Source organism: Eucyclogobius newberryi, unplaced genomic scaffold (assembly GCF_026437365.1).
Source record: "Eucyclogobius newberryi isolate DKJ021-1_F unplaced genomic scaffold, fEucNew1.0.hap1 SCAF_13, whole genome shotgun sequence".
NCBI lineage: Eukaryota > Metazoa > Chordata > Actinopteri > Gobiiformes > Gobiidae > Eucyclogobius > Eucyclogobius newberryi.
The window spans coordinates 12,564,135-12,849,890 of NW_027315757.1; the positions used below are offsets into that span (position 1 = coordinate 12,564,135).

General features: G+C 44.9%; 12 protein-coding genes, 2 long non-coding RNA genes, 1 other non-coding gene and 1 pseudogene across 20 annotated transcripts in view; 6 read left to right on the forward strand and 10 right to left on the reverse strand.

Annotated features, from left to right (window-relative positions):
• Positions 1-3,128: 3,128 nt before the first annotated feature.
• On the forward strand, positions 3,129-5,001 carry ccdc97 (coiled-coil domain containing 97). Of its 2 annotated transcripts, none has more exons than XM_072442644.1 (7): positions 3,129-3,446; positions 3,528-3,686; positions 3,819-3,978; positions 4,056-4,141; positions 4,373-4,544; positions 4,626-4,749; positions 4,859-5,001. In XM_072442644.1, the coding sequence occupies exons 1-7, from the start codon at positions 3,258-3,260 to the stop codon at positions 4,980-4,982; spliced, it is 1,014 nt and encodes a 337-aa protein (XP_072298745.1). In that variant the 5' UTR covers positions 3,129-3,257; the 3' UTR covers positions 4,983-5,001. The 2 variants fall into 2 exon arrangements, with proteins under 2 accessions (XP_072298745.1, XP_072298744.1); XM_072442643.1 differs by having other exon boundaries at positions 3,130-3,446; positions 4,053-4,141.
• A 1,613-nt stretch (positions 5,002-6,614) lies between these two features.
• Positions 6,615-10,455, reverse strand: LOC140357603 (uncharacterized). 4 transcript variants are annotated; one of them, XM_072442119.1, is made up of 12 exons: positions 10,355-10,455; positions 8,965-9,153; positions 8,823-8,891; positions 8,613-8,749; positions 8,472-8,525; positions 8,374-8,404; positions 8,200-8,300; positions 8,056-8,130; positions 7,905-7,959; positions 7,470-7,527; positions 7,110-7,337; positions 6,617-7,032 (listed from the first exon to the last, which is right to left on the reverse strand). In XM_072442119.1, the coding sequence occupies exons 2-12, from the start codon at positions 9,143-9,145 to the stop codon at positions 6,846-6,848; spliced, it is 1,176 nt and encodes a 391-aa protein (XP_072298220.1). In that variant the 5' UTR covers positions 9,146-9,153; positions 10,355-10,455; the 3' UTR covers positions 6,617-6,845. The 4 variants fall into 4 exon arrangements, with proteins under 4 accessions (XP_072298218.1, XP_072298219.1, XP_072298217.1 ...); XM_072442117.1 differs by having other exon boundaries at positions 6,615-7,032; positions 7,110-7,527; positions 8,965-9,147; positions 10,352-10,416; XM_072442118.1 differs by having other exon boundaries at positions 6,616-7,032; positions 7,110-7,527; positions 8,056-8,132; positions 8,208-8,300.
• A 1,426-nt stretch (positions 10,456-11,881) lies between these two features.
• Positions 11,882-14,253, reverse strand: LOC140357807 (uncharacterized). Its single transcript, XM_072442320.1, has 3 exons — positions 13,833-14,253; positions 13,260-13,552; positions 11,882-12,749 (listed from the first exon to the last, which is right to left on the reverse strand). The coding sequence occupies exons 1-3, from the start codon at positions 14,251-14,253 to the stop codon at positions 11,985-11,987; spliced, it is 1,479 nt and encodes a 492-aa protein (XP_072298421.1). The 3' UTR covers positions 11,882-11,984.
• A 3,465-nt stretch (positions 14,254-17,718) lies between these two features.
• Positions 17,719-26,705, reverse strand: LOC140358019 (uncharacterized). The gene is made up of 16 exons (XM_072442650.1): positions 26,459-26,705; positions 25,034-25,208; positions 24,874-24,959; positions 20,974-21,118; positions 20,781-20,900; positions 20,427-20,560; positions 20,309-20,350; positions 20,187-20,226; positions 20,034-20,096; positions 19,814-19,954; positions 19,601-19,740; positions 19,384-19,452; positions 18,989-19,128; positions 18,803-18,914; positions 18,500-18,715; positions 17,719-18,429 (listed from the first exon to the last, which is right to left on the reverse strand). The coding sequence occupies exons 1-16, from the start codon at positions 26,603-26,605 to the stop codon at positions 18,265-18,267; spliced, it is 1,935 nt and encodes a 644-aa protein (XP_072298751.1). The 5' UTR covers positions 26,606-26,705; the 3' UTR covers positions 17,719-18,264.
• A 4,078-nt stretch (positions 26,706-30,783) lies between these two features.
• On the forward strand, positions 30,784-85,297 carry LOC140358017 (uncharacterized). 2 transcript variants are annotated; one of them, XM_072442648.1, is made up of 42 exons: positions 30,784-30,991; positions 31,762-31,932; positions 33,363-33,519; positions 35,139-35,166; positions 36,219-36,315; positions 38,642-38,665; positions 39,077-39,169; positions 39,371-39,434; positions 41,161-41,259; positions 43,183-43,326; positions 43,401-43,496; positions 43,656-43,774; positions 45,043-45,195; positions 46,392-46,565; positions 50,182-50,355; positions 50,886-51,000; positions 51,805-51,992; positions 53,950-54,071; positions 54,262-54,331; positions 54,800-54,960; positions 55,032-55,140; positions 56,409-56,540; positions 57,516-57,722; positions 58,022-58,159; positions 58,297-58,420; positions 58,854-59,025; positions 59,100-59,312; positions 65,076-65,220; positions 65,434-65,640; positions 66,057-66,161; positions 66,930-67,082; positions 68,630-68,878; positions 69,442-69,654; positions 69,813-70,025; positions 75,613-75,774; positions 76,839-76,967; positions 77,643-77,731; positions 78,704-78,827; positions 80,901-81,109; positions 81,762-81,870; positions 82,430-82,602; positions 84,985-85,297. In XM_072442648.1, the coding sequence occupies exons 1-42, from the start codon at positions 30,830-30,832 to the stop codon at positions 85,223-85,225; spliced, it is 6,027 nt and encodes a 2,008-aa protein (XP_072298749.1). In that variant the 5' UTR covers positions 30,784-30,829; the 3' UTR covers positions 85,226-85,297. The 2 variants fall into 2 exon arrangements, with proteins under 2 accessions (XP_072298749.1, XP_072298748.1); XM_072442647.1 differs by lacking the exon at positions 30,784-30,991 and adding an exon at positions 31,039-31,055 and having other exon boundaries at positions 84,985-85,296.
• Positions 47,408-49,339, reverse strand: LOC140357604 (uncharacterized). The gene is made up of 3 exons (XR_011926647.1): positions 49,267-49,339; positions 48,381-48,545; positions 47,408-48,072 (listed from the first exon to the last, which is right to left on the reverse strand). It is a non-coding gene; the product is annotated as an uncharacterized lncRNA (long non-coding RNA).
• LOC140357605 (uncharacterized) lies at positions 71,320-75,132 on the reverse strand. The gene is made up of 4 exons (XM_072442120.1): positions 74,747-75,132; positions 73,169-73,259; positions 72,539-72,872; positions 71,320-71,771 (listed from the first exon to the last, which is right to left on the reverse strand). Exons 1-4 carry the CDS (start codon positions 75,008-75,010, stop codon positions 71,402-71,404), a joined length of 1,059 nt encoding a protein of 352 aa, XP_072298221.1. The 5' UTR covers positions 75,011-75,132; the 3' UTR covers positions 71,320-71,401.
• Positions 85,298-88,306: 3,009 nt separating the features above from the next.
• On the reverse strand, positions 88,307-99,596 carry LOC140357808 (nuclear distribution protein nudE homolog 1-A-like). The gene is made up of 9 exons (XM_072442321.1): positions 99,448-99,596; positions 97,760-97,901; positions 97,400-97,553; positions 90,323-90,471; positions 89,752-89,888; positions 89,368-89,628; positions 89,089-89,180; positions 88,868-88,995; positions 88,307-88,349 (listed from the first exon to the last, which is right to left on the reverse strand). Exons 2-9 carry the CDS (start codon positions 97,897-97,899, stop codon positions 88,307-88,309), a joined length of 1,104 nt encoding a protein of 367 aa, XP_072298422.1. The 5' UTR covers positions 97,900-97,901; positions 99,448-99,596.
• Positions 99,597-100,374: 778 nt separating this feature from the next.
• crlf3 (cytokine receptor-like factor 3) lies at positions 100,375-115,567 on the forward strand. The gene is made up of 9 exons (XM_072442653.1): positions 100,375-100,467; positions 106,707-106,833; positions 110,299-110,506; positions 110,583-110,670; positions 110,736-110,913; positions 112,250-112,478; positions 114,858-114,993; positions 115,075-115,187; positions 115,263-115,567. The coding sequence occupies exons 2-9, from the start codon at positions 106,717-106,719 to the stop codon at positions 115,520-115,522; spliced, it is 1,329 nt and encodes a 442-aa protein (XP_072298754.1). The 5' UTR covers positions 100,375-100,467; positions 106,707-106,716; the 3' UTR covers positions 115,523-115,567.
• Positions 115,568-121,234: 5,667 nt separating this feature from the next.
• LOC140358018 (polycomb protein suz12-B-like) lies at positions 121,235-144,928 on the reverse strand. Its single transcript, XM_072442649.1, has 16 exons — positions 144,784-144,928; positions 141,278-141,324; positions 141,121-141,185; positions 131,961-132,026; positions 131,738-131,787; positions 131,565-131,650; positions 131,209-131,449; positions 130,052-130,154; positions 127,935-128,040; positions 127,075-127,264; positions 126,882-126,970; positions 126,268-126,411; positions 123,783-123,940; positions 123,057-123,255; positions 122,635-122,714; positions 121,235-122,552 (listed from the first exon to the last, which is right to left on the reverse strand). The coding sequence occupies exons 1-16, from the start codon at positions 144,911-144,913 to the stop codon at positions 122,165-122,167; spliced, it is 2,142 nt and encodes a 713-aa protein (XP_072298750.1). The 5' UTR covers positions 144,914-144,928; the 3' UTR covers positions 121,235-122,164.
• Positions 144,929-147,339: 2,411 nt separating this feature from the next.
• On the reverse strand, positions 147,340-149,146 carry LOC140357606 (uncharacterized). The gene is made up of 2 exons (XR_011926648.1): positions 148,953-149,146; positions 147,340-148,144 (listed from the first exon to the last, which is right to left on the reverse strand). It is a non-coding gene; the product is annotated as an uncharacterized lncRNA (long non-coding RNA).
• Positions 149,147-149,504: 358 nt separating this feature from the next.
• trnat-cgu (transfer RNA threonine (anticodon CGU)) lies at positions 149,505-149,576 on the forward strand. The gene has a single exon. It is a non-coding gene; the product is annotated as a tRNA-Thr (tRNA).
• Positions 149,577-150,051: 475 nt separating this feature from the next.
• On the reverse strand, positions 150,052-153,961 carry LOC140357809 (C-reactive protein-like; annotated as a pseudogene).
• Positions 153,962-167,232: 13,271 nt separating this feature from the next.
• On the reverse strand, positions 167,233-176,891 carry tsen54 (TSEN54 tRNA splicing endonuclease subunit). Its single transcript, XM_072442645.1, has 14 exons — positions 176,819-176,891; positions 175,875-176,033; positions 175,580-175,643; positions 173,381-173,464; positions 172,530-172,628; positions 172,395-172,447; positions 171,086-171,184; positions 169,958-170,023; positions 169,694-169,872; positions 169,198-169,400; positions 168,683-168,818; positions 168,507-168,567; positions 168,236-168,349; positions 167,233-167,537 (listed from the first exon to the last, which is right to left on the reverse strand). The coding sequence occupies exons 1-14, from the start codon at positions 176,875-176,877 to the stop codon at positions 167,387-167,389; spliced, it is 1,527 nt and encodes a 508-aa protein (XP_072298746.1). The 5' UTR covers positions 176,878-176,891; the 3' UTR covers positions 167,233-167,386.
• A 4,179-nt stretch (positions 176,892-181,070) lies between these two features.
• LOC140357810 (5-hydroxytryptamine receptor 3A-like) lies at positions 181,071-192,474 on the forward strand. The gene is made up of 9 exons (XM_072442324.1): positions 181,071-181,110; positions 183,721-183,884; positions 184,293-184,337; positions 184,460-184,569; positions 185,458-185,630; positions 185,857-186,011; positions 189,906-190,116; positions 190,971-191,129; positions 192,182-192,474. The coding sequence occupies exons 1-9, from the start codon at positions 181,071-181,073 to the stop codon at positions 192,472-192,474; spliced, it is 1,350 nt and encodes a 449-aa protein (XP_072298425.1).
• Positions 192,475-195,074: 2,600 nt separating this feature from the next.
• The window catches only part of tmem104 (transmembrane protein 104), a 92,990-nt gene continuing 2,308 nt past the window's right edge, over positions 195,075-285,756 (forward strand). The window contains exons 1-9 of the mRNA XM_072442652.1: positions 195,075-195,210; positions 196,429-196,496; positions 197,991-198,112; positions 198,187-198,268; positions 200,284-200,374; positions 202,481-202,564; positions 219,168-219,267; positions 223,882-223,978; positions 256,390-256,483. Coding sequence (XP_072298753.1) covers positions 196,452-196,496; positions 197,991-198,112; positions 198,187-198,268; positions 200,284-200,374; positions 202,481-202,564; positions 219,168-219,267; positions 223,882-223,978; positions 256,390-256,483 — 715 coding nt within the window. The 5' untranslated portion in view covers positions 195,075-195,210; positions 196,429-196,451. The remainder of the gene's footprint in view (positions 195,211-196,428; positions 196,497-197,990; positions 198,113-198,186; positions 198,269-200,283; positions 200,375-202,480; positions 202,565-219,167; positions 219,268-223,881; positions 223,979-256,389; positions 256,484-285,756) is intronic.

Consider the following 285,756-nt stretch of genomic DNA (forward strand, 5'->3'; position numbering starts at 1 on the left):
CCTTTTGACATTCATTTTTACTTGAATGGCAGTAATACACTTAACATAACAATCCAATATAATATATATGATTTAATGTGACTTATGATGAATATGTATTAAAACATTGTACATGTATTCTTTTAAAGAAAGAATAGTGGCAGCCAGCTGTAACTAATGGGGCTCCTAATAATAGATACAATTGATATATTGTCAAATAATGTAACAATACAAAATAATTCATAATTTGATGATTGTAGTAAAACAAGGGTAATGTAATTGTATTAGTACTATTTCTATCGTCCCTATAAGTGTGAATGGTAATGAGTAGTAAATGTGCACCTGTTTTGTCACCAAGAGGAAACACTCAGGCTGGAGGTGAAAGGTCAGTGTTCTGGAGATAAAACTGTTCTGACAGTTGAAAAACAACACATAACCACTGTATATCTCAGTTTAGTCTCTGAAAGTAACGTAAAGGAATCAAAAAGGAGATTGCAAAGAAGATGACATAATACATCATTCTTGACATGACCTGGGGTGTATCACTAAATCTGGTTTAGCTTATATAATAATGTTTAAATTTACCATCTTCATCCAGCAGGCCACAGTGCAATATTCTCCTCCAAAACAAACATAGTTATTAACTATTGATCCAACTGCCAGTCAAGTTGAAGCCCATGGGAAAATGATTGCTGGAAAAAGTTACCGGAATGCATTTCTATCCCCCGTAAACTGCTAAAAATAAAGGCCAAAAATTTCACACCCACACTAGATGTCAAAAAGCTGTCACTGTTATCCTTATGCACCGATCGGCCAGTCATCCATTATTGTTTTGATATTAATCAGCCTTTCCATGAATTACCCTCCTTGTTTTTCTTCACTTGACATCGCTCCTAACCGTGCGCTGATATTACATCTCTCTTTACTTTGGACCTGTGTTTAGCATCAACAGCTGGCCACTTTGCTATATCCAGATCAGCAAGTGTAGACTCTGCTTACTCTTACATATGACAGGGTTTAATTATGGACATAGAAAGCAATAAGTTAAAGTTCTGTTGAAAACAAGATTCTCTAATGTACTGAGTGCTGGATTTATTTTGGCCATAAGGTGGAGACAATCCCTTTCAAAGAACCAAGTGTGTTCTCGACTGATGAGTTCTCCAAAACTGGTTCAATCGTTTGATTCAACATGACTTACTGTATGTAATGCAAATGCATTTAGTTAGCATTGATAACATTAACATATAGCACATTTTATGTGAATCAAATCTCTGAGGATGGACATCTGAATCTTGTATCTCTCTCTAAACTAAGAAGATTTTTGTGGAATTCAGCAGCATGAACATGGGGCAATAGACATCAGTGCTTCCCCGCTGTAGTCATGTGGACTATAGCTTCATAAATCTCTGCCAAACTGTTCTTTGAGCCCAAAGTTCACAGTCAATGACCAACTTACTGTAAACAAACCCTCCCAGTTTAGGCTGCTACAACTTCAAGAATTAAAACGTCATCCCAGACCAAAGTTATGAAATCATAGTATTATGTTATGTGGGGTATATCATTGTGATTCTTTGATGATCTTTGGCTACCAACAAGGTTAAGTCAACATCCCATGCAAGAATTAATATAAAATGAATATAATATGAATAATAAAAAATAAATATTTCAGAGATTCACAAATGTTTAAATAAACTAGCTATAGCACTCACCCAAAATACATTGTAGTTTTTGTGCAACGACAATTGCAGTATATCATTCTGTTTATGTTTGTCTCCACCACATATAAGCAAGCCACCTAAACTTTACATCAAAATATTGGTCAAATCTTTGCACTGCAAATATGAGATGTGCATCGGAGTGACCAGTCCATAAATAGGAGTATCTTTAATGATGCAGTGAAAATTCAAATTAAGATTATATAAAAGGAAAGTGACTGAAGAGTGCACACTGAATTATTCTAAGGGCAATCAGCCAGAGCACCATGGCCTTCTAAGATAAAATCCCTCTCAAACTTCAAACACAGCCAGTGATGGTGATTGAGGCTAGATGCCGTCACGTGACTTACTGCAGGATCCTGCATCATATCTGCAGATGAAGATTTTCACTTAGCATTCTTCATGGTTGTTGGAATGGACAGCACACTGGTGTATTGCTATAGTTTATCATTATACAATGTTGCAACAAGCCGACTTAAGCTTGTTTTTTTGTTTTGTTTTATAATATAGCCTATATTATGGTGATGGCTGCACTAACATGTACCCGTATTTCTTTTCTTATTGCTATATTCTATATTTCTGGACCTAGAGTCTGAAATATATACATCCATGCACTTTATTTATAGAGCACTTTTCATACACTTGATCTAAGAAGACAATATAAATAACAATAAAATACATAAACATTAAACAAAAATAAAATAAAAAGTTATTAATAAAAACTACTAAAAATTAATCAAATACAGAGGACCACGCAACCCATGCGGTGTTAAAAGCCAGGGGGGGTAAAACAGTAAAACACTTCACTGTGAATGATTTAATAATTAACATTAAGTAAGCCCAGTCAGTAAACAACAGTAAATTATGTGTGGCGCTGCAACATGGCACTCTTGTTTCACACACACACACACACACACACACACACATACATACATGTGTATATATATATATATATATAATATATATATATATACATGTATATATGAGATAAGATATGAGATAAGATATTCCTTATTGTCCCACATGGGGAAATTTCATTGATGCAACGCCGGTAGATACAGAGGTAGATACAGAAGAAAAGAACAGATCACCTATAAACAAAAACTCCCATAGACAAAACCTCTCATTTCCCAACAAGGGATGGAGGGGAAAAATAATAAAGATAAAAATAAATAAATAATTAAATAAATAAAATAAATATATGGGGGCTTGACAAGATCACTTAAGTGTTGCCCTACCTAGCATAAACAACAATATTTAATTTTGTATTTATTATATTTATCCACTTTTAAATGCTCAAAACTAACCACAAGATGGCGCAAAAAAGGAGAAGCGGAACCAAAGTGCTGCTCTTGACACGTTGCTGGCGGAGCGTTATTTACGAAGGACCAATATGGCGGATCTCAAACCAAAACAACTGTCGTAAGAAATCAGAAATCCACCAAAAAATCCCTTTAGTTTAAACCTTTCCGACATAATTTACGTTTGACTCGGTTATCTAGTACTATCTACTTAATTTGCCTTTCAGCCGATGCATATAGGTCTTATATTTTTGTAGGCCAGATGAAAATTAAAATGTGGGGTGAAATTCTAGAGCCCCCTGTTAAAGCGAAGGAGAAAAAGGAAAAACCGCGTTCAGTTTCACATGAAAGCGATGAAGAACAACAAGATCTTAAACCTACAGATGTGTTTACTGTGTCACCTCCGAGAAGCTCCAGCAGTGCAAACACTGGACATCAGCTGCATCATGAGGTACTAATATGTCTTCCATTATGCTACATTCTGTACATTTCAGTGAACATTATTTAACTAACGCTACGTTTTGTGAATCAGAATCTGTGCGTCAAAGCCATGTTGGAGGTTATAGCTCAAAGCGGACATCATGTGAAGAGCCAGCAGATAGGAGAGGCCGAGCTGACCCTGGATCAGCGCAGAGTAGAGCTGCTGCAACAGTACAAGAATCGACCACTCGTGTTTCTGGAGAAGTATCATGTATGTATGCACCAGGTGGAGTTTAAAGATACTGTGTTTTATTTTTAAAGTAGAAAATCAGTAAATGTTTGCTGGTCTGTGCTCACGACCTTTTTCAGTAGTCTGATAACACTACTCTGTTTGGATTTATAGAGTTGTTTGAAACCGGAGCATCTAGCAGCTTTTGCCCATGTCAGCTCTGATCCAAGAACACTGCACTACAGTAAAGTCATTGAGAGGCGAGACGCAGGATTCACCAATAAAACAAGGGTCAAAAACCACCGCTATGCTGCCCTCCGATCCTTGCAGAAAAGTGAGCAGTCTATGATATAAATGCTTGTCAATGATTTATTCCCATTATTTATCTCTAAAATGTCTTATTTTCAGAAGGTGGCTATTTTAGTGACGAGCAGATGAGGATAAGGGAACCACTGCTTTATGAACAGTACATTGGCCAATACCTGACTGATGAGGAGGTAACGCATTTACCAGTGAACATGATTTTATTCACTCTTTCCATTTGGTCAATACGTGATAGACGTGGAGTTTTTTGCACCGTATGTTTATAATTTACTTTTTCAAAGGTCTGTTCTTTTTGGGTCATTACTTTTTGGTTTTCTTTTTGTCCAGCCTTTTGCAAGTAATCTACCCACCTCTGACTAGTTCACAGCAAATATACATACTATAAGGAGTACATTTTCTTGCAGGTGCTGGAGCGCTCCCAAGAGGCCATGCAGGAAGGTGCATCAGAAGGATCAGGAGGGCTCGCTCACCTCCTCCTTAACTCTTATCAAGAGCGACTTATTCAGAAGCAGCTGCAGGAAGAACAGGAGAGAGAGGATGGAGCACAAGAGGAGGATGAGGATGAAGAAGAGAACGGTGAGATGGCATGCATGTTTCTAATTTCAGATGAAAGTTGCCTGTATTCTCATGTACAGTATCTACTGATTTCTACTTCAGATATTCATGGTCAGGAAAAGGAGTGGGAGCCCACCACACTGGAGAAAGCACAGCTTCGAGAGGAGTTTGTCAGTCAAATGCACCAACGCTTCCTAGATGGCAAAGACGAAGACTTTGATTACAGGTTACTTTTTCTACTCTATTTTTTTAAGTGCTGTTGGGGATATATGAAGTTAATTTCTAGCTGCTTTAACTTTTCAACTGAAATTAGATAAATTTTCTGTCCTTTACAGTGAGGTGGATGAAAACCCAGACTATGACAATTTGGATATCGTCAGTAGAGATGCTGAGGAAAAGTATTTTGATGAAGATGATGATAATGATGAGGATGAAGATGATGAAAACATGATTGAATAAAGCTGCATAACACGAGAAATGTTTAGCATTCTTATTCTGAATGTGTTTTCCAAAGATGCGACTTGGTTTAGATTAAGGATCAGATTAATGAAGGTTTAAGTATACTGTATAATCTCTTGTGAGGGAAATTCCTTCTCTGCATTTGACCCATCCTTCAATGCCACTGGGGCGACCTGTCAGAAGCAGTGAGCAGCTGCCGTCCCATCTGCAGATCTTTGTGCTTGGCACGGTCAGGACTGTTTTGGGTACCGTAATTGTTGACTATTTAACAAACTTAATTATTCAATTATTTAAGTATACTGGCATTCAATTAGGCCATATGCCAGACTCTGTAGAGTGAATCACCGCAGAAACAAGGTGGGTAGAACATTTCTCCACTATAAAAAACGTTATGAACTCATAAATCTAACCTCGAGTTTCCACATGGAAAATTCCTGCTGTTTTCGCAGGTGGAACTATTTTTTGTCTGAAGCAAGTCTGAACCAATCAGAACAGCGCTTCTTGGATATAAAGTCAGTGAGCCGGTCTGTTTATCAACACACATGAATCCTCGAAAGCAGTCCCGTGGATCTTCAGAAAAACCTGCCTGTTGTATGCACATTTTAGAAAATTGCACCGAACAGACATGCGTTATGACGAAGGTCAGATGGGACACGTTTGGGTGATTGCGAAAGAGATCGCTCGACGGGAGAGAAGCACGCGCTGTACAACCCTGTGTGTACAACCCCAACCCCATGTGTACAACCCCGTGTGTACAACCCCAACCCCATGTGTACAACCCCAACCCCATGTGTACAACCCCGTGTGTACAACCCCAACCCCATGTGTACAACCCCAACCCCATGTGTACAACCCCATGTGTACAACCCCAACCCCATGTGTACAACTCCATGTGTAGGGTTAGGGTTATGTGTGTCCCTGGCCACCTACATCTGAAAGTTTCAGTTTAACATGCCCATCGTGTTGTGCCAAATGAACTCTTCAATCTTCTTGCTTGGATTGTTGGTGCATCTGAATATGCCACTATGGACCGTCTACAGGGAATGCCTTCAGTGTCAACTGAAGCTTCCCTCAATTTGTCTCTAAAATGAATGTTGACCTCGTGTAATCGTATCAAGTGCCATGTGCAATGTCATTTTTCATTATTCAAAGTTTTATCTTTAATTCATTATTAGTTTTTCATTTGTGTTGTTGGTATTAATGGATTTGTGAAGTTATTCAGGTTTGATGAAAATTGTCAATCTAAAATCATTCTAAATGGCAAATGTTTCACTTTTTACACTTACTGGTGTAAGCTTAATATTAATCCGATCAGTCTGAGGTTTTATATATCCACAAACAAAATTGTATCTGGAGTTCTAATGCCAGCAAAAATGCCACAAGCGTCAATTTTTGCTAATTTTCGCTATTTATTGAACTTCAACGGGCTATTTCTCAAACAGCAGGGATTTGGTTTGTGGAACTTTTTTCATGTTACCTCAAGTGTATATACCTTAAAGAAAGTATCCCCCATAATGTTGCTACGGAATCGACTTTCTAGCCACTTTTCTGTCTTCGGCAAATGGCCTAATTATAAAATGATAGTATTGATTTCACAAAGAAAAAACATTTAATGATTACAAGTTACTTGCTACATAACAGGATTTGATACAAACATTGGTTTCATAAAAAAATAATGGAAAAATAGTAACAAGCTAAAACTGATTCATATAAAATTATTTCCGAGTAGAAGGATATTAACGCTTAAATGTGTTCTTTCACATTTAGTTTGAAAGTATTTACTTTCCACAACTCTTTAAGAATAAAGAAAGTAAAAGGTATTCTAAAATACAAAACACATATGGTCTGGCTCGTGTGCATCCCTCACTGCTTTAACTTCTGCAGCTGCAGAGCGTAATACTCCTCTTGTAACTTCAAGATTTTTATCTGCCATTTTATCTTTTCCCTTTTTAGTTCATCAAGATCCATGAAATCCACGTCAGCAGCACTTTGATGTGCTGTGGTTGCTGCAGGGTAACATATTACACTAGGGTTGTCTTCTTGTGGAAGCCTATTAGAACAATAATCTTAGGTTAATCAATGGTTTTATATGTTTTTCTTCCATTTTAGTAATTCTACATTTCATACCTTTCAATGAGTGGTGCAGAATCTTGGATAATCTCATCAAGTGGGAAAGCTTCTTCCTCCAACTCCAGATGTATCTGAAAACTTTGAGCAACTACTTCTACATCTACCTTAAGATCTACTATTTCATCCAGTGACGTGCCGGCCCCTTGGTCCTTGGTGACGATAGTATCTTCCACATGCATGCATTCCACATCCTCATTTTCTTTATTACTGCTGTTTAATAAGGCTTCTTCTTGGGGCTCACTGGTTTCTTCCCTCTGCTCTTCTTGGGGCTCACTGGTTTCTTCCCTCTGCTCTTCTTGGGGCTCACTGGTTTCTTCCCTCTGCTCTTCTTGGGGCTCACTGGTTTCTTCCCTCTGCTCTTCTTGGGGCTCACTGGTTTCTTCCCTCTGCTCTTCCGCTGGCATGCACCCACTGCCTGAATGAAGACGGCAAAAGCAATACCCATTATCAAAGGTCTAGTAATCTGTAACTTCATGCAGTACTGTAAGTATAGGTCATTGTCATTAATACTTGATCATTTACTGTTCGTACTGAATGCTATAATAAGTTCACTACATAGTTTAAGGGATGTTTCTAAAGTCTGCACTTGGATATTTTCACTAATATTGCATAAATGGTTGTCAGTTGTATTTACCAGTTGTATGTAGTACTTGGTCAAGCTGTAGTTGTTTTTTGGTTCCATTCTAATATTACTACTAATACGCTTTGATAAATCACTAAACCGTCACTTTTATCTGCGTTTGTCTAATTGTTCTTTTCAGTCTGTAGACAAGAAGTCAAGAAGCAACTTACCATTTTGCGGGAGCACTACATTGTTTAACAGTAGATGAAAATCCCCCCGTAGTTGCTGTACACATTAATAAACATGTATTAAAAATGTTCACTGTTAGAAAATGTTGTTAATGTGTATTTTATATATGAAATAAAGCATAAACGGGCTCACTTCAAGTCTGTGAAGAATTAATTTAGGTTTCCTCTGTGACACGATCCTCTCAATGTCAATGGCGAAGTTATTTGTCTCTATGGAAGTCAAATCAGGATGGAATCAAACAAACGCTGTTAAACACAACAGGCATAAACAAAATACAGCCTTACGTTTTCCATTTTGGACATCTGTCTGTTCTTCACTGGTCTCTGGCTGTTCATCTGGGCCCTCTTCTTCCTCGTGGTTACTTTTGTCATCAGACTCTACCAAAATCCATAAGAACATGTGTTATATAGTATACAAACAAAACTGGTGATGAAAATGGATCTAATCAACCTTCAGTATGACTCTTTTTAGGGTTTGATGGCTGAAAAGGAAATAAAAACATTCCCAATGCATTACCGGTATTGTCATTTACACTGGAAGAGTCTCACCTCTGAGGCTGCAAACGTTCGTCTTTTATTTGGTGATGATTTTAGGTAACCCTGCTGTTAGAATACCACTTGATTATTCAATTATGTAATCATATTATTGTACTTAATTATGGATTATAATAATTGCAGATAAACTCTCACGTCAATCCAAAAATGCAATGGCTTGTTGTTGTAAATAATTGATTTTTTCCATTTTTTATGTGTTCCTTTGCCTCCGAACTCCTCAAATCCACTGGGGGAAAACCAGCGCCCATCAGACTCAATACAGTCCTCCTGGCCTGTGAGACGGCATGTGACACGTCATGCACACCAAATGAACATTTTCAGACATGCACAGAAATGCATTCTTACCCCTTTCTAGTTTTTCTACATGCAAGAGGCCTTCTTTGGTTCCACAGGTCACATACAAGTAAGCGCACCCTATATTCCAAAGTAATATTTGCCACACAGATCCAATGACAACTTTAAATGAGCTCTATTCTTAGATTCTTACTGGGTGGCGATTCTTCAGAGTTCTCCTTCTCTTCCACATTGTCACTGTTTGAGCCCGGGTCTTCGCTCCTTTCCATGGAGGCCTGGTCCGTCCTGCGTCTTTTCCGAGGACTAGCCCATGATTTGTGCACCTCTACGCTCACTCTTCTCACAGTTGGTGGCCCTCTTTTTCTGGTACGCATTACTTCCACTGGTAAGAAAGCAAGACGTGTTATACAGCTTTAGTTAAAACTAGCATTGTCAAAACAAATCACTCTACAGATGCTAATTGACACAAACACTTTCAAAACTAGATTCTCAGTTGAGCAGGTATTGATACTGAATTGGACCACAACGTATTAAAGAAACTACTTATTTATAACACTATTCATATTTAGTGTTGTGAAATAGCTTCTGTTTACAAAATGTGTGTTGTTGTTTTGTATCTTTATTTGACGTTCAAACTATCAAATTGCGCAAAATGTTCTTTACTGTAAATATTGGCAGGACTTTTAGGAGTGACTGGACACTGGACTAGTAGTTTTTGTGCTATCATTTTAGAATTTTTGCCAATCTCCTGCTTTTAATCAATGAATCGATGCACAGGTCATGTACAACAGTGTCTATGGCAGGGTGCTCCTCTGTGTTTTTAAAGCCCAAACCCCAAACTTTCTCGGACGACCCCAGCTTCATAAAGGAAATAAACTACTCAATGTTAGCAGTTACCAACGAAGTCATTGTACCTTCTGCTGGCAAACACATGGGTTTAAGATATTTGTACTATTGCATATATAGTCGTTAATGGACCTGAATCAGAAAAGAAAAAGAACAATGCATTGGCCGAGGACTTTACACTCTGGAAAAAACTTTATTGAGGAATTAATATTAGCCATTTACTGACATTTAAGAGAGTTTAAGGCAAGTATGTGTGATATGGGAACACGAGGCTCACACGCAGTGGATTTAATGATGACAAGGCTAACAATGCACAGCTAGAACTCCGTGTCCACCGATGAGACAGGACGCACGGGTTAGCATTAGCATTAGCATTAGCATTAGCTTTCTCCCCCGCTGAAACTGAATCCACACAGAATAAACAATGGCCACGCTAACGACACCTGCGTAACTCTCCGAGCTAGTGACAGAAAAGAACACGTCTTCTTTTACACGTTTGACTAGCTCGGTTTGTTAGCATTAGCTTGTATTTTTCATTCTATTGCTGTTAACGTTGCCCATCCCACTCGTTTACCACCAACCTGCCGTTTGATTTATTTAGAAAGGAAAGAGTGAGAGAGAAAAGTACGTCAACAAACGGAAACAGGTCGTGCAATAACAGACATAAGGACACGCTGGGTTATAAATGTGCACAAATAATCCACACTCGCATTTAACAGAAAAGCCGTACTCACCACGTCTTTATCTCTTTGTTAAAAATGTACCCGAATTTTAAGAGTGGTCTTTTTCCTCTGACAGACGGTAACAGCGCCACCTACAGGCCGAGGATGGGATCAACGTCAGGTATAGGCCTATTTTATTCACAATAACAATGAATAATGATAATAATAACAGAGATATCACACATTGTGCACAGGTTGTAATTATACTGCGTTTTCCCGTTATTCATAATGTATGTGTATATTTTATATTATATTTTATATTTTATTTATTTATTATTATCTTTATTATTTTATTTTTATCTTTATTTATTTTCCCCCTCCATCCCTTGTTGGGAAATGGGAGGTTTTGTCTATATAATAGGAGTTTTTGTTTATAAGAGTTTTTGTTCTATTGAGAGTGTTTTTGTTTTTTTGTTTAAACTTCCTATACGTTATCTGTTCTTTTCCTCTGTATCTACCTGTGTTGCAACAATTACATTTTCCCATGTGTGGACAATAAAGGATTATCTTATCTTATATGTATTTTGTTTACTGACTGAATATGGATAACTTGGAACAAAAAATTATAAAAATCTGCCGAGCTCTCATCATTCAAGACTGACAAACACAGGGTTTTGGAGAAACATTTCCCCTTGTTACATGATTGTTGGCCTGTTGACACTTGATCATGAGGATGAGTCAGTTCTGAGGTTTTGATGAGCAGAATGTGTCTCGACAAGACAAGTGCAGTTTAGTGCAGATTGTCTCCAGTCATCGAATATCATGACATTATCAATAACCTTTTCATGACCACAGACAACATCTACTGTGCGCTATTAAAGTTGGTTTCTTCTTTTGAATATGGTGGGTTGGAACAGTAAGCGACGCTGAAAAACTCCGAGCGCACTCATTATCTCACTAACGGGTCAATGTGTCTTTTGTTCCTGAGTTTAGACTTTAGAGTGTGAGTAATGAGCGGGGAGTGTTGCGGTTTTATCACTGCACCTTAATCCTACTTATCCTGTCGCTGTGTTGTGCTCAGAGTGGCTTGTTTTGTATCCTTTGTCATTCTTAACGACTAATTTATCTACGTGGTAATTAACAATAAATTAAACTGCCACAGCTTCAAAACAAGCCGTTATTTAAAAACCATCTGAAGTGTGAGGATCTAAAATGTAAGCATGGCCTGTAAATGTCCACTGTTATAATGTAATGCAATTATATTTTTGTTACAATGGACCCAGGAAGACTTGGATGCATATAAATAAACAAATAAAAGTAGGCGCTATTAAATTTGACCTAATATAGAGAACATTACTTTGATCTTATATTGTGTGAGTATTTTGTTCTAAAAAGTTTTCATTTTTAAATAAAATGTTTAAGAAGCAATATGTACATGTTACTGGAGCGTTACATTTCAATACACTTGACCTGTTTAGATTCCTTAAAATTAGACTCAGGAACTTTGAATATTTAAACATAACAATGTATATTTATTATAAACTATGACAGTAAACCAGCCATATAAAGTGTGGCTACTCACGTCAGTTCATTAAAATTGAACGCTGCCTTTTTTTACGAGACTCAAATCAAAAGTCCACTGACAATTTCTCCGCACACATTTGACACAACAGCACTGTACAAACACAACAGAAAGTGTCCCGTCTCACTTTTTGTCCGCCAGTCTTTGTAACAGAGCTATAACTGTGTCCTGCTTGGATGAGAGCAGCTCCAGCGCAGTGGCCACTCTGCCCAGGGACTCCGCCATCCTCTGCTCCCTCCTCTCCCGCCTCTTCTCCCTCGCCTCCATCCTGCGCCGCGCCACTCGGTCCAAGAAGGCCTGCTCCTCCTGCCTTTTCAGAACCTCCCTGACCAAGGCGCTGGTGGCACTTTGCTCCTCGTTGCCTCTTTGCGCCGTTTCCGTTCCAGACCTGGACGACGACAGACAGGAGTTGGGAGCGGAGATGTTTTTGCCTAACTGTGCGCCGCTAAGGCGGAGCGGGAGGATGCTGGAGGAGAAGGGCGGAGGTTTGCAGGAGATGTAGCGGGCCTTGCACGGGTCCATGTTCGCGCCGGAAGGAGCCACCGCGGGTGACTTATGGGACGAAGAGGAGGGTGCGCTGGTGCTGCTCGAATGGAGGCCGCTCGCAACTATATCACCGTTGAGGAAAATCAAGGGTTTAATGTCCGCAGAGCTAGTAGGGCTGATGGTCACCGTGGTAACAGAGGAAACGGAGGATGCTGAAGCCTTGCTCTCAGCGGCGGGTGTGGTGCCACCCTGGTGGAGGATGGAGGCGGTCTGGGGAAGGTGCGGCTTCATTACGATCTTGGTCATGGGGCCAGGCTGAGGGCAGGAAGGGTTCGAGGGTTTGGTTCGTTTGTTGTTGATGATCTGAGAGCCCACGGTGTCAGACAGAGTGGCGTCCATCAGCTGGAGAGACAAAGCAGGACAGAATGTGCCGTTTCAGCGGAATACATCGGTAGTGATGATTCTTTTAGTAGTGGAGTAGGCAAACGATTATTCCTATTGTACGGTGAGACTTGAAATATGGCGACTGAAGTGTATTATAGATGAAGATTTGAAATGATTTTAAATTATTTTTTGACATTTCGATTTGATAATGCCACGGCCTTTGTTATAAAAGGTCTTTTTGTATGTGGTTTAGAATCTGTCTAGTCGATAATGATTCCGATGATCAAAACGCGATAACATTTTTTACAGTCAAAGTAACAATTAGTCAATGAATCGTTGCCGCCCTGTGACCAGTGTGTTTGAATGTACAATATCAAATAATAGGCTATACTAATAGTTATGTGTGTTCATACAGCTTTGTACTTCACAAAAGGAAAAGTGGGTGTTTCCATATTTGTAATGTCTTTATAAATATAGACAGAGATTGGTCAAAACAAAAAAAGTGTTCTTTGCACTGACATAACTCACATCAAAAAACTCCCATGAGGTCTTAGCGTGGCCCGTCTCCCTGCTGCGGTCTTTAACCCTCTTGTAGGTCACGATCAGGTTGTTCCATTTGCGGCGGATCTTTTCTACAGGAAGTACATGTCCTTTAGAGGCCATCTCCTCCTGGACGCTCTGGAAGAGTTGGGAGCGCTCTCGGGTGTCATAGAGCCCCCAGCGCCGGCTCATTGCCTCAATCAGACACAGAACAGCTTTAGACGAGAAGTCTGAGCCGGAGGGCAGGGGCTTCTCTGAGGGGCCAGGGGACATCCCAGCGACTGCAACACAGAGGAGGGAATCAGCACTACAACAGGTGGGACCTTCAACTAAACACATTCTATATGTTCAACCACAATATTGAGTGCACAGAACAGAATTCAACAGCCCAACAAGATGATTGAATCACTGCTCAATGTGATTTTCAAGATTGGAATAGAAGTGGATGAGTGGAAAACTCATAGAATACAACTCGCACTTTTTGTTGTTGTAATAAATATGAACTTGATCTTAGAAGTGCTTGGAGACCTTGTGTTCCATGAGAAAATATCAGTTTGGTACCTGGTGCAATCTTAAGGTAAGTCTTCCCATCTGCTGCTGAGGTGAAGAAGCGCTCAGTGTTGACGGGGTCTAAACAGAGCACAAGAGTCAGACATGTGTGAGTGATGCAGATGATGCAGAACATAGTGCACTCACACAGCAGCACGGGCGCTGTGCTGGTCGAGGCGCCGTGTTGCTCCTCTGCAGTCTGCACCCCTCCTCCTCCTCCTCCTCCTCCTCCTCCTCCTCCTCCTCCTCCTCCTCCTCCTCCTCCTCCTCCTCCTCCTCCTCCTCCTGCCGCGCTCGCGCTCACGCCGCGGGGCGCAGGCGGACCCTGGCTGCTCACGGCTGCTGCAAATGGCTTCACGTCCTCATCCTCATCGAGGATCAAGTTCGTTGTCGAAGCCATGTCGTCGTTGCTGCTTCCCCGCGCAGTCTCCATGTCCCACAGAGAAACATAAACATGAGCCTCAGCCACTCGGGCAAGCGCCGCTGTCCTTCCCTGCGCAGGTGGAGATTTGGAAGAAAGTTTGCAGATGGCGGATGACAGTCCGTGAATGCTACTTCTGCTTAGAGTATTTCATTTGATCAATATACAGTTCAAACTGTTTCTTCGCGAGTCACGACGCACAATCCAGCTATCTTCAGTGTTTTTCTGAGAAGAGAAATGGCTGTCCTCAGCCTTCGGATGCGCAGAGCGACTGCGCAGCTCTCTGCGCACATATGCTGCTGGCAACTGTGCCGATGACGTCACAGCACACTGCAGTGGACACGCTTAAAGACATGAGGCCAGGGGATGAGGGGACATGGACAATACAGGGTGGACAGGGCTGTAGTTGTAGTAAATAGTGTTATTGCTTAAAGACATGAGGCCAGGGGATGAGGGGACATGGACAATACAGGGTGGACAGGGCTGTAGTTGTAGTAAATAGTGTTATTGCTTAAAGACATGAGGCCAGGGGATGAGGGGACATGGACAATACAGGGTGGACAGGGCTGTAGTTGTAGTAAATAGTGTTATTGCTTAAAGACATGAGGCCAGGGGATGAGGGGACATGGACAATACAGGGTGGACAGGGCTGTAGTTGTAGTAAATAGTGTTATTGCTTAAAGACATGAGGCCAGGGGATGAGGGGACATGGACAATACAGGGTGGACAGGGCTGTAGTTGTAGTAAGTAGTGTTATTGCTTAAAGACATGAGGCCAGGGGATGAGGGGACATGGACAATACAGGGTGGACAGGGCTGTAGTTGTAGTAAGTGTTATAATTATTATTCATTCTCTTCACCAGTCAGGGGCGATTCAGAGTCAGGTGACTTTATTTATCCTCCAGGGGCAATTCATTTGAGCATCAGGCAGCAAAAAATACAACAAAACAGTTTTACAAATCATACAGCCAAAAAACATGTGGAACCCATTCATAAATACATGGGACAATAGAAAAAAAGACAACTTGCAATAGCACACAATCTACAAAGAATTTAACAGCCTATTGAAAAACAGATCGGTTTAATCAGTTCAGTAGGTCATAGTTTTATTTTTACTTTTAATAAAAAGCTTCTCATATACTCAATACATTAAACTGATGTTTATTTACAAGTACAAGATCTATAAGATTAAAATCTCCACATTTTGACAATACATTGTTATTGGACAAACACATTAATTAGTTAAATAATGAAATAGGCACATGATACACCCCACTCCCACATGCACAGTGCATGTAGTGTTTTTTATTTTTAATACATTTGAAAAGAATTTAACCACTGTTCTTTCACATTGTCATTATTGTTTGTCAAATTTTGAGGCAAATAATTCATTTAATCAATGTTGGTATAAGGCTGTAACACAATAAAATGTGGAAAAGTGAATACTGCTTAGACATATTTAAGAGTAGCACTGCAACCTCAGAAAAAAACAACAGTTCATGTTAATACTAGAACTCGGACAAGCTCCAGATCTAAAGCTGTTAGATAGTTTACAGTTAGTATTCTCCATAATGACTTTAGGAATTTAAAAAAAGTTGAAATGAACTTCATGTTGCATTTGATGAAATGATTCGATTAAAACATGGTAAAGCATTATGTGTTTAGGCAGTCACTCCTCTGGCTCCCTCCCTGCCCTCTTCATATGCAAAACGGCCCCGATCACACCTCGGCCCCAAACCCCTCGTCTATCAGCACTTTTCTGGAGATCATCTTCCACCTTCTGAAATCACCGGAGTGCAGAACTGAACCACTGGACCACTGAGTCAACAGGACCACCTTCAGCTCAACATGGCAAAGACTAAAGAACTGGACCTGAGGAGGGCCAAGGCTGCTGTGACCCTGACCTCAATGACACAAGAAGGGCCAGAGTCGCCTCTCCTTTCGGACACAGCTGAGGAACTTTGACATCTGCCAGACAATGCTCAGGATGTTCTATGGTGGACAGTGCCATCATGTACGCTGTGGTGTGCTGGGGTTGCAGTCTGTGCATAAGGGACACTAATAGACTCTTTAAGATCATCAGAAGGCCGGACACACAGCTTCACAATGTGCTGGTCAGCTGTAAGAGCTCGTTCAGCAATTACTGCTGCTCCACAGAGAGACACAGGAAATCATTCCTGCCCGTCAAATCACTGGAAAAACTTTGCTATACTGTAAAATGTGTTGTTGAATTTTCCATCTCGTACATAGTCTTAACAAGGATGCCTCCATTTCTAACTTTGTTTCATGTCTATGTGGTTAGCTGTATCTATGACGGGCGTCATCAGCTGTTACAGAATGTGTCCTTCTCTAACATGATCACTTTCCTCACAGAAGTGGTAATCTATGCACTTCTCAGCTTGTCTCTGAGCTGGCCTTCTGTGGGTGGAAGCACAATATATACACCAGCACAATGTGTTGAGTATTCAAGTCGCAGGGACTCGGACTGATGGTAATTAAACTACTGCCTCTCCTTATATCTCTCTACATCACTTATTTTTCCCTAAAGCTATGTACAGACCGCAGACGCCTACACACGCCCGACGCAGAATTTGAGCGCGTGTACATTTGAAAGGTTTACGCAGTGGACACCCGCTCTCGACGCCCCGGCCACTGTACACAGGCGCGGGTATGGCGCGCTCGAGCTGTCTGCGCACATGCGCAGTAGAGGTGTTGTCGCATGAGCAGTAAAATGGCGGATATCGAGAGTGTTGTTTCACGTTTTTGGTTTTCAAAACCCTCACAGGGAGGCGCTGGGCTTATTTCTGTCTCTGTTCCACCGTGAATACATCGTAAAGCTCCTTTCTCCCACAAACAGCCACAATCAGTCTTTCGTCTGCCATTGTTGACGAGCAAGTAAAAAGTGGCCCTACGTACGTACGTCACTGGAGCATCAGCTCTGATTGGCTGCTGCGGCGGCTGCTACGCTTCAGCTGCAGAGACCTCAACATATCTGAACGCGTCGCTTCGGCCGCCTCATACGGACGCTCAAAGCGTCGAGAGCGTAAAAAAACGCACCAATCGCGCCACAAAAACGAAGAAAACGCGTCGCGGATAACGCACTACGTGCTCGACGCGCGTTTACCGTAGACTTTGAATGTAAACTGGACGCTTCGGCCGCGGCGGTGTGGAAGCCGCTTAACTCTGTGTACACCCGTTTTACAATATTTAGTTCATCAATCTAAATTTTGCTGAATTGTATGTAAATACGTTTTAACACATATTTGATAAGTTTGCGGACGACACCACCCTCATCAGGTTCATCTCGGAAGGGGATGAGTCTGTCTACAGGCGCGAGGTGGACCGGCTGGTGTCCTGGTGCAGCGGTAACAACCTGGAGTTCAACGCCCAGAATACAATGGAGATCGTGGACTTCCAAGCTGCCAGCGGAGATGATGGTGCAGTTCTACACGGCCATCAGTGAGTCCATCCTCACCTCCTCCTTCACCGTGTGGTACTCTGGAGCCACAGCCAGGGACAAACAGAGACTACAGTGCATGGTGTGCCCTGCTGAGAAGGTGATCAGCTGCAGACTTCCATCTCTGCAGGACCTCTACGTCTCCAGGGCTCTGGGACGAGCAGGGCGGATCACAGCTGACCCTTCTCACCCTGGACATGAACTATTTGAGCCACTCCCCTCAGGCAGGAGGCCACTCCCCTCAGGCAGGAGGCCACTCCCCTCAGGCAGGAGGCCACTCCCCTCAGGCAGGAGGCTACGGTCCATCAGGACCAGAACACTTTTTAAACACTCACTTTAACCATAATTGAATCACTCTCTGCACTGTTCACTTTCTGCACTACATATGTATATCTGTACAAATGTAAATGTGTGTACACATTAAGCCTATTTTTATTTATATTTTTATTCTTATTTTTTTTAACTGATAGCTTAATGTTATGACTTATTAATTGTTCATTTTTCTACTGTTTTGTGTTGCCTCGATCACTAAGACAAGTTCCTATGTTTGTGAATTTTCTTCATTGACTATTCTGATTCTGATTCTGATTCTAAAAGAATTTCCCCTTCAGGGATGTATAAAATTATCTCTGATTCTGATTCTGAAGCTTGTTGAAGCTTAAACACTTTGTTAAGTTCTTCTTTAAAAAGCTCTTCTATTTGTGTGCCAATAGAAAGAAATTCAGGGTCATTCTGCAAAAAACAGAAACATTTTATTGAACAGACTCCTGAGAGAATAGGAACTTCTAAATGAAAGACTTACCCGGTTATATGAGGCACAGTTCATGAAGATGAGCTGGATATCGGACACAAACTCGCCCACTGTTTTGTATCTGTTCCTCTGGAGTTTGTCTGCGACCTGGTCAAAGCACATGGGTGTCGAGATCACACTGGTGTATTGTGGAATGTGACATGGGTCTGATTTAAAGATGCAGTCCTCATCTGCCCTGTAGAGGGTCAGCAGCAGGTACTGACAGTGCTGTGGACACAGGGGGCACACATGGGGAAGACCATGGTAGGACTAGTTAGTACATGTAAAGCAGTGAGAAATGTGCAGTCTTCTGACCTGCATGTGAGCTGAGATCAAACTGGACATGGCCACTTCCTTCTCCAGCACTGGATACAGGTTCAGTGTATTGATTAACACACACAGAGTGCAATACCATTCTCTGTCATCACTGCCCACAGACAAGATCAGCAAGAGCAGCATTAGTTCTGAACCATCATGTGATGAATGGCACATGGAACTTACTCTAAAATGACATCTAGAATGTGTGGAAGGTGACATTTCTGATGGAAGGAGCGAGGGCACTTATCACACTCCACCAGTGTTTCTTCTTCTGTTCCTTCTCTGTAACAGATCCAACACTCATCGTCGTTCTTCTCATTGTCCTGCAGGTGCACACACATACTCTAATGCGTTAAGACAATTGTTGGCATTGTAAGCTATAAATAATTCAATGAGCCAAGTCTAATGGCAGAAACACAGGGTTTGTACATGTGCCTGAAATGTAAAGAAACAATTGTATTTCATGTTGTGTTGTGCTTGAGGAGGACAATGCAGGACAATCCTGTAGTTTTGGCCATATTGGCTGTGCAAAAGAATAAGTTGCTAAAGCAACATTGTTGATTTGATAGTCAACTTACCAGTTCAGCACTATTTGGAACACACAAGTTGCAATTACACAGCAGTGAGTGAATCTCCAAAACCTTTTCCTGCAATAGACATATTGTTGTATTGATAAACAATCTTCTTCAGACTAACAAATCCTGTGACTCTCTCATCTTTTCACCTTCTTTTGAGTTGCAGCAATAAAAGAAACAATGAGCTTTACAAGCTCCTGATGCAGGGAAGAACACTCACCTGTAAGAGCTCTCCGAGTGGCTTTCCTTCACACCTGATGTCTTTCTTCCATGAACTATCAGTCTGGTATGAGACCTCCCTCACAAAGTCCACTGGGGTCATCCAGCGGGTCTCAGTGCGGATGCTCCGCCCACGTGTGCCTGGTGGTTCAATGCACTGTCAGCTAAGTCAGAGAAAAACCTAACAAATACAGACTATGACTCAAAGCATTACCTGAGGCAAAGCGTTTAGTGTGGAGTAAACCACTAATATCCTCACACACCACTTTGAGCACTATGTTTGGCCTGTTTATTGTTACTGACGGCAACGGAGCAAGACCATTGTCATCCTCTTGTTCTTCTGGAGTCAACAGATCTGTAGAATTTTAACAGAAATGTAAAAAAATATATATACAACCTATAATGTACAATAGGAACAAGAGCTCAACCAGCACCTGTTGAGTCTGAGGAACTTTCTGGGCTCGTTGAATCTTTGCCATCATCTTCAACCTCTGACACTGTAAAGATTAGTTTTATAGCAAGATTTCATGAGCTGACCACTGCACATGACAACTTTTGAATTAGTGTGTATTTTATGACCCACAAACCTGTTGCGGTTTCCTCAGAGGGAAAAAGATGCTTCTTGGCCTTACAAGAGTACAGAGGTAATGGTCATTCATCCAAAGTTAACACTATAATTGTATATTATTATATGTATACTCAAAATCACCTTTGAGGCTCTTTTGTATCCTCTACACTTCAGGTGTCCTTCCTACAAAACAATAGAATTACGTCTTAAACCGCTTAAGGCAGATGCTTTGGTTAATGGTTTTGTAATAAAATAGTACTTGTAAAAGTGTTTCCAGTGGTGTTCCATTACAGTGGATGCTTAATTTCCAGTTCTTATACCTTTCCTTCCCTGCATGTCGTTCAAATTCACAGGGAGTGTACCACTGCTTGTCCTTCAGAATGCACTTTTCCCCTAAAACAAAACAGCATTTCATCATTTGAAGCAAACAAAAATAAAAAATAATATGACATAAACTATTGATCCTACGGTAAAACTGACAGAAAACTAACACCAGTTGCAGCAACGTGCGTAAAGATTCAGGAGACAAATATGTGACAGGTGGATGTTCTGTTCCATCGACTTGCAGAATATTCCTGGCCTAGACCTCTACACAATATGTATGGTTCAACACCTCTGGCCAGCCTGTCCCGGTTCAGGGTGCCCGTCATCTCTCCACAGGTCACTAGCAGTTGGACTTTAAAAATGTCCCATGTCCAGATATCTCCTTTTTCTCCCCTCTTCAGCGGAGTGCCTGTGTAAAGATGAACATCACATGAGTAATGGGCTCTTGTAACTGAAAACACTATAGTAAGAGCGAGAATTACTGTAGCACAATCTTTTGGGTCTCTTTCTTAAACGTGGAGTGACTTGGGCAGAAGTAGATGGCTGCTCGTCGTCGTGGTCATCATCATCATCAATTGCATTTTTCCTCTTTTTTCGGTTTTTTGATCCAACTTTCTTCACTTCCAACTGGGAATGGATGATATATGGATGAACGCCACACATTTATAGTATTTTTACGTCTAATTAGCTCATTTATTATAGAAAATGACTTTATTTTCTAACATATGTCGGTGTAATCCCTCATTCGTCCAGGCGTGTTCCATAGTAGAAAAAGCTTCAGTTGTAGTCATCTGGACTCAGTTTGAAAAAGTAGACGTTTCGACTCTCATCCAAGAGTCATTTTCAATAACAGAATTTAGGTCGAGAACTCCGATATTAATACTGTTCTGTGGTAAGACCCGCCCATTGGGAGGAGCCTTCCTGAAGTAGAAAGAGTTGTTGGTTTCAACAGAAACTCCCCCCTTGTATCTACCGAGCTAGCCTATTCAGAATCTTAATGGGCTATTAGAATCCTCTTTGTCTTTGTGAGACCCTGGCTCAACCACCCCGAGTACCTGATTAGCATCTAAATGTCCTGGTCCTGGTCCTTTACCTTTCCAGGGGTTCAGAATCCCATTATAAATAACAGGAAGATTAAACCTAAGCCCTCCATTTCTGTTTAAAGAAGGTCTTTCTTTTTTAACAAAAATAGCTTCCTTGACTCCTCTTTCAAACCATCTTTTCTCCTGCTTAAAACCTTCACCTCACCGTCTTCAAACGAGTGATTAGAGGCTTCAAGGTGGAGATGCACGGCGCTCTGAGGTCCTGAACTTGTATTTCTTCTGTGCTGATAAAGCCTCTTGTGTAGAGGCTGTTTCGTCTCACCTATGTAACGTTCTTTACAGCTTTCTTCACTGCATTGGATCGAATAAACTACATTGCTCTGTTTTTGAGTCGGCAACTTGTCCTTAGGGTGAACCAGTTTTTGTCTTAAAGTGTTTCCTGGTTTAAAATAAACAGGGACTTCGTGTTGTCTAAAAATTCTCTGCAGTTTTTCCGACAGGCCAGACACATAAGGGATAGAAACACCCTTCCTTCTCTGTTCAGTTTCCCTTTTGTCCTGCTTCTTGGTTCTCTTCACTCTGTTGAGAGCCCAAGCGGGGTAACCACAGGCTGAGAGGGCATTTCGGACATGTTTTTCCTCTTTCTTCTTGCCCTCTGAGCTGGTGGGCACACCTTGAGCTCTGTGTTGTAAGGTTCTGATCACCCCCAGCTTGTGCTGTAGTGGGTGGTTGGAACCAAAGAGCAGATACTGGTCCGTGTGTGTAGGTTTCCTATATACGTCTATTTGGAGTTTCCCGTCCTCTCCTCTGATCGTGGAACAATCAAGAAAGGCCAAGCGATTCTCCTTAGCGTCTTCTCTTGTAAACCTGATATGTGGGTCCACCGCATTGATGTGATCAGAGAAGGTTTCCAGCTCTTGTTCCTTGATTGTTACAAAAGTATCATCGACATAGCGGAGCCACAGTTTTGGGGCTATGCCTGAGAAAGAGGCCAGTGCCTTCTTCTCAAAGTGCTCCATGTACAGGTTGGCCACTATGGGAGAGACGGGCGAGCCCATGGCACAGCCATGAATCTGTCTGTAAAATTGTCCCCGGAATTGAAAGTAAGTGGTGTTCAGACAGATGTCCAACAGTTTACATATGTGTTCAGGTGTCAGTTTGGTCCTTTCCTGTAGGGTGGTGTCTTCCTGCAGTCTGATCCTCACTGCTGCTACTGCATCAGAGGTCGGGATGCAGGTGAACAGGGACACCACATCATATGAAACCATGAGGTCATCTGGGTCCAGTTGGAGATGTTTCACCTCCTTTTTTTGTGTATTTTGGAAGGCCATAAATGCAAGGCATGGCTTCACCAGGATACAGTCTGTAATACAGAGGCCGGTCTTGAAAAGAGATCCGACCAGTGGTTACAAGAAGAAAGTGATAGACTGTTTACAAAGGCTGGAAAAAGAGGAAGTGATAGACCGGCCTCTGTATTACAGACTGTATCCTGGTGAAGCCATGCCTTGCATTTATGGCCTTCCAAAAATACACAAAAAGGAGGTGCCACTCAGACCCATAGTGTGCAGCACAGATTCCATCACTTACAATGTGGCCAAGCATTTAACAACTATATTGGCTCCGCTTGTGGGGAATTCGGAACATCATGTGGAAAACACGCACAACTTTGTGGATAAAGTGAAACATCTCCAACTGGACCCAGATGACCTCATGGTTTCATATGATGTTGTGTCCCTGTTCACCTGCATCCCGACCACTGATGCAGTAGCAGCAGTGAGGATCAGACTGCAGGAAGACACCACCCTACAGGAAAGGACCAAACTGACACCTGAACACATATGTAAACTGTTGGACATCTGTCTGAACACCACTTACTTTCAATTCCGGGGACAATTTTACAGACAGATTCATGGCTGTGCCATGGGCTCGCCCGTCTCTCCCATAGTGGCCAACCTGTACATGGAGCACTTTGAGAAGAAGGCACTGTCCTCATTCTCAGGCATAGCCCCAAAACTGTGGCTCCGCTATGTCGATGATACTTTTGTAACAATCAAGAAACAAGAGCTGGAAACCTTCTCTGATCACATCAATGCGGTGGACCCACATATCAGGTTTACAAGAGAAGACGCTAAGGAGAATCGCTTGGCCTTTCTTGATTGTTCCACGATCAGAGGAGAGGACGGGAAACTCCAAATAGAAGTATATAGGAAACCTACACACACGGACCAGTATCTGCTCTTTGGTTCCAACCACCCACTACAGCACAAGCTGGGTGTGATCAGAACCTTACAACACAGAGCTCAAGGTGTGCCCACCAGCTCAGAGGGCAAGAAGAAAGAGGAAAAACATGTCCGAAATGCCCTCTCAGCCTGTGGTTACCCCGCTTGGGCTCTCAACAGAGTGAAGAGAACCAAGAAGCAGGACAAAAGGGAAACTGAACAGAGAAGGAAGGGTGTTTCTATCCCTTATGTCTCTGGCCTGTCGGAAAAACTGCAGAGAATTTTTAGACAACACGAAGTCCCTGTTTATTTTAAACCAGGAAACACTTTAAGACAAAAACTGGTTCACCCAAAGGACAAATTGCCGACTCAAAAACAGAGCAATGTAGTTTATTCGATCCAATGCAGTGAAGAAAGCTGTAAAGAACGTTACATAGGTGAGACAAAACAGCCTCTACACAAGAGGCTTTATCAGCACAGAAGAAATACAAGTTCAGGACCTCAGAGTGCCGTGCATCTCCATCTTGAAGCCTCTAATCACTCGTTTGAAGACGGTGAGGTGAAGGTTTTAAGCAGGGAGAAAAGATGGTTTGAAAGAGGAGTCAAGGAAGCTATTTTTGTTAAAAAAGAAAGACCTTCTTTAAACAGAAATGGAGGGCTTAGGTTTAATCTTCCTGTTATTTATAATGGGATTCTGAACCCCTGGAAAGGTAGAGGACCAGGACCAGGACATTCGGATGCTAATCAGGTACTCAGGGTGGTTGAGCCAGGGTCTCACAAAGACAAAGAGGATTCTAATAGCCCATTAAGATTCTGAATAGGCTAGCTCGGTAGATACAAGGGGGGAGTTTCTGTTGAAACCAACAACTCTTTCTACTTCAGGAAGGCTCCTCCCAATGGGCGGGTCTTACCACAGAACAGTATTAATATCGGAGTTCTCGACCTAAATTCTGTTATTGACAATGACTCTTGGATGAGAGTCGAAACGTCTACTTTTTCAAACTGAGTCCAGATGACTACAACTGAAGCTTTTTCTACTATTTATTTTCTAACGTTGCACAGATCTGAATTCCCCAAAAGCTATTCTGATATTATGGTATAAAGGATTTACAGACGATACCTCTTCTTCCAGCTTGTCGTTTCTTTCTGTTTCACTCTTCTGGTTGTCCACGGCCTCCAACAGTTCAATCTCACGTGCGTAAGAACCTGCCGGTAAAACAAATACATCGTAAAAACCAGCTACAGATCACAACATGGTCAGCAGAGGAGCAGTGTCTGACCGTCAAACAGACTGTTCCGGAGCTGTCGGAGGGTGGGGTATTTGTTCAAGATGGTCTCCCTGAACACACACCTCCAGAAGAGCTGGATGTGCTGTGAACGCTCTGTTTCTATAAAGTCCAGAAGATTGTACACGGCGCTCCTGATCTTCTCTTTACCTCTCATGCGGCTTATCTTCTACACAGGAAAATACACACAAATCACGGTCAATAACAAATCTGATCAAATTCCATTCACGGTTTTGTAAAGTAGTCTGTCGAAACGGTCTGGCTGGTCATGTTTTTAATCATGTTTTAAGTGTAACAACATTCAATAACAATGACAAGATTCACTCACTCAGAACTGTATTTGGATTGGTTAATAATGCTTGCCTCTTGCGTTTGAGGCTTTAGCACAGGAAATGTCTTTTTTCACTTGTCTCTAGTTTTAAGCTTTTTTAGATCAGTTTTGCAGTTTACAATGTACAAAATGTGAAATAATGATCTATGTATGTTACAGTTTACACAATATGTTCTGATGGCTTTAAATGTACTCATGGGATTTCCTAAACAGAATTGTATAGATTTAAATATCTAGGCGATCTAACTCCATGTGGTGCTCTCAGATAAAATAGTTTTGATAAGAACTTGTTCTCTAAAGCAGTGGTTCTCAACCTTTTCCACTCACGACCCCCATTATACGGTTGACAAAAAAATAAGACGACCCACAGTAGCCTTATTTCTAACCATTGATTTGATTTTCAGGGCATAGATCCAGATAAACCCTCTGAATAGGCCCGACACAGGTATGGTCCTATAAATATGTTTATCTAATCTGTTATTATCGTTGTATATAGAATAATCTATGATATTTTCTTGTTTTTTTTATTGGTGACTTGAGTCAGACAGAGGCTTAGGTGGTAATGAATGAAAGAGAACATAAAGCACCTGACCAATGTCTGAGAGTTTGGATGGTAACACTTGCTTTTGGGTAAGAATGATTTTGCTGAGCGAAACGTTTGTTTAGGAAAATAGAAATTCTGTTCAATATTTTATGAGCTTGAAAAAAACAATTTGGGAAAAAACAAGTATGTTTTATGTGGATTGGCCTCATGGACACAGATAGTTTACATTAACTATGTAAAAAGACCAGCAATTTATAATTTAACAGAAATTCTACCGTCATTACTTATTCTGAAGTCCTGATATTGTTTTATTGTGTTGGAGGTGGTTAAATATTAATTACTGGGCCTGTATGCTGTTTAAATAGGCTTAACTTATTCTTTCAAGTGAAATAAAACCAAACTGCCCAGGTAAATAAATCAGAGACGCGCCCGGGACATTTTGGCGCTCTTTTGAATCCTGACGCGTACTTTGAGTGCACTAGACGCGCGGGACCCTCCGTCCTGTTCTAGTCCCGTCCCGACCGAGACCGAGCCATGAACTCACCGAGTGTTCCTCCTTGGAGATCAGGCTGAAGTCCCGGAGCTGGCTCACAAACGTCTGCGGGTTGTCCATGCACGACAGCTCGGTTTTTTTGAGGTGGAGGAAGCGCAGCAGCGTCTCGTTCTCCAGAAAATCCAGAGGATCCACCATTTTTGGGATCACAACAGTCACGTCCCGAGCAGATGGGATGGAAGCCTCCAAAACACATTCATACACGAGTATAATTCAGTCCGATCAGGGCCAGTGCACGAGGCGTGTGTATCCTTGTGTGTCCAGGATCTAGTGACCTGTGACGTGTGGAAAGTGAAAGTAAAACATAGTTTTTGGGGAAGACTGAACAGCAGAGGGCGCTGTGGTAACGGGACACACTTATAAGCCTAACTAAACGTTTTCAATTATTATTATTTTTTTTATTGAAAAATAACCCGTTTGCATGTTTCAGTTGGTCCACTAAAATAGCTTTAATAAAACAGAATCAAACTGAACATATGGCCTATTTCCAGACATTCATTTATCAGTTGATGTGTTTCAATTATGTAGCTTGTTGAAGCATCATAGTCTGCAATCCTAGGCCTGTAATCAATTATTGTAGTTTATATTATTAATAATCTATTGCATGTATACCAAAGACATACCAAAAAACTGCACTACACGTTTAAAAACACTGCACAAGTGAATTTCCAGGCTGCAAATTACTCAGAAGAAAGCGATTTTGCTGAACCAGTAAATAGTTTATTACTCAAGTTTAATTTGGCTTACTCTTCCCTCCAAACTCAGGTATATCACACCACAACAACCCACAACATTATGTAATAGTTTTGAAAGTATCACAACTACTATAACTTAGGTTTGACTTTCCAGGTTACCTGACTTAGGAGCTATTGAAAAGAATCCTTGATTTTTGACGCAAAATATTCCTTCAAAATCTACAAAGGGTTAATTTGAAAAAGTAAAAGGTGTGCGTGATACCTGGACACCACAACTACTACAATAACTTGGGTTTGACTTTCTAGGTTACCTGATTTAGGAGCTATTGAAAATAATCCTATTATATAACATTTTTCCCTTAAAAGTCAACAAAGGGTTATTTTTTCAGCCCAAAAGGACTATGTTATCTAGGATTAGCAACTTGGATTCAGGCTCAATGTTGCTGTATTTCATTTATTTTTTCATATAAATATGTTGGATATTTTTTAAGATAACACATTTTTAAACAAACGATACTTAAGAGGCGCTCAAAGCGGCACTTGAGCGCGCAGCTCCCCGGGCCGAGCTACTGCAGGCGGGGCTCACTCAGAGGAAGCTCCCGCTCTTGTTGCAGAGGCGAATGTCCAACATCCAACGTGAAACTAACTTCACCGCGGTCTGTTTGTCTCCTATTTGGCCATAACTCTTACTAACAACCACATTGTAAACAAGAGACAAAATCACACAACGATTATGATTTGACAAATAATTACGCCTGAAAACACTTTTGTTTTCTTACATGATTGTTTGGAGTGTCATAAAAAGTTTCTTTCCCTCTGCCGTTGGACATTCATGAACACTGCCTAAGCACTTTGCACTAATTGCACTCAGGTCACTTCTATTGCACTACATAACTTTATATTTTATATTTTATAATAGTATGTACATATCTTGCCGTTTCTGTATAATAATGTTTAATGTTTGTTGTCTGTGCTGCACCGAATCACCAGGACCTAAATTCCTATGTTTGTGAATTTTTGTTCATCGACAAATGGCAATAAACCCTTTTCTGATTCTGTCCGTCACATTTTCTGCTTTCTACCTCATCACCCGGTCACCTGGTCACCCGGTCACCTGGTCACCTCGTCACCCCGTCACCTCGTTACACCTCGTCACCTCGTCACCCCGTCACCTCGTTACACCTAGACCTCGTCACCTCTCTACCTCGTCACCCCGTCACCTCGTTACACCTCGACCTCGTCTCCTCTCCACCTTGTCCCCTCCTCACCTCGTCCCCTTGTCACCTCTCTACCTCATCACCTCGTCCCCCCGTCACCTCGGCAACTCGTCACCTCTCTACCTCGTCACCCCGTCACCTCTCTACCTCGTCACCCCGTCACCTCTCTACCTCGTCCCCTCATCACCCCATCCCCTTGTCACCTCGTCACCCCTTCACCTCGTCACCTCGTTACCTTGTCACCTCGTTCCCTCCACCGCTCTCTCCAATCAGCTGATGTGGAGATGACCCAAAATCATTTTCTCCTCGGCCCCAAAGACAACTCCTTCTTGGGTCTGACTCTGGGTCAACGGTCAAAGATGAGCAGCTCCTGTTTTTCCATGGTGGGGGCGTGGCTTGGCTTCTTAGCCCCTCCCTCTGGTGATTCCCTGTGTCGGATGAAGCTGGATTCACCTGCTCTGAGTTCATCCGACGCTGAAGACGCTTCTGCCTCACTGTGAGTACAGCTCCTGATTTATGTCAGATTTATATTTCAACTCTTCACTTTGCATGGGCCATGACCAAAATATGAAACTTTAAACTTGGATGTTATTAGTTAGAAAGGTGCAGGTCCTTCAGGACATTTCTGCTTTGTTCATCACTTATTTTTATAAGTTTAATTTAAGTTTGAGCTGAAGAATAAATGTAAAATACATGTTTTTGATTCCTGCCTGTTGACCCTCTCTTGTCCGCTTGTTGCCCCTCTCTTGCCCCCTTGTTGCCCCTCTCTTGCCCCCTTGTTGCCCTTCTCTTGCCCCCTTGTTGCCCCTCTCTTGCCCCCTTGTTGCCCCTCTCTTGCCCCCTTGTTGCCCTTCTCTTGCCCCCTTGTTGCCCCTCTCTTGCCCCCTTGTTGCCCCTCTCTTGCCTCCTTATTGCCCCCTTGTTGCCCCTCTCTTGCCCCCTTGTTGCCCCTCTCTTGCCCCCTTGTTGCCCCTCTCTTGCCCCCTTGTTGCCCTCTGGTTGCCCCTCTCTTGCCTCCTTATTGCCCCCTTGTTGCCCCTCTCTTGCCCCCTTGTTGCCCCTCTCTTGCCCCCTTGTTGCCCCCTTGTGGCCCCTCTGCTGTTGTTTGGGGCTAAACTCTAGGCTCGGCTGGGCATTGCTCCTTTTAAGGACGCGTCCCGTCTCGTTCTGCTAAAAACGCTGTGGCTCTGTAGATTTCGGTTGGTGTTTTGGAGGTTCAGGAGTGACTGGTGGTGCGTTCAGGGGCCCTGCTGGTGGTGCGTTCAGGGGGCCTGCTGGTGCATTCAGGGGCTCTACTGGTGGTGCGTTCAGTGGCCCTGCTGGTGCATTCAGGGGCTCTACTGGTGGTGCGTTCAGGAGCCGTGCTGGTGGTGCGTTCAGGGGCCCTGCTGGTGGTGCGTTCAGGGGCCCTGTTGGTGTTGCGTTCAGGAGCGACTGGTGGTGCGTTCAGGGGCCCTGCTGGTGCGTTCAGGGGCCCTGTGCTTCTCCAAACATGGTCATTGCGGCAAGCGAGGAGCACATCTGCTGCGCTGTTGTCTCCACTCTGATTTTCCTCTTGTTTGCGCTGGTTTTCCTCTTTCACGATGCGTTCATGGGTCCTGCTGGTGCGTCCAGGGGCCCTGCTGGTGCGTCCAGGGGCCCTGCTGGTGCGTCCAGGGGCCCTGCTGGTGCGTCCAGGGGCCCTGCTGGTGCGTCCAGGGGCCCTGCTGGTGCCCCTGGTGCTTTGTGTTTTTGGTTCTTTCTCACGTTTGAATGATTCTTCACGTCTCATTCTCCAATGATGAAAAGATGAAAAGGTTTTTGGATAAAAGATTAAATGGTTTTAAGCTTCACTTTCTCCGCTCGTTCCGGCTGAAGGCTCGGGAATGTGAGGGCTAAACTACTCAATATATGTTGTTTTCTTTTGTTGTTATTTTTAGTCTTTCTCTTGCATTTTTGTTTCCGATTAACTGATTTTTTACTTTTCCTGTTGCTCTTTCTTAATCTGCTTCTGCTGTGCGACAGTGTTTCCCAACCAGGGGTACAGGGACCAGTCATCTGCACATCCTTAAGAATGTTTTAGATGATTTTGGACATTAAAATCATTAAAAGAAGAACATTTTATACTATTAGCTCAAGCCAATTGAGATCGCAATAAAATATGAACCATTATGAACTAAGTTAGGCATTTACAGTGTAATGGGGATGCGACTAATCAATTTAAATTATTTATTGTCAAATGTATAATTCATAATCTTCTTTGGAGCTACAGGGAATACAGCTTTGTAAATATTCGTATTATTATTCATTATAATTATTATTATTATTATCATCATTATTATTATTATTATCATTGATATTATCATTATCATTATTATTGTTATTAATTAATTATGTTATTAATCATTATGTTCATATGTTTTAGCTCTGGTCCATCGTCTCTCGTCTGTGGCAGGATTGACCTTCCCAACATGGCCGACAGCAACGACAGTAAGTTCCTGTTTCTACAGAACGACTTCAGAAACATGGGCGTGGCTCAGGCCGACTGGGCCGCCAAGAAGATGGTGTGGATCCCGTCTGAGAGAGAAGGGTTCCAGTGTGCCAGCGTGAAGGAGGCTCCTGAAGGCCAGCAGGTAAAGAACATCTAGAATCTATAATAACATTTATAATACCATGAAGGAGGAGCAGGGCCAGCAGGTAGAGATCATGACATAATGACATGATAACATGATAATATGATAATATGATTATATGATAATATAATAACATAACATGATAATATGATAATATGATACTATAATAACATGATAATATGATACTATAATAACATGATAATATGATAATATGATACTATAATAACATGATAATATGATACTATAATAACATGATAATATGATAATATGATACTATAATAACATGATAATATGATACTATAATAACATGATAATATGACGACATAATAACATGATAATATGATAATATGATAACTTAATAACATGATATTATAATAACATGATAACTTAATAAAATGATATTATAATAACATGATAACATGATAATATAATAACATGATAATATAACAACATGATAATATGATATGATAATATAATGACATGATAACATGATAATATAATAATATGATAATATTATAATATAATAACATGATAACATGATAATATAATAACATAATGACAGGTTTTGGTGTTTGTGTGACATTTTGGTGTTTGTGTGACAGGCTTTGGTGTTTGTGTGACAGATTTTGGTGTTTGTGTGACAGGCTTTGGTGTTTGTGTGACAGGCTTTGGTGTTTGTGTGACAGGCTTTGGTGTTTGCGTGACAGATTTTGGTGTTTGTGTGACAGGCTTTGGTGTTTGCGTGACAGGTTTTGGTGTTTGTGTGACAGGTTTTGGTGGAGCTGTCAAACGGGCAGAAGATCACCGTGAGCAAAGACGATGTGCAGAAGATGAACCCTCCAAAGTTCAGTAAAGTGGAGGACATGGCGGCGCTGACCTTCCTGAACGAGGCCTCGGTTCTGCACAACCTGAAGGAGCGATACTTCTCCAGCCTCATCTACGTAAGAAGGAGACAAACGTTTTACTGAAGGAAAGATAATTCTCTTTGAAGGAAAAATAATAAATCCAGTTGTAGTTTATTTTCAGAAATACATGGGATTCTTGTATTGATCACAGTGTATTTTACTTTTATCTCAGAATTATCAGAACCCTGATGTTAAAACACTTGTTTACCAAAACCTTGTAAAATGTACCGTATTTTACGGACTATGAGTCGCATTTTTTGGGTACATTTATTTGCTAAAATCTCAGACCAAGGACAGACATTTCATCTTGAAATGCAGTTTAAAATAATAACAGATGAGAGAACATGGTGAATAGGTGTACGTATGCTAACGCTAACACCTTCAGCTACATGAGGCACAGACAGAACTGTGGTAAGTGTCTGGTATGTTAACGTAACATAATAACAGTTATTCAGATAACTATAGCATAAAGAACATGCTAACAAGTTTACCAAAGCATCAGTTTTACCCCAAATCACTAAATCCATTGAATTCTTCTTCCTCTGTGTCACTTCTAAACAACTCCACAAACTCCAGAGGTAGAGGAAGTGCAGATTCTTCTTCTGCGTCGCTTAGAGCCTAGAGCGCCCTCTTGTGGTTGTCATGTGAAAATAATGAAGAATGTCACATAAGTCGCTCTGGCCAAAACTATGACAAAAGGTATGAATAATAATATGTTGCAACAAGTATTTATTCTCAAATGAGGAACAAAAGGCTTATTATTATTCATTACTTGTAATGTTTAATTCAAAAGCCACAAAACAAGTGGCTTTGTCTGAGTTTTAAAGGGCAAAACAAGCTCCCACATGATGCAGGAAATAATTTATAGTTTTCATAGTTTGCTCTGGTCAAAGTAATGATGTAACTGAGATAAAAGCTGCAGCAGCTGGAGGTCACATGGAGGTCACTTCAGAGGTTCAGCTCGTGCTCTTCTTTTGGCCCTTTTTAGGTCGGACTGAGCTCTGCGTTTATTATTATCGCAGACCGTTTTGGGGGTAAAAGTCTGCGGTGTTTGTGTGGCGCCGGAGCGGATGAGCCAGCCTTATAAGAGCAGAGAACGCCGAGAGGCAGGTCGTGTTTGAAGATGAAGCTCGAGCAGAAGCGTGTCGGGAACGGCCCAAACTTAACCAGCCACGACCGGGATTTATGAGATGACGGACAGGAGACGACAGGACAGGAGGGAATTAGCTGAATTTATTCAGCTTTTTTACCGCTTAAATGAGCAGTTTCTCGTCATCTTCAGTGTGCAAAGCTGTCATAGAGTGAACGAACACAATCTCAAGTTCTTCGGTGTTCATTTTGGGTCCGATAAATCAGAACTTATTTATTCTTGTAGATAGTTTCTCGAGCTCTTCTGGCTCCGGGCGTGTTCTCAACTGTAGTTCAGATCCCGGGTTGTCATGGTGACCACAGTCTCCTCTCCGCAGACCTACTCCGGCCTGTTCTGCGTGGTGGTCAACCCGTACAAGATGCTGCCCATTTACTCGGAGAAGATCATTGAGATGTACAAGGGAAAGAAGCGGCACGAGGTCCCGCCGCACATCTACTCCATCACCGACAACGCCTACCGCAACATGATGCAAGGTGCCACACCCGACCTTTGACCTTTGACCTTTGTCCATCCACAGACATGCAGCGACCAGCAGGAGAAAAACTGTAAAAAGGATCTGCACTGTAAAAAGTCACACATAAGTTACACTTAAATCTATATTTTAATCCAACTGGACAGAGACACTTTGAAGTTCTGAGGCTTGAACTGTCTGAACGGAATATAAAATAACCTCATGTTGTTAAAGTGTAACTAGAAAAGTTTAGTAGTTTTAACTGATAAATGTGAGCTGATTTAAAGTAAAGGTTTTAGTTTAATTTCTGCTTCTAAGATGAGTTAACAAACTTTAACTCATAATAATGACACAATTGATAAAACAACTCAAACATTGACCTTTGACCTAAAGAAAGTTTTCATATTGTATTAAATAAAGAAATAAGTCACATTTTCTTGTTAGAACATTCACACCAATGTTTATTACAGTGAGTCATAATTTATGCATAAGAACATGTTTATTAAACATGAATATATTTAAGATGTACACTGTCATATATTTGTATTGATCAAATTATGAATATTGCTGTTACAGTCTTTCATTACGGGGAATTAACCAAATAAAAAATACATTAATAACTAATTAAAAACAAAGCAGAGTTTTCCAGATGATTCCAGTCTTTATGTCTTGTATAAATACTTCACCTGGAGACGTCTATGTGTTTATAAAAGTGCTTTTGTCGCTAAGCTAATGCTAATGCTAATGCTAATGCTAACATACAATAATGTTAAATAACTGCACAAACTGAACTAACCAAAAACATTCTATGAACTTTGATCAGGTTTGTGTGTTTTATATTTAAGCTAATGTGTGTTAGCCTTTAGCTCTGAGACAAAAACACTTTATAAACGCGGAGGTTTCCTCTGTGACATTTACAAGACGTAAAAGTCTGAACCTGCTGCAGTGATTATCACTCTGGAACTCACTCTGTCACTGCTTTTATTTGAGACTAAAAGGGCCCATGGTTTATCTTAATGACCTGATAAATAAAACCTTTGTGTTCAATTAAAATGTGTAAAATGTCAATTCTGTCATTTACTTGAAATTCAACTTCACAAACAGATCCACATTTAGAAACTCTAGAGAAAGAAGTCAAAGTCACACTTTGGAGGAATCTGTGAGCGCGACCTTACAAGGACGCCTCAGATATTTATAGACTCTAATCTGCCTCCGACCACCCCTGACCACCCCTGACCACCCCTGACCACCCCTGACCACCTCTGACCACTCTTCTCTTTTATGACTTAAATTGTTTTTAATTAGTTAATTTTATTGTATTTCTGTTTCTGTAATTTATTTGTGATTTGAATGCATTTTTCCTGTTGTGTGAAGAACTTTGAATTGCCTTGTGTATGAAATGTGCTCTACAAATAAACTTGCCTTGCCTTGACCACCCCTGACCACCTCTGACCACCCCTGACCACACCTGACCGCCCCTGACCACCTCTGACCACCCCTGACCACCTCTGACCTCTGACCGCCCCTGACCACCTCTTACCACCCCTGACCACCTCTGCCCACCCCTGACTGCCTATGACCGCCCCTGACCGCCCCTGACCACCTCTGACCGCTCTGATTCAAACTGTTTTTCTTCCACAGATCGAGAAGACCAGTCCATTCTCTGCACGTGAGTTACACCAACACTGCAGCTGGTCAGGTGCTGCTGCAGCTGGTCAGGTGCTGCTGGAGCTGGTCAGGTGCTGCTGCAGCTGGTCAGATGCTGCTGGAGCTGGTCAGGTGCTGCTGGAGCTGGTCAGGTGCTGCTGGAGCTGGTCAGATGCTGCTGCAGCTGGTGTCAGGTGCTGCTGCAGCTGGTCAGGTGCTGCTGCAGCTGGTCAGATGCTGCTGGAGCTGGTCAGGTGCTGCTGGAGCTGGTCAGGTGCTGCTGGAGCTGGTCAGATGCTGCTGCAGCTGGTGTCAGGTGCTGCTGCAGCTGGTCAGATGCTGCTGCAGCTGGTCAGATGCTGCTGCAGCTGGTGTCAGGTGTTGCTGCAGCTGGTCAGATGCTGCTGCAGCTGGTCAGGTGCTGCTGCAGCTGGTGTCAGGTGCTGCTGCAGCTGGTCAGATGCTGCTGCAGCTGGTCAGGTGCTGCTGCAGCTGGTGTCAGGTGCTGCTGCAGCTGGTCAGGTGCTGCTGCAGCTGGTGTCAGGTGCTGCTGCAGCTGGTCAGATGCTGCTGCAGCTGGTCAGGTGCTGCTGCAGCTGGTCAGATGCTGCTGCAGCTGGTGTCAGGTGCTGCTGCAGCTGGTCAGGTGCTGCTGCAGCTGATCAAATGCTGCTGCAGCTGGTCAGATGCTGCTGCAGCTGGTCAGGTGCTGCTGCAGCTGGTCAGATGCTGCTGCAGCTGATCAGGTGCTGCTGCAGCTGGTCAGATGCTGCTGCAGCTGGTCAGATGCTGCTGCAGCTGGTCAGGTGCTGCTGCAGCTGGTCAGGTGCTGCTGCAGCTGGTCAGATCCTTGGTCAGATGTTAGACCTCTGCTCAGAGTCTCAGATCATGACTCCAACATTTTATAACACAGAACTTCAGAAGGTTAAATGTGCATGATGAAACCTCTGAGGGTCAGGGGTCAGAGTCGGGGATCAGTGTCAGGGGTCAGTGCTAGGGGTCAATGTTAGGGGTCAGTGTCAGGGGTCAGCAGGGGTCACACAGACGTTGACCCTGCGGCTCTTTTGTGTCCAGAGGCGAGTCGGGAGCAGGAAAAACAGAAAACACAAAGAAGGTGATTCAGTATCTGGCGGTCATCGCCTCGTCTCACAAAGGGAAGAAGGACGCCAACGTGAGTGACCTGTGCCCCGCCTTAAGAACACGCTTCAGAACACGCCTCAGAACACGCTTCAGGACACGCCTCAGGACACGCCTCAGGACACGCCTCAGGACACGCCTCAGAACACGCCTCAGAACACGCCTCAGGACACGCCTCAGGACACGCCTCAGAACACGCCTCAGAACACGCCTCAGAACACGCTTCAGGACACACCTCAGGACACGCCTCAGGACACGCCTCAGAACACGCCTCAGAACACGCCTCAGGACATGCCTCAGAACACGCTTCAGAACACGCCTCAGGACACGCCTCAGGACACGCCTCAGAACACGCCTCAGAACACGCCTCAGGACATGCCTCAGAACACGCCTCAGAACACGCTTCAGGACACACCTCAGGACACGCCTCAGGACACGCCTCAGAACACGCCTCAGAACACGCCTCAGGACATGCCTCAGAACACGCTTCAGAACACGCCTCAGAACACGCCTCAGAACACGCTTCAGAACACGCTTCAGAACATTAAGAACAAGCTTCAGAACGCGCCTCAGAACATGCTTAAGAACATGCTTCAGAACACGCCTCAGAACACGCCTCAGAACACGCTTCAGAACACGCGTCAGAACGTTAAGAACACGCTTTAGAACATTAAGAACACGCTTTAGAACATTAAGAACACACTTAAGAACATGCCTCAGAACATTCAGAACATGCTTCAGAACATTCAGAACACGCTTCAGAACATTAAGAACACGCTTCAGAACACGGATCAGAACATGTTTCAGAACATGCTTCAGAACATTAAGAACATGCTTCAGAACACGCTTCAGAACATTCAGAACACGCTTCAGAACATTAAGAACATGCCTCAGAACATTCAGAACACGCCTCAGAACATTATGAACACGCTTCAGAACACGCTTCAGAACACGCTTCAGAACAAGCTTCAGAACATTAAGAAGACGCTTCGGAACACGCCTCAGAACATGTTTCAGAACATGCTTCAGAACATTAAGAACATGCTTCAGAACACGCTTCAGAACATTCAGAACACGCTTCAGAACATTAAGAACATGCCTCAGAACATTCAGAACACGCTTCAGAACATTAACAACATGCCTAAGAACATTAAGAACACACCTCAGAACATTATGAACACGCTTCAGAACACGCCCGAGAACACGCTTAAAAACATGCTTCAGAACACGCTTCAGAACACGCGTCAGAACATTAAGAACACGCTTTAGAACATTAAGAACACACTTAAGAACATGCTTCAGAACATTCAGAACACGCTTCAGAACATTAAGAACACGCTTCAGAACACGCCTCAGAACATGTTTCAGAACATGCTTCAGAACATTAAGAACATGCTTCAGAACACGCTTCAGAACATTCAGAACACGCTTCAGAACATTAAGAACATGCCTCAGAACATTCAGAACACGCCTCAGAACATTACGAACACGCTTCAGAACACCCCTCAGAACATTCAGAACACGCTTCAGAACACGCCTCAGAACAATCAGAACACGCTTCAGAACACTCTTCAGAACACGCTTCAGAACATTAAGAATACGCTTCAGAACACGCCTTAGAACATGTTTCAGAACATGCTTCAGAACATTAAGAACATGCTTCAGAACACACTTCAGAACATTCAGAACACGCTTCAGAACATTAAGAACATGCCTCAGAACATTCAGAACACGCTTCAGAACACGCCTCAGAACATGTTTCAGAACATGCTTCAGAACATTAAGAACATGCTTCAGAACACACTTCAGAACATTCAGAACACGCTTCAGAACATTAAGAACATGCCTCAAAACATTCAGAACACGCTTCAGAACATTAAGAACATGCCTCAGAACATTCAGAACACACCTCAGAACATTATGAACACGCTTCAGAACACGCCTCAGAACATTATGAACACGCTTCAGAACACGCCTCAGAACATTATGAACACGCTTCAGAACACGCTTCAGAACATTAAGAACATGCTTCAGAACACACTTCAGAACATTCAGAACACGCTTCAGAACATTAAGAACATGCCTCAGAACATTCAGAACACGCTTCAGAACACGCCTCAGAACATGTTTCAGAACATGCTTCAGAACATTAAGAACATGCTTCAGAACACACTTCAGAACATTCAGAACACGCTTCAGAACATTAAGAACATGCCTCAGAACATTCAGAACACACCTCAGAACATTATGAACACGCTTCAGAACACGCCTCAGAACATTATGAACACGCTTCAGAACACGCTTCAGAACATTAAGAACACGCTTCAGAGACATGTTCTTAACATGTCTGTGTTTTTCAGCTTCAAGCTGGATCTCTGGCTTTTGTGAGTATTAAACATAAAGAATATTTTACATAAAATACTTTTATATCCCGGATAAATACATGATAAATACGATATATATATATATATATATGTATATATATATATATATAAATACAGTATATATATATGTATATATATATATATATATATATATATATATAAATACAGTATATATATATGTATACAGGATATATATATGTGTATACAGGATATATATATATATATATATATATATATATATATATATATATATATATATATATATATATATATGATCTCCTGTCCTCCCATGTGGGAGCCTTGTCCTTGATGTACTAATGGATCTTACTAATGGATGGTCATGTGCACTCTTTGTTTTTACCTTTTATAAAATGACATGATATACCTGTACTGCTCTGCCATGTCCTGCAGGGGGAGCTGGAGAAACAGCTTCTCCAGGCCAATCCCATCCTGGAGGCCTTCGGAAACGCCAAGACCATCAAGAACGACAACTCCTCCAGATTTGTAATGATTCAATTGCGTTTATTCTTTGAACCTTCACCAACATTTGACCAGTCGACTGACCTAAGCATCCGGTCAGTCGACTGATCAAACTGTTATTTCTATTGTACATGAGACTTAGAAATACATAAACAAATAAAGGTCGAGACGAGTGTTTTATTGTGAAAATCTGATTTATTTTGACATTTGACCTGCTGTGTTCAGGGGAAGTTCATCAAGCTGAACTTCGACGTGACCGGCTTCATCGTGGGCGCCAACATCGACACATGTATCCGCCCGAAAGAGCCTGAAAGAGTCTGAAAGAGCCTGAAAGAGTCTGAAAGAGTTTGAAAGAGCCTGAAAGAGCCTGAAAGAGTTTGAAAGAGTTTGAAAGAGTCTGAAAGAGTTTGAAAGAGCCTGAAAGAGTTTGAAAGAGCCTGAAAGAGCCTGAAAGAGTTTGAAAGAGTTTGAAAGAGCCTGAAAGAGTCTGAAAGAGTCTGAAAGAGTCTGAAAGAGTTTGAAAGAGCCTGAAAGAGTTTGAAAGAGCCTGAAAGAGTTTGAAAGAGCCTGAAAGAGTTTGAAAGAGTTTGAAAGAGTTTGAAAGAGCCTGAAAGAGTCTGAAAGAGTCTGAAAGAGTCTGAAAGAGTTTGAAAGAGCCTGAAAGAGTTTGAAAGAGTTTGAAAGAGCCTGAAAGAGTCTGAAAGAGTTTGAAAGAGCCTGAAAGAGTCTGAAAGAGTCTGAAAGAGTTTGAAAGAGCCTGAAAGAGTTTGAAAGAGCCTGAAAGAGCCTGAAAGAGTTTGAAAGAGTTTGAAAGAGCCTGAAAGAGTCTGAAAGAGTCTGAAAGAGTCTGAAAGAGTTTGAAAGAGCCTGAAAGAGTCTGAAAGAGTCTGAAAGAGTTTGAAAGAGCCTGAAAGAGTTTGAAAGAGCCTGAAAGAGCCTGAAAGAGTTTGAAAGAGTTTGAAAGAGTTTGAAAGAGCCTGAAAGAGTCTGAAAGAGTCTGAAAGAGTCTGAAAGAGTTTGAAAGAGCCTGAAAGAGTCTGAAAGAGTCTGAAAGAGTTTGAAAGAGCCTGAAAGAGCCTGAAAGAGTCTGAAAGAGTCTGAAAGAGCCTGAAAGAGTTTGAAAGAGCCTGAAAGAGCCTGAAAGAGTCTGAAAGAGCCCGAAAGAGTCTGAAAGAGTCTGAAAGAGTTTGAAAGAGTCTGAAAGAGCCTGAAAGAGTCTGAAAGAGCCCGAAAGAGTCTGAAAGAGTCTGAAAGAGTCTCAAAGAGTCTCAAAGAGTTTGAAAGAGTCTGAAAGAGCCTGAAAGAGTCTGAAAGAGCCCGAAAGAGTCTGAAAGAGTCTGAAAGAGTCTGAAAGAGTTTGAAAGAGTTTGAAAGAGTCTGAAAGAGCCCAAAAGAGCCTGAAAGAGCCTGAAAGAGTCTGAAAGAGTCTGAGAGAGCCTGAAAGAGCCTGAAAGAGCCTGAAAGAGCCTGAAAGAGTCTGAAAGAGTCTGAAAGAGTTTGAAAGAGCCTGAAAGAGCCTGAAAGAGTCTGAAAGAGTCTGAAAGAGCCTGAAAGAGTTTGAAAGAGCCTGAAAGAGCCTGAAAGAGTCTGAAAGAGCCCGAAAGAGTCTGAAAGAGTCTGAAAGAGTTTGAAAGAGTCTGAAAGAGCCTGAAAGAGTCTGAAAGAGCCCGAAAGAGTCTGAAAGAGTCTGAAAGAGTCTCAAAGAGTCTCAAAGAGTTTGAAAGAGTCTGAAAGAGCCTGAAAGAGTCTGAAAGAGCCCGAAAGAGTCTGAAAGAGTCTGAAAGAGTTTGAAAGAGTTTGAAAGAGTCTGAAAGAGCCCAAAAGAGCCTGAAAGAGCCTGAAAGAGTCTGAAAGAGTCTGAGAGAGCCTGAAAGAGCCTGAAAGAGCCTGAAAGAGCCTGAAAGAGTCTGAAAGAGTCTGAGAGAGCCCGAAAGAAGAGACTGAAAGTGTCAGAAAGAGATTCATTTTGATGCAAAGCCACGTTTGATTGTGTTTTCTGAACATGCAACTCTCAGATTTACTGGAAAAGTCGCGGTGCATTCGCCAGGCCCGAACTGAGAGGGCCTTTCACATCTTCTACTACATGGTGGCAGGAGCCAAGGACAAGCTGAGAGGTCAGTGACAGGAGCGCTGAGAGATCAGTGACAGGAGCGAAGGACAAGCTGAGAGGTCAGTGACAGGAGCGCTGAGAGGTCAGTGACAGGAGCGAAGGACAAGCTGAGAGGTCAGTGACAGGAGCGCTGAGAGATCAGTGACAGGAGCGAAGGACAAGCTGAGAGGTCAGTGACAGGAGCGCTGAGAGGTCAGTGACAGGAGCGAAGGACAAGCTGAGAGGTCAGTGACAGGAGCGCTGAGAGGTCAGTGACAGGAGCGAAGGACAAGCTGAGAGGTCAGTGACAGGAGCGAAGGACAAGCTGAGAGGTCAGTGACAGGAGCGAAGGACAAGCTGAGAGATCAGTGACAGGAGCGAAGGACAAGCTGAGAGGTCAGTGACAGGAGCGCTGAGAGGTCAGTGACAGGAGCGAAGGACAAGCTGAGAGGTCAGTGACAGGAGCGCTGAGAGATCAGTGACAGGAGCGAAGGACAAGCTGAGAGGTCAGTGACAGGAGCGCTGAGAGGTCAGTGACAGGAGCGAAGGACAAGCTGAGAGGTCAGTGACAGGAGCGAAGGACAAGCTGAGAGATCAGTGACAGGAGCGAAGGACAAGCTGAGAAATCAGTGACAGGAGCGAAGGACAAGCTGAGAAATCAGTGACAGGAGCGAAGGACAAGCTGAGAGGATCTTTATGACTTTGAATATTCAAAGTGTCTATGTCTATGTGTAAATGAGGCGTTGGGAAGGAGACACAATCTTGCGACCTCTGAAAGGACTGTATAATTCCTGAATATATATTCCTCAATCTTCCCAGGTTGTCCGGCCAGAACAAAGAAGGACGTCAGCTTTACATATCACTATTTATTAAATACTTGTGGGTGTATAAAGGAGTTGTTGTTGTTGTTGTTGTTGTTGTTGTTGTTGTTGTTGTTGTTGATTGTTTTGGAGTTGTTGATGGTTTTGGTTTCTACAATACAAAAGTAAAGTACAGTGAATGATGGATAAATAACAAACACAATAATGCAATGAATATGGACAGATGTACATAGAATACAGCTATTATTAAAAGTGTTTGTCCTGCAGTGTCCGGCCTTGTGTAGTAGTTCTGTGTTTGTGCAGTTGAATGTTCTTCTGGTGTCTGCTGCAGCAGTTCTGTGTTTGTGCAGTTGAATGTTCTTCTGGTGTCTGCTGCAATAGTTCTGTGTTGTGCAGTTGAATGTTCTTCTGGTGTCTGCTGCAGTAGTTCTGTGTTTGTGTAGTTGAATGTTCTTCTGGTGTCTGCTGCAGTAGTTCTGTGTTGTGCAGTTGAATGTTCTTCTGGTGTCTGCTGCAGTAGTTCTGTGTTGTGCAGTTGAATGTTCTTCTGGTGTCTGCTGCAGCAGTTCTGTGTTTGTGCAGTTGAATGTTCTTCTGGTGTCTGCTGCAGCAGTTCTGTGTTTGTGCAGTTGAATGTTCTTCTGGTGTCTGCTGCAGTAGTTCTGTGTTTGTGCAGTTGAATGTTCTGGTGTCTGCTACAGTACTTCTGTGTTTGTGCAGTTGAATGTTCTTCTGGTGTCTGCTGCAGCAGTTCTGTGTTTCTTGCAGTTGAATGTTCTTCTGGTGTCTGCTGCAGTAGTTCTGTGTTGTGCAGTTGAATGTTCTTCTGGTGTCTGCTGCAGCAGTTCTGTGTTTGTGCAGTTGAATGTTCTTCTGGTGTCTGCTGCAGTAGTTCTGTGTTTGTGCAGTTGAATGTTCTTCTGGTGTCTGCTGCAGCAGTTCTGTGTTTCTTGCAGTTGAATGTTCTTCTGGTGTCTGCTGCAGTAGTTCTGTGTTTGTGCAGTTGAATGTTCTTCTGGTGTCTGCTGCAGTAGTTCTGTGTTTCTTGCAGTTGAATGTTCTTCTGGTGTCTGCTGCAGTAGTTCTGTGTTTCTTGCAGTTGAATGTTCTTCTGGTGTCTGCTGCAGAGGAGCTTCTGCTGGAGGCCTTCAGCAGTTACCGCTTCCTGGTGGAGGGTCACGTGGAGCTGCCGGGGCAAGAGGACGACGAGATGTTCATAGAGACTCTGGAGGCGATGGAGATCATGGGCTTCACTGAGGACGAGAGGATCGGTGCAGACACTTCACTCCAGGATCCAAGATAGGTTTATGTCTCACACACTTTGACTTTGGCGTTGTTCTCACAGGGATGATGAAGGTGGTGTCCACCGTGCTCCAACTGGGGAACATCACGTTTGAGAAAGAGAGAAGCAGCGAACAAGCCACGATGCCCGATGACACGGGTAAAGCTTTTGTCATGACTTTTGCACCGGGTTTAGAGAGTATTATCTTTTAAAGAATAGTGTTCATCAAACTCAAATATGCTCCATAAACAATCCTCAGACATAGAGAGAGAGATTCTGAATTAATTTTGTGTAAAATTCCTCTGTTTTTCTCTGCAGCGGCTCAGAAAGTGTGCCACCTGCAGGGCATTAATGTCACTGACTTCACCCGCGCCATCCTCACGCCCAGAATCAAAGTGGGACGAGAAGTGGTGCAGAAAGCCCAGAGCAAGCAGCAGGTCAAGATATTACAACAGTTATAACAGTTATATATAATGTATCCATTATAAAGGAGGAACCATAATGCACTATAAAAGACCTAAGACAAGGCCCACCAGGGCCCCACCCAGGGTCCACCCAGGGCCCCAGGTCCACCCAGGGCCCACTCTTTGCTCTAACCCAAAGGTAAATCCTGTCCCTTTGTCCCACCGTCAGAAGGTGCATCAGCCCCTCACAGAGTCCTTTTCTAACACTAAAGCATCAACGTTTCAGGTCAAGAATGTGAACAGAATGTAAAATCATCATGTCAATCCCACAGATTATATATATATATATATATATATATATATAAACACCGATACCTTCACACGCTCCAGGCCTTCTCCAGCTCCTTGGTATTTCTCTAGTTTCTCATGTTCCTTTTTCCGGATGTTTCCATCCCATGTACTACAATGTCCACCACCACAGCTTTCCTCTGACCCTTGAGACCACCACTATGTCGGTTGGTTCTCCATTACCATTCTGTCTGTCTGTATCTGGAAGTCCCAGAGGACCTTGGGTCGGTCGTTCTCCACCACATTTGGAGGTGTTTCCACTTTGTCCTTGGGGTCTCCAGCTCGTACTCTGCACAGATGTTTCTGTACACTATGCCAGCCTCCTGGAGATGGAGCTCCATGTATGCTGTCCCAGCAGCATCTTGCACTCTGCAGTCAAGTGTGGGATGGTCTCAGGCCCCCTTGCACAGCCTACACCTTGGGTCTTGTCTCAGGGCCCTTTGCACAGCCTGCACGTCTGGTGTGGTAGATCAGGGCCTCTGTCTTTCAGACCGGCTCTTTCTAACCATTGGGAGGATTTGGTGATATCAGTCACTTCAGTTATGTTCCAGTGGTACATCCCATGTAGAGGCGTGTCCTCCCACGCAGGGGCGTGTCCTCCCACGCAGGGGCGTGTCCTCCCACGCAGGGGCGTTTCCTCCCATGTAGGGGCATGTCCTCCCACGTAGGGGCGTGTCCTCCCATGTAGGGGCATGTCCTCCCACGTAGGGGCGTGTCCTCCCATGTAGGGGCATGTCCTCCCACGTAGGGGCGTGTCCTCCCATGATGGTCCCTCCAGCACCTCATCATCCTCTGTTCTGTAGGAGCCTTGTCCTTGATGTACTTATGGATCTTGGATGTTTCGTCCTGGATAGTGGCTCTCACACTCACTAGTCCCGCCTCCTTCCTTACAGCTAGTGTACAGTCTCAGGGTGCTATATATTATATACATATAATGACCGTGTGTGTTTCAGGCGGACTTCGCGGTGGAAGCTCTGGCGAAGGCGACGTACGAGCGTTTGTTTCGCTGGATTCTGGCTCGAGTGAACAAGACTCTGGACAAGAGCAAGAGACAATCGTCCTCGTTCCTCGGGATCCTGGACATCGCCGGCTTTGAGATATTTGAGGTGACGCAGCAGAATAGAACCTCACACCCACAGGCAGGTGGCGCTCGGGCCTCACAGCAGGAGGGTCCTGAGGAGACGTCCAGCGGCTGGAGGATGGGTCAAACGCAGAGGACACATTATAAAGGCAAAAAATAATCTGATCTAATCTAAATAATACATGAAACTTTTTGCACATTCAATGAACCGAGTAAAAGAGTTTTAACTTAGATCTGAAGTTCACAACAAGAATCCTGATAATTGTTGTCAGCATGAAACTTTCTTTATTCTGGTATGTATTTATTTAACTGCGAAAAAACGTGTGTTTCAGGAGTGAGTGATGTAAAGGTGTTGTGTGTTTCAGGAGTGAGTGATGTAAACGTGTGTTTCAGGAGTGAGTGATGTAAAGGTGTTGTGTGTTTCAGGAGTGAGTGATGTAAAGGGGTTGTGTGTTTCAGGAGTGAGTGATGTAAAGGTGTTGTGTGTTTCAGGAGTGAGTGATGTAAAGGTGTTGTGTATTTCAGGAGTGAGTGATGTAAAGGTGCTGTGTGTTTTAGGAGTGAGTCAGGTAAACGTGTTGTATGTTTCAGGAGTGAGTGATGTAAACGTGTGTTTCAGGAGTGAGTGATGTAAAGGTGTTGTGTGTCTCAGGAGTGAGTGATGTAAACATGTGTTTCAGGAGTGAGTGATGTAAAGGTGTTGTGTGTTTCAGGAGTGAGTGATGTAAAGGTGTTGTGTATTTCAGGAGTGAGTGATGTAAACGTGTGTTTCAGGAGTGAGTGATGTAAAGGTGTTGTGTGTTTCAGGAGTGAGAGATGTAAACGTGTTGTGTGTTCCAGGAGTGAGAGATGTAATGGTGTTGTGTGTCTCAGGAGTGAGTGATGTAAACGTGTGTTTCAGGAGTGAGTGATGTAAAGGTGTTGTGTGTCTCAGGAGTGAGTGATGTAAACGTGTGTTTCAGGAGTGAGTGATGTAAAGGTGTTGTGTGTCTCAGGAGTGAGTGATGTAAAGGTGTTGTGTATTTCAGGAGTGAGTGATGTAAACGTGTGTTTCAGGAGTGAGTGATGAAAAGGTGTTGTGTGTTTCAGGAGTGAGAGATGTAAACGTGTTGTGTGTTCCAGGAGTGAGAGATGTAATGGTGTTGTGTGTTTCAGGAGTGAGAGATGTAAACGTGTTGTGTGTTCCAGGAGTGAGAGATGTAATGGTGTTGTGTGTTTCAGGACAACTCGTTCGAGCAGCTGTGCATAAACTACACAAACGAGCGTCTGCAGCAGCTCTTCAATCACACCATGTTCGTGCTGGAGCAGGAGGAGTACAAGCGGGAGGGCATCCAGTGGAACTTCATCGACTTTGGACTGGACCTGCAGCCCTGCATCGAGCTCATCGAGCGGCCGGTCAGTCCTCTGGACGCTCATGTTATGTTTACATCCGGGCACAAAATCCCAAACTTTACACTCAGACAGGGCCATGGCTAGCCAATTGTGGTGCCCCCATGTGCCCCAAATACACAGGGCTTTAACCTGTAACCAAGCCCCCGGAAGCCAAGATGGCCGCCATTGAAACCTATGGAGCTGCTCATTGGCGCATGGTTCCAAAAAAGTTTTTTAGTTCCGCATTACTTCCTGAACAGTGGTATATCTCCTCCCACTTTTGTGACGTCATCGCCGTGAGGCTTTGGCGTCGGGAGCGCGCACGTCACAGCAGCGTGAAAGACTGAGAAGAGTCAACACGGACTTTTGGAATAATTCGGCTTGAAATATTCTGTTTACGTAACGTATAATGATGGATTGTTATATCCATCTATAAATATACATGTATCATGTTGTAAAGCTCTGATATTTAAGAGAATTATAAAGAAGTGTTAAGATAAAAAAGTCTGGTTTAATGACAATGAATTACATTTAGAGGTTTAATAACGTCCTCATCATTTTCTGTAGTTTTTGGTTTGGGTATTTATTTTGTTATTAACTTTTCAGTTATTTATTTACATAATATAATTTGGCCAATATGCATTTTTTTTAATCAGATGAGAAGAAATATAAAATATAATCATCGATTCTGTTACATAATTGAGTTAAGCAGTATTTAATTATATTCAGTTTCCTTTTGTGTCGTTTTTTTATCATGTCAATCTTTAATAAATACAAAACACATTTGTTTATTAATGTATTTAATACAAATAATGAACATGAATGAACTTGTTCAATAAATGCAAATCTGATTATAACTACAAATGATAAATTGATTTTAGCCAGTTTTAGTTGAGTTTTAAAGCTACAATGAGTTTTAAAGCTACAATGTGGGAGTCCCTTATTAAGGAGTTTGAGTCTGTGTAATGTTCATTATTATTATCATCATTAATATAATCAGAAAAGGTTTATTCCATTGTCAAAGAACAGAATTCACAAACAGTGGAACTTGCTTTGGTGATTCAGTGCAACATAAAAATATTAACAATGATAAAACAACCTGTATAAGTCAAATAGAACAAACTGAATAAAATAAGGTATTCCTTTATTGTCCACACATGAGGAAATTTTGTTGTTGCAACACAGTAGATCCAGAGGAAAAGGACAGAAAACTTATAGGAAGTTTAAAAAACACTCTTAATAGATCGATCTTAATAGAAGAACTCTTATAAACAAAAACTCCTCTAGACAGAACCTCTCATACCTTAATAAAGAATGGAGGGGGAAATAAAGATAAAATAAAAACAGCGTAAGACAAAATAATACTAATAATAATGGTAAAATAAACACTCTTTTTACATCAGTTATGTGCACATGAATGTGACATTATTGTGTTAAATACTGAATATCTCAGTATTTAACAAGACTTTGTTTCCATGGCTACGCAGTCTTCTGTACTTCAGTAACTGCACCGTTCAGCTCCATCGTATGACTGAGACAAACAGAACATGTCACAGCTTTAGATTATACAAGTCATATAACATACACTTCATATGTTTAGATTATACAAGTCATAGAACATACACTTCACATGTTTAGATTTATAAAAGTCATAGAACATACACTTCACATGTTTGTCCTGAAGCTGCTTCACAGACACATGTGACACAGCAGTGGCTCTTTTGAAGAACAATTATCATTTAGTTTTTTTGGTCATAACAAAACAGACATTTTATAAATTCAAAATACTGATTCTACACAGTTTACTTTTAGTCGAGGCAGAAGTTATTATTAAAATACCTTTTGCTTTGGAGTCGTCAGGAGTTTACTTGAGATGACTCTGTGTCTGCAGTGACCTGTAGTGACCTGTAGTGACCTGTAGTGACCTGTAGTGACCTGTAGTGACCTGTAGTGACCTGTAGAGCTCTGGACAGCACAGACAGACTAAACTCACTGGTCAGCACTCTGAAGATGAGAAAGATACTCATTAGAACATTGATATATTCTGCACATTTAACAGAGAAAAGCTGGAATATGTTATCGACAGATTTACATTTCGCTCTGTAACACAAAAGTTCCTCTTTTCACATTAATTTTTAAAGCTAGAACCAAAAGTCATTTATTTATGCATAAGTTTAAACCTTAGAAGTTAGAACATAACTCACATGTTTGCTAAATCTCTACATATTCCATGGAAGTAAATCCATGACATTTCTATAGAAAACAAGCGTGTGCTTTGTTTAAACATAGCACACGTCATTATGAAATATGTAATAAAACCTCAAATGTGGTCTCAGCCCCTGTAAGTACAGCACTGTCACTTTTAAACACCTTTACATTTATATATGTAAGATATGACCCATTTCAGCAGGTTATATTTGAATTATTGGTTGTGTTTTATAGCACATAATACAAACATCACTTTATTTCCCTTCTTTCTCTAGTTTTCCTTGATCTGTGTATAACCTCTTGTCTAATAGAACATTTAGTAAGAGAAATAATTAGTTATTTATTTGCAGAAGCACGAGCCATCACGACGTGTTATTGCATCTTTGTGTAGCTAAACTTTAGCTTACGTTAGCTCGTGTTAGCTCGTGTTAACTTGTGTTAACTGTGTAATCGTTGTTTTACACTTCATATGGAACGATGTGTGAAACGTGAGGAATGACATTCAAACACAACTTACGTGTATCGTGGTCTCGTCTCGTCACATTCTTCTGTTTGTGTTTAGTTTCCGTCACGTGTTCTCCCGAGGCTCGTTCATGAGGGTCACGTGCGCGCTCGGTGCGCGTACACCGTTCACCGGAAGGTTAAAAATGTATTTTTTAAGTATTTTAGAAACAGTTGAAGAGTGAAATTCCTTCTATTTTATTTTTAGACTAAAAACAATTTAGCATGTTTGGTAATTTTAGAGGCCGAACTCCTGAAATGGTCCGACCAAAAGGCTGCATTCTGCGAAGTGGCCACTACTCAATTTGGAGCCAGAGGCAGAGGGGGCGTACCCTATCCAGATATTATAATAGATCCATGCCTGTAACTAAGTGACTATTCTGAAGTATTATTATTATTTAATTATATATATTGCTTATATCAAAACCCTGAGGAGGTCCAGGGTCATAAACGTCCTGTTGTGGTTCATTTTAGAACCTCGAATAGTTGTAGCAACTCATTACTCAGTTTATGAAGAGGGCCCCCACAGCTCCTAATGTCCCTGCTCCACCCCGGCTCCGCCCCTTCTACGCCTCTGCTCCGTCCCTCTGCTCCACCCCTGCTCCGCCCCTGCTCCACCTCTGCCCCTGCTCCGCCCCTGCTCTAGCCCTGCTCCGCCCCTTTGCTCCGCCCCAGCTCTGCCTCTGCTCCACCCTGTCTCCGCCTCTGCTCCGCCCCTGCTCCAGCGTCACCTGAAGCCCTTCTCCTGCTCTTCTGAACAGATTGAGGCTCTTGAAAACACTGCCGGCTCCAGAGTTCTTTGGTCCAGTCGATATTCACATAATTACAGAGACGTTCATCATGAACCAGGACAAAACATCTGCGTTTCCACGGTTACAAAGCAGATTTAAGCAGATAACTGTAAACCTGCCTCCTCTCTGTGTCCGGTCAGAACAATCCTCCCGGGATCCTGGCGCTTCTGGACGAGGAGTGCTGGTTCCCCAAAGCCAGCGACACTTCGTTTGTGGAGAAACTTCTGACCACTCACTCTGGACACGTCAAGTTCTCCAAAGCCAAACAGCACAAGGACAAGCTCTTGTTCACCGTCCTGCACTACGCTGGCAAGGTACTCCCCAAAACACACAGCCGGCAAGGTACTCCCCAAAACACACAGCCGAGAAGGTACTCCCCAAAACACACCGTCCTGCACTATACGCCGGGAAGTTACACATGTATTTAATCAAAAAGTGAATGAACAAACAGGACTAAAACAGTGACTAAATGTGTTGAGATTTGTCAGTTATTCGATGTTAACAGACGGTTTGAGGAGACAACTAAACTCAGGTAACTAGGATACTGCGATAACCCCATAATCCCCATAATAATCAATAAACAACAACATCTGAGCGAGATTTACAGATCAGTGGATTTTTAGAGACAACGTGAAATCAATTTTTAGTCCTCTTTGTTCATTTTTTCACGTTTTCTCTTTCATTTTTGCCTTTGCCACGACAGTTTTGCCCCGTTTGAACTATCTGAGGGAAATCAGATTACTCTCATCAGATGGAACTGTTTATGTGACATTTAAATCATCGGCGTTTAGTGGAGTTTGTCTCTGGAGTTTGTGTGATTCTCATAAATGTTTCTTTTCCTCAGGTGGATTATAACGCTGCAAACTGGCTGACAAAGAACATGGACCCACTCAACGACAACGTGATCACTTTACTCAACAACTCGTCCAACAACTTCATCCAGGAAATGTGGAAAGACGGTACGGGAAGGTCAAGACGTAAAGACGTAAAGACGCAAAGACGCGTCAGGAGTTTGACTGACCAGTCCAATTTAGTCGACCACTTTATATAATTAAACTACAAGCCTTAAGTCACTGTATTTATTATTTAATTAATTAATTGTCAGTCACAGCCATAATCCGGATTAAATTTATAATTCGCAATTCTTGAAAAAAACAAAATAAAATAACTCACTACGTAGTGTAATTGCACACATTTTTGTTTTAATTGTTAGATATTGTCAAAAAATTGTCAATTAACTAAGTTTAGTTGTTATTTGTCAAATTGATAAATTACGAACTCAACTTTGAATAATAGGCATAAGTCACTCTTGACCTTTAAATGTATCGTCTTTATCAGAGATTTCATGTGATTGTAATTGTAAAATAAAGAGAAAACTACTTTTGTCATCTCAAAACATGAACAATTTATGAATGAAACGTTGCGCTGTAGAACTATTTTATAATGATTACTATGTTTACTGTATTATAGCATTTTTATTACCCAAAAAAACTGAAATAATCATAGTTTTCCTCATCAGTCAAAAGCTTTAAAGGATTCACATTCACAACAGAAAAAGGAGATGGAATGAAATGAGAATTGTGTTGCTTTGTGTAAATCTCATGGTCTTTGGTCCAGATTCATGTCCAATCACAAAGGTTCTATTAAAGGTGTGACATGTTTGTGAGCGTCACGGTCCATGGTCACTGTGTCCTTCACTGTGTCCTTCACTGTGTCCTTCACTGTGTCCTTCACCGTGTCCTTCACTGTGTCCTTCCTCACAGCCGACCGAGTGGTGGGTCTGGACACTTTGACTAAAATGTCCGAGAGTTCGGTCCCGACCAAGTCGAAGAAGGGCATGTTTCGGACGGTGGGGCAACTTTATAAAGAGTCTCTGGGGAAACTGATGACGACGCTCCACAACACTCAGCCAAACTTCGTCCGCTGCATCATCCCCAACCACGAGAAGAAGGTACGACACACACTTTACGACACGCACTTTACAACACGCACTTTACGATACACACTTTACAACGTGCACTTTACAACGCGCACTTTACGACGCCCTCTTTACGACAGGCACTTTACGACAGGCACTTTACAACAAACACACTTTGCAACATAAACTTTACAACAAACACAATTTACAACAGGCACTTTACAAAAGGCACTTTTTTACAACAACCACACTTTACAACATAAACTTTACAAGACACAATTTACAACACGTACTTTACAACGCGCACTTTACAACATACAGTTTATTACATAAACTTTATAACAAACACTTTATAAAATAAACATTACGACAAACACTTTACGACATAAACTTTACAATACAAACTTTACAACACACACGTTACAAAATAAACTTTACCACAAACACTTTACAAATCGCACTTTACAACGTGCACTTTACAACAGGCACTTTACAACACGCACTTTACGATACACACTTTACAACGTGCACTTTACAACGTGCACTTTACAACGCCCTCTTTACGACAGGCACTTTACGACAGGCACTTTACAACACGCACTTTACAACAAACACACTTTGCAACATAAACTTTACAACAAACACACTTTACAACAGGCACTTTACAAAAGGCACTTTTTTACAACAACCACTCTTTACAACATAAACTTTACAAGACACAATTTACAACACGTACTTAACAACGCGCACTTTACAACATACAGTTTATTACATAAACTTTATAACAAACACTTTACAAAATAAACATTACGACAAACACTTTACAACATAAACTTTACAATACAAACTTTACAACACACACGTTACAAAATAAACTTTACCACACACACTTTACAACACGCACTTTACAACAAACACACTTTACGACGCGCACTTTGCAACGCGCCCTTTATAACGCGCACTTTACAAAATAAACTTTACAACACACACTTTACAAAATAAACTTTACAACACACACTTTACAAAATAAACTTTACCACACACACTTTACAACACGCACTTTACAACAAACACACTTTACGACGCGCACTTTGCAACGCGCCCTTTATAACGCGCACTGTACAAAATAAACTTTACAACACACACTTTACAAAATAAACTTTACCACACACACTTTACAACACGCACTTTACGACAGGCACTTTACAACAAACACACTTTACAACATAAACTTTACAACGCGCACTTTACAAAATAAACATTACGAGAAACACTTTACAGCATAAACTTTACAATACAAACTTTACAACACACACTTTACAACGCAAACTTTATAACATAAACTTTACAACACACTTTACCACACACACTTTACAACATAAACTTTACAACACACTTTACCACACACACTTTACAACATAAACTTTACAACACACACTTTACAACATAAACTTTACAACATAAACTTTACAACACACACTTTACAACATAAACTTTACAACATAAACTTTACAACACACACTTTACAACACACTTTACCACACACACTTTACAACATAAACTTTACAATACAAACTTTACAACACACACTTTACCACACACACTTTACAACATATGTGGCAGTTTGCTCATTTACAAGATTAAAGTTTGGTCGCCAAGTTTACACGACTCAAATGACTCAACAGAGAGAAGTCTGAAAAATCTGGAAACAGGAACAAGACAAATAGACAGATAAATAAATAGATTGATGTATTAATTAATTAATGGAGATAAATACATACATAAATAGATTAATTAATTAATTAATTAATAGATGGATGAATAAATAAATAACTAGATGAATTATTTAAAAAATAGAAGGATAAATACATAGATGGATGAATTTATAAATAAATAAATACATAAATAAATAAATCTGTCCAGTATAAAATTATGATTTTGTCAAGACTCTCACACATTAATAATACAAATGTATAAACTGTTGTTCCAGTCGGGTAAAATGGACGCTCACCTGGTTCTGGAGCAGCTCCGGTGTAACGGCGTCCTGGAGGGCATCCGGATCTGCAGACAGGGCTTTCCCAACCGCATCGTGTTCCAGGAGTTCAGGCAGAGGTGGGAAACACTCCAAAGCCTCACTGAAGCCTCACTGAAGCCTCACTGAAGCCTCACTGAAGCCTCACTGAAGCCTCACTGAAGCCTCACTGAAGCCTCACTGAAGCCTCACTGAAGCCTCACTGAAGCCTCACTGAAGCCTCACTGAAGCCAGAAGGTCCAGCTCTGACTAACTGTGTGTTTGTGTCAGGTACGAGATCCTGGCGGCCAATGCCATTCCCAAAGGCTTCATGGACGGAAAACAGGCGTGTTGTTTGATGGTGAGTTCATGACCACACAAATTGTTCCCACTGGACGACCTCATCATCAACACACACACACACACACACGCTAACACACACACACACACACACACACGCTAACACGCACACGCTAACACACACACACACACGCTAACACACACACACACACACACGCTAACACACACACACACACACACACACGCTAACACGCACACGCTAACACACACACACACATCTGGAATCAATATGAAAGTGGACAAATAAAAAAAATGGACAAATGTGGCTTTTAGTTTGAATTGAAACTGAATGTTGAATGTAGCTTCTTTTCTTTGGAGGCACCAGCCTATTTTCTAATGTTGTTCTTTCTCTTGCGTTTTCTCTTGTCCCGTTCCCGCTGTTTTTTAAAACATTTTAAATTATTATTACATTTGTTTTTCTTGTTTTACGTTCTAAAAATAAGAATGTGTCTTTTCTTTCTGTGGTCAGATGAAGCACTTGGACTTGGACTCAAACCTGTTCCGGATCGGTCAGAGTAAGATGTTCTTCAGGACTGGAGTCTTGGCTCAGCTGGAGGAAGAGCGCGACCTCAAACTCACCGTGGTCATCATCGCCTTCCAGGCTCAGGCCCGAGGCTTCCTCGCCAGGAAGTAAACGTGACATTGTTCAACGCCATTTTCATTGTTCAGTTTAAGAGAATCGACGTTTTGGTGTTTTTCAGAGCGTTCAACAAGCGTCAGCAGCAGCTCACGGCCATGAAAGTCATCCAGAGAAACTGCTCCTGTTATTTAAAACTGAGGAACTGGCAGTGGTGGAGGCTCTTCACCAAGGTGAACGAGACACGTCACAAACATCACAAACATGTGATAAACATGTGTCAAACATGTGTCAAACATGTGTCAAACATGTGACGAACATGTGACAACGTGTGTCGAACATGTGACGAACATGTGACGAACATGTGTCGAACATGTGACGAACATGTGACGAACATGTGTCGAACATGTGACGAACATGTGACGAACATGTGACGAACATGTGACGAACATGTGTCGAACATGTGACGAACATGTGTCGAACATGTGACGAACATGTGACGAACATGTGTCGAACATGTGTCGAACATGTGTCGAACATGTGTCAAACGCGTCAAATACTGTATTTTCTGGACCATAAGTCACACTGGAGTGGAACATGGTGAATAGGTGTACGTATGCTAACGCTAACACCTTCAGCTACAGGACGCACGCATAAAGTGTCTGGTATGTTAACGTAACATATTAAAGGTTGAATGGACAATTTTTTTGGCCCAAATCTGAGTCCTATTTCTTCGTGGCGTGGACTGCTGATTAGTCCTGCCACGTATCAATCATAGAACTCACCTACCGCTCACCTGCAGCCTCGTCGGCTCGTCCCCATGAGAGCAGCATGTTTCCCTGTGTCTAAGCGCATGGATCTATCACAATATAGTTCCCTCAGAGTACGGGACAAAATTAGGACGGAGAAAGACTGTTCGGGACGGAAATCTACGGGAGATGCGATGCGATCCGTCGCGCTAATAAACAAACGCACGTGTGTGTTGTATCAGTCCGCACGGAGGAGTGCGCATGCGCACTTCAACCTGAGTTCTCAAATCGACGAAAAATCGTCCATTGCTTCTTTAACAGTTATCAGAAAACTATAGCATAAAGATAACTATAGCATAAAGAACATGCTAACAAGTTTACCAAAGCATCAGTTTTACCCCAAATCACTAAATCCATTGAATTCTTCTTCCTTTGCGTCACTTCTACACAACTCCACAAACTCCAGAGGTAGAGGAAGTGCAGATTCTTCTTCTGCATTGCTTAGAGCCTAGAGCGCCCTCTTGTGGTTGCCAGCGTGAAAATAACGAATAATATTACATATTAGTCGCTCTGGAGTATAAGTCCCACCCCGGCCACAACTACGAAAAAAGGTGCGACTTATAGTCCGGAAAATACGGTAAGTACACGGTATGTGTTTATGTTCATGAAGGCATATGAGAAACACACTATGTACACACACACACACACACACACACACTCTTGGCTCTGAATAAAGTGTTGTGTTTGAGCAGGTGAAGCCGCTGCTGCAGGTGACGCGACAGGAAGAGGAAATGGGTCAGAAGGAGGAGGAGCTAAATGCAGCGAAGGAGGCGGCGGCTAAAGCTGAGGCCGAACTCAAGGACGTCACACAAAAACACAACCAGGTCTGAAACGTCAGAGTAACTGTTCTATTTCTGTTTCACATACTTTTACTTCATGGTTAGTCCTCACTACTGCCAGCAGAGGGCGTACACATGCTCAAAACTGTGACCTTTGAACTGTTTTATCAGCGTTTTCTTCTCAAAAATAGACATTCACACTCGTTTGATCCCTTTCCCTCAGCTGATTTTCTACAGAAGTTCTGAAATGTGAGATTAATAGTGTAGTAGTAGTAGTAGTAGTAGTAGTAGTAGTAGTAGTAGTAGTAGTAGTAGTAGTAGTAGTAGTAGTAGTAGTAGTAGTACAAGTTGTAGTAGTAGTAATATTAGTACAAGTTGTAGTAGTAGTAATATTAGTACAAGTTGTAGTAGTATTAATAGTAGTAGTAGTAGTTGTAGTAGTAGTAGTAGTAGCAGTGGTAGTAGTAGTAGCAGTGATAGTAGTAGTAGTAGTAGCGGTAGCAGTAGTAGTAGTAGCAGTAGTAGTAGTAGTAGTAGTTGTAGTAATATTAGTAGTAGTAATATTAAGATAAGATAACCCTTTATTTGTCCCACAATGGGGAATTAGTACTAGTTGTAGTAGTAGTAGTAGTAGTAGTAGTAGTAGTAGTAGTAGTAGTAGTAGTAGTAGTAGTAGTAGTAGTAGCAGTGGTTATAGTAGTAGTAGTAGTGGTAGTGGTAGTAGTAGTAGTAGCAGTAGCAGTAGCAGTAGTAGTAGTAGTAGTAGTAGTAGTAGTAGTAGTAGTAGTAGTAGTAGTAGTAGTAGTAGTAGCAGTGGTTATAGTAGTAGTAGTAGTGGTAGTAGTAGTAGTAGCAGTAGCAGTAGCAGTAGTAGTAGTAGTAGTAGTAGTAGTAGTAGTAGTAGTAGTAGTAGTAGTAGTAGTAGTAGCAGCAGTAGCAGTAGTAGTAGTGTTCAAAGGCCCATAGCGTTTCAGATGATGCAGGATATCTGTCGGCTGAAGAGCGTCTCGTGGTTTGCAGCTGGCGGAGGCGGGCGCCGCTCTGGAGGCGCGGCTACAGGCGGAGACAGAGCTCTACGCCGAGGCCGAGGAGATGAGGCTTCGGCTGGAGACCAAACACCACGAGCTGGAGGAGGTGCTCAGGGAGATGGAGGCGCGGCTGGAGGAGGAGGAGGAGCGGACCACCACCCTGCATGACCACAAGAGGGAGCTAGAGCAGCAGCTGCAGGTACGGGCGGGACGGGGGTGTAACGGGGGTGATGGGGGGGGGGGGGTAACGGGGGTAATGAGGGGTAACGGAGGTAATGGGTGGGTAACGGGGGTAACGGAGGTAATGGGGCGGTAATGGGGGGTAACGGAGGTAATGGGAGGGTTACGGGGTAATGGGGGGAATGGGGGCAATGGGGTCGTACGACAACATCGACCGATTAATCTAAGCGACCAAAACATCACAGCCCGATTATCCTTGTCATAGTTTTTGTCAATGTCATATTTTTATTTCCTGATTTTTGTGCTGGTCCCGCGCAGCACGCTGAGGCTCACATCGCTGAGCAGGACCAGACCGTCCAGAAGCTCCAGCTGGAGAGAAACGCTCTGGACGCGCGAGCCAAGAAGACGGAGGAGGAGCTTCTGATGATGGACGACCAGAACCACAAACTCCAGAAGGTCAGAAACACATCGCCACCGGCAACCAAACGACAACCAAACGACAAACAAACGACAAACAAACAACAACCAAATGACAGCCAGACGACAACCAACCGACCAAACATTTGATCAAACTCTGTCTTGTCTATTTTCAGGAGAAGAAGTCGCTGGACGAGCGTCTGGTCGACATGACGTCGAATCTGGCAGAAGAAGAAGAAAAGTCCAAGAACTTAACGAAACTCAAGGCCAAACATGAGTCTATGATCTCTGAGCTCGAGGGTCAGTGAGAATGACCAATGAGAATGACCAGAGAGAGAACGACCAGACAGAACGACCAGGGAGAACGACCAGAGAGAGACTGACCAGAGAATGACCAGAGAGAGAATGACCATAGAGACTGACCAGAGAGAACGACCAGAGAGAACGACCAGAGAGAGAATGACCAGAGAGACTGACCAGAGGGAATGACCAGAGAGAAGGACCAGAGAGAAGGACCAGAGAGAGAATGACCAGAGAGACTGACCAGAGAGAACGACCAGAGAGAACGACCAGAGAGAGAATGACCAGAGAGACTGACCAGAGAGAACGACCAGAGAGAACGACCAGAGAGAGAATGACCAGATAGACTGAGCAGAGAGAATGACCAGGGAGAATGACCGGAGAGGACTTCTACGTGTTCTGAAGAGGACTCTGTCTGTTTTGTGGTCCTCAGTGCGGCTGAAGAAGGAGGAGAAGAGTCGTCAGGACGTGGAGAAGGCGAAGAGGAAAGTGGAGGCGGAGCTCGGCGAGAGGCAGGAGCAGAACGACGAGCTCCAGAGGCAACTGGACGAGCTGAGAGCGCAGCTTACAGGCCGGGAGGAGGAACTGCAGGCCACCAACGCCCGGTGCGAGACACACCCCATCACCTCCACCTTTAGTACAACCAGGTGAGTTCATGTTCCTCGTATGTTCTGCCCAGTCTGGAGGAGGAGAGCGTCCAGCGCGCGGCGACGGTCAAGCGAGCGCGTGAGCTGGAGGCGCTGCTGTCCGAGCTCCAGGAGGACGCGGAGGCGGAGCGATCGCAGCGAAACAAGACGGAGGCGGCGAGACGAGAGCTGGAGGCGGAGCTGCACCACCTGAGGACGGAGCTGGAGGACAGTCTGGACACGACGGTGGCCCAGCAGGAACTACGGTCAGTGCGGTCAGAGGACGAGAGCGAAGGCACACGAGGAACGTCTGAGTGGAGTTCACCAAGTCAATGATAATAATGATAGTAATGATGATAATGATGATAACAATGATAATAATGATGATAATGATGATGATGATAAAAATAATAATGATAATGATGATAATAATGATGATAATAATAATGATGATATAATGATGATATAATTATAATTATAATGATAATAATGATGATGATGATGATGATGATAATGATGATAATAATGATAATGATAATAATGATGATGATAATGATGATATAATGATAATGATAATGATAATAATGATGATGATAATGATGATGATAATAATGATGATAATAATGATAATAATGATGATGATAATGATGATAATAATGATAATGATAATAATGATGATGATAATGATGATGATAATGATGATAATAATGATGATAATAATAATGATGATATAATGATGATATAATTATAATAATAATGATAAATATAGCCGCAAGCGGCAATGATCGGCCCTCGCCACGCCGCCGCCACACCGCCGCCACGCCGCAAGAGGAGGGGGCGCTAACGCGCCCCAATTGTCCTTTTATCACGCCTACTGCTGAATCTGTGACGCTGTCACATGTTCTCCCCTTTGTTTTACCATCAAAAAGCAATTTTATTTTGAATTCTTGGCAAAATGTGCGGCTTTGCCGCACAGACACCGTGACTCTTTGAATGAAAATGTGGATAACTTTTGATGGTCCTGAAGATGAGTCTCACCAAATTTCAGGTTAATAGGGCTGACGCCCTGGGAGGAGTTTGTGAAAGTCTAAAGTGTAAACATGTTCTGGCCCCATTGGAATAACATGGGAGGTTTCGGTCATCGTTACGGCAACGCCATAACAATTATGACATGGGTCTCATTGACTTTTTTAATGGGGATGCTAAAATTGAGTTGTGTGTCAAATTTCATATAATTTCGCAAAACTAAACATTTAACCTCCATATAAAATCTGTAGGGGGCGCTGTGGCGCCAAATGAATTTATTTCACTTCAAGTAGGTTTAGGGCAAAGAGTTTAACAACTGATTCTAATTTGACGCAATTCGGACTTTATCTGCGCAAACGGCAGAAATTTTAAATATGGGAGATTTCTGAAATTTTAGTTACAGTTTGCGGCTTCGCTGCACAGAGACCGTGAGACGTATCAATGTAATTTGGATAACTTTTGATGTCCCACTCCTCAGTAGCATTTTCACCAAATTTCAGCTTTTTAGGGCCAACGCCCTGGGAGGAGTTCGTAAAAGTACGACGTTTGGAAAAACTCCGAAGTCATGTTTAGCCATTTTTGAAGTAATATGGCCGACATTTGGTTCGGGGGACGGCGTTGCCGTAATAATATTTTTTACTTCTCTTGTCACCATCTACCTCTGCGCCAAATTTCATGATTCTACGATCAGATTTTTTTTGGGTCATTTCCCATCTCTCAATGCATTTTTGGTACATTTGTTGGCGCTGACGCGCCAATTTTTTTTATTTTAGAAAAGGGAAATAGCCAGAATGTAGAGAGGCACGATTCTTAGAGGTGTGCAAATTTTTGTGACTTTTCGTCAATGTTCACTGGGTGAAAAATAGGGGGGTTGGTCCCGAGAAGAAGAAGAAGAAGAAGAAGAAAGAAAGAAAGAAAGAAAGAAAGAAAGAAAGAAAGAAAGAATAATATTCCGATGCGAAAACAATGTTTCCCATTTTTCAAATATCATAAACTATACATTTTCGGAAAGCGCTCGCGCTTTCCTACCTCATGGTGTGGGTCCCTGGTCACTGACGGGTACTTTCGATAATTTTGAGTGGGCTCCGCCCACTTTGTGTTTTTGGCCCTCTATACAGTAATAATGTTCAATTTTTGCATTACATGCTTATATGCACGGAACATGCAAGAGATGGGGAACGTATTCGTGAGCTACTTAGCGCAAATGAGTGCTTTATATGGGGATGACGACCGCGAAGCGGTCGTCATCCCAATGTAAAGTGCTCGTTTAGTGCGAACTTTTGCACGGGCTTCGCCCGTTTACAACGGTAATGTTCCATTTTCCTACAACTAATTAGTATGCACGGGGCGTGCATGAGTGGAGGAGTGCGTTAGTGAGTGTTTGGAAGTGGGCGAGCGCTTCGCGCTCGATTTCGTGCGCACTACGTGCGCACTTTCGCAGCCGTGCTTCGCACGGCCTTACGAGATTAATAGGCCTCTCGCCAGCTTGTGGCGCTCGGGCCTAAATATAGCCGCAAGCGGCAATGATCGGCCCTCGCCACACCGCCGCCACGCCGCAAGAGGAGGGGGCGCTAACGCGCCCCAATTGTCCTTTTATTACGCCTACTGCTGAATCTGTGACGCTGTCACATCTTCTCCCCTTTGTTTTACCATCAAAAAGCTATTTTATTTTGAATTCTTGGCAAAATGTGCAGCTTTGCCGCACAGACACCGTGACTCTTTGAATGAAAATGTGGATAACTTTTGATGGTCCTGAAGATGAGTCTCACCAAATTTCAGGTTAATATGTCTAACGCCCTAAGAGGAGTTTGTGAAAGTCTAAAGTGTAAACATGTTCTGGCGATTTCCCCATTGGAATAACATGGAAGGTTTCGGTCATCGTTACGGCAACGCCATAACAATTATGACATGGGTCTCATTGACTTTTTTGATGGGAATGCCAAAATTGAGTTGTGTGTCAAATTTCATATAATTTCGCAAAACTAAATATTTAACCTCCATATAAAATCTGTAGGGGGCGCTGTGGCTCCAAATTAATTTATTTCACTTCAAGTAGGTTTAGGGCAAAGAGTTTAACAACTGATTCTAATTTGACGCAATTCGGACTTTATCTGCGCAAACGGCAGAAATGTTAAATTTGGGAGATTTCTGAAATTCTTGCTACAGTTTGCGGCTTTGCCGCACAGAGACCGTGACAGGTATCAATGTAATTTGGATAACTTTTGATGTCCCACTCCTCAGTAGCATTTTCACCAAATTTCAGCTTTTTAGGGCCAACGCCCTGGGAGGAGTTCGTAAAAGTACGACGTTTGGAAAAACTCCGAAGTCATGTTTAGCCATTTTTGAAGCAATATGGCCGACATTTGGTTGGGCGGACGGCGTTGCCGTAATAATATTTTTTACTTCTCTTGTCACCATCTACCTCGGCGCCAAATTTCATGATTCTACGATCAGATTTTTTTTGGGTCATTTCCCATCTCTCAATGCATTTTTGGTACATTTGGGGGCGCTGACGCGCCAATTTTTTTTATTTTAGAAAAGGGAAATAGCCAGAATGTAGAGAGGCACAATTTTTAGAGGTGTGAACATTTTTGTGACTTTTCGTCAATGTTCACTGGGTGAAAAATAGGGGGGTTGGTCCCGAGAAGAAGAAGAAGAAAGAATAATATTCCGATGCGAAAACAATGTTTCCCATTTTCCAAATATCATAAACTATACATTTTCGGAAAGCGCTCGCGCTTTCCTACCTCATGGTGTGGGTCCCTGGTCACTGACGGGTACTTTCGTTAATTTTGAGTGGGCTCCGCCCACTTTGTGTTTTTGGCCCTCTATACAGTAATAATGTTCATTTTTTGCATTACATGCTTATATGCACGGAACATGCAAGAGATGGGGAACGTATTCGTGAGGTACTTAGCGCAAATGAGTGCTTTATATGGGGATGACGACCGCTTTCGCGGTCGTCATCTCAATGTAAAGTGCTCGTTTAGTGCGCACTTTTGCACGGGCTTCGCCCGTTTACAACGGTAATGTTCCATTTTCCTAATACTAATTAGTATGCACGGGGCGTGCATGAGTGAAGGAGTGCGTTAGTGAGTGTTTGGAAGTGGGCGAGCGCTTCGCGCTCGATTTCGTGCGCACTACGTGCGCACTTTCGCAGCCGTGCTTCGCACGGCCTTACGAGATTAATAGGCCTCTCGCCAGCTTGTAGCGCTCGGGCCTAATAATGATGATGATAATGATGATAATAATGATGATGATAATGATGATATAATGATAATGATAATGATAATAATGATGATGATAATGATGATGATAATAATGATGATAATAATGATAATAATGATGATGATAATGATGATAATAATGATATAATGATAATAATGATGATAATAATAATGATGATATAATGATAATAATAATGATAATAATGATGATAATAATGATGATGATAATGATAATGATGATAATAATGATGATAATAATAATGATGATATAATGATGATATAATTATAATAATAATGATAATAATGATGATAATAATAATGATGATATAATGATAATAATAATGATAATAATGATGATAATGATGATGATAATAATGATGATAATAATGATAATGATAATAATGATGATGATAATGATGATATAATGATAATGATAATAATGATGATGATAATGATGATGATAATAATGATAATGATAATAATGATGATGATAATGATGATAATAATGATATAATGATAATAATGATGATAATAATAATGATGATATAATGATAATAATAATGATAATAATGATGATAATAATGATAATAATAATGATAATAATTATGATAATGATAATGATGATGATAATAATAATAATGATAATAATGAAATGAACGAAACAAACTCTAAAACTCATTTATAACAAAGGCATTTTCAAAGAAACAAGAATCAATAAAACACATTATTTTTAACTACTGTATTCTCAGTTTCAGCCTTTATTTAGTTAAAATATATTATAAAAGTCTCCAATAATAATAACGATACAAATAATCACTTGACTTCTAAAATAATCGTTTGTTGCTGCTCAAATAAATTATGAATATTAATAACTTCTTTAGATTAATTTATCTTTTACCATTTTATTTTTCATTAGAACAACAACAACAACATCAACAAGAGAAACACAAGAATAAACACATTGTAGAAAAAGGTTCAGTTGTTTCATCTGGACTCAGTTTTAGAAAAAACAAAACGTTTCGACTCATCCAAGAGTCATTGTCAATCTGCAGATACGATCTGGTCAAATTCTCATAACTTTGTCGTGAGTCTCTTATCGACGCGCTCATAAGACGACAGGCTTAACATTTTAAGATTTTAACATCTTTATTTAGTTTAAATGTTTTAATCAGCTTGTTCCATGTCGTGAGCACAGATTTGACCCAAGAAGTCGGCTTTTGTTTTTTATTAAAGCTTCACTGTGTAACATTTATATCCCACAAATAAAACGTCACCAGAATCCTGCTCCTAAACTTAAACCTTTTACATAAAGTTTACTACTAAATACTTCTTACTTTCCTAAAATATTAGTTTTTCCTAAACGTCATTAGTTTGAGCGACCAATCACAGCAGAGTAAACTGTCTGGACGGGACTCAGACTTAAATATCACCACGGCAACGTACAGCCACAGGAGCAGGAAATACTGCAGTAAAAGTGTCAAAATAAAACATCCTCTTTGGTAAAAGGGTTCAAAGTAAAAGTTTCGAGAGCTGTTCCACAAATCAAAGGGTCAAAACATTTTTATATCTACAAAGTCAGGACTTGTCTCATTAATGTGTTTGAATTCAAATAAAGATAAAATAAAATACTTCTAAATCATTGTCCTGGTGACGACCTTTGAAAATACTTCTGTCCCGGTCTCGTGTCGTCGCTGCTCATGGACGTCTGGTGAAGGTGAATGGGCTTTAAAAATCCAGAGGAGCTTGACACTGAGGTTCTGTTCTTCTTTTGGACAGAGTGAAGCGAGAGCAGGAAGTTCTGCTGCTGAAGAAGAAGATGGAGGACGAAGGTCGAGCTCACGAGGCCCAGATCCAGGACCTCAGACTGAGACACGGCCAGAACCTCCAGGACCTCAACGAGCAGCTGGAGCAGAACAAGAAGGTCAGAACCGGGTCTGGACCAGGGTCTGGACCGGGTCTAAACCAGGACTAAACCGGGTCTAAACCAGGACTAAACCAGGTCTAAACCGGGTCTAAACCGGGTCTAAACTAGGACTAAACTAGGACTAAACCGGGTCTAAACCGGGTCTAAACCAGGTCTAAACCAGGTCTAAACCAGGACTAAACCAGGACTAAACCAGGTCTACTCAAACAGGTCCGTTCCGGGCTGGAGAAGGTCAAACTGGCGTTGGAGAAGGACGTGTCTGAGATGAGAGTCGACCTTCAAACTCTGTCCAGCTCCAAACAGGAAGTGGAGCACAAGAAGAAGAAGGTCGAAGGTCAACTGAGCGAGTTGCAGACGAGGTTCAGCGACAGCGAGCGACAGAGGAGCGAGCTGGGAGAGCGAGTCGGCAAGATGAGTGTGAGTTCAGGGTCAAAGGTCAGGTCAGGTCAGTCGAGGAGTTTAAAGTACATTTGTAGTAATATTCACCACCAATATATATATATAATAAAATAAAATAAATGAAGTAAATGAAATGCATCAAAGAAATTTAAGAAATTAAATAATAAATATAATAATAATAATAATAATGATACTAAAATAATGATAATAAAATAATTATAAAATAGAATGAAATAATGATGAATAAAATAAATCATTGTAATAATTCTTTGGACTAAAAAGACTCAGTGTTTTACACTGATTTTTTTTATAACAAAGAAAGAGGGCATATTAATCAGATATGTCAATATGATTAATTAGATCACATATTTTAATTCAATCTATAGTTTAAAAAATGCTTCTCAATATGAAGTACGTTTCTTTGTGTGTTTCAGGTGGAGCTGGAGACGGTCAGCGGTTTACTGAACGAGGCTGAAAACAAGAGCATCAAACTGAGCAAAGACGTGTCCAGCCTGAGCTCTCGCCTGCAGGACGTTCAGGTCCTCGCACCCTCTTGGTTTTCTCCGTGACCTTGGCAGACGACAGGGTCACTGAGCAAAACGCTTCATAGAGTCCATCCTCACGGTCAAGATCACAAGTCTCACAAAACAATAAAATCATTCCAATCAGCAGCAAAATCATAGGACAGGATTCCTAACAGGAGTGTTAGTGCTCCATCTACTGGCAGTAGAGGGAATAACCATGTAATCACGGCCCAGGACCTTCACATCTCTAACTTTGGCGTCACAAAAGATTTGGAAATTTGAAAATGTTTTTGTGAGGCTCAGCGGGAGAGGACCTGATGAAACAATCATGACTGAAGCTAATCACAACTCCAGATGTGTTTTAATGCAGTTACTTTAGCATAATGTGTGTCACGAACACAAATAATCATAAATAACCACTGTAGAAAAAGATTCAGTTTCATCTGGACTCGTTTTCGACTCTCGTCCAAGAGTCATTCTCAATCCGTGAATCAAGACCGGGAACTCAGATATCTATCCTACTTAAAAAGAAACTAACCCTCTTTGTTTACTCTCAAACCAGCCTATTTGTTTGATCTTTCATGGACTCACTCTCTCTCCTCCCTGAGGACCTGAGGAGGTCCCACCCGCAGATTGAGAATGACTCTTGGAGTTGAAATGTTTTGTTTTAAAAAACAGAGCCCAGATGAAACGACTGAATCTTTTTCTACAATGGACCCCTCCTGGACAAATGAGGCATTACACGACATATAAATAACCACGTTTGTTCATGGGCTCTCGCAGGCATCGCTGGAGGAGGAGACTCGTCAGAAGGTCAGTGTCTGTGGTCGTCTGCGTCACATGGAGGACGAGAGGCGGAGCCTGATGGAGCAGCTGGAGGAGGAGGCCGAGGCCAAGCACAACACGGAGAGGCAGCTGAGCGCCCTCACCACCCAGGTCAGAACCACCACCGGGTCAGAACCACCATCAGGTCATGAGGTCAGAACCACCACCGGGTCAGAACCACCAGGTCATGAGGTCAGAATCACCACCAGGTCAGAACCACCAGGTCATGAGGTCAGAATCACCACCAGGTCATGAGGTCAGAACCATCACCAGGTCAGAACCACCAGGTCATGAGGTCAGAATCACCACCAGGTCATGAGGTCAGAACCACCACCAGGTCATGAGGTCAGAACCATCACCAGGTCAGAACCACCAGGTCATGAGGTCAGAATCACCACCAGGTCATGAGGTCAGAACCACCACCGAGTCAGAACCACCAGGTCATGAGGTCAGAATCACCACCAGGTCATGAGGTCAGAACCACCACCGAGTCAGAACCACCAGGTCATGAGGTCAGAATCACCACCAGGTCATGAGGTCAGAACCACCACCGAGTCAGAACCACCAGGTCATGAGGTCAGAATCACCACCGGGTCATGAGGTCAGAACCACCGGGTCATGAGGTCAGAACCACTGTGTCATGAGGTCAGAACCATCACCAGGTCAGAACCACCAGGTCAGAACCACTGGGTCATGAGGTCAGAACCACCACCAGGTCAGAACCACTGGGTCATGAGGTTAGAACCACCACCGGGTCAGAACCACCGGGTCATGAGGTCAGAATCACCACCAGGTCATGAGGTCAGAACCACCACCGAGTCAGAACCACCAGGTCATGAGGTCAGAATCACCACCAGGTCATGAGGTCAGAACCACCACCGAGTCAGAACCACCAGGTCATGAGGTCAGAATCACCACCGGGTCATGAGGTCAGAACCACCACCGAGTCAGAACCACCAGGTCATGAGGTCAGAATCACCACTGGGTCATGAGGTCAGAACCACCGGGTCATGAGGTCAGAACCACTGTGTCATGAGGTCAGAACCATCACCAGGTCAGAACCACTGGGTCATGAGGTCAGAACCACCACCAGGTCAGAACCACTGGGTCATGAGGTTAGAACCACCACCGGGTCAGAACCACCGGGTCATGAGGTCAGAACCATCACCAGGTCAGAACCATCACCAGGTCAGAACCATCACCAGGTCAGAACCATCACAAGGTCAGAACCAGTTTGTACTGTTGGAGTCCTTCCTGAAGACAGGACGGTCATTATTAACGTCACAGACACAAAATTTGCTTCTGATTTTCAAAAAAGTCTTTATGAAGAACTCCAGGTTTTTACCCAATTATTGCAAAAACAAAATGTATTAAAAAACGAATTTCCTTTTCTTTTTAATAGAAATGTTTAAGTATTGATATTTTTGCACGAGAATCGATACTTTTCAATACCTCTGTCAGTGTCAATACATCAAAGTATCGATATGCACATCACTATGAGCCGATACTCAAACTACAACACGTGATGTTTTGGAAGTCGTCTTCATCTGTATCAGAACAACATTCATCAAACTATAAATAAAAGTGAAGTGGGTGTGAGAGCAGGGCAGACATTCAGCACATGCGTAAAGCGTTACACGCCGCGTTGTCCGTTGCAGTGGTCAGACCTGAAGCGGCGTCTGGACGAGGCGAGTGCCGCGCTGGAGTCTCTGGAGGAGCAGAAGAAGCGCCTGCTGCGGGACCTGGAGGCGGCTCACGCTCAGGCCGAGGAGAAGGCGTCGGCCCTGGACAAGGCGGAGCGGAGCCGGGCGCGGCTGCAGCAGGAGCTGGACGACCTTCTGATGGAGCTGGAGGCGCAGCGGCAGCTCACGGCCAATCTCGACAAGAAACAGAGACGCTTCGACCAGGTGAGAGAACGACGAGAATCGGGAGGAAGGTGGTTTCAACGTCCATAGGGAGACGGAGACGGGACAGAAGATGCAGAGGGTGTTTTAAAGGCAATAGAACTCATTTTTATCTGTGCGTTCAATATTGACATTAACTTCATAATTTATCTGAACAGCGCATCAGAAATGTGCTAAAAATGTCTTCGCTGAGGTTCAAGTGTTGCGCCGAATGTGAACAGACCATAAAATGAACCACGAAAGAGCAGAAATAGCAATGTTTATCAGATTACACTTTGACTCACACGTTTCTGTCTCTTTTTAAGGTAAATTTTAATAATAGATGATAAAGTGTATATTCTGAGGTTGCATTTCTCAGACTCTGCTCAGACTCTGCTCAGACTCTGCTCAGACTCTGCTCAGACTCTGCTCAGACTCTGCTCAGACTCTTTGTTTGCTTCTGTTGCCTCGTTTTAAATTATGATTATTACATCAAGTCGTTTTCTTAGAAAATGAGACAAACATCATTTACACCTTTAAAACTGGAGACATAAGTGGAGCAGGTTTAACGTCCTTCTGTCGTCCAGCTTCTGTCCGAGGAGCGAGCGGTCACCGCCCGAGTGGCCGAGGACAGGGACCGAGCGGAGGCCGAGGTGAGGGACCGAGAGACCCGCATCCTGGCCCTGAGCAGGACCCTGGAGCAGACGCAGGGGGCGCTAGAGGACTCCGACCGCAGCCTGAGGAGTCTGAGAGTCGAGATGGAAGAAGTGCTCAGCTCCAAAGACCAGGAGGGCAAAAACGTGAGTTTCACTTCAGAAGGTCAAAAACACCTCAAACGAAGACTTTAAGGACATTTAGAACAATCATGTCATAAACACCAGAAATCAGACCTAATGTAGCAATTTTCTGATGTTTGTGGTGCTCCAACCGGTTTGCTTGTGGTTTGTGGGCGCGTCAGGTGCACGAGCTGGAGAAGGCCAAGCGCGGCCTGGAGCTGCTGCTGGAGGAGAACAAGGCTCAGATGGAGGAGCTGGAGGACGAGCTGCAGGCGGCGGAAGACGCCAAGCTCAGGCTGGAAGTGACGCTGCAGGCACTGAAAGCCCAACGCCAACGAGAGCTGCAGACCCGAGACGAGAGCGGCGAGGAGCGGCGGCGGGCGCTCGCCAAACAGGTGCGTGACACACCCCTCGATACCGCACGATACCAAAGACGAGAGCGGCGGCGGTAAAGACGAGCACAGGTTAAACGATAAAACCCACAGGATGAAGTGTTCAAAGGTGATTTAAAGTCACTGGTGATAGAGCGCCCCCTGCAGCTCCCGCTCACCTGCATAAAGGTCATCTCCCTAATTCCACGTATACAGAGACTTCAGGTCACAGTGTTTTAAGTGTTTTAAGTGCTATGTCTCGTGAACTTGGAAACAGCTGAACGCAGCGCCAGATTCATCCATTTATAGATCATTATTTTACATTCATTTAAAAAACAGCGTAAAATTCAAGAGGATTTTATTTAAAACAAACGGGTCTGAGTTTGAGGAGGAAATGAAAATAAATATGACACAAAAAGATCAATAAAGTATAAATATTCATAGAAACAGAGTGTGATAAAAGTACTGAAGTATTCATATTATTTATGAAAACTCTAAATTAAAACTTTACAGACAAAACAGAGACTGACAGAAAATTGTGAATACAATTCAAACAGAGGACTTTAAATACGATGATGAGACTTTAGCATCAAACCTAAAATATTATTTACTTCTTATTCAGAAATGTACTTCTGAAAATGTGCAGTTATGGCCCAAGAGAACATGGACCACAAAAGAGCAAAATATCACTTAATACTACAGCCCAGGGGCCCACAGTCCGCGGCCCAGAGTCCACGGCCCAGAGTCCACGGCCCAGAGTCCACGGCCTTCAGGGAAATGGAGTGGAATAAAGACCAGTTCATGCTCTCGTTTGGGCGATGACTCTATTTGAGCTCATTTTACAGTTTTAGTCACAGACAATTTTCTCTAAAACAAATAACTGAGAATGCCGCTCATCGCCACGGCAACCGTCTGTATTTACTGAGCAGAAACCTCTGTACAGGTTCATGAGCAGGTCCTGAGCTCAAACATCAAGGCGAGTCCCCCGGGGCGTCCCGCGTCCATCAGGGCGAGTGCCCCACGGCGTTCCGTGACCATCAAGGCCAGTGCCCTGGGGCTTCCCGCGTCCATCAAGGCCAGTGCCCCATGGCGTCCTGTGTCCATCAGGGCGAGTGCCCCGTGGCGTCCTGTGCCCATCAGGGCGAGTGCCCCGTGGCGTCCTGTGTCCATCAGGGCGAGTGCCCCGTGGCGTCCTGTGTCCATCAGGGCGAGTGCCCCGTGGCGTCCTGTGACCATCAGGGCGAGTGCCCCTTGGCGTCCTGTGTCCATCAGGGCGAGTGCCCCGTGGCGTCCTGTGACCATCAGGGCGAGTGCCCCATGGCGTCCTGTGACCACCAGGGCGAGTGCCCCATGGCGTCCTGTGACCATCAGGGCGAGTGCCCCATGGCGTCCTATGTCCATCAGGGCGAGTGCCCCTTGGCGTCGCGCTCCGCTCGGCCCTGGCTGAGGTACGACCCCTGCTGGCTGATGAACATGTGAGCGTTTAAGACGTGGTCCTTGGACGGGCTCTCGCAGTCGGACTGTGGGTGCTCGCCGTGGTCCTCGCCGTGGTCCTCGGGCACCGGGACCTCCAGCAGCTCCTCCATGTGACTCTGCCAGCGGCGCCGGTACGAGCAGTGAGGACACGTCTGACTGAAGGACACGAGAAGACCTCGTTTCCGGCGCCGGACCTCACAGTGTTTGGTGCAGATGGGACAGCGCTCGAAAAGCTGCCGCAGACTGCTCTCCGACACGATATACTTAGCATCGCCCTCGTCCGACTCCAGGTCACTGTGAGGGACAAGGAACATGAGGAGGGAACAAGGAACATGAGGAGGGAACAAGAGGAGGGAACAAGGAACATGAGGAGGGAACGAGAGGAGGGAACAAGGAACATGAGGAGGGAACAAGGAACATGAGGAGGGAACAAGAGGAGGGAACAAGGAACATGAGGAGGGAACAAGAGGAGGGAACAAGGAACATGAGGAGGGAACAAGAGGAGGGAACAAGGAACATGAGGAGGGAACAAGAGGAGGGAACAAGGAACATGAGGAGGGAACAAGAGGAGGGAACAAGGAACATGAGGAGGGAACAAGAGGAGGGAACGAGGAGGAACAAGAGGAGGGAACAAGAGGGAACAAGAGGAGGGAACGAGGAGGAACAAGAGGAGGGAACAAGAGGGAACGAGAGGAGGGAACGAGAGGAGGGAACGAGAGGAGGGAACAAGAGGGAACGAGAGGAGGGAACGAGAGGAGGGAACAAGAGGGAAGAAGAGGAAGGAACAGATGTATTGATTACAAATACACAGCTACACAGTACAAGGCCAGGTTTAAATATATAAAAAGTTCTATTGACCCAAAAATCAATCGATTGTTCATGTTTTAAATGTGATGATGTCATCATTTCAGCTAGAGGGGAGGGGCTTATGCAACTCTATTTAAGCGATTTCATATTTATTAATCATAAAGCCCGGGTCAAAGGTCTGGGTCAAAGGTCTGGGTCAAAGGTCTGGGTCAAAGGTCTGGGTCAAAGGTCTGGGTCAAAGGTCTGGGTCTCACCTCTGGTCAGACGCGTCCGAGTCGCGTGGCTCGTACATGAAGTCGCGAGGAAACGGCAGTAGAATCTGCTGCTCTTCCTCTTCTTCTTTCACACGAGGCCGTTTGGCAGGACTTTCCTCCTTGTGGTCAACAGCGGCGTTCACTCCGGCGTTCACTGTGGCGTTCACGGCAGCGTTCACTGTGGCCTTCACGTTGGCGTTCACTCCGGCGTTCACTGTGGCGTTCACTGTGGCGTTCACGGCAGCGTTCACTGTGGCCTTCACGTTGGCGTGTGGCTCTCTGGGCCGCTCAGTGCGCATGTCTCTGCTGATGTTCTTCTCTGTGGCCTGAACTCCTGCACAAGAACAACATGATGATTCAGTTTAAGATCGTGGACGTCAGAACATAACCCTCCACGTGTGTCGCTCCATCTACTGGCAGCAAAGGGAATTACAATGGGGAAACAAAGAAAAGCTAGCTTGACTCAACATGCTAATGTTAGCTCATAGATGTGATGAATGCAGGAGACTCCAAACGTCTGCCTTTAATGTCATGAATCTGGGAAGTGTTTTTATGAGGATCATGGGGGAGGAGCTCATAAACAGGACACACCCCCGTGTGTTTGAGAGGAGGAACATACATGTAACACACCTTTACTCCGGTGGTATCGCAGCGTCCCGGCCGATAGCTGCGTGGCTACTGATCTCTTCTCTGGGATGACCACAGGCTCCTCGGGCAGCAGCTGACCACACAAACACTCATGTAAGAACAAGGTCAAAACGACTCAAATAAGAGCTTAACCGGGTAAAAGTGTTCAGTGCGTTCAGTCATAAATCAGACGTGGGAGAATCAGAAGTGTCAGAGGCAAACGTGGGGCACAATGAGCCTCAGAATATCACAGAATATGAAGACGAGATGGTTTTGTGAATGAAGACATCTGAAACATTTGAGTTTAAAGACTTTCAATAATGTGTGATTTATTATGACAAACATGTTTTTAAGCTTTTACCAGACAATTGCCCACTGTACTTTTACTTTATTTACAGATGTCACACATGTTGCCATAAATACTCCCTCATGCCACACTCACCCACACTCGCCCAATCTCACCCACCCACACTCACACTCACCCTCATCCCACACTCACCCTCACGCCACACTCACCCTCACGCCACACTCACCCTCACGCCACACTCACCCTCACGCCACACTCATCCTCACGCCACACTCATCCTCACGCCACACTCATCCTCACGCCACACTCATCCTCACGCCACACTCATCCTCACGCCACACTCACCCTCACGCCACACTCACCCTCACGCCACACTCATCCTCACGCCACTCACCCTCACGCCACACTCACCCTCACGCCACACTCACCCTCACGCCACACTCATCCTCACGCCACACTCATCCTCACGCCACACTCACCCTCACGCCACACTCACCCTCACGCCACACTCACCCTCACGCCACACTCACCCTCACGCCACACTCACCCTCACGCCACACTCACCCTCACGCCACACTCATCCTCACGCCACACTCATCCTCACGCCACACTCATCCTCACGCCACACTCACCCTCACGCCACACTCGCCCTCACGCCACACTCGCCCTCATGCCACACTCGCCCTCATGCCACACTCATCCTCACGCCACCCTCATCCTCACGCCACACTCATCCTCACGCCACACTCATCCTCACGCCACACTCATCCTCACGCCACACTCGCCCTCATGCCACACTCGCCCTCATGCCACACTCATCCTCACGCCACCCTCATCCTCACGCCACACTCGCCCTCATGCCACACTCATCCTCACGCCACACTCATCCTCACGCCACACTCGCCCTCATGCCACACTCGCCCTCATGCCACACTCATCCTCACGCCACCCTCATCCTCACGCCACACTCACGCTCATGCCACACTCATCCTCACCCCACCCTCATCCTCACGCCACACTCACGCTCATGCCACACTCACGCTCATGCCACACTCACGCTCATGCCACACTCACTCTCATGCCACACTTGCCGACTCTCACCCATACTCACCCACCCACACTCACTCATGCCACACTCACCCACACTCACTCTCATGCCACACACACTCTCTCATGCCACACACACTCTCACTCTCATGCCACACACACTCTCTCATGCCACACACACTCTCTCACACACTCTCTCACCCACACACTCTCTCACCCACACTCACCCACTCCGGCTTGACCAATGGCACGTCTTTGATGGTCGGGACGGCGTCATGCCGCAACGACAGGCGCGTGATCCTCCCGCTCTCGTACAGTTCTTTGTTCATGAAGCAGTTGTCGGTGAAATGTCGCGCACAAACAAAGGCGTTTCGGGGAGAGATTTCGCCGAATACGAACTCGGACCATTTCCGTCGCGTCGCCTCGTCGTTCGGGAACTTGAACATCACCGCGCCTCGACATCCGAAGGCGCATTTCCTCCATCCGGACATTTTCACATCAGATTCAGCCTCAAAAACCGACGCGCGGAGCAGAAAAAGACTAAAGACCGAACCACTGTAGGCATTTCATTTCAATCGAGCGCTTCCGAGTGGGCGTGTGTGTTTACTTCCGGGTTCAGTGCTCACTTCCGGTTACGCAACGACGTCGGCGGAAATTGCCGTGGAAAAGGAAAAAGACAATAAATAACATAATTAAATACACATAAAACATCAACAACAACACAACAAGTACAGTAAATAAAAAGTATGAGCAGGAAGAAAGAGGAAAAAAACAACAAAAAGTATAAACAAAATTAACCTATAAATGTAGCTTTGCATGAATAGAAATCACATTATTATTCATATTTGTTTGGTCCTCCAGGGGTAAAAGGGGGTTGGTTTTCTTGAATTTGGCTTTGAGAATGTGATATTTGATTAAAAAAACATCATTATCAGTTCTGTGTTGTCTTCACTCAGCATTATGCAATAAAACTGAACTTATTTGCATAATATGTCTCCTTAAAGCTCAATCTTCAGACGTTCTTACCTGGTCAAATAAAGATGAACAATGAAACAAACATTAGATTTGATGTTTTTGATGTTTTTGATCTGAGGTGCGGGAGTTGGAGGAGGAGCTGGAGGAGGAGAAGAAACAGAGAAATGTGGCTTCTGCCGCCAAGAAGAAGCTGGAGTCAGAGCTGAGGAGCAGCGAGGAGCAGCTGGAGGTGTCCACCAGGGGGCGCGAGGAGGCAGCCAAACAGTTCAAAAAGATGCAGGTGATGATGGGAGGTGATGAGAGGTGATGGGAGGTGATGGGAGGTGATGAGAGGTGATGGGCGGTGATGATGGGAGGTGAAGGGAGGTGATGAGAGGTGATGGAGGGTGATGAGAGGTGATGGAAGGTGATGAGTGGTGATGAGAGGTGATGGGAGGTGATGAGAGGTGATGAGAGGTGATGGGAGGTGATGAGTGGTGATGAGAGGTGATGGGGGGTGATGAGTGGTGATGAGAGGTGATGAGAGGTGATGGGAGGTGATGAGAGGTGATGAGAGGTGATGGGAGGTGATGAGAGGTGATGAGAGGTGATGGGAGGTGATGAGTGGTGATGAGAGGTGATGGGGGGTGATGAGTGGTGATGAGAGGTGATGAGAGGTGATGGGAGGTGATGAGAGGTGATGAGAGGTGATGAGAGGTGATGGGAGGTGATGAGAGGTGATGAGAGGTGATGGGAGGTGATGAGAGGTGATGAGAGGTGATGGGAGGTGATGAGTGGTGATGAGAGGTGATGGGGGGTGATGAGTGGTGATGAGAGGTGATGGGAGGTGATGAGAGGTGATGAGAGGTGATGAGAGGTGATGGGAGGTGATGGGAGGTGATGAGTGGTGATGAGAGGTGATGGGAGGTGATGGAAGGTGATGATGGGAGGTGATGAGTGGTGATGAGAGGTGATGGGAGGTGATGGAAGGTGATGATGGGAGGTGATGAGTGGTGATGAGAGGTGATGGGAGGTGATGAGTGGTGATGGAAGGTGATGGGGGATGATGGGAGGTGATGGAAGGTGATGGGAGAAGATGAGAGGTGATGGGGGATGATGAGAGGTGATGGGAGGTGATGGAAGGTGATGAGAGGTGATGGGAGATGATTAGTGGTGATGGGAGGTGATCAGGGCCACTCTCTTTTTTCTGTTTAGTTTTTAAATTATGCTTGAGCGCAATCGCGTTTTCTTGTTTTGTGTGTTTTGTTTCCGATTGTAATGTATGAATTATATGAATGTGACGTTTGTGAGAATTTAAACGTTAAAATGAAAACAAAAGATTAAACTGTGTCATCTTATTCCCAGGCTCAGCTGAAGGACCTGCAGGTGGCGCTAGACGAGTCGCTCGCCGCTCAAAGAGAAGCGACGTCTTCAGTTCGAGACTCAGAAAAGAGACTGAAAACTGTAGAGGCCGAGCGGACACAATCCTACGAGGTCTGGACCAGGACTAAACCAGGACTAAACCAGGACTAAACCAAGTCTAAACCAGGACTAAACCAGGTCTAAACCAGAACTAAACCAGGGACTGAACCAGGTCTAAATCAGTTCTTAACCAGGTCTAAACCAGAACTAAACCAGGGACTGAACCAGGTCTAAACCAGTTCTTAACCAGGTCTAAACCAAGTCTAAACCAGGACTAAACCAGGTCTAAACCAGTTCTTAACCAGGTCTAAACCAAGTCTAAACCAGGACTAAACCAGGTCTAAACCAGTTCTTAACCAGGTCTAAACCAAGTCTAAACCAGAACTAAACCAGGGACTGAACCAGGTCTGAACCAGGTCTAAACCAGGTCTAAACCAGGACTAAACCAGGTCTAAACCAGAACTAAACCAGGGACTGAACCAGGTCTGAACCATGTCTAAACCAGGTCTAAACCAGGACTAAACCAGGTCTAAACCAGAACTAAACCAGGACAAAACCATGAATTTTAAACAATCTTGTTCTTGTCACTAAATGTTCATTTTTCCTGTGTAACTGTGACGTAACTCCGGCTTCTTCTGAGTCTTTAAAGCGTGCTCCAGATGAAGTCATTACTGAGTCGGTTGACGAGTTGTGATGAATCATTTGCCTCCTCGTTAATAACTCGTGATGCTCGTGATGTTTTTGCAGATGCTTTCTGTGTCAGAACGAGCTCGGAAACAGGCTGAGGCTGAACGAGACGAGCTGCAGGAGGAACTGACCTCCAACTCCTCTGGAAGGTCAGGAAACTCTCCTTCACTCTCACCTTCAAGTGTTTTTATGCAACGCGACACAACGAGAAAAACACTGTAAAGATGATTTATTATTCAGTGAGATTTCTCTGGGACGTTGTCTTAAAGCGTCTCCTAAACACACCGAACGGGACACATCCTGACAGAACGTTCACATCTGATTCTACGTCTGATTTAGGAACATTTAGCTCCAAACAATGAGGCAAAATTAGAAACTTCGCTTTGTCAGATCTAGTTAATAAATCCCAAATCTCCTTTATAACTGTTTTTGTGTTTAACAAAACTCCAAAGTGCCATGACAGGGGTTTACGATGTTCTAATTTTGACTTTATTTGGTGTATTTATACCTGTTGTACATATAAATTATAGCTTTACACCAATCGAGCAGGTATTTGTGGAGAAAATGTTGAAAAATCTGTAGAAAATGTCACAACAGGGACACTCATTCCAGTCAAAGTTTATGCGGAATTTACACAAAAGAAACAACTTTTTTAACTCTAAACATTAGTTCAACAAAATAAAGTCACTCATTTATTTATATAAACTGTGACATTAGATGAGTTTTTTCCCAGTGGTTGCTGGGTAATTTCCTAGTGTGATGTCATCAATTAGAAACAGGAAGTTGAATTATAAACCTAAAAAATTTGCTACTCAGTGATAATATTTTTACAGTTTTTAGCTAAATTCTAAATATATTAATCTTAACTGCATTTTAGTTCAATGAGCTGTCCGACCTGTAGGGGGCGCTTTAAACATCCCAAATATGTGACATTTTGGTCGTTTTTACGCAGAAAATGCCTTATTTCTGTCTGAAAACACACATTTGTTTCTCACATTTCTGTGAGGAAACGACAGGAGACGTTTCACTCTGTGATTTATCTGACCGTGAGACGTTTTCCCCGTTTGACCCGCAGCGTCTGAAACGTCTTCTCACAGCTGGACGTTGGGGTTTGTTTTCAGGTCTCTGTTCGGTGAGGAAAAGCGGCGTCTGGAGAGTCGTATCGCTCAACTCGAAGAAGAACTGGACGAGGAGCAGAACAACAGCGAGAGTCTGACCGAACGACTGCGCAAGACCCAACAACTGGTACAAGTTGTCCGTGTCCAGGACGATGACCACTGACTGTTGAAGTGTTGCCGTTGCTGCTTTGAACTTTGTAAACATGTCTAAAAGGCGATTGGTCACAGCAGTGGCTCTCAAATCAAACACCAGCCAAGAAAAGGTTTAGGTAGAAGTACTAAAGGTCTAAATGTGGGCTGGACCAGGTCTAAAAGGGCATATGTGTCTAAAGGTCATTATGACCAAGACCAAGAATGACCAAGAACTGGACCAAAGGAGGAGGACAATGTGGATGAAAGTGATTAGTCCAGCTTTAGTCCAGCTTTAGGTTCAGTCCAGCTTTAGGTTCTGTCCAGCTTTAGGTTCTGTCCAGCTTTAGGTTCTGTCCAGCTTCAGGTTCTGTCCAGCTTTAGGTTCTGTCCAGCTTCAGGTTCTGTCCAGCTTTAGGTAAATGGTAAATGGTCACATTTATATAGCGCTTTTCTACCGTCAAGGTACTCAAAGTGCTTTACATCAAGGACCCAGTCACCCATTCACACACACATTCACACCCCAGATATACGCAGACACTGGGGTGTCCAGCTTTAGGTTCTATCCAGCTTCAGGTTCTGTCCAGCTTTAGGTTCAGTCCAGCTTCAGGTTCTGTCCAGCTTTAGGTTCAGTCCAGCTTCAGGTTCAGTCCAATTTTAGGTTCAGTCCAGTTTCAGGTTCAGTCCAGCTTTAGGTTCTGTCCAGCTTCAGGTTCTGTCCAGCTTTAGGTTCAGTCCAGCTTCAGGTTCTGTCCAGCTTTAGGTTCAGTCCAGCTTCAGGTTCAGTCCAACTTCAGGTTCTGTCCAGCTTCAGGTTCTGTCCAGCTTTAGGTTCTGTCCAGCTTTAGGTTCAGTCCAGCTTCAGGTTCTGTCCAGCTTTAGGTTCAGTCCAGCTTCAGGTTCAGTCCAGCTTCAGGTTCTGTCCAGCTTTAGGTTCTGTCCAACTTCAGGTTCTGTCCAGCTTTAGGTTCTGTCCAACTTCAGGTTCTGTCCAGCTTCAGGTTCAGTCCAGCTTTAGGTTCAGTCCAGCTTCAGGTTCTGTCCAGCTTTAGGTTCTGTCCAGCTTCAGGTTCAGTCCAATTTTAGGTTCAGTCCAGTTTCAGGTTCTGTCCAGCTTTAGGTTCTGTCCAGCTTTAGGTTCAGTCAAGCTTTAGGTTCAGTCCAGCTTTAAGTTCTGTCCAGCTTTAGGTTCTGTCCAGCTTTAAGTTCTGTCCAGCTTTAGGTTCTGTCCAGCTTCAGGTTCTGTCCAGCTTTAGGTTCTGTCCAGCTTCAGGTTCAGTCCAGTTTTAGGTTCAGTCCAGCTTTAGTCCAGCTTTAGGTTCTGTCCAGCTTTAAGTTCTGTCCAGCTTTAGGTTCTGTCCAGCTTCAGGTTCTGTCCAGCTTTAAGTTCTGTCCAGCTTTAGGTTCTGTCCAGCTTCAGGTTCTGTCATGGAATTGAGTCATACACCGATGCTATTCCGTAACACATCGAGAACACAATTCAACCTAGAATATGAAACGACACAGAAACATCAGACATTTGTATGGCAAGCTTGGGAGAAAACGCCGGGCTGTGTCAGCCAAGCCGTTGTAAGGAGCCTGGCTGACCCCCCTGCGTCTCACCCCGTTTTTTCCCATGCTGGTTGGTTTTATTAGATATTCTGGAATAGGCGGGTCACATTTCTGATTGGTCAGCTTCACATCAAGGCACTTGGTATTTTTCCGTAGAGATCAAGCCTTGGGTAAACATTACCCAAACTCCTCTGGGCTGTCACCCCCCCTAGGGTAAACATCATTTGGCCCATCTTTACGACCCCTTCACAAATGCAGTTTGTCACACACCCGTTCTTCTCTTAGACTAATGATGCAGATAAAATATCACTATTATGCAGATAAAATACATCACAGAAATATAATCATATATTCACATTTTATCACAGGTTCTGTCCAGCTTTAAGTTCTGTCCAGCTTTAGGTTCTGTCCAGCCTTAGGTTCTGTCCAGCTTCAGGTTCAGTCCAGCTTTAGGTTCAGTCCAGCTTTAGGTTCTGTCAAGCTTCCCTCTGACCCCTGACCTCTGACCCTCGCGTCGCAGGCGGAGCAGCTCGCCGCAGACCTGGCCTCGGAGCGTCTCTCATCCCAGGGCAGAGAAGCGTCGCGGCAGCAGCTCGACAAACAGAACCGTGAGCTCCGAGCGCGGCTGCAGGAGCTCGAGGGCCAAGGCCGTACCAAACTCAAGGCCTCTGTCGCCGCCCTGGAGGCCAAACTGAGGGAGGCGGGGGAGCAGCTGGAGGCGGAGAGCAGGTGACGAGCGGCGAGCATTCAGCGCTATTCTGTCTGTTCTTCCGTCTGTTCTTCCGTCCGCTCTTCCGTTCTCTCTTCCGTCCACTCTTTCGTCTGCTCTTCCGTCCTCTCTTCCTTCTGTTCTTCCATCCTCTCTTCCGTCCGTTCTACCGTCCTCTCTTCCGTCTTCTGTCCTTTCTTCCGTCTGATCTTCCGTCTGCTCTTCCATCCTCTCTTCCGTCCGTTCTACCGTCCTCTCTTCCGTCTTCTGTCCTTTCTTCCGTCTGATCTTCCGTCTGCTCTTCCGTCCTCTCTTCCGTCCGTTCTACCGTCCTCTCTTCCGTCTGCTCTTCTGTCCTCTCTTCCATCTGTTCTTCCATCTGTTCTTCCGTCCTCTCTTCTGTCTGCTCTTCCGTCCTCTCTTCCGTCCTCTCTTCTGTCCTCTCTTCCATCTGCCCTTCCGTCTGTTCTTCCGTCCGTTCTACCGTCCGTTCTACCGTCTTCTGTCCTCTCTTCCATCTGCTCTTCCATCTGTTCTTCCGTCTGTTCTTCCCTCCTCTCTTCTGTCCGTTCTTCCGTCCTCTCTTCCCTCCGCTCTTCCGTCTTCCGTCTGTTCTTCCGTTCTCTCTTCCGTCTGCTCTTCTCTCAGACTCTTGTTTCTTCGGTGTTTCAGGGAGCGTCAGGCCAATGCCAAGAACCTTCGTCAGAAAGAGAAGAAACTCAAAGACCTCATTGTTCAGACGGAGGACGAGCGGAAGCAGGCGGAGCAGTACAAGGACCAGGTATGGCCTCCTGCTGGTGCCAGAGTCAGGACTAAACATGGACCGGCCTCCTGCTGGTGCCAGAGTCAGGACTAAACATGGACCGGCCTCCTGCTGGTGCCAGAGTCAGGACTAAACATGGACCGGCCTCCTGCTGGTTCCCAGAGTCAGGACTAAACATGGACCGGCCTACTGCTGGTGCCAGAGTCAGGACTAAACATGGACCGGCCTCCTGCTGGTGCCAGAGTCAGGACAAAATATGGACTGGCCTACTGCTGGTGCCAGAGTCAGAACTAACCATGGACCGGCCTCCTGCTGGTGCCAGAGTCAGGACTAAACATGGGCCGGCCTCCTGCTGGTGCCAGAGTCAGGACTAAACATGGACTGGCCTCCTGCTGGTGCCAGAGTCAGGACTAAACATGGACCGGCCTCCTGCTGGTGCCAGAGTCAGGACTAAACATGGACCGGCCTCCTGCTGGTGCCAGAGCCAGGACAAAACATGGACCAGCCTCCTGTTGGTGCCAGAGTCAGGCCTCCTGCTGGTGCCAGAGTCAGGCCTCCTGCTGGTGTGTGTGTCCAGGTGGAGAAGGCGGCCCTGCGCCAGAAGCAGCTGAAGCTCCAGCTAGAGGAGGCGGAGGAGGAGGTCCAGCGCTCGGCCGCCGCCCGGAGGAAACTGCAGAGGGAGCTGGAGGAAGCTAACGAGGCTAACGAGGCTCTGAACAGAGACGTGTCCTCGCTCAGGGTCAAACTCAGGTGTGACACAAGCTAGTCGTCACCACGCCCACATGATTCAGCTAAACCATCGAAACTAACAAACAATCAGATTCAGGACTTTTTAGGTCAAACTTTTGTCCAAAAAATAGGCCTAAATATAAATAACTTTTATCCGGCTTTTTTGTCACGTTTAACTTTAGTTTTGTTAAAGGTTGAATGGACAATTTTTTTGACCCAAATCTGAGTCTTATTTCCTCGTGGCGTGGACTGCCAATTAGTCCTGCCACGTATCAATCATAAAACGCACCTACCACTCACCTGCAGCCTCGTGTGGCTCGTCCCCATGAGCAGCACGTTTCCCTGTGTCTAAGCGCATTGATCTATCATAATATAGTTCCCTCAGTGTACAGGACAAAATTAAAACGGAGAAAGACTGTTCAAGCTGATTCAGAAGGAGACGAGAGATGCGATCCGTCGCGCTAATAAACAAACGCACGTGTGTGTTGTATCAGTCCGCACGGGGGAGTGCGCATGCGCACTTCCACCTGAGTTCTCAAATCGCCGAAAGTCGTCCATTTAAATCTCATAAAGTTGCTCATTTAGACTAAATGTGTCCAGATGTGTCTAAATGTGTCCAAATGTGACTAAATGTGTCCAGATGTGTCTAAATGTGTCCAAATGTGTCCAAATGTGTCTAAATGTGTCTAAATGTGTTCAAATGTGACTAAATGTGTCCAAATATGTCCAAATGTGTCTAAATGTGACTAAATGTGTCCAAATGTGTCTAAATGTGAATAAATGTGTCTAAATGTGACTAAATGCGCCTAAATGTGTCTTAATGTGTCTAAACGTGACTAAATGTGTCTAAATGTGTCTAAATGTGACTTAATGTGTCTTAATGTGTCTTAATGTGTCTAAATGTGACTGAATGTGTCTAAATGTGTCCAAATGTGACTTAATGTGTCTTAATGTGTCTAAATGTTACTAAATGTGTCTAAATGTGACTTAATGTGTCTTACTGTGTCTAAATGTGACTGAATGTGTCTAAATGTGTCCAAATGTGACTAAATGTGTCCAAATGTGACTGAATTGTGTCTAAATGTGTCTTAATGTGTCTAAATGTGTCTAAATGTGACTAAATGTGTCTTAATGTGTCTTAATGTGTCTAAATGTGTCTTAATGTGTCTAAATGTGACTAAATGTGTCTAAATGTGACTTAATGTGTCTTAATGTGACTGAATGTGTCTAAATGTGACTAAATGTGTCTAAATGTGACTTAATGTGTCTTAATGTGTCTTAATGTGACTGAATGTGTCTAAATGTGTCCAAATGTGACTAAATGTGTCCAAATGTGACTGAATTGTGTCTTAATGTGACTAAATGTGTCTAAATGTGTCTTAATGTGTCTAAACATGACTAAATGTGTCTAAATGTGACTTAATGTGTCTTAATGTGTCTAAATGTGTCCAAATGTGACTGAATGTGTCTAAATGTGACTAAATGTGTCTAAATGTGACTTAATGTGTCTAAATGTTTCTAAATGTGTCCAAATGTGACTAAATGTGTCCAAATGTGTCTACATGTGTCCAAATGTGTCTAAATGTGACTAAATGTGTCCAAATGTGACTAAATTGTGTCTAAATGTGTCTAAATGTGTCTAAATGTGACTAAATGTGTCTAAATGTGTCTAAATGTGTCTTAATGTGTCTTAATGTGTCTAAACGTGACTAAATGTGTCTAAATGTGTCCAAATGTGTTTAAATGTGACTAAATGTGTCTAAATGTGTCTAAATGTGTCTAAATGTGACTAAATGTGTCTAAATGTGTCTAAATGTGACTAAATGTGTCTAAATGTGTCTAAATGTGACTTAATGTGTCTTAATGTGTCTTAATGTGTCTTAATGTATCTAAATGTGACTGAATGTGTCGAAATGTGTCGAAATGTAACTAAATGTGTCCAAAAGTGTCTACATGTGTCGAAATGTGTCGAAATGTGACTAAATGTGTCCAAATGTGACAAAATTGTGTCTAAATGTGTCTAAATGTGACTAAATGTGTCTATATGTGACTAAATGTGACTAAATGTGGATAAACAGTCCAAGTCATTTTTTTGTCACATTTTGAATCGATATTTAGTGTCTGATTTCTTCTGAATCAAATCTAAAATCAGTGTTGAAAACTCTAACATGAGGCATTTTTAAATATAAATGCCACTTCCTGTTAAATATGTCAATGCCACTTCCTGTTAAATATGTCAAGACCACTTCCTGTTCGATTTGTAAATGCCACTTCCTGTTCTCTCTAAGTTTCAGGGCATGAGGAAGTGTTATTTCGTACAGAACATTGAAAAGTTTCTAAATAAATACTTTAAAAACTTTTCTTTTTCCATTTATTTTTGCCTTTCCTTCTCTATCTTCGTAGACGAGGCGGCTCCGACTCCGGCTTCACACCCGCGTCCTCTCCTCGCATTTCCATGGTGACTGCTGCAACCGGAGGTGGCGGTGGCTACAGGTCGATGGGCGGAGTCGGCCTGAGGCCCCGTCCAAAGCAAAACTCTGTGGATTCAGAGGAAGAAGTCCGGGACGCGACTCCTCCAGAAGAACACGAAGAAGAAGACGAAGAAGAAGAAGAAGACGAAGAAGAAGAAGAGATGGAGCCGTGAGAAGGAGAATCCAAGATGACCGATGTTTGTTTACTTTGAATGGCTCTTTTGGTTTTGAGCTTGAATTATTATCAAAACATATATGTATAAACCACTTATTTCCTTTGAGGCGAGAGTGTTTTTTGGTCAGTTTGTTCTTTCTTTCACCTGGAAACAACAAACTGTCCAATCTGCGCTTGAAGATGTTTTATAGTTTAAAGTCCCTGGGACAGATTAAAGTCTCTGGGACAGTTTAAAGTCCCTGGGACAGATTAAAGTCCCTGGGACAGATTAAAGTATCTGGGAGAGTTTAAAGCCTCTGGGAGAGTTTAATGTATCTGGGACGGGTCAAACTCACTTATAATTGTTGGACATGAACACAAATATGGCACAGGCAGAGGTGATCCCACAGCTGTTACCTAGCAACCAGACTGTAAACAAGACAAACTGCACATAAATGACACAACAGTTCTGATCTGACACAATAAGACCATAAAACACCTTTATTCAGTCCAACCATGTGTCGCACACTGATGACATCACACTGATGACATCACTGAGGGACTCAGCTCTACTTCCTGTCATTTTTACTGATTTTTTTTATTTTTCACAAACTGAACAGAAGTAAAAGTGTGATATTTACCACAGATGCCCTCCCACATAACTGAGAACCTTCAGATGGACTTGTTTAATCCACTTACGCCCAAAGTCAATGATCATGACTAATCGATTCTAAAATAAAGTCATATGTGGATATTTGTCTGGACTAAACACTCTAAAATACTTTAGAACAAACAGTGGAATTATAAAATCAAAATAAATAAAAATTTTACATTTGTTTTTATTAGACAAAGTTGGCATTTTATTTTATTTTTAACAACCAAATAAAATGAGTCAAGTCACATATTTCAACCTTTATTTGGTTGAAAATGTATTTAAATGTCTCAAAGTACAAAATAATCGTCTAAACTGAGCTAAAACAGATACAATCGAAATGATCGATTCTGAAAGATCTGAAGTTGTTTCACATTTGTTCATTTCATCTTCAGCGCCTCAAAAACACAATTGTTGAATTAAAACGTGGCCTTTTAAAACCGTGATGTCATGATTGATCGGACTTTACACTTCCCACATTCACCAGCAGAGGGCACAAGGACTTATCAAAGCTAATCACAAATAAAATAAAGGAATAATATGCCTCCTTTAAGTCACAAGTAGTGTTTCAGACTGTGTGCGATTTATATTAAACTTAAAGCACTTATCTGTATCTTTGTCTTTTGAGAAAAAAGTATTTATTTGAAATGAAAACACTTTAATATTTATATTTCACTTAAATTATTCTTGTTGGATTGAAGAAAACTTTGCTTGTTGTGGAAATAAAATGGGGAAAATAAATCAAATCAAAGACTCTTTTTCAGTTTTATTAAAGAAATACAAACTTTAATTTAACGGATAATTTGGCATTTTGAAAGGCAAATTTCCCTTTCTCAAGAGTCAATCCTCCAAGTCTTGATTTTAAAGATACACTCTGGAACTTTGCTGCTCATTCCCATGGAGATGATTTAGCCCTGATGAGAATGTCCCACAGTGTTTTTATTAAAGCACCTATGACAGGACCAGTCATTTTACTAAAACACTTAAATGGTAATAAATAATACAATAAATAATAATTAAATGTAAGATTTTATATAAATTTTGAAATCAGACTTCCATTACTGTTACCTAGCAACCAGGAGGTCCACATTTGGAATTATCCCTCGAAAAGAGTCAAAATGAGAACCTCATGAAACCCCGTCACGTTAAAGTGGGACGAAACACTCATGGGCCTGGTGTGTCGTTTTAGTGCAAACTCGGCTTGTGTGTGGCGCTCTGTGTCTGAACGCTGATTAAAGCGCTGTTTCCGACCACAAACACCTGCTTTGGGGGCGGAGTCACACACCTGCTGTAGGGGCGGAGTTTGAAGTGGTTTGGTGAAAAGATTAGATACAACATGGAAAATACATCTTTAATCCTTTATTCATCAGCAACAAGAAACATTTAAAATAACAATCTTTGTCAAATCACTTAACTCAAACTCAGAGAAACTCAGAAACAGTGCATAAGTTGTGCTTTGTCAAAGTTTTTGGCATAATAATTTGGCGTAATAGAAATAGAAACACATAGAAAGTATCACGTCCCTTCTGTTTGCATCATTACCCACAATGCATCGCAAGGGCATGTCCAGTGTCAGTTGAGGATAAGGCAGTTTCAGCTGTAATTTATTCTACATCATCTGGACGGTTTCCCATGGTTACAAAAAAACTAAATAAACACTCAAATCAAATTAAATCAGAACGTTATTACAGTTTTAAAGCGTCCAAGTGGAATATTCCACAGTTTGGCATTAAACTTATCCATCTCCATGGAGACAATCAAGAAGCACCACCAGGCTACAGATCAGATCTGTGGAGTGGCCCTCAGACAGAATACATGTTTTTAATGTGTTTGCAATAAAAAACACTTAGAATCAAATAAATGCAACAGTGATGAGTTTAATGCCTTATTGTGGAACATTGGAAGGATAAAAGCAGGAGGCGGCGCCTCAATACCTGAAAAGTTACACAGTGCAGCTTTTCTCTTAAACTCAAATAAAGGACACATCTTGTGCAGTCTTGTCGTTCTTGGCCTTTAAACACGTGTTTGTGTAACTTTGCTTTGGCATTTCCTGCTTGAGAACTGAAAGTATTTATTATTTACGTTCAAGTGGGCGTGGCCTCCTCAGGAGTTTGTGTTCCATGTTTAAAGAGGAAACGATCAGAGCGAGTTCAGAGATGATTTATAGATTTATAAAGCATTATAAACCTGAGGAGCTCGACATGCGCTGGGGGAACTTGAAACTGAGCGTTTTCTGAGGCTCAAAGGTGCAATGAAACTAAACAGAACTCTGGTGTGTTTTTGATCAGGTCAAGAGGTCAAAAAGGTCAGTTCTGGCACAACACGTGTCCTTTAACTCGAACATCCTGATTTCACACGTTTAAACACATTCACCCGTTGCCGTGACGATGGACCGAAGTGCAAGTGCGAGTCCAGAAGCAGCAGCTCGTACCGGTCAGCTTCAACCGGTCACAGCAGAACCTTGGATCCAAAGTCCAGCCGCTTGACCAAACTGAGAAGAGAGTCCAGGAAGTCATCGGTTACGGGGAATTCACACGTTTGTGTTCGGGGAAAGAGAAGAACTGTCGCAGCCGTTTACAGGACGTTTTCTGAGATCCTTCTGCTGAAACACGCGCCTTCAGGGCAATCGATTCATCACAACTAATCCATTATTTAACTATTCAGCAGCTAGTTAAGTGATGGAGTAATCGTTAAGTGAGCTCTATGTCGTCTCTGAAACGTGCGCGAGATGGTTTTATGACTCAAACAGAAGTATTTACATGAAGAGAACATGGGAAATGTGGGTTTGACTAGAATTACACTCGCAGGGTTTCATGTACAATTAAATTCAACATCTCATCTTCACAGGTCGTTAGCATTTGAACTAATTATGACTAAACTTCTCTCATTAGTCACATTATCGCTGCAGCGCTGATGGTTTTGTTGCCAGTTCATTTCCATGTTCTGGCCTGAGGAGACTTTAACCTTCTAACCTTTAGCCTGATGAGACGCTGACGCCCTCACACTCACCTGTCGTTGCAGCCGTTGGGCGTGGCGGCGACGGCGTTCGGTCGCTCGGTCTGCGACGCCCCGTGCACGCTGCTGTGGCTCTGCTCGTGCGCGTACTCTCTGTAGGACGCTAAGCGAGACTCCAGGTTCTACGGCGCGGGGGGAAAAGAGAGAGAACGGTCATCGCGCGACCCGACGGCGAAACCGTGCATAACGAGACACGTGAGGCTTTGAGGACGCACCCCGACTTTCCTGAGCAGCTCGCCCACGATGTTCAGAGCGGAAATCCTCGCCGACGTCGTGAAAGGAGTCGCACTTCCGCCGAGCGCCTCTGCTGGAGATAACGAGACGGGAAGAGACGGATGAGACGGATGAGAAGGTTGGAACGAGAACTTGCATTGTTGGGTTTAGGCCGCCAAACAGACCAAACCAAACACAGCGACGCAGACGTACTCTTGAGTGACGCTCGTCTCAATCTGGAACTAAACAACTAAAACTGTATCAATAAGATGAATACTGACCCCTGTTGGAAGCAGGTGGAGCTGCAGTGGCCTCAGACGCTTTGGCTGGTTTCACATCTGGAGCTGAAGGTTGCGTCGACGCCTCAGTCCTTCGGTCCGTCGGGGTGGGAGGGGGCGTGGCCTCAGTCCTTCGGTCCGTCGGGGTGGGAGGGGGCGTGGCCTCAGTCCTTCGGTCTGTCGGGGTGAGAGGGGGCGTGGCCACAGCACTCAAAGAGGGCTTTCTGTCGTGTTTCTGCTGCACTGCCAGCTCCTGCCTCAGGTCTGAAACAGAGACAATCAAAGGGAAACGTCTACAGACTGAGGAGGAGGAGGCAGGGGGTTTGAGGTCCAGGAGGCCCAAGGATGAGCCGGGTGCAGAGAGGAGGCGTGTGCGAGAGGGCGTACCTCTGGCCTCGTCTTTGAGCCGCTGCATCGACTCCAGCAGGTTCTCCTTCTCGTCCAGCTCGCTCTCCAAAAAGGCGTTCCGCTCGATGACCTGGTTCATCCGCTGCTCGAAGTCCTCCAGAGACATGATGGTGGCTCTGAGCGGCCAAAACACGAGAGATGCAGAAGAGCTCGTCAACGTAGAGCCAGAACACGAGATGCAGTGCAGCCACATGAGTATGAGAAGCTCAAAAACATGTCTCCTCTTCCTTGTCTCCTCATTCTTATCCTCTCATCCTCATCATCCTCATCATCCTCATCATCCTCATCATCCTCATCATCCACATCATCCACATCATCCACATCCTCTCCTCATCATCCTCCTCCTCTCCTCATCATCCTCCTCCTCTCCCTCTCCTCATCATCCTCATCCTCTCCTTCTCATCTCCTCATCATCCTCATCCTCTCCTTCTCATCATCCTCATCCTCTCCTTCTCATCTCCTCATCATCCTCATCCTCTCCTTCTCATCTCCTCATCATCCTCATCCTCTAAAACACGTCCATGCTCTTGAGCGATCTCGGGCGTCTGACCTCTTGGTTCGCTCCAGGTCATCGTTGGCCTGCTCCAGCTCTCGGATGTATCTCTGCAGCTGGTCTTTTAAGGCAGCGGTCTGAGACAGCTCTGCCTCCAGGTCCGAGATGCGTCTGAAGGCCTCGGAGTGCTGCGCCTCGTACTTCTCCTGGACACGAGACGAGTTTAGGAGAGACAGAAGAGGTAAAGTTCAGGCTGGAAGAGTATGAAAGATGGTGATGAAGAGCTAAAGTCGCTCTTGGTTCCTTAAAGGGACGTCTTCCTGAGGAGACTCTGGTTTTCACCCGAGGGGACTTTCACCCGAGGGGACTCTGGTTTTTCATCTGGTTTTCACCCGAGGGGACTTTCACCCGAGGGGACTCTGGTTTTTCATCTGGTTTTCACCCGAGGGGGGGGGAGGGACTCTGGTTTTCACCCGAGGGGGGGGGAGGGAGGACTCTGGTTTTCACCCGAGGGGGGGGGACTCTGGTTTTCACCCGAGGGGGGGAGGGACTCTGGTTTTCACCCGAGGGGGGGAGGGACTCTGGTTTTCACCCGAGGGGGGGAGGGACTCTGGTTTTCACCCGAGGGGGGGAGGGACTCTGGTTTTCACCCGAGGGGGGGAGGGACTCAGGTTTTCACCCGAGGGGGGGAGGGACTCAGGTTTTCACCCGAGGGGGGGAGGGACTCTGGTTTTCACACGAGGGGGGGAGGGACTCAGGTTGGGGGGGAGGGACTCTGGTTTTCACCTGAGGGGGGGAGGGACTGTCCCTCTGGTTTTCACCTGAGGGGGGGAGGGACTGTCCCTCTGGTTTTCACCTGAGGGGGGGAGGGACTCTGGTTGGGGGGAGGGACTCTGGTTTTCACCCGAGGGGACTCTGGTTCTATTTCATGCCTACTGACCGCCAGAGGCAGTGCATAAAGCACTGGATCATCCTTGCGCATACACAGGTCGAGAATTAATAACAAAAAAGTCACCTTTGACCCCCGGTGGCTCACGTGACACCAGGAGCTCAGTCCCTTTTCACCTTCTCGCATGCAGGTTGTATACGTGGTTGTTGTTCGGCTAATATTGCTGTTTTCCCACAAAGTTTGGTTCGTTTTGCCGCTTGTAGCCTGTTAGCCCTGTGACTGTGGTACAGTCGGTGCAGCAAGTTCGCTCGCCCTCCTGGGGCTGCACAAGCGTGTCGGACCTGTTGCAATAGGAGGTATATTTACGTTGTTTTCTACGACTGGTAAGTACCCCTTTAATGCATTTCGCCGTAGCCGTGCGCTCGGTAGTTTTTTGTTGAATTTGAACCGTACTATTGTACCCGGTTCTGTGTTTATCCGTGCTAAAGCCGGTTGTTTGGTTTACTGATACAGCCGCGCGGCTCTAAGTTCTAACTATAGCCGTGTTCGGGTCATTAGTTCTGAACTGCTTTGTTTTCAGCCAGTTACACACCAGCGGTGGCGTTTTCGGCTCGACCTGGTGGTTACATGTAGCTGGTTTTGTGTTTACATTGGGTCATTAGTGGCATGCTCAGCTCAGTCTGATCCCGCGCGTCTCATTCACATAGCGGGTCATTAGTGGCGTTCCCTACTCGACCTGACCCCGCGGTGTCCCCTCATATAGCGGGTCATTAGTGGCGTTCACTGCTCGACCTGACCCCGCTGCGCCCCTCTTACCGGGGTAGGTAAGAGGTTTTACATCTTAGAGTCGCTAGTGGCGTTCCGCTCGACCCAACTCTATTGGCTCCGGTCTTATCATGCTGGAGTCCCTATGCTGCCGGTCCTGCCTGGCGCCGCTGCAGCCTGACGATGGGCATGATCTCTGCCCTGCTTGTCTTGGAGTGGATCATCTTCGGGAGGCACTCTCCGATGATGCTTGCTCCAACTGTTCGGTTATGCCCCGGTCTGTGCGCGTGGTGCGCTTGGCGGCTTTCGAGGACGCTTCAGACTGGTTGTCTGTGGCGCCTCAGAGTTAGTTACCAGCTGGCCAGACTGGGGGCCTCAAGCGGCCGTCCACGGCTACTCAAGGCGGCCCCCCATTTAAGAAAAAGAAGGGCCCCGGGAAGTTAGCGGCTCAAGTGAGCACGCTGACATCTGAACTGGCCCAAATGCGGGCAGTTATCCAGACTCTCCAGACTGATGCCAGTCGTGTGGTGGCACAACGGCATGAGGGGCATGGCACAGCCTCAGTATATGATGACGTCATATCTGTGGCTGCTTCAGACACGCAGTTTCAGCTGGAGTCTGACCTTCTGAGCTCCAGAGTTTCAGAATCTGGCTCACTGGCCTCTGCCGGCTCTCAGGCCGACAGTGATGACACTGTCACAGCGGCTTTGCGGATGGCACTTTCCCGCTTAAAGCTGGATGTTCCGCGGGATGAGGCGGCACCCTCGAGCGCCTTCTTTCGGCGCCAGGCTGCAGCGTCCCACTTTGCAGTTCCTGCCTCGGAGGAGTACATTAAGGAACTGCATGCAGACAGACCCAAAGGCATTTTCGAGGCCTACTTCAGATGGCAGGGTTTTGGCACTGATGCAGGATCCTCAGAAGCTTGGCCTGGGACATATGCCGGCAGTGGAGCCGGCTATTGCCTCCCTCATCGTCCGCCCAGAGGAGACTTTACGGACTAATGCCCGGTGTCCACAACCACAGTGCCGGGTTACAGACGACCTTCTGTGTAAGGCGTACGACATGGGAGCTCGTATGGGTCGCATTGGGAACTCTTTGTCTCATTTAATGCTTGGCCTGTCGGTTTCCCTTGAGACGGTGCCAGTGGACCAACCAACACATGGGCTGGTTGATGCCTCCTTGCAGGCTTTTGCCCTCATGTCAAGGGAACTAGGGCGACTGCTCTCTACATTAGTGCAAGCTCGCCACCAAGTATGGCTGGCACAGTCTCCGCTCTCTGAGGCCAGTAGGAAGACCTTGAGGGGTGTTCCAGTTCTTCCCGGAGAACTATTTGGCCCGGCCGCCCTGGAGGCTCTAGAGCGCACGGCCCAGGCTTGCCGTACATGGCAACAGTTGGCGGGGCTTCATAGGCGGGGGTCTCATCGACCGGCTCAGGCCGCCCCTCCCGTTTCTTCACGGAGATACACACCACCGCCCCATCATGGCTCAGACTTGCAACAGGCCCCAAGATTTGGATTTCGTCCGTCCCGTGCGTCCTGTTCCTCACAGCCCGGCCGTGGCCCCCACAAACCCGGGCGGGGTCGAATACTGGACGGCTCACTCCCCAGATATTTGGGTGCTGGCCATGCTGTCCGAAGGGTATCGTCTGCAGTTCCGCCGCCGGCCTCCTGTTCCTGGTCGGATCCGAATGACTGTTATTCAGGATACGGCCAAGGCGCAGGCGCTCTCTCAGGAGATTCGCACCTTGCTGGACAAGGGGGCGATAGTTCCTGTGGACCCCCTGCTGGATCCAGGGGGCTTTTATTCCCGATATTTTTTAGTACCCAAGAAGACGGGCGATTTACGCCCAGTTCTGGACCTCAGGGGTCTAAATATGTTTTTAAAGGTACTCCCTTTCAGAATGTTGGCGGTCAGACAAGTGCTCCAGGCGATCTCCCCAGGCGACTGGTTCACAACAGTAGACCTGAAGGATGCATATTTTCATGTCCCCATTGCACCGCCACATTGGAAGTTTCTCCGCTTTGCTTTCCGGGGAGAACACTTCCAGTTCAAGGTCCTGCCATTCGGATTATCTCTGTCCCCTCGAGTGTTTACAAGGTGCGTCGCTGCAGCCTTGTCCCCCTTGCAGGCCCAGGGGATGCGGATTCTGCCCTATCTGGACGACTGGCTCATTTGTGCGCCCAGCCACGAGCAGGCACTTCAAGATACAGAGACTGTGCTCAGGCACGTGGCCAACTTGGGGCTGCGGGTGAACTTGGCAAAGAGCTGCCTTGTGCCGTCACAGGTAGCGACTTTCCTCGGCATGGTCCTCGACTCCCATACAGCGACTGCACGCCCTTCGCCCAAGCGGGTGGACGATATTTTGGGAACGTTGCGGGACTTTCGACAGGGGAGCTCTTCCCTACGTCTTGTTCCTAAGCCTCTTGGGCAAGCTGACTGCGGCCGCAACGGTGGTTCCTCTGGGGCTGCTGTCTTTGCGCCCCCTTCAGATGTGGCTCAACAGCCTACACCTGGACCCCAGACGTCAGGATCACAGGCGGCAGCGGCTACCCGTATCTCCCCAATGCCGGGTGTCTCTGCAGGTGGCGGAACGAGGCCTTTATGACACAGGGCGTTCCGCTGGGGCCTCTTCCTTCCAGACGGGAGGTTGTGTACACCGACGCATCCCTCTTAGGCTGGGGTGCGACATGGCAGGCACGGATGGTGCAAGGGTCATGGTCCCAGAGGCAGAGCAGGCTGCACATCAATGTGCTGGAGTTCTTGGCTGTCGAGCTAGCGCTGCGCCATTTCTTGCCACACCTGCGCGGCCGTCATGTCATGGTACGGTCCGACAACACCAGTGTGGTTTTTCACATAAATCACCAGGGCGGCACTGGGTCGGTGACCCTGTTCAGGATTGCACAACGGGTCCTGACTTGGGCTACCCCGCGCCTTGCCAGTCTGAGCGCTGTTCACATTCCGGGGGTTTGGAATGTGTCCGCGGACTTCCTGTCTCGCCATCGGCCGCTGCCGGGGGACTGGCAGCTTCACCCGGAGGTGGTGAGGGACATTTGGGAGACCTTCGGCAGGGCACAGGTGGATCTTTTTGCCTCCCGCGACGCGACACACTGCCCTCAGTGGTTCTCGCTGGCGGACAGCGCCAGCCCACTGGGTCAGGACGCACTGGCTCACGACTGGCCGAGGACGATGCTTTATGCATTTCCCCCATTCCCCCTGATTCATCAGACGCTTCTCAGGGTCTTTCAGGAGGGCCACAGTCTCCTGCTTGTGGCCCCGTTTTGGCCAGGGAGGACATGGTTTCCTTTGCTGCGCAGGCTCTGCTGCGGCACAGCGAGACGTCTCCCCCCCAGGCGGGATCTCCTCTCTCAAATAGGGGGTCAGATTCTGCACCCCAATCCCGAGCGCCTGAAGCTCTGGGTATGGCCGCTGCAGGGCCCGGCCTGACCTTCTCGAGGTACGCCGGGGAGATTGGGAACACAATAAGCAATGCTCGTGCCCGGTCTACCCGTCTTCTGTATTCCTGCAAGTGGAAACTGTTTGACGCCTGGTGTCGCAAAAGCGGGGAGGATCCAGTGCATTGTGCTGTGTCAACGGTGCTCGCATTCCTGCAGGAGCTACTTGGCCAGGGGCGCTCTCCATCTACCTTGAAGGTATACATTGCCGCAATTTTTTGTGGGCATGTGGGGTGGAAAGGTTTCTCGGTTGGCCGTAACCAAGATATTTCCCTTTTTCTAAAGGGTGCTCGGCGTTTGCATCTGCCGGCCCGGTCTGTGGCCCCGGCGTGGGACCTGTCCCTGGTGCTGGAGGCGTTGCGATCCCCTCCATTTGAGCCTCTGTCGCAGGTTGACCTTAAATGGCTGTCAATGAAGACGGCATTCCTTCTGGCGATGGCCTCTGCGAAGCAGGTGAGTGAGCTCCAGGCTTTGTCCGTGGCAGACTCCGGTATTCGTTGGCACCCCGACAACTCTGGGGTTTCCCTTTGGCCGAATATAGATTTTGTTCCAAAGGTGATTTTGTCGGAGGGGCACAATCGGCCGCTACAACTTGCACGTTTTGGTGCGGGATCTGCCGCCGAACAGCTGTGTCCTGTTCTTGCGCTTGAGGCATATGCGCGTGCTACAGCGTTGATACGCAAATCTGAGAGCCTGTTTGTTTCACCGGCCCGCGCAAGCGCCAGGCTCTGTCCAAACAGCGTCTTGCGCGCTGGATTGTTGATGTAATCACGGAAGCCTATACTCGACAAGGGCGACCGTTGCTGAGGTGCCACTCCACAAGGGGGCTCTCAACTTCGTGGGCCGCTATGAACGGGGTGTCCTTGGACGTGATCTGTGCGGCGGCCTCTTGGACATCCCCGAATACCTTTGCAAGATTCTACAGAGTGAATGTGGTTTCTCCACAACCGCTGGAAGAGGTTCTCCGGCAACACTCTTCTGCGTCCCATTGAGGTATGGTTTTGTCTATTCCTCGGGACCCTGCTGGTATTTGTCATCCAGTGCTTTATGCACCGCCTCTGGCGGTCAGTAGGGATGAAATAGAACGAAAGTTACGACTGTAACTACGGTTCAATGAATCCCGGATGACCGCCAGAGCATCCGGTCCCTCGGAATTCTCGTGGTTTGCGAGAAGGTTTCCAGGGACTGAGCTCCCGGTGTCACGTATAGACACGTATATAGACTCACGTGAGCCACCGGGGGTCAAAGGTGACTTTTTTGTTATTAATTCTCGACCTGTGTATGCGCAAGGATGATCATCCAGTGCTTTATGCACCGCCTCTGGCGGTCATCCGGGATTCATAGAACCGTAGTTACAGTCGTAACTTTCGTTTTCCCCTGAGGGGGGGAGGGACTCTGGTTTTCACCTGAGGGGGGGAGGGACTCTGGTTGGGGGGGAGGGACTCTGGTTTTCACCTGAGGGGACTCTGGTTTCCTCGTGTACAGACTCGCTTCCACCTGCGACACGTTTTATCTGATCGTCTCGCATACTTTGAAACTGGAACACTGAAGGAATTTAATCTCCACTCATGAAAAGTATTTGAGGGAAAATATCTTCTAACTTGGACCCGTCCTGTTCTGCTGCACTCAGATCTTTGAGTTTTACATATTTCTCTTATTTCACTTTTTAACTGCTCGATGTCCTTCATTTGCACCTCAGGTAAAAGAGCAATATTCTAGAGGTGAATATTTATCGTGCTCATGTTTTCTTTGCACTTCAGAATCAGAAAAGGTTCACAAAACTCTCAAACTCTGCAGTGCCAGTGACGCACAACAAAGCCCAATGTAGAATAATAATATTGTCTTGTTGCAGTAAAAGGACATCTTGTTGCAGTAAAAAGGGCGTCTTGTTACAGTAAAGGGGCGTCTTGTTACAGTAAAAGGGTGTCTTGTTACAGTAAAAGGGCGTCTTGTTACTTGTTACAGTAAAAGGGTGTCTTGTTACAGTAAAAGGGTGTCTTGTTGCAGTAAAAGGACGTCTTGTTGCACCTTGTAGTTGTCGCGTTCCGTCCTCAGGCGCAGGTTTTGGGTCCGCAACTCTTTGTTGCGGCTCTCGCACTGTTTGAGCTCCGCCTCCAGCTCCGCCTCGTAATCTCGACTCATCTGCTGGAACTCGCACAGCTCCAGCTCCGCCTCCTCCGCCCTGAGCGACCACAGAACGTCAGATACTGTAGTTCAGAAGAACACTCACAACAACAGGTCATCGGGATAACCTTGACCATCGGAATAATCCTCATCGTTATTATCATGATCAGCCCGATAAACGTTTAAATGTGGCGACTGAAGGCTGCATACAGAATAGTGACCTCTACCACTCGACATAAGGGGAAACACACGCCATTTCCGTACATTTGCTGGTGTTTTGCGGCTCGTTCTTTCCAGTGTTGGAGCTCGTCTCGAACGGACTCAAACGCCGGCGCCTCCTGGTCCTCCGTCGCCTCCTGGTCCTCCATCGCCTCCTGGTCCTCCATCGCCTCCTGGTCCTCCATCGCTATGGAAACGCAAACAACAAACACTTTAACAACTCAAGATAATCACGAATATTACAAAACGGCATCAAAAAGGAGCAGATTACAAATAAATTAAAGGAATAAAAGGAGGTAGAGGAAGTGTTGAGAGTTTAAAGTGTTGAGGGTTTAAAGTGTTGAGGGTTTAAAGTGGTGAGGGTTTAAAGTGGTGAGGGTTTAAAGTGGTGAGGGTTTAAAGTGGTGAGGGTTTAAAGTGGTGAGGGTTTAAAGTGGTGAGGGTTTAAAGTGGTGAGGGTTTGAAGTGAGGGTTTGAAGTGAGGGTTTGAAGTGAGGGTTTGAAGTGAGGGTTTGAAGTGAGGGTTTGAAGTGAGAGTTTGAAGTGAGAGTTTAAAGTGAGGGTTTAAAGTGAGGGTTTGAAGTGAGGGTTTGAAGTGAAGGTTTTAGGGTCATTTTTCAGTTAAAACATCACTATATTTAAAGTAATCTCAGCGTTGGGGGAAATGGAACTCAAATTACTATTTTAGAGTAACGAGGAACGTAACGTGTTAGTTTGTGTACCGTGTAATCTTGTTGTTAGTTGCTTTTAATGGCGGTGTGCAGACGACTGAAAAGGTGCATTTAGCGCCACCTACTGGAACTGTACGTCTTCAAAGTGTTTTATAATATAATGTAAAAAAGAAAAAGGAAGAGAGAGTCAAGTTACTTTTCCAAAGCAGTAACACATTAGTTAGCTTTGAAATGAATATTTAATGGGCTTTTAACTGTTGACGCCTGCTCAGGATTATTCTGTTTTTTTATTTGATTTGATGTAATTTATTAAATTAAAAGAACTTTACATCCTTTTGAGGAAACTTTATAATAATAATAAAAAATATTATAAAACGAGGTCATTTTATCTCAGTAGAGGATGTAAAGTAATATATAATGTGATATCCGTTTCTAATCACTTAGACGGTTTTGTAAAAAAAATAAAGAAAATATATTTTATTTTAAATATAATTATAAAACTAGATATGTGTATCTTTAGCGCTAGTTGATTATAATGAAATGTCTAGTATAAGGTGAATATGACATAAAAATGTCAGTGTGGTTCGTGGTGTTTTAACTATAATAAAAACTTTAGAGGAAGATGTCTTTTTTATTAAATTAAAATAAAGTTGAGTGTTGAATTCTTTATTTTTAAGAAAACGTGCTTTTCATACAAGCAACATTTAAGTACAATATAATAATTGTAATAAATCTGATTTGGTCAAGTTAATTTATTCTGTCAAACAAATGAGACAAAACTAACGGAACTCGGGATGTATTAATTGATATTTATACATTGATATTTTGCCTCAAGCGTAATTAAACAGATGTATCACAAGTTAACTTTAGATGAAGGTAAAGTTATGAAAATACAACTAAAGTCTGATCTGTCCTTTTCCTCTGTATCTACTGCGTTGTATCAATGAAATTTCCCCATGTGTGGACAATAAAGGATTATCTTATCTTATCTTATAAATAGTAGTAAGTGAAGCTCGTGAGCTCATTTAAAGAGCTAACGGTTTAAACCAGAGTCAAACTTACCTCGACCTCTTTTAACGCGCTTATTTACACTTTCACGGCTTCATAAAACTCCCTGAGCAAAGTGAAAACATCAAAAAACACGTCCGGGGGGAAATAAAGCCTCAAAAAGATAGAAAAACACATAAAAAGGACTTAGACACAAAAGTTGCTAGTTCCTCCGGCAGCGACAATACGAGTGGGCGTGCCTATTGTCAAGACACTTCAGCCAATCAGAAGCGAGCGTGACTCTTTCTACGTTTCTATTGGACAAGATTCCATCAATCAAAACGTGTTGGGCGGGATTTAAATTATCATCCAATCAAATTAATGCACAATCAGAAATAATTTATTTTATATATTTTTAGCATTTATTTTTATTTTCTACATTACGTCATTTTAGAAAGATGTAAAAGATAATTTAGTTTTATATGTTGTTTTTTATTTGTGCCAGTATTTCCCGCTTGACGGCGCCATTATTCATCTAAAAACTTTAATCTGGCAAGTCATAATTTATATAAACTCACAGAATTTATACAAATATATAGTTCAGGAGGTAAAAGTGTAATTGTACTTTTATTTTACAGTTTATTTTAAGAAAGATCAGCCCAAAGAAATAAAGGCAATAATTATTTTTGCGCAAATATTAACTAAAAACGTAATTTATGAAAGGCTAATTTGTAAAACACGCACTCACACACTTCAATCGAATAATTTTAAGTGTGTTGAGCTGCATAAACATGTGAACTGAGATGTTATAATTAATATCTCGTCTAATTATTGTCATTATTCATCTGTTTTGGTCGTCCGTCATAAAAGTAAAGACAACGGTTCGTTTGACAGAATTCACGCCTTCTATTGGCTAAGCTGTATGTCAATCAAGCCGTTCTCGCCTGTGATTGGCTCTTGTCGCTAAAAGTCGGAAATGTCCTTTTTTTGCTTCTTTTTTGGACTTGAGCAGAAACTTGAGCAGAAGTTGTGCAAGAATCGTTTTCTCACGGAGAGAATCGACCTGGAATGAGCCTCAAACACCGCTAAAAACAGGTAATTAAACCGGTCTATTTACCGCGCACACGATTTGAGACGTTTAACACGCGTTTGGACGATCTGTGGCAAACTATGAGCGAGTTTCTCATGTTTGTGACAAGTTTCATCTTCACTTCATTGTTTTTCTGCTTCAACAAAACACGATCAACCAAAACAATGGCGTTTTTATCAGTTTTTTGGCCTTATTTACGTATATTTGTCCTTAAAAAGGCGTTTGACACTCCCCTTGTTGTTGCAGCACTTCCGTTTTGTTTACTGACAACAACAGCTCTTTTGGCTTTTTATAAATGTCATATTTATTCATCAGGATCATATTTAATATAATATAACCGAATATATTTAAGTACATTCAGCCAATGTTTGTTTTTCTTTGTCAGATTCATAAACGCTCTGTTTTAAAGGCTTTATTACGCCTTGGCCTTGATTTAGTAGTTGTAGTACGAGTATAGTTGTTGTATATGGAGTATTTGTATTTGTTGTGGTAGATGTAGTAGTAGTTGCAGTTGTAGTAGTACTAGTAGTTGTTGTATATGTTGTATGTAGTAGTTATTAGTACTTTATTATTTTAGCTAGTAGTATTAGTAATAGATGTAGTAGTTGTAGATTATGTAGTTGTTGTAGTAATAGTAGTAGATAATGTAGTAGTAGTAGTAGATGTAGATGTAGATGTAGATGTAGATGTAGATGTAGATGTAGTAGTAGTAGTAGTAGTAGTAGTAGTAGTAGTAGTTGATGATGATGATGATGATGATGATGATGATGATGATGATGATGATGATGATGATGATGATGATGATGATGATGATGATGATGTAGTAGTAGTAGTAGTAGTAGTAGTAGTAGTAGTAGTAGTAGTAGTAGTAGTAGTAGTGGTAGATGATGATGATGTAGTAGTAGTTGTAGTAATAGTTGTAGATGATGTGGTAGTAGTAGTAGATTATGTAGTAGTAGATTATGTAGTAGTAGTTGTTGTAGTAGATGATGTGGTAGTAGTTATAGTAATAGTTGTAAATTATGTAGTAGTAGTTGTAGTAATAGTTGTAGATGATGTGGTAGTAGTAGTAGATTATGTAGTAGTAGTTGTTGTAGTAGATGATGTGGTTGTAGTTGTAGTAATAGTTGTAAATTATGTAGTAGTAGTTGTAGTAATAGTTGTAGATGATGTAGTAGTAGAAGTTGTTGTAGTAGATTATGTAGTAGTAGTTGTAGGAATAGTAGATTAGTATTAGTAGTAGTGGAGGCATTTGAATACACATACCTGGAAAGTTTGCAATTAATAAGTACCTTAATTGGATTTATTGTTAATTAGTGAATTTATTCATATTCACAACAGCAGAAAAGGAGAAAACATTGATCGAGAAAATAGAGAGTGAAATGTGAGTTTAATGTGCACGTTTACAGATAAATACACCGTGAAGTACACAGTGAAATACACAGTGAAATACACAGAGAAATACACCGTGAAGTACACCGTGAAGTACACCGTGAAGTACACTGTGAAGTACACGTGAAATACACCCTGAAGTACACCCTGAAGTACACCGTGAAGTACACTGTGAAGTACACCATGAAGTACACCGTGAAGTACACTGCGAAGTACACGTGAAATACACAGTGAAATACAGCGTGAAACACACCGTGAAGTACACCGTGAAGTACACCGTGAAGTACACCATGTAGTTTCCTGTGTAGACATTTGTAATTGTGTGATCTTCTTCACGTCGGGTAAATACGGTAAAATTGTACAGATATTTCATAGTGTTTAGAGTCGGCATATTTGATTATTTAAAATGTGTGTATTTCATATTAGGTGTGTGCAGGTTACGCAGCTGTTGTGTATTTGTACAGCTGTTGTGTATTTGTACAGCTGTTGTGTATTTGGTTCTTAAAAACAGAATATAATGTGCAGTATTCTAGATGATTATGTGTGTAACTGAATCGAATCACGAGTGACTCTGAATCCAGATCGTACTGTGCCTGGTTTGTGAAGTTTCAGTCGTTTTAGTTGAATCGAGTCAGGATTTGTCGAGACTAAACCAGGATATAAACTGTTCTAAACTCGGATCTTCTTCTCGTTTCTAAAGCTGATTTTCAACAGAGAGAATAAGGCATGGAGCGAGTTAACTGGAGTTTTGGGACCGTTTAATCTGGATTTTCCTAAATCTTCTGCATTCCGTGTGAATAGTTGCTTTTGCTCGAGATCCGAGTCATTTTCAGAGCTTTAAGTCGATAAATCGTCGCACGTTTGTCGTAAATCACGAGTTTTTCTTGCTGCATGTAAAAGTTGCAGTGAAGATTCCACACTCATCGCATCGTGTCCGTGTGTGAGGGGCGTGCCCGTGTGTGAGGGGCGTGTGCAGACAGGCCCGGAGCTGCTGTCGGTGTCTCAGAGTCGCAATATTGTCTGTAAATACTGTTCATAACTGCAGCGTGTGTCGGACCAGGATTAACACAGTGAGAACAGGGAACAGGGGATGAAGAGCCAGGAGAGGCATTCAGCAAAATCCTCTCTAATTCTCGTCTCCAGTCCAGACCCAGGGGGAGGAGCTGGAATTATTTTTTATCAGCTAAAGCCCCAGTGTAAATAACATAAACATGCATTAGTTATAGATTTGAGCTGTAGAAAGTGACATTTTATTCTACATTTTGAAGTTTTAAAGTTCTTGTGATGTTGGAATAAAGTGGTTTGAACTCGTGTCGTGACGGTGTTTGTCTTGAGTAAATGTTGTGTAAAGAAACATTCAAATCTAGAACTGCAACTAATCAAATTATTCCAATCGAATAATCGTTAACTTTACACAGGTTCAAATTAATCCTTCAGAAAGTTTGATTTGATGCAGCAGAAGGTCAAAAACCAGGAAGGAAAGAACATTCTGAATTTTATTGTCGTTTCGCTGGAACAATTGTTGTTACGCTGGGGTTTCAGGACATCTCTGACGCTGCGTTATCGAGGAGCAAAACCATCGTTAGCTTTGTTAGCTTCATTAGCTTTGTTAGCTTCGTTAGCTTCGTTAGCTTCAGACCTTTTGCTCGTCAAACCACCAGAGAGAGAGATGTATGTAACGGTTTATGAAATGACAATATGACGTTCTTTTGTGAGAAGAAGCATCACTTTATCCCCTTCAGCGGTGCTTTCATGCAGATGTATTCTGCTCCAGCACAAACCAGTTGTTCTGCGTCTGACGTCTCCATAACAACGGCTCAGTGTTGTGTTTGTGAGTGAGAGAACAACCAAACACACAACGTACAATGAGTGAACACAGAGGCTTTGGTTCTGGGACAGTGGAGAAGGGCACGATTAGAACTCCACAGCGCGCCTGTGGGTGGGCACAGGTGGGAGGGACTTAGACCTCCATGGGCACCTGTGGGTGGGCACAGGTGGGAGGGACTTAGACCTCCATGGGCGCCTGTGGGTGGGCACAGGTGGGAGGGACTTAGACCTCCATGGGCACCTGTGGGTGGGCACAGGTGGGAGGGACTTAGACCTCCATGGGCGCCTGTGGGTGGGCACAGGTGGGAGGGACTTAGACCTCCATGGGCACCTGTGGGTGGGCACAGGTGGGAGGGACTTAGACCTCCTGTGGGTGGGCACAGTGGGAGGGACTTAGACCTCCCGTGGGTGGGCACAGGTGAGAGGGACTTAGACCTCCATGGGCGCCTGTGGGGGGGCACAGGTGGGAGGGACTTAGACCTCCATGGGCGCCTGTGGGGGGGGCACAGGTGGGAGGGACTTAGACCTCCAGTGGGTGGGCACAGGTGGGAGGGACTTAGAACTCCATGGGCGCCTGTGGGTGGGCACAGGTGGGAGGGACTTAGACCTCCTGTGGGTGGGCACAGTGGGAGGGACTTAGACCTCCAGTGGGTGGGCACAGGTGGGAGGGACTTAGAACTCCATGGGCGCCTGTGGGGGGGCACAGGTGGGAGGGACTTAGAACTCCATGGGCGCCTGTGGGGGGGCACAGGTGGGAGGGACTTAGAACTCCTGTGGGTGGGCACACATTCACACAGCAGTCTTCACAGACACTGGGGCGAGGCGGGTTCAGTGTCTGGCCCAGGGACACAAGGGCAGTGTTCACCTGAGGCAGCTGCGATCACCTGTGGGTCAGAGGATCTGACCGCTCGACCTGGACGTTTACCTTCTGACCTTCTACTGCTGCCCAAATGTGCAGAAGATTTATGGAGTTAAACAGCAAGTTTCAGTTTGAGAAAGAGAAGAGGACCTCGAAAACAAGAGACGAATGTGAAGTACATGAAAGTACATCATCCGTGTACTTTTATGACCATTTCAAATACAATTATATTTGTTTTTGGTGAATCCTTCAGCTCTTCAGTAAATGGAGTTGTGCAAACTTCAGACGGATCAGAGAGTTTAGAGTTTAGAGTAATTTCCTTAAAGAGCTCGACTCTTTAGGGAACACATTAAATTAAACATTAAACAATAATTTAAAATAACGAAGTTTCAAGAGTCGGGTGTAACATCAATCTTTAAAAATCTTGTAAAAAAAAAACATTCTAAATTTCCAAACTGAAGGCAAAAGTCAAGATGCTCAGATGCATGTGACATTTAGACCTTTATTATGTTATATACAATATTTTACTTTGTTTATGCAATAAAAGATTGTGACACAAGATTGTAACCCTGACATTACTTTAGCTGAAGCTCAAAAACAAGTTTGAGGCTGGAAAATGGTTTCTTTTGTATCTTTATAAGAAAAGCAAACTATGAAAACATATAAATGTGGTTTTAATCTGTCCTAAATGTCTCGTTAGTGGAAAAGTGTTCATGATTTTATGATTTTGTGCTGTAATATCCACTTTGTCAGCCTTTGGAGAAGAGGTTTAGGAAAATGTCTTTTAGTTTAATAAAGGTTAATTAAAAAGAATGAAACTGACATTTATGCCCTGTAAAGTCAAAATGGTTGATTTTTTTCCCCCTTTTCACCTAAAACCATCTTTAGATCTGTTGTGAGATAATCGTTATAAATGTGTTAAAGTTCATTTTGCCTCCAGAACATTATTATTATGACATCAGCTCTTTTGTGGGACATCGTTTTAACCTTTTGATTTTGCTGCGGTGCAAAGATCTGCTGCTCAGCGCTGCAACCTGAGCGAGGAGGAAGTGCTCTTGCACACATCCTCTGTTTCTGAGCGACTGTTTCTCAGTGTATGTTTCTGAACGTTTGTTTCTGAACGTCTGTTTCTGAGCGACTGTTTCTGAGTGTATGTTTCTGAACGTCTGTTTCTGAGTGTATGTTTCTAAACGTCTGTTTCTGAGCAACTGTTTCTGAGCGACTGTTTCTGAGTGCCTGTTTCCGAGCGCCTGTTTCCGAGCGCCTGTTTCCGAGCGCCTGTTTCCGAGCGCCTGTTTCCGAGCGCCTGTTTCCGAGCGTCTGTTTCTGTTTCCGAGCGTCTGTTTCCGAGCGTCTGTTTCCGAGCGTCTGTTTCCGAGCGTCTGTTTCCGAGCGTCTTCTGTTGCCGAGCGTCTGTTTCCGAGCGTCTGTTTCCGAGCGTCTTCTGTTTCCGAGCGTCTTCTGTTTCCGAGCGTCTGTTTCCGAGCGTCTGTTTCCGAGCGTCTGTTTCCGAGCGTCTTCTGTTTCCGAGCGTCTGTTTCCGAGCGTCTGTTTCCGAGCGTCTTCTGTTGCCGAGCGTCTGTTTCCGAGCGTCTTCTGTTGCCGAGCGACTGTTTCCGAGCGTCTTCTGTTTCCGAGCGTCTGTTTCCGAGCGTCTGTTTCCGAGCGTCTGTTTCCGAGCGTCTGTTTCCGAGCGTCTTCTGTTTCCGAGCGTCTGTTTCCGAGCGTCTGTTTCCGAGCGTCTTGTTTCCGAGCGTCTGTTGCAGAGCGTCTGTTGCAGAGCGTCTGTTGCAGAGCGTCTGTTGCAGAGCGTCTGTTTCCGAGCGTCTTGTTTCCGAGCGTCTTGTTTCCGAGCGTCTGTTGCAGAGCGTCTGTTGCAGAGCGTCTGTTGCAGAGCGTCTGTTTCCGAGCGTCTTGTTTCCTAGCGTCTGTTTCCGAGCGTATATTTCTTCAGTTTGAGTACTGCAGTTTCATTGTGCTTTTACTCCTTCGTTTGAAGTAACATTACTCTCACTGTGAGTAGAGGGACAAAATTAAATCCATCCTTTGAAAATACCACATTTGGAGCATTAATTTACTCGAGTAAATTCTTGTACTATTACTTAGATAAGAGTACTTAAGTACGAGTACAGAGTGCTCCGCCCACTTTGTGCTGTGTCGCTGCAGGGGGAGGAGCATGTCTGCGGAGGTGGACCTTCTGCTGCAGGAGGCCAAGGAGAGCATCGAGGCGGCTCAGAACTATCGCAGTGAGCTCCAACTGAGGCTCCATGGACTCAACCAGGCCCGCAAACAGGTACCACAGGTCAAAGGTCACTGTCTAGAGCCCGCAAACAGGTACCACAGGTCAAAGGTCACTGTCCAGAGCCCGCAAACAGGTACCACAGGTCAAAGGTCAGAATCTAGAGCCGGAAAACAGGTACCACGAGTCAAAGGTCACTGTCTAGACCCCGCAAACAGGTACCACAGGTCAAAGGTCACTGTCTAGAGCCCGCAAACAGGTACCACAGGTCAAAGGTCACTGTCTAGAGCCCGCAAACGGGTACCACGGGTCAAAGGTTATGGTCTAAAGCCCGCAAACAGGTACCACGAGTCAAAGGTCACTGTCTAGACCCCGCAAACAGGTACCACAGGTCAAAGGTCACTGTCTAGAGCCCGCAAACAGGTACCACAGGTCAAAGATCACTGTCTAGAGCCCGCAAACAGGTACCACGGGTCAAAGGTTATGGTCTAAAGCCCGCAAACAGGTACCATGGGTCAAAGGTCATGGTCTAGAGCCCGCAAACAGGTACCACGGGTCAAAGGTCACAGTCTAGAGCCTGCAAACAGGTACCACAGGTCAAAGGTCACTGTCTAGAGCCCCCAAACGGATACCACGGGTCAAAGGTCATGGTCTAGAGCCCGCAAACAGGTACCACGGGTCAAAGGTCACTGTCTAGAGCCCGCAAACAGGTTCCACGGGTCAAAGGTCACAATCTAGAGCCCGCAAACAGGTACCACGGGTCAAAGGTCACTGTCTAGAGCCCGCAAACAGGTTCCACGGGTCAAAGGTCACAATCTAGAGCCCGCAAACAGGTACCACGGGTAAAAGGACACAGTCTAGAGCCTGCAAACAGGTACCACGGGTCAAAGGTCACTGTCTAGAGCCCGCAAACGGGTAACACGGGTCAAAGGTCGCAGTCTAGAGCCCGCAAACAGGTACCACAGGTCAAAGATCGCAGTCTAGAGCCCGCAAACAGGTACCACGGTTCAAAGGTCACAGTCTAGAGCCCGCAAACAGGTACCACAGGTCAAAGTCACAGTCTAGAGCCCGCAAACGTACCACGGGTCAAAGGTCACTGTTTAGGGCACGCAAACAGGTATTGCGGGTCAAAGATCACAGTCCAAAATAGACCGAATGAATCATAGTGAATTCTACGTTAAAGAGAGCGTATGGTCCAGTTTAGGCTTCAGTTTGTCGTATGCCTTCCCCGCTCGTCTCTCGCTTCCTTCCTCTCGTAGCGACCTGCGGCTGCCACATGTAAACAACACCACTTCCTTTTTGAGACACAGAAAAGGAGCCGTTTCAGAACAAGTGTGTCCCAGAGTGTAACCCTAACCCAACTATGAACGTGTGTACAGAGCTCTGGACTACAGGTTACCATAGAAACACTCAAACACTTAGAAATAGTCAGACCGTCAGATACTGTCAGAAACACACATAACCAGTCAGAAACACTTAGAAACACTCTGAAACTCACAGAAACAGTCAGAAGCACACAATAAGAAATGAGAGGTTCGGTCTATAGGAGTTTTTGTTTAGTGTTAGTGTTTTTTAAACTTCCTATAAGTTATCTGTCCTTTTCCTCTGTATCTACCTGCGTTGCAACAACGGAATTTCCCCATGTGTGGACAATAAAGGAATGTCTTATCTTATCTTATAATCAGTCAGAAACACTTAAAAATAGTCAGAAACACTTAGAACCACTCTGAAACAGTCAGAAACACTTATAAACAGTCAGAAACGCTCAGAAACACTCAGAAGCACACAGAAACACTTAGAAACAGTCAAAAACACTCAGAAGCACACAGAAACACACAGAAACAGTCAGAAACACTGAAACTCACAGAAAGTCAAAAACACTTATAAACAGTCAGAAACACTTAGAAACAGACAGAAGCACACAGAAACACACAGTCAGAAACACACAAACAGTCAGAAACACACAGAAACAGTCAGAAAAGGTCAAAAACACACAGAAACTCTCAGAAGACGTGATGTTACTGCAGCTTCTGGGATCTGCAGAGGTGGAAGTATTCGAGTAACGTTTGAAGAAGTGTTTCACCACAGAGTTGTTTTCTTACTTCTTCTGTTAACCTGAGTTTAAATACATGTACAAGTAACAGTTTCTCAAAATATTAGTGTTACTCGTACTTTAGTCATTATTTGGGTCACTACTTTACTACAGTGTTATGGTAATGTTACTTTTACACAAATAAATTCAAACAATCATGACACAAAAGTACTTTAAAACAGGAGGTCAGTCACATGTGGCTGAACGGAAGGACCACACTGATAATCGCTCATCTTTATCAGACTCTAATCTCGCTGTTTCCGTGGAAACAACCAGAGCGTGAGATAGTGTCGTGTCTACACAATATTATCAGCTGTGCATCTTAAACATTTGTGGATCCATCTGCGTCCGCCGCTGTGTTTGTAGCTCGTCGTGTCTGCGGTGAGGTCTCGTGAGGAAGTGAAACCGACATCGCCAACGATACAGCCTCCAACTTTAGCAACAGTTACAGGAGTTTTACCGACATTTGAGTCTTCAAACCCAAACGTCTGCAGACCTTTAGCGACCAATCAGAGCTGTGCAGTTCATCACAGTTTAATCTAGTCGAGGGTTAACGTGCACAGGAACAGTTTTGCCTCATTTCTTTGACTTCTCTGCATGTGAGGGGCGTGGCTAAAGCTAGTGTGTGTGAGGGGCGTGGCAAAAGCTAGTCTGTGTGAGGGGCGTGGCTAAAGCTAGCGTGCACAGGAACAGTTTTTCCTAATTTCTTTGACTTCTCTGCATGTGAAGGGCGTGGCAAAAGCTAGTGTGTCTGAGGGGCGTGGCAAAAGCTAGTGTGTCTGAGGGGCGTGGCAAAAGCTAGTGTGTGTGAGGGGCGTAGCTAAAGCTAGCTTGCACAGGAACAGTTTTGTTTCATTTCTTTGACATCTCTGCATGTGAGGGGCGTAGCTAAAGCTAGCGTGCACAGGAACAGTTTTGTCTCATTTCTTTGACTTCACTGCATGTGAGGGGCGTGGCTAAAGCCTCTACGGCGCGTTTGAACCTCTCTTTATGTCACGCTTTGGCTTTGGTCAGACGCTTTATGACCTGGAAATATCATATTGTGGCTCTTGACAAAGCGAGTGCCGCGCGGCCATAAACAGGAAACAGCCGTTGCTGACGTCCTACGCTAGCTTTGTGTTGCTAACATGCTTTGCTAGTTTTGTGTTGCTAACGCGCTTGCTAGCTTTGTTTTGCTAAGGCTCCACATAGTCGTTAGCATCAGTGGAAACACGGCGCTTTAGCACGAGATCAAGTCAGAGTTTGGAGACAAATGATTGTTCTTTTTTTCACATGCTTTATGTTATGTCTCATCCAATCACCTCGCTGCGATGTGTAGCTCCTCCCGGTTTGGGCGTGGCTACCTGGCTCTGGACCTTTCGGACGGTGGAGACACTTCGTAGATCTGCTCCGTCTCTCACAAACGCCCCTCCGGGTCTCGTCCTCAGGTGCGGGGCAGTTCCAGTCAGGCCCGGGACGCTCTGCAGAGACACTTCTCAGAGCTGCAGTCGTCCGCCGCTCGGCTGCTGGACGAACGGCTGACCGCACTGCTGCAGGAGGTGGACGCCATCGAGGCCGAGAGCATCAAGCCTCTGGACGACTGCCAGGCCCTGATCGAGCACGGGGTGGGCCAGGCCGACGAGCTGCTCAGAGAAGGTACGATCTGGACCCGGAGCGTTCTGGACGAGCACAGGGACATTTCTACTGTAACTGACCAAACGTGTGTGTCCAGGGGAAGCCGCTCTGAGGTGTGGTTTGGGCGAGAAGGAGGACAAACTGGGCAGCTTCACGAAGAAGGCTCTGCACATCCAGCTGGACAGGTAACCCCGGTGACACGACACGTCTGATGTTGTGTTCTAACGCGCTGTTCTGGTCCCTCCCCCAGCCTCCCGGAGGTCCCCGCCCTGGTGGACGTGCCGTGCGTCTCCGCCCAGCTGGACGACTCTCTCCTGGGCGCGCTGAAGGACAAAGTGTCCCGGCACGGCGCCGTCTCGTCCTATCCTCCTGTGCAGATCGAGGAGCTGCAGGAGCGGCCGGGCGGCATGCTGGTGCGCTGGTGCAAGGTGAGGGGAACACGGAGGGTCACAGAGAGTCACAGAGGGTCACAGATGGTCCGAGAGGGTCACAGAGAGTCACAGAGGGTCACAGAGGGTCACAGAGGGTCACAGAGAGTCACAGAGGGTCACAGAGGGTCACAGATGGTCCGAGAGGGTCACAGAGAGTCACAGAGGGTCACAGAGAGTCACAGAGAGTCACAGATGGTCACAGATGGTCAGAGAGGGTCACAGAGGGTCACAGAGAGTCACAGAGGGTCACAGAGGGTCACAGAGGGTCACAGAGAGTCACAGAGAGTCACAGAGGGTCACAGAGGGTCCGAGAGGGAGAGAGTCCGAGAGTAATAATTAAAGTATTCCCAGCTCTAGAAGAAGGACTTAAAGACTGTTCTGTGTGTCCTTTTCCTCAGGTGGACGAGGACCCAAAGACTGTTCTGTGTGTCCTTTTCCTCAGGTGGACGAGGACTTAAAGACTGTTCTGTGTGTCCTTTTCCTCAGGTGGACGAGGACTTAAAGACTGTTCTGTGTGTCCTTTTCCTCAGGTGGACGAGGACTTAAAGACTGTTCTGTGTGTCCTTTTCCTCAGGTGGACGAGGACTTAAAGACTCTGTTCTGTGTGTCTTTTTCCTCAAGTGGACGAGGACATAAAGACTGTTCTGTGTGTCCTTGTCCTCAGGTGGACGAGAACCCAAAGACCGTTCTGTGTGTCCTTTTCCTCAGGTGGACGAGGACTTAAAGACTCTGTTCTGTGTGTCCTTTTCCTCAGGTGGACGAGGACTTAAAGACTGTTCTGTGTGTCTTTTTCCTCAAGTGGACGAGGACATAAAGACTGTTCTGTGTGTCCTTGTCCTCAGGTGGACGAGAACCCAAAGACCGTTCTGTGTGTCCTTTTCCTCAGGTGGACGAGGACTTAAAGACTGTTCTGTGTGTCCTTTTCCTCAGGTGGACGAGGACTTAAAGACTCTGTTCTGTGTGTCCTTTTCCTCAGGTGGATGAGGACATAAAGTCTCTGTTCTGTGTGTCCTTTTCCTCAGGTGGATGAGGACATAAAGTCTCTGTTCTGTGTGTCCTTTTCCTTCAGGTGGATGAGGACTTAAAGGCTGTTCTGTGTGTCCTTCAGGTGGATGAGGATTTAAAGGCTCTTTTCTGTGTGTCCTTCAGGTGGACTATGACTTAAAGGTTCTGTTCTGTGTGTCCTTCAGGTGGACGAGGACTTAAAGACTCTGTTCTGTGTGTCCTTCAGGTGGACGAGGACTTAAAGACTCTGTTCTGTGTGTCCTTCAGGTGGACGAGGACTTAAAGGCTGTTGGACGAGGACTTAAAGACTCTGTTCTGTGTCCTTCAGGTGGACGAGGACTTTGCGGCCGCAGACTTCCGGCTGCAGTGCCGGCGCTCAGGCACTGGGGGGAGCCAGTACGAGGACGCGTACATCGGGCGAGAGCTGGAGTTCCTGGTTCTTCAGCTCGACACAAACTCAGATTATCAGTTCAGAGTGAGCTCTCGAGGAGAAGGACGCACCGAGTGGAGCCCCTGGAGCGTCCCCCAGAGCGGCGGCACCACGCTGGCTGCACACGGTGAGAACATGCAAGTGTGCGCAGGGAGAACATGCAAGTGTACGCGGGGAGAACATGCAACTGTACGGGGGAAAACATGCAAGTGTGCGCGGGGAGAACATGCAACTGTACAGGGGGAAAACATGCAAGTGTGCGCGGGGAGAACATGCAACTGTACAGGGGGAAAACATGCAAGTGTGCGCGGGGAGAACATGCAAGTGTACGCGGGGAGAACATGCAACTGTACGGGGGAAAACATGCCAGTGTGCGCGGGGAGAACATGCAACTGTACAGGGGGAAAACATGCAAGTGTACGCGGGAAAAACATGCAAGTATGCGCGGGGAGAACATGCAACTGTACGCGGGGAGAACATGCAAGTGTGCGCGGGGAGAACATGCAACTGTACGCGGGGAGAACATGCAACTGTACAGGGGGAAAACATGCAAGTGTACGCGGGGAGAACATGCAAGTGTACGCGGGGAGAACATGCAACTGTACGGGGGAAAACATGCAAGTGTGCGCGGGGAGAACATGCAACTGTACAGGGGGAAAACATGCAAGTGTGCGCGGGGAGAACATGCAACTGTACAGGGGGAAAACATGCAAGTGTACGCGGGAAAAACATGCAAGTATGTGCGGGGAGAACATGCAACTGTACGCGGGGAGAACATGCAAGTGTGCGCGGGGAGAACATGCAACTGTACGCGGGGAGAACATGCAACTGTACAGGGGGAAAACATGCAAGTGTACGCGGGGAGAACATGCAAGTGTACGCGGGGAGAACATGCAAGTGTACGCGGGGAGAACATGCAACTGTACGGGGGAAAACATGCAAGTGTGCGCAGGGAGAACATGCAACTGTACAGGGGGAAAACATGCAAGTGTACGCGGGAAAAACATGCAAGTATGCGCGGAGAGAACATGCAAATGTGCGCGGGGAGAACATGCAACTGTACGCGGGGAGAACATGACACTGTACAGGGGGAAAACATGCAAGTGTACGCGGGGAGAACATGCAAGTGTACGCGGGGAGAACATGAAGTGTACGCGGGGAGAACATGCAACTGTATGCGGGGAGAACATGCAAGTGTACGCGGGGAGAACATGCAAGTGTACGCGGGGAGAACATGCAAGTGTACGCGGGGAGAACATGCAAGTGTACGCGGGGAGAACATGCAAGTGTACGCGGGGAGAACATATAACTGTACGCGGGGAGAACATGCAAGTGTGCGCGGGGAGAACATGCAACTGTATGCGGGGAGAACATGCAAGTGTACGCGGGGAGAACATGCAACTGTACGCGGGGAGAACATGCAAGTGTACGCGGGGAGAACATATAACTGTACGCGGGGAGAACATGCAAGTGTACGCGGGGAGAACATACAACTGCACGCGGGGGAGAATATGCATCTCTACGTGGGGAGAACATGCAACTGCACACAGGGAGAATTATGTTCTCACTCTCTGCTTGTCCTCTCTCTCTGCTTGTTCTCTCCTCTCGCTCTGCTTGTTTTCTCTCTCTGCTTGTTCTCTCCTCTCTCTCCTCTCTTTGCTTGTTCTCTCTGTCTCTATGCTTGTTCTCCTCCCTCTCTTTGCTTGTTCTCTCACCTCCTCTCTGCTCTCTCTCCCCTCTCTCTGCTTGTTCTCTCTCTCCCTCTCTCTGCTTGTTCTCTCTCTCCCTCTCTGCTTGTTCTCTCTCCTTTCTGCTCTCTCTCCTCTCTGCTTGTTCTCTCTCTCTCTCCTCCCTGCTTGTTCTCTCTCCTCCCTGCTTTCTCTCTCTCTCTCTGCTTGTCCTCTCTCTCTTAGCTTGTTCTCCCTGTCAGAGTGGAGTCCTGGGACAGAGGGGTACGTGCTGAGCTTGTTCTCTTTGCTTGTTCTCCCTGTCAGAGTGGAGTCCTGGGACAGAGGGGTACGTGCTGAGCTTGTTCTCTTTGCTTGTTCTCCCTGTCAGAGTGGTGTCCTGGGACAGAGGGGTACGTGCTGAGCTTGTTCTCTTTGCTTGTTCTCTCTGTCAGAGTGGAGTCCTGGGACAGAGGGGTACGTGCTGAGCTTGTTCTCTTTGCTTGTTCTCTCTGTCAGAGTGGAGTCCTGGGACAGAGGGGTACGTGCTGAGCTTGTTCTCTTTGCTTGTTCTCTCTGTCAGAGTGGAGTCCTGGGACAGAGGGGTACGTGCTGAGCTTGTTCTCTTTGCTTGTTCTCTCTGTCAGAGTGGAGTCCTGGGACAGAGGGGTACGTGCTGAGCTTGTTCTCTTTGCTTGTTCTCTCTGTCAGAGTGGAGTCCTGGGACAGAGGGGTACGTGCTGAGCTTGTTCTCTTTGCTTGTTCTCTCTGTCAGAGTGGAGTCCTGGGACAGAGGGGTACGTGCTGAGCTTGTTCTCTTTGCTTGTTCTCTCTGTCAGAGTGGAGTCCTGGGACAGAGGGGTACGTGCTGAGCTCCAGGAGGAACATCTCGTTGAGGAGTGACTCAGTGTCTCGCTGCTGCGTCCTCTACTCCAGAACCTCCTCGTACTTCTGTGGACAGACTCTGACCTTCAAGTATGACAAACACTCTCAAGTATTTCATGAATGAAGTGAAAACAACTAAAGCCTTTGCATGTTCTGCTCATGTCTGTCCAGGATCATTGCAGTGGGAGCGCCGGAGCAAAGGGACAGTCTAGGGGTCTGTGTGGACAACAGCAGAGGACAAGAGTCTCTGCAGAGGGACCAGGCCGTCTGCATCTCCACCAATGGTGAGGAGAACAAGCAACACCTCCACCATCTGCAGGAATATGCAGAACATCCTAAACCCCTCGCTCTTGTCTCAGGTGCAGTGTTCGTAAACGGTAAAGAGATGACCAATCAGCTGCCGGCGCTGTGTTTGGGCGCCGCCGTCACCTTCGACATGGAGGTGGTCAGCATCCAGCCCAGTCTCCATGGCGACGGGTCCAGCGTGGCCAAACTGCGCGTGACCATCGGCTCCGGGAACAGGGAGGTGGTGTTTGACTGGCAGGTGGAGAACAACCTGGACGCGCTGTTCTTCGGCTGCTCCTTCGCTCACTCCGGCTGGAAAGTGCTCGTGTTCTAGAGCCTGCGTTCAGGGGCTCCTCTGAGGTCAGCTGCGTTCAGGGGCTCCTCTGAGGTCAGCTGCGTTCAGGGGCTCCTCTGAGGTCAGCTGCGTTCAGGGGCTCCTCTGAGGTCAGCTGCGTTCAGGGGCTCCTCTGAGGTCAGCTGCGTTCAGGGGCTCCTCTGAGGTCAGCTGCGTTCAGGGGCTCCTCTGAGGTCAGCTGCGTTCAGGGGGCTCCTCTTGGGTCAGCTTCTCCACCTGCTTTCAGGGTCTCCTCGGAGGTCAGCTGTGTCGGCTGAATACTGCAGTACAAATATTCACTCTTTAATAATACCTAGATTTTAAGCCCTTTTTATTCAGACTGAAATGACCCACAAGTCACAGTTTCTGAACCTTTTGGACAGTGGTCTCCAAACTACGGCCCGCGGGCCACATCCGGCCCACTGAGCCTTTCAATCCGGCCCGCCAAGCTTGTCCAAGTTATATTAAAAATGTAAAAAATTAAAAAAAACTGAGAGGTCATTCATCTAACTGAGAGGTAATTCCTCTAACTGAGAGGTCATTCTTCTAACTGAGAGGTCATTCATCTAACTGAGAGGTCATTCATCTAACTGAGAGGTCATTCATCTAACTGAGAGGTCATTCATCTAACTGAGAGGTCATTCTTCTAACTGAGAGGTCATTCATCTAACTGAGAGGTCATTCATCTAACAGAGGTCATTCATCTAACTGAGAGGTCATTCTTCTAACTGAGAGGTCATTCATCTAACTGAGAGGTCATTCATATAACTGAGAGGTCATTCATATAACTGAGAGGTCATTCTTCTGAGAGGTCATTCATCTAACTGAGAGGTCATTCTTCTAACTGAGAGGTCATTCTTCTAACTGAGAGGTCATTCATCTAACTGAGAGGTCATTCTTCTAACTGAGAGGTCATTCATCTAACTGAGAGGTCATTCTTCTAACTGAGAGGTCATTCTTCTAACTGAGAGGTCATTCATCTAACTGAGAGGTCATTCATCTAACTGAGAGGTCATTCTTCTGAGAGGTCATTCTTCTAACTGAGAGGTCATTTATCTAACTGAGAGGTCATTTATCTAACTGAGAGGTCATTTATCTAACTGAGAGGTCATTCATCTAACTGAGAGGTCATTCTTCTAACTGAGAGGTCATTCATCTAACTGAGAGGTCATTCTTCTGAGAGGTCATTCTTCTGAGAGGTCATTCATCTAACTGAGAGGTCATTCATCTAACTGAGAGGTCATTCTTCTAACTGAGAGGTCATTCATCTAACTGAGAGGTCATTCTTCTAACTGAGAGGTCATTCATCTAACTGAGAGGTCATTCATCTAACTGAGAGGTCATTCTTCTAACTGAGAGGTCATTCATCTAACTGAGAGGTCATTCATCTAACTGAGAGGTCATTCTTCTAACTGAGAGGTCATTCATCTAACTGAGAGGTCATTCTTCTAACTGAGAGGTCATTCTACTAACTGAGAGGTCATTCATCTAACTGAGAGGTCATTCTTCTAACAGAGGTCATTCATCTAACTGAGAGGTCATTCTTCTAACTGAGAGGTCATTCATCTAACTGAGAGGTCATTCTTCTAACTGAGAGGTCATTCATTTAACTGAGAGGTCATTCATCTAACTGAGAGGTCATTCTTCTAACTGAGAGGTCATTCATCTAACTGAGAGGTCATTCTTCTGAGAGGTCATTCATCTAACTGAGAGGTCATTCTTCTAACTGAGAGGTCATTCTTCTAACTGAGAGGTCATTCATCTAACTGAGAGGTCATTCTTCTGAGAGGCCATTCATCTAACTGAGAGGTCATTCTTCTAACTGAGAGGTCATTCATCTAACTGAGAGGTCATTCTTCTGAGAGGTCATTCATCTAACTGAGAGGTCATTCTTCTAACTGAGAGGTCATTCTTCTAACTGAGAGGTCATTCATCTAACTGAGAGGTCATTCTTCTGAGAGGTCATTCTTCTAACTGAGAGGTCATTCTTCTAACTGAGAGGTCATTCATCTAACTGATTCAGTAACATCTGCAGCTGTTTCGTCTCCTTCACAATGTTGCGATTCATCGATAAATCGTGTGTTTTTCATAAACATTCAAATACGACACGCGACTGTTTCACTCAGATTTAAGATTAAAAAAAGAAAAGTTCAGGTGGAATTTTGTAAATTTTAGAATTTTTATCATTTTAGTATTTGGAGAACAAAGTGAACGCCTTCCACGCTCGTCAAAAATGAATAAACGGTGTTATTCTTAAACTCCGCCTCTCCGCCCTCTGACCTCCGAGGAGCCATCTGACCTCTGACCTCCGCCCTCCCTCTGACCTTCAAGGAGCCCTTGGACGCAGCAGCATGACCTCATAGAGCTAAACCCGGTACTACAAATCCAACACTTTGTATTTTATTTCAAAACGAGCCGTTTTTAGACTGTGTCGTTGTGTTTTTAATCTTCAGATTCGTTTGGAGCAACTTTTATCGCTCGTTTTTGTTTTTCACTGTGAAAATGTCAAAGCTCCAGTTGTATGTTTTTAAGGCTTTAAATCATGTTAAGTCTTCTCCAGGACTAAACGTCACATATGAAAGATAAAGATCATCTGTTTGTGAATCTGAGGAAATATGACAAAGAAACACATATAAAAAAAACTCGACGTGGCACAATTTCACATTTTCATGAATAATAAGTAATAATAAGTGTTTCCACATTTATTTGGTTAAAAATGTTTTCTTAAGTGTTTGAGGAGTGGTTTTAGCGCCTCCTTTGGCCAAACAAAAAAGTGCTTCTCTTTTCATGTTCTCTCTTGCGCCCTCTGCTGGACGATAAAAGCCTGAGACACATCAGGTTCCAGAGTTCTGTTACTCTTGTGTTTAGGTCAAAGGTCAAAGGTCAGTGTTCAGTTTACAAAGTGTTCATAATAAAACAGATCACGCTTTTACTTGTTCTCTTTTGGTGAAACCGTGAATCGAACAGAACAAACAGGCCTTTTGTTTGTTCTGCTCTTTATTTATGTCAAACTCGTCACAAATTAAATAAAGTCACATTTAAAGAGCTGCGTTTTCCATTTGTCTCATTAAAAATCTGTGTTTAAATACTACAATGAGTATTCAGAGTGAGAATTCAGGAGGAGGAGTATTCAGAGGGACTAATAGGAGTATTCAGAGGAAGTATTCAGGAGGAGTATTAAGAGTATTCAGAGTGAGAATTCAGGAGGAGGAGTATTCAGAGGGAGTATTAAGAGTATTCAGAGGGAGTATTCAGGAGGAGTATTCAGAGGGAGTATTCAGGAGGAGTATTCAGAGGGAGTATTCAGGAGGAGTATTCAGAGGGAGTATTCAGGAGGAGTATTCAGGAGGAGTATTCAGAGGGAGTATTCAGGAGGAGTAATCAAAGGAATACACGTTCCCACCCAGCGAGAACATGCAGGAGGTGGAGCACGTCCTCATGGACCAGGTTCTGAGCGTGGAGTGGACAGTCCTGGACTCTGTGTTTTATCCTGGGCCATTTTAACAAGGAGAATCTCGTCATGGTTCACCTGATCCTCACGTACAAACATTTGGAGTGGCCCCGCCTCTGTGTGGAGCGGCCCCGCCTCTGTGTGGAGCGGCCCCGCCTCTGTGTGGAGTGGCCCCGCCTCTATGTGGAGTAGCCCCACCTCTGTGTGGAGTGGGCTCCGGCTTCTCACCAACTACAAGCCCAGAGCCCCCCACGCTGCAGAAGACTGGAAACTGGCCCAGAAGCTCAACTCCTCCTAATGTAGATGTGACAGCCCCTCCCCCACTGTGGTCACCTCTGCCAACCGGATGGGGAGGGGTCTGTCTACAGGAGCCCACCATCACCAGGACCTTAAGCGGGAGCTCACCATCAGCTCCCTCATCAAGAAGGCCCAGCAGAGGATGTACTTCCTGCCGCAGCTGAGGAAAGTTCTACACGGCCATCATTGAGTCCATCACCTCCTGCATCACCTCCTCCATCACCGTGTGGTACGCTGGAGCCACAGCCAGGGACAAACAGAGACTACACCACATTGTGCGCTCTGCTGAGAAGGTGATCGGCTGCAGACTTCCATCTCTGCAGGAGGCCACTCCAGGAGAATACTTCAACCATCATTTAATCTCTCACTGTTCACTTTTTGCACTACATCTGTAAACTCTACTGTACATTTGTGTTCATATTAAGCCAATTTTGATTATTATTTTTTTTACCCCAGACGAGATGGTGGACTTCCGTAGACACCACTCTGCTGCCCCCTCACCAGTGAACATCCAGGGACGGGACATTGAGAGAGTGACTCATACAAGTACCTGGGTGTTCATCTGAACCACAAACTGGACTGGACTCATAACACAGACGCACTGTACAGGAAGAGCCAGAGTCGGCTCTACCTCCTGAGGAGACTCAGGTCTTTTGGAGTGACAGGGCCACTCCTGAAGACCTTCTACGACTCTGTGGTGGCATCAGCTCCTGTAGGTGTGGCCTGCTGGAGCAGCAGCATCACAGAGAGGGAGAGGAAGAGGCTGGACAAAGCTCCGTCCTGGGCTGTGCTCTGGACTCGGTGCAGGAGGTGGGGGACAGAAGCGTCCTGGCTAAACTCACGTCTATGCTGGACCATGAGTCTCACCCCCTGCAGGACACTCTGTCCGCTCTGGAGAGCAGCTTCAGTGAGACTGATCCACCCTCGCTGTGTGAAGGAGACGTTTCACAGGTCTTTCCTTCCTGCTGCTGTCAGACTTTATAACAAACACTGTTATGCCCATGTGCAATACTGTTTTTTCAATATTCTTATATAACAGCTGTAAATATGAGTGTCACTATTGTTACTATAAAGCATAAGAGGTTTTTTATAAGTTATCCGTTCTTTTACTTCTGTGCCTACTTTGTGTTGCAACACTGGAATGTCCCCATTGTGGGACAAATAAAGGCTCATCTTCTCATTTAAATTGTTTCTCTTTTTGACTTATTCATTGTTTAATGTTGCACTGACAATGGAAATAAACGTTCTGATGGTGAAACTCGTGGTTTGCAGAGACTTTAATGACGTTTACATTTAAACACATTTTTCTTTTGTCATTTTACAGCAATAATTACCAAAAATATCCAGCATCGAGTAGAAAAGTTCACGACACTTTGTGCTTCATCCGCGTCGTCTTCATCGAACCCAAAACGATTTCTAAGGTTTCGATTTGACTTTGACACAAATAATGAAAGTGAAAATATAAAACGACTGGATCTGACGTTATAAATAAAATAAAGTAGAAATTTGGAAGGTAAAAAAACAACTTTGGTTTCTAGATCTAAGAATGAAAAACTCTAGTCTTTTATTTACACTTCTTGGTCGAGACGAGGAGCAAGTTTCACACGGCTCGAGCGACACGAGTGCAGCGCCCCCTAAGGATACACAGCACGAGCGCAGAGCCCCCTACGGACACAGCACGAGCGCAGAGCCCCCTAAGGATACACAGCACGAGCGCAGAGCCCCCTAAGGATACACAGCACGAGCGCAGAGCCCCCTAAGGATACACAGCACGAGCGCAGAGCCCCCTAAGGATACACAGCACGAGCGCAGAGCCCCCTAAGGATACACAGCACGAGCGCAGAGCCCCCTAAGGATACACAGCACGAGCGCAGAGCCCCCTAAGGATACACAGCACGAGCGCAGAGCCCCCTAAGGATACACAGCACGAGCGCAGAGCCCCCTAAGGATACACAGCACGAGCGCAGAGCCCCCTAAGGATACACAGCACGAGCGCAGAGCCCCCTAAGGATACACAGCACGAGCGCAGAGCCCCCTAAGGATACAGCACGAGCGCAGAGCCCCCTACGGATACGCAGCGCAGCAGCGCCCCTCACAGACACGGAGCACGAGCGCAGCGCCCCCTACAGACACGGAGGTGGGACAACCTGAGCAAAACAGTCACCAAAACGAAAGGGAAATCATCAAATAATTCATCTTTAGGTTCTTGTGATGAAAACGACATTAATTTAACGTTAAAAAATGTCTTTTTTTAATTGATTTTGTTCGTTTCATTGCCGTTTTAAGGGTGAATTATGACGTCATTCATCTTATGCTTCACTTTTGTTTTACAGAGTTCGTCTTTTGCCTCGATTCAGTAAACGGCCGTGTGAGGGAGGGCATCTGGTATAAAAGATGAGCTCAAACCCAGAACAGTCTGAACTGGAACTGGGAGAACAAGCAAAATGTGGAAAAAAGAACGACTGACGAGAACTTAGACCGTCTTTAACCATTGGTCACTGAGACTGGTCGGGTTTGTGGTCTGAGCGTTTGCAGCTGGAGCGATGCGTCACGCTCAGTCTTAAGATAAAGACGCTGCAGTTTAATTCAGATTTAACGTCCGACGACTTTGACTTTAACAAAATGCTTGAAACTAAATAAAAGGTTTTATCAGATCCATCAAAACCTTGACTTTCAGATGAAAAGCTCAAACGTCGGGACCTGGCGGAGGCCCCGAACGTCACGCCACAGGAAACAGTTCAAAGTAAAAGTGTGATGATGCTCAAGCAAACAAAGGTTTTGTCCGTTATAACGCGACAAACAGCGGCGATTGTGCCACTGACCCGCGCCACTCGCCCCGATTAAGGCAGTTCAAATATTCAAGTGTCACGAGTCACAGTTCAAGCGCCCGATCCTCATCTGGCGTCCGCCCCGGCACCGTCCGCTCCGTTTTTGGCTCCGTTGGCGGTCTCTGTCCCGTGGGTGGCGGTCTCGGCTCCGTTGGCGGCGTCCGAGCAGGTTTTGAAGTCGTCCGACTCGTTATCGGGCTGCGACTCGGCGGCGGTCTCCCAGTCCTCTTCCTCTTCGTCGTCTACCTCGTCCGGCTCGGTCCGGCGCCGGTCCCGGAGGCCTCGCAGCGTGGCCATGGCGGCGTCGATGGTCGCCGTGGTGACCAGGTTGAAGTCGTGCATGCTGACGAGGTGGAGCAGGAAGTTGCGGCACAGGCGGCTCTGGACGATGTGCAGACCGTGGAGCTCGGCGAAGCGGAGGCACGCGGCGTTCATCTGGTTGTCGGCGATGAACCTGGAAACATTGACATTGTTGACATTATTGCCGTTTAATGCCATCTCCATGGAGACGGGCGGCGTGTTGTGGTGAGACTGACCCGTGCTTCATCACGTGCAGGTTCCAGAGCTTCATGATCTCCTTCTCGCCCTCGTTTACGTCCGTGAAGTCTTCAATTTGCTGCAGAACAAAATCCAGTGAAATCCACTCTTAAAAACACACGTCGTCATAGATGATGTCACAGGCCACACCCACTAAACACACATACGGCCGTGATTTTGCCTCCTTAAAAACAACTGCAGCTAGAGTTTTAGGAACGATCCAGAGCAATAAGAAGCCTTCAGTGAGTCCAGCAGCGCCCTCTGGTGGTCAGGAGGAAAGATAAGATCGATTAATCCACATAAACCTGTTTGTGGAGTTTATTTGAACTTATAAACCTTCATTAGACCAGGTTAAACTAAATTGAATCTCTTAAATGGTTTAAAATGTGTCTGCGGCCCTGCAGGTGGCGCTCACACACACCTTAACAGTCTTCTCCTGGAGCCAGTCGGGGTCCCACTCGTCCTCGCTGTCCCGGTCCATCTCCTGCGCTCGCAGCGGCATGCAGCAGTCACTGTGGAAGTACAGGCGGTTGTGTCCACTGATGTATGTCCTGCCCTGGTCCCGCTCGCCGTCCTCCGACTCCAGGAACTCAGACAGACTCGGCTTCAACCGCCTCGGCCTGGAACGTCAGAGCGAGGACACTTTTATTACCACTTATCAGTCATGTGGGAGGAGCTTTTAAACGACAGTTAGAGCGCCTCCTGTGGTCACTCCTTAAAGTCCATCTCAAGGCTTCTAATTCTACAATTCTGTTTGGAGTTTGTCCTTGTGCTAAATATTTATCATTGTTTTACTTCCGTTAAGATGACAAACATTACAGCAGAGTTCTATAAGATGATCCCTCTGTGATGTCATCAAAAAGCACCATTCCATTAAAAATGTAGAGAAACTGTCATCTTACAACTTTGAACTAAATAAAAGTGTCAGATCATAAATGGACTTTGGCCCTTGATTACAGTCTGGTTGCTATTAACAGTTGTAGAATTACCTCTGTGTCATATTTACTGGACACGTCGAACCAGAAAGTGACATTATAAACATCACCGAAACGGCAACATTTGTAGAAAAACAGGTCAAATGTTGGATCTTAAATATAATCATGTTCTCTTGTTCAGCCCCGCCCGCGTGTGGATGGACGGGTCAGACCTGCAGACGAGGAGGTGTGTCACAGCCGTGCGCTTGACCGGTCCGTTCCTGCTGAAGGCGAAGCCTGGCTGGTTGTGCACGTCCTGAGGATTCCCCGCATACGAGCCGTCGTAACCGTCGTTCACCGACACTTCAATCCGAGCACCTTTAGGGTGAGGCTGAGGGGGAGACGAGGGTGACGAAGGGAGACGAGGAGAGACGGGGGGGACGAGGGGAGGACGAGAGGAAGGACAGGGACATTATGACAAATAAGTGGTATAATGTCTGCATGCATGCTTTATGTGTATTTTATGGTGCTTTGCGTTTTCGTCGTGGTTAAACCGGCTTTTAGCTCCGGGCCGTGGGGCTAAGTTGAAAGCTAAACTTTGTTATCACCATGTTATCGGGTTATTTTTCGGCGTTATTCTGTACCCGTGGGTTGTGTGGGTCGTGCTATGTGTGCGTTTTATGGTGCTTTGCGGTTTAGTGTTGTTGTTTAGTTTTCATGAAATCAAAAGTTGGCTTCACACCAACTTTCAGAATAACTCATAATGTCATAATGACTTGTAACTGGTTTATCCACGGTCAGTCAAATATATATAATCATTAATCGGGAGGCCATGGAGGAGGACAATCGATCGGCACCAAATAAATTCTGGCAAACCACCCGGCGCCTCAGGAGGGGGAAGCAGTGCCTCACCAACACCGTTTATGGTGCGGGTGGAGGCCTGCTGATCTCGACTGGGGATGTCGTCAGACGGTGGAAGGAATACTTTGAGGATCTCCTTAATCCCTCAGTCACGTCTTCCGAAGAGGAAGTAGAGACCGGGGACTCGGAGGCTGGCTCATCCATCACCCAAGCTGAAGTCACTGAAGTTGTTCGCAAACTCCTCGGTGACAGGGCTCCGGGGGTGGATGAGATCCGCCCTGAGTACCTAAAGTATCTGGATGTTGTAGGACTGTCTTGGTTGACACGTCTCTGCAACATCGCGTGGCGGTCGGGGACCGTGCCTCTGGACTGGCAGACCGGGGTGGTGGTCCCTCTGTTCAAGAAGGGGGACCGGAGGGTGTGTTCCAACTACAGAGGGATCACACTCCTCAGCCTCCCAGGTAAGGTCTATTCCAAGGTACTGGAGAGGAGAATCCGACCGATAGTCGAACCTCGGATTCAGGAGGAGCAGAGTGGTTTTCGTCCCGGTCGTGGAACACTGGACCAGCTCTATACCCTCCATCGGGTGCTCGAGGGTTCATGGGAGTTTGCCCAACCAGTCCACATGTGCTTTGTGGATCTGGAGAAGGCTTTCGATCGTGTCCCTCGGGGTGTCCTTTGGGGGGTGCTCCGGGAGTACGGGGTCCGGGGCCCTTTGCTCAGGGCTGTCCGGTCCCTGTATGACCGGAGCAGGAGCTGTGTTCGCATTGCCGGCAGTAAGTCAGACCTGTTCCCAGTGCATGTTGGACTCCGCCAGGGCTGCCCTTTGTCACCGGTTCTGTTCATAATTTTTATGGACAGAATTTCTAGGCACAGTCAGAGGTCGGAGGGTGTCCGGTTTGGGGACCACAGGATCTCATCTCTGCTGTTTGCAGACAATGTTATCCTTATGGCTCCATCAAACCCGGACCTACAACATGCACTGGGACGGTTTGCAGCCGAGTGTGAAGCGGCTGGGATGAGAATCAGCACCTCCAAATCCGAGGCCATGGTTCTTGACTGGAAAAAGGTGGCTTGCCCTCTCCAGGTGGGTGGGGTGTCCTTGCCCCAAGTGGAGGAGTTCAAGTATCTCGGGGTCTTGTTCACGAGTGAGGGAAGGATGGAGCGTGAGATCGACAGGCGGATCGGTGCAGCGGCTGCAGTGATGCAGTCGCTGCATCGGACCGTTGTGGTGAAGAGGGAGCTGAGCCGAAAGGCAAAGCTCTCTATTTACCGGTCGGTCTACGTTCCTACCCTCACCTATGGTCATGAGCTTTGGGTAGTGACCGAAAGCACAAGATCGCGGATACAAGCGGTCGAAATGAGTTTCCTCCGCCGGGTGGCTGGGCGCTCCCTTAGAGATAAGGTGAGGAGCTCGGCCACACGGGGGAAGCTCGGAGTAGAGCCGCTGCTCCTCCACGTCGAGAGGAGCCAGCTGAGGTGGCTCGGGCATCTGTTCCGGAAGCCTCCTGGGCGCCTCCCTCGGGAGGTGTTTCAGGCATGTCCCACCGGGAAGAGGCCGCGGGGAAGACCCAGGACACGCTGGAGAGCCTATGTCTCTCGGCTGGCCTGGGAACGCCTCGGGATCCCCCCGGAGGAGTTGGAGGAAGTGTCTGGGGAGAAGGAAGTTTGGGAGTCCCTGCTCAGACTGCTGCCCCCGCGACCCGGCCCCGGATAAAGCGGCAGAAGATGGATGGATGGATTAATCTGCAGTTTTGTGTGTTAAATGTTGCCATTTTTGAAAACATTGACCAAAGTCATCGTGGTGGAAGTGGAAGTGAAGGCAAGTCATTATTGAGACCCTCTGGTGATCCTCACCACGTAGTTGAAGATGAAGCGTGAGTGCGACAGCTTCAGGTGCTTCAGGAGGCTGTACAGTTTCCTGCAGTTGATGGTGCACCAGGGACAGTGCAGGTCGTCCCGGGCCTCGGTCTGCTGACGAGTGTTGTGGTTGTACTGGAACTGAACACACATACACACACAAGAAAGACACACACACAAAGACACACACAAACACACAAAGACACACACACAAAGACACACAAACAAACACACAAAGACACACACACAAAGACACACACACAAAGACAAAGACACACGCACACGTTAGACGCCTCAGTGGATATTTGGCTTTTCGATACAGTTCTTTTGGTGTAAATTACAGGTCATGTTCATGTTCCAGATCTGAGCTGCTTCTGTCACTCTTTCATTTCCTTTTGCATTAAAGAACTGCTCAGTGTTTTTAAAATGGTCTGTTTTTATTACTGTATTTTTAAGTAAGTGTCTTGAAAAAGCGCCATATCAAATGTATTATAATGCTTGTAAGACTATTATGATTATGAGTTTTATGATTGAGACTATTGTGATTATTTCCAGCCTCATATAAACGGAGCCGGGAGCCGCTTGTAAAGAGCCACAGACGCGACTCGTACCTGATAGAAGATGCGTAGTTTGGTTCGGGGTTCAGACGAGACCAGCTCCTTCTTCACTTGCACATCGGGGTTCATCGGCTCTTTAACAACTTCGAAAAGAGAAAACAAGTCTTATTTCAGGACCAAAACTTCCTGGAAACGTGATGGTCGTCATGACAACCACGATGGATGAAGAACTGCTGGTTTCCTTTACCCTGTGTCACCGTGGTTCTGGTTTCCGGATCCGGGCTCACTTCCTGCATCACTTCCTGGTTGGTGTCGGTGTTCCTGGTGGACAGCGGTCTGGCAGCGGGCGTGGCCGGCGTCTCGGCGCCGTCGTTGGTCCAGCGCAGCGTGAACTGAAGCGTCGGCCCCTGCGAGAAGCTCTCGAACGGCGGCAAACGCTGTCGGAGCAGAACCACAGTCGTGATCTGGACTAAATGGACTCAAACGCAGGCGAAAAGAGCGTTTACGACAAAGACTGACGCATTATTAAATCAGACTGTCCAAAAAGAATAAACCAACTCAGTTTTAATCCGATATTACGCTTTATTTATGACTATTCTTTAGTGATGTGCAATAGAAATAATAGTTTAACTCGTCGAATACTAAACTATTGTGATCCATTCACGTTTGTTCGATAAAAAACAGACATTTATGGCACATTTGAGACGCACTGTTAAAAATATCCTCTGAATCCATCTGAAATGAGACAATTTAAACACAACTGACACATTCGATGACGTTTGAACAATCATTTAACACAAAGATGTTTTATTTATGTGGATTTTGGCCTTTGGACGAGGCGGACAAATATGGTTTGTAAATTTGAAATATAAAATGTTCTTTACGTATTTGTGGAATCAAGACGAGCCCAGAAAAAACAATTACAACTGAACTAATCAGATAAGACGATCCTTAGACCAGTTTTTTGGCACAATCGTAAGCGCCTGGAGACACTTTTGAAACATCTCCATCGTCACATTCTCCTTCTTTGCTACATTTGCTTTCGTCCTGGTCAGAACCTGCGACCGCCGTCTAACGCCTCCTCTGGATTCTTAAAGCGTCACATACCTTCCCGTCCGCCGTCGTCTCCCACGTGGCCCTCTTTTTGCCCACGGGACATTCCTCGACCTCCTGCAGCGACACCTCGTACTCGCCGTCCAGAAGCTGCAGCCTCCTTCAACACGGAGAAGTCCACAAGGTTCAAGTTTGTTTATGTTAATTTGTGTTCACACGTACAGGTTATTGTCGCACGGTTGTGGTTCGTATGCGTGATGCAATAAATATTCAACAAACACATTTAAAAGTCTGATGCGAATGAATGAAACAGAGGGAAACGCGGGGAGCGGGGAATGTATGAGTGTGTGTTGGATAGTGTGCGCGGCATGAAGGGCCGCGCGGTTGCTCAGCAAATAAGCGCCGACACCAGTTAAAGACGGACTGGCTCCGTCACAGTCACAGAATAAGCTCTTTAGTACATTTACTTTGGTTTAAAGCAGAACTGAGCAACATTTTCACTTCATTAAACTCTGATGTAAAATCTGTATTGTCGGGCATTTGAAGTGCTCGTCGTCACCCCCTGCTGTCTCTGTCGGGCTTCAACACGACAGACGAACTCTCCTGACAAACCCCGACTCTTTTCATATTCAGCAACGTCCTCCTCCATCACCTCCTCCATCACTTCCTCCATCACTTCCTCCATCACCGTGTGGTACGTTGGAGCCACAGCCAGGGACAAACAGAGACTACAGCGCCCTCTGCTGAGAAGGTGATCGGCTGCAGACTTCCATCTCTGCAGGACCTGTACGTCTCCAGGGCTCTGGGACGAGCAGGTCGGATCACAGCCGACCCTTCTAACCCTGGACATGAACTATTTGAGCCACTCCCCTCAGGCAGGAGGCCACTCCCCTCAGGCAGCACTCCCCTCAGGCAGCACTCCCCTCAGGCAGCACTCCCTCAGGCAGCACTCCCCTCAGGCAGCACTCCCCTCAGGCAGCACTCCCCTCAGGCAGCACTCCCCTCAGGCAGCACTCCCCTCAGGCAGCACTCCCCTCAGGCAGCACTCCCCTCAGGCAGCACTCCCCTCAGGCAGCACTCCCCTCAGGCAGCACTCCCCTCAGGCAGCACTCCCCTCAGGCAGCACTCCCCTCAGGCAGGAGGCCACTCCCCTCAGGCAGGAGGCCACTCCCCTCAGGCAGGAGGCCACTCCCCTCAGGCAGGAGGCCACTCCCCTCAGGCAGGAGGCCACTCCCCTCAGGCAGGAGGCCACTCCCCTCAGGCAGGAGGCCACTCCCCTCAGGCAGGAGGCCACTCCCCTCAGGCAGGAGGCCACTCCCCTCAGGCAGGAGGCCACTCCCCTCAGGCAGGAGGCAGGAGGCCACTCCCCTCAGGCAGGAGGCAGGAGGCCACTCCCCTCAGGAGGCAGGAGGCCACTCCCCTCAGGAGGCAGGAGGCCACTCCCCTCAGGAGGCAGGAGGCCACTCCCCTCAGGAGGCAGGAGGCCACTCCCCTCAGGAGGCAGGAGGCCACTCCCCTCAGGAGGCCACTCCCCTCAGGCAGGAGGCCACTCCCCTCAGGCAGGAGGCCACTCCCCTCAGGCAGGAGGCCACTCCCCTCAGGCAGGAGGCCACTCCCCTCAGGACCAGAACCTCCGGTCACAAGAAGAGTTTTTCCCTCTGTCGTTGGACTCATGAACACTGCCTAAGCACTTTGCACTCACTGTCACTTCTTTTGCACTGCATATTTTATATATTTGTTTTGTATTAATTGTTCAATGTTTTGTTGTTTGTGTTGCATGAATCACCAGGACAAGTTCTTATGTTTGTGAATTTTGTTCATTGACAAATGGCAAGAAACGTTCTGATGAAGAAAGAAAGAGTTACTTCGTTCTGCTTTAAAATAAGGGTCTACAAGAAACAAACATGACTTTCTCTGGTGTCTGCGCTCCATCTACTGGCAGCAGGGGGAATTACCACGGGGAAACAAACTAAAACTAGCTTCTCACTGACGAGCTAACGGACGTGATTGAATCAGAGATGTTCAGAACGAGCCTGGAGATGATTTATGGACAACAGGAGACGTACAGATCTCCACCTTTGACGTGGCCGGTCTGGGAAACTTGAAACGGGGTGTTTGTTTTCTGGGAAACTTGAAACGAGGTGTTTTTGTCAGGCTCGAAGACGCCTCACCTGTTCTTATCAAAGACCGTCATCTGAGCCACGAAAGTCACGTCCGCCTCGTCGTGGAGAGACGAGCTCCTCCGCTTCCTGTTCACCACTTCCTCCGAGAAATCTGAAACGCAAACGTCTGAGAGCTGTTCCACTGCATCGTCGCCCCGGCAACGGCAGCACCGCTTTAACATGGTGTTTCCCAATTGACGCAGACGCAGCTTGTACCACGAGGTTTAGAGTGAAAATCCTTCTTTATTCTGCTTTAACACATGTATCGTATTTTCCGGACTATAAGTCCCACTTTTTTTCATAGTTTTGGCGACTTATACTTATATCCTCTATAATCTTCGACTTATATGTGATATTAGTTATTTTCACACTTGCAACCACATTTCATACTCCAGTGCGACAGTTTCTTCCCTATTATGCATTTTTTGGCTGGTGCGACTTATATTCCGGAAAATACGGTAATAAAACTGCTTTAACAACATATTTAGCCGTTTGCTGAGAATATTTGGAGATTGTATTATTTAAATCAGTGTCAACACAGAAGGTTTAGAGGTCAAAGGACAAAAGCTGTAGAAAAGGAGCTGCAAAACTAATATTAAGAAATGTGTTATAATTGAACCAAATGGGCAAAAACTGCAAATATCTAAGTATCAAAATGGTGATATGAATAACTGTCTGGTCAGAAAGTTTTGAAATGTTTTGAGATTCTTGGTTTATCACTTTATATTTCTCTTTTCTCAGATGTTTCTGGAGGTTTTGAAAATGTAAAAACAATGAAATAAAATAAATCACAATTAAGAGATTTTTGCAAAATCCCAGCCTCATCTGGGAAAATAATCGGGTTTTAATTGAGATTCAGTTTATTTTAAGTAAAACCATCAAAACATTGGATATTTTTGTGTTGATGTCACAATAGAACGTCTTTATATGTCCATTCAATCAATATTTAAGGCCGTTTTATTTAATTTTTGAAAGAAAAAGATCAATAAATATGAGGAAAACAAGACATTGTGACATTTTTTCCCTGAAGAGTTTGTAAAGAAGGACGTTACTTTAGCTCAGTTTAAAGAGTGTTTTAGATTCGATTTGTTTTCAGTTGTGTTTTTATTCGGACCCCTGACCCTCTGCCCGCCCTCTGCCGACCCCTCTGCCCACACTCCGCTGACCTCTGGCGTGCAGGGCGTCCCCGTTGGTCAGGCCGTGGTTGGGGGCCCCTCTGGAGCCGGGGCAGCACACTCTGAAGAGCAGCGAGTAGGTCTTGACCGTGTGCTGCTGATTGGCCGGCTCAAACTCAGAGCTGGGCACGACGAGGGGGGCTCCGCCCGGGCGACTCTGGGGCCCGCAGTCTGGGTTCAGCGGGACGGGCTTCTTACCCGCCGGGAACTGCTTCACCGGACAAGTCACATCCTGAAAGAGCCAGAGAAGAGTTCGTTCCTGTTTGGCCTGCAGCGTCCAGCCTTAAACATTTTGCAGACCTGGTGCGGGTCAAAACTGGGTGCGTTGCCGTGACTACTAGCCGTACCTTTCTCTTTTTGTGGCAGACTTTGACCAGAAGCACCTCCAGTGACACAGCGTTCTGCTCGTTCTCACTGTCCTGACACGAGCGCGCTGGAAGAGAGAAACACGCTTCAGTTCAGACGCTTGGAGTTATTAAGAGTTATATTAGAGTTATGTTGGCGTCTGGTGGACTCTCACCCGTCTTGTGGAAGAAGCCGGTGAAGGTGAGCTGCAGGCTGGAGTTCAGGCTGTGGAGCGAGTGAAAAACAGAAGAACGTCAGAGTCTGGTGTTTGACCGGAGTCTGGTGTGTTTGACCTGAGTCTGGTGTGTTTGACCTGAGTCTGGTGTGTTTGACCTCAGAGTTTGGCGTTTTAGAGTCTGGCGTTTTAGAGTCTGGCGTTTTAGAGTCTGGCGTTTTACCTCAGAGTCTCATGTTCTCGAGTCGTCTCCACTTTGTGCAGGAAGTCGTTCACTTTCCAGTTTTTCCTTCAAAAACAAAACAGATTCAAATTATTCTTGTGTTTTTGCTCAAAACAAACTATTTCTTTAGTCTAATTCCGTTATTTCTAGAGCACATTTTACACAAAACATTTCCATAATGTAATAAAATCAACATCACATTAAAGAAAAAGCAGAGGCAGAAACAAACTAAAGTGCACGATGTCCATCGTCTTTATCTGCGGCATCATTAAAGTCCAACAGAAAAAATGACAAGGTTTGTTATTTTTTAAACCTTGTGTAATATATAATTTAATATAATAAAATGAGAACAGCAGATAAAACAATCTAAAACATGATGACTTGAATTAGGAGTTTTGTCACACAAGTAACTCAAACGAACGACGTGGGCCCACCACCTGCAGGAGGATGCATAAGGGGCCGGTGTAGAGTGATCTGGGCGACAGTCGACGGCAGGGGCCTCGACGACCAGATCGCCAGACACAGAGACTAACTCTGGGGACATGGAATGTCACCTCGCTAGGGGGAAAGAGCCTGAGCTTGCGCGGGAGGTTGAGCAATATCGACTAAATATGGTCGGCCTCACCTCCACGCACAGTTTGGGCTCTGGAACCATCTCCTTGAGAGGGGCTGGACGCTCCACTTCTCTGGTGTTCCCCGCGGGGAGAGGCGGCGGGCTGGTGTGGGCTTATAGCCCCTCAGCTCAGCCGCCACGTGTTGGAGTGGGTCGCGTCCCTTCGCCTTCGGGTGGGGGACAGGTCTCTCACTGTTGTGTCGGTCTACGGGCCGAACAGCAGTGCAGAGTACCCGGCCTTCTTGGAGCCGTTGGGAGGGGTACTGGACAGTGCACCGACCGGGGACTCCGTTGTTCTACTGGGGGATGTCAACGCCCCCCAATGACAGAGAGGGGTGATCGGGAAGAACAGCTTCCCCGATCTATGTTCAGTTATTGGATTTCTGTGCCACGGATTGTTCATAACGAACACCATGTTCAAGTACAAGGGTGTCCATCAGTGCATGTGGCACCAGGACACAGGCCAGTCTATTGTCGTGTCATCTGACCATCGGCCGCGTGTCTTGGACACTCGGGTGAAGAGAGGGGCAGAGCTGTAGAGCACCACCTGGTGGTGAGGTGGATCCGCTGGCGGAGGAGGAAGCCTGACAGACTTGGCAGACCCAAGCGCATTGTGAGGGTCTGTTGGGAAAGTCTTGAGGAGGCAGTAGGGTCTTCAACTCACAATTCCAAGAGAGCTTCTCCCAGATCCCGGGGAGGCTGGAGACATTGAGTCCAAGTGGACCATGTTCTCCACCTCCATTGTTGATGTGGCTGCTCGGAGTTGTGGTCACAAGGTCTCCGGTACCTGTCGCGGCGGCAACCCCCGAACCCGGTGGTGGACACCGGAAGTAAGAGATGTCAGGCTGAAGGAGGCGGCCTATTAGGTCATTGACAGGTATCGGCAGGCCAAGCGGGCCGCAGCTTGTATCGTCGCAGAGTCAAAAACCCAGGGCTGGGAGGAGTTTGGGGAGGCCATGGAGGACTATCGGTCAGCCCCAAAGAAATTCTGAGCTTTGGGTAATGACCGAAAGGACAAGATCGCGGATACAACTGGTCAAAATAAGTTTCCTCCGCCGGGTGGCTGGGCACTCCCCTAGAGATAGGGTGAGGAGCTCAGTCACACGGGAGGAGGTTGGAGTAGAGCCGCTGCTCCTCCAGCTGAGGTGGCTCTGGCATTTGTTCCGGATGCCTCCTGGGCGCCTCCCTGGGGAGGTGTTTCAGGCATGTTCCACCGGGAAGAGGCCCCGTGGAAGACCCAGGACACGCTGGAGGGACTATGTCTCTCGGTTGGATCCCCCCGGAGGAGTTGGAGGAAGTGTCTGGGGAGGTGGAAGTCTGGGAGTCCCTGCTTAGACTTCTGCTCCTGTGACCCAGCCCCGGATAAGAGGAAGAAAATGGATGGATGGTTTTGTTACACAAACTTTAATGACTTGTGAAAGTAAAACTGAATCCAAACCAAGTACTAACGATGAAAAGAAGTGGAAATACCTCATTATGGTTCAACTCGTATTTTTGAAATTGCCCTGAAAAAAAGTTTTGGATGTATCCAGTTGGTGTCCGGTGTGAGTTACTTCCACGCAGTACCAGTTACCATGGCGATTGGCATGCTACATCATAAAGACGACTCTTTATGACAGAACTCCACGTAGAACTGTTGAGTCTCCTCACAGGAGCCTGGAGCGTGAGGGTCGGGGCCAGGGGGGTGACTAAAGAATAAAGTCTAAAGAATAAAGTCTAACATGTATCACTACGGTGGTGGACGCTAGGCGTTTGAAGGTGACCCGGTTTGGGGTAAGATGTGACAGCTTGTCGGTAATGGTAACACTTGAAGGGAGGTGCCTGCCTAGTAAGGTGTTCATTGGGTACATGTGCTATAGCGTCAGGCCATATGTTCCGCCGCCCCTGCGTTGCTTTAAGTGCCAGCGCTTTGGGCATATTGCAGCGGTCTGTAGAGGGAAGCAAAGATGTGGTAAATGTGCAGGAGACCACGAGTATGGGAAGTGTGACGTGGGTGCAAAACTGAAGTGCTGTAACTGTGGGGAAGAACATAGCTCTGCCTTCGGGGGATGCAGGTTTAGCAAAAGAGCTGCTGAGGTGCATAAAATAAAGGTCTCTCAAGGTATATCCTATGCAGATGCAGTCAAGAAAGTTTCAAGTAACGAGTTTAGAGTAAATACAGAGAGAGGAGCCAGCGCTGCTCCCAGCCAGGGCGAAATGAGAAAGGCCAGCGTGGCTCCCAAGAAGTGTGAAGGTTTCAAGAGTGGAGGTCCCAAGTGTGCAGGTTCCAGAATTAATGAGAATACCCTGGTTGTGGATAGAGAGGATTTTGTACTCTTTATGGTGGATGTTGTAAACTGTGCTGCTCAGACTCAAAGCAGAACTGAAAGGATCAGGATCATTGCTAAAGCTGCAGGGAGATTCCTTGGAACAAAGGAGCTTGATTGGGCAGATATAGAAAACAGGCTAAAGGCGCTAAATGGGAGTCGGAGTGATGGGGGTCTGCTTTTGGGGAGTCAGAGTGATCAGAGTGACGAGATGCGGGTGGGGGTGGTCTCCTGTCCTCGCCCAGTCTCGTAGACGCACGGCTACCAAGCAGCGACATCAGTGGACATATTAAAGCCTATAGAATGAAGCCTGAAGAATAAAGCTGTACGGTGGAAGCACCGAACGTCAAAGAAGGAGAGGAAGATGAAGAAGAGTCTCCCTGGAATAAAGCCGGTTGTTGTCTGAAACAACAACAACTATTCTAGTCACAAAGACATATCATGACCTCATGGGCTTTGTAACACCAAAGCAATGGAAGGAGTACTTTTACGGACTACGACAGAGTCTGAGGACTACGACAAAGTCTGAGGAATAAAGTCTGGCGGTAATGCAACACTTGGATGCCAACCGCCATAAAACAACAACAACAACAACAACTACAGTAGGTGGCGGTGATGTAACACTTGGACACAACCGCCATAAAACGAAGAAGAAGAGCGCGGAGAGCTCTTTTACGAGTCGACACATCGTTTACGGCGCAAGGAAAACAACATGTCACTTCTACGTTTGCAGCGCTGCGCGGCCCAAATATGCTCAGAGCGGTCAGCGGCCTGACAGACGGTCAGATCGCTCAGTGCGGTCAGCAGCCTGACAGACGGTCAGTGAGGGACAAATCTGTTTGAAAGTTTTGTGTCCAAGGTAAGTTGATCTACTTTATGGTATTTTATGATGCTGAAGGTGGAACTTCCCGATGAGAGTTAAAATTAAAAAACATATTCCTTAATTTAAATTTGGACTTCATGTAACACTTTAGTCAACTTTAGTATTGTTTAAACTCAAAAAATTTCACTCAAAAGTCCAAACCTCACGACACGAGCATCGAGTCATGAGTCATTATGTGTCTTTATGTAAAACAGTTCAACTGACATCTCCACTAGTGTACCGTATTTTGAGCACGAAAAGGCGCACCAGATTATTAAGCGCACCATCAGCTTCCTGTGTACCATGTGTACTGATCCATACATAAAGTGCACCGGACGATAAAGTGCATAAGATAAACAAAACAGACGGATAAGTCAGAGTCAGTTGAGCTTTATGAAACACGTTCAACTCATTCAGATCAACATTGTTCAACATCAAAACACACTCTGCTATCGCTAACAGATACGTTAGCGTATTCACAACAACTCCCAGCCTCGTTCAGTTGCAACACGTAAAATACATCACAACACACTCACTTTTTCAGTTCATTCCTCGTCATCAAATCCTTCAAATGCGCCGAAGTACATCCCGCACAGCTATGACCAGACGTCCCGATTTACCTGGGACAGCCCCGATTGTTTACATCCCGTGTCCCGGTTTAATGTCTGCTGGAGCGCATAATGGTTGTTGTTGTTGTTGTTGTTTTATGGCGGTTGGCATCCGAGTGTTGCATTACCGCCAGACTTTATTCCTCAGACGTTTCGTAGTCCTCAGACTCTGTCGTAGTCCGTAAAAGTACTCCTCCCATTGCTTTGGCGTACAAAGCCCATGAGGTCATGATGTGTTTTTGTGACTAGAATAGTTGTTGTGTCAGAGACCAACCGGCTTTATTCCAGGGAGACTCTTCTTCACCTTCCTCGCCCTCTTTGACGTTCGGTTAGAAGTCCTTCTTCCATCACTTTGGCGTTTCTAGGCCCACGAAGTCCAAGCGCGTTAGAACATCCTCTTGCTCCTCATCCTCGGCTCAGTCTCCAACACCCCCCACCTCTATAAACGTTTACCCAGCCCTGTGCTACATAAGTAAGCAACCACAGCCTGACACAAACCCTGTGACTGGATCGCCAGAACGTTCCGCAGATTGAACTCCCGCCCATTATTCCGAAACCACAAGGCCAACCCGGCCCTTTCCCTATCATAAGCCTCACAGCAAATCAGCACATGCTCGACAGTCTCTGGCACCCGACAGTGACCACACAGACCGGTCGGATGTTTGCCTATCCTACTCAGTGACCAATTGAGTCCAGTATGGCCAATCCTCATGCGGGCGAAGGCCCTTTCCTCCCACGCGTTCCTGCCCATAGACCCGCAAGGACCCACACTACCCTGTATGTGATAGAGATGCCGTCCAGTAACACAGTGGCTCCAAAATTCCTGCCAAAGGCCGACCACATGACTCTTGATAACGGGCTTGATTTCAGACTTGCCCAACTCAACCGCCACATCAATTGATGGCCGCCGAAGGGAACGTTTAGCCAGTGCATCAGCCATTTCGTTACCATCCACCCCCACATGCGCAGGGACCCAAATGAAGGAAACCCTCACATCCTTCCTGGACAGGGAGAGCATCAGACAGAAGATGCCATTCAACACATCCTGTCTGCAATCCGATTTCCCAGATTTAATGCTTTGCAATGCAGAAAGGCTGTCAGAGGCCACCACAATGCCGCAACACTGCAAAGCAGATTCCGCCCATTCCAACGCCAATCGTATCGCTATAAGTTCCGACGTGAAAACAGAAAGGCGATCTGTCAACCTCTTCTTGACCGCTAGCCCCAGGTCAGGCACAAAATAAGCGGCGCCAGTACGCCCACTCTCAGGATCCCTAGACCCGTCGGTATAAATAAACACATCACCTGAGTGCTTATCGATGATCGCTTGAACGGCAAACTGCGGTGCCCTCCCAGCGACTCCTCTAAGCTTGCCATGCAAGCTAACATCAACAGGAGCCGGGACAAACTTCCACGGAGCTATAGCAGACAAAGCCACCGACGGGCTCACACGCAGATCACCAACCCCTGCAAGCCGCGCCTTCGCATTTCCTACCTGGCTGAAAACCATACCGCCAGCCTCACTCTGCCCCCCCATCAACCCTGAGAAAGTCCCTCACCGGGTGAGAGCTCGTATGACCTTGCACATTCACCCAGTAAGCCAACAGAAGTTCTAGCCTCCGGAGCCGTAACGGCAATTCCCCCAACTCAACCTGCAGCGCCGAGACAGGGGAGGTCCTAAAAGCCCTACAGCAGATGCGCAAGGCCTGGGCTTGCTCCACATCAAGCTTCTTTAAGTTAGTCTCAGCCGCAGACATGTAGGCTATACAGCCATAATCAATAGCCGCCCTCATGACGGCCCGATAAATACCCAGGAGCGACCTTCTGCTGGCCCCCCAGTCCTGGCCGGATAGACAACGAAGCAAGTTATTCACCCTTTTGCATTTACCACTGACCTCATCAATGTGCCGACGCCAACTAAGCCTCTCGTCAAAGGTGACCCCCAAGAACCTCACCTCCCTGACCTGTTCGAGCACCTGCCCATGCAGGCGAAGGGAGACGTCCCTATGCCCATTGAAGAAACAGATCACTTGAGACTTCCGTACAGACAGTTTAAACCCCCACTTCAGGGTCCACTGCTCCACCTGCTGTATTGCCCTTTGCAGTTTCGCCTCGTAAAACCGGAGATTCCTCCCTCTCACCCATAGAGCGCCATCGTCAGCATAAAGGCTCCTCCCAACAGACCCATCCACGTCGTCAAAGATGTCCTTAATCATAACATTGAACAAGATAGGGCTACACACACTCCCCTGCAGGATCCCATTCTCCACCCCATAGACCCCAGAGTAAGCAGCGCCCACTCTGGTTTGGATACGCCGGCCAGACAGAAAGCTCTGGACCCAGTTAAACAGTTTACCCTTCACACCACACTTCCGCAGCTTAATGAGGAGCCCATCCTTCCAAACCATATCGTACGCCTTCTCCACATCAAAGAGCACCGCAATAACCTTTTCTTTCTGAGCCCTGGCCAGCTGGATATCAGATTCCAAACACAACATGGTAAAAGCAGCCAAAGCGCCGATAGTGCTCCATGCTAAAATCTCTTTGGTCATGTGACCCCGCATCTCAGACCCACGCGGCAGTTCAGTGACGATTCCGGCCTTTTGATTCCCACAGTTGACTGATAGTTTAGCCCGTAAGCGCATAATATAAGAGTTCCAATGGTCTCTTGGCAGCAGCCATCTTGGGCCATCACCGGTAGGTGTCTGCGTTGTGCCCGACTGAAAATGTTGTTTACGTTTTGACAAAGTGTCGCGTGTGCCGCGTGCAGGTAGACTACTATTCCCAGAATGCTTTGCAAATATGTTGTTGGGACTTACGGTTCCGGAGTACTGTAAATATAGTCGCGCATCGACGTCTCGTGTCCAAAATCTTCTTTATAAACCATGTACCACACAAAATATCTTCACGGTCAGTAAGCACAACCAGAAATAAACCATATATTATGCGCACCGGACCATTAAGCGCACGGACGGCTTTTGAGGACGTTAAAGACTTTTACGTGCGCTTTATAGTGCGAAAAATATGGTAGTAATATTGATGATTTTCTTTTTGTCCTGTGATTTATATTGCATTGTGATTTTAATGTTTTTACTGTTGGAAAGCACTTTACTTTTGTATGAACTGTGCACCACAAGTTTAACAACAATTAGTTCAGGTCATTAACACTTTCTCAGTTAGTAGAAAAAGCTTCAGTTGTAGTCATCTGGACTCAGTTTGAAAAAATAGACGTTTCGACTCTCATCCAAGAGTCATTGTCAATAACAGAATTTAGGTCGAGAACTCCGATATTAATATTAATATTCTGTTATTGACAATGACTCTTGGATGAGAGTCGAAACGTCTATTTTTTCAAACTGAGTCCAGATGACTACAACTGAAGCTTTTTCTACTATGGAACACGCCTGGACGAATGAGGGATTACACCGACACTTTCTCAGTTAGATTATGCATCTGTTATTTGGTCAAACACATGTGAAAATAATTTATACAGGATACAAGTAGCACAGAACAAAGCGGCACGAATAGTCTTGGGTTGCCCATACAGAACAAATGTAATAACAATGCACAACGAATTAGCCTGGTTGACGGTCTTTATCTTGATTTATTAAACATGTCATTATAACCAAAATTCCAGCAGTAATTTATGATAAACTGACTTTTTTCTCAGATACTCACAATTATGAAACTCGACAAAGTAGAAATATAAGCTGTGTGCTGCCAGTTTGCAGAACCAATAGAATGCAGCGCTCTGTTGTTTATCGGGCCACGGTTGCATGGACTGCATTGCCTGTTTTTTTGTTGCTTGAAATAACAAAAAGTTATTTCAAAAGAAGTTAAAGCTTTTCCTTTTTACACAATAATACGCTTCGGGGATGGAGTTAAGATTTGATTATGAATCATGGTAATGATAGTGGTAGTATAACTAATAATAATATTATGTAATTGTTATTTTTCTTGTTTTTGTCTTAGTGATTGAGCTATTCACTGCCGTTTACTTTTTCACTATGTATGTATGTATGTATGTATGTATGTATGTATGTATGTATGTATGTATGTATGTATGTATGTATGTATGTATGTATGTATGTATGTATGTATGTATGTATGTATGTATGTATGTATGTATGTATGTATGTATGTATGTATGTATGTATGTATGTATGCATGCATGCATGCATGCATGCATGCATGCATGCATGCATGCATGTATGTCTGTATGTATGTATGTAAGTAGATATATATAATACCTTGGGCTTTTGTGTGTGTGTGTGTATGAGGTAGGTGTGCGTGTGTTTAGGGGTGTGTGTGTGTGTGTGTTTAGGGGTGTGTGTGTGTGTTTAGGGGTGTGTGTGTGTGTGTGTTTAGGGGTGTGTGTGTGTGTTTAGGGGTGTGTGTGTGTGTGTGTGTGTGTGTGTGTGTGTGTGTAGGTGGGTTATATAAAGAAATGTATGTAATGAATTTGAGGAGACCCCAGGAAGAATAGCAACTGGTTTGCAGGAGCTAATGGGGATCATAATAAACTAAACTTTGATACTGCAAATTTCCCCAAACTGTGTTGTTCCATCTCTCCTGCCACATCCACCTATGCCCCCATGTTGCTGGTGGAGGACATTTGCCTTTGTCCACTATGTCCATTCAAACTGTGCTTAATCTTTGCCTCACTGTGCGGAGATTTGGTGAATAACAGGGCTTCAAACTCAACACAAACCAAAATGTGTCTTGATACATGCAAGTTAAACCCTGCTGAATGTCTGTCCTGCATCTTTACCTTTTGGCATTGTTCCTCGAGTTTCTGTGGGACATGTAGGTCAACGTCCTGTGCAAGAAAATGGGCTGAAAAGAAAGAGAAAGATAAAGTGTGTTTGTTCAGATCTGCAAACGTAACGGTCTCATTTAAATAAAGCTGAATCCAAACAAAGACTCACAGCGATCAGGTTCCTGGTGCGGAGGAATCTGTAGATCTGCGTCGGTTCTGCAAAAACGACAGAAGCGAGACGCGTTAGAGGACGTTTGGACCCAGAACGAGAAGCGAAAAACGACAGAAACAAGATGCTTTAGAGCAGGGGTGGGCAATTATTTTCCCTCCGAGGGCCATTTTCAAATCCAGGCAAGTAGCTAAGAGCCGACCTGCGATCATTGGTGTGAAAAAATATATTAAAACATTAATTATCAAATAAAATATCACTTTTCTGTCAAATATAGGCTATTGAATCTATTATTTAATTATTTTTATGTCATCTTTAAAGGATACAAGTGCAGACAGATGTTACAGACAGTTAAAAAAAATAAACTAAAATCTTTCTAGGGGCCGGATTAAGACATGCCGAGGGCCACATCGTGCCCTAGGGGCCACAAATGCCCAGGTCTGCTTTAGAGGACAGTTTGGACCCAGAACGAAGAACGAAAAATGACAGAAGCGAGACACGTTAGAGCATAGGTGTCAAATCTGGCTCGCCAGACGTTTTAATCCGGCCCGACGCACATTTCAAATTTATATTTAAAAAAAAAAAAAAAAACATCGATTCATAGAACTGTAATTACATCCGTAACCGTTTTTATCGCTAAAACTACGCGTCCCACAATGCCGCCCCTCCCCCACGGGGCTCTGCTGCACTGCTGTGTGAGCTGCCGAGGGAGAAGTGCACTTTAAGCACTTTTGAGCAGAAGTTTAGTGGTGTGTCAGTTCAGGTGTACAGATAACTACACTGACGTGGAAATGTTAGTACATTTAAAAGTTTTTTTTAGATCTTGAAGTTTATTTTGTTATAAAGTCAAATGTTTATCTCTGTGTAGAACTGTAGATCAACTCTGAAGTTGTAATGACATAAACTGAAGCACAGTACTGGTGAAATTACACTTTTTAATCGATCCAGTAATTTCTTCAAAACAACGTAGGCTATATAAAGCTATGTCTTATATTTTTAATAGTTTTATGTTTTACGTTATGTTCGGCCCGCGACCCAGCCTGAGCGTCGAAATTCGGCCCACGGCCCAAATGAGTTGACACCCCTGCGTTAGAGGACGGTTTGGACCCAGAACGACGGTGAAAAACGACAGAAGCGAGACGCATTAGAAGACGGATGGAAATAATCTATCAGTGAGAGCATCTTCTCTGACGTAACTTTGGCCTGTTCCTCATGACACGCTAATAAGCTCGTCTGTGGATATATAATGAAAAGCCTTATAGGAAATTGCCAATGAAATCCATTGAATTTAATGGCAAGTATATTATCTCTCTGCTCTTGTCCTGCGTGATAACATAACTGATACGTGCATTATACATGATCCGTCATGGCGGATGCGTCGCATCAAACACGCTGCCCAAAAGTAGACCAACAAGCCAGCGAAAATGAGTGAAAAAAAGTCTTTGGAGAGCATTTTTGCACAGGAGAAAAGGCCAAGTGAGGACCAGACGAGGAGCCAGACGAGTCAGCGGGGATTTTGGGCCAGAATTCTGCAACTGCTACGTGATCACCTGTTTTTACTTTTACAAGAGTTTGAGCGCTACTTTCTGTGCCGTGACGGCAACAAGACAAAACTACGGAGCAGACTGGATTCAAACACACTGCGGGTGTCATTGTCTTCCATCACTCCTGATGGGACCATCTCATTGCACAGAAACACGTGCAGGGCTCCCACTGATTCAGCGTGTGGTGAGTTGTAATTTTTATGCACTTATTTTTGCCATATTTATCTGATGAGCTTCCACCAGTCAGAAGACCAGTGACGACACGTGTAACTGTACGTTATGTTACTCAAATTCAGATCTTTTGGTATGGCACACTTAATAATGTACAAACGCTTCTTTTCCGAGCTGAATCGAATGGAAGCCTAAGCCCCGCCCACTTCCGAGCAAGTTAACTTGACCGCGACATAACCTGGCACACCGGTCCGTGAAAATTAAACCTACATTATTCCGGTCTGTGGGGCAAAAAGGTTGGGGACCCCTGCGTTAAGAGGATGGTTTGGACCCAGAACGACGAGCGAAAAACCACAGAAGCGAGACGCGTTAAGAGGACGGTTTGGACCCAGAACAACAAGCAAAAAACTATTAAAAAAGATCCAAAATAAGCAGTTTAAGAATACAAATATAACAAAATTGCCCTGTAATATTTAAAACAGAATAACGTTAGATTCCAGCACGTTTTGGGTCGTTTTAGTCTGACCACGTTTCATAAAGAACTTCAACACTTTAAATGATATTTACAGCCCATTTTTGATGATTGTGATCATCATTTATGCAATAATAAAGATGCATTTTAAGAAGGGAAGAAAACAAAGCCACATTTGGAACGAACAAAACAACAGTTTGAGCTCGTTGCGTCGTCATAACGATATAAAAGTGACTTATTTCATCTTTAGGCAGCAACAAAACACGTTTTCTCCAAAAATTACGAAATAAAATGATTGAGACAAACCTGAGGAAACTGACATTTAAACCTATTTTTATTAGTTTACTTTTCTATAAGAAAAGACTATTTACTGTTCTAGACATTTATATTGTGTTTTAAATCATGTGTTTATCTAAAACATAAAGTGTCTACATGGTTCTATATGGTTCTAATCTACATGGTTCTACAAGTGTCTACATGGTTCTATATGGTTCTACAAGTGTCTACATGGTTCTAATCTACATGGTTCTACAAGTGTCTACATGGTTCTAATCTACATGGTTCTACAAGTGTCTACATGGTTCTAATCTACATGGTTCTACAAGTGTCTACATGGTTCTAATCTACATGGTTCTACAAGTGTCTACATGGTTCTAATCTACATGGTTCTACAAGTGTCTACATGGTTCTATATGGTTCTACAAGTGTCTACATGGTTCTAATCTACATGGTTCTACAAGTGTCTACATGGTTCTAATCTACATGGTTCTACAAGTGTCTACATGGTTCTATATGGTTCTACAAGTGTCTACATGGTTCTAATCTACATGGTTCTACAAGTGTCTACATGGTTCTAATCTACATGGTTCTACAAGTGTCTACATGGTTCTATATCGACATGATTTTTAAATTCTGTAAATAGTTTTTTTATCGACAGAAATATGACATGTTCAAGCACAAACTGCACTTTATGTGACGTTCCAAAACTAACATAAGGCTTGTTTATTAGTTTCTCTCCATCTTTGTGAAAAAGAAAAGCAAATTAACTTTAATACGATGTCTTAGCTTTTGTTCCACTTAAAACAATAAAAATGTGATGTAAGTTTGAGTCAAATGTGTCACTCTGAGGCCGCGGCGTTAACATTAAAGGGTTTATGGGTAAAAACACAGACTGGTCACATTTATCTCGTAGTTTGGAGCTGAATAAAGTGTAAAAACACAGACCGTTAGAGGGTTTATGGGTAAGAACACAGATTAGTCACGTTTATCTGGTAGTTTGCAGCTGAATAAAGAGTAAAAAGGCGTGAAAGGGCTCTCACTCTCGAAGGCCTGCAGGAAGAGCTCGTGGTCGGCTTGGAGCTGCTGCACGCTCGGCTTCTTTCCCCCCGAGCCCACCGCGGACCCCACGGCGGACCCCACGGCGGCCCCCGGGTGTCTGTGCGGAGCCATGTGCCGCGTGCGCCGAGAAATCACGCCAAAAAAAACGCAAAGCGAAAAAAACACACGAAAAAAAATACTAAAAACTCGTCTTCCTTTGTCAAAACAAAAGCGCGACGCTTCGAGCGCCGCGTCCGCGCGAGAGAAACGTCTTCATGGTACAAAAGAGGCGCGTGTTTAGAGAGTTTTACGGTTTTAGCGGGACCGCGCGCGCGTCCGGTGCGTTTGACTCCCGCGTGCGGAGGCTCAGCGCGGAGAACAACGGGAGAGAGGCTTTGAAATGCGGGAAGTAGAAAGCATCCTCTGGCAAAGCATCCTCCGGCTCGCTAACACGCTAACCGCAAATGCTAACTTCCGCATGAGTGAGGAGAAAGCTAGAGTGAGATTGGAGCCTGAGGGCGTGGCAAATGCGGCGACCATCTTGTGACTGTAGAAAGAGCAAAGTCACGTAAAACAGCCAGAAAATGAAGGATGAATGATCGGCCTCAGGGCAGCTTTGGCTACAACCATCAGGACTGAATGAATTATGCAATATTAAGTGTCTATAAAAGTGATATGTAATTTAAATGCATTATTTGAAGGACTTTTTTTTCGCATTCAAACAATATATTTTGTTTTAATCAGTTTTTTTATTATCATGGCATTGGTCTTAACCTTTCATTATTCAGCTGCTCACAAATGTTTTATTTTCACTTACCCCCTATGTCCTCCCACATCCTTGTATTCAGTGCACCAATCACTGTCAAAGGAGCGTTAAAGAGGCAAATAATGTCTCAATAATGTCTTAATAATGTCTCTTAGTAATGTCTCATTCAAAGCATTATTTTCTCTGAATCATGAAAATTAAGATTTACATTAAAACTTTGCACTGGTCTATGTTTGATGCACAATTTAACAGTTTATTTGTCACTACACCACATGGACACGCCTATTACTGTCAAGGTATCTACTTAAAATAATAATAATAATAATAATAATTCAAATAAAATATAAAGATATGTTTTGTTTGGCTAAAGCTCAAATTCAAATTATATTGAAAAAGTCCAGCTAATGATCCATGAGTTTCTGAATGATTAAAAGTTTGAAATGATTTAAAACACAATGTTGAATGTTTTGAACACAAATCCTCATAATGCTGTTTCATCTGGTATCTACTTAAAATAATAATAATAATAATTCAAATAAAATATAAAGATATGTTTTGTTTGGCTAAAGCTCAAATTCAAATTATATTGAAAAAGTCCAGCTAATGATCCATGAGTTTCTGAATGATTAAAAGTTTGTAACGATTTAAAACACAATGTTGAATGTTTTGAACACAAATCCTCATAATGCTGTTTATTACAAGATGAAACCCGTAAATGGGTTCGTGCTAGTCAGAACATGTCGGCTGGAACTGGCTGTTACTATCGGTTGCCATGGCGATTGTTTTTCTAGTGTTCTATCCGTCACACTGCACTTCCTTAGCAACCCGCTAGCTCTTTGCTAGCCGGTTCTTGATATACAGCTCACCCGCTCTCAAAGTGACACATAAACCTGTAATTTCACAGCAACAACCAGTGTAATATATATTTATAAACGTCGTCACGTCATGTTATGATGAACAGACAAAGAGTGTTTTAGTCACAAACCACCCGTTAGCACGTTGTGTTTGTTAAGCTACACATGAATATAGGTGCGTTTCCGCTTGAGGCATTTATTTGAAACATTAAAAAATATAAACTTAAAGTAGATATTCACAGACGTTAAAAAGATTAAACATAAAGACCATATGAATGCGTTTTTGTTCCGTGTTCACTTCTATGTCCTTAAACGAGCACAAATGCAATGCAATTCTGAATACACAGACGGCATGCTTTTATTTTGAAGAAACGTCATCCCCTTTTGTCAGTTTGAGTTCGCGGTCTTGACGTGATTGGCTAAAAGTTTGTGATTTCGGTCGAAAGATCCCGCCTCCGTCCACTGCAGCCAATCACAGTGTTTGTTTGGGACGCTCAGAGGCGTGTCCACGTCGTTCACGTTCGTTGATTGGCCAGAGTCGAGTGAACACGTAATTTTGTTCAGTCTGTTAAAAAAGGACTTGGTTTAAAAATAAATAAAAATAATAAAAAAGGACTTGGTTTAAAAAAAAAGACTTGTTTTTGACAATAAAATGGAAAACTACTTAATGCCACTAATGTTTTAACATTAAAACATAAAAATCCAAGTTAATTATTTTCCAAATTAGTGTTAACATGTAACATGAGCCGGAATAAATGTGTAAAATCATGTTTAGAAATAGAAATGTATTACAAAAAAGGTATATTGAGCACTAACAATGGTTCATTTAGTTATTCATTGAAGTCAATATTCTGTGTAGTTTTTATTGTGACAGGACAATATGATGTGAAGAGATAATTTCATTTCATTTCAAACAAAGACACAAAAAACTCTAGTTCTTTTGGATAAAATCATGATTTATTCATCAAACGGTTTCCCTTTTGACACGAGGCTTCATTTGATGTCGAAGTTAGTGCATAAAACAGCATTTATTATTATTATTACTACTATTAAATAAAGTAGACAAGTAGGATTTCAATACAAAGATCAATCACGATGTAAATGTAGAATTTAGACATAAAGATAAGAGTGTTTTTAACAGTGTTTTTAACCAAAGTCGACGAGTTTTTATTGAACAAAAGAAACACAAAAACAGAACCATCACCACAGGTTTTAAATCACTTTCTCTGAAGGTTAAAAGGTTCTAAAACATTAGTCTGTCGAGTGTATGGATTAAACGGAACAAAACCAAAGACTAAACATCAGACAAAGACAATTATCGCACCGTTTGTCACTTTTAACGTGTGTTATGTCAAAAATAATCAAATAAAACATCTACAAATGATGTTCAAGACTTTTGTTCCATCAGCTCCTGGACACGACTCAGAGGATCTCACTCATCACAATCCGCCGCGTGTCTTTCCCCGCTCTCGCTCCGCGTTCAGTGTTTTCTGAAGAGGACGTAGGTGACGAGGAGGACGAGGCCGGCGGACAGCGCGGCGATCACGACCTGGTGCACGGTCAGCACGTTCTCCAGCGCGTGGATGCGCTCCTCCATCGCGCTGGTGTGGAAGTAGTCGTAGACGCCGGCCGCGATGCTCCACACGGCCCACACGGCGTCCACCACTATGTGCATGACGGCGGGCGGAGCGGAGCGGAGCAGGCGGGCGGGCGGAGCGGAGCAGGCGGGCGGGCGGTCAGGGGCTGTGGGAGAGGACGGACACGTGGAGGTCAGGGGTCATCAAACACGCACAAATGTCACAAGTTTATAGCGTATTATTATGTCTTGTCTGGGTTAGTCCAGTTTGTAGTCCCGGGTTTGTCCAGTTTGTAGGGTTAGGGTTTGTTTAAAATTGATCAGGCAAATGTCAAACAAATATCAGTAATAATAAAATAAGATTTATTTCCCGAATCGTTCACTCGTATTTGGATCTGAAGAGAAGGGAAAATGCAACAAAACTGTGGACGATCATTTGTTTCATCACTTTGAATTGTTTTATTCTAAATGTCTAAAGATGCATTTCCTGTGTATTCCCACTATGAATATTCCATACGGAGATTGTCCGGCCCTCAAATTCAGAGTAAAATTAACAGTGAAAATATCTTCACATCTGAATTTTTCATTTTCAATTTTCAAACTGAGAATGAAACAATGAAAACGTGAACTAAAACTAAAATTCTAAATCAAGTGAGACATTTTCCAGCATTTAAAAATCATAAATCTGTTAAAAACAACTTATCTCACACGAGTCCCTGGATTTCCACTGCTTTATATTACACACATTATAATAAAAATCATATAACTATATATATTATAATTATTGCATTTAATAACACAATTTAGAGCAACTGTGGCTTCTACGAGTTCGGACTTAAACCAAACCAAAATATCATAAAAACAGGTTTAAACACAGACGAAACTAAACATTGCATTATTATAGACATTATTATAGACACGTTTGAAAGATATTTAAATATAGACCGCAAACAATATGACCAAATTTGGCTTTACCGGAGCTCGTTCACCGCCGTTAATTCCACTTCCGCGTTCGTTTCTCGGTGTGAAAGTCGCTCACGACATTAGAAAAGATGACTGTGTTTCCCTGAAGTAACTAAAAAATCGTGATAATCGCCGACAGTGACATAATGAGCTTTATTTTCATGTTGTTGCAGAACGAGCAGCTGTTCCGAGCACTTCCGCTGTTCCGCTTCTACTTCCGGGTCACACGCTCAGCGAACGGAGCCGTCAAAATAAAGGATCTTACCAGAGGAAGCGCGTTTCTGACGGAACTGCGAGCCTCAAGCTTATCATTTCTATTTATTAAACTATTGCAAGTGTTTCCCGCCACAGCGAGGACGTAACCGACTGAAGACACGTGTTTTGTCGCGGTGATGACGTGTTTTTTACAAACAGCTACATTTTAAAAACGCACCGTTACGTCACGTGCACAGAAGACGCGCACGTGTGAACGCAACGTGTTAAGTCTAAACGGGTAAAAGTAGATGTAAAAGTAGGACAAATACAGTGTTTTTACTGTTTTATCGTGTCCCATACGCAATACCGGGCGCGGTGGCCAAGTGGTAAGGCGTCGGTCTCGTAAACCGAAGATCGCGGGTTCGAACCCCGTCCGTGCCTGCGGCTGTGAAGAAGACATACTTTTTATTAATTCAAAGCGTTTATTTTACTGTTGAGCTCAGCGTTATTGTAACACCGAAGTTAATGTTATTAGTTACTTATTTCACACTCAAAGATAAACAATTAGAAGGTAATTTTCGACACGAATAATGTGAAGCTTCTTCAGAATTGCCATGACGACGAGTACAGCTGTGGATTAAGAAAAGCCAAACTATGTCCAATTCAATCCAGTTTCTCCATCCTCATCCTGTTCATTTTTGGCCCTTATAATATATTTAAAGTGTAGAAAACTCCAGGTCCCTTTGGTAACTGTTCCAATCTAAGCAATATGACTTTGTTTATGGAAATATGAGTTGAATTAAAACATTATTTGTGAGGACTTGATTCAACAGAAGAGACACAAACAAGTGAGATGCAGTTAAGCGTTTATTAGAGAAAACTCAATATCTCATTCACTGGAACAAGCCAGTTTGTAATCCTTGTGTTTTAGGAATATCATCCAATGTGTCAGTCTCATGATTAAAAAAGTACTTTACAAGTACAAATGCAATCAAACATTGAAATCAAATGTTTCATTGGAGAACATGGACTTCTCCTGTGACGCCCACATTCACCACACTCCAGTCTATAACGTCTCCATTGTGGCTGGGGCTCACTCTGTCTGCCACGCCCCTTATAGCTTGCACGGAAAGCACCTCGCTCCACAAGTTAATCTCAGAAATTTCACCCACAAAACTCTGACTGGCATCGAACTCGCCCAAGTACTCGTCCGGGTCCTGCCCAATGATGACGCTGCCACCGCTGCGGACCTTGTGGCTCTTCCCGTAGATTTTAGTTAGACTCTTCTTTCCGTCCATGAAAACCGATGTGGCGCCGGTCTGGGAGTCCCAGGTGATGCACAGGTGCGTCTGCAGAGATCCCAGGTGAGGCATCCGGAAAAGCACGCCTTCTCCGCTCAGGTACAGGCCGATTCTGAGGGAGGCGTTTCAAAATGTCATAAAAGCGAGAATAAACCACAATATTTTGATTCACGTCAATACTGGAGCAGACGGAGCTCGACCGTCGAGCGGCGCGGAGGCTAAAGCGAACAGCACACGGAGGCTAAAGCGAGCAACGCGCGGAGGCTAAAGCGAGCGACGCGCGGAGGCTAAAGCGAGCGATGTGCGGAGGCTAAAGCGAGCGACGCGCGGAGGCTAAAGGGAGCGGCGCGCGGAGGCTAAAGCGAGCGACGCGCGGAGGCTAAAGGGAGCGGCGCGCGGAGGCTAAAGCGAGCGGCGCGCGGAGGCTAAAGCGTGCGGCACGCGGAGGCTAAAGTGAAAAGCATGCAGAGGCTGAAGCGAGCGGCGCGCAGAGGCTGAAGCGAGCGGCGCGCAGAGGCTGAAGCGAGCGGCGCGCAGAGGCTAAAGCGAGCAATGCATGGAGGCTAAAGAGTGCGGCACGCAGAGGCTAAAGTGAAAAGCATGCAGAGGCTGAAGCGAGCGGCACGGAGGCTAAAGCGAAAAAGCGCACAGAGGCTAAAGCGATCGACGCTCAACATTAAGTTTTACAAACAACTTTCTTATCTTAAGTGATGTGACATAAACGCAAATTAATTCATAGCTACTGTTACAATGTTATTCAGTCCTTTATGTATATTCTTTATACACAAACAACACATTGGACTAGTGAAGTGAAATTAAGAATAAAATGTGTTAATTTCAGCAGAAACTTGTTATGTTTATTACTGTCTCAGACACTGAGACTATAGGTGCTCCACAGGGCTGTGTACTTTCTCCCCTGCTCTTCTCCTGTACACAAACTGCTCTCCTCCCGTACACAAACTGCTCTCCTCCCGTACACAAACTGCTCTCCTCCTGTACACAAACTGCTTTCCTCCCGTACACAAACTGCTCTCCTCCCGTACACAAACTGCTCTCCTCCTGTACACAAACTGCTCTCCTCCTGTACACAAACTGCTCTCCTCCTGTACACAAACTGCTGCTCCTCCCGTACACAAACTGCTGCTCCTCCCGTACACAAACTGCTGCTCCTCCCGTACACAAACTGCTCTCCTCCCGTACACAAACTGCTCTCCTCCTGTACACAAACTGCTGCTCCTCCCGTACACAAACTGCTGCTCCTCCCGTACACAAACTGCTGCTCCTCCCGTACACAAACTGCTCTCCTCCCGTACACAAACTGCTCTCCTCCCGTACACAAACTGCTCTCCTCCCGTACACAAACTGCTCTCCTCCTGTACACAAACTGCTTTCCTCCCGTACACAAACTGCTCTCCTCCTGTACACAAACTGCTCTCCTCCCGTACACAAACTGCTGCTCCTCCCGTACACAAACTGCTGCTCCTCCCGTACACAAACTGCTTTCCTCCCGTACACAAACTGCTGCTCCTCCAGTACACAAACTGCTCTCCTCCTGTACACAAACTGCTCTCCTCCTGTACACAAACTGCTCTCCTCCTGTACACAAACTGCTCTCCTCCTGTACACAAACTGCTTTCCTCCCGTACACAAACTGCTCTCCTCCTGTACACAAACTGCTCTCCTCCCGTACACAAACTGCTGCTCCTCCCGTACACAAACTGCTGCTCCTCCCGTACACAAACTGCTGCTCCTCCCGTACACAAACTGCTGCTCCTCCCGTACACAAACTGCTGCTCCTCCAGTACACAAACTGCTGCTCCTCCAGTACACAAACTGCTGCTCCTCCAGTCGTATAAAACGATACCTTCAGTCACGCTCCCTCCACAGGTTCAGCTCGTCGTAGTACTGAGTCCTGTAGGCGAACAGGATGATCTCTCCGCCGGCGGCAGCTCGGTGGCGAGGCGCAGACACAGTGTGAAGGAGCTCAGGTCCATCGGCTTCTGAGGCTCCAGAGTCACGTAGTTTGTGTACGATTCTGAGCTGAAGACCAGAGAGCGCACACTGGCGCCATCTGCAGGGCACAGAAGATTAGACACGGAAATGCAGTGTTCTACCTTAGAACACAATTTAAATTTGATCACAATTATGATATTGCTTTTAATAAGTTCCTAAAGTTATGCTCTACTTTTTGAGGGTTCACTTTGAATTAATCATCGCCCAATTTAGTCGCCAAATAATGAAGTCTATACATGGAGTCAAAGAGAAGACACAAGTCACTCTATAAAATACTACTGTAAATATCTCCTCAGCCCTTTCGTGTTCTAAACTAATCGATTAAACAAAGATGATATAGTTTTGTGCTCATTATAAGACACTCATAGATCAGATCCAGGGTTTTACCAGCCAGAGCCAGCGCCGAAGCCCAGACGACGAGCACAGACGAGCAGAGCCTCATTTTGACTGAAACACACACACACACACACATCATTCAGCTTCACAACTGAAACCTCTGAGCTGAACGAGCTCAAACTTCTCCAGCTCATGATTAATACTTGTGACGTAGCGGCTCGGTCCCTAACTGCGGAGGAGAGCACGTGGAGATGCACGTGCGCCACGCCAAATCATGTAATCGCAAATACACATTGTTAAACCAGCGCGGGCTCTCCTCGCCTCCCTTTGCCCTACACACTGGCTTTTTGGACTTTTCCAGTGTTAATGTTTTAATGATTAAACTAAAGTATTTTCCATAACCGACTTGTTTCTGTGCATAGCCTGAGCTCCTTACACAGACGCGAAGACTCGAATAAAATGGAGGTTGTGAGAACACCTGTCGCAACAGTTCTAGTTCACAAAAGAAAAACATGAAAAGCTTAATCTTTGGCCTAGGCACATGAGACTTGGAACAGTGATAGAGCTACCTTTGACCTCTGACCTTTGACGAGTAAAACACACCTGGCATATATATATATATATATATATATATATATATATATTGCAATGGTGCAATGAAAACAAGTGCATGTATATGTATATATATATATAATATATATATATATACATACATATACATATGTATATATACATATATATAATATATGTATATATACATATATATATATATACACACACACACATATATACATACCCATATATATATATATATATATATATATATATATATATATATATATATATATATATATATATATATATATATATATATATATATATATATATATACATACATATATACATATACATGCACTTGTTTTCATTGCACCATTGGAGAGCACAATTAAAGCACCGAAACCCTTAATCACTGACTCAGCCTGATTTTGTTGGCGGACCCCTGCCACAATACTCTAAAGGTAATTATAGTTTACAGTTTACGCGGCTGTTGTGGCTTACCTTCAGTCCAGAGCGTGGTTCTGGACGTCTGACCGGCAGCTTATATAGGCCAGTCCAGAGCGTGGTTCTGGACGTCTGACCTGCAGCTTGAGTGGGCCGGTCCAGAGCGTGGACCATGAACCAAAGATAAGAAGATTTACACAATACTTTGGGTTGTGTAATTTATACCTGAAATGTTCAATTTGGCTTGGAAAGTCATAAAAACACTGGTAATAGGAGCAATGTCATGCCAAACTCTGAAACAAATGAAGCAGCATCTCCATGGAGACGAGCAGGAGGTTTGTGCAGCTTTAAGGCTGGACACAAAATAGCTTTAATTTACAGATGTAAATGTGTTTACGCACAGAAATATAAATAAAATATCTTGATCTCTCCAGCGCCTTCAACACCATTGTTGTGGAAACTATACTGTAACAAATGACAGAGAAAATGAGGCGAAATATACCCAAGTTGTCTTGTCCAAAAGTGATTCTTTATTTTAGCCGTGCACAGCCAAAATGCTCTCCCTGACAGTCGTCGTCTTTCCCTCCCTGCTCTGAACCAGAACAAAGATTGAGTTCAACTTATTATGGCACAACAGGTATGCACAAAACCAGTCTAAACATATTGCAGAAAAACACACTCAAGGTTCTACCACAAGCGAGACATCCTTGGATCCGCAGCTGTCAGTCAGTTTTCCCAGAGATGTCTGCAGAGCCACAATAAGTGTGACCCGGATGTTTCACACATAAGAACTACGTTTTATGGCATCAGGCAAAGACATTACATTTTTAAATCACACCATCTGCCGCTGCTCCTGAGGGACAAGCTGGAGACGGCTGGTGTGGAGTACGACCTGCAGTGTGTGGGGGACCTGTAGTGTGTGTGGACCTGCAGTGTGTGGGGACCTGCAGTGTGTGGGGACCTGCAGTGTGTGGGGGACCTGCAGTGTGTGGGGGACCTGCTGTGTGGGGGACCTGCAGTGAGTGGGGACCTGCAGTGTGTGGGGGACCTGCAGTGTGTGGGGACCTGGTGTGTGGGGGACCTGCTGTGTGGGGACCTGCAGTGTGTGGGGGACCTGCGGTGTGTGGGGACCTGCTGTGTGGGGGACCTGCAGTGTGTGGGGGACCTGCAGTGTGTGGGGGACCTGCTGTGTGGGGACCTGCAGTGTGTGGGGAACCTGCTGTGTGGGGACCTGCAGTGTGTGGGGGACCTGCTGTGTGGGGACCTGCAGTGTGTGGGGGACCTGCTGTGTGGGGGACCTGCAGTGTGTGGGGACCTGCAGTGTGTGGGGGACCTGCAGTGTGTGGGGGACCTGCTGTGTGGGGGACCTGCACTAAGTGGGGGACCTGTTGTGTGGGGGACCTGCAGTGTGTGGGGGACCTGCAGTGTGTGGGGGACCTGCAGTGTGTGGGGACCTGGTGTGTGGGGGACCTGCTGTGTGGGGGACCTGCAGTGTGTGGGGGGAACTGCTGTGTATGGGGGACTTGCAGTGTGTGGGGACCTGCTGTGTGGGGGACCTGCAGTGAGTGGGGACCTGCAGTGTGTGGGGGACCTGCAGTGTGTGGGGACCTGCAGTGTGTGGGGGACCTGCAGTGTGTGGGGGACCTGCTGTGTGGGGACCTGCAGTGTGGGAGGACCTGCAGTGTGTGGGGGACCTGCAGTGTTCAAACACCTTTAGGTGCATCTGCCGCTGCTCCTGAGGGACAAGCTGGAGACGGCTGGTGTGGAGTACGACCTGCAGTGTGTGGTGGACCTGTAGTGTGTGTGGACCTGCAGTGTGTGGGGACCTGTAGTGTGTGGGGGGACCTGCAGTGTGTGGGGGGAACTGCTGTGTGGGGGACCTGCAGTGTGTGGGGGACCTGCTGTGTGAGGACCTGCAGTGTATGGGGACCTGCAGTGTGTGGGGGACCTGCAGTGTGTGGGGGACCTGCAGTGTGTGGGGGACCTGCAGTGTGTGGGGACCTGCAGTGTGTGGGGGACCTGCAGTGTGTGGACCTGCAGTGTGTGGGGACCTGCAGTGTGTGGGGGGACCTGCTGTGTGGGGGACCTGCAGTGTGTGGGGACCTGCAGTGTGTGGGGGACCTGCTGTGTGGGGACCTTCAGTGTGTGGGAGGACCTGCAGTGTGTGGGGACCTGCTGTGTGGGGGACCTGCAGTGTGTGGGGACCTGCTGTGTGGGGGACCTTCAGTGTGGGGGGACCTGCAGTGTGTGGGGGACCTGCAGTGTGTGGGGGACCTGCTTTGTGGGGACCAGCAGTGTGTGGGGGGACCTAAAGTGTGTGGGGGGACCTGCTGTGTGGGGGACCTGCAGTGTGTGGGGGACCTGCAGTGTGTGGGGGGACCTGCTGTGTGGGGGACCTGCTGTGTGGGGACCTGCAGTGTGTGGGGGGACCTGCTGTGTGGGGGCCCTGCAGTTTGTGGGGACCTGCAGTGTGTGGGGGACCTGCTGTATGGGGACCTGCTGTGTGGGGGACCTGCAGTGTGTGGGGGACCTGCTGTGTGTAGGGGTCCTGCAGTGTGTAGGGGACCTGCAGTGTGTGGGGGACCTGCTGTGTGGGGGACCTGCAGTGTGTGGGGGACCTGCAGTGTGTGGGGGGACCTGCAGTGTGTGGGAACCTGCAGTGTGTGGGGACCTGCAGTGTGTTGGGACCTGCAGTGTGTGGGGGGACCTGCAGTGTGTGGGGGGACCTGCAGTGTGTTGGGACCTGCAGTGTGTGGGGGGACCTGCAGTGTGTGGGAACCTGCAGTGTGTGGGGACCTGCAGTGTGTTGGGACCTGCAGTGTGTGGGGACCTGCAGTGTGTTGGGACCTGCAGTGTGTGGGGGGACCTGCAGTGTGTGGGAACCTGCAGTGTGTGGGGACCTGCAGTGTGTTGGGACCTGCAGTGTGTGGGGGACCTTCAGTGTGTGGGGGGACCTGCAGTGTGTGGGAACCTGCAGTGTGTGGGGGGACCTGCAGTGTGTGGGGGACCTGCAGTGTGTAGGGGTCCTGCAGTGTGTAGGGGACCTGCAGTGTGTGGGGGACCTGCTGTGTGGGGGACCTGCAGTGTGTGGGGGACCTGCAGTGTGTGGGGGGACCTGCAGTGTGTGGGAACCTGCAGTGTGTGGGGACCTGCAGTGTGTTGGGACCTGCAGTGTGGGGGGACCTGCAGTGTGTGGGGACCTGCTGTGTGTGGGGACCTGCAGTGTGTGGGGGGACCTGCTGTGTGTGGGGGACCTGCTGTGTGGGGACCTGCAGTGTGGGAGTACCTGCAGTGTGTGGGGGACCTGCAGTGTGTGGGGGACCTGCAGTGTGTAGGGGTCCTGCAGTGTGTGGGAACCTGCAGTGTGTGGGGACCTGCTGTGTGTGGGGACCTGCAGTGTGTGGGGACCTGCAGTGTGTAGGGGTCCTGCAGTGTGTGGGGACCTGCAGTGTGTGGGGACCTGCAGTGTGTGGGGACCTGCAGTGTGTAGGGGTCCTGCAGTGTGTGGGGACCTGCAGTGTGTGGGGACCTGCAGTGTGTTGGGGACCTGCAGTGTGTGGGGACCTGCAGTGTGTGGGGACCTGCAGTGTGTGGGGACCTGCAGTGTGTGGGGGACCTGCAGTGTGTGGGGACCTGCAGTGTGTGGGAGACCTGGCGTCCACCACAACCCTTGTTTGACCTCTGACCTCCGGATCACTTCCTGTTCACAGCTGGGCTCCTCCTCCTTCGACTCCTCCTCCCTGTGACAGCTTAAGACACAAAAACACGACACTCTCAGCACGTCGCAGTATGTCACAAACCGCTGTGGTTTTCATTTCCTCTAGTGAAACTCACGTGGGTCGTTCTTCAGGATCCACCTCCATTTGCACCGCTGCCGTTTCCTCCTGGGCGTGGCTCGGACTGCGCCGCAACGAAAATATTACAACTCAAACAATACGACTGATGAAAGAATGAGGACGACAAAGGAAGATGCCAGAACAAAGGCCACAAAAGACACAAAACTCGTGATAAAGGGATATAAAAGAGCGGTCAATTAGTCGGTCGACGGTGTTTCAGTCGACTAATTATTTTATTTAGATGAATCGAGTTGACAAAAGGGGGAGGCGGCTGAAGATGTGTGCGTTCATCATGAGTTAACATACATAAATACACTGTTCTTAGAGCGCTGCAGGTCTTATAGAGCGCTGCGGGTCTTAGAGCGCTGCGGGTCTTATAGAGCGCTGCGGGTCTTAGAGCGCTGCAGGTCTTATAGAGCGCTGCGGGTCTTAGAGCGCTGCAGGTCTTATAGAGCGCTGCGGGTCTTAGAGCGCTGCAGGTCTTATAGAGCGCTGCGGGTCTTAGAGCGCTGCAGGTCTTATAGAGCGCTGCGGGTCTTAGAGCGCTGCAGGTCTTATAGAGCGCTGCAGGTCTTATAGAGCGCTGCGGGTCTTAGAGCGCTGCAGGTCTTATAGAGCGCTGCGGGTTTTATAGAGCGCTGCGGGTCTTATAGAGCGCTGCGGGTCTTATAGAGCGCTGCGGGTCTTATAGAGCGCTGCGGGTCTTAGAGCGCTGCAGGTCTTATAGAGCGCTGCGGGTCTTATAGAGCGCTGCGGGTCTTATAGAGCGCTGCAGGTCTTAGAGCGCTGCAGGTCTTATAGAGCGCTGCAGGTCTTATAGAGCGCTGCGGGTCTTAGAGCGCTGCAGGTCTTAGAGCGCTGCAGGTCTTATAGAGCGCTGCGGGTCTTATAGAGCGCTGCGGGTCTTAGAGCGCTGCAGGTCTTAGAGCGCTGCAGGTCTTAGAGCGCTGCGGGTCTTATAGAGCGCTGCGGGTCTTAGAGCGCTGCAGGTCTTAGAGCGCTGCAGGTCTTATAGAGTGCTGCAGGTCTTATAGAGCGCTGCAGGTCTTATAGAGCGCTGCAGGTCTTAGAGCGCTGCGGGTCTTATAGAGCGCTGCGGGTCTTAGAGCGCTGCGGGTCTTATAGAGCGCTGCGGGTCTTAGAGCGCTGCAGGTCTTATAGAGCGCTGCAGGTCTTATAGAGCGCTGCAGGTCTTATAGAGCGCTGCGGGTCTTATAGAGCGCTGCGGGTCTTATAGAGCTCTGCGGGTCTTAGAGCGCTGCAGGTCTTATAGAGCGCTGCGGGTCTTAGAGCGCTGCAGGTCTTATAGAGCGCTGCGGGTCTTAGAGCGCTGCGGGTCTTATAGAGCGCTGCAGGTCTTATAGAGCGCTGCAGGTCTTATAGAGCGCTGCAGGTCTTATAGAGTGCTGCGGGTCTTATAGAGCGCTGCAGGTCTTAGAGCGCTGCAGGTCTTAGAGCGCTGGAGGTCTTATAGAGCGCTGCGGGTCTTAGAGCGCTGCGGGTCTTATAGAGCGCTGCGGGTCTTATAGAGCGCTGCGGGTCTTATAGAGCGCTGCGGGTCTTAGAGCGCTGCAGGTCTTATAGAGCGCTGCGGGTCTTAGAGCGCTGCGGGTCTTATAGAGCGCTGCGGGTCTTATAGAGCGCTGCGGGTCTTATAGAGCGCTGCGGGTCTTAGAGCGCTGCAGGTCTTATAGAGCGCTGCGGGTCTTAGAGCGCTGCGGGTCTTATAGAGCGCTGCGGGTCTTAGAGCGCTGCGGGTCTTATAGAGCTCTGCGGGTCTTAGAGCGCTGCAGGTCTTATAGAGCGCTGCGGGTCTTAGAGCGCTGCAGGTCTTATAGAGCGCTGCGGGTCTTAGAGCGCTGCAGGTCTTATAGAGCGCTGCGGGTCTTATAGAGCGCTGCAGGTCTTATAGAGCGCTGCGGGTCTTAGAGCGCTGCAGGTCTTATAGAGCGCTGCGGGTCTTAGAGCGCTGCAGGTCTTATAGAGCGCTGCGGGTCTTATAGAGCGCTGCGGGTCTTAGAGCGCTGCAGGTCTTATAGAGCGCTGCGGGTCTTAGAGCGCTGCGGGTCTTATAGAGCGCTGCGGGTCTTAGAGCGCTGCAGCTCTTATAGAGCGCTGCAGGTCTTATAGAGCGCTGCAGGTCTTATAGAGCGCTGCGGGTCTTAGAGCGCTGCAGGTCTTATAGAGCGCTGCGGGTCTTATAGAGCTCTGCGGGTCTTAGAGCGCTGCGGGTCTTATAGAGCGCTGCGGGTCTTAGAGCGCTGCAGGTCTTATAGAGCGCTGCAGGTCTTATAGAGCGCTGCAGGTCTTATAGAGCGCTGCGGGTCTTAGAGCGCTGCGGGTCTTATAGAGCGCTGCGGGTCTTATAGAGCTCTGCGGGTCTTAGAGCGCTGCAGGTCTTATAGAGCGCTGCGGGTCTTAGAGCGCTGCAGGTCTTATAGAGCGCTGCGGGTCTTAGAGCGCTGCGGGTCTTATAGAGCGCTGCAGGTCTTATAGAGCGCTGCAGGTCTTATAGAGCGCTGCAGGTCTTATAGAGTGCTGCGGGTCTTATAGAGCGCTGCAGGTCTTATAGAGCGCTGCGGGTCTTAGAGCGCTGCGGGTCTTAGAGCGCTGCAGGTCTTATAGAGCGCTGCGGGTCTTAGAGCGCTGCGGGTCTTATAGAGCGCTGCGGGTCTTATAGAGCGCTGCAGGTCTTATAGAGCGCTGCGGGTCTTATAGAGCGCTGCGGGTCTTAGAGCGCTGCAGGTCTTATAGAGCGCTGCGGGTCTTAGAGCGCTGCAGGTCTTATAGAGCGCTGCGGGTCTTATAGAGCGCTGCGGGTCTTAGAGCGCTGCAGGTCTTATAGAGCGCTGCGGGTCTTAGAGCGCTGCAGGTCTTATAGAGCGCTGCGGGTCTTAGAGCGCTGCAGGTCTTATAGAGCGCTGCGGGTCTTAGAGCGCTGCAGGTCTTATAGAGCGCTGCAGGTCTTATAGAGCGCTGCGGGTCTTAGAGCGCTGCGGGTCTTAGAGCGCTGCAGGTCTTATAGAGCGCTGCGGGTTTTATAGAGCGCTGCGGGTCTTATAGAGTGCTGCGGGTCTTAGAGCGCTGCGGGTCTTAGAGCGCTGCAGGTCTTATAGAGCGCTGCGGGTCTTATAGAGCGCTGCAGGTCTTAGAGCGCTGCAGGTCTTATAGAGCGCTGCGGGTCTTATAGAGCGCTGCGGGTCTTATAGAGCGCTGCAGGTCTTAGAGCGCTGCAGGTCTTATAGAGCGCTGCGGGTCTTATAGAGCGCTGCGGGTCTTAGAGCGCTGCAGGTCTTAGAGCGCTGCAGGTCTTATAGAGCGCTGCGGGTCTTATAGAGCGCTGCGGGTCTTAGAGCGCTGCAGGTCTTAGAGCGCTGCAGGTCTTATAGAGCGCTGCGGGTCTTATAGAGCGCTGCGGGTCTTAGAGCGCTGCAGGTCTTAGAGCGCTGCAGGTCTTATAGAGCGCTGCAGGTCTTATAGAGCGCTGCAGGTCTTATAGAGCGCTGCAGGTCTTATAGAGCGCTGCGGGTCTTAGAGCGCTGCAGGTCTTATAGAGCGCTGCGGGTCTTATAGAGCTCTGCGGGTCTTAGAGCGCTGCAGGTCTTATAGAGCGCTGCGGGTCTTAGAGCGCTGCGGGTCTTATAGAGCGCTGCGGGTCTTAGAGCGCTGCAGGTCTTAGAGCGCTGCAGGTCTTAGAGCGCTGCAGGTCTTATAGAGCTCTGCGGGTCTTAGAGCGCTGCAGGTCTTATAGAGCGCTGCGGGTCTTAGAGCGCTGCGGGTCTTATAGAGCGCTGCGGGTCTTAGAGCGCTGCAGGTCTTAGAGCGCTGCAGGTCTTAGAGCGCTGCAGGTCTTATAGAGCGCTGCAGGTCTTATAGAGCTCTGCGGGTCTTAGAGCGCTGCAGGTCTTATAGAGCGCTGCGGGTCTTAGAGCGCTGCAGGTCTTATAGAGCGCTGCGGGTCTTAGAGCGCTGCAGGTCTTATAGAGCGCTGCGGGTCTTATAGAGCGCTGCAGGTCTTATAGAGCGCTGCGGGTCTTAGAGCGCTGCAGGTCTTATAGAGCGCTGCGGGTCTTAGAGCGCTGCAGGTCTTATAGAGCGCTGCGGGTCTTATAGAGCGCTGCGGGTCTTAGAGCGCTGCAGGTCTTATAGAGCGCTGCGGGTCTTAGAGCGCTGCGGGTCTTATAGAGCGCTGCGGGTCTTAGAGCGCTGCAGCTCTTATAGAGCGCTGCAGGTCTTATAGAGCGCTGCAGGTCTTATAGAGCGCTGCGGGTCTTAGAGCGCTGCAGGTCTTATAGAGCGCTGCGGGTCTTATAGAGCTCTGCGGGTCTTAGAGCGCTGCGGGTCTTATAGAGCGCTGCAGGTCTTATAGAGCGCTGCGGGTCTTAGAGCGCTGCGGGTCTTATAGAGCGCTGCGGGTCTTATAGAGCGCTGCGGGTCTTATAGAGCGCTGCGGGTCTTAGAGCGCTGCAGGTCTTATAGAGCGCTGCGGGTCTTAGAGCGCTGCGGGTCTTATAGAGCGCTGCGGGTCTTAGAGCGCTGCGGGTCTTATAGAGCTCTGCGGGTCTTAGAGCGCTGCAGGTCTTATAGAGCGCTGCGGGTCTTAGAGCGCTGCAGGTCTTATAGAGCGCTGCGGGTCTTAGAGCGCTGCAGGTCTTATAGAGCGCTGCGGGTCTTATAGAGCGCTGCAGGTCTTATAGAGCGCTGCGGGTCTTAGAGCGCTGCAGGTCTTATAGAGCGCTGCGGGTCTTAGAGCGCTGCAGGTCTTATAGAGCGCTGCGGGTCTTATAGAGCGCTGCGGGTCTTAGAGCGCTGCAGGTCTTATAGAGCGCTGCGGGTCTTAGAGCGCTGCGGGTCTTATAGAGCGCTGCGGGTCTTAGAGCGCTGCAGCTCTTATAGAGCGCTGCAGGTCTTATAGAGCGCTGCAGGTCTTATAGAGCGCTGCGGGTCTTAGAGCGCTGCAGGTCTTATAGAGCGCTGCGGGTCTTATAGAGCTCTGCGGGTCTTAGAGCGCTGCGGGTCTTATAGAGCGCTGCGGGTCTTAGAGCGCTGCAGGTCTTATAGAGCGCTGCAGGTCTTATAGAGCGCTGCAGGTCTTATAGAGCGCTGCGGGTCTTAGAGCGCTGCGGGTCTTATAGAGCGCTGCGGGTCTTATAGAGCTCTGCGGGTCTTAGAGCGCTGCAGGTCTTATAGAGCGCTGCGGGTCTTAGAGCGCTGCAGGTCTTATAGAGCGCTGCGGGTCTTAGAGCGCTGCGGGTCTTATAGAGCGCTGCAGGTCTTATAGAGCGCTGCAGGTCTTATAGAGCGCTGCAGGTCTTATAGAGTGCTGCGGGTCTTATAGAGCGCTGCAGGTCTTATAGAGCGCTGCGGGTCTTAGAGCGCTGCGGGTCTTAGAGCGCTGCAGGTCTTATAGAGCGCTGCGGGTCTTAGAGCGCTGCGGGTCTTATAGAGCGCTGCGGGTCTTATAGAGCGCTGCAGGTCTTATAGAGCGCTGCGGGTCTTATAGAGCGCTGCGGGTCTTAGAGCGCTGCAGGTCTTATAGAGCGCTGCGGGTCTTAGAGCGCTGCAGGTCTTATAGAGCGCTGCGGGTCTTATAGAGCGCTGCGGGTCTTAGAGCGCTGCAGGTCTTATAGAGCGCTGCGGGTCTTAGAGCGCTGCAGGTCTTATAGAGCGCTGCGGGTCTTAGAGCGCTGCAGGTCTTATAGAGCGCTGCGGGTCTTAGAGCGCTGCAGGTCTTATAGAGCGCTGCAGGTCTTATAGAGCGCTGCGGGTCTTAGAGCGCTGCGGGTCTTAGAGCGCTGCAGGTCTTATAGAGCGCTGCGGGTTTTATAGAGCGCTGCGGGTCTTATAGAGTGCTGCGGGTCTTAGAGCGCTGCGGGTCTTAGAGCGCTGCAGGTCTTATAGAGCGCTGCGGGTCTTATAGAGCGCTGCAGGTCTTAGAGCGCTGCAGGTCTTATAGAGCGCTGCGGGTCTTATAGAGCGCTGCGGGTCTTATAGAGCGCTGCAGGTCTTAGAGCGCTGCAGGTCTTATAGAGCGCTGCGGGTCTTATAGAGCGCTGCGGGTCTTAGAGCGCTGCAGGTCTTAGAGCGCTGCAGGTCTTATAGAGCGCTGCGGGTCTTATAGAGCGCTGCGGGTCTTAGAGCGCTGCAGGTCTTAGAGCGCTGCAGGTCTTATAGAGCGCTGCGGGTCTTATAGAGCGCTGCGGGTCTTAGAGCGCTGCAGGTCTTAGAGCGCTGCAGGTCTTATAGAGCGCTGCAGGTCTTATAGAGCGCTGCAGGTCTTATAGAGCGCTGCAGGTCTTATAGAGCGCTGCGGGTCTTAGAGCGCTGCAGGTCTTATAGAGCGCTGCGGGTCTTATAGAGCTCTGCGGGTCTTAGAGCGCTGCAGGTCTTATAGAGCGCTGCGGGTCTTAGAGCGCTGCGGGTCTTATAGAGCGCTGCGGGTCTTAGAGCGCTGCAGGTCTTAGAGCGCTGCAGGTCTTAGAGCGCTGCAGGTCTTATAGAGCTCTGCGGGTCTTAGAGCGCTGCAGGTCTTATAGAGCGCTGCGGGTCTTAGAGCGCTGCGGGTCTTATAGAGCGCTGCGGGTCTTAGAGCGCTGCAGGTCTTAGAGCGCTGCAGGTCTTAGAGCGCTGCAGGTCTTATAGAGCGCTGCAGGTCTTATAGAGCTCTGCGGGTCTTAGAGCGCTGCAGGTCTTATAGAGCGCTGCGGGTCTTAGAGCGCTGCAGGTCTTATAGAGCGCTGCGGGTCTTAGAGCGCTGCAGGTCTTATAGAGCGCTGCGGGTCTTATAGAGCGCTGCAGGTCTTATAGAGCGCTGCGGGTCTTAGAGCGCTGCAGGTCTTATAGAGCGCTGCGGGTCTTAGAGCGCTGCAGGTCTTATAGAGCGCTGCGGGTCTTATAGAGCGCTGCGGGTCTTAGAGCGCTGCAGGTCTTATAGAGCGCTGCGGGTCTTAGAGCGCTGCGGGTCTTATAGAGCGCTGCGGGTCTTAGAGCGCTGCAGCTCTTATAGAGCGCTGCAGGTCTTATAGAGCGCTGCAGGTCTTATAGAGCGCTGCGGGTCTTAGAGCGCTGCAGGTCTTATAGAGCGCTGCGGGTCTTATAGAGCTCTGCGGGTCTTAGAGCGCTGCGGGTCTTATAGAGCGCTGCGGGTCTTAGAGCGCTGCAGGTCTTATAGAGCGCTGCAGGTCTTATAGAGCGCTGCAGGTCTTATAGAGCGCTGCGGGTCTTAGAGCGCTGCGGGTCTTATAGAGCGCTGCGGGTCTTATAGAGCTCTGCGGGTCTTAGAGCGCTGCAGGTCTTATAGAGCGCTGCGGGTCTTAGAGCGCTGCAGGTCTTATAGAGCGCTGCGGGTCTTAGAGCGCTGCGGGTCTTATAGAGCGCTGCAGGTCTTATAGAGCGCTGCAGGTCTTATAGAGCGCTGCAGGTCTTATAGAGTGCTGCGGGTCTTATAGAGCGCTGCAGGTCTTATAGAGCGCTGCGGGTCTTAGAGCGCTGCGGGTCTTAGAGCGCTGCAGGTCTTATAGAGCGCTGCGGGTCTTAGAGCGCTGCGGGTCTTATAGAGCGCTGCGGGTCTTATAGAGCGCTGCAGGTCTTATAGAGCGCTGCGGGTCTTATAGAGCGCTGCGGGTCTTAGAGCGCTGCAGGTCTTATAGAGCGCTGCGGGTCTTATAGAGCGCTGCGGGTCTTAGAGCGCTGCAGGTCTTATAGAGCGCTGCGGGTCTTAGAGCGCTGCAGGTCTTATAGAGCGCTGCGGGTCTTAGAGCACTGCAGGTCTTATAGAGCGCTGCGGGTCTTAGAGCGCTGCAGGTCTTATAGAGCGCTGCAGGTCTTATAGAGCGCTGCGGGTCTTAGAGCGCTGCGGGTCTTAGAGCGCTGCAGGTCTTATAGAGCGCTGCGGGTTTTATAGAGCGCTGCGGGTCTTATAGAGCGCTGCGGGTCTTAGAGCGCTGCGGGTCTTAGAGCGCTGCAGGTCTTATAGAGCGCTGCGGGTCTTAGAGCGCTGCAGGTCTTATAGAGCGCTGCGGGTCTTAGAGCGCTGCGGGTCTTAGAGCGCTGCAGGTCTTATAGAGCGCTGCGGGTCTTATAGAGCGCTGCAGGTCTTAGAGCGCTGCAGGTCTTATAGAGCGCTGCGGGTCTTATAGAGCGCTGCGGGTCTTATAGAGCGCTGCAGGTCTTAGAGCGCTGCAGGTCTTATAGAGCGCTGCGGGTCTTATAGAGCGCTGCGGGTCTTAGAGCGCTGCAGGTCTTAGAGCGCTGCAGGTCTTATAGAGCGCTGCGGGTCTTATAGAGCGCTGCGGGTCTTAGAGCGCTGCAGGTCTTAGAGCGCTGCAGGTCTTATAGAGCGCTGCGGGTCTTATAGAGCGCTGCGGGTCTTAGAGCGCTGCAGGTCTTAGAGCGCTGCAGGTCTTATAGAGCGCTGCAGGTCTTATAGAGCGCTGCAGGTCTTATAGAGCGCTGCAGGTCTTATAGAGCGCTGCGGGTCTTAGAGCGCTGCAGGTCTTATAGAGCGCTGCGGGTCTTATAGAGCTCTGCGGGTCTTAGAGCGCTGCAGGTCTTATAGAGCGCTGCGGGTCTTAGAGCGCTGCGGGTCTTATAGAGCGCTGCGGGTCTTAGAGCGCTGCAGGTCTTAGAGCGCTGCAGGTCTTAGAGCGCTGCAGGTCTTATAGAGCGCTGCAGGTCTTATAGAGCGCTGCAGGTCTTATAGAGCGCTGCGGGTCTTAGAGCGCTGCAGGTCTTAGAGCGCTGCGGGTCTTATAGAGCGCTGCGGGTCTTATAGAGCGCTGCGGGTCTTAGAGCGCTGCGGGTCTTATAGAGCGCTGCGGGTCTTAGAGCGCTGCAGGTCTTAGAGCGCTGCAGGTCTTATAGAGCGCTGCGGGTCTTAGAGCGCTACGGGTCTTATAGAGCGCTGCGGGTCTTAGAGCGCTGCAGGTCTTAGAGCGCTGCAGGTCTTATAGAGCGCTGCAGGTCTTATAGAGCGCTGCAGGTCTTATAGAGCGCTGCAGGTCTTATAGAGCGCTGCGGGTCTTAGAGCGCTGCAGGTCTTATAGAGCGCTGCGGGTCTTATAGAGCTCTGCGGGTCTTAGAGCGCTGCAGGTCTTATAGAGCGCTGCGGGTCTTAGAGCGCTGCGGGTCTTATAGAGCGCTGCGGGTCTTAGAGCGCTGCAGGTCTTATAGAGCGCTGCGGGTCTTAGAGCGCTGCGGGTCTTATAGAGCGCTGCGGGTCTTAGAGCGCTGCAGGTCTTAGAGCGCTGCAGGTCTTATAGAGCGCTGCGGGTCTTAGAGCGCTGCAGGTCTTATAGAGCGCTGCGGGTCTTATAGAGCTCTGCGGGTCTTAGAGCGCTGCAGGTCTTATAGAGCTCTGCGGGTCTTAGAGCGCTGCAGGTCTTATAGAGCGCTGCGGGTCTTAGAGCGCTGCGGGTCTTATAGAGCGCTGCGGGTCTTAGAGCGCTGCAGGTCTTAGAGCGCTGCAGGTCTTAGAGCGCTGCAGGTCTTATAGAGCGCTGCAGGTCTTATAGAGCGCTGCAGGTCTTATAGAGCGCTGCGGGTCTAAACTAGAAAATGAAAGATGAAATGTCAGTTTTCAAATAGTTTTGTTTTTTATTTAAAATCAGACGTGAACAAAGTGGATTGTATCAAACACAGATTAACTTTCTTTCTTCTTTAAGTTTCTTTTCTTTTGGACGTTTAGATCTTGTAAGTGATTTGCGAGTGTAGAAAGTCCCTGAGCCGGTGGAAGCAGTGACGGTTAGAGTCGTCATCGTCGTCGTCATGGGAACACGTCTTTGGGGATGTGAAAGTCCTTAAACGTGTAAAAGGAAATGTCCCCATGGTCGACGGCGGCGAAGACCAGCGCCACCTCTGGACACTGAGAGCACAGCTGCTTCAGGACGGTCAAGTCTGGGACGGGCCCGTCGAAACTGGACACAGGACAAAAGAATGTTCCACAGTGCGGCATTATCTGTGTCCGGACGCTTCAAAGACATAAAGTTATAATATAGTGTTCCACCCACTTATTACAGGAAGAGACGGCATTAATCTAAGACCTAAATATTTATTCAACACATTTAATGCATGTTTCCTTTGGAGTCACATTTGTTTCCTTGACAACCGCGACGACAGGCGACAACAAAGAATAGTTTTGGTGATATGCTGACAGCCTCATCGCGCTCTGACTGCCTCATCGCGCCCCGACCGCCTCATCGCGCTCCGACCGCCTCATCACGCCCCGACCGCCTCATCGCGCTTCGACCTCCTCATCGCGCTCCGACCGCCTCATCGCTCCGACCACCTCATCGCTCTGACCGTCTCCGCCTCATCGCTCTGACCGTCTCCGCCTCATCGCTCCGACCGCCTCATCGCGCTTCGACCTCCTCATCGCGCTCCGACCGCCTCATCGCTCCGACCACCTCATCGCTCTGACCGTCTCCGCCTCATCGCTCTGACCGTCTCCGCCTCATCGCTCCGACCGCCTCATCGCGCTTCGACCTCCTCATCGCGCTCCGACCGCCTCATCGCTCCGACCGCCTCATCGCTCCGACCGCCTCATCGCTCCGACCACCTCATCGCTCTGACCGTCTCCGCCGTCTCGTCAGTGACAGGTGTAATCTTAAATCACCTGCACACCACCATCTGCGCGTACGGCCGACCTGGACTGCTCTTCTTAAAGCCAGACGCCGCGTCGGGCTGAAACACACTGAAGCTGATGCTCCAGCCGTCCAGAGGCTTCAACCTGAAACCCAAAACACACGGATCAAACTGAAACACAAACACGGAACGGGGAGGTCGGGGGAACTCGGGGGGTCACGCTTCAGTGAAGATCAGCCTGACCCAGAAAAGTGACACAGTGCACCTTTAAGTTGACTCTTATGACAGAAGCAGATGTTTACCCTGAAGCTCCTTCCAGTAACGAGGTGGGTTTAATGATGCTGATTCTGTCCAGCAGCTCCTCTGGGACAAAACCACACACAAAGCAGAGTTAAAGTCAGTTTAGTTTCAGTTTAGTCCAGCTCCAGTTTAAAGTAGAATGTATGTTTCTGTCTGAACACTGCCTCCTGCGTCTCACCGTGGCTTATGGCCTGTCTGGGGTCGTGTAAAGGCGTGACCTCTCTGCCCCACAGGTGACCCGGACGACCTCTGACCTCCGACCCCCGTCTGGTCATCAGCGTGTGATACTCTGACCAGCTCCTGCAGCGCCGCACCTGCACAGGCAGAACACAGTCTGTTCATCTGAACAGTCCAGGCTCTTCACACCCTCAGTCACAATGAGTTGCCGTAGTAACAAGCGTCCAAGATGATCTTTTGTCTTCAGGAACAGTGTTCATCTGCAGCAGCCTGTGGCCAGTGGCTCTGAACACGGGGGGCGTCCACTTTACCCCGTGACCTTTAGTTGAGTGTCCAGCACATCACACAATATAAAAGCCTTTAAATAATGAAGACCAAAGTAAAAGTGTTCATAGTCGAGGAGTTTCAAAGAGTTTTTGTACTAACCTCACCAGTATTGGATCGGTATCGGATCATTAGCGTGATATTTGCCATAGTATTGCTTGGTATCAGTGGACTGAATGAAGGATACTCCACCTGTGGGTCCCGGTTCACGTCGGCCCATCGTCTGTTTGCTTGTTCCTCTCTCTGTCGGTCTTTAGGGGACATGAAGACCTCTTTCAGGTTTATCCTCCGCCTCCAGGGGGCGATGTCACACGGACCCACGGCCACGGCCCCGGGAAGAAGAGACGGGTCAGGAGCGGCCAACAAGACCACCTCATCAGGCCCACGCCGGAAGGCTGCGCAAAAAGTACAACTACCATCAAAACAGTGACTATAGTGAATGTATGAGAGTTAAAAGTATCTCGCTTATGTCCTGCTTATGTCCTGCTTTAGTCCCGCTTTAGTCCCGCTTTAGACCCGCTTTAGACCCGCTTTAGTCCCGCTTTAGACCCGCTTTAGACCCGCTTTAGACCCGCTTTAGTCCCGCTTTAGACCCGCTTTAGACCCGCTTTAGACCTGCTTTAGTCCCGCTTTAGACCCGCTTTAGACCCGCTTTAGTCCCGCTTTAGACCCGCTTTAGACTTCGTACTTGAGCCCACGTCGGGGAAGTGGATGGAGCTGAAGTCCCACTGTCGGGAGCCGGACGTGGAGCAGGATCCTGAGGTCGTCCCTGGCGTCCACCACAACCCTTGTTTGACCTCTGACCTCCGGATCACTTCCTGTTCACAGCTGGGCTCCTCCTCCTTCGACTCCTCCTCCCTGTGACAGCTTAAGACACAAAAACACGACACTCTCAGCACGTCGCAGTATGTCACAAACCGCTGTGGTTTTCATTTCCTCTAGTGAAACTCACGTGGGTCGTTCTTCAGGATCCACCTCCATTTGCACCGCTGCCGTTTCCTCCTGGGCGTGGCTCGGACTGCGCCGCAACGAAAATATTACAACTCAAACAATACGACTGATGAAAGAATGAGGACGACAAAGGAAGATGCCAGAACAAAGGCCACAAAAGACACAAAACTCGTGATAAAGGGATATAAAAGAGCGGTCAATTAGTCGGTCGACGGTGTTTCAGTCGACTAATTATTTTATTTAGATGAATCGAGTTGACAAAAGGGGGAGGCGGCTGAAGATGTGTGCGTTCATCATGAGTTAACATACATAAATACACTGTTCTCTAGTACTTTTCTGTATAGATAGTTCTTGTGTGTGCAGTTGTCGTCTTGTGTGGTTTAGATCAAGTTTTGAGCCATTTCCCGTTTAATGCCACGGCCCCTTAAGTCCACTAATCAATCTTTAGTCGATTACGCCCCAAATCGTCTACATTTTCACGTAGAAACACAGCATTTGCACTAACCGTATTTTCCGGACTATAAGTCGTTTCATAGTTTTGGCCGGGGTGCGACTTATACTCCAGAGTGACTTATATGTGATATTATTTGTTATTTTCACACTGACAACCACAAGAGGGCGCTCTAGGCTCTAAGCGACGCAGAAGAAGAATCTGTACTTCCTCTACCTCTGGAGCTTGTGGAGTTGTTTAGAAGTGACACAGAGGAAGAAGAATTCAATGGATTTAGTGATTTGGGGTAAAACTGATGCTTTGGTAAACGTGTTAGCATGTTCTTTATGCTATAGTTATCTGAATAACTTTTCATATGTTATGTTAACATACCAGACACTTACCACAGTTCTGTCTGTGCCTCATGTAGCTGAAGGTGTTAGCGTTAGCATACGTACACCTATTCACCATGTTCTCTGTTATTATTTTAAACTGCATTTATAGATTAAATGTCTGTTCTTGGTCCTGGATTTTAAGCAAATAAATTTTCCCCAAAAATGTGACTTATATATGTTTTTCTTCTCTATTATGTATTTTTTGGCTGGTGTGACTCCGGAAAATATGGTACTTTTTCTGTCTAAATAGCCGGCAGAAAAGGCTTCGGTCTTATTGGGTCTGACCCTATCCGGAGCGCATTACCGTGGCGGCGTGGGGCTGCGTTTCCTCTTGTGTCCTCTCACCGCTCGCTCCCTGGACGCCGGCAGGTTCAGCTGATGGGCGTACGCCGTCGGCTTCGAACTGTGTGGAGGAAAAGAAACGGCTTCAGAGAGACGGGTTTGACTGAAACACCGCTCGCGTCATCGCGGTTAAAGGCGCACTCCCGCCGTGCGGCCTGATACAACACACACGTGTGTTTGCTTATTAGCGCGATGGATCACATCGCATCTAAGATAAAATAAGATAAGATATTCCTTTATTGTCCCACATGGGGAAATTTCATTGGTGCAACGCAGGAAGATACAGAGGTAGATACAGAAGAACAGATCACTTATAGGAAGTCTGAAAAACACTTTCAGTAGAAGATCTCCTATAAACAAAAACTCCCATAGACAAATAAATAAATACCATTGCATGTTATCACGACAGTAATTGCACATGAATATGTGTCACGACAGCACATAGATTGCACATGAATTTCACAGTAATTGCACATGAATTGCACATGAATTCCAACAGCAATTGCACATATGACAGAATTGCACATCAGTATTAGGTTAGGTCAGTATTGCGAGTGTTCAGGGCTAACAGTGTTTGTTATAAAGTCTCGTCTCCCGTAGATTTCTGTCTCTTCAGAGACAGCTCGAACTGTCTTTCTCCGTCCTAATTTTGTCCCGTACACTGAGGGAACTATATTATGATAGATCCATGCGATTAGACACAGGGAAACATGCTGCTCTTGTGGGGACGAGCCGACGTGGCTGCAGGTGAGCGGTAGGTGCGTTCTATGATTTATACGTGGCAGGACTAATCGGCCGTCCACGCCACGAGGAAATGAGACTCAGATTTGGGCAAAAAAAACGTCCATTCAACCTTTAAGATTCTGAAGCACATTTCACAGATTTAATTTCGGTGTAAAACGTTACTTTCTGGTTGTACAACGTTACTTCCTGGTTGTAAATTGGGCCGAAACAACTCTTGTTGTGACAGGAATAAAGACGTGACAAATACGAATACATGACAACAGCATTATTTAGTTGAATGAATGTTTTGAGGATCAGAAACGTGTGTGTTTAGGGCGTGGCTCTCTGGTGTGATGTCATCGGCTCTACTTCCTGTCATTTTCGACATATTTTTAAACACGTTTCTTCTCAAACCGTCACTCAATCGGCGTAAAACCCTCATCTATATTCACACCAGGTTTTACACTTTAAGACATGAAACAATCTCGATGTGTCCGAAGCGTTTGTTCATCAGCCAAATGATTCTGTTTCTGCGTCGCCGCGGTTACCTGGGGTGGAACCGGAGCACCACGTACCCGAGCCGCTTCAGGTGTCCGTAAACCTGAAGCACAAAACACTCTTCAGGTCCACAGCTCGTTCTGAACACTCTACGACACACGCTTCTCGCTCTGCGCTCGTCTTACCAGATACTGCTGGAACGTGATGGAGCTGGAGGACAGGAAGTGCTCGTACCCGTCCTGGATGGAGAAGGGCCGACCGCGGAAGAACACCTGCACGTTCCCCTGTCAGGACCAGCACAGTCCAAAGTTATTCACCGCACGCGACGCATCTTTATTGTTATTTATGAATCTGTCACTTTAAATCAAGTTTATTCAAGCTGTCCAAATCCACAACTTTAATGGAACTGGCAACCCTCCTGAGTAATCTGTCGGTGTAATCCCTCATTCGTCCAGGAGTGTTCCATTGTAGAAAAAGGTTCAGTTGTAGTCATCTGGACTCTCATCCTTGTGTTTACGTTTGGTAAATATGAGTAAATATATTTGAAGTAGAGCGGCAATCGTATTTTTATTTTTTATTATAATTTTTGTATTAATATATATTTCTTTTTATTATTATTTTGGGATATTTTTTGGTAAATCATATTTTTATCATAGTTTTCTAGACTACGCAGACTATAAAACACACACAAAGACAATTCTTTTATAACAAAACTGGCAATTTTGAATCAAAATCAACTATTTCTGACTTTCATCATTAATACATTTAATTCATAAACATTCTCCATCTAGAATCCTTGAGTTGACATAGTTCAACCTTTATTTGGTCAAAAATGTGTAAAATATGAATAAAGATTTGTTGTTTAATTGAAAACATAAAGGTATTGTCAGTTACAACTTTAATTTAAAAGTTTGCCAGTCTTTATTTCATCATATTGTTTCTTCCTCATACTTGGAAGTTTATGAACATTTCCATGTCGTATTCCAAGTTTTAACGTACAAAATATAAAAAGAATATAATTTTAAACATGACTCACACACTCCATCAGGAACAGAGCCTCTTCAGGGAGAAGATACTGTTTCCCATTGGCTGAAAAGCCCATCGTCTGCCAGAACTTCCCCTTTAACACAATGTAAACACAACGTAAACTTCCCCTTTAACATAACGTAAACACAACGTAAACACGCACGTAAACGTCCCCTTTAACACAACTTAAACACGACGTAAACACAACGTAAACTTCCCTTTTAAAACAACGTAAACACACACGTAAACACAACGTAAACTTCCCCTTTAACGCAACGTAAACACACGTAAACACGACGTAAACACAACGTAAACACAACGTAAACACAACGTAAACGTGACATAAACACAACATGAACACGACATAAACACAGCCTAAACATACAACGTAAACACACCGTAAACACGCACGTAAACACGACATTAACACGACGTCAACACTAGGGATGCATACCTAAACCCACGTTCAGGTTCAAGTCCGGATTCAAATCCAGAGGTTTAGGTTCAGGTCCGGACCTTATGAGTCCGGCTGAACTCATAGCATTTTTGCATAATGTTATAACAGCGTAACACAAGCTACTTGGCTAAATTAAGTTGAAGACACATGAACAAGGATGACTATCAAACACAAGGTTTAACTGCAGATTGAAAATAACTCAATTTATCTCGTTTATTCACTGTTTATTTACAGAAGTTACAACTTACAAATCACAAGCTACTAGCTAGCTAACACACATTCATGTGTTTTACTAGAGGAACAACTTCCGAACAAGAGCAAGTTGAGTATTGGTATTGGGGCAGCTGTTTCAGCTAATACTATGTTTGTCAAGTCAAGTGTGTTACTGGTTTGACTGGGCTGGCCCCCACACTTGAAGTTTAATGCCTTTAGATACATTTCCACTCTTTAATTTTGCAGATCCATTGGCATCAAAGTCAGATAAAAACCTTCAAAAACTAGCATAACAGTCAACTAGAACCACTATAAATCAATCAACTTAGCAGTATCAAAAATAGAACATGAAAATATTTTACACTACACACAATACATCATATTAACAGCATCAAACACAAGACCATATTTAACAACTGTAGAATACAAAATACTATTACAAAATATAAGCTCAAATTAATGAATCCAGCAATTAAACAATATTACTTTGACTTAGTATTTACTTAGATGCATAAATATGTATATTGCACATTAACCCGCCTAAATAAATGCTACATCATACCACAACATAATAGTTATTTTATTCATATTGTAGCGACCCTAGTCTCCCTGGTGAGTGTGTGTGGTCTCTGAGGAGGAGCTAAGAGCGGGCTCAGGAGACGAGGTGGATTTTGATGTTCCTGTTCCATCACCGTGGTTATGGCCAACAGTAACCAACTCTGTTTAAGAAATAAAGTGACAACTTGTGAGCACTAAACCAGCATTACTAGCCTGAGCGAGAAGTTACAATATTTACACCCAAACCAACCACCCGCTCCTTTAACAAGCGGCACAAGCGGCGACGTACGCGGCGGCTTAAAACGGTTCAAATAAAGTCAGTGATCTTACAGCTGCCTCAATGTTCGGTCTCTCGCGTCTTTAAACTCATTGCGCCGGCTTCAACTTCTGCCGCGGGGAAGACGCGTGCGTCGTTGATGGCTCCGGGCGTGCCATTGACAGCGATGTCAGAGTTTACGTCTATTCTAGCGCGAATTTCGCGATCTATGGAAGGTTTCAGATGGTTTTGATTCTAGAACGTAAAGGATATAGAATGATAGTGGAGAGTCCAGAACCAAATCACCTGGGTTTCGTTTTTTTTGGACCTGAACCGAAACGTTTTTACAAGTCTGGATCCGGTCCTGCGGAACGGTACGCATCCCTAGTCAACACACATGTCAACACACACGTCAACACAGAAGACAACACACGTCCACACACACGTAAACGCGGCATAAACGCGACGTAAACACGACGTTAACACAACGTAAACAAAAACGGAAACGCAAAGTAGACGCAACATAAACACACCGTAAACACACACGTAAAGACACGTAATCACACACGTAAACACGACGTTAACACAATGTAAACACAGCGTAAACGTAAACACACACGTAAACACACGTAAACACACCGTAAACACAGCGTAAACACACACGTAAACACAACGTAACGTCACGACGAGTTCGCTTTGATCTCAGCGTCGGGGGCGACACTCACAGCCGGTGTTTGGAGCTCGATCATCTGCTCTTCGGGAATCCACACGCCCTTCACTAAACTCCCCCTGGTGGACACAAACAGAAGCTCGTTTCAGTTCATACAGAAACATATTCAAACCGTGGGCACAAACGGCACAAACGGCCTTAGGGCAGAAGTGGGAGACCAGACTGACAGTGTCGTTTTGAAGATGCTAATCGCGCTGCTAATCAATATTCGCTCTGTTGTTCAGCTGAATATATCTGAATATATTTATAACGGGACAGAACCTGCGGATACATTATATTTTCCTACTCACAGCCGTTCAACTCTCTCTTCTGAAACTAACGTCCAGTGCTCGGTCAGCGCCTGCTCCAGTTTCTGCTTCTGCTCCTCGGAACCGTCCGGGATGAAGTCCTTTTGTCCTCTCACTGGGATCTTGTGACTGCGAGAACGAGCGGCGAACAGCTCGGACGGACTGAAAGAGAAAGAACGACATCATAATGCTACAGTCCAGCTGCAGTGACCGCTCTGACCGCTGGACACAACGGACACGTCTCCACCGCGTCATCCACAGGCTGAAACTGTCATTCAAGTAAATCATGTTACAACAAAAAGAGCTGATTAAAAATGTAAATTAAAAAGTTACAATTAACTTTAAATGATATGAGATGTCAACGGACACATCCTTTTTATTTTTACATAAGCTATTAGGTTTGTAAACTGGCATATTCCTCATAAATACAACAGAGTATAAGTGGTTAGACTATAACAAACAATCACAATAGAAATCATCTCTGACTAGTTGACCACAAAAACAATTGTTAATTGCAGCTCTGAATCTGCTGTTTTAGGTTTCACTTTTGTTTTCTGATAAGACGTGTTCTCCTGGTTCAGTTGTTTCATAACGAGAGCAGTAAATGTGTTTGTAAAGTTCTGAGTTTGTAAAGTTCCGTGTTTGTAAAGTTCCGTGTTTGTAAAGCTCTGTGTTTGTAAAGGTGTATTTGTAAAGTTCTGTGTTTGTAAAGCTCTGTGTTTGTAAAGCTCTGTGTTTGTAAAGTTCTGTTTGTAAAGAAACCACCGTGTTAGCCACATCTCTGCTAAAAACACAGCTAACGTTAGCTCCATTGGGGCTACCTGTCATATACCGTCATTTTAACACAATTCAAAAAGCGAAAATCACGACTAAAACATCTGAACGCGTGAAGAACGTGAGTGTGGAACAGGTCCGGTCACTAAAGAACTAAAAGGTTCTGATCTTACGTGAGAACTTCACTGTAGAAGTTTGGTTTGGTTTGACTGCTCGTGTTTTGGTCCGCCATCTTGGAACGGTCTGCGCAGCGATGATGACTTCCGGGTCCTAAAGCCAGACGAGTTCAGAGTCAGACCGCGACGGTTTAGACCTGGGGTGTCCAGACTGTGGCCTGGGGGCCGAATGACCAACTTTTGTTGGCCCTCAGCCTTCCTGCTAAGTGGGTCCAAACATATACTTTTACGGTGACATAGTGGCAAAGGCGGTTAGCGCTCTTGCCCCCCAAGAAGGAGATCATGGGTTTGATTCCCGGACCAACATCAGCGTCTGCATGTCCTGTCATGTTTATGTGATATTAAAGGCGCAATGGACGATTTTTCGGCGATTTGAGAACGCAGGCGGAAGTGCGCATGCACACTCCCCCATGCGGACTGACACACATAAACGTTTGTTTATTAGCGCGACGGATCGCATCGCATCTCTTGTCTCCTGTAGATTTCCGTCTACTTCAGTGTCAGCTCGAACAGTCTTTCTCTGTCTTCATTTTGCCCCGTACACTGAGAGAACTATATTATGGTAGATCAATACGCTTAGACACGCGGAAAATGTGGGACGAGCCGCACACGGCTGCAGGTGAGCAGTAGGTGCGTTTTATGATTGATACGTGGCAGGACTAATCGGCCGTCCACGCCACGAGGAAATAAGACTCAGATTTATGCCAAAAAAATCGTCCATTCAACCTTTAACCTAATATTAATCTTCCAAGTCTTACTAAAGGTGAAGACTGTTTAGACTGGACAAACTATACAAAATATTTATTTGAACAAAAGCTGCAAGAGGTGGACTGGCAGGAGGTAACAAATTGCAATGCTATAGATGAAGCTTGGTTAATTTTTAAATGTAAATTCATGGCTGTAATTGACAACATTGCCCCCATGCGGTATATGCGAGTTAAGCAAAATACCGATCCCTGGTTAACAGGGGAAATTCTACATTGCATCCATGAAAGAGACCATTGTTATGGTAAATTCAAAAAGACCAAAGATCACAGTTGGTTTGAAAAATACATTTATCTTCGAAATCAGGTCCAATATAAAATAAAAACAGCCCAATCTGAATATATTGCAAACAAAACAATTGAGTTCAAACAACAACCTTAAAAACTGTGTCAAATTTTAAAAAGTCTCGGTACCTCTTCCCAATGTAAAACTAAAATGGGAAACATAGGACTCAATATTGAAAATAAAACTGTATTTGATAGATTACAAGTAGCCGAGCATTTCAACAATTCTTTTACAACTATAGCTTCATCTCTAGTCGACAAATTGCCTCAGAGTGTTGGTAAATATTGGGTGGCAACATGTATCAGATTATTACAGGTCTTTACATGCCCCTAAAGATATTTTTTGCCTGCAGGTGGTTTCTGAGGATGATGTGCTGAAATTGTTAAAAAAAAAAAAATTCAAGCAAGGCGACCGGATTAAGATAAGATAAGATATTCCTTTATTGTCCCACATGGGGAAATTTCATTGGTGCAACGCAGGAAGATACAGAGGCAGATACAGAAGAAAAGAACAGATCACTTATAGTGATTGGATCAATTATCACCTAGATTTGTTAAAGATGGTGCCAAGCTTATGTCTAAACCAGTTACCCATATCTTAAATTTATCTCTTGTCTCAGGCAAAATCCCAGAAGACTTAAAGGCAGAGAGGGTGATGCCAATTTAAAAAAAAAAAACAATAAGCTGGAAGCCGGTAATTACAGACCCGTCTCAATCCTAAGTACCATATCAAAAATATTCGAACGGGTTGTCTATAATCAGATGGACAATTATCTACGTCAAAATAAACTCTTATATGAGTATCAATCAGGTTTTCGATCCGCTTACTCCACTGACACTTGTCTGGTACATCTAACGGATTATCTTAGGCTGGAGCAAGATAAGAGCAATTATATTGGCATGGTATTATTGATCTCCAAAAAGCCTTTGATACAGTGGATCATAGGATCTTACTTAGAAAACTTCAAGCTCTAGGATGTCAAAAAACAGCTTTAACCTGGTTTCAGTCCTATTTACAGGAGCGCAAACAATCAGTGAAGATAAACGACACTATCTCCAAACCCGCAATTATCACTTGCGGTGTGCCTCAAGGCTCGATCCTTGGGCCCTTACTCTTTCTCATTTACATAAATGATGTACTTTCAGCCGTCCGATGCAAGCTCCTTTTATACGCGGACGATTCTGCCCTAATTGTCGCTGGTAGCGACCCCATGGAAATTCAACGCCAACTGTCCATGGAACTTGAATCAATCAGAGAATGGCTGATTGATAATAAGTTATCATTACATCTAGGAAAAACTGAGTCAATACTCTTCGGTTCGAAGAGGAAACTCGGTAAATATAGTTCCATTGAGGTACAATGCGCTGGTAATACATTGGCTTGTCGTACCAATGTAAAATACCTGGGGGTCGAATTAGATCAATCTCTTACTGGAGAAGGAAATGCAGATCAAATAATTAGCAAATCCAATGCAAGTTGCATTTATGTTAAAATATCTCTATAGGCAGACTCGTAATGTCACCTTGGAGAAATGTTAGTATCGGCCTTAATTCAATGTCATTTTGACTATGCCAGTGCATCATGGTACACTGGATTAACAAAGAAATACAAATCTAGGTTACAATGTACACAAAACAAAATAAATGAATGAATGAATTTAAGACGGTCAATATGTTACCGGTTGAACTACGTGTACAACAACTAAAATTACATGTTTTTCATTACATTCTTAATGGTAACGCTCCAAATTATTCATCAAATAATATTCACTGTACACGTAGCCAGCATAACATCAGTACACGTTCCTGCACATCATCTCTTCAGATTCCACATGTAAAATCGTTTGGCAAATCCACTTTTTTATATACTAGAATAAAAGCCTGGAATCAATTACCTAGTCATGTACAGAATGCTCAAAATAAGTCTCATTTTAAATCTCTAGTCAAAACCTTTTTATTTGAATGTCTAAATAGCCAGGAATCAAACTTGTATGTATTTTATTAACATGTTTTACATTTCCTTTTTACATTATACAAGGACCACAATGGAAATAAGTGCTTGCTCTTTTTTGTGTTATCCTGGCTTTTTAAATTGTATTTACATGTGATTTTATATATATATATATATATATATATATATATATATATATATATATATATATATATATATATATATATATATGTTTACAACCATTTGTTTATGTTATGTTTATGTATTACATGTTCATGCACTTTATGGCAAATAAATCAAATCAAATCAAATGCAATATTTCTAATGGTTAATGTCTTAGTCGTGTTGTTTGTGGCCCTCTGCTCCGTGTAAAAGGTTTAGACCCCTGGTTCAGACTCAGAGAGGTTCTCCTCCCACATCATTGCACATAGATTATTTACAAATCCTGGTCTTAAATGCTGGGCTCTAAAATGTCTCTAATAAAGATATTGTAGTTTACATTGACGGTCTGATAATGTTACGTCTTCTTAAAACAGTGTGAACTTTCTTTAAAACGAGACATGGGCCTATTTTATACTTACCTAGTTAGATTAGCAGATTTGATAACCTTGGCTCTGTTTAGACTGGACAAAAGATCTTCTGCATTTCATTGATAATACATCATCATTGTGCTATAGATGAATTCATTACATGTTGGTTTTGCCATTGCAGAGGACAAGTCTGTACAAATAAAGCCGGTTTGTGAGTCAGACTTGGGCCCTTTACAGAACATGAACGTGAAGAGTTGCATTTATTTGTAAAAGTGTCTTCAGTTCCTCTGTGGAGCCCGATGTTTCCAGTGTCCAAGGGCCCCAAGTCAGACACTCATTAGGAGAATATCATTGATCATTTAAGTGCATTAGAGGCCTAAACTTGTCCATATTCTCTTTCCGCCCTGCTCCTCGATGCCTTTGAGCCGGCCTTAATTACTCGGGCGGAGCCGCAGGAGGCTGTGTTTGACTTCTGCACAGGTGATGGAGGACAATGGCGTTCTCTTGTTTGCGAGTGCCGTGTATTTGCTCACAGACTCGACGCGTAAACCGCACGCTCGGCACAAAGGAAACATGAGGTAAGTGATAATTAGGAGGAACCGGGAGCTTTGTACCATTAATTGCGAACGTCCGTCCGTTTTTTGTTCACATTTTTGCCGAGGATCTGAAGCGCGGCGGTTTAAAAGTGTGCGCGGGTGAGCGAGAGAAGAGAAGACGCCATGGCGACGCTCCGGATCGCCACTCTGCTGACGGTCTTAGGTGAGCGTTTCAATCTAAACTACTTTATACGCGATGATTGTTTACGACACGTTCACAGGGAATATCGCCAGGATCTTTAACACTCAAAAGAAAATCACAACCACACACACGTTTGTAGTAGTATATAAAGCTGTATTTATGCTGTAATTACTGTCCTTGTGGAATAACACAGATAATATTATTGTGTGTACTACAAACTCACCTGATTCCTTAATGGCCATGATAAATACTGAGCGGTGGCATTAGAGGGTTTTATGACACTGTTGTTAGTAATAGTTTAATCTGTCGTCTCTTGGTTTTGTAATCATTACTAGATTGACTTGTTGTTCAATAAATGACAGGTTTATTGCGAGAGATATTTTGAGTTGTTTACTATTTAAACAACCCAGAAATAGAGAGTTGTGGTGTATCTGTGTCCCGACATTTATCATTCTAAAGAACTCTTCAAAAGTGACTGAAGAGGAGCAATAACTGCACTTAAGTCGTGTAGTTATACATGTATTACTACTGTCATGTGTTATTCTGGGATATACGGTCAGATTTAAAGGATTGTTATGTGTTAGAAAAACAGATTAAGTTCAATAAGTGTGGACACAGGTACCGTATTTTCCGGAATATAAGTCGCACCAGCCAAAAAAATACATAATAGAGAAGAAAAAAACATATATAAGTGCACTGGAGTGTGAAATGCGGTTGCAAGTGTGAAAATAACAAATAATATCACATATACGTCGCTCCAGAGTATAAAGTATGTAAGTATAAATATAAGTATAAGTCACTCCAGGCCAAAACTATGAAAAAAGGTGCGACTACGGAAGTTCTTGTTTGGTGGGAGTTTAACTTCATCACGCTCCGTTTGAAACATGAAAACAAGGGTTTCCTCAGCAACGATCAAGGACTGACGCAGGGACAGACATCAGGCAAATAGAAAAACTGACACAAGACTTAAAGGCGGTATGGACGATTTTTCGGCGATTTGAGAACGCAGGCGGAAGTGCGCATGCGCACTCCCCCGTGCGGACTGATACAACACACACGTGCGTTTGTTTAGTAGCGCGATGGATCACATCGCATCGCTCGTCTCCCGTAGATTTCTGTCCACTTCTGCGTCAGCTCGAACTGTCTTTCTCCGTCTTCATTTTGCCCCGTACACTGAGGGAACTATATTATGATAGATCCATGCGCTTAGGCACGCGGAAACGTGGGGACGAGCCTGACGCAGCTGCAGGTGAGCGGTAGGTGCGTTTTATGATTGCTACGTGGCAGGACAAATGATTTATTCACACCACGAGAAAATATGATAAAAAAATTGCTGAAAAAAATCGTCCATACCACCTTTAATTTGGAAATGGACAAATTGAACAGACTTTGGAGTAAACAAGACTTTTATTTTTATTCAAATGTGGAACACTGGACCAGCTCTAGACTCTCCACCAGGGGGCGCCAGGGTTCATGGGAGTTTGCATAGTCCACATGTGCTTTGTGGATCTGGAGAAGGCTTTCGACCGTGTCCCTCGGGGTGTCCTTTGGGGGGTGCTCCGGGAGTACGGGGTCTGGGGCCCTTTGCTCAGGGCTGTCCGGTCCCTGTCTGACCGGAGCAGGAGCTGTGTAGCTGCAGTAAGTCAGACCTGTTCTCGGTGCATGATGGCCTCCTCAGGGCTGCCCTTTGTTACCGCTGCTGTTCATAGATTTTATGGACAGAATTTTAGGCGCAGTCAGGGGTTGAAGGGTGTGGTCAGGGGTCGAAGGGTGTGGTCAGGGGTCGGAGGGTGCGGTCAGGGGTCGGAGGGTGTGGTTAGGGGTCGGAGGCCGTGGTCGGGGGCCGGAGGGTGTGGTCGGGGGCCGGAGGGTGTGGTCAGGGCTGTGTTTTGTTCTGCGTTCTTTTTTTTTTTAATTTAAAAATAAAAACATTAAATGTTATACTCCTGACATGGATTAGTTGTTAGGTGTTAATCAGACTTCCATTTTCCTTTATCTTTACATTATTTCTCCTCTGTTCATTGTGTCTTGAAGACGTATGTTCTAAATAAAAAACTCAACTTTACAGTGTTTCCCACAGGTTTATTTTAATAGTTTAATATATAATATTATAACATTTTTGGATTATGTGAATGATGTCACTTATCTACTAATCAAGGCACTGTTTACAGATTAAATATTTATAAATATAAATTATTATTTATATTTATTTATTCATTTCAGAAACAGTGCATTCTGGTACACATGTTAAAAGTCACCTTACACAAAGTAGAATTACAGTTACACATAACGTTTCAAGAGATTAGCCTGATCCTGCCCTGTCTCTGAGGGAAGCAGAGGTCAGAGGTCAAAGGGCAGTGGTTTAGCTCCTCCCCAAAGTTTATGGAAGTTTCTTGATTTCTAAAACATTGTGGACCTTTCAAACTTTTTCCAATTTGACTTTTGAACGTGTATTTCCAATGTTTTTAGGTCATTTTAATGGGAAACGCTGCGTGATGTTTATAGTTTATGTAATTTATTGGTGGGAAACATGTTTGTGTTTGAACCACCACTTTCACTCACTCTTTGCTTGGGTGCCGGGTCGTTGCCGTGCTTATCGTGTCTGGTGTGTTCTCTGTGCCCTCTCCTCAGGCCTGTGCCACTCGCTGCCCCCCGGGTGCTCGTATTGGAAGCTCTGGGACCATCTGAACCTCACCACCACCAACACCTTTGTGGCAAACGTCCGTCCGGTTAAGTCCTGGACCTCGGTCACTACAGTCCACATTGAGATGGTCCTGTTCAGCATTTTAAAACTGGTCAGTGACGCCATGAAAAGTACAATGTGTTCAAATCCTGAGGCTGTGGAGAGAGTGACGAGCACTGACGCTTCAGTGATGGAGTGCGAGGGTCTTTCACCATGTCTGGACTAACCTTCTGATCAGGCATTGACAAACTGTAGGCCACTTACCTAAAGTGGAACTAAAGGAACTATTTTTGAGGAGATCTTTTGGACTTGCCTCCTTTGCCTGCTCTGTGCGTAGTCCAGAATGTTCTCAGTTGTCCTTGGAATGTGCATTGATCTCTTTCTGAAGCACCATATTCTTCAGGAAACTAGAGCGTGTCACTCTCAGGACTGTGTTTCCATCCAAAAATGTTCTAACTCGAGTCTGTTTCACAATTTTTGTTATTGTTATTATTAAGTCATTTTCTATTTGATTTTTCAGGATGAGAAGTCTCAAACTCTTCAAGTGCAAACCTGGACCACGACGGTGAGACCTTCTGATCATTGGCACAGTGAAAACAAATACAGAAAACATTTATGAATCCTCGACAAGGATTTTAAATGATCAATATAAGTTTCCTCTTATATATATCTCCTGTTTCTGTGCAGTACTGGAGCAATGAGTTTGTGATGTGGAATTCCGCAGATTTCTGTGGTATCAAAGTCATCACTGTCCCTCGCTCAATGGTCTGGATCCCCGACATAAACATCGAAGAGGAGTAGGTCTTTTTTTTTAGAGAAAATATATAAACGGGGGAATTTAGAGGACAAGTTTCTCTACAGGGACAATAAAGTGTCCTTAAACTGGGGCTGGTAACACTATTTTTCATATCCTTAAACAAAGATATAGACAGATTTAAACAGTTAAAAATGACAAAAGCTTATGTCAGGGTGTTACAATGAGAAAAGATGCATTTAAATAAGTAAAAATTAATGTTAGAATCAGATACATATTTACCCAAGTCAGGGGACGACAACAAAATCCGAACAATTCTTGGCTAGTTGCTTATTATTTGCCATTATTTAGTATTTGTGCAGTTGGGAAGCTCATCATGTCCTTCAATTTTAAAATGTTTGAAGTAATAAAAACTGATAAGATTATTTTGTTAATGATCTGTAAAATGAAGAGTATGGGCTCTACAAAAGCTTTTATGTCCCATGTGACAACCAACTGACAACCAACTGACACCTCGCGCAATGAGAGTTCGCAAATGGATTCAAGGCCCTGACCAGATGTTTCTCCCTGTGTCTGGTGGGTTTTACTCCTCCGGGCTCCGGTTTCTCCCCCTCAACCCAAAACATGATCAATATGTATAATCCCCCAGCTAAAGACGTGGCCACTGCACCGTTTCCCCCAGAGGCCCTGAAGGAGGAGGCCTTGACTTTAGGCCCAGGGGAGCGAAATGAGCAGGTCGTCTGTAAACTCATGTCAGGATTAGCCGGGCTGGTAGAGACGGTTCAGGGTGCTGCCATGCTCCTGCCATGCTCCTGCCATGCTCCTGCCATGTTCCTGCCAGTCAAACATCAATAAGACGGGTAGAATAAATTCCAGGCGATATGTCCATAATCAGAAATGGTCCGACTGGCTTGTGTTTTGTCCTCTCCAGCGTGTCGGACACCAGCAGCTCTCAGCTCAGCCCCTACGTGAACTTGCAAATGGACGGCTGGGCTGTAACCACCTCCAGGCAGCTCCTGACCTTCACCTGTCAGCTCAACCTCAAACAGTTCCCCTTCGACCAGCAGACTTGCAACATCACCTTCTCATCCATGACGGCAGACGGTAAAAAACAATAACAGCTTTTTCATTTCGATGACTATACTTTACGGCACAGTGATGAGGTTGGATGTAATAAATAAGGACATAGTAACTCAAAAAGCTCCTGATTCAGGCTCTATTTAACCTACAGAGGTGTGGACGAAACAAAGATTCAGTGTCATTGAACAATTCCAGGTTGAATTCATCTTTGTTGAATATGAGGTAACCGAGGTCCGTGTTGGTTTTCCAGCCAAAGCCATCGTTCTGAAGCGTCAGACCAACAACTCACAGCTGACCGAGAATCTGATCACCATCACTCAGGGCGAGTGGGACCTGCAGAACATCCAGATCAATGAGACTTTGAAGACAGTAAAACACGTGACACAGAGTCAACTCATCTACAAGGTACAAGCGCGCCCAAAACAATGGAGTCGACTCGTCGAACGGTTATTTCATTTGTATGAATTAAACTTTGTAAATACATAATCTGAGTTGACATATTGGGACTGAGGCAGATGGAAAATGTTTACTGACAAAATGTGTTATTCATGAAAATCTGAAAATTCAACAAAAATTATTTGTTGATTCAATAATACTCCTGTCTGTCTAGTTCCGGTTGCCTTAAAAATATGGAGGTCCGCTTCCTGCTCCATTCATTCCTTCTGGGGAATAAGCCGAGTCTCAGATGATAACCACAGTCACATGTTCAGACCTTTACGTCCCGTGTAAATACTTCACCTAGAGATGTGTTTATAAAAGGAAGTGTCTCTAAGCTAATGCTAATGCTAATGCTAACAAACAGTGAGGAAAGTAAGTATCTGCACGTTCTCCCACTTTTAGATATAGAAGTTATAGAGGGTCTGAAATGTTCATCGCAGGTGCATTTCCACAGTGAGAGTCAGAATCTAAGAAAATATACACGGAAATCTCATTGTTTCTCATTGTTTCATGATTTTGAAATAATTTATTTGTATATGATCTGGAAAATGCACTGTTCTAGTTCTGCTGGATCTGTCTGCATCATATACTGTTAAACAGATGGAGAGACCTGATTAGACAATCAGGGTCAGTTCTTCTTTAGTTTTCCTCACATTTATCCGGTCGGAGCTTTAGTGTCGCTGCAAACCAAATAATGTCTCAGTCAGCTTATTTGTTGTGTGGAGTTCCTCAGGGCTCCGATTTGGGCCCAGTCTTATTTTTGCTTCATATAATCCCCCTGGGAAAGATAATAAAGAGTTTAGTGATGTGTCCTACCACCTGTTAGCTGACGATGTTCAGCTTGTTTAAACCTTTTGAGATCCAGAAGCTGAACTCCTTGGTCAGTTGTTTAGTGCAAAAAAAAAAACAATGGCTGAACAAAAACTCTGCAGGTAAATGCAGACAAAACGGAAACACTGATTATCGCCCCTGATGATGCCATTCCAGGGATAAACCAGTATTTGGATGATCTAGGCCAGTCTGCTAAACCAAGTCTTAGAAACTTTTGTTATCTTTGACAAAGACATGGCTGTCTGAGCAACACAGAGTTTCAGCTCCCTCCAAAGAGGCTCTATTTGATTTAGGTCTGGAGCCTGGCTAAGCCACTCCAGAACCTTGACATCTCAAGGTTCTGGAGTCTATTTTTACAGAGCCACTCCTTGGTTCTCCAAAGCTTGATGTCATTGTCAAAATATCCCAACACATGGCCCCATTCATTCTTAATACAGTGCAGTCGTCCTGCCCCCTGAGCAGCAAAGCACCCCCAAAGCATGATGTTTCCTCCCCCAAAGCATGATGTTTCCACCCCCAAAGCATGATGTTTCCTCCCCCATAGAATGATGTTTCCTCCCCCAAAGAATGTTTCCTCCCCCAAAGCATGATGTTTCCTCCCCCAAAGCATGATGTTTCCACCCCCAAAGCATGATGCTTCCACCCCCAAAGCATGATGTTTCCACCCCCAAAGCATGATGTTTCCACTCCCAAAGCATGATGTTTCCACCCCCAAAGCATGATGTTTCCTCCCCCAAAGCATGATGTTTCCACCCCCAAAGCATGATGTTTCCACCCCCAAAGCATGATGTTTCCACCCCCAAAGCATGATGTTTCCTCCCCCATGCTTCACAGTAGGGATGGTGTTCTTGGGATGGTCCAGACGGGCCTCGACATGTACTGACTTAAGCAGGGGAACCTTCTGTGCGATGCATGATTTTAAACCATGACGGCCGGTGTGTTACGATAGTAACCTTTGAAACTGTGGTCCCAGCTCTCTTCGGGTCATTGACCAGCTCCTCCTGTAATTCTAGGCTGATTCCTCACCTTTCTTATCGTCATTGAACCTCACTAGGTGAGATCTTCATGGAGCTCCAGTCTAAGGGAGAGTGACATCATCTTTAGCCTCTTTCATTTTCTAACAATTGCTCCAACATCTTTTTTCACAAGCTGCTTGACAATCGCCCGTAGCTCTTTACAGCCTTGTGGATGTCTATAGTTCAGTCTCTGGGATCTTCTGACAGCTCTTTGCTCATGGCAGTGGGCGGAGTCTGACTGATTGTGCCTGGACAGGGGTCTTTATGCAGCTAACGAGCTCAAACAGGAGCTGCTCATTTAGATGAATAAGTGGAGCAGAGGTGGACTTTATAAAGGCAGACTAACAAGTCTTATGGCCTGTTCAGACCGGGGCATCCAAAGCGTCCAGTTTACATTCAGAGTCTGTAAACGCGCGTCTTTGGTATCCTACGGTTTCTGCGGCGCAATTTCTGCGTTTTGAGCGTCTGGCGCGGCGCATCGGGGGCGTTTGAGCATCAAACAAGAATAGGTCCAGAGTGTCCAAAGCTTTCGATGCAGAAAAGTTGAACAAAGCTGAATTTTCCTGTGCAGTCAATCAGAGATGATGCTCCAGTGACGTAATACGCACGACCCGCAAGAAGACCCAAAACAAACCCCACAACGATAAAAAAAAATCCTTAAGAGGCAGCTCTTGGAGCAAATAATGATATTGACTAAACTCTGCGCAGCTCTGAAGTATCTGGACCCAGACTGGCCCCGGGGCCCATCACCTCCGTTTGGACTTGGTAAAGTTAATAAACCAAAGCCATGGTCCGCCATTAAACTCCATAACACCATGAGAAAAGCAACACAGCACAACTCCTCCACTGAGCATGTGCGCAGGACGCCTCAGGCATCTGCCTCAAAATGTAGCGTAAAGCGTCCAACTTCTGTGTAGGACGCGAATTTGACGCTGCGGTGTACGCGGCTTTAGAGAACCAGAATTCTTGCTAATTGGTAGCTCTTCAAATACTTATTTGGGAAACATACAAATAAATGCTTCAAAAATCATACATTGTGATTTACAGATTTGTTTTTAGATATGTCTCTCACAGTGGAAATGCACCTACGATGAACATTTCAGAACCTATGTAGAGGCAGTGTGACCCTGTGCCACACCAGCCACTAGGATGTGAATTTAAAAGGGCATTTCTGACGCGTGTTTCTGCTCAAAGAAGTCCAAACTAATCCTGTAAAAGCTCTCAAATATTCCTTTATTGGACAAGATCCGTGAACAACGTCAAAAGACTGTTCCTTCTTGATTTGCAACACCTGGCATTGCTGACAGGAATAGGAAAAGAAACCCACAGAAACATACATAGTGCCACATAGTGGCCGGGAGGTGCATTTTGGCCACTACAACCTACAGAAACATTTTATGAACTTTGATCAAGTTTGTGTGTTTTATATTCAAGCTAATGAATTTTGAGACAAAACACTTTTATGAACACGGAGGTTTCCTCTGTGACATATTTACAGGACGTAAAAGTCTGGAACTAGACAATGCCCCAAAGGGCCCATGGTGGAAAGGGCTCATGGTGGAGAGGGCCCATGGTGGAGAGGGCTCATGGTGGAGAGGGCCCATGGTGGAGAGGGCTCATGGTGGAAAGGGCCCAAGATGGAGAGGGCCCATGGTGGAAAGGGCCCATGGTGGAAAGGGCCTAAAGGAAAAAGGGCCCATCATTATGTCTGTCCAGTCCTTGATTGTTAGTCTTTTCATGTGTTTTAGTCCAGATAATGATTACAATTATCCAAAAATACGAAGAAACATTGTTTTTTATAGTCGACTGGTCACGATTGGTCGATCCATTGGTGCAGTCAAATTCAAACTAGACGTATTTACTGTCCCACACATCAAACCTGAATTATACTGTTTATAGTTCTACAATGATGGTCTAAAGTCTTTACTGAATGCATTTTTCTCTGTATTGATCACTTTGCCGTGTAGACGTATCAAAACGCTTCACTGAGCTTTGTCCTTGCGTGTTTCTAAAGGTCACTGTGAGGCGCAAGCCAATGCTGTATGTGATCAACTTCATCATCCCGCTCTTCTACTTCCTGATCCTGGATTTAGCCTCGTTCTTCATACACGAGTCGCGAGGAGAAAAGCTGGGTTTCAAAATCACCATCCTCCTGTCCATCTCCGTGCTGCTGCTCATCCTGAAAGACATGCTGCCCTCCACCGAGAAGATGCTGCCGTGGATTGGTGAGTCGAGTGGCTTCCATCACAGCGGTTAATACAGAGCCTCAGCTCAGCCGCCACGTCTTGGAGTTCACCCAGCTGGACGAGAGGGTCGCGTCCCTTTGCCTTTGGGTGGGGGACAGGTCTCTCACTGTTGTGTCGGCCAATGGGCCGAACTGCAGTGCAGAGTACCCGGCCTTCTTGGAGTCCTTGGGAAGGGTACTGGACAGTGCACCGACTGGGCACTCCGTTGTTCTACTTGGGGATTTCAACGCCCACGTGGGCAATAACAGTGGCACCTGGAGAGGGGTGATCGGGAAGAACGGCTTCCCCGATCTGAAGCGGTGTTCAGTTATTTAGACTTCGCACAAGGGTGTCCATCAGTGCACGTGGCAGCAGGACACATGCCAGAGGTCAATGATTGACTTTGTTGTCATGTCATCTGACCTCCGACTGCGTGTCTTGGACACTCGCTGTAGAGCACCACCTGGTGGTGAGTTGGATCCGCTGGCGGAGGAGGAAGCCGGACAGACTTGGCAGACCCAAGCGCATTGTGAGGGTCTGTTGGGAACGTCTTGCGGAGCCCTCTGTCACCGGGGTCTTCAACTCACACCTCCGGAAGAGCTTCTCCCATGTCCTGGGGGATGCTGGAGACATTGAGTCCGAGTGGGCCATGTTCTCCACCTACATTGTCGATGTGGCTGCTCGGAGTTGTGGTCACAAGGTCTCCTGTCTCCTGAGTCCCTGCTTAGACTGCTGCCCCCGCAACCCGGCCCCGGATAAGAGGAAGAAGATGGATGGATAGATGGTTATTACAGAAAAATACAATATCAGATATAAAAATTACTGACATTGTTGATATTATGTGATGGTTTCAGCCAATTACTGCATCGGGATTTTCGCTCTCGTGGGCATGAGCGTTTTTGAAGCCATGACCATAGGATTCCTGCTCAGCTTTGAAGAAAATGTCAATGAAAGTCCACAACACCTCCCGAGTTGTGAGGAGGACATTCAGCTGGAGAGAACCTGCTCCAGAGGTGAGAGGCTACTACCACTACTACTACTACTACTACTGCTACTGCTGCTGCTGCTGCTGCTACTACTACTACTACTACTACTACTACTACTACTACTACTACTGCTACTGCTGCTGCTGCTGCTGCTACTACTACTACTACTACTACTACTACTACTACTACTACTACTACTACTACTACTACTACTACTACTACTACTACTGCTGCTACTGCTACTGCTGCTGCTACTACTGCTACTACAACTACTACTACTACTACTACTACTACTGCTACTGCTGCTGCTGCTACTACTACTACTACTACTGCTGCTGCTGCTGCTACTACTACTACTACTACTACTACTACTACTACTACTACTACTACTACTACTACTACTACTTCTACTGCTGCTGCTGCTACTACTACTACTACTACTACTACTACTACTACTACTACTACTACTACTGCTACTGCTGCTGCTGCTACTACTACTACTACTGCTACTACAACTACTACTACTACTACTACTACTGCTACTACTACTACTGCTGCTGCTGCTGCTGCTACTACTACTACTACTACTACTACTGCTGCTACTGTACTGCTACTGCTACTGCTGCTACTACAACTACTACTACTACTACTACTACTACTACTACTACTACTACTACTACTACTGCTGCTACTACTACTGCTACTACTACTACTGCTGCTACTGCTACTACTGCTACTACTGCTACTACTGCTACTGCTACTGCTGCTACGGAACGTATAATTATTTTGGTGCAAACTTTTAATTCCTTCTTGTAAACTGGAAGAAGATCGAGGGACTTCCACTTCATGTATGAGTTCAACTGTGATAATCGCCACGAAACAGGGTTTGAGTGTCTCATCACCACATAAACGAAGGAAACAATTGTTACAGATTAAGTCCAACGGCATTAGTGTTTGCATGTGTTCATTCAGCTCGAGCTCTCTGAAGTCAGAACAGTGTTTGTCTTTGACCTGTCGAAACGCAGATGTTGGGACCTGTTTCATACACGACTGATGACGTGTGCTCGGTGTCGTTTTAGACCCTCTTGTTCTGACCGTGGCTGGTGAAGTGACCAAGGCCACACCACCCCCGGCGAGCGCCTCCACCGAGTGCCAGTTGCTGCGCCAGATCCTCCACCAAATCCAATCCTGTCGACAGGAACTGGAGCATTCAGGAAAGAAGACGACCAGGCCACGCTTCAAGAGACTCGCCCTTGTTATCGACAGCATTTTCTTTGTGTTGTACTTCTTGACCGTTTGGACCTTCGTCATTTACATGTACACTGTGTGGGCCAAACGGTACTTTGAAAACTACACTAGTGATGATTACTGATAATACTGAAATATTCATCACGCTTCAAATCATATGTGGTTATTTAATGGTGAGATAGAGACGCAGTCGAAACAAGCGATGTCTCTTTTTAGGCTGTTTAACTAAATATTGTGCTGTTTTTTTGGCCTGTTCTTTCCCCGTTATTCATATTTATAACCGTCAACATAACATTTTATAACTGTGAAATACTAGCCTTGTTTTTTGTATTTGTAATTGTACAATAAAGTGGACCAAACTAGCAAAACTGTCGCTGAGCCTCGTCCCGTCGCTCTTGTTTCTTTTATCTTTCATATTCAAAAAACACGTCGCACTGACACCACTCACATCACGAACAGCCACTTCTTACATTCTCTTTGGTAAAGTTGCATCAACTCATCATCATGCATCGGTACAGCCAGGAATGATAGGATTTCATGTTGTGGGTTGATGTAATTCCTCATTCGTCCAGCATGGTTCCATTGTAGAAAAAGACTCAGTTGTATCGTCTGGACACTGTTTTTAGAAAAACAAGATGTTTCGACTCACATCCAAGAGTCATTTTCAATCTGTGGATCTAGTCTGAGATCTAGGTGGGTGGGGGAGATCTAGCCCCGCCCACGAGGATGCAATCTGGAGCATCCTCTCCTCTGGTCGTGGAACAATCAAGAAAGGTCAAGTGGTTCTCTTTCGCTGGTGTTCGGGGTCCTCTGCATTGATGTGCTGATGAGCAATACCAAAGACTTGGGACAATGCCTGAAAAGGTGCCTTCTCAAAGTGCTCCATGTACAGGTTGGTCACTATGGAGAAGGGAGAGCCCATGGCACAGCCATGTATCTGTCTGTAGACAGTATGAGGTGTTCAGACAGATGTCCAGCAGTTTGCAGATGTGTTCAGGTGTCTGTTTAGTCCTGTCCTGAAGGTGGTGTCCTCCTGCAGTCTGTCCTGTAGGTGGTGTCCTCCTGCAGTCTGGTCCTGTCCTGTAGGTGGTGTCCTCCTGCAGTCTGGTCCTGTCCTGAAGGTGGTGTCTTCCTGCAGTCTGGTCCTGTCCTGAAGGTGGTGTCCTCCTGCAGTCTGGTCCTGTCCTGTAGGTGGTGTCCTCCTGCAGTCTGGTCCTGTCCTGAAGGTGGTGTCCTCCTGCAGTCTGGTCCTGTCCTGTAGGTGGCGTCCTCCTTCAATCTGGTCCTGTCCTGTAGGGGGTGTCCTCCTGCAGTCTGGTCCTGTCCGGCGTCCTCCTGTAGTCTGGTCCTGTCCTGTAGGGGGTGTCCTCCTGCAGTCTGGTCCTGTCCGGCGTCCTCCTGCAGTCTGGTCCTGTCCTGTAGGTGGCGTCCTCCTGCAGTCTGGTCCTGTCTTGTAGGTGGCTCCTCCTACAGTCTGGTCCTGTCCTATAGGTGGCGTCCTCCTGCAGTCTGGTCCTGTCCTGTAGCTGGCGTCCTCCTGCAGCTTGATCCTGTCCTGTAGGTGGTGTCCTCCTGCAGTCTGGTCCTGTCCTGTAGGTGGTGTCCTCCTGCAGCCTGATCCTGTCCTGTAGGTGGTAACCTCCTGCAGCCTGATCCTGTCCTGTAGGTGGTGTCCTCCTGCAGTCTGGTCCTGTCCTGTAGGTGGTGTCCTCCTGCAGCCTGATCCTGTCCTGTAGGTGGTAACCTCCTGCAGCCTGATCCTGTCCTGTAGGTGGTGTCCTCCTGCAGTCTGGTTCTGTCCTGTAGCTGGCGTCCTCCTGCAGCCTGATCCTGTCCTGTAGGTGGTGTCCTCCTGCAGTCTGGTTCTGTCCTGTAGGTGGTGTCCTCCTGCAGTCTGGTTCTGTCCTGTAGGTGGCGTCCTCCTGTGATATTCAAGTTTTAATTTTTTAATAGATTTTGAAAAATGTCTATATTTCATTTTTTTCTTGTCAAGACGGGGTGCTGAGTGTACTAGAACGAGAAATAAAATTAACTTTTTGGATTTTAGCAAATGGCTGCAATGAAACAAAGTGTTGGACATTTAAGAGGTCTGAATACTTTCTGTTCCCACAGTATATATAAATATAATAATTTAGCGTATTGTAATATGTAATATCACATCTGCTGTTGTACAGGTGAAACAGCCCTAGAAACAAAACAATGACATGTTTAATTCTATTCTATTTGCTCTCCAGGAAAAGACTAAAGTACAAGTGAAATCAGCTGACGTCTGCACATGTCATGTGCATGGCCATGTGATCGGCACGTGTCATGTGGCATGGTCATGTGATCAAAAACGCTCGTGTGTGAAGTAAAACACACTTTTAAATTTAGGCCATTTTCGGCGTGACTTTTCAACATAAATTTACCTGTCCGTTTGGCAGTTGCTCTCCCTTTGCAGCTCAAGATGTCAAGCTGACGCAAAATATAAATATATAGCACATGTTATGTAGATATTTAGTAATTAGGACTAATGCACATTGTCAAGACCCGGCTTCAGCTTTTTAATTGTTCTTTACCTTTTACTTTGACGGTGCCTCACGGTGTTTCCGGTGCTTTAGCGGAAGTCGTGCGACTGTCACTCAGCTGCTGTTGTTTGCAGTCATAGTTTAGCATTTGGAACATTATTGGAACATTAGACTTAACTTCTTTCATTCACATGCATTTCAAATGTTTATCCTCGCGTTTTGCCGACGCGACGCACGTTTCCGGCTTGAACGCGGGGGAAACTAGCTAATGTTTTTAGCCCTGTTGTTAGCTTCGTCTTAGCCGCTTCCGTGTGGAGACAGCCTGGAGCATCCTTCATCTTTTACACAACGAGGTCAGTTTGTGCAAATGTATTTAGACACTTATTTATCTGGACTAAAGTAGTTTTTAAACACGTAAAGTCAAAACGCTGCGGTGTTTTAAAACGGCAGTCTCAGGTGTGCTAGCTAACTTAACTACATTTACTTTAGATTTATTAATTCTATAACTAGTGAATGAGTCTAAAGTGTCTGAACAAAAGGCAAAAGTGAGAATATAATGTGGTTTTAAAGGAGGAACTTGGATTAGAATAAATACAGAATTTTCCAGACACCTGTGAGTGTGTGACGTCAGGTTGGCATTATTTGATGAAATTCCACTATAGTTTCCATGAACTCATGTCACATACGTCACCACAGATTATACTCTCATCATTTTGAGATTTCATATAAACGCTTCAGTGAGTTTGCATGTTCTCCCTGTTCTTTCCAACTGTATTGCGTATTATAACAGATGAAGATGATCCCACATGTCCTGACCAAATAATTATAAAGAAAGAAATACATTTTGTTGTTTGTTTATGTCCAGATAATGTTGAAAAGCCATTTTTATTTACTTGAATTCAACAAAATTGTGATTTATAGATGCAAAATTAATCACGATTGAATCAAATTGGCATAATGAACGTAAATAGCAAATAGCAAAAGCTGTAATTTTTAGTACCTTTTTTAAAATAACAAAATATCCAGTATTTTCTGCACTAAAAGCTGCTAAACCTGTAGATTTAGATTTGTACAAACGTGTTCTGTTATTAGTTTGTCAGTTTGTTTATATGTGAACAAAAGTCCCATTATTTAACACCTAGATTTACATATTTTCCCAAAGTTTGCTGCCGCATCAAGATTGATCAATATGAGATACATAACACCTGATGATTATTTTTCATTGTGTTTTTGATGCATTTTTGTTGCGTTTTTTATGCGTTTTTCACATGTTTTTGATGTGTTTTTGATGCGTTTTTCACATGTTTTTGATGTGTTTTTCACATGTTTTTGATGCGTTTTTCCACATTTTTTGATGCGTTTTTCACATGTTTTTGATGTGTTTTTGTTGCGTTTTTTATGCGTTTTTCACATGTTTTTGATGTGTTTTTGATGCATTTTTCACATGTTTTTGATGCGTTTTTCACATGTTTTTGATGCGTTTTTCACATGTTTTTGATGCGTTTTTCACATGTTTTTGATGCGTTTTTCACATGTTTCTGATGTGTTTTTCACATGTTTTTGATGTGCAGGGATCACCAGTGCCACCGCTGCCATGGCCGGAGGGATCACAGACACCGGAGAGCCTTACTCTGCCTTTGTAAGCCGCCGCGGTCATCGTCTATGCGCAGCTCAATCATACGACGCCTTTTCTGTGGCACTATGCTATTGCTAATTCATGTCGCTTTTGTTTGGCTGTTTAAGGCTGACATACTTTTCCTGCTGCACACTTTTCATCTTTAAATATCCCTGACAACAAGCTAAAACTGTTGTTACTGCATTAATTTCACTGACAACAAGCTAAAACTGTTGTTACATTCATTTCATTCATGACAAAAGCAGTTTCAGCACTTGTAGAAGTAAAGACGATAAATCTTCACATAATGATTTTTAATAGAAGATGAATGAGCCGAGGTTTGAACAGGAAGTTGCCACGCCCTCTTTATGACAGCTCTGATCAGCTGCTGCGTCAGCGACTGTTGTTCACCACAGTTTGACTGCTCAGAGGATATTTCCCCTTTTTATCATTTCCACTTGTATCACTCGTGCATCAGCAACATCTGTCACTCCACTGTTTTATACACACAATTGATACACACAATACACACAACCAATACACACCACAAATACACACAATACCCACAACTATACACAGAATAATACACAACAATACACGCAACTAATACACACAACTATACACAACCAATACACACAACAGTACCGCCCCCTGTTGATGAACCTTTAACATTGTTTTGAGGAGGAGGCCGTGTGTCAGTACTGCCCCCTGTAGATGAACCTTTAGCATTGTTTTGAGGCGTGTGACAGTACTGCCCCCTGTAGATGAACCTTTAACATTGTTTTGAGGAGGAGGCCGTGTCTGTACTGCCCCCTGTAGATGAACCTTTAACATTTTTTTGAGGAGGAGGCCGTGTGTCAGTACTGCCCCTGTAGATGAACCTTTAACATTGTTTTGAGGCGTGTGACAGTACTGCCCCCTGTAGATGAACCTTTAACATTGTTTTGAGGCGTGTGACAGTACTGCCCCCTGTAGATGAACCTTTAACATTTTTTTGAGGAGGAGGCCGTGTGTCAGTACTGCCCCCTGTAGATGAACCTTTAACATTTTTTTGAGGAGGAGGCCGTGTGTCAGTACTGCCCCCTGTAGATGAACCTTTAACATTGTTTCGAGGCGTGTGACAGTACTGCCCCCTGTAGATGGACCTTTAACATTGTTTTGAGGCGTGTGACAGTACTGCCCCCTGTAGATGAACCTTTAACATTGTTTTGAGGAGGCGGCTGTGTGTCAGTACTGCCCCCTGTAGATGAACCTTTAACATTGTTTTGAGGAGGAGGCCGTATCTGTACTGCCCCCTGTAGATGAACCTTTAACATTGTTTTGAGGAGGCGGCTGTGTGTCAGTACTGCCCCCTGTAGATGAACCTTTAACATTGTTTTGAGGAGGAGGCTGTGTGTCAGTACTGCCCCCTGTAAATGAACCTTTACATTGTTTTGAGGCGGCCGTGTGACAGTACTGCCCCCTGTAGATGAACCTTTAGCGTGTTCTTCATACGTGTCTCTCTGACGTGTTTGGCAGGTGGGGCTCATCTACATGTTCAACCTGATCGTTGGCACCGGCGCCCTGACGATGCCCAAAGCCTTCGCCGGGGCCGGCTGGGTGGTCAGTCTCGCCCTCATCACGTTCCTGGGGTTCATGAGGTCAGTGTCCAGTCGCGTCCGGATCCGGGCGTCGCTGCAGTTTGTGTGTTTTTATCTCTGTTTCTGTCGTTCAGCTACATGACCACAACGTTTGTGATCGAGGCGATGGCGGCGGCGAACGCTCAGCTCCGATGGAAGAGGAGGGAACAGGAGGAGGTGAGGACGGAGGAGGTGAGGACGGAGGAGGTGAGGACGGAGGAGGTGAGGAGGGAACAAGAGGAGGTGAGGAGGGAGGAGGGGAGTAGGTGAGGAGGGAACAGGAGGAGGTGAGGAGGGAGGAGGTGAGAAGGGAACAGGAGGAGGGAGGAGGTGAGAAGGGAACAGGAGGAGGGAGGAGGTGAGAAGGGAACAGGAGGAGGTGAGGAGGGAGGAGGTGCGGAGGGAACTGGAGGAGGTTAGGAGGGAACTGGAGGAGGTTAGGAGGGAACAGGAGGAGGTGAGGACGAAGGAGGTGAGGAGGGAACAGGAGGAGGTGAGGAGGGAACAGGAGGAGGAGGTGAGGAGGGAACAGGAGGAGGGGAGGAGGTGAGGAGGGAACAGGAGGAGGTGAGGACGAAGGAGGCGATAACTGAGGAGGTGAGGACGGAGGGGGTGAGGTGATGCGGGTCGTAGGCCCAAAACGGGGGTACAACATGAAACAACAATATAAAAGTAAAATCTAAAAATAATAATGTGAATAAAAAATGGGTTTACTAAATAAGATGAAAAATACACTAAATACTTTGACTGAATATATATACACACTCAATTTATAGTTTAGTCCGATTTTCTGTACTGTCGTTATTGAGTGAACTCTAATCTTTTGTGTGCTGTTTGGGTCAGCTCTAGCACGACGTCACACTCCCCTTTGGTCGCCCTCAACCCTGACGCACTCATGAACCTGGATCTGCAGCCGGGTCCCTTGGGTCACTTGGGTCACTTGTACATAACTCTGAGTTTTAAAGAAGGCGTCCAAACAAAGTTAAAATGTGAATAATTAATGACTCGGGACCTTCAGCATGTGTTTGGCTTCCTCTTTGTGCCGTTTGCTTTAGGAAATCCTCTATCGATCCGGCCATAACCTCCGTCTCTTATATCTGACATCGTGAGCCGTTGTTTTATCGCCGCGTCGCGCTAAAACATAAACGTGTCCATCTTCTTCCAGTGTGCGTTCCATCTCCTCGCTCCCTTCTCGAAGCTCCTCGTCGTCTCCTCGTCGTCTCATCGCTCCCTTCTCGAAGCTCCTCGTCGTCTCCTCGCTCCCTTCTCGAAGCTCCTCGTCGTCTCCTCGCTCCCTTCTCGAAGCTCCTCTTCGTCTCCTCGCTCCCTTCTCGAAGCTCCTCGTCGTCGCCTCGCTTCCTTCTCGAAGCTCCTCGTCGTCTCCTTGCTTCCTTCTCGAAGCTGAAGCTCCTTGTCGTCTCCTCGCTCCTTTCTCCTCGTCGTCTCCTCGCTCCCTTCTCGAAGCTCCTCGTCGTCTCCTCGCTCCCTTCTCGAAGCTCCTCGTCGTCTCCTCGCTCCCTTCTCGAAGCTCCTCGTCGTCTCCTCGCTCCCTTCTCGAAGCTCCTCGTCGTGTTTTTCCACTTTGGGAGTTATGAGCCCCGGGACAAAAGCTTAGCCCTGATTCACGGCCACTCTAAAGTTCGCCGCCTTTTCTATTCTGAATAATGCACGAGCCGGAGGAGAAGCGGAAACGGGCGCGGCTGATGACTTGGGTCGTTTGCCTGAGCGAAGAGTGGCGTTAGGAAATAAAGAAATAAAAAAAGGTGGTTCAAAGTGATGCATGCAGTGTTTATAGAGAAAACACAGAGCCCGTTTGTTACGATTCAACGTTAAAGGGCGCGGCTGTTACGGACGAGAGTGAAACGAATGGAACAGTCGGTGAAGCGAAGGCGTGTCGAGCGGACATGACCGCCCTCTACTGGTCACTACAAACCGGCGGAACGTTTCTGATGAGACAAAAAAACGCGATGAGTTCATGAGCGCTTTCCACTACTTTGAGGCCAGATCGCAGTTTGGGCAACGACTTCCTGGTTTGTGCCCGATAAAAGTGCTCTATAATCAGATGTAGACGGCACACAGCGGTCTCATTTTAACACTCTTCTCCCAGGTAGATGGATATGAACTTTATTACTCCTGTAGGACATCGTATACAAGTCTGTACGTAACGATATTTAGTTTGTGTCTCTTTGCAGATCGAGGAAAGCGACTCTTCGGATTATTCGGACGACGAGGTTCTGACCAGAGGGAGGGCAGAGCCGGAGACCAAGCCCATCTTGTCCATCCGTGAGTGTTCGTCGTATCTTACAGTCCTAAGATGGCCGCCGCTCACAGACGTGCAGGCGCAGATCACGCGGCTACGAACGACACTAGCAGAGCTTTTTCGGGCGGGAGTAAAGTTTTAAGTTTTTGTCTGTCGGGACCACGAGTAGAAGTAGTAGCGCAGTTTGAGGCGCGGCGTTTCCTCTAGTTTGTTAATTTAAAGGTTTGTAAAATAAAATCTAAACTCAAATGTGAACGCACTAAACTCTCAGTCACGCATTTACTTCAGCGTCACTTTCCTAATAGTTTAGCAGTTCATCTTAGAAATAACACTCAAATAACACTCATTATCGAAAATACTTGTTGGTTCCAGCTCTTTTTTTTTGTTGTAAATTCTGTGTTTTATTTCATGACATGTAAATCACACTGTAAACATGTAAACAAAGCCGACTCAAACACACATAATAAATACAATGTGAAAGAGGTTTGTTCATCATTTGTGATGCATGTTTGTGGCTCAGTTTCAAAGCGGCTCGACTGTCACTGTTGTTCCGGCTGCATTGTGAGCACTCGTCCCAATGACATAGAGATCTTGTATCTTAAAGGTAAAACGGGCGTGATTTTGCCACATTTGTTCAAGTTAGCGGCGCAGTCACCCTGTGTTTTTCTTCTGTTGAAGAAGCTTCAGTCTTCACCGTGCAGTCAGATCGCACGGAGGGTACGTGTGTGTGTGCGTGTGTGCGCGTGTGTGAGCAATCCTGTGTATAGACTATGATGCATGGGTTTGAAGTGGTTTTGCTGTATTTATGATTCAAAACTTCAAAACAAAATGTATACCACAATGATAATATAAAGACCCCTTTTGTAGACAATAAAATGTAGTTTAAATATACCGTATTTTCTGGACTATAAGACGCACCAACCAAATAATGCATAATAGAATAAAAAAACATAAGTTGCAAAAAGTTGTGGAAATTTACTTACTACTCCAGGACCAAGAACAGACATTTCCTCTTGAAATGCAGTTTAAAATAATAAGAGATGAGAGAACATGGTGAATAGGTGTACGTATGCTAACGCTAACACCTTCAGCTACATGACGCACAGACAGAACTGTGGTAAGTGTCTGGTATGTTAACGTAACATATGAACAGTTATTCAGATAACTATAGCATAAAGAACATGCTAACAAGTTTACCAAAGCATCAGTTTTACCCCAAATCACTAAATCCATAGAATTCTTCTTCCTCTGTGTCACATCTAAACTTATTCTTCTTCTGCGTCGCTTAGAACCTAGAGCGCCCTCTTGTGGTTGTCATGTGTGAAAATAACAAATATCACAAATAAGTCGCTCTGGAGTATAAGTCGCACCCAAAACTATGAACAAAGTTGGTATGCAGTTTTTCTTTTGGCCAGTTTTGAGTATCACGGCTGCACAATATTGAAACTTATCATGATTTGACTTAAAAACTATAATTACTACAATAGCCTTTATCTATGAGTCAAACTGTCAAAATAATAGACAAAACCGAAGCTAAATACATTTCTCTCAAATGGAGGACTTTGATGTTATTGAAACGTTTTTCGAAATATCACCATTTATCCTTATTTGAAAGTTCATTTTTTTCATAAAATAGTTTTTATACCATGAATAATACACTCAATATTCAAATTTAGTGTCAATTCCGACCAACATTCACAGTTTCCTCTACATTTGGGATACATGACACACCTCGAAACGCAGATATTCCTTTTTTGCAGTGCACTCTCTCTATTTTGTTTTTCTATCCAAGCTTTGAACCTCAGCTCAGTTTCAGCTCAGTTCCAGCTCAGTTTCAGCTCAGTTTCAGTTTCAGCTCAGTTTCAGCTCAGTTTCAGTTTCAGCTCAGTTTCAGCTCAGTTTCAGCTCAGTTTCAGCTCAGTTTCAGCTCAGTTTCAGTTTCAGCTCAGTTTCAGTTTCAGCTCAGTTTCAGCTCAGTTTCAGTTTCAGCGTTTCAGTTTCAGTTCCAGCTCAGTTTCAGCGTTTCAGTTTCAGCTCAGTTTCAGCGTTTCAGTTTCAGCTCAGTTTCAGCGTTTCAGTTTCAGTTTCAGCTCAGTTTCACCTCAGTTTCACCTCTGCTGTGCCCTCAGAGCGGTCCGGAGGTCACGTGGATCATTTCGACATCGTGGAGCGGGTCGAGATGGGGCAGATGGCTTCAATGTTCTTCAACAAAGGTAATGAAAGCGACTAATCACTCGCTTCAGCCGCAGAGTCATCTCCACAAAGACGCCGGCCCAGAGCTAATTGAATGTAATCATGTTTGGATGAATTGGCTCTGGGCGTAATCACCAGTGTGAGCTTCAGGCGGTTAATGTCCCTATGAGTTTCTCCTTGAGCGTGGTGTACTTCCTCTCATGAGCGCGGTGTACTCCCTCACACGAGCGCGGTGTACTTCCTCACACGAGCGCGGTGTACTTCCTCACACGAGCGCGGTGTACTTCCTCACACGAGCGCGGTGTACTTCCTCACATGAGCGCGGTGTACTTCCTCATATGAGCGCGGTGTACTTCCTCATATGAGCGCGGTGTACTTCCTCATATGAGTGCGTGAGCGCAGTGTAGTTCCTCATATGAGCGCGGTGTAGTTCCTCATATGAGCGCGGTGTACTTTCTCATATGAGCGCGGTGTACTTCCTCACATGAGCGCGGTGTACTTCCTCAGGAGGGTTGTCAAAAAGCAAAAAACTTATTTATACTAAATCTAGTGCTGGGAAAACGACAGCAACTACACATTTAAGCAATGTGACTCTCGTGTAATAATTTACTGTAATTCACGCTAGTCCAGATAAATGCTCTTTACGTTATGCATTGTCTGGTTATAGTGCTAAATAAGGAATTGGTTCATCCCTTTCTGTTGAATCAGGGACATTGTTCTCTAGGAATCATGGGAAAACACGAGTCACAATCACAGACTCATGTCTGGTACCTGTGCCCAAGACACCGCGCGCCAAAGACCTCAACAGCTTCAGGCCGGTGGCTCTCACGTCCGTCTGATGAAGACACTGGAGCGGCTGGTCCTGGACCTCCACCGTGAGCTCAGCCATGGACCCGTTGCAGTTTGCATACCGGCCTGGCATCGGAGTGGAGGACGCCGTCATCTCCCTGCTGCACCGCTCTCTCTCTCACCTGGAAAAGCCTGGCAGCTTTGTGAGGATCCTGTTCTTCGATCTCTCCAGTGCCTTCAACACCATCCAGCCGCTGCTCCTGAGGGACAAGCTGGAGACGGCTGGTGTGGAGTATGACCTGGCAGAGTGGATCCTGGACGACCTCACAGACCGACCCCAGTTTGGGAGAGCCCGGGACTGTGTGTCTGACACTCGGACCTGCAGTGTGGGGGCGCCCCAGGGCACTGTCCTTGCGCCCTTTCTCTTCACCCTCTACACTGCAGACTTCAGATATGACACGGACAGCTGTGTCCTGCAGAAGTTCTCTGACGACTCTGCCATCATCGGACTCATCACGGACGACGATGATGCGGAGTACAGAGGACTGGCGCAGGACTTTGTGGACTGGTGTCAGCGGAACCACCTCCTCATCAACGCGGGGAATACCAAGGAGATGGTGGTGGACTTCCGCAGACACCACTCCACTGCCCCCTCACCAGTGAACATCCAGGGACGGGACATTGAGAGAGTGGACTCATACAAGTACCTGGGTGTTCATCTGAACCACAAACTGGACTGGACTCATAACACAGACGCACTGTACAGGAAGAGCCAGAGTCGGCTCTACCTCCTGAGGAGACTCAGGTCTTTTGGAGTGACAGGGCCGCTCCTGAAGACCTTCTATGACTCTGGTGGCATCAGCTCCTGTACGGTGTGGCCTGCTGGAGCAGCAGCATCACAGAGAGGGAGAGGAAGAGGCTGGACAGAGTCATCAAGAAGTCCAGCTCCGTCCTGGGCTGTGCTCTGGACTTGGTGCAGGAGGTGGGGGACAGGAGGGTCCTGGCTAGATTCACATCTATGCTTGACCATGAGTCTCACCCCCTGCAGGACACTCTGTCCGCTCTGGAGAGCAGCTTCAGAGACTGATCCACCCTCGCTGTGTGAAGGAGACGTTTCGCAGGTCTTTCCTTCCTGCTGCTGTCAGACTTTATAACAAACACTGTTAGTCCTACTGTGCAATTACTGTCGTGATCACATGCAATGGTATTTATTTATTTATTCATTTTTATCTTTATTATTTTTCCCCTCCATCCCTCGTTGGGAAATTGGAGGTTTTGTCTATAGGAGTTTTTGTTTATAGGAGATTTTCTACTGAGAGTGTTTTTCAAACTTCCTATAAGTGATCTGTTCTTTTCTTCTGTATCTACCTCTGTATCTACCTGCGTTGCATCAATGAAATTTCCCCATGTGGGACAATAAAGGATTATCTTATCTTATCTTATAAAAAGAACAGGTGGACCTTGGAGAAGTGACTTGTTTCTGTGTTGATATATTGTGACAGAAAATACAAAAATGTATTATTTAATGTAATGATTCAATTTATTTTAATTAGGATAGTGCTTATTAATCCACGTGTCAGCACCAGCTTTAACATAAATATTCTATTGACAGCTGCATTTCATCCGTGTTCAACATTCACAGACACTATACATTACAACACATGAAACCTTAAAAACACAGAGACCTCCAGAGCTTTACCTCTGATGTAACAATCCTGGGGAAATTGAACTGGACTGATTTCTGAGGCTCGGAGGGAGCTTAAATACTTTAAAGCTCACAAAATTAACACGAATTATAACAAATTCAGGGATCATCTCAAAATGGGTTGAAGCTGAAAAGACTTAATATTTTTTGTCGGGGGGGGGGGGTTTGAACCTACATTTCGTCTTTTTGTTGCTTTGAAGCTTCAATACATCGTTGTGGCAGTAATTGTTTTGAAATGCTTAAAAACTCTCAGCAACGAGCATTAGGCCAACATTAGGCGGCGAGTGCGGCGCGGAAGCACGACGGGTGCGTGCGGGGGAGCACGGCGCGCTGTGGCGCGCGCGGTGGGCGTCGCCAACGCGGCTGGTGCAGAAAAGTTGGAAAAGCTTTTTTGCGGCAAGACACGGCGCAGCAAATGATCAAGAGATTTGGCTCTAGTAACGTGCTACGTACTGACCGGAAGAAGGATCAACACAAACCCCGTATGAGATTTCGGCCAATCACAGAAGACGTGAGATTCTCACTGTGACAAAAGCACGTGTTCTGCTTCTGTCATTCTGACAGCACGTCTAAGGTCTAAACTCAGGCAATTGACAATTACAGGTTTTGACAAGAAACATTAGTTTCTCACTCTCTAATCCTCTTGAGACTATCTCAATGTGGTCATCTCACAGTTTCGGTTTAATGGGATGTGTCGTAGGGCCCCTAAGGCTCCTAGGGCCCGTGGACCATGTGGATTGAGTAAACAAGCATGTGCGACAGGTGACATTATTTGGAGAGTTCATAACTTCTAAATATAAACTTACCAAAGGATGTTCAGGGATGTTCACTAGAGGTGAGCAGGGTGTATCAAGCTACTATCGTTTTATCAACGCGTAAAATTTTATGTGAAGCCAGACAAAGTCTTTTCGGGGGGAGGGGGTCCAGAGAGAGATGAAAAAAAGGATTTTCAGCTTCAACCCATTTTGAGATGATCCCTTACTTAATATTGTATAAAATAGTAAAAAGAAAAAGTAAAAAAAGGGGTCCAAGGTCTCGTATGTTGTGTTTGTAGTTAGGGGTCAAAGGTCTCGTATGTTGTGTTTGTAGTTAGGGGTCAAAGGTCGTGTCTAGAGGGAATATAATGTCTGTTTCCTGGGTGTTTCACCTTCTGTTGTGATGTGGACCTTACACAACATGACCACTAGATGGAGCAGTCGCAGTGTGCTCCCACAGCCTGTGCTTGTGTTTTCATTGTCAGGGCACAAAGAGGCATAAAGGTAAAAGAAGAGGAGAAAATGTACAGAAACATTAGACTAAAAAAAGGTTAAACTGTGAAATTGATCTTAAAGTGAAGGAAATGTGAAAATGAAGCAATTAAGGAGCTGCCACACCAAGGAGAAGCGTGCCCTCCACCTGTTTCTCCTTTAATGTCCTCTCTCACGTGGACACAGGTGAGCCACGTGAGCACCCATCGATTCTCCGGAGCCTCCCCCCTCGCCCTCGCCCTCCCCCCTCCCCCGCCCCCGTCCCGCGGGGCTTTCGGCTCCAATCACAAGCGAATGAGATCGGCACGGCGCCCGAACACGGCTCCTCTATCTGCCCTCGGCTTTAGACGCCGCATGACCGAATATCACATCAGCAGTGCACCACTTTAGAGCGGCCCAGAGCGGCCCGCCCAGAGCAGCCCAGAGCGGCCCGCCCAGAGCAGCCCAGAGCGTTTATTCATCTGACGTTTTCTTAAATCGGTCGGCTAATTGTCTTTGTATACAACATGCCATAAAGAATGTTTCAAGATTGTTTTTTTCATATTAAACCTTTATTTTCCATTCAGTTTTATTTTGTCTTATTGAATACAAGTGAAAATAGCTTTAAATATTAATTTACAATAGGGCTGAAATGATCATTGTCAAGACATTTCATAATAAAGACGGCGGCTTTATTGAATGAGAATGTCAACACTTTATTTTCAACACTTTATTCGTAACTCTTCACCATCTTGAAGCTTTCAGTCGCCACATTTTCACCTTTATTTGGTCAATAATGTATTTAAAACGTCAGTGTACCATAGAAGTGATCGTTTGACTTGTCGACTAATTGGAAAAATAAGTGCTCACTTCTAAAATAATCCTCAGTCCTACAGAACAACACAGACTTTGAATCATTTAACACAAAAGCAAAAAGATATATTGGAAATGACCGAATCGTGATTAAAATTCTCATTGTGAGATGAGACATCACTTTGGCCAAGGTCAAAGTGATGGTCTCCTCTCACAATAACACAAACACTTTCACGCTAAACGTCTTTGAATTTGTCCAGTGTGGGATTTACACGTCTGGTCATTCTCCCCGGTGTTTTTAAAGATGCTGGTGTTGGAAATCCAATGGCCCGTGACTGAACTCTGGAGCACACACTTGATAACGTGGTGAACGGGGGCGGGGCCTGTCGCGTTTATGAGTTTTCTCAGATTGAAAGCCCTGAACGGTAAATAGCTTCAGTGTCCATCACGCTCCGTTAAAGTCCAAGAACGTAAATGTCCCCCCCGCCCCCCGCCGCATCACCCTCCCCCCCTCCTCCTCTTGCAACGTCACGCGCAATAAAGCAACAAGGCTGATGCAGCGCCGCGTTAGTCTGGACAAAGTTACTTTAATTTACCTTTTGCTTTCTTCTTTCAGTGGTCAGCAGTCCTGCCCACATAGTGTCCAGTTCTACAGGAAAATACTACTTTATTTATCGCAAGAACAAGAGTGCAAAGTGCATAACAAGAATAAAGTGTTGGGAAATATAGAAGGGGGCGCAAAAACTCTGCCAAGCAAAAACAAATATTTAAAAAAAAATATTTATTTTTTTCCCCGAGGGAGGCGCTGTTGGCATTCAATATTCTAGCCTGTTCTGTCTATCCAAAGGTGATACCCCTGACTTGCTAAAATACGTAACACACTGCTTTCAATTTCGATTTTCTCCTTTCGTTAGATTTATTTGTCAATTCCAAAATAGTGTTTGGATACATAGAAGGGGGCACAAAAAACTCAAAAAAACAAAAACAAATCCAGAGGGGGTGCCCCCCCCCCGCAGTGCCTCCCCAGGCACCCGCCTATCCGGCCTAGTGGAAGGGCCGGCCCTGAGCAGTCCTGCCCACATAGTGTCCGGTGGTCAGCGGTCCTGTCCACATAGTGTTCAGCGGTCAGGCCCACATAGTGACCAGTGGTCAGCGGTCCTGCCCACATAGTGTTCAGCGGTCAGGCCCACATAGTGTCCAGTGGTCAGGCCCACATAGTGTCCAGTGGTCAGCGGTCCTGCCCACATAGTGTTCAGCGGTCCTGTCCACATAGTGTCCAGTGGTCAGCAGTCCTGCCCACATAGTGTCCAGTGGTCAGCAGTCCCGCTCTACATCTAATATCTATAATGTAAACATCTGTATTCATGTTTGCTTCTCAGGGGGAAGGGGGATTGGTTAAATGAGTTTGTCTCTCTCTCTGAGGCTGGCCAATAGGAGGAGTGGGCGTGGCTTCATTTCCGTCATGGTAGATGATCGCATATGTTAACTTGATGTAAATGTTCTAGTGTCACATGGGTTTCGTTAGAGCCTGTGAAGTGTCAGTCACAGGACTCACTTGTGCTGCTAATTAAAGCTGTCCAGCTGTGACGGAGACAGTTAGAGGACATCAGGACTCGCTCAGGACTGGACCAGGACCACGTGAGTCCAGGTTTGGACCAAAGCCACGATCCTTCACCAGCTTGACCCGGACTCATGACAGAAACGAACCTCAGACCGCGCCTTAAACTCGATTATAGGACTCCCAGAGGGCACAGCGCTGACCCAGCCTGAATCAGCATTTATCTCACTCTGTTATAAAACTAAAGGTATAATACTGTCCACAGTGTCCTTGCACTCCTGAAATGTCCCCATATTTAGATAATATTCAAATATGTTTAACTCTTCTTTGACACAAATCTTTTTGTTTAACATTAAATTATGTAGAAAACCACCTCAGAGACGGAGCAACTCTGAAATGATTAGAATGAAACAACGCTATTATTGTTTGGCTTCAAGAAGTCACATGTTGCAGACGTCATATGACCGGACACGCCCTCTGCACCGGACACACCCTCAAAGCTTTCAAGAGCACGGACTTTGTGTCTGATCCTAAAATAAAACACCCGGACAGTTGGAAATGAGGCTCCTTAAAACTGTCTGCAGTAGGCTAACGTTTATTAGCATAGCCACCAGCATTAGCCGTCTGCTAACGACCTGAAACAGCTCCGCCTCAGTCTGCAGTGACCTCTGTAAGTCCACTGGTCCTGACCACAGGAACACATTTGTGGAATGAGGGATTACACTGACAGCCCACAGTGAACATGCAGCTTTTGTCCTCCGGGTGGCTGTAGACACAGTGAACATGCAGCTTTTGTCCTCCGGGTGGCAGTAGACACAGTGAACATGCAGCTTTTGTCCTCCGGGTGGCAGTAGACACAGTGAACATGCAGCTTTTGTCCTCCGGGTGGCAGTAGACACAGTGCACATGCAGCTTTTGTCCTCCGGGTGGCAGTAGACACAGTGAACATGCAGCTTTTGTCCTCTGGGTGGCAGTAGACACAGTGAATATGCAGCTTTTGTCCTCCGGGTGGCAGTAGAGTGTGTCACATCACTTCAGACACATGTGTAGCACAATTTGAGAGCTTTACAATCATTGAAATTAATTAAATTCCCAAACAAACACAAAAACATAATTAATCCGTTAAAGGCGCAATGCACGATTTTTCGGCGATTTGAGAACACAGGTGGAAGTGCCCATGCGCACTCCCCCGTGTGGACTGATACAACACACACGTGCATTTGTTTATTAGCGCGACGGATCACATCGCATCTCTCGTCTCCCGTAGATTTCCGTCTTCTTCTGCGTCAGCTCGAACAGTCTTTCTCCGTCTTCATTTTGTCCCGTACACTGAGGGAACTATATTATGATCGATCAATGCGCTTAGACACGCGGAAACGTGGGGACGAGCTGCAAGCGGCTACAGGTGAGCGGTAGGTGCGTTTTATGATTGATACGTGGCAGGACTAATCGCCAGTCCACGCCACAAGGAAATAAGACTCAGATTTGGGCCAAAAAATCGTTCCTTCAACCTTTTAAAAGTGAAAAATATAGATAAAGTTGCAAAACTAAACAAAACCATTTTCAGCCGAGATTTGAACATTTCCACAGTGAAATTGTTGCGTAAAATCTGAGCTAAAAATTTTACATTTAACGACATTTGATTTTTATTGCACTTTTTGGAGAGAAAAAAGTTTTCCCCGAAAATACTGAACCCTGATTACTGAATTGCATCTTTCTTTCAAAATAGTCTTTTTAAAAACGTGACGATGTAAATGCAAGTAACACAACATCTATCTGAGTGTATAATCACACACAGATTTACACACTCATGTATCTGACCATATATAAAACATCTGTCCAATGATCCAATCACTGCAGCCTCTGTTCCTTTGACTTGTCCTTTCTTTCTCTCACTCCCCTCTGCACTTCCTCAGAATACTAATTAACTCTTAACGAGAGCCACTCTGCGCCGCCATCTTTAATACTCCACTGACTTTTACTCAAATGTCAAACTTGTGCATCAAGAGCCTGTGTGAAGTCAACACAGAGAGTACTTAAACGTGACTTCAAAGTAATATCACTCAAGTAGAAGTACACAGAGTTAAAAAGTATTTGGTGAAACTACTAAAGTAATAGTGTTTGGAAGAGTCATCATTGGACATGACATCTTAAGGTTAATGTAACTGGAAGGACAAAACATTTGATTAAGCCAAGACTGTGACTCAAGTAAGAGCTCTGTTACTTCAAAAAAACATGTGAACGGTAAGTACATGAATATAGTCACTGGAATGTAAGAGTAGTACGCATCTTTGTTAACGAACTGAGCGCTGCGGCTGCTCAGAAGACGAACCAAACACTCGCGTACGCTTTGTCAAACGCTTGGGTTCATTTGGAAGCACCGGCGTTGCCACGGCGAGCTGTAATTAAGAAGTCAAGTCGATACAAAACAATGAGGCGTCGTTTAATATCGTTTCGTTATGAATCCGCTTGTTGGAGTGTGACCGAGGAGATTGAACTCATACATTCTGTTCGATCCAGAGGGAGACGCTCGGCCGTCGCTACACTTCTCAAACCCGGCTAAAGCTAGATTGATTCTAAAGCTAGATTGATTCACAGTTTGTGTCGCGCTCTGGAGTCGAGTTCGACGTGCTATCCGTCTGCCGTGGCTCGGGTTGAAACTGTTTCAGTAGATTGCGTCGCGCTGATTGGGCAAAGCGTCACCATCTTTTCCATCCGTCTTACAGAGCTTAACAACAACACAATCGCGCGATAATGGCGTGATATGTTTGCAGTCCAATGAGTTGACTCGTGCTCGTTATTCGTGGTTGAGGGTCAAGAAGGCAGTTTTATATTTCTGTTGAATCAGCTTTTTGACCTTTGATCGCTTCCTCCTTGTTCCGCTAAAACAGATCCAATCCCGATGTCTACATGTGCGTCCAGCGGCGTCTCCGCGTTCGTTTCAGTTTGTGTCCGAGCAGTCTCATTGCTATGGTTACGTCCACATTTCTGCCGCGCCCTTTTGGTACAGTTGGTTAAAAACATCAACAACATGTCACTCTTTCGGCACAACTTTATCAACAACCGCCTTGTTCGCTGGGTTTTACGTGCACGCTAGGGAAGCCGAGTAACCGCGTGTTCACCGCCACACTTCGACTTCAACGCGTCCGTGTAACGTTGTGTTCCTGCCGCTGTTCGATCACGGCACAAGCCTCGGACGTTTAACCGCGCAATCACAAATGGCCAGGGAAATGCGTTTGGACGTTTGCTCTTCCGTTTTAGATCGACAGCGATGACGAATGGCGCTCCCTCCTTAGCAGCTTCCCTGTGTAGGCAGGCTGAGAAATAGATTTTCAAAGTTAGTGGCCCCCCAACAATTTCAGGGGCCCACAAGCGCACGCGGCATCGCTGCGTCATAAGAACAAGACATGTAAAACAATTTAAAGTACTTTTATCTTTTATTTGATCACACTTTGAGCACAAATACTGAATTTCTATAAACCAGAGATCATGATCATTCAATACTGTTTAATTTAATATAACAATATTTCTTGGCTACAAAATAAATACATTTGACACAAGGAGATCTTGTATGTTCTGCAGCAGGAATAAATAAAATCATCCATCCATCTTCTTCCGCTTTATCTGGGGCCGGGTCGCGGGGGCAGCAGTCTGAGCAGGGACTCCCAGACTTCCCTCTCCCCAGACACTTCCTCCAACTCCTCCGGGGGGATCCCGAGGCGTTTCCAGACCAGCCAGTGTGTCCTGGGTCTTCCCCGCGGCCTCTTCCCGGTGGGACATGCCTGAAACACCTCCCGAGGGAGGCGCCCAGGAGGCAACCGGAACAGATGCCCGAGCCACCTCAGCTGGCTCCTCTCGACGTGGAGGAGCAGCGGCTCTGCTCCGAGCTCCCCCCGTGTGACCGAGCTCCTCACCTTATCTCTAAGGGAGCGCCCAGCCACCCGGCGGAGGAAACTCATTTTGACCGCTTGTATCCGCGATCTCGTTCTTTCGGTCATTACCCAAAGCTCATGACCATAGGTGAGGGTAGGAACGTAGACCGACTGGTAAATTGAGGGCTTTGCCTTTCGACTCCGCTCCCTCTTTACCACAACGGTCCGATGTAGCGACTGCATCACTGCAGATAAATAAAATCACAGTCTACAAAATAACCTGAGTACAGACACGGCAAGGTGATCTTATGTTTTATAATAAATATTCTGAATCATAATCTTCTTGTCAGGGAACAAATCAAGTATCAATATTGTTAAAATAGTAGCTTGTAAGAGTTCTGTTAAATACCAAAGCTTGTCAAATAAATACCTGTGGCTTGTTGTATCCCTTTTGAGGAAAAGCCAAACACACCGTGCAGTACAACAATCCAGCTCCTTGTCGTACTGATGCAGGGGACAGGTGTGTCCCACCACTCCATATACTGTCTGTCCCTTTCAGTCTTCTCATAATCATTTTTTTTTTTTTTTCTTCTGTTCTTCTGTAACTTTTTGTCTTTTGGGTGGTGGGGGTTTTCCCCCTTCAAGGCACTTCCACATCAACACAGTTTTTGTTGTAAACAACTTTACTCAGTCCGCTATTCAGTCTTCACTTTTGCCGGAAAATTACACCGGGCATTTCCGAGGGGACACGAACGCGACACGAACGCAGCGGCCAATCAGAAGCCCGCTTTAACGGACCCCGCTCGGCCAATGAGAAGCGAGAAGACTGTGAAGTGGGCATGTCTGTCAAAACGAAACTTAAGTGATGAAAATGCCCCGAATATGGCCAAATTGCTAGTTAAATCTTGATTTTAGATACAGGGGCACGGCGGGCCCCCTCCTAATTCAAACCGCCGGCCTGCCGGAGATTTGACTGCTTGCGGGCCCCCGTCTATTTCGCGGCCTGGTAGGTCCAATGCAGTGCGATTAAACCGGTTCTAGAATGTCTGAAAATCAAATGGTCAACGTAAATGAGATGTACGGCGGCCTAAAGTGCGGTCGTGTGTACGAAATCTGTTTTTATTGGCAATTATAGTTACAAAGTTTAATCGCTAAGGCTGAGCAAAAAAATATGTCTGTTTGCCGTAACCCGAACAACCCCGTATAAAACTAGCAAACTGAAGAAAAAAAATATGCATTTTGTCAAAATGATGCCAAATATTTGTTTTGGTCTTATATCTCGCCAACTCACCGACTGTTTTTTCAAAAAAGCGCTGTTGAATAATTTTGTATCACTGGAATTCGCTAGAAATACTTTAAAGCCGAAAATGTCGCGAAAACAGTCCAGAAATGAATCTTAACACAAAGGAGAATGTCTCATTGACTGTTGAAGCCCGACCCCTGGCGGTCACTGCGGGTCACTGGCAGAATAAAAAAATGGCGACGATTTGGATATTTTTTTGCCTTCGAAGTAAAAAAAAAAAGAAATAATCTACCGACCGACCCACTTGAAAAATGTTGGGTCGGGTTACAGCAAACATACAATTTATTTGGGGCCGCCTAATGCTTAAGTACAAGCCCCCGTCCGCATCCACTCGGTTCTTGGAGCTGCATGTCGACCGGGACAGGAGTGTGTTGACCGCTTCTCTGGACAGGAAACGAGACAAGGATCGGACCAAGAGCGTTCTCTAAGTTGTGCACGTGAACCCAGGGAACGCAATTGCACATTAAACTACTGATTGCTTCGCTCTTCGTCAGGCTAACTTGTCTCGCTCTTGCATTTCCTGGACTCCTCCTGACCACAGAGGGATTCTTCAATGACAATATTCACACTGGCCTTAGCGATTTCACTCAAAACGCTGGCGCCCTGTAATTTGAAACTTATTTCACAGCTCCGGGACCCGCGCATCGCTTAAGATAATCAGCAGCTCTCGTAATAATCGAGTGCGACACTGAAGATATGACACAAAGGAACAAGTGCGCCGCTTTCATTATCTGCAGCGTGTCCTAGATGAAGAGATAAAAACGGGATATTAACATCTTGTCTCCGGCTCTTTGACCCAAATGGCTTCCTTTCTTGTGGGAATAATAAGGACACGCTCACAAATCAAATCTCCCAAAGCAGCAGCGGCATTAGCCAAATGTCACCAAAATAAAGAGTGGAAACGTGCCATTAACTGAATGTGCTTTGAATACGACGGCGCCGCCACCGGAGACCAGGCATGACCACCGGAGACCAGGCATGACCACCGGAGACCAGGCATGACCACCGGAGACCAGGCATGACCACCGGAGACCAGACATGACCACTGCACGCACTTAGTTTAAGATGAAAGACATGTTTTGAGAGACAATAATAAAGGTTAATGTTAGTTGGCCCAAGAACAGCACAGAACATGAAGGTTCCATTACCCATGATGAACTCGACGAATGTCCACCTTTGTCTGATCCTGGGTCGGTACTTCTGACCGATCGATCGCTTAGCAACTCTGCTAGTACGGTCATATTTGGAGGACTTCAGGGCCAGTTCCTTGTGTTTTTGCTTCCATAATCCCGTCCGGGCGTCGCCATGCAGCGTCATCCTTCTTCCGGTCGTATCAGTGACTCAGAGCTACCGACCTCAAAGAGAAAATGAGTTCTAAACAGACTAAAAAGTTGTTTTCGGGCCGTCCAGGAGTCGGTGCAGTGTTGACCTGTTGGTCACGTGAACGTTGGACATTTTACACACATCAATCTGCTTTAGAGCGTGTTTTAGCAGCGAGACTTCCCTCGTTCTCCATTTAAACCAACAGAGTTCCCACTGGACCGGAAGCGCCATTACAACGAAAGCGCTGATCACGTGGGAAAAGTGGGTGGAATAAGGTCAATAGCCGTTAGCATTAGCCCCCAAAAAACACAAGTTATAAATAATTAAGAGGGTGCCGGCTTGAGTCACGGTTGAGTGTGTAGACATTTTGGTTATTTTATTCGCGTGTAAAACTGGCCTCTACTTTTTCATATCCGTGAGACCAGATAAATGATATTCCATGAAATACATTCCACAAAATAAACTTGTTATACTCTTTTATATGGGGATTGGCTTTATTTTGTGCGTGAAGGAAGTAACGTTTGGTTGGCATCGGCGAGCCAAGTGATCGGACCGTGCGCCATCGAGAAGTACAGGACGCTAGAGGAATTACTGCCATGGTAACCTGTAGAAAGTATCGCACAGTTCCAGCTCCAAGATTCATTTCTACTGAAGAACTCAAGCAAACTCACACAATTTGATGTTCTGGTGTTATTTTTGCTACTGCAGTCAACCTCAACCTTGATCGTGACCGGTTCTACAAAGGGGAAATATCTGTACGAATGCTAAATACAAACACATTCAAACAATTGGCAGTAATAATAGACAGTAGGTAGTGGCTCGGAATGTCGAGATTGTTAGTTTAATTGATGATTATTTAGGTCAGAATATAAACGTAAGAACTAAAAATAATAATCGTGAAAATTTTGGAAGCAAAATGAGGTATTTTTAGTTCAATCTATCGTCCAAGAAATTACCTAAATATAAATAACTTTTTTTTTATCTTGCGGTTTTTGGCACATATAACTTTATTTTGTCTTTCAGAAAGTTACATTTCATAAAGTTTGATGGATAAGTTTGTTACATGGGAATGAAAGAGAATTAAATATTTGACTGTCGTTTCGTCACAGTCTCAATAATCGCGAATAATCCTTAAATCTGGATTTTTTTTCTTACAATAATCGTGACACTGAACTTTGACGTTGTGACCTCATTGGCTGTGGTTGACCTTCAGATCTTGGTGTTGGTCACTGGTAAGAAGACGTTTCATTAGAATTATATTCAAATGAAACGAGCCTCTTAATTGGTCAAAACTTTTCTATTCACTCGCTTAAACATTCACTGACAGTTGATTGGTTAACCATGGACATTCCCACTCCACACAGAATGACTGGGAATCGAACCACAAACCCTCTTGGTGACCGCATCTGCTGCTGGGAACAGTCCAGACGTGGGGCCCTTCAGGCTTTGCCCAGCGTTTAGCCCAAAAATAACATTGGCTCGGATTAATTCAGCCGTCAATTTCAGACACATCTAAATCTGTCGACAAGAATGAGTGTGAAGTTAGTGAAATGGCCTCGAGGGCAGATGCTTGAGAGTCGCCGTCCAAACCATGACAGAGGAACATCCTTCACGCGCACATTAACTTTTAATTAAGACTATTAATATTTGTCCTGGCGCGTCGTGGTGGTGATGGAGCGACGTGACAGAGAAGGACCCAAGTGATACAGGCAGATGTGAGGAAGTACAGTCTATCCATGACGACGTGTTTGTGCTCTACACAGACGACGTGTTTGTGATGACGTGTTTGTGCTCTACACAGACGACGTGTTTGTGCTCTACACAGACGACGTGTTTGTGCTCTACACAGACGACGTGTTTGTGCTCTACACAGACGACGTGTTTGTGCTCTACACAGACGACGTGTTTGTGCTCTACACAGACGACGTGTTTGTGCTCTACACAGACAACGTGTTTGTGCTCTACACAGACGACGTGTTTGTGCTCTACACAGACGACGTGTTTGTGACGACGTGTTTATGCTCTACACAGACGCCGTGTTTGTGCTCTACACAGACGACGTGTTTGTGACGACGTGTTTATGCTCTACACAGACGACGTGTTTGTGCTCTACACAGACGACGTGTTTGTGCTCTACACAGACGACGTGTTTGTGCTCTACACAGACGACGTGTTTGTGCTCTACACAGACGACGTGTTTGTGCTCTACACAGACGACGTGTTTGTGCTCTACACAGACGACGTGTTTGTGCTCTACACAGACGACGTGTTTGTGCTCTACACAGACGACGTGTTTGTGCTCTACACAGACGACGTGTTTGTGCTCTACACAGACGACGTGTTTGTGCTCTACACAGACGACGTGTTTGTGCTCTACACAGACGACGTGTTTGTGCTCTACACAGACGACGTGTTTGTGACGACGTGTTTGTGCTCTACACAGACGACGTGTTTATGCTCTACACAGACGACGTGTTTGTGACGACCTGTTTATGCTCTACACAGACAACGTGTTTGTGCTCTACACAGACAACGTGTTTGTGCTCTACACAGACAACGTGTTTGTGCTCTACACAGACGACGTGTTTGTGCTCTACACAGACGACGTGTTTGTGCTCTACACAGACGACGTGTTTGTGACGACGTGTTTGTGCTCTACACAGACGACGTGTTTATGCTCTACACAGACGACGTGTTTGTGACGACCTGTTTATGCTCTACACAGACAACGTGTTTGTGCTCTACACAGACAACGTGTTTGTGCTCTACACAGACAACGTGTTTGTGCTCTACACAGACGACGTGTTTGTGCTCTACACAGACGACGTGTTTGTGCTCTACACAGACGACGTGTTTGTGACGACCTGTTTATGCTCTACACAGACAACGTGTTTGTGCTCTACACAGACAACGTGTTTGTGCTCTACACAGACAACGTGTTTGTGCTCTACACAGACGTAGAGTGTAGACGTACACGTGTGCCATACTTGGCTGTGATTGGATGGTTCCATTACATTTGAACAGCCAGAGCGACTGGCAAAAGCTCCTTTTGTAACAAGCTGATGTTTGCATCTCTATCCACATCTTTCCACAGGAGAATCGGTGCATTGTTGACTTGTTGGTCACATGATCATTGACGTTGCTATTATTATTTTATCGTTCTTTGTCTTTTGTTGCACCTTGACGCCGAGACAAGTTCTTATGTTTGTGAACTTTGTTCAAAAGACAACGTTCTCCTTAAAGGCGCAATGGACGATTTTTCGGCGATTTGAGAACGCAGGTGGAAGAGCCCATGCGCACTCCCCCGTGCGGACTGATACAACACACACGTGCGTTTGTTTATTAGCGCGACGGATCACATCGCGTCTCCCGTAGATTTTCGTCTCTTATGAGTCAGCTCGAACAGTCTTTCTCCGTCTTAATTTTGTCCCGTACACTGAGGGACCTATATTATGATAAATCAATGCGCTTAGAGACGCGGAACCTGCTGCTCTAGGAGGACGAGCCACACGCGGCTGCAGGTGAGCAGTAGGTGCGTTTTATGATTGATACGTGGCAGGACTAATTGGCAGTCCATGCCACGAGGAAATAAGACTCAGATTTGGGCCAAAAAAATCGTCCATTCAACCTTTAAGTGAAGGTGTTGACTCTAGCTGTCCATAGCTTTAAGGACATATTATTCAAAATGTACTTTTCTGAGCTTTTAACCACATTTAAGTCCTTGGCCAAGACACTTCAGCCACTTGGCCTCTAGAGCTGGTATAAGATGTTGAATCGTGTGTGTGTGTCTGTGTGTGTGTGTGTGTGTCTGTCTGTCTCTGTCTGTCTGTCTGTGTCTGTGTCTGTGTGTCATGTCCTTGTTCATTGTTCATTCATCTTATAGTCTTTCATTCATGGTCCAAACATCTAAGACTTTTGCTTGTGTGTCTGTGTCTCTGTGTCTGTGTCTGTGTCTCTGTGTGTGTGTGTGTGTGTGTGTGTGCGTCTCATGTCTCATGGTCCAAACATCTGAGGCTCTTGCTTGTGTGTTTCAGTTGGAGTGAACATGTTCTACATCTGTCTGATCGTGTATCTTTATGGGGACCTGGCCATTTATGCTGCAGCCGTCCCCATCTCGCTCATGGAGGTTGCCTGGTGAGTGCTCTCTGTCCACATTTACATATGAATACATGATACTCTTCAGATCTTTGTCATCACAGATACAAGACAAGCATGTACTTGTTTTTAACAGATCTTTGATTGTATTTTGTGTCCCTGTAAACCAGGGCCTCATTTAGCCCAAAGACTTATGAGCTCGTCTGTTTGTCAATAAAGTTTTCTTGACCTCTTCCCCTCCCCTCGGCGTCAGCGCCGCCCCGAGACACGATTTTATTAACTCGGGATAAAGTTTTCATATCAGCACCGGCCCTGCCTCGAGGAGCAAACGGGAAAAGACACTGGACGTTCCACACACACTGGACGTTTCACACACACTGGACGTTTCTCACACACTAGACGTTTCACACACTGGACGTTTCACACACACTTTTATTCAGATCAATATGAACGAAATACAGTCAAGTGCGAAATGAACCCAGTCCAATACTAATCCGGCACTAACAGCATTTAAAATACATTCTCTTGATATATCAAAAAGAGTTTTGAGTTTTATAGTTGATGAAACACTGGAAATAGTAAAGGTTTTGTTACGTAGCCGCACTGTGTAACTTTTAGCCAAAAAACTGACCAACATAACAACAAAAAACTGCCTCCTGACTGAGCTTGCCCTTGTTTCTATTTACTATATTTTATTTATTTATTTATTCATATTGTTTCAGATTGTATTAGTCTGAAGGCTTTATTATCAGCTGTGGTGTGAAATGGGGAGAGAGGGGACAGACATTCAGCACAGTCTGGTTTAGTGTAGGCTCAGTAGTGCTGAAAAAACTAACTTTTCTATTGGAACAACAAAGTGCACACTAATTATAATTTTAATACGAGACTGTTGAGATTTACATTTGTGTAAATAAATGAATAAAGAAAACCAACGACTAAGGGCGGGGCTGACGAGGAAGGGCGGTGGCGACGACCGATTTCCTTTAACAATAAGGACGTGAAATACAATCTTTACGTTTTAATATAATGCCACATATAATACGCACAATGATCTACTATATCTCACTGTTTTTTAATTCCTTTGTTTACTTGACCACCAATCATCAAAACGCTGAATAATAAGTCTTCTTTCTCTAAACAAGAAACATCATTTTTTAGATAAATATGCCAAAAATATTCAGTATGTCGACGCACCTCATGTTCAGTTGATGATGATGTCTGTGTTTCTGAGATAAAACTCATCCAAACCTGGTCAAACGTGAATCTGACTGTGATTCTAGTCGTATTTGTCTTTCTTATAAATAAAGTTGATATATTGAAGAGTGTCAGACGGTTTGATCTCTTCTTCTTTCTTTGCTCTTCTGCTGCTGGATCCAAACTTTAAATTCATTTGGAGCTGAACAGATTGTCTCCGGCTTCAGACGCCGGGCTCCGGGTCCTGGACGTGTTTACTCTGATTCAAATGTGTGAAATGGAGAGAAGTCTGAAGGTCCTGGAGCGTTTAAGGAGCTTCACCTGGTGTTCAGTTCAAGCGTGACACTCATGACTCTTTTTACTAAACATAAACACTTTTACTGTGTTTGAAGAGTTCACGTTCTCCACATGTTTGATCACATTTTACACAAATGAACACGACGACGCAAACTGTTTAAGACGCCACCATCTCACTCTAAACCATCACCATGGACACAGGGGGTGGCTCTAAACCATCGCCATGGACACAGGGGGTGGATTTAAACCATCGCCATGGACACAGTAGGTGGCTCTAAACCATCGCCATAGACACGGGGTGGATCTAAACCATTGCCATGGACACAGGGGGTGGCTCTAAACCATCGCCATGGACACAGGGGGTGGATTTAAACCATCGCCATGGACACAGTAGGTGGCTCTAAACCATCACCATAGACACGGGGTGGCTCTAAACCATCGTCATTGACACAGTAGGTGGATCTAAACCATCGCTATGGACACGGGGTGGATCCAAACCATCGCCATGGACACAGGGGGTGGCTCTAAATCATCGCCATGGACACAGGGGGTGGATCTAAACCATCGCCATGGACACGGGGTGGATCTAAACCATCGCCATGGACACAGGGGGTGGATCTAAACCATCGCCATGGACACGGGGTGGATCTAAACCATCGCCATGGACACAGGGGGTGGATCTATACCATCGCCATGGACACAGGGGGTGGCTCTAAATCATCGCCATGGACACAGGGGGTGGCTCTAAATCATCGCCATGGACACAGGGGGTGGATCTAAACCATCGCCATGGACACGGGGGGTGGATCTAAACCATCGCCATGGACACGGGGGGTGGATCTAAACCATCGCCATGGACACGGGGTGGATCTAAACCATCGCCATGGACACGGGGTGGATCTAAACCATCGCCATGGACACAGTAGGTGGCTCTAAACCATCATAATGGACACAGGGGGTGGATCTAAACCATCGCCATGGACACAGTAGGTGGCTCTAAACCATCGTAATGGACACAGGGGGTGGATCTAAACCATCGCCATGGACACAGGGGGTGGATCTAAACCATCGTAATGGACACAGTAGGTGGATCTAAACCATCGCCATGGACACAGTAGGTGGCTCTAAACCATCGTAATGGACACAGGGGGTGGATCTAAACCATCGTAATGGACACAGTAGGTGGATCTAAACCATCGCCATGGACACAGTAGGTGGCTCTAAACCATCGTAATGGACACAGGGGGTGGATCTAAACCATCGTAATGGACACAGTAGGTGGCTCTAAACCATCGTAATGGACACAGGGGGTGGATCTAAACCATCGTAATGGACACAGTAGGTGGCTCTAAACCATCATAATGGACACAGGGGGTGGATCTAAACCATCGCCATGGACACAGTAGGTGGCTCTAAACCATCGTAATGGACACAGGGGGTGGATCTAAACCATCGCCATGGACACAGTAGGTGGCTCTAAACCATCGTAATGGACACAGGGGGTGGATCTAAACCATCGTAATGGACACAGGGGGTGGATCTATACCATCGCCATGGACACAGGGGGTGGATCTAAACCATCGTAATGGACACAGGGGGTGGATCTATACCATCGCCATGAACTCAGGGGGTGGATCTAAACCAGGGGTGGGCAATCTTTTTGACTCGAGGGCCACATTGGGTTCTAAAATTTGACCGGGGGGCCGGGCCAGGAAAATATGGTGTGTTTGTGTGAACTAAATACTATAAATTACACGCAAGATTTGACCTGTAACTTGTAACAAAGCAACCAAATGCAAGGCTCAATGTATAAATTGTAGCTTTAGACCTGCTTTAGACCCGCTTTAGAACAAATCACAGCTGTCTCTAGTGTCCCCTCTGTCCCCTCTGTCCTTGATGACTCTGTGTGAGCTGATTTACCTGTGTCTTCACATCTAGATCATCTGCTCCCGAGCGCGTACTCATCGAGTGAGTGTGACGTTGTGACATGAGATATTTACACAGAAATTGGTCCAGATAATGATGCACATGTGTCTTTTGACTTGTGAGTCAGGTCTGGCCAAAAAAGTTTAATTTACACAATAGTGACATGCCAGGCGCGCGCCTGCGGTCTGCTGCGCTGCTGGACTAATAAGACTAATTTCTCAGTGAATATGATTCTGATTGTAATAAAACACACAGCGTTTTGAAACTAAAACTCTAGAGAACCGACGTGTCCCCTTGACAGTGCTTCTACTGTCCACAAGAGTCTTCTACAGTGTGTCAAACTCTGGCGCTTCCTGCTTGATTGCCCCCGGTGGCTGTTTGTGGTGAATTTTATTTTCTTAGATGTTCTTGTGTGCGCGTACTATGTGCGAGCAGAGCGCAATTGCGCAGGCGCGCAGTTTAGAGGGAACAATGTCATCTCTTGGGGAAATGTGGGCATTACAGGCGAAAGGTAAAATGAACGGCCAGCCACAGTATCGTGAATTTGAATCCCAACTCCGACATTTGCTGCATATCTTTTTTTCTCATTCCATCTACTGTCTAATAAAGCCTACAGCCCAAAAAAAAAAAAAAAAATTAAAAAAAAAAAAAAAAAATTAATATTACTTGGACAAGCTTGGCGGGCCGGATGTGGCCCGCGGGCCGTAGTTTGCCCACCCCTGATCTAAACCATCGCCATGGACACAATAAAATGGATGACTCAAATGGAAAAAATTACACTTTTAAAAAACAATGGACAAAATGGGACAATTATTGAAACATTTTTTAAAATATTTTTTAATTTCTTATGCCACTCCCTAATTTTCTACGTTTACTCCTTTACTTACCTTATGTTCTCCCTGGTCCAAATTGTTATCTGTGTTTTTTGTGATTTAAATTTTTTGTGTTTTTTGTTTTTTTATTTTGGATTTCCTGTGTGTGTTTGTTTTGTTTTTTGTGTGTTTGTTAGTGTTTTTTGTGTGTTTTTTGTATTTTTTGTTTGTGTTTTTAGATTTTTTTTAAAATACGTCAATACTGAGAGGATGATTTTGTTCTCTGATGATTGTGATTACACTGGCACAAAACATTTGACCGTTACTGAAACATGAATAATTGTGTACATAATAAAAGTGCCTCTGACCTGAGCGTTTGTGACCTTGTTGCCGTGGTCATCTGATGGATCCGTCTGTTTCTCAGTGGGAATCACTCGTGCAGCGCGGGCAGTGTGAAGTACAACGACACCGACCTCTGTTGGGGCCCCGTCACCAGGAAGGACGCTTACAGGGTCTTTCTGGTGAGTTATGCTTATTTATTTATTTTTTTTGCTCGGATTTACGACTCGCCAGACTCTAAAAAGCACGTGTCACCTGAGGCTTTTCAGAGTCGAAATGTTTCTGGGAATTTGTGATCACAGAGTTTGGAAAAGGAACAGAATTGTCCTTTAGAGGTTTGGGATGAGACTCATTTTCCACGAGACGAGCTTTTGGTTTCATTTATTGTGCTGTTACTGTATTTTATATTGTGGATTGTTGAAGCGTAACTCGCCTGCACTAAACCTTTATCTTTGTCCAAACCAGATATGAGATCGCTGTGTTTGTATTTGATTTGATGTTTGTTTGAGTAAATCTGCATTTGAGGTTTGAGTGTGTTTTGTGACGTATGATGCAGCAACTTGATTAAAAATGTTTTTTGTTTTACTTGGTTAAAGTCGGACTCTGTTAAATATGAACATAACAGGCAAAACCAAGATTAAATTTAGTCTTTTTCATTAGAAAACACACATTTTCATTAAACACGTACTAGTTTTAGCATTTTTCTTACGTAACATTTTTTTATTTTTATCAGTTCTTTTTTAAGCATTTTCTTTTCAGCACCGACCCCGCTTTTACCCAACCCCAGCCCCGCCTTTACCCAGCCCCAACCCGCCTTTATCCAGCCCCAACCCGCCTTTATCCAGCCCCGACCCCGCCTTTACACAGCCCCGACCCCGCCTTTACCCAGCCCCGACCCCGCTTTTACCCAGCTCCGGCCCCGCTTTTACCCAGCTCCGGTCCCGCCTTTACCCAGCCCCGCCTTTATCCAGCCCCGACCGTGCCTTTACCCAACCCCGACCCCGCCTTTACCCAGCCCCAACACCGCTTTTACCCAGCTCAGGCCCCTCTTTTACCCAGCCCCGGCCCCGCCTTTATCCAGCCCCGACCACGCCTTTACCCAGCCCCGCCTTTACTCTGTCCCGCCTTTACCCAGCCCCGCCTTCCCCCAGCCCTGACCCCGTCTTCACCCAGCCCCGCCTTTACTCAGGCCCGACCCAGCATTTAGCCAGCCCCGGCCCCGCCTTTACCCATCCCCGACCCCGCCTTTACACAGGCCCCGACCCCGGCTTTACCCAACCCCTACCCCGCCTTTACCCAACCCCTACCCCGCCTTTACCCAGCCCCGGCCAAGCCTTTACCCAGCCCCGGCCCCGCCTTTACCCTGCCCCGACCCAGCCTATACTCAGCCCCGACCCGCCTTTACCCAGCCCCGACTCCACCTTTACACAGCCCCTACCCCGCCTTTACCCAGCCCCCACCCCGACATGACCCCGACCCTGTTTCTGTGCCAGTGCCAGATTCAAGTGCCACTCATCACCTACATCCCCCTCTGGGCCCCTCCCCCTCTGGGCCCCTCCCCCTCTGGGACCGGGTCCTGACCTTGAAGTGAGTCCAAAGTTTGTGTTTGGTGACAGAGATGGATGGCCCCTCTGTCGATGGCTCTCGCTCTCCTTTGGGATCTGAAGCTTTGAGTCATAACTGCAGCACAAACACAGACGCAACTAAAACCACCAGCTATTTTTAAAGCCTGGCAAATTGTGTTCAAAAAGCACCTTACGTGATGCAATTTTACGAAAGACTTTTAGGATCGATCGGCTCAGTAACATTTGAATTACAAGCATTGCTCACCTTTCGTACGGATATTTTTAGAAACACATTTTGTGTCTGGACCTCACAGAAGCCTGAACGTCCCTCGCTTGAATCACACGCTGCAGAGGCTTTTCACCGCTGGTTATTTCAGTCCTGTCGCGTTTGAAGCTTTGTCAATGTCGCATTCATTTTGGGCGGATGATTTTAAGCCATTTTGTGTTTTTTTTGCCTCCACAAACATTAAAATATCCTGTCTAATTCTGCGTCTCACTCTGAACCCTCCTTTAAACAGTAAATGGCCTGGTCCATTGTCTAAATCACTTTTGGTAACGCAGAGTGAGAGGGAGAAAGCCACAGAGCCATTTCTAAGATTGTCAAGTCCCACCGTGAGTCTTTAAGCTGTGGAGGGACCCTCGCCGTGGCCCCGCCGTGGCCCCCCGGCTCTGATCGTGTTTGAGGTGTTATTTTAGCCCTCGCTCCTCACAAACTCTGTCATTTCAGCTCAGCGTCACTTTGACATTTACAATGCTCCAATCCAAAGTTTAAACCCTGAAATAATCCTCACGAACGCCTCAAAAACGCTTTAGTTTCAGGGCAGAAGCAAGAATGCAATACTTTGACCAGAGTTTGTACGTCTTCAATTGATCCTTTGGCACAAATCATTATAAATGTATGGTTATTCAGTGTTCTCGCTGGGCTGAGGTTTGAGGATGGCGGTGGGACATCGCAGCAAAAAATACATAAATCATTTCCCACGGCGCTCGATATGAATCAGAAGAAGATGGAAATCTACGGGAGACGAGAGATGCGATGCGATCCGTCGCGCTAATAAACAAACGCACGTGTGTGTTGTATCAGTCCGCACAGGGGAGTGCGCATGGGCACTTCCGCCTGAGTTATATTCATAAACTGTTGAAATATCTAACTATACCAAGCTTCACTGCCAGCAACACACAAATCGTACACTCCTGGTATATTAGAGGAGAACATTAAGTGATGGAGGGCCCTCTGCAGCTCCTGTGGTGAAATACAGAGTCAGGGTTTCTCAGGAGAGTTTTCTTCAGATGTAGCTTGGCTGGTTTTCCACCCAGAGACAGCAGGGGGCGATGATCGACACGTCAAACACCCCAGAAACATACGTTTAACCCTCACAGGGGATTTACAAAGACGTTTACTTAGTTCTCTTTTAAAATGATGAATTGGCTTGAGTTTTTAATATATAAGTCAAGTATAACGGACTGAAAGAAATATTTGTTGCTGTTGTTGTTTTTATTGTGTGTTTCTTATGGACACTGAGTCTGGACATAAATGAATAACATTAATAATAATCTGAAACATGGAAGTAAGTATAAATAGTGCTGTAGTAAATAAGTTTTTAGGTGTGTTTCTTTGTGTAAGAACAGTTTATTGTCCTGCATTTATATATATGTGGCTTTAGTTGAGGAGAAACAATTGGCTTCTTTCCACGGCGTAAACACTTCTTTTAAACCCGTTTCTCTTGTAGAAGCTCTTTGTTATGAGCCTCATTTGAGCTGGTAAAGCTTAGAGTAGCGTTTGTTTTAAATTGCACTTTTTGTCGGACACTTCTCGCTGCGTTTAGTTCAGATTTTCAACGGCTCCAGTTCAGTTCTGCCGTGTTTAAGACCTTGTTTCACTTTCCCGCTTTAATCAATACCTCTGACCTTTTTATTTCCAAGTGAGCGATTGTTTAATCCCGGTTTAGCGTTTGTTTTTTTGCCAAAGTCTCTTACTAATTTCATTTAACTGCATGGTTACTTGTATCTTCCTCTGCACTCTTCCTTTTCATCTAATTCCGTCTAATATTTCCCCTGTGCTCAGCCGTAGCTCATAATTGTTGCATGATAAAGTCCCGGCTTTGCCCTTTTGGCTTCGCTTTGATTGAAGAAATTATCAACAGTTTGTTTTGCTTCCTCCTTCGCTTCATTCACAGCTCCGACCGCGCACAGACAGACCTCAATTAAACCGCTCTGGCCTCTTCTGTTCCCCACGGAGTCACTTTTCACACATTTCTCCTCCTTTCTCTGGTTGCTCGCGGCGGTTTTGTCCCCGCTCGCCGTCCAGCAGTATTAGCGGGCGCAGCTGCAGCCGCTCGCGCTCCCGCCGCGCGCTAACTGATGTAAAATCAATGGCGTTTATGTGCTGCGGGCTATTACCGCTGACTCTGCAATGTTCACCACTTAACTTCATGCAGATGTTTCAATTATGGCCCGTCTAGTGTTATATACGTTATATACACCTCGAGTACGCGTGGTCTCGAGATTGTAAAGTAGCCCCCGAGCTGATTGCTTAATTAATGAAGATTTATTCCTGGAGGAGAAGCGGTGACCTTGATGCATGACGTATTTAAATGCGTACAGTTTCACACGTTCATCATTTGGATTAAGTGCCAGTTCTTTAAAACTCATTGAGTAAAGATTTGTGCTTGAACAAAGTTGTTTGGCAGTAGTTTGGTGAAGTAATGGAGTTGGTTTCTTTTTACAACTCAATTTGTTTAGTTTCTGGCAACGCGTTTGAAACTGTCATAAACGTGTTTGTCAGTGTCTGTTTAAACTAAAGGAGGCAGGATTCTGTTGAGTGCTTGGTCTAAGCCAGACGTGTCCAAATGTTTCTCACCAAGGGCCGTATTTTAGGAACTTGTACAGAGCAGAGGGCCACAAACAAACAGACTATGTCGAATATGTCGAATGACAACGTGAATCATTCAAAATGTTGCATTTGACATTGTTTCGCTGCTTCCACCTTTAATAAGACTTGAACATTGATATTACGTTGGTATAACATCAAAATGCGTTAATCTTTCCACTTATACTGTAAAAAGTACTATTTTCTGTTGTTTGGACCAACTCAGCAGGAAGTTTGAGGGCCACATTTGGCCACCGGGCCGTGGTTTGGACATGCCTGGGCTGAGTGATAAAGAATACAATAAAAGGGCTGTTGTGGCACCAGTTTATAAGTCTGGGATGAGCAGATGAGGCAATTATCGACCAATTTTAATTGTGCCTGGGTTTTTTTTGCCGAATGATCAACAGTAGTCTGGATCTAGTGTGGAGGAGCAGTATTTGTAGAATTTAGGAAAGATTTTGACGCTGTAAACCAGAGTTCTGATGACAAAATAAAAGCAGTTTAACTGGTCTAAACAAGTCTTAAATTGGTTTAAATTCTATCTTGAATTAAAAGACAACGATGTGTGAAAGTAAATGTAAAATGTAAAATGTGATCTGGGTGTGCCACAAGGGTACATTTTGGGCCCGATACCTTTCTGTTTATATATAATTGAATTGCCAAAGATCTTCAAAGACACGAGCTGCGAAATATATGGCAATGACACAATTCTTTATATAGAAGCAGACGCCGCTGAACAGGCTCAGAACTGTTTTAAATGAGAGTTAGACATTCCTGAACAGTTTAAGAATGATCTGGAACTTTATCACAACTAGTATCAAAGTCTAAATGTTAGTATCATTAGCTCTTATGCAGAGTTTAAAGCAAGTTCTAACTTTCAGCTCCCGTTCCCAGTTGGGCTTCTAAACATTATTTAATACACAATACATTACAATAATTTGACATTACATAAACACATTAGCTCGATTACATTCAAGGCTCAATCATTCACTCACACAATATTTACAGTGTCCAGGAGTAAATTTTTCTTATCCGAAAAGGACGACTGTCTCGATCATTGGTCAGTCGCTACGTTTACAGGAACAAAGAACTCCGAGTGCGCCAAAACAACCAAAAACAACTCAATGCGTCTTTGCTCCATGTCCGTCCAGTCTCGTTCCAGTCTACAGCGGGTCAAAGAACCGTTAGGGTGCGGCGGCGGCTGAACGGCACACAGCGGTGTCTCGGTATTTAGCATTTAGCACAAAAAAACGGCGCTCCTACACGTAATCGCACGTTTGACCGACGCAGACAAGCGACGACTCGTGACTCGCAGGTCATTGGCTCGTCCGCGGCGCCGATAAACGCATTGACTACACCCACTTCTCTGGACAGAGTATCCCGGGTTTGCGCCTCGATCAGGTTTTCCCGGCGTTGACCTAAACGCAGTGAATGACGACCAGTGACTCATTTACGATTCAAACATATTTTCATCGACTGCATCAGGTAATGTTTTATTTACCATGAATCTCTTTTGTCGAGAGTTTATCTGACTAAAGTTGTGCACATTTCTGTATTTCTATATGTAATGTTTTAACCTTAACCTAGTGTCTCTGTGTTCGGCTCATATCTTGTATTTATTGCATGCTTTCGTGATCATATTTGTATTTCATTTCCCCTCATTTTCTTAAATTTGATAAAGTTCCGTTGATGCTGGTTTATGCTCCAGGAAGGCGTAAACGTGACTCTGTTTGGACGTTTGATTAGGGCCGATATACGCTGCCTCTTATCACGCCGTAAACTTCATTTTCATATTTTAAAGCCGAGTCTGAGCTATAATCCAGAGACAGAAAGTCTCAGAGCTGCACCGAAGAGCAACACGACAGGTGAGTGTGTTTTTACATCCCTGTGTCTTCAGAAGGGTTTAGTCACAAAAGAACGAGACTGGGATTAAACTGGGACTAAACCAGGACTAAACCATGTCTAAACCAGGACTAAACCAGGACTAAACCAGGACTAAACCACGTCTAAACCAAGTTTAAACCAGGTCTAAACCAGGACTAAACCAGGACTAAACCAGGACTAAACCAGGACTAAACCAGGACTAAACCATGTCTAAACCAGGACTTAACCAGGTAAAAAAACAGGTCTAAACCAGGTCTAAACCAGGACTAAACCAGGACTAAACCAGGACTAAACCATGTCTAAACCAGGACTTAACCAGGTAAAAAAAAACAGGTCTAAACCAGGTCTAAACCAGGTCTCAACCAGGTCTGAACCAGGACTAAACCAGGACTAAACCAGGTCTAAACCAGGTCTAAACCAGGTCTAAACCAGGACTAAACCAGGTCTAAACCAGGTCTAAACCAGGTCTAAACCAGGACTAAACCAGGACTAAACCAGGTCTAAACCAGGACTAAACCAGGACTAAACCAGGACTAAACCATGTCTAAACCAGGACTAAACCAGGACTAAACCAGGACTAAACCAGGTCTAAGCTATGTTTGTTTCTTACAACTGTTCTTGTTAATATCTAAAAGAAGAAAATGTTGGTTCCATTTTATAACGGCTTCACCTTAACGAGCAAAGACTTAACTCATAATGAACGTTTAGTTAAGCATGATTCAGGTTGACTGAGGGGTTGGAGTATTAGTAAAGTGATTATTAAGCATGTATTGGTATTCTGTAACTTACTACACTAATACATACATAATATCACCAGGAAGAGCCTGGCGCATCGACTAAAAACTTTGGTAGAGTTTTGTCTTGGACGATTAGTTTAGCTAAGGCTAAATCTAGGGTGGGGCAGACGAGACTGGGTCCGTCGTTAAAGATACAAAAACTCCACATATAAGGTGGAGGCGTCGCCCAGAGAGTCATGGTAACAGATCCAAACGCTCAGCACAGACGTGTGCAGAGGCAGATAGCGCGTTGATATGGGAAAGAATCAATCTAAATATATACATTCTTATCTTTTCAGCTCGCGATGAAACACACTTTGCTGCTGCTCATTATGAACAGTGAGTGGTCTATTGTGGTATGTAAATGAAAGGTTCATCTATGCTTGACCATGAGTGCCACCCCCTGCAGGACACGCTGTCCACTCTGGAGAGCAGCTTCAGTGAGAGACTGATCCACCCTCACTGTGTAAAGGAGAGGTTTCGCAGGTCTTTCCTTCCTGCTGCTGTCAGACTTTATAACAAACACTGTTAGTCCTGAACACTCGCAATACTGACCTAACCATGTGCAATTCCGTCATATGTGCAATTACTGTGAAATTCATGTGCAATCCATGTGCCGTCGTGACACATAGTCATGCGCAATTGCTATTGTGATCACATGCAATGGTATTATGTATTTATTTATTTTTATTATTTTTCCCATCCATCCCTTGTTGGGAAATAGGTTTTGTCTATGGGATTTTTTGTTTATAGGAGATCTTCTACTGAGAGTGTTTTTCAAACTTCCTATAAGCGATCTGTTCTTTGCTTCTGTATCTACCTCTGTATCTACCTGCGTTGCATTAATGAAATTTTCCCATGTGGAACAATAAAGGATTATCTTATCTCTTATCTTATCATTCCTAATGTTTGTTTTTAGGCCTTTGCACCCGCTCAGTGGCTCACAAGCATTTTTACCACTTTATTGATGAGAAGAAAACCTGGTTTGAAGCTGAAGACTTCTGCACAGAACACTACTCAGACCTGGCCACTGTGGGGCAGCACAGTGCGAGCTCCGTCAGCCCTCACGGGATGGACTGTAAAGATGCCTGGGTCAAATGGAACCACGCTCCAAATGCAGCAGGGGGCGCTGCACAGTGGCGCTGGATTGGTGGAGAAGAATATGATCCAAGTAAAGCAAACTGGAAAAGTCCACAACCTGAAGAAGGAAACTGTGCATATGTTACATACCATCAAGACCAGGAGGTTAAAATATCCTGGCACGAGCGATCGTGTGAAGAGGAAACCCGCTTTTTCTGCTATGATCAAGGTATTAGTTCTGTTGGATCTGTCTGCAGCCTTTGACACTGTCGATCATTGTCATCATATCCTGTTGAACAGACTGAGGGACCTGATTGGACTATTGGGGTCAGTTCTTCATTGGTTTTCCTCATATTTATCCGGTCGGAGCTTTAGTGTTGCTGCAAACCAAATAATGTCTGATTCAGCTGTTGTGTGGAGTTCCTCAGGGCTCCGTTTTGGGTCCCATCCTATTTCTGCTTTATATAATCCCCCTGGGAATGATCATTAAAGAGTTTAGTGATGTGTCCTACCACCTGTTCGCTGACAATATTCAGCTATATTGCTCTTTTAAACCTTCTGAGATCCAGAAGCTGAACTCCTTGGTCAGTTGTTTAGTGCAAATAAAACAATGGCTGAGTCAAAACTCCTTGCAGCTAAATGCTGACAAAACAGAAACTCTGATTATTGCCCCTGATGATGCCATTCCAGGGATAAACCAGTACTTGGGTGTTTTAGGCCAGACTGCAAAACCTAATCTTAGAAACTTGGGTGTTGTCTTTGACAAAGACATGTCTTTAGAGCACCACTCTAAGCTGTTGACGAGGAACTGTTTCTTTCAGTTGAGGAAAATCTCTAAGCTCAGGAAAATGGTGTCTCAAAATGACCTGGAACTTATAATTCATGCATTTGTGTCTTCACGTTTAGACTATTGTAACAGTTTGTTTTCCTGTCTTAACAAGAAGGAGTTCTCTTGTCTGCAGCTGGTCCAGAACTCTGCAGCGAGGATCTTGACCCGCACAAATAGAAGGGCCCACATTTCACCCATTCTAAAAGCCCTTCACTGGCTGCCGGTCTCATACCGGATACAGTTTAAAATTCTTGTTTTGACTTTTAGAGCTTTGCATGGTCAGGTCCCTCTGTACATCAGCGATCTGATTAAACCGTACGCTCCCTCTTGCTCACTAAGGTCCTTGGACCAGAAACTGTTGTTGGTTCCTCGCACCCGTTTTGGGACCAGAGGAGACAGATTCTGCCAGGCTGTTGCCCCCAGACTCTGGAACGATCTTCCGTTCTCCCTACGGTCACTGGACTCAGTTATTGCTTTTAAGGGTCAGCTTAAAACCTTTTTATTTAGTCAAGCCTTTTAAATGCACTGATTTTACTGTATAGTGTTGTATATGTATTGCTCACTGTAAATGTTTTGTGTTTTTATTGTTTTATTCTGTGTTTTGTGAAGCACTTTGTGACTCTGTCTGTGAAAGGTGCTATATAAATAAAATGTACTTACTTACTTACTTGTGGGTAAGTAAGTACTGTGAAATGCCCTGTTAGCCTGCTGAACGTGATATTACCATCAATTTAAATCAACATTATCATTTTGATTAACAAAACTTAAGTCATCCAATGATTCTTACAACGTAATAATCAATCATGAAGTAATCCCTCATTAATGGTGCAATTAATGTCCATGTGCTTGCCTTCAGCTGCACAGAGCTACGAGTGCACATCAGAGGAAAAGACGACCTAATGTGAGGCGCTGCACATCTGCAAAAGTAAAGGGATGACTCTGGTCAATGGGCACGGTCAGATCGAGGATGTCGGGTTCAATAACACCGTTCATAAAAAGGGTCGGTACATCGAGTGGTGGGTCGGCTTGACCCGTGTCCAGGTGGAGGAGGAAAATTGCTGTGCGAAGCTTAACAACGACAAACCTGAACAAGACGATTGTACCAACGTTCACCCATTCATCTGCTACGACGGTAACCTTTCTCTACTGCAGACCTGGGCATTTGTGGCCCCAGGGGCAAAATATGGCCCTCGGCATATTTTAATCCGGCCCCTAGAAAGATTTTAGTTTCTATCTTTTAACTGTAACATCTGTCTGCAGTTGTATCCTTAATTAAGATGACATGAAATTGATTAAATAATAGATTCAATAGCCTATATTTGACAGAAAAGTGATATGTTATTTGATATTTAATTTCTTTTAAGTCATTTTTTTTCACACCAATGATTGCGGGCCGGCCCTCCGCTACTTGCCTGGGTTCGAATATAGCCCTCGCAGGAAAATAATTGCCCACCCCTGCTCTACTGTGTCATTTTAATTTGATTTTGTGAGGAAAAAAAATCACCATATCAACGCTGCATCCGTCTTACAGATGAGATGGTCCTGGTGAGAGAGAACAAGACCTTTGAGGAGGCTCTGGTTCACTGCAGGGATCACCACGGCGACCTGGCCATGATGAGGGACGAGCACGAGCAGAAAACGGTCCTGAAGAAAGCCAATATGGCAGACACAGAGTTTGTTTGGGTGGGGCTGCACTTTGCCTGCTTCTTTGAGGCGTGGCTGTGGGTCGACGGTCACTGTGTTTCCTCTGACCACCAGAACTGGAAAAAACATAACAAACGCCACGGTTGTGACGTTGCTGGAGCGATGCCGAAAACCGGCCGCAAGTGGGCCAAAAGGCCAGTCGGTGATCAATATAATTTTGTTTGCTCTGTCGATTATTGAGCTTAAAATGATTTAATAGTTGATGTTGATGTTGGTGAAAACTGGGATTTTACTATGAACAACATGAACTTGAATGACGGGTTGTAAAAAAACCTATGTCATTTTCATATAACCAATTATGTTTGATAAACGTACTTAATGTGCTTGTCGAAGATCATTTGCAAGATGTCGACGCTGCACGCAACATATCGTGTCTTTGTCGAGTTGATTTTCATTATTAATAAAAAATAAGTAACTAAACTGTTCATACAAACAGACTTGCATGTTTATCCGATTCTAAAATCCAATGTAAGTAGAACTGTTAGTATAAAAACTGTGTTGATACATTTGGTAAAATGAATGAGACAGAATCTTCCAGCCTGTCGCTATAGTGACTTCAAATGTTTCGTTTACATGTTTACATGTGACACTGATGAGTTACTGGGAAGAATTATGTATTTGAATATGATCTACAGTACAACAATACACGCTTTCATATATATTCAAATACAAAAAAGGGCGAGTTCTTTACTTAGTCGACCATGTTGTGACTAAACAATGACATAACGTGTCATAAATGTCATAAATCCAAATAATGCACAGAAAAGATGAGCATGACCATTGAACCCAAACATATTTCCATTTACTGAACAAAATGCCGACGTCGAGGTTTCGGTTACGATTCCACTGAAAAAGCACTGAAATATTCAAAGCCCACTGCTACATAAACGAGGATGTAAACGAGGTTGTCAACTATCATGTAAACGCAGCTCCTGATTTGCATTTTAGTCAAATGGTGTTTTTTAACGTTCCGCCCAAGTTAAAGTTTGCTTCTCTGGAACAGAGGTTTGTAGCTCCGACTGCGACACGAGCATTTCAGAGAAAGCTGCCCGACGCCACAGACATCCGCCACACACAGGTGAGTACTTTTACCCTTTATGTATCGTTATGTATTTGAGGACGTGCGTAGGGATCTGAGAAATGGACAGAACTGCATTTTCTGGTGTTGGTTTAAGATAAGATAAGATATTCCTTTATTGTTCACACATGGGGAAATTTCATTGTTGCAACGCAGGTAAAACACTCTTAATAGAAGAACTCTTATAAACAAAAACTCCTATAGACAAAAAATAAAGGGGAAAAATAAAGATAAAATAAAATAAAAACAGCTAGATTTCGCCGATCACGATATTCAAAGGTTTGAGGCTCAGTTACTGCAGCGAAGTTTAGAGGAGTGGAGCGTGTGCCCTCCTCTGTATGATTTTAGTCTTTAGTTTTTAGTCTTTTAATTTGTTTTTAGTGCAGCTTGTTGCAGTTTTAGTTGTTTCTTTTATTATTGTTAGTGACATGTTTAAGTACCACATTTGTAATTAAATTCCTGCAGTTTATCTGTTTTATTGTTGTATATATGTTGATATTATCTTGTAAATGTTTTTTCTTTCACCTTTAGTTTGACACACATCTAAAGGTAGTTTAGTAGTTTTGTACATTTAAAAAAAAAAAAAAAAAACATGTTTTGCAGACCCGCTCCTAAATGTAAAGTTTGAACTATAGTTGGACGTGTAAAAGTTTGATAACGACAATAGTGATTTCCAGATGTGATGAACTCTAAGTTTATTTAGTCCAGGACCTGAATCACATGTTGAAAAAGCTTCTTTTGTCTTTTCAGTTCACGATGTCTCGTCTGCTGCAGATGTTTGTTCTGATCTGTGAGTTTGACTTTTGCCTTGACTAATATTAACGCTCAGTTTGTGCTGAATTTTTCGTCGTAGCATCAGAGTTTTTAAAAAAAACAAAACATATCTGGCTTTAATAAACATTTTTTCAGTCATTATTATTTTTGAATTACAGATGAGTTCATAGATAATTTTCTGATCTGGAATGATGAACATTTGAAACTATTTTACAGTCTTTTCTCCTCGCTCTGACTTTATAATACTGCCTTTATGAATAGACTGTTTTGTATTTGTTACTTTACGTGATATTTCAATCAATCAACCAAAACTCAAAGTGACTTAAGTGCTTCACAATAAAAAATCAAGGCAATACAAAACATAAAACTTAAGTAAAAACAAGCCACTCTTAATAAATCCGTTTTAAGTCTGGATTTTAACAGGTTTGAGATAAGATAATCCTTTAATGTCCACACATGGGGAAATTTCGTTCTTACAACGCAGTAGATACAGGGGGAAAGGACAGATTATAGGAAGATGTCTGTGATGGTGCACATGTCGTGATATTTACATGACGGCACTAATTTACCTTTATGTTTTAGGTTTGTGGTCTCTCACGCTGGCTCACAATCGAGTTTACCACTATTTTGAGCAGGAAAAGACCTGGACAGAAGCTCAGAAGTTTTGCAAAGATCACTACACTGACCTGGTCAGTGTTGATGACATGGCTGAAATGGAGAGCATATGTGCGAAGCCGAACGACTGTAGCAACACTTGGATTGGACTTTTCAACAAAGACGACGCGCGGTGGCGCTGGTCTCAGCCCGAGCATGTTTATGAAGCAAATGAAGCAAAGTGGGGGAACTTCGATCCTCAAAACACTAACTGTGTAAAAGCAAAAAAGACAAATCAGAAGTGGTTCTGGGAAACAGTGAGCTGCACAGCAGATTTGTCCTTCTTGTGCTATGATGGTGAGAAGATGCATTCAGTCTATACATTTTAAGTTGAACTACGTGTCTCCGTCCGGGCGCGCCAGCTTCTTGTCTCCATGACGATGTTATTGCTTTGCCTAGAATGCTCCACGACACGGTGAATAAAAATAATTGTAAATGATTGGTGAAAACAAACGTGGTGCACATTTACGGCCGTTAAAGGGGCTGTACCTGATTTATTTCATGTAAAGAGTTGTGAAAAGTGCTTATAATCTCGTCACAATGAATAATTAGGACTTAGAAATACGTTAAGTAACTGAGCAATACACGTGGAGTTTAAAATGAACTTGTTCTGTTTTTTAAGACCTTTAAGGCACCAATTAATATTGACCACGGTTTAAATTATTCAAAGCAATTTTGCATATTACAAAGATGGTGTTCTATAACCTCTTAGTGCTCTGCTTCTTTCGCATTTATTTCGTAAATATGAACAGTAATGTAACATTTTCAGCATTATTACATGATACTAACAAATAACTTTTATTTCTTTCCGCAGATAAGGGCACAGTCCCGTTTGTAAAGCTGTTGAATGGAAAGAAAAGCTGGCTAAATGCTCAGAAAGACTGCAGAGATAAACACACTGACCTGGTCAGTGGAATTGACCAGTTAAAGAAAGTAAAGAACATTGGGCTAAAAGATAATGAGTGGTACTGGATTGGCCTTTTTCGAGACCGTTGGGCTTGGTCTGATGGGAGTGACTCTTCCTTCAGGAGCTGGGACACAGAGTTCAATCACAATTTTGTTTTCAAAAGCAATACATGTGCCAAACTTAGCGCATATAACCAGTGGAAGAATGTTGATTGTGGAAAGAAATGTCCTTTCATTTGCTATTACAGTAAGTATTACATTCTCTATTCAATATTGACTATACCACTCTACTCCAGGACTGAAGACCAGGACACCAGAATCTGACCAAGATTAACTCACCAAACTAGGTTTAAAAAGGAAAAAAACGGGGGAAATCTGGGACTGAAACCAGCACAAGTTTACCTCAAGTTTGTCTCATTCGTACTCTGGTATTTGTGGTAAATGTTTATCATAGTTTAACATCAATAAAATGTCAGTTTTTGAAGCAAAGTCGAAAAATAAAGTTGAAAATAGAAATATAAAAGCTCATTACCATATTTTCCAGAATATAAGTCACACCTTTTTTAATAATTTGCCCGAGGTGCGACTTAATATTTGTTCTTTTCACACTGGCAACCGCATTTCACAAGAGGGCGCTCTAGGCTCTAAGCGACGCAGAAGAAGAATTTGCACTTCCTTTACCTCCAAAAAAATGCGGTGTATAGAAGTCGCACTGGAGTATAAGTATATGTTTTTTCTTCACTATCATCCTTTTTTTTTTGGCTGATGCGACTTATAGTCCAGTGTGACTTATTGTCCAGTCCAGTGCGACTTATAGTCCAGTGTGATTTATAGTCCAGTGCGACTTATAGTCCAGTGTGACTTATTGTCCAGTCCAGTGCGACTTATAGTCCAGTGCGACTTATAGTCCAGTGCGACTTATTGTCCAGTGCGACTTATAGGCTGGAAAATAAGGTAAAACGATTCTCTCACTTAATTCGATGGACTGAGACTGGACTTGGATTATAATCAAATTAAGAGTGAATATTACGCAGGATTTGATGGAGACTTTCTTTTCCCTGCACAGATGAGATGGTCCTGGTGAGAGAGAACAAGACCTTTGAGGAGGCTCTGGTTCACTGCAGGCATCACCACGGCGACCTGGCTATGATGAGGGACGAGCACGAGCAGAGAATGGTCCGGAAGAGAGCCAATATGGCAGACACAGAGTTTGTTTGGGTGGGGCTGCACTTTGCCTGCTTCTTTGAGGCGTGGCTGTGGGTCGACGGTCACTGGGTTTCCTCTGACCACCCGAACTGGGAAAAATTTAACAAACGCCACGGTTGTGACGTTGCCGGAGCAATGCCGAAAACCGGCCGCAAGTGGGCCAAAAGGCCAATCGGTGATCAATATAATTTTGTTTGCTCTGTCGACCACTGTAGAGTCAAGTCTTGCAACAACTGATTGGTTTGTTAGTTTAGAACAGTTTGATAATGTTCCACAGCTTCTTTACATAAATAGTTGTGTCTTTACTGAGTTATCATACAAACTGCTCTTGCCACATTTATTTTGTAATGAGATACACACAAAATGCTTTGCTTTGAGGTGATTTAAATTCTTATATTTGTGTTTAAATAAGCATAATGTGTATTTTATATGTGGTTTTAATCTGCTGGTTGACTGGAGGCTGTGTATTTTTCAGTATTATACTTCTGTATTTGTGCTACACTGTGTTCTGTATTGACGCTTTAGTTGATTTTGTTTGACACACAAATAAAATATTGTATTTTTGAGCATTTTCATTTTTCAGTTGATTTCAACCAAAAGGTGGAACTGGTGCCACTGTTTTTCACTCAGGAATGAAGTGAGTACGTGTTGCGTATATATTTACTGCTAAAACACGTTTATTCCACCGTCTGTCGTGAACTTTCTCGTCACATCCCAAATAGTTCTGAGATCGCCGTCGGGCCTGGTTTCTCCTGGCACCGTTTTATATTTGATGTTCTCCGCGTCACACCCCGAGCGGCCGTGCAGCAGCGAGCGGCCGTGCAGATGGCTTATTGCAGATTATCACAGCGGGGCGCACTGTTAGGGCCGAGATCCACAGGCGGGGCGTCCACTCAGACAGCAGAGGAGGGGGGCGGGGCTGGGCGGGGGGGAGGCGCGGTGAAGGATGCCAGGAGAGGCCCTCCACTAGTGCTGGCACAATATGAACACTCAAGTTTGAAGAAAAGAGGTTATTGTAAATGTTTGAAGGTTCAGGGTCGTCTTTTGTTGCCATCGCAATAAAAACGCATGTAATTGAATCGATGCCGGATAAATGTATAATGCCATAAATGCCAAAATCCTTAATCTGAGCCCTGCATTATACATGTATACATATTATGCCCTGCATTATACATGTATACATATTATGTATACATGTATAATGCAGGGCTCAGATTAAGGATTTTCACTTGTATAGCGGTGCTGCTAAACAATCCGTTGATTTTTCGAAATTTGTATAGCAATTTCATAATTGCATAGCAAAACACGAAAGTGACTAACAATCAATATTTTCCATTGATATAACATGATTATTTATTTAAAATGTATTTGTAAACATTCTATTTTTTTAAAAAAAAACTCTTAACAAATTAACTTTTAAACAGTTTTAATTTTTTTTTCTTTAAATAAAACAGAAAACTTGCAAATAAAATTAGTTGTTGAACAAATTAATCAACACAAAGTCAGATGGCCTTATTTACAACTTTCTTCCATATCATCATCAATCAGATTACTATTTGTAATCAGTCTCATTTACATATTAATTGTCATTACACTCACAAAAAATATGTATTAAGCTTCTGATGGAAAAATAAAGGTTGCTGTGGCGTCCATCATAGTGTATTTATTGTGTTATTCAAATTGTACAGCTCTATTTGACGTTCCATTCCATTTTTCGTTTTGCTATTTGATGACGGTCCCTAAGTACTCTCGTCTCGGCTCCAGCTGCACATTTGATAACGGTCCCTAAGCACGCGTCTCGGCTCCGGCTGCATATTCAGATCAGTGTAATTCGCTGTGCCCAAAATATGCATCTGATTGTTAAAAACGAGGTTGTGTCACTTGGCAGTGTAAATATGAGTGTTTTGGCTGTGTATGATCTGCAAAGACTTTTGCGTTTAGGAGTTATTGACCTCGGAAGTCTGAATCTGACGCAAACTTTAGCGCACGTGGCTCCTCCCACTTTCAGACTCGTGATCTGAGACAGCAGCGGGACTCGTCATGACAACACAGTGTCCTACACGTGTCAGGCCGTTATTGACGATCGATTGACGAGTGATCAGTGCTTTTTGGCGCTTTGGTTATACAAGTGAACACACATTTTTGTATCGCCAACACACTTTTTTCTGACGAACGCATCGCATTTGAGAGAAATTGCGTCACATTTTGCGATGCGATACCGCTTATTTTGAACCCTGTAATGCCATATATGTTTACATGTATAATGCCATATATGTATACATGTATAATGCCATATATGTATACATGTATAATGCCATATATGTATACATGTATAATGCCATATATGTATACATGTTTAATGCCATATATGTATACATGTTTAATGCCATATATGTATACATGTTTAATGCCATATATGTATACATGTATAATGCCATATGTATACATGTATAATGCCATATGTATACATGTATAATGCCATATATGTATACATGTATAATGCCATATATGTATACATGTTTAATGCCATAAATGTATACATGTATAATGCCATATATGTATACATGTATAATGCCATATATGTATACATGTTTAATGCCATATATGTATACATGTATAATGCCATATATGTATACATGTTTAATGCCATATATGTATACATGTTTAATGCCATATATGTATACATGTATAATGCCATATGTATACATGTATAATGCCATATGTATTCATGTATAATGCCATATATGTATACATGTTTAATGCCATAAATGTATACATGTATAATGCCATATATGTATACATGTATAATGCCATATATGTATACATGTTTAATGCCATATATGTATACATGTATAATGCCATATATGTATACATGTTTAATGCCATATATGTATACATGTTTAATGCCATATATGTATACATGTATAATGCCATATGTATACATGTATAATGCCATATGTATTCATGTATAATGCCATATATGTATACATGTTTAATGCCATATGTATACATGTATAATGCCATATGTATACATGTATAATGCCATATATGTATACATGTTTAATGCCATATATGTATACATGTATAATGCCATATGTATACATGTATAATGCCATATATGTATACATGTTTAATGCCATATATGTATACATGTATAATGCCATATGTATACATGTATAATGCCATATGTATACATGTATAATGCCATATGTATACATGTATAATGCCATATATGTATACATGTATAATGCCATATATGTATACATGTTTAATGCCATATATGTATACATGTTTAATGCCATATATGTATACATGTATAATGCCATATATGTATACATGTTTAATGCCATATATGTATACATGTTTAATGCCATATATGTATACATGTTTAATGCCATATATGTATACATGTATAATGCCATATATGTATACATGTATAATGCCATATATGTATACATGTATAATGCCATATATGTATACATGTTTAATGCCATATATGTTTACATGTATAATGCCATATGTATACATGTATAATGCCATATGTATACATGTTTAATGCCATATATGTATACATGTATAATGCCATATATGTATACATGTTTAATGCCATATATGTATACATGTATAATGCCATATGTATACATGTATAATGCCATATGTATACATGTTTAATGCCATATATGTATACATGTATAATGCCATATATGTATACATGTATAATGCCATATGTATACATGTATAATGCCATATGTATACATGTATAATGCCATATATGTATACATGTTTAATGCCATATATGTATACATGTATAATGCCATATGTATACATGTATAATGCCATATGTATACATGTATAATGCCATATGTATACATGTATAATGCCATATGTATACATGTATAATGCCATATATGTATACATGTATAATGCCATATATGTATACATGTTTAATGCCATATATGTATACATGTATAATGCCATATATGTATACATGTATAATGCCATACTGTGGAACATTCCAGGCAAAGCAAGAACATCTCCCTGGTCACAGTAGATTGCAGACAAACTGAAAAACTCTCTGATGGTAAATAAGAGTACAGCTTTTGTCTCTTTACACGAGCGTATATATATATTAAACTAGAATAAGATTGTTTATCCAGAGCACTATAAACCGCAGAAGTATAACATACCCTGGGTGACACATGACCTGCAATTTCAGGTTAATGCAGTGTTTTTTGACCCATTTTTTCACTTGTTTTTTGTAGAAAAACGGCTCCACGAAAACCCAGCCGAATCATCCCATTGCGGGAAAAAACAGAAGTGTAAAAACTGTTCGTGTCGCTGTCTGGAGCCGGGGAGTTTGTGAGAGAGGTCATTTTTGTGTCTTTTCAGGGTCAGAATGTGGCTCCGGGCACTGCAAAAAAGGCAAAATATTTCATTGAAGGATTGTGTGTGAATGTGTGAAGTCAAATTAGATTTTCGAGTCTAAATCAATGAGTTAATTAATGCATGTATTGCCTTTGACTTTAGCGCGTGGCTCTGACTCTAAACCTCAGGAGGTTTGAAACGATTAAAGAGTTTTAAGGTTTAGGCTTTAAATAAGTGAAGTGCTTTAGAGTGGAGTCTTTGTAGCGTCCTTCACAGCGTCTCGCCGTGAGTATCCTTATCGCAGATGTGCTAAACGGTGATCCTCGCCTGAAACGGTGCAAATGCGGCCGAAGATGTGCTCCTGAAGTGCGATAAAAGAGTCCGTGTAATGGACGTGTTCCCGGGGCAAAGCGCCGGGGCGAGTCGGCAACGGGTCGACGGGTCCAAGGGCGACGGCGTGCGGTGGAGTGCTGCCCCCCGCTAACGGGCACTTCATGGACCTGTTTAAGGGTCACGCAGGCGTTTGTGAGGGGAAAGACTGGTCATGAGTTAGTTATTAATTTGCATTGTGTGTGAGTAGTTTTGTCTGTTTTTCTGTACATTTAAATGGAACAGTGTCAAGTTATTTATTTTGATGGTCATTTTTTCAGTTTAGAGCAACATTGTCAACAGAATAAATGCTTCAATGAAAATACAGAACCAAAGAACAAAACTACAAACAAATCAATCAGTTAATCCACAAAATGAAATGAAAAACAAAATGTCCGTTACCCGCGCACGCTGCTGTTCTTTGTGGCGGTTAAAGCCCCAGTATGTAACTTTTTAGCCAAAAAATCAGCTAAAATAAGCACGTGTTTTTTGATCCTTACTGTGAGCGCTCTGATATCTCCAATAACGGAATAATGCGGATGACGTTACACCTCCAGAAAAGTGCGTACTGTTACTTTAAGTTTTGCTAGCTCACGTCGTATCCATTTAGATAGTTCACTCGGAGAAAAGTAACCCAGAGAACATGCAAACTCGACAATGGAACACTGCTATGCTAAAGCTTCACTTTTTCAGACTTACCTCCACATAATCAATAACGTAACATCCTCTTCTTCCTCCACGCCGCAGGGGAAAGTCCCTCTTCTACGTCGCCGCCTCTAAAACGCCTCGCTCCTTCCTGACCAAAAGTCCAGCCTTTGTGGTCAGTCCTTTGGGAGCTACTCTTAAAAAGCGCCGACCTCCCGTGCCCTCTGCCCGACGCCCCGGATCCATCGCTTTCTTTTTAATTACATTCTGACTCTCAGCACATTCACAAAAAGCCTGATTGATTTCTTCACTCTTGCGTTTATCGCCGTGGCTACTATCCCGCCCCCGCTCGCTTTTTTACAATAGTTTGAAGCACAAAATCACCTCCGTCCTATTAAACCCGAGGCATATTGCGGCTGCTCATTCCTTCCTCATTCCTCGCTCTGTCATAAATCTTCGGCGCGGATAATTTCACCTGCACTGTGTGTTTTTTTGGACGAGAAAAAGCCGTATTGCGTTCTTGTAATTAGTGGAATGTCCTGAAATAGAACGGGCGTATTTTGAGTGGCGCGGGACGATGCACGACGCCACCTTTTCTCTCAACGTCCGACGTAAATGACTTTTGTGTTGCCAAACGAAGGCGATGCGTGGGAAGTTTGCTATTAGAGGAACATTTGTTTGTTTTAAAAGGTCTTTATTTGGTGACAAGTCTGGAGATTTAGCCTGTGCAGGTGTGAACAATGTGAAATCCCTTCATCCCATCTTTCATATACCGTATTTTCTAGATTATAAGTCATTTTGGGGGAAATTTATTTGCCAAAATCCAGGACCAAAAACAGACATTTCATCTTGAAATGCAGTTTAAAATAATAACAGATGAGAGAACATGGTGAATAGGTGTACGTATGCTAACGCTAACACCTTCAGCTACATGAGGCACAGACAGAACTGTGGTAATTGTCTGGTATGTTAACGTAACATATGAACAGTTATTCAGATAACTATAGCATAAAGAACATGCTAACACGTTTACCAAAGCATCAGTTTTACCCCAAATCACTAAATCCATTGAATTCTTCTTCCTCTGTGCCACTTCTAAACAACTTCACAAACTCCAGAGGAAGAGGAAGTGCAGATTCTTCTTCTGCGTCGCTTAGAGCCTAGAGCGCCCTCTTGTGGTTGTCAGTGTGAAAATAACCAATAATATCACATATAAGCTCTTGAGTATAAGTCGCACCCCGGCCAAAACTATGAAAATGTGCGACTTGTGTTAGGGTTATTTGTCGACGGGACCTTGTAGAGGGTTTGTGATATTTACTCCTCTTTTAGTGTTAGGATTGTTGTTGTTTTTGAGTGCAGCGTCACGCAGCACCACGCCCGCATGTCATATGGAGAAAAGTTTGAATGTGCTTTATTTATTATGTTCTAAACTCAGGAGTCAGGGCCAAATGTGTTTCGTGGGATCCAGAAACACTGCGCTCCGCCCTCTGTCACGCTCCAAACTCAAACTCGTGCGTTCAGATCTGTTTGTTTCAAAGACGCGTGTGAAAAGAACACCTCCAGGATCGCGTAGAACAAAACCCAAACTTCCCTCACCTCGGAGTAACCAGCGTTTTGTGCTCCGCTTGTCGGCTCTTCAGAAGTCCACGATGTTTTTCAGTCCCTGTGATGTTTTCTTCTCCAGCCAACTAAATGTGGTCAAACTGAGGTTCTGGTCGGGCGGGGCCCTATGGCAACAACAACAAAAGTCCAACATATTGATATTGTTTTCTTACTCGCACAAATAAAATGGCTCTCACTATGAATTTATGCTCAAAGTCTAAACTCCGGTTTGTTTATCATTGACAATTTGAAATGTTTTTGCTCTTTGCACATTTAAGTTTACTCCTAAACCTGGGCTCAAACTAACTAAACCAGAGCAAAACCAGAGCTAAACCAGAGCTAAACCAGAGCTAAACCAGGACTAAATCACAGCTAAACTAGGACTAAATCACAGCTAAACTAGGACTAAATCAGGACCAAACCAGAACAAAACCAGGACTAAATCAGGACTAAATCAGGAATAAATCAGGGCTGAACCAGAACTAAACCAAAACTATATCGGGACTAAATCGGGACTAAACCGGGACTAAATCAGAACTAAATCAGGACTAAATCAGGACCAAAGCAGAACTAAATCAGGACTAAATCTGGACTAAACCGGGACTACATTGGGACTAAATCAGGACTAAACAAATGGAACTCTGAAGACCCCAAAGTGCCCTTCTCTGACAGTTTAATTCATATAGTTTCCACTCGATCACGGCTCCTCGTGTGCTCTTACGTGATGATAAATGTAGCTGTCCGATCGTTGCATGTATTACGTTGACAAGCGCGTTTTGACGCTTTTGAATCGAACCTTTTCCCCCGGGGCGTTTCCCGTTTGGTCGCCGTCGTGTGGTCACTGAATCATTGGACGTGTTGTTGCCGTGGCAGGAGCTCGTACGTGTCTCCCGGGCTCTCGCCGCCGGTTTTACATGATCCTTTTTCCTTTTCTTCCCCTCGTGTCGTGTAGCGGCCGTGCTTCCTGCTGCGCTTCATCACACGTGTCATCAGCACGCGGCGATAAATAGACCCATAACTCTGTGTGCTAACGGCTAATACATCAATGCCCAGTGTAAAGTCAATGGGCTGGAGTCGGCCCACGGTGCGGCTCAAAATTGGCTCAAAAGTGGCTTCAAATGAACTCGATTTATCTGAAAATGCTTCTCAAGGCTAAAGAATATTACACGTGTTTTTTATGTTCAACTTTGAAATGTGTTAGTCTTTGTTCTTTTTATTATAGTTCTCAAATTAAATAAGCGCTAGCACTAATGACGAATAACTAGCATGTTGGCTGAGTGGTTGTCACTCGTGCCTCACACTAAAAAGGTCTCGAGTTCAGCTTCGTGGCGAGTTGGTTATTTTGATACCGACTGTAAATGGCTCAAAACGATTCTTTTCATGAGAATGTTGAGTTGTTTCGATCAGACTTTGACACGTTGGATGCGATTGGTCCTTTTGCAGATCGAGGAGGTAAACTTAGAGGTTTGTAGTCGCTACGTGCTTAGAGAGGACGGTTTTATCACTTTTATGTTTTGTTGATAGACTCCAAAAATATGAACTTAAAACTGCTAATTCTTAATCCTACGCCTAAGCGGTAATATTGTAATTTATTTAAAAGTGATTTTATCAGCTAAATTAACAGATGTTGTTTTTATTTTGCTCTGCTGAGGTCCAACCAAATCATATTTAAATTGGTGGCCCATGTTTCGGGATATGGTCACTCTCTGCTCCTAACATGTTACTCTAGAGCAGACCTGGCCATTTGTGGCCTCAGGGGCAAGATGTGGCCCCCTAGAAAGATTTTAGTTTCTATTTTTTACCTGTCTGTAACATCTGTTTGCACTTGTATCCTTAATAAATATGACATGAAATTAATAAAATAATAGATTCAATAGCTTATATTTGACAGAAAAGTTATATTTTATTTGATATTTGATTTTTTTGTAAAAAAAAATGTCTCACACCAATGATAGCGGGCCGGCCCTCCGCTACTTGCCTGGATTCGAATATGGCCCTCGGAGGAAAATAATTGCCCACCCCTGCTTTAGAGTATTGAAGGACAAGAGACTTACAGAGGACACAACACTCTACAGAGCTACATAGCCGCAGAGCCGCAGAGCCACAGAGCTACAGAGCTACAGAGCTACAGTGCTGCAGAGCCACAGAGCTACAGAGCCACAGAGCTACAGAGCTACAGAGCTACAGTGCTGCAGAGCCACAGAGCTACAGAGCCACAGAGCTACAGAGCTACAGAGCTACAGTGCTGCAGAGCCACAGAGCTACAGAGCCACAGAGCTACAGAGCTACAGAGCTACAGTGCTGCAGAGCCACAGAGCTACAGAGCCACAGAGCTACAGAGCTACAGAGCTACAGAGCTACAGAGCCACAGAGCTACAGAGCTGGACCTTCAGTAGCAGCGCAAATGGTTTATTCTTTGCCATTTTGATTTAAAAATGCCACTGTTTTTGTTATAAAACATAATTTGGTGTGTGTTTTAGAGTACGTATAAGTCAGATTAGTGAACAGTTTAAAGTGCACCCTACAGGTCAGACGAGTCATTGAGCTTTAATGCAGTGTAGATATATTTTCAATTTAGCTAAAAAATTATAAAAAAGGTCATCACAGAATAGCTCTTTTTTAAGTTTATAATGTCACCTCCTGTTTGTAATTGATGACATCACAGTAGGAAATTACCCAGCAAACACTGGGCCAATCTAATCTCATCTAATGTCACAATTTTTTTATTTGACAAATAAGAAATATGAAAGCGACTTTATTCTGTTGAATTAATGTTTAGAATCAATAAAGTTGTTTCTTTGTGTAAATTCTGCATAAACTTTGACTGGAATGAGTGTCTCTGGTTTGATGTCATTTTCTACAGATTTTTCGATGTTTTCTCCACAAATACCTGCTCGATTGGTGTAAAACTATAATATATATGTACAGCAGGTATAATACACCAAATAAAGACATAAACATTTTAAAATTGTATAAGCCCTGTCAGAGGCACTTTAAACCACTGAGCAAACAAAAAAGTGACGTAATCAGAGTTCAAACCGTTAGTTTGGTGGTCGGCGGCCTCTTCAGGACCGTTCGCTCCGATGTCGAGCCTAATGGGTCTCCAGTTGTTCGTAGTTGGTTGTCTCCTGATTGATTAGTTCGGGTGTTAATGAGGGAACCGCTCTGCTTCATGTCTTACCTCATCGTCCCATCGCTCCGTCTCCAAACGCCACATTTTATACACTCGACTTGTAATTAAAGTCAAATGGCGCGTGGCGTTGTCGACGTCTTCTTCACCGGAGGCAGATGGAGAGAGTCTTCAGTGACGTTTCGAAATACGAATGAACGTGCTCCAGATACAGCTCTTTATGTTGCTAACGAGATGTTCCTTTTCAAAGTGTCTGGGTTAGACAACCCTAACCCTGGTGGGTGAGACTCTGCTCAGAGGTTCAGAACGCTGCCAGGGTCGTTTTCGGAACCTTTTCATTCGCCTCATGCCTCAACGAACCAGCTTTATGGTAGTTTGTCAGATTGTGTTCAATCCCTCGTCTCATCTGTGCACTTTGAGCATCTCACACCTTTTTCCCATTTGTTGCCGGACAGAGTTGTCTGTGTTTTTGTTGAGAAGTTAAATAGACAAGAGATTGACCATGATGAAGGCCTTTTTTAAACCCAAGAATACAACTCCAACGAGCCTGCCCGGGTCCAGAAGGGCCTGAAGGGGAGTGATTGGTTCAGAAGCTAAACTGCCTTGACTGGAGAGTGTTGGGTGTGGCGGTCCTTGTTCTGCCACTCCTTTTTTGGTGGGCAGTAAACTTGAAGGGCCTGTAGTTGGCCATAGATCGAGGTGCTTCAATATTGGAATGACTACAGAAGGAAGGAAAGTAACATTGGGAGATGAACTGATGAGTTTGGCGATGGCACGTGTGATGGACGTGCAGATATATCGTCGAGTGTCACTGGACAGTCATTACGGTGGTCAGTGCATTAACGGTCTGTGATGTGTTCGATTCAGTGAGGGCCGGTCTGAGTCCACTGAGATTATAACATGGAGGCTGTGCATTGCCTCTAATCTGACGAGACATATCACAATGTATATCCCGATGTTAAGTATTGAATGAATCAGAATTGATACTGATTCAGTATTGATACTTTGGTAACACGGGGCACATCCTGTTTCCAACATGACTAAACCACTTGTCACTTCTTACAAATACAATCATTTAAAGTGGTCAGTGCTGCCCTCTACTGTCTGGGCTAAATTGACACGGAAATCAAGTGAAATCCAGGCAACAATGCAGCCTCCTTAATGTGCATGGTGTCATCAAAAATGACGCGATATCGGTATCGGGGTATCGTAAGACTAAGTATTGCTATATTATGGTACTATTATGGAGTTACTGAAGTCATTGTTGAAAGCTTCAGCTAAAGTTTGTGGTCTAGTATTATTCATTTACTTTGATTTCCTGTTTTTATTATCTTTTGTACAATATCCCGTCATTGTCTTTAGGCTCATCCCATAAAGATTTGCATATTTTAAATTATTCAGAGTCGCTATCCATTTTCTAAAGTTCACAAATGTCCGTAAGATCTTTGGGGCTCGAGGAAACAAATCAAACATTTAATTTTCAACGCTTTTTTTCCGGCAAAAATAAATTAAATTAAAGGCATATTATTAGCTACTTGGTGGTTAGCCTTCATGCTAATGTCCGTGCTAATTGCTAAGTCAACAAACCAGGCTAAACACTTCTGTTGATGTTTTAATATAGGTAAACAGTTAAAGAAAGGTGAAGGGCTGGTTTGAAAGAGGAGTGATGGGGTCCCCCAGGTTGAGAATCACGGTGTTTCTAAAAGAGTTACCGTATTTTCCGGACTATAAGTAGTTTTTTCATAGTTTTGGCCGGGTGTGAGTTATACTTGCATATTTATACTTATACTCCGGAGTAACTTATATGTGATATTATTTGTTATTTTCACACTGCATTTTCATACTGTGTCTTATAGTCCGGAAAATACGGTAATTGTTTTTACTATCACAAAACTCCATTTCTAGGACAAAAAGGTCAATTTATTTTCAAAAAATCCGTAAAAATGCAGAATTCCTGTCGCAGTGAAGTACCATAAGCTCTATAATGTCACCGCCATGTCGTCCACGTGTGAATAATCCTGTCAGTGACATCCATAGCTTCATGTAAATATCTGTTGCAGCTTATTTTTCCCGCACAAATGTCCTGCTGTCGTCCCGTGACAGGATTATCGACGAGTGAGCCGCGGTGCCACACGGATTGCTCAAATCCTACACAACATATCGCATCTGTGAGTCGTGTATTTGGCCGACCTTTCGGGAACAGAACAGATAAAAAATATGTCCGTTAATTATCTAAATGGACGTAACATAAGACGCAAAGTGTAAATCCAGTTCGATGATTGGTTGAGCTGTTTGATTGGCAGATGCCGATCGGTTGCCAGCGCGTGCCGTTTCATCGCGGGCCTTTGCCGTGTCTAAGCCGCTTTAATCGTTTACCTTGAAATTGCAGCTCGATGGAGAAGTTTGGAAACAAAGTGATTTGATTAAAACGTTTCAGGCTTTGATTTGTGGTGATATTTAATGCTCTGTGGGAGTCGTATTTACCAGACGCTGGATCAATACTTTTTACTAATATACTAATACTTATCAATGTCTTCTGTGTCTGCATTTTCAGCTGATCATCTCAAGATCTTTGTGTGAGGAAAAAGACTCGTATAGTTTTCGAATAATGCTGTGGATATATGTCAAATGAGTATATATTGTCTATAGAAGATTTTAAAAAATCTACATATTCAGAGATTGCAGATAGAAGCTAGCTTTTTATCCATAATCTGCTGTAGAACATCTTTAATGTATCTGTACTTTGTCCTTTTAAATAAACGTGCAGTTCACCTCATTCCAGACGTTTCCTCGAGGGCAGTCGTCCGGCGCAATCCTCCTTCTGGTTATATTAGTTCATCAAAAAAGATAATAAGTTCCACTCAGACTATAAAGCGACTATAAAGTGGTGTTTAGGTCCAGAAGTCGCTGCAGTCGGATTTTTCAAACAAATCAATCGACTTTCGAGCTTGTTTTGGAGACAAGGGTCCAAAGTGGGCGGGGCATACACACAGATGATTAATTGCACAGCTGTGTGGATTAATCTTCCGATTGATGCACCGCTTTGGTTAATTCTTCACTCCTTTTGTGCGATACTTGATTTAAGACGTTTACCTGTTTGTTTCTGATGTGCAATCAATATTTAATCATCTGATTGTTTTCCAGGAAATCTATAAATATTTGAGTCATTCCCACCAAATTTGAACCCAGACTGAAGGTGACTGAGCATCTCCAGTTCCTGGTGGAGCAATATAGTTCCTGGTGGAGCAATAGAGTTCCTGGTGGAGCTGTAGAGTTCCTGGTGGAGCTTTAGGAGTTCCTGGTGGAGGTTTAGGAGTTCCTGGTGGCGCTTTAGAGTTCCTGATGGAGCTTTAGAGTTCCTGGTGGAGCTTTAGGAGTTCCTGGTGGAGCTTTAGGAGTTCCTGGCGGAGCTTTAAGAGTTCCTGGTGGAGCTTTAGAGTTCCTGGTGGAGCTTTAGAGTTCCTGGTGGAGCTTTAGGAGTTCCTGGTGGAGCTTTAGAGTTCCTGATCGAGCTTTAGGAGTTCCTGATGGAGCTTTAGAGCGCCTGATGGAGCTTTAGGAGTTCCTGGTGGAGCTTTAGAGTTCCTGGTGGACTGAGGGAGAGCCTTTGTTCAATGTAGTCGCTGCTTTTCTCCTGACAGTTGAACACCTCCTAAACTCTGGGCTGTCATAGAAAGAACTCCGTCGTGTTCTCCTAAAGCCCCATGCATCTGACCTCATGAAGCGGAAGGCGCTGGTCCGCACCTGATCCATCATCGCACACATTTATTTTCCTTTGTTGTGACATTCATGAAACGGAGCGTGAAACGTCGGCACTTTCTGCCAGCGACGACAAACATGCAAACGGAAAGTGAGAGCGGAGACGGATGAAACCAGGAGGAACAAAAATATTAAATGAATAAATGCATCAGAGTTTCATGGGGCTGTCCAAAAGGATCAATACCCAGATACTAACTGATACTAAAATGGACCAAAGATGAAATTTATGATTCGAGATCTACAATACGCTTTCATTTAGATCTTATGCCGAGGCCGATCGTTTGTGTGGGGCAAATACACCACTTGAATAAAAGTATAATTTGAAGACTTTAGTGAGAAGAGGAGCCAGCTCTCTCGTCCAGTTTCTAGTAAAACTGGCAGCGCTTCAGTTTCTCTGGGTTCTTCAGTTTCTCTGGGTTCTTCAGTTTCTCTGGGTTCTTCAGTTTCTCTCTGGGTTCTTCAGTTTCTCTGGGTTCTTCAGTTTCTCTCTGGGTTCTTCAGTTTCTCTGGATTCTTCAGTGTCTCTGGGTTTTTCAGGTTTTCTCTTGGTTCTTCAGTTACTCTGGGTTCTTCAGTTTCTCTCTGGGTTCTTCAGTTTACCTGGGTTCTTCAGTTTCTCTCTGGGTTCTTCAGTTTCTCTCTGGGTTCTTCAGTTTCTCTCTGGGTTCTTCAGTTTCTCTGGGTTCTTCAGTTTCTCTCTGGGTTCTTCGGTTTCTCTGGGTTCTTCGGTTTCTCTGGGTTCTTCAGTTTCTCTGGGTTCTTCAGTTTCTCTGGGTTCTTCAGTTTCTCTCTGGGTTCTTCGGTTTCTCTGGGTTCTTCGGTTTCTCTGGGTTCTTCGGTTTCTCTGGGTTCTTCGGTTTCTCTGGGTTCTTCAGTTTCTCTGGGTTCTTCGGTTTCTCTGGGTTCTTCAGTTTCTCTCTGGGTTCGTCAGTTACTCTGGGTTCTTCAGTTTCTCTGGGTTCTTCAGTTTCTCTGGGTTCTTCAGTTTCTCTCTGGGTTCTTCAGTTTCTCTGGGTTCTTCAGTTTCTCTCTGGGTTCTTCAGTTTCTCTGGATTCTTCAGTGTCTCTGGGTTTTTCAGGTTTTCTCTTGGTTCTTCAGTTACTCTGGGTTCTTCAGTTTCTCTCTGGGTTCTTCAGTTTACCTGGGTTCTTCAGTTTCTCTGGGTTCTTCAGTTTCTCTGGGTTCTTCAGTTTCTCTCTGGGTTCTTCGGTTTCTCTGGGTTCTTCGGTTTCTCTGGGTTCTTCGGTTTCTCTGGGTTCTTCAGTTTCTCTGGGTTCTTCGGTTTCTCTGGGTTCTTCAGTTTCTCTCTGGGTTCGTCAGTTACTCTGGGTTCTTCAGTTTCTCTCTGGGTTCGTCAGTTACTCTGGGTTCATCAGTGTTGACATTCTGTTCTGAAGAAAAAATAACAAGATATTACACATAAGGAGAAAGTCAAACATCCATGTGGCGAGAAAATAGTTTGGACATTTGAAACAACATAACAAGCCACTCATTTTTTGTGCAATACTTGAACCAACGATGTTTTTAGCTTGTTTCTTATCCATCGATTTGATCTGATTGGAATATTCTAATGCATAACTGCGTTTGTCCGTGGGCCTCTTGGGCGTAGCCATCTCCGCTCTCAGTCTTTGGCTTTGGACTCGAGCACTTAAACAAAAGCTCGTCTTTCTCCCATTAGCGTTCCGTCGCCGGCCTCACAAACCGTTTCCTTCCGTCGGCCGCCACATCCAACTCCTCTAAATCTCCTCTAAACGACGTGAACGAATGCCTTTTTCAAACAAAGCGTTTGAGCGGCGCCGTTCGGGCCCGGACGCCGCGCCTGGGCCGTCAGTCATTAATTCAACTCACTTTTCAGACCCATCTCTCTTCATAATGGCTCGTTGGTTGCTGGAGATGGCTGCGGCAGATTTATGCTCCGAGGCGGCTCTGGACCGGGCACCGGCAGCTGGTAATACGTTAATGTATAGACACATCGCGCTGGCAGTGTTCAGCGAAATTAGAGGCGATTATTCCTGGCCCTTCCCTCCCACTGATGCCCAGCTGTCCGTGCCGTCCGGAGCGGGAGTTCGGGCCGGGCTCACGCTGTGGACCAAACGTGGCTTCAGCGCCGTGTTTCGCTCATAAATCTATAACGAGTTGGTGGAAAAATCCACTCCGAAAAAGGCCAACGGGAAAGTGAAGCCGGGACAAACTTTTGAAGGTTATATACGGATCACTTTGCAGTACTTTCAGACCGGGCAGTAAACGTGTACTTTACTTTGAAACGGACGGGATGCAGTTTGCGGGAAACGTTTGAAACTGAATCAAACTTGTGTGGAGGATGTTTTTGTTTAATGTGTTGAGTTCAGATGGAGCAGAGTAAGATTTTGATGATTCACAAACGTTGAATCTTATCATTGTTACTATGACAATGGCTTCACAAACGTTGACTCTCGGGTTGAATAATGGCGCCACTTTCTTTCTGAAGATATCGTGAGTGTGCGCCGGCAGATAATACTTCAAATGTCACGCCGATCGGCCCGGTAATTACAGAGATATCGACCATAAAGCGGCTCGACAGATCTGCAATCTGAAGTTTCAACGGCAAATAACTCGAGCCTCGAACGCGGGAGCCCACTCCGGATTTACTCAAACACGCAAACATGCACGAATCAATCCAAACGCACACGCGAGTAGGACAATGATGAGGGGAAACGGCCATAACACGCAAATAACACGCAACAAGAAGAGTTGAATATTGTATGAAATAGTTTGATCCAGAGAGTAACTCGTCCAAACCGAGGCGCGAAGGGAAAAGCCTGGAGGCTGCTGTTCAGATGAATCGCTGCTGTTCAGATGAATCGCTGCTGTTCAGATGAATCACTGCTGTTCAGATGAATTCCTGCTGTTCAGATGAATTCCTGCTGTTCAGATGAATTCCTGCTGTTCAGATGAATTCCTGCTGTTCAGATGAATCACTGCTGTTCAGATGAATCGCTGCTGTTCAGATGAATCACTGCTGTTCAGATTAATTCTTGGTGTTCAGATGAAGTCCTGCTGTTCAGATGAATCACTGCTGTTCAGATGAATCACTGCTACTCTGGTTCCTGTCTGTGGGATCAGACCGGGGGAAGTGATGCATTATGGGAGACTGTATCGTACTGTTAAATGGCGCCGCGGCGACCACGGAAAACTTCAGAAGAAACCAAACGGATCCAGAGTTTAAAACAAACAAACAACCACTTTATTTGACTTTTATCCCAATTAAATGTAGTTCTAAACGCTCCAAAAGGGCTTTCTGTGATGGCTTCAGTTTAGCTCCTGAAGGTGATGGAATGAGGAGATATAAAACCGTTGGAACGCAGATGCTGTCGATTCCTACTAAATGTTTCCTTCTCTCTTGTGTTCTCTTCTTCAGGCCATCTTCACGGTGCTGTTGGGCCCCTTCACGTTCTTCAGCGCTCAGAAGACCAAGTATCTCCAGATCCTCACCTCCGTCATGCGCTGGATCGGTGAGAACTTCAACCCGCGCTTTAGTTTAGACCTCCACAAACGATGCTTTAGTTTAGACCTCCACAAACAACGCTTTAGTTTAGACCTCCACAAACAACTCGCTTTAGTTTAGACCTCCACAAACAACTCGCTTTAGTTTAGACCTCCACAAACAACGCTTTAGTTTAGACCTCCACAAACGACACGCTTTAGTTTAGACCTCCACAAACAACGCTTTAGTTTAGACCTCCACAAACGACGCTTTAGTTTAGACCTCCACAAACAACGCTTTAGTTTAGACCTCCACAAACAACGCTTTAGTTTTGACCTCCACAAACAACGCTTTAGTTTAGACCTCCACAAACAACGCTTTAGTTTAGACCTCCACAAACAACGCTTTAGTTTAGACCTCCACAAACAACTCGCTTTAGTTTAGACCTCCACAAACAACGCTTTAGTTTAGACCTCCACAAACGACGCTTTAGTTTAGACCTCCACAAACAACGCTTTAGTTTAGACCTCCACAAACGACACGCTTTAGTTTAGACCTCCACAAACAACGCTTTAGTTTAGACCTCCACAAACAACGCTTTAGTTTAGACCTCCACAAACGACGCTTTAGTTTAGACCTCCACAAACGACGCTTTAGTTTAGACCTCCACAAACGACACGCTTTAGTTTAGACCTCCACAAACAACGCTTTAGTTTAGACCTCCACAAACAACGCTTTAGTTTAGACCTCCACAAACAACTCGCTTTAGTTTAGACCTCCACAAACGACACGCTTTAGTTTAGACCTCCACAAACAACGCTTTAGTTTAGACCTCCACAAACAACGCTTTAGTTTAGACCTCCACAAACAACGCTTTAGTTTAGACCTCCACAAACAACGCTTTAGTTTAGACCTCCACAAACAACGCTTAGTTTAGACCTTCACAAACAACGCTTTAGTTTAGACCTCCACAAACAACGCTTTAGTTTAGACCTCCACAAACAACGCTTTAGTTTAGACCTCCACAAACAACGCTTTAGTTTAGACCTCCACAAACAACACGCTTTAGTTTAGACCTCCACAAACAACGCTTTAGTTTAGACCTCCACAAACGACACGCTTTAGTTTAGACCTCCACAAACGACGCTTTAGTTTAGACCTCCACAAACAACACGCTTTAGTTTAGACCTCCACAAACAACGCTTTAGTTTAGACCTCCACAAACAACTCGCTTTAGTTTAGACCTCCACAAACAACGCTTTAGTTTAGACCTCCACAAACAACGCTTTAGTTTAGACCTCCACAAACAACGCTTTAGTTTAGACCTCCACAAACGACGCTTTAGTTTAGACCTCCACAAACAACGCTTTAGTTTAGACCTCCACAAACGACGCTTTAGTTTAGACCTCCACAAACAACGCTTTAGTTTAGACCTCCACAAACAACGCTTTAGTTTAGACCTCCACAAACAACGCTTTAGTTTAGACCTCCACAAACAACTCGCTTTAGTTTAGACCTCCACAAACGACGCTTTAGTTTAGACCTCCACAAACAACGCTTTAGTTTAGACCTCCACAAACAACGCTTTAGTTTAGACCTCCACAAACAACTCGCTTTAGTTTAGACCTCCACAAACGACACGCTTTAGTTTAGACCTCCACAAACAACGCTTTAGTTTAGACCTCCACAAACAACGCTTTAGTTTAGACCTCCACAAACAACGCTTTAGTTTAGACCTCCACAAACGACACGCTTTAGTTTAGACCTCCACAAACAACACGCTTTAGTTTAGACCTCCACAAACAACGCTTTAGTTTAGACCTCCACAAACAACTCGCTTTAGTTTAGACCTCCACAATCAACTCGCTTTAGTTTAGACCTCCACAAACAACGCTTTAGTTTAGACCTCCACAAACAACGCTTTAGTTTAGACCTCCACAAACAACGCTTTAGTTTAGACCTCCACAAACAACGCTTTAGTTTAGACCTCCACAAACAACGCTTTAGTTTAGACCTCCACAAACAACGCTTTAGTTTAGACCTCCACAAACGACGCTTTAGTTTAGACCTCCACAAACAACGCTTTAGTTTAGACCTCCACAAACAACGCTTTAGTTTAGACCTCCACAAACAACTCGCTTTAGTTTAGACCTCCACAAACAACGCTTTAGTTTAGACCTCCACAAACGACACGCTTTAGTTTAGACCTCCACAAACAACGCTTTAGTTTAGACCTCCACAAACAACGCTTTAGTTTAGACCTCCACAAACGACGCTTTAGTTTAGACCTCCACAAACGACGCTTTAGTTTAGACCTCCACAAACGACACGCTTTAGTTTAGACCTCCACAAACAACGCTTTAGTTTAGACCTCCACAAACAACGCTTTAGTTTAGACCTCCACAAACAACTCGCTTTAGTTTAGACCTCCACAAACGACACGCTTTAGTTTAGACCTCCACAAACAACGCTTTAGTTTAGACCTCCACAAACAACGCTTTAGTTTAGACCTCCACAAACAACGCTTTAGTTTAGACCTCCACAAACAACGCTTTAGTTTAGACCTCCACAAACGACGCTTTAGTTTAGACCTCCACAAACGACGCTTTAGTTTAGACCTCCACAAACAACTCGCTTTAGTTTAGACCTCCACAAACAACGCTTTAGTTTAGACCTCCACAAACAACGCTTTAGTTTAGACCTCCACAAACAACGCTTTAGTTTAGACCTCCACAAACAACGCTTTAGTTTAGACCTCCACAAACGACGCTTTAGTTTAGACCTCCACAAACGACGCTTTAGTTTAGACCTCCACAAACAACGCTTTAGTTTAGACCTCCACAAACAACGCTTTAGTTTAGACCTCCACAAACGACGCTTTAGTTTAGACCTCCACAAACGACGCTTTAGTTTAGACCTCCACAAACAACACGCTTTAGTTTAGACCTCCACAAACAACGCTTTAGTTTAGACCTCCACAAACGACGCTTTAGTTTAGACCTCCACAAACAACGCTTTAGTTTAGACCTCCACAAACAACGCTTTAGTTTAGACCTCCACAAACAACGCTTTAGTTTAGACCTCCACAAACAACGCTTTAGTTTAGACCTCCACAAACGACGCTTTAGTTTAGACCTCCACAAACAACGCTTTAGTTTAGACCTCCACAAACAACGCTTTAGTTTAGACCTCCACAAACAACTCGCTTTAGTTTAGACCTCCACAAACAACGCTTTAGTTTAGACCTCCACAAACAACGCTTTAGTTTAGACCTCCACAAACAACGCTTTAGTTTAGACCTCCACAAACGACACGCTTTAGTTTAGACCTCCACAAACGACACGCTTTAGTTTAGACCTCCACAAACAACGCTTTAGTTTGGACCTCCACAAACGACACGCTTTAGTTTAGACCTCCACAAACGACACGCTTTAGTTTAGACCTCCACAAACAACGCTTTAGTTTAGACCTCCACAAACAACGCTTTAGTTTAGACCTCCACAAACAACGCTTTAGTTTAGACCTCCACAAACAACGCTTTAGTTTAGACCTCCACAAACGACGCTTTAGTTTAGACCTCCACAAACGACGCTTTAGTTTAGACCTCCACAAACAACGCTTTAGTTTAGACCTCCACAAACAACGCTTTAGTTTAGACCTCCACAAACAACGCTTTAGTTTAGACCTCCACAAACAACGCTTTAGTTTAGACCTCCACAAACGACACGCTTTAGTTTAGACCTCCACAAACGACGCTTTAGTTTAGACCTCCACAAACAACGCTTTAGTTTAGACCTCCACAAACGACACGCTTTAGTTTAGACCTCCACAAACGACGCTTTAGTTTAGACCTCCACAAACAACGCTTTAGTTTAGACCTCCACAAACAACGCTTTAGTTTAGACCTCCACAAACGACACGCTTTAGTTTAGACCTCCACAAACAACGCTTTAGTTTAGACCTCCACAAACAACGCTTTAGTTTAGACCTCCACAAACAACGCTTTAGTTTAGACCTCCACAAACAACGCTTTAGTTTAGACCTCCACAAACGACGCTTTAGTTTAGACCTCCACAAACAACGCTTTAGTTTAGACCTCCACAAACAACGCTTTAGTTTAGACCTCCACAAACGACACGCTTTAGTTTAGACCTCCACAAACAACGCTTTAGTTTAGACCTCCACAAACAACGCTTTAGTTTAGACCTCCACAAACAACGCTTTAGTTTAGACCTCCACAAACAACGCTTTAGTTTAGACCTCCACAAACAACGCTTTAGTTTAGACCTCCACAAACAACGCTTTAGTTTAGACCTCCACAAACAACGCTTTAGTTTAGACCTCCACAAACGACACGCTTTAGTTTAGACCTCCACAAACAACACGCTTTAGTTTAGACCTCCACAAACGACACGCTTTAGTTTAGACCTCCACAAACAACGCTTTAGTTTAGACCTCCACAAACAACGCTTTAGTTTAGACCTCCACAAACAACTCGCTTTAGTTTAGACCTCCACAAACAACGCTTTAGTTTAGACCTCCACAAACAACACGCTTTAGTTTAGACCTCCACAAACAACGCTTTAGTTTAGACCTCCACAAACAACGCTTTAGTTTAGACCTCCACAAACAACGCTTTAGTTTAGACCTCCACAAACAACGCTTTAGTTTAGACCTCCACAAACAACGCTTTAGTTTAGACCTCCACAAACAACGCTTTAGTTTAGACCTCCACAAACAACTCGCTTTAGTTTAGACCTCCACAAACAACGCTTTAGTTTAGACCTCCACAAACAACGCTTTAGTTTAGACCTCCACAAACAACGCTTTAGTTTAGACCTCCACAAACAACGCTTTAGTTTAGACCTCCACAAACAACGCTTTAGTTTAGACCTCCACAAACAACACGCTTTAGTTTAGACCTCCACAAACAACGCTTTAGTTTAGACCTCCACAAACAACGCTTTAGTTTAGACCTCCACAAACAACGCTTTAGTTTAGACCTCCACAAACAACGCTTTAGTTTAGACCTCCACAAACGACGCTTTAGTTTAGACCTCCACAAACAACACGCTTTAGTTTAGACCTCCACAAACAACGCGCTTTAGTTTAGACCTCCACAAACAACGCTTTAGTTTAGACCTCCACAAACAACGCGCTTTAGTTTAGACCTCCACAAACAACGCTTTAGTTTAGACCTCCACAAACAACGCTTTAGTTTAGACCTCCACAAACGACACGCTTTAGTTTAGACCTCCACAAACAACGCTTTAGTTTAGACCTCCACAAACAACGCTTTAGTTTAGACCTCCACAAACAACACGCTTTAGTTTAGACCTCCACAAACGACACGCTCTAGTTTAGACCTCCACAAACGACACGCTTTAGTTTAGACCTCCACAAACAACGCTTTAGTTTAGACCTCCACAAACGACACGCTTTAGTTTAGACCTCCACAAACGACGCTTTAGTTTAGACCTCCACAAACAACGCTTTAGTTTAGACCTCCACAAACAACTCGCTTTAGTTTAGACCTCCACAAACAACGCTTTAGTTTAGACCTCCACAAACGACACGCTTTAGTTTAGACCTCCACAAACAACGCTTTAGTTTAGACCTCCACAAACGACACGCTTTAGTTTAGACCTCCACAAACAACGCTTTAGTTTAGACCTCCACAAACAACGCTTTAGTTTAGACCTCCACAAACAACGCTTTAGTTTAGACCTCCACAAACAACACGCTTTAGTTTAGACCTCCACAAACAACGCTTTAGTTTAGACCTCCACAAACGACGCTTTAGTTTAGACCTCCACAAACGACACGCTTTAGTTTAGACCTCCACAAACGACACGCTTTAGTTTAGACCTCCACAAACAACGCTTTAGTTTAGACCTCCACAAACGACGCTTTAGTTTAGACCTCCACAAACAACGCTTTAGTTTAGACCTCCACAAACAACGCTTTAGTTTAGACCTCCACAAACAACTCGCTTTAGTTTAGACCTCCACAAACGACACGCTTTAGTTTAGACCTCCACAAACAACGCTTTAGTTTAGACCTCCACAAACAACGCTTTAGTTTAGACCTCCACAAACAACGCTTTAGTTTAGACCTCCACAAACAACTCGCTTTAGTTTAGACCTCCACAATCAACTCGCTTTAGTTTAGACCTCCACAAACAACGCTTTAGTTTAGACCGCCACAAACAACGCTTTAGTTTAGACCTCCACAAACAACGCTTTAGTTTAGACCTCCACAAACAACGCTTTAGTTTAGACCTCCACAAACAACGCTTTAGTTTAGACCTCCACAAACAACACGCTTTAGTTTAGACCTCCACAGACAACGCTTTAGTTTAGACCTCCACAAACGACGCTTTAGTTTAGACCTCCACAAACGACACGCTTTAGTTTAGACCTCCACAAACAACGCTTTAGTTTAGACCTCCACAAACAACGCGCTTTAGTTTAGACCTCCACAAACAACGCTTTAGTTTAGACCTCCACAAACGACACGCTTTAGTTTAGACCTCCACAAACGACACGCTTTATTTTAGACCTCCACAAACAACGCTTTAGTTTAGACCTCCACAAACAACGCTTTAGTTTAGACCTCCACAAACAACGCTTTAGTTTAGACCTCCACAAACGACATGCTTTAGTTTAGACCTCCACAAACAACGCTTTAGTTTAGACCTCCACAAACAACGCTTTAGTTTAGACCTCCACAAACGACGCTTTAGTTTAGACCTCCACAAACAACGCTTTAGTTTAGACCTCCACAAACAACGCTTTAGTTTAGACCTCCACAAACGACACGCTTTAGTTTAGACCTCCACAAACAACGCTTTAGTTTAGACCTCCACAAACAACGCTTTAGTTTAGACCTCCACAAACAACGCTTTAGTTTAGACCTCCACAAACAACGCTTTAGTTTAGACCTCCACAAACGACACGCTTTAGTTTAGACCTCCACAAACGACACGCTTTAGTTTAGACCTCCACAAACAACACGCTTTAGTTTAGACCTCCACAAACGACACGCTTTAGTTTAGACCTCCACAAACAACGCTTTAGTTTAGACCTCCACAAACAACGCTTTAGTTTAGACCTCCACAAACAACGCTTTAGTTTAGACCTCCACAAACAACTCGCTTTAGTTTAGACCTCCACAAACAACGCTTTAGTTTAGACCTCCACAAACAACACGATTTAGTTTAGACCTCCACAAACAACGCTTTAGTTTAGACCTCCACAAACAACTCGCTTTAGTTTAGACCTCCACAAACGACACGCTTTAGTTTAGACCTCCACAAACAACGCTTTAGTTTAGACCTCCACAAACAACGCTTTAGTTTAGACCTCCACAAACAACGCTTTAGTTTAGACCTCCACAAACGACACGCTTTAGTTTAGACCTCCACAAACAACGCTTTAGTTTAGACCGCCACAAACAACGCTTTAGTTTAGACCTCCACAAACAACGCTTTAGTTTAGACCTCCACAAACAACGCTTTAGTTTAGACCTCCACAAACAACGCTTTAGTTTAGACCTCCACAAACAACACGCTTTAGTTTAGACCTCCACAATCAACTCGCTTTAGTTTAGACCTCCACAAACAACGCTTTAGTTTAGACCGCCACAAACAACGCTTTAGTTTAGACCTCCACAAACAACGCTTTAGTTTAGACCTCCACAAACAACGCTTTAGTTTAGACCTCCACAAACAACGCTTTAGTTTAGACCTCCACAAACAACACGCTTTAGTTTAGACCTCCACAGACAACGCTTTAGTTTAGACCTCCACAAACGACGCTTTAGTTTAGACCTCCACAAACAACGCTTTAGTTTAGACCTCCACAAACAACGCGCTTTAGTTTAGACCTCCACAAACAACGCTTTAGTTTAGACCTCCACAAACGACACGCTTTAGTTTAGACCTCCACAAACGACACGCTTTATTTTAGACCTCCACAAACAACGCTTTAGTTTAGACCTCCACAAACAACGCTTTAGTTTAGACCTCCACAAACAACGCTTTAGTTTAGACCTCCACAAACGACATGCTTTAGTTTAGACCTCCACAAACAACGCTTTAGTTTAGACCTCCACAAACAACGCTTTAGTTTAGACCTCCACAAACGACACGCTTTAGTTTAGACCTCCACAAACAACGCTTTAGTTTAGACCTCCACAAACAACGCTTTAGTTTAGACCTCCACAAACAACGCTTTAGTTTAGACCTCCACAAACAACGCTTTAGTTTAGACCTCCACAAACGACACGCTTTAGTTTAGACCTCCACAAACGACACGCTTTAGTTTAGACCTCCACAAACAACGCTTTAGTTTAGACCTCCACAAACGACATGCTTTAGTTTAGACCTCCACAAACAACGCTTTAGTTTAGACCTCCACAAACAACGCTTTAGTTTAGACCTCCACAAACAACGCGCTTTAGTTTAGACCTCCACAAACGACACGCTTTAGTTTAGACCTCCACAAACAACGCTTTAGTTTAGACCTCCACAAACGACACGCTTTAGTTTAGACCTCCACAAACAACACGCTTTAGTTTAGACCTCCACAAACAACGCTTTAGTTTAGACCTCCACAAACAACGCTTTAGTTTAGACCTCCACAAACAACGCTTTAGTTTAGACCTCCACAAACAACTCGCTTTAGTTTAGACCTCCACAAACGACACGCTTTAGTTTAGACCTCCACAAACAACGCTTTAGTTTAGACCTCCACAAACAACTCGCTTTAGTTTAGACCTCCACAAACGACACGCTTTAGTTTAGACCTCCACAAACAACGCTTTAGTTTAGACCTCCACAAACAACGCTTTAGTTTAGACCTCCACAAACGACACGCTTTAGTTTAGACCTCCACAAACGACACGCTTAAGTTTAGACCTCCACAAACGACGCTTTAGTTTAGACCTCCACAAACAACGCTTTAGTTTAGACCTCCACAAACAACTCGCTTTAGTTTAGACCTCCACAAACAACGCTTTAGTTTAGACCTCCACAAACGACGCTTTAGTTTAGACCTCCACAAACGACACGCTTTAGTTTAGACCTCCACAAACAACGCTTTAGTTTAGACCTCCACAAACGACGCTTTAGTTTAGACCTCCACAAACAACGCTTTAGTTTAGACCTCCACAAACGACACGCTTTAGTTTAGACCTCCACAAACGACGCTTTAGTTTAGACCTCCACAAACGACGCTTTAGTTTAGACCTCCACAAACAACGCTTTAGTTTAGACCTCCACAAACAACGCTTTAGTTTAGACCTCCACAAACAACGCTTTAGTTTAGACCTCCACAAACGACACGCTTTAGTTTAGACCTCCACAAACGACACGCTTTAGTTTAGACCTCCACAAACAACGCTTTAGTTTAGACCTCCACAAACGACGCTTTAGTTTAGACCTCCACAAACAACGCTTTAGTTTAGACCTCCACAAACAACGCTTTAGTTTAGACCTCCACAAACAACTCGCTTTAGTTTAGACCTCCACAAACGACACGCTTTAGTTTAGACCTCCACAAACAACGCTTTAGTTTAGACCTCCACAAACAACGCTTTAGTTTAGACCTCCACAAACAACGCTTTAGTTTAGACCTCCACAAACAACTCGCTTTAGTTTAGACCTCCACAATCAACTCGCTTTAGTTTAGACCTCCACAAACAACGCGCTTTAGTTTAGACCTCCACAAACAACGCTTTAGTTTAGACCTCCACAAACGACGCTTTAGTTTAGACCTCCACAAACAACGCTTTAGTTTAGACCTCCACAAACGACACGCTTTATTTTAGACCTCCACAAACAACGCTTTAGTTTAGACCTCCACAAACAACGCTTTAGTTTAGACCTCCACAAACAACGCTTTAGTTTAGACCTCCACAAACGACATGCTTTAGTTTAGACCTCCACAAACAACGCTTTAGTTTAGACCTCCACAAACAACGCTTTAGTTTAGACCTCCACAAACGACACGCTTTAGTTTAGACCTCCACAAACAACGCTTTAGTTTAGACCTCCACAAACAACGCTTTAGTTTAGACCTCCACAAACAACGCTTTAGTTTAGACCTCCACAAACAACGCTTTAGTTTAGACCTCCACAAACGACACGCTTTAGTTTAGACCTCCACAAACGACACGCTTTAGTTTAGACCTCCACAAACAACGCTTTAGTTTAGACCTCCACAAACGACATGCTTTAGTTTAGACCTCCACAAACAACGCTTTAGTTTAGACCTCCACAAACAACGCTTTAGTTTAGACCTCCACAAACAACGCTTTAGTTTAGACCTCCACAAACAACTCGCTTTAGTTTAGACCTCCACAAACAACTCGCTTTAGTTTAGACCTCCACAAACGACGCTTTAGTTTAGACCTCCACAAACAACGCTTTAGTTTAGACCTCCACAAACAACGCTTTAGTTTAGACCTCCACAAACAACGCTTTAGTTTAGACCTCCACAAACAACGCTTTAGTTTAGACCTCCACAAACAACTCGCTTTAGTTTAGACCTCCACAAACGACACGCTTTAGTTTAGACCTCCACAAACAACGCTTTAGTTTAGACCTCCACAAACAACGCTTTAGTTTAGACCTCCACAAACGACACGCTTTAGTTTAGACCTCCACAAACGACACGCTTAAGTTTAGACCTCCACAAACGACGCTTTAGTTTAGACCTCCACAAACAACGCTTTAGTTTAGACCTCCACAAACAACTCGCTTTAGTTTAGACCTCCACAAACGACACGCTTAAGTTTAGACCTCCACAAACGACGCTTTAGTTTAGACCTCCACAAACAACGCTTTAGTTTAGACCTCCACAAACGACGCTTTAGTTTAGACCTCCACAAACAACGCTTTAGTTTAGACCTCCACAAACGACGCTTTAGTTTAGACCTCCACAAACAACACGCTTTAGTTTAGACCTCCACAAACAACGCTTTAGTTTAGACCTCCACAAACAACTCGCTTTAGTTTAGACCTCCACAAACAACGCTTTAGTTTAGACCTCCACAAACGACGCTTTAGTTTAGACCTCCACAAACGACACGCTTTAGTTTAGACCTCCACAAACAACGCTTTAGTTTAGACCTCCACAAACAACGCTTTAGTTTAGACCTCCACAAACGACACGCTTTAGTTTAGACCTCCACAAACAACGCTTTAGTTTAGACCTCCACAAACAACGCTTTAGTTTAGACCTCCACAAACGACACGCTTTAGTTTAGACCTCCACAAACGACACGCTTAAGTTTAGACCTCCACAAACGACGCTTTAGTTTAGACCTCCACAAACAACGCTTTAGTTTAGACCTCCACAAACAACTCGCTTTAGTTTAGACCTCCACAAACAACGCTTTAGTTTAGACCTCCACAAACAACGCTTTAGTTTAGACCTCCACAAACAACGCTTTAGTTTAGACCTCCACAAACAACGCTTTAGTTTAGACCTCCACAAACGACACGCTTTAGTTTAGACCTCCACAAACGACACGCTTTAGTTTAGACCTCCACAAACGACGCTTTAGTTTAGACCTCCACAAACGACGCTTTAGTTTAGACCTCCACAAACGACGCTTTAGTTTAGACCTCCACAAACAACTCGCTTTAGTTTAGACCTCCACAAACAACACGCTTTAGTTTAGACCTCCACAAACAACGCTTTAGTTTAGACCTCCACAAACAACTCGCTTTAGTTTAGACCTCCACAAACAACACGCTTTAGTTTAGACCTCCACAAACGACACGCTTTAGTTTAGACCTCCACAAACGACACGCTTTAGTTTAGACCTCCACAAACAACGCTTTAGTTTAGACCTCCACAAACGACGCTTTAGTTTAGACCTCCACAAACAACGCTTTAGTTTAGACCTCCACAAACAACTCGCTTTAGTTTAGACCTTCACAAACAACGCTTTAGTTTAGACCTCCACAAACAACGCTTTAGTTTAGACCTCCACAAACGACACGCTTTAGTTTAGACCTCCACAAACAACGCTTTAGTTTAGACCTCCACAAACAACGCTTTAGTTTAGACCTCCACAAACGACGCTTTAGTTTAGACCTCCACAAACAACGCTTTAGTTTAGACCTCCACAAACGACGCTTTAGTTTAGACCTCCACAAACAACACGCTTTAGTTTAGACCTCCACAAACAACGCTTTAGTTTAGACCTCCACAAACAACTCGCTTTAGTTTAGACCTCCACAAACAACACGCTTTAGTTTAGACCTCCACAAACAACGCTTTAGTTTAGACCTCCACAAACAACGCTTTAGTTTAGACCTCCACAAACAACGCTTTAGTTTAGACCTCCACAAACAACGCTTTAGTTTAGACCTCCACAAACAACTCGCTTTAGTTTAGACCTCCACAAACGACACGCTTTAGTTTAGACCTCCACAAACAACGCTTTAGTTTAGACCTCCACAAACGACACGCTTTAGTTTAGACCTCCACAAACAACGCTTTAGTTTAGACCTCCACAAACGACACGCTTAAGTTTAGACCTCCACAAACGACGCTTTAGTTTAGACCTCCACAAACAACGCTTTAGTTTAGACCTCCACAAACGACACGCTTTAGTTTAGACCTCCACAAACGACGCTTTAGTTTAGACCTCCACAAACAACGCTTTAGTTTAGACCTCCACAAACGACGCTTTAGTTTAGACCTCCACAAACAACGCTTTAGTTTAGACCTCCACAAACGACACGCTTTAGTTTAGACCTCCACAAACAACGCTTTAGTTTAGACCTCCACAAACAACGCTTTAGTTTAGACCTCCACAAACAACTCGCTTTAGTTTAGACCTTCACAAACAACGCTTTAGTTTAGACCTCCACAAACAACGCTTTAGTTTAGACCTCCACAAACAACGCTTTAGTTTAGACCTCCACAAACGACGCTTTAGTTTAGACCTCCACAAACAACACGCTTTAGTTTAGACCTCCACAAACAACGCTTTAGTTTAGACCTCCACAAACAACTCGCTTTAGTTTAGACCTCCACAAACAACGCTTTAGTTTAGACCTCCACAAACGACGCTTTAGTTTAGACCTCCACAAACGACACGCTTTAGTTTAGACCTCCACAAACAACGCTTTAGTTTAGACCTCCACAAACAACGCTTTAGTTTAGACCTCCACAAACGACACGCTTTAGTTTAGACCTCCACAAACAACGCTTTAGTTTAGACCTCCACAAACAACGCTTTAGTTTAGACCTCCACAAACGACACGCTTTAGTTTAGACCTCCACAAACGACACGCTTAAGTTTAGACCTCCACAAACGACGCTTTAGTTTAGACCTCCACAAACAACGCTTTAGTTTAGACCTCCACAAACAACTCGCTTTAGTTTAGACCTCCACAAACAACGCTTTAGTTTAGACCTCCACAAACAACGCTTTAGTTTAGACCTCCACAAACAACGCTTTAGTTTAGACCTCCACAAACGACACGCTTTAGTTTAGACCTCCACAAACGACGCTTTAGTTTAGACCTCCACAAACGACACGCTTTAGTTTAGACCTCCACAAACAACGCTTTAGTTTAGACCTCCACAAACGACGCTTTAGTTTAGACCTCCACAAACGACACGCTTTAGTTTAGACCTCCACAAACGACACGCTTTAGTTTAGACCTCCACAAACGACACGCTTTAGTTTAGACCTCCACAAACAACGCTTTAGTTTAGACCTCCACAAACAACTCGCTTTAGTTTAGACCTCCACAAACAACGCTTTAGTTTAGACCTCCACAAACAACGCTTTAGTTTAGACCTCCACAAACAACGCTTTAGTTTAGACCTCCACAAACGACACGCTTTAGTTTAGACCTCCACAAACGACGCTTTAGTTTAGACCTCCACAAACGACACGCTTTAGTTTAGACCTCCACAAACAACGCTTTAGTTTGGACCTCCACAAACGACACGCTTTAGTTTAGACCTCCACAAACAACGCTTTAGTTTAGACCTCCACAAACAACGCTTTAGTTTAGACCTCCACAAACAACGCTTTAGTTTAGACCTCCACAAACAACTCGCTTTAGTTTAGACCTTCACAAACAACGCTTTAGTTTAGACCTCCACAAACAACGCTTTAGTTTAGACCTCCACAAACAACGCTTTAGTTTAGACCTCCACAAACGACGCTTTAGTTTAGACCTCCACAAACAACGCTTTAGTTTAGACCTCCACAAACAACTCGCTTTAGTTTAGACCTCCACAAACAACACGCTTTAGTTTAGACCTCCACAAACAACGCTTTAGTTTAGACCTCCACAAACAACGCTTTAGTTTAGACCTCCACAAACAACGCTTTAGTTTAGACCTCCACAAACAACGCTTTAGTTTAGACCTCCACAAACAACGCTTTAGTTTAGACCTCCACAAACAACGCTTTAGTTTAGACCTCCACAAACAACGCTTTAGTTTAGACCTCCACAAACAACTCGCTTTAGTTTAGACCTCCACAAACGACACGCTTTAGTTTAGACCTCCACAAACAACGCTTTAGTTTAGACCTCCACAAACGACACGCTTTAGTTTAGACCTCCACAAACGACACGCTTAAGTTTAGACCTCCACAAACGACGCTTTAGTTTAGACCTCCACAAACAACGCTTTAGTTTAGAACTCCACAAACAACTCGCTTTAGTTTAGACCTCCACAAACAACGCTTTAGTTTAGACCTCCACAAACGACACGCTTTAGTTTAGACCTCCACAAACGACGCTTTAGTTTAGACCTCCACAAACGACACGCTTTAGTTTAGACCTCCACAAACAACGCTTTAGTTTAGACCTCCACAAACGACGCTTTAGTTTAGACCTCCACAAACAACGCTTTAGTTTAGACCTCCACAAACAACGCTTTAGTTTAGACCTCCACAAACGACGCTTTAGTTTAGACCTCCACAAACGACGCTTTAGTTTAGACCTCCACAAACAACGCTTTAGTTTAGACCTCCACAAACGACACGCTTTAGTTTAGACCTCCACAAACGACGCTTTAGTTTAGACCTCCACAAACAACGCTTTAGTTTAGACCTCCACAAACGACACGCTTTAGTTTAGACCTCCACAAACAACGCTTTAGTTTAGACCTCCACAAACAACGCTTTAGTTTAGACCTCCACAAACGACACGCTTTAGTTTAGACCTCCACAAACGACACGCTTTAGTTTAGACCTCCACAAACAACTCGCTTTAGTTTAGACCTCCACAAACAACGCTTTAGTTTAGACCTCCACAAACAACGCTTTAGTTTAGACCTCCACAAACAACTCGCTTTAGTTTAGACCTCCACAAACAACGCTTTAGTTTAGACCTCCACAAACAACGCTTTAGTTTAGACCTCCACAAACGACACGCTTTAGTTTAGACCTCCACAAACGACGCTTTAGTTTAGACCTCCACAAACGACGCTTTAGTTTAGACCTCCACAAACGACACGCTTTAGTTTAGACCTCCACAAACAACGCTTTAGTTTAGACCTCCACAAACAACGCTTTAGTTTAGACCTCCACAAACAACGCTTTAGTTTAGACCTCCACAAACAACGCTTTAGTTTAGACCTCCACAAACAACGCTTTAGTTTAGACCTCCACAAACAACGCTTTAGTTTAGACCTCCACAAACAACGCTTTAGTTTAGACCTCCACAAACAACACGCTTTAGTTTAGACCTCCACAAACAACGCTTAGTTTAGACCTTCACAAACAACGCTTTAGTTTAGACCTCCACAAACAACGCTTTAGTTTAGACCTCCACAAACAACGCTTTAGTTTAGACCTCCACAAACAACGCTTTAGTTTAGACCTCCACAAACAACGCTTTAGTTTAGACCTCCACAAACAACACGCTTTAGTTTAGACCTCCACAAACAACGCTTTAGTTTAGACCTCCACAAACAACGCTTTAGTTTAGACCTCCACAAACAACACGCTTTAGTTTAGACCTCCACAAACAACGCTTTAGTTTAGACCTCCACAAACAACGCTTTAGTTTAGACCTCCACAAACAACGCTTAGTTTAGACCTTCACAAACAACGCTTTAGTTTAGACCTCCACAAACAACGCTTTAGTTTAGACCTCCACAAACGACGCTTTAGTTTAGACCTCCACAAACGACACGCTTTAGTTTAGACCTCCACAAACAACGCTTTAGTTTAGACCTCCACAAACAACTCGCTTTAGTTTAGACCTCCACAAACAACGCTTTAGTTTAGACCTCCACAAACGACGCTTTAGTTTAGACCTCCACAAACAACGCTTTAGTTTAGACCTCCACAAACAACGCTTTAGTTTAGACCTCCACAAACAACGCTTTAGTTTAGACCTCCACAAACAACGCTTTAGTTTAGACCTCCACAAACAACGCTTTAGTTTAGACCTCCACAAACAACTCGCTTTAGTTTAGACCTCCACAAACAACGCTTTAGTTTAGACCTCCACAAACAACGCTTTAGTTTAGACCTCCACAAACGACACGCTTTAGTTTAGACCTCCACAAACGACACGCTTTAGTTTAGACCTCCACAAACGACACGCTTTAGTTTAGACCTCCACAAACAACGCTTTAGTTTAGACCTCCACAAACAACGCTTTAGTTTAGACCTCCACAAACAACGCTTTAGTTTAGACCTCCACAAACAACGCTTTAGTTTAGACCTCCACAAACGACACGCTTTAGTTTAGACCTCCACAAACGACGCTTTAGTTTAGACCTCCACAAACAACGCTTTAGTTTAGACCTCCACAAACAACGCTTTAGTTTAGACCTCCACAAACGACGCTTTAGTTTAGACCTCCACAAACAACGCTTTAGTTTAGACCTCCACAAACAACGCTTTAGTTTAGACCTCCACAAACGACACGCTTTAGTTTAGACCTCCACAAACAACGCTTTAGTTTAGACCTCCACAAACAACGCTTTAGTTTAGACCTCCACAAACAACGCTTTAGTTTAGACCTCCACAAACGACACGCTTTAGTTTAGACCTCCACAAACAACACGCTTTAGTTTAGACCTCCACAAACAACGCTTTAGTTTAGACCTCCACAAACGACACGCTTTAGTTTAGACCTCCACAAACGACGCTTTAGTTTAGACCTCCACAAACAACGCTTTAGTTTAGACCTCCACAAACAACGCTTTAGTTTAGACCTCCACAAACGACACGCTTTAGTTTAGACCTCCACAAACAACGCTTTAGTTTAGACCTCCACAAACGACACGCTTTAGTTTAGACCTCCACAAACAACGCTTTAGTTTAGACCTCCACAAACAACGCTTTAGTTTAGACCTCCACAAACAACGCTTTAGTTTAGACCTCCACAAACGACACGCTTTAGTTTAGACCTCCACAAACGACGCTTTAGTTTAGACCTCCACAAACGACACGCTTTAGTTTAGACCTCCACAAACAACGCTTTAGTTTAGACCTCCACAAACAACGCTTTAGTTTAGACCTCCACAATCAACTCGCTTTAGTTTAGACCTCCACAAACAACGCTTTAGTTTAGACCTCCACAAACGACGCTTTAGTTTAGACCTCCACAAACAACGCTTTAGTTTAGACCTCCACAAACGACACGCTTTAGTTTAGACCTCCACAAACGACGCTTTAGTTTAGACCTCCACAAACAACGCTTTAGTTTAGACCTCCACAAACGACACGCTTTAGTTTAGACCTCCACAAACAACGCTTTAGTTTAGACCTCTACAAACGACGCGCTTTCGTTTAGACTTCTACTAACTTGTTCCGAAATTAATGGCACTCCGTTCATATTTCACACGAGTACGTCACATCTCCACTGGCTCGTCTCACTGGAGATGCTCCTGCTTTGCCCAGAGGGTTCCACAGCGAGGCTTTAGAGTCATTTATCTCCATGGAGACGAGGCCTGGCTTATTAACAGGAAATGTGCAAGTTTGTCAAGGTGTTTTCTTTGCCCTAAAACCCCCTCTACAGCCCTAAAGATGACTGTGTCTTTATTTAAACTGGTTTGTGTGCGTGGTTACAGCACGGCGGCGCCCTCTACAGCCCTAAAGATGACCGTGTCTTTATTTAAACTGGTTTGTGAGCGTGGTTACCGCACGGCGGCGCCCTCTACAGCCCTAAAGATGACCGTGTCTTTATTTAAACTGGTTTGTGTGCGTGGTTACAGCACGGCGGCGCCCTCTACAGCCCTAAAGATGGCCGTATCTTTATTTAAACTGGTTTGTGTGCGTGGTTACAGCACGGCGGCGCCCTCTACAGCCCTAAAGATGACCGTGTCTTTATTTAAACTGGTTTGTGTGCGTGGTTACCGCACGGCGGCGCCCTCTACAGCCCTAAAGATGACCGTGTCTTTATTTAAACTGGTTTGTGTGCGTGGTTACCGCACGGCGGCGCCCTCTACAGCCCTAAAGATGACCGTGTCTTTATTTAAACTGGTTTGTGTGCGTGGTTACAGCACGGCGGCGCCCTCTACAGCCCTAAAGATGACCGTATCTTTATTTAAACTGTTTTTTTTTGCGTGGTTACTGCACGGCGGCGCCCTCTACAGCCCTAAAGATGACTGTGTCTTTATTTAAACTGGTTTGTGTGCGTGGTTACAGCACGGCGGCGCCCTCTACAGCCCTAAAGATGACCGTGTCTTTATTTAAACTGGTTTGTGTGCGTGGTTACCGCACGGCGGCGCCCTCTACAGCCCTAAAGATGACCGTGTCTTTATTTAAACTGGTTTGTGTGCGTGGTTACAGCACGGCGGCGCCCTCTACAGCCCTAAAGATGACCGTGTCTTTATTTAAACTGGTTTGTGTGCGTGGTTACCGCACGGCGGCGCCCTCTACAGCCCTAAAGATGACCGTGTCTTTATTTAAACTGGTTTGTGTGCGTGGTTACAGCACGGCGGCGCCCTCTACAGCCCTAAAGATGACCGTGTCTTTATTTAAACTGGTTTGTGTGCGTGGTTACCGCACGGCGGCGCCCTCTACAGCCCTAAAGATGACCGTGTCTTTATTTAAACTGGTTTGTGTGCGTGGTTACAGCACGGCGGCGCCCTCTACAGCCCTAAAGATGACCGTGTCTTTATTTAAACTGGTTTGTGTGCGTGGTTACCGCACGGCGGCGCCCTCTACAGCCCTAAAGATGACCGTGTCTTTATTTAAACTGGTTTGTGTGCGTGGTTACCGCACGGCGGCGCCCTCTACAGCCCTAAAGATGACCGTGTCTTTATTTAAACTGGTTTGTGTGCGTGGTTACAGCACGGCGGCGCCCTCTACAGCCCTAAAGATGACCGTATCTTTATTTAAACTGTTTTTTTTGCGTGGTTACTGCACGGCGGCGCCCTCCTCCCAGCGTTTTCCGTGCCTAAATCGGTGGCCAGAATAAACGCCTCGTCTCCGGGCCACATTTCCATTTGGTGTCCTTTGTGTCCGCCGCCTCCGTCCATCACTCGGCTCTTGCTCTTTGATTCTCATCCGTCAGCGGGACAGTCCTGACAGCCCGTTCTGATTGGGGCGTCACTCACATGGAAATCGCGCCAAACGACCCGGCGCCGCTCGGGAGAATTGCTTTCTCATATTTGTCCGGGAAGGTGCAGTGTCTTCTGCTAATGTCGGCGGCCTGATTCTGGCGCCGCGGGTAACGTTGGGTTTTAGTTCAGACACAAAGAACAGCTCTAAATACTCTCTTCTCCGTTTTCTTGTTTTCATTTTTAATATGAACAATGTTTCGGGTCTTTTTCTGAGCACAAACATAGCACTTTTATCACCATAATTAACACTTCAATCTCATATTACAAAAACTCATGCTACAATCTGTATTATACAATTTTAGTCATAAATTTTGCCAGGTTAAGACATTGTAATAATTATGTATTATAATGGATTATACAGACGCTTTTTATCACAGAATTATTTTTACAACGGCAGCAGCATTATTAAAGTAAAATTCCCAAAAATAATAAATAGGTAAGAAGCCTTCAGTCCCCATACTTAAAAATATATTCAAAATCTTAATGCACAATAAAAAGACTCATTCTGTCTGTAAGTGATGTTGTGGTTGTTGTTGATAAAACAAAACTAGTGACTATTTTTCGTTCAATGAATGGATTAGTTTAGAGCATGGAGTTCAAGGACAAACGTCAGGACAAACTGGTTCTACGTTGTAGAACCAGTTATTCAATAATCGATTTGTGTTAATGAATTGATTATCTTGTCGCGGCCCTAATATTTAAGATAGGATAGCCTTTATTTGTCCACGCAGTGGGGAAATTCCAGTGTTGCAACACAAAGTAGGTACAGAAATAAAAGAACAGATAACTTATAGAAAGCTTTAAAAAAACACTCTTAATAGAAAAACTCTTATTAGAAACCTCTTATATTCTTAATAAAAAGTTTTTAAAAAACTATTATTTACAGCAGTTATATGAACAGAGAATATTGCACCAATATGATTGACATTATGTCAGAGTATTGCACATGGGTATGACAGTATTGCTTATGAATATGACATTATTGCACATGATTAAGTCAATATTGCACATGATTATGTCAGTATTGCACATGATTGTCAGTATTGCACATGATTAAGTCAGTATTGCACATGATTATGTCAGTATTGCACATGGGTATGATAGTATTGCACATGGGCATGACGGTATTAGACATGGGTATGTATGAGTGTTTGTTGTAAAGTCTGACAGCAGCAGAAGGAAAGACCTGTGAAACGTCTCCTTCACACATCGAGGGTGGATCAGTCTCACTGAAGCTGCTCTCCAGAGCGGACAGAGTGTCCTGCAGAGGGTGAGACTCATGGTCAAGCATTGATGTGAGTTCAGCCAGGACCCTTCTGTCCCCCAGTGGTCTCATTCCAGTGGTCTCGTTCCGGTGGTCTCGTTCTAGTTGTCTCGTTCCAGTGGTCAGTGGAAGCCCTCTGTAGATCATGTCACCGATGTTCACCTGTCACCATCACAAAGCCCTTCAAAATGGCCTCTGCTTCAGGAGGATAGGGGATTTCCTATATTTTACTTAATGCTCCAAATCCAACGGCCAGACGCGGCGGATTGAACTGACCGACAGGATTGATCTGACCGACGGGATTGTGTTGTCACGGCGCCGTCCGGGCTGAGATGATGAACACAGATCTGTAATGGGAGACAGAGGCACTTAAAGCCGGGCGCAGACGCTTTGCTCCAGCGTTTGATTCAGCTTCTCCGAGCTCGCCTTTATCTTCCAGCGAGCCTTAATAAGAGTTTTATAATGGGCCGCGTTCTAACATTTGATGATTTATTTCTCACGGAGCGCGGAGGCCGGTCAGCATTACTCTAGTGGACAGATACAACATGCAAAGTCCACATTTGATTAGTGACTGTGTTCTCGAGAGTCGCCTCATCCGTCTGCAGCATTAAAACGATTCTAAACCTTTGGCAGAGGTTCAGACTCTGTCCTCTCGTTCTTAATTCATTCCTAATGTTGTAATTATGATGAGTTTATGAGCACGTTTTCCTGGGGAAGAGCAGAGTTTGGGCACGACACCGCTGCCAACGACGAGCTCGCCAACGACGACGAGCTCGCCAACGACGCACCAGCTATTTCCTGGTCTACTATTAATAAAACGTCTTTATTTCATTACACGCAGTGGAACACAAAGACATTAAGACAGTTACGGTCATAAACACAAACTGTCTCGTTCCTTTACCTCCTCAACATTATTTCACACGCATCGGCCAAGTTAAAGCGTGTCATTGCCGTGTTCAAACCGGTCAAGTTAAAGCGTGTCATTGCCGTGTTCAAACCGGTCAAGTTAAAGCGTGTCATTGCCGTGTCTAATTACTCCGGTGACACTCGGTCCTTAACATCCCGGTATCGACGGGTCTATTTAACGAGGCGTTCGCGTTCCCCGTTAAAGCGAGCGCTCGGGCCGCGTTCGCTGACCTCATTACTGGTCAGTCGAATCCACAGTTGTTTCCTTAAGCCGTTAATTACGACTCCGCTCGTTCCACTTGACCGTTTAACCCTCCGTTTACCTCCACGTCTCTCGCCGCCGCTTAATTAGCGAAGGTTACATCCTGCGGATGGGTTTAAATGCCAGCGCTGGCCCACAATGCATTGCTCTTCCACATGATCTCGGTCCAGATGTTGAGGGCTTGTTTACACTGCTGATCTACCGCTGACCTGCTTTATATTAATCTTATTTCCACTGATATGGATCTACATAAATGTTAGTTATAATTAGTTGGGGGTCAGTCTCTGGGCGAGTTCATCTCCAGATTCTACGATATTTGAGCGGTTCATTCTACTCTTCTGCCTCGAGGTGGACCATCTTTATCAATATTTCAATAACATTTTTGCATCATTAATGTATCGGTCGGACATGATTTTGTCTGTGCGTCAGGAATGTGCTAAAATATTCAAACAAAACGTGAAACGACTGTAAAATTAACCCCAAAATGGCAGCGCCTGATCCATTTTAATCGTAAAAATTGTAACGCTTTGATTTATTAGTTTAATAATAGATATAATCAGCATCTGCGATATCAAACATTCTTCTTTCACCTTCAGCAGTCCAACTCTCATGATTTATGTTGCTTTAGCTGAGGCTTGTTTCGTATTTATTTGATAAGGATGTGCTCGGAGTGACCGCGTGCAGCTCCGAGGTCAGCCACAGTTTCAGATGTTTGATAAAGATGTTGTGGTCAGTCTGGTCAGTGAAGAGGGTCCCACACTCGGGGTCCGGACAGAAAAACACCGGCTTTACTCATTCATGTAACGGAGAATGTAAAACTGCAGCAGATAAGCTCCGGCCAAAGGGTTCAAGAACAGCTTCAGTTTGATTTGGAGCTCATTTTAATTGTTTTTAAAGAAAAATAGGCCCTAAGCGTAAGGCATTTTAAGACGTGTTATTATAAACATGGCCAAACTTTTCCCGGCCCCAAACCATCAACTTGCTGCTCTTTTCTGTGTCACGTCCATCTCTTTTGTGTCCGTTTCCTCTTCATTTGTCGGCTGAGGTCGCCGCTCCCCACAGACCTCATGACCGGCTCTTGTGGGATTTTCAGATCCGTGTCCAGATCCGGGTCCAGAGCTCGGCCTCAGCTCTGTCTCTCCTCTGGGTCTTTAAGCCTTCACCACAAGGTCATTGTCATCTGTGTCCAGGTGACATCAATCAAAATGGCCGCCGGCGCGTGACATGAAGGAGCTGCTGTTGTGTGTCCGGGTCTAAAATGTGGAGTAATGGACAGGGCTCTGTGTGGGGAACCAGGACTAGAACCGTGCGAGAACAGGGCCAGAACAGGACCAGAACAGGGCCAGAACAGGACCAGAACAGGGCAAGAACAGGGCTAGAAAACGCTCTGAACGGCGCGCGCTCTGAACGACACGCAAAAGCGCTCTGAACAACACGCGCTCTGAACAACACGTGAACGCGCTCTGAACAACACGTGAACGCGCTCTGAACAACACGTGAACGCGCTCTGAACAAAACGTGAAAGTGCTCTGAACGTCACGTGAACGTGCCCTGAATGACACGTGAACTCGCTCTGTACGACAGGTGAAAGCGATCTGAACGACACGTGAAAGCGCTCTGAATGACACGTGAAAGCATCTGAACGACACGTGAACGCGCTCTGAACTACACGTGAACGCGCTCTGAACTACATGTGAAAGCGCTCTGAACAACACGTGAAAGCGCTCCGAATGTCACGTGAACGCGCTCTGTACAACACGTGAAAGCGCTCTGTACGACACGTGAAAGTGCTCTGTACAACACGTGAAAGCGCTCTGAACTACACGTGAACGCGCTCTGTACGACACGTGAAAGCGCTCTGTACGACACGTGAAAGCGCTCTGAACTACACGTGAACGCGCTCTGTACGACACGTGAAAGCGCTCTGTACGACACGTGAAAGCGCTCTGTTAAACACGTGAAAGCGCTCTGAACTACACGTGAACGCGCTCTGTACGACACGTGAAAGCGCTCTGTACGACACGTGAAAGCGCTCTGTAAAACACGTGAAAGCGCCCTGAACTACACGTGAACGCGCTCTGTACGACACGTGAAAGCGCTCTGTACGACACGTGAAAGCGCTCTGTACGACACGTGAAAGCGCTCTGTACGACACGTGAAAGCGCTGTGTACGACACGTGAAAGCGCTCTGAACTACACGTGAACGCGCTCTGTACGACACGTGAAAGCGCTCTGTACGACACGTGAAAGCGCTCTGTACAACACGTGAAAGCACTGTGTACGACACGTGAAAGCGCTCTGTACGACACGTGAAAGCGCCTTGTACGACACGTGAAAGCGCTCTGTACAACACGTGAAAGCGCTCAGTACAACACGTGAAAGCGCTCTGTAAAACACGTGAAAGCGCTCTGAACTACACGTGAACGCGCTCTGTACGACACGTGAAAGCGCTCTGTACGACACGTGAAAGCGCTCTGTACAACACGTGAAAGCACTGTGTACGACACGTGAAAGCGCTCTGTACGACACGTGAAAGCGCTCTGTACGACACGTGAAAGCGCTCTGTACAACACGTGAAAGCGCTCAGTACAACACGTGAAAGCGCTCTGTACGACACGTGAAAGCGCTCTGTACGACACGTGAAAGCGCTCTGTACGACACGTGAAAGCGCTCTGTACGACACGTGAAAGCGCTCTGAACTACACGTGAAAGCGCTCTGTACAACACGTGAAAGCGCTCTGTACGACACGTGAAAGCGCTCTGAACTACACGTGAAAGCGCTCTGAACTACACGTGAACGCGCTCTGAACGTCATGAGAACGTGCTCTGAATGAATGCGCTCTGAACGTCACGCGCTCTGTACGCCACGTGAACGCACTCAGAACGACACGTGAACGCGCTCTGAACACGTAAAAGCCACACTGCTTCTCCTCTGTAAATAAAGGTGATCAAAGCTACGATGACATTCATGGCACCGCGTAATAAACTCGTCCCCGGCCGCGATTTGCCCCCACAGCGAGCCAATGACGAATGGTTTTATTATGAGGGTCCTTACACGAGGGTGGTCCTTCCATCCCCTCCAAATGATTGAGTCTGAATTGCTTTGGAAAATAATGCACGGTCGTAAGTAAGACAAACGAGCCGTCTGGAGATAATTAGCATAAAACCTTGTGGAGTCAAGGTGGGACAAAGAGGACTTTTAACACAACGCAGATCGAACGAGAAGAATCGTGGTTGAGTCTGCAGCTTAAATGATCACAATTAGTAAAACTCAGATATTAAAGGCACCTCTGTGGTGCAGAAACTCGCGTGGATAAACTTCAGGATCTTCTCCAGTGACGTTTATTCTTACAGATCTTGTTTCATGAAATACTACAGTAGACGCTGCGTTCGATACTCCTGTTGTCGATCGTTTCAATGCTTAGCTTGTCTGTCGTGTGAGGCGTTCGTGAGCCGTAAGAGGCGTTCGTGAGCCGTAAGAGGCGTTTGTGAGCCGTAAGAGGCGTTCGTCTGGTGCCGGTCGTTCCGTTACCTCCTGGTGCCCTTGCCGAGTTGGTTCGCTGCCCGTGAATTTGACCTCTTTTTGTAATGGGGGCGGAGGTGGATCTGGAGGGCTCTGATGCAGCTGGACATCAGCCAAAGATGCATTAAATATTGAAGTGTTCTTGGCTTTAGGGCTGATTCAAAGCCGCCGGAGGAAGAGGAGCGGCGGTGAAACGTCTCTTCATTCACGCCGTCCGTCTTCCCCGCACAATGCGCCGTAACCTTTTGCATATTCACCGCCGCAGACGTGTTTAGAGCATATTTATTTCTTCTGCTGCAAAGATTTTTACATTATACATGAGCGAGATGAAAACACTCGAGGTCCTAAGGTTCTGTTGGTGTTCAGGTCTGAAGATGATGAAGGGTGAACTTTTATTTCCTCACAAAACAATCCCAGATACTGATCGATAAAACTGGTATCGAAACTAGGAACTTATGTACTGAAAACAAACCAAATACAATAAATATAACACTAAATTCAGTATTTACATGAATTAGTATTTACGCACTTTGGTATTCATGCGCTTCTGTATTCACACGCTTTAGTATTTACATGCTTTAGTATTTACATGCTTTAGTATTTACATGCTTTAGTATTTACATGCTTCAGTATTTACATGCTTCAGTATTTACGTGCTTCAGTATTTACGTACTTCAGTATTTACGTGCTTCAGTATTTACGTGCTTCAGTATTTACGTGCTTTAGTATTTACGTGCTTTAGTATTTACGTGCTTTAGTATTTACGTGCTTCAGTATTTACATGCTTTAGTATTTACGTGCTTCAGTATTTACGTGCTTCAGTATTTACATGCTTTAGTATTTACGTGCTTTAGTATTTACGTGTTTCAGTATTTACGTGCTTCAGTATTTACGTGCTTTAGTATTTACATGCTTCAGTATTTACGTGCTTCAGTATTTACGTGCTTTAGTATTTAAGTGCTTCAGTATTTACGTGCTTCAGTATTTACGTGCTTCAGTATTTACGTGCTTCAGTATTTACGTACTTCAGTATTTACGTGCTTCAGTATTTACGTGCTTCAGTATTTACGTGCTTCAGTATTTACGTGCTTCAGTATTTACGTGCTTCAGTATTTACGTGCTTCAGTATTTACATGCTTCAGTATTTACGTGCTTCAGTATTTACGTGCTTCAGTATTTACATGCTTCAGTATTTACATGCTTCAGTATTTACATGCTTCAGTATTTAGTATTTACTTGCTTCAGTATTTACATGCTTCAGTATTTACATGCTTTAGTATTTACATGCTTCAGTATTTACATGCTTTAGTATTTACATGCTTTAGTATTTACATGCTTCAGTATTTACGTGCTTCAGTATTTACGTGCTTCAGTATTTACGTGCTTTAGTATTTACGTGCTTTAGTATTTACGTGCTTCAGTATTTACGTGCTTCAGTATTTACGTGCTTCAGTATTTACGTGCTTTAGTATTTACGTGCTTTAGTATTTACGTGCTTTAGTATTTACGTGCTTCAGTATTTACGTGCTTCAGTATTTACGTGCTTCAGTATTTACGTGCTTCAGTATTTACGTGCTTCAGTATTTACGTGCTTCAGTATTTACGTGCTTTAGTATTTACGTGCTTCAGTATTTACGTGCTTTAGTATTTACGTGCTTCAGTATTTACGTGCTTCAGTATTTACGTGCTTCAGTATTTACGTGCTTTAGTATTTACGTGCTTTAGTATTTACGTGCTTTAGTATTTACGTGCTTCAGTATTTACGTGCTTCAGTATTTACGTGCTTCAGTATTTACGTGCTTCAGTATTTACGTGCTTCAGTATTTACGTGCTTTAGTATTTACGTGCTTCAGTATTTACATGCTTCAGTATTTACATGCTTCAGTATTTACGTGCGTCAGTATTTACGTGCTTCAGTATTTACGTGCTTTAGTAAATACGTGCTTCAGTATTTACATGCTTCAGTATTTACATGCTTCAGTATTTACATGCTTTAGTATTTACGTGCTTTAGTATTTACGTGCTTCAGTATTTACATGCTTCAGTATTTACGTGCTTCAGTATTTACATGCTTCAGTATTTACGTGCTTCAGTATTTACGTGCTTCAGTATTTACGTGCTTCAGTATTTACGTGCTTTAGTATTTACGTGCTTTAGTATTTACGTGCTTCAGTATTTACGTGCTTCAGTATTTACGTGCTTCAGTATTTACATGCTTCAGTATTTAGTATTTACTTGCTTCAGTATTTACATGCTTCAGTATTTACATGCTTCAGTATTTACGTGCTTCAGTATTTACGTGCTTCAGTATTTACATGCTTCAGTATTTACGTGCTTCAGTATTTACGTGCTTCAGTATTTACGTGCTTCAGTATTTACGTGCTTCAGTATTTACGTGCTTCAGTATTTACGTGCTTTAGTATTTACGTGCTTTAGTATTTACGTGCTTCAGTATTTACGTGCTTCAGTATTTACGTGCTTCAGTATTTACGTGCTTCAGTATTTACATGCTTCAGTATTTACATGCTTCAGTATTTAGTATTTACTTGCTTCAGTATTTACATGCTTCAGTATTTACATGCTTTAGTATTTACATGCTTCAGTATTTACGTGCTTCAGTATTTACATGCTTCAGTATTTACATGCTTCAGTATTTACATGCTTCAGTATTTACATGCTTCAGTATTTAGTATTTACTTGCTTCAGTATTTACTTGCACGGCTTTAGAACCACAAGTTCATCCTGCAGAGATGTGCTTCTGTTACAATAAACTATGAGTAAAAGCATTTTACAATAAGAGCTGAAACCACTAAAGTATGTATATAATATGTATATAATATGTATATAATATGAATGTAATATGTATATAATATGTAACTCAACTGTCATGTTTGGATCATGTCATCATTATCTAGACTTTAAAACACTCAGAGATTACGCTTCAGTCAGCGTAGTCTCTAATCTAATCAGAAAAGCACCCACTGACCAGTCCAGTCCTAAATACTAAAAGAGTAAATAATAAAGAGTAAAGCTATTTAATATGCAGCGTTTGCCCGGCCGTGTCCTGTTAAGGCTCATTGTTACGCCGCACCTGAGAAATAACACCAATTCTACACATTTCATTTCAAATTTCACGGAGAAGCGTCACGTATTGTCGCGCGTCCTCTCGGGTTTATGTGGGTCGGCGTCGCACCCTGCGGTCGCCACGAGCGGTCACCACGAGCGGTCGCCACGAGCGGTCACCACGAGCGGTCACCACGAGCGGTCGCCATGAGCGGTCACCACGACGTCCTTGCGAGTTCCATTGTGTCGCTTTGGATTCGCCGCCCGCTTCGAGATGAAAGAGCGGTGCATTGGCCGCCGCCTCAGAGCGCCACATCTGACGGCGCCTCGTTTCACGCTAAATGCTTTGGAGACGGGGAGCGGCCGAGGGACACGCCCGGTTTGACACGCCCGGTTTGAGGACGTGTTCCGGGTTAAAGGAGGAAGTGGGGCAGGCGGGTGGCCCGGTGGTCTTTTCAACGCGGCTGTAACAGAAACGACTAAAAGAGACTAAAGTGTCTTCGAGATCCGACCAAAAGGAAAAGTCCCAGTTAAATGTACGTTTGTTTGTGAAAAGGCAGAATATTTTCACAATTTCACTCACTTTCCTCGTTAAATAAAGGTAAATAAATTAAACTTGCCTTTTTTGTTATAATACCAACAAATACTTAGTCGCTTTTGGTCCTGGACGGCTGTGAAACGATGGTCAGTCGTTGTGCGTCTCCTTCTCCGT

Bases quoted from the DNA above. Each gene is read 5' to 3' on its own strand.
- crlf3 (XM_072442653.1), top strand. From the start codon at position 106,717: ATGTCTGCGGAGGTGGACCTTCTGCTGCAGGAGGCCAAGGAGAGCATC. The intron at 110,507-110,582 runs GTACGATCTGGA...GTGTGTGTCCAG, and splicing joins CGACGAGCTGCTCAGAGAAG to GGGAAGCCGCTCTGAGGTGT. The intron at 110,671-110,735 runs GTAACCCCGGTG...TCCCTCCCCCAG, and splicing joins CTGCACATCCAGCTGGACAG to CCTCCCGGAGGTCCCCGCCC.
- LOC140357603 (XM_072442117.1), bottom strand. From the start codon at position 9,145: ATGCGTACCAGAAAAAGAGGGCCACCAACTGTGAGAAGAGTGAGCGTA. The intron at 8,750-8,822 runs GTAAGAATGCAT...GCCGTCTCACAG, and splicing joins TGTAGAAAAACTAGAAAGGG to GCCAGGAGGACTGTATTGAG. The intron at 7,033-7,109 runs GTATGAAATGTA...TTGTTCTAATAG, and splicing joins TCTGCACCACTCATTGAAAG to GCTTCCACAAGAAGACAACC.
- LOC140357808 (XM_072442321.1), bottom strand. From the start codon at position 97,899: ATGGAGGACCAGGAGGCGATGGAGGACCAGGAGGCGATGGAGGACCAG. The intron at 89,181-89,367 runs GTCAGTATTCAT...CGTTATCTCCAG, and splicing joins TCCACCTGCTTCCAACAGGG to CAGAGGCGCTCGGCGGAAGT. The intron at 88,996-89,088 runs GTGCGTCCTCAA...CCCGCGCCGTAG, and splicing joins AGCTGCTCAGGAAAGTCGGG to AACCTGGAGTCTCGCTTAGC.
- LOC140357605 (XM_072442120.1), bottom strand. From the start codon at position 75,010: ATGTCCGGATGGAGGAAATGCGCCTTCGGATGTCGAGGCGCGGTGATG. The intron at 73,260-74,746 runs GTGAGTGTGGGT...TTGTGTGGTCAG, and splicing joins CATTGGTCAAGCCGGAGTGG to CTGCTGCCCGAGGAGCCTGT. The intron at 71,772-72,538 runs GTGAGACCCAGA...TGTCCCTCACAG, and splicing joins TCGGACGCGTCTGACCAGAG to TGACCTGGAGTCGGACGAGG.
- LOC140358017 (XM_072442648.1), top strand. From the start codon at position 30,830: ATGGCCGACAGCAACGACAGTAAGTTCCTGTTTCTACAGAACGACTTC. The intron at 43,497-43,655 runs GTAAAGCTTTTG...TTTTCTCTGCAG, and splicing joins CACGATGCCCGATGACACGG to CGGCTCAGAAAGTGTGCCAC. The intron at 66,162-66,929 runs GTCCTCGCACCC...GGGCTCTCGCAG, and splicing joins CTCGCCTGCAGGACGTTCAG to GCATCGCTGGAGGAGGAGAC.
- LOC140357807 (XM_072442320.1), bottom strand. From the start codon at position 14,253: ATGGAGACTGCGCGGGGAAGCAGCAACGACGACATGGCTTCGACAACG. The intron at 13,553-13,832 runs GTACCAAACTGA...TCTGTGTTGCAG, and splicing joins TTACCTTAAGATTGCACCAG to TCGCTGGGATGTCCCCTGGC. The intron at 12,750-13,259 runs GTGAGTTATGTC...TTGTCTCTCCAG, and splicing joins CCTCATGGGAGTTTTTTGAT to CTGATGGACGCCACTCTGTC.
- LOC140358019 (XM_072442650.1), bottom strand. From the start codon at position 26,605: ATGGTGGATCCTCTGGATTTTCTGGAGAACGAGACGCTGCTGCGCTTC. The intron at 20,227-20,308 runs GTGATTTTGAGT...TACTCTTGTAAG, and splicing joins GATACAAAAGAGCCTCAAAG to GCCAAGAAGCATCTTTTTCC. The intron at 18,716-18,802 runs GTCAGAAGACTG...CTGTGTCCACAG, and splicing joins TGATCTCAGCTCACATGCAG to CACTGTCAGTACCTGCTGCT.
- LOC140357810 (XM_072442324.1), top strand. From the start codon at position 181,071: ATGGCGACGCTCCGGATCGCCACTCTGCTGACGGTCTTAG. The intron at 184,338-184,459 runs GTGAGACCTTCT...GTTTCTGTGCAG, and splicing joins TGCAAACCTGGACCACGACG to TACTGGAGCAATGAGTTTGT. The intron at 191,130-192,181 runs GTGAGAGGCTAC...GTGTCGTTTTAG, and splicing joins GGAGAGAACCTGCTCCAGAG to ACCCTCTTGTTCTGACCGTG.
- LOC140358018 (XM_072442649.1), bottom strand. From the start codon at position 144,913: ATGGCTCCGCACAGACACCCGGGGGCCGCCGTGGGGTCCGCCGTGGGG. The intron at 131,788-131,960 runs GTAAAACGCCAG...CTCGCTCCACAG, and splicing joins CGAGAACATGAGACTCTGAG to CCTGAACTCCAGCCTGCAGC. The intron at 128,041-130,051 runs GTGAGGCGTCTT...TCCGTGTTGAAG, and splicing joins ACGGTCTTTGATAAGAACAG to GAGGCTGCAGCTTCTGGACG.
- ccdc97 (XM_072442643.1), top strand. From the start codon at position 3,258: ATGAAAATTAAAATGTGGGGTGAAATTCTAGAGCCCCCTGTTAAAGCG. The intron at 3,447-3,527 runs GTACTAATATGT...TTTGTGAATCAG, and splicing joins GACATCAGCTGCATCATGAG to AATCTGTGCGTCAAAGCCAT. The intron at 3,687-3,818 runs GTATGTATGCAC...TTGGATTTATAG, and splicing joins TGTTTCTGGAGAAGTATCAT to AGTTGTTTGAAACCGGAGCA.
- tsen54 (XM_072442645.1), bottom strand. From the start codon at position 176,877: ATGGCGGACCAAAACACGAGCAGTCAAACCAAACCAAACTTCTACAGT. The intron at 172,448-172,529 runs GTAAGACGAGCG...TTTGTGCTTCAG, and splicing joins TCACGTTCCAGCAGTATCTG to GTTTACGGACACCTGAAGCG. The intron at 169,401-169,693 runs GTACGAAGTCTA...CTTTTTGCGCAG, and splicing joins CTTCCCCGACGTGGGCTCAA to CCTTCCGGCGTGGGCCTGAT.